This window comes from Plutella xylostella, chromosome 23 (genome assembly GCF_932276165.1).
Source record: "Plutella xylostella chromosome 23, ilPluXylo3.1, whole genome shotgun sequence".
NCBI lineage: Eukaryota > Metazoa > Arthropoda > Insecta > Lepidoptera > Plutellidae > Plutella > Plutella xylostella.
The window spans coordinates 4,939,083-5,227,440 of record NC_064003.1 but is presented as its reverse complement, the minus strand read 5'-3'; the positions used below and the strand labels follow the sequence as shown (position 1 = coordinate 5,227,440).

Here is a 288,358-nt window from a genome sequence, read left to right as displayed (position 1 = left end):
TAGGTCCACATCAACTAACAATCCCTTCTCATCCCACAGTTCCGCGTGGCGATATTCCTCTCAGGGCGCAGCGGGTCGGGCGAGCCCATCTACTCGGCTCCGTCCGTGGTGATATCCACCCTGGAGTCGGGCAAGCCCGCCTCGCCCCCCGCCGCCCTCCGCGCCGCCGCCCCCGACCCCAGCCGGGTCGCCATCTCGTGGGAACCCGGGCCTTTTGCCAATGGACCGCTGATCGGTTTTGTGTTGAGGCTGGTTGATACGCAGCCGAATGTGTATGCCGCTTTGAAGGTGAGATTTTACGTCTATGGTATGTGTTTTTTTTGTATAAAACAAAATTGTGAAAAATTTTATGGGTTCGAAGATTATCTGCCCTACCTATTGTCTGCACACGAGGATTTTCATACTGAAGTTTATACAAATCTAATAAAGTTGTCTTGAATAGCAGCTGCTGAACAGCTGGAATATAAGATTCATATTCTAATTATACTTTAATCTAAGTAATTTGATATGGATTTCTATAGGTTAGTTGTTACTTATTAGCTAAACCGAGCAAACTATGTAAGTAAATAAGTGGAATGGAAGCTATCAGATTATTTCCCCGGAAGGTTATCGGTTCCGATTTGACGTAAAAGCTATAACTACATAATAATAAGATATTAAAATTAATTAACATGTAGGCATCGTGATGTTCACCTATATGGAATGTTTCCCGTTCCGTAATAAAATTATTATTTATAAACACAATCTTAAATGCCTTATTTTATTACAAATAGACGTTAGACGTAGACGTGTCTTACGTTTAATTTAAGTGCTTAGATAGCGTAGAGGTTAATAAAATGGTGAAACAATATTTCCAAGTTACTAATAGCACAGAATTATAATCAGTCACCTAATAGTTCTACGCTAGCAGATAAGGCTACCATAGAAATGAGTAGGTACCTATAGATGGCGCCACTTTACTGTAAAGTTCTGGCATTGAAAATTGATAAAAAGTAAAACCCAATTAAATATGTAAAAGGGTGATAAGTAGACACAAACACAAGAACTAGACTAGGCTTTGGAATGTCACTACTCAGGGTACGCCGGACGCATGTAAGTACTTATGTATAAGCATAGAATAACGAGTACTAGTACTACTGTACTTTTTATTCTATGGTATAAGGTACAGTTGATAAGTTACCGGGCGGACATTACTGGACATAGGACTCTCCCAAGGAGCGCCGTACCGTAACTCGCCTCAACCTTCCTCATCCATTACCAGTTTAACCACTATTTCAACAAAACCTTCTCTTCCCAGGAGCTGTCAGCATCGAACAACACATTCTTCTACATGTTCCAAAACCTGCAGCCGTCGCGGGAGTACGAGGTGTCGGTGGCCATGAGGAATGCGGAGGGCGAGGGGCCGCGCGCCTACATGACTGTCGCCACGCCGCCGCTGCCCACTAGTGAGTTATATCTATTCTATTCTATTCTATTCTCTGTGGGGGTGTAAGTACCTGCACCTGGCTCTCTCGAATGGAACCTTTTGTGCATATCCCCAAGGTCCAAACTGCCTTCCTAAGCTTGGACCATTTTCCCACCACGCTGGTCCACTGCGGGTTGGTGGGTTTACATATCTAGATGTGCTAAATCTAGATATGCAGGTTTCCTCACGATGTTTTCCTTCACCGTAAGAGCGATGGTATACATTGTACTTAAATTCAGAAAAGAACTCATTGGTACATGTCAGCGCCGGGATTCGAACCCGCATCTCTGGCGTGAGAAGCGGGCGCTTACCCGAATGAGCTACCACCGCTCGCTGAGTGAGTTATATCACTCTCGCGTTGTATCCCGGACATCATCATCATCTCAGCCATAGGGAGTCCACTGCTGAACATAGGCCTCTCCCAGTTTTCCACCCAGTCCGATTGGAGGCGGCCCGCATCCAGCGCTTCCCCGCAGACTTGACAAGATCGTCCGTCCATCCGTCATCCCAGAACTCTTCTACTCCAACTGTATACAGGACCTGATGCTAAATAGGTATAATAGTCACCCTGATTGACTTATTTTTAGGCCTGAGTGAAAACCCAGCCCCTACTTTATTACTATCACTATTATATTATAGGTTCTAACCTAAACGCAGAAACGCAAGCGCAGATCTATACCTTCGGCATAGCAGTCAAGGTATTTGTCACCAGCCCGTCTTCGTATGAGTTTCCAACTTGTTTGTTATTTCCAGCGATCCCGCAGCAGCCAGTGCTGATCCTGGGCAGTGAGAGGAACGTGCTGGCCGCGCCCGCCAACGACATGCTGTCAGACCCCGTCGAGCTGTACAGCACGGAACATAAGATCACCGGTACGAAACATGACCCACCCTCATTAAACAAATACACTCATGGGAAATGAAAAAGTTCCACTGTTAATGTTAGAAATCTTGCTGTGTAACCTGTGTATGTGTTGTGTTAAGTAAATAAATAACTTATCTATCTATTTATCTATCTATCACTGACAAAATGACGCAATCAAAGAACTCAAATTTTTTCAATAATTTAATTTGATAAAATATGAACAAATTATTACCGTTTTTAGTTCGTAATATCCTAATGCTCGGTTAAATTAAGTGCAGCAAGGCATTATGAACTAAAAAATATATTTACGAGAAGCCAATATAAAAAAATCTGTCTTTTAACTGCCATTATAACCACTAATCATTGATAATCTCGTTTTTTTAAGACTTATAAAGCTGTCTTTCCACAGGAGTCGGCCTGGACATATCGAGCGACTACCTCTTCGTATCAGTCTCCAACGGCTACGTATACCGAAGCACGCTCTCAAGGAAGAGCCAATCAGTGGCCATCTTAACCCCAGATTCCAAATACAAACCGCTAGACCTCTCAGTTGATTGGTTGAACAGACATCTCTATGTATTAGGAGAGGTGTATTATAATAAGGTGGATTCTAGTTCAGAGGCAACTGTGTTTCCGAATTGGGAGATCTTGCGTTGTGACTTTGATGGCAAGAATCTGATGGTGGCGCTGTCAGGGTTTTCGTCTCGACCGATACATTTTGAAGTGGATCCTTATAATGGGTAAGTAGAATGCAGAAGTTTTACTCCCTAGAAAGTTGTTCACAATTATGTTGGCTGAAAGATTTTAATGATAATGTCGTATGTATGCATGACTGTATGTTATTTATATTTTTCCTCTTGTTTTGTAGTTTTAGTTTACCTTTCTATCAATGTCATCATACATAATATATAGGTATTTTAATACATGGTAGCTCAGACTTTCCCTATCTAATCACCACCGCGCACGCTTCCAGGTACCTATTCTGGGCACTCCGCGGGGTCGAGCGCGGGGGTCTATACCGGCTAGAACTGGCCCAAGTGTCCAACGGAGCGGCGCCCGGAGCCACCACGCTCATAGTGAGGGACGCACATCTGGGCGCCTTCACGGCTGACCATGCAGATTTTAGGCTGTTGGTGGCGCATTTGAGACGGAATAATGTGCTTGCTGTGTCTTTGGACGGGTATGTAACTCTTTATATGACTATGCCTTTTTTAGGGTTCCGTAGCCAAAATGGCAAAAACGGAACCCTTATAGTTTCGTCATGTCCGTCTGTCCCAGCAGTCCGTCTGTGTCAGACGGACAGACGGACAGCCGTCTGTCCGTCTGTCACAGCCGATTTACTCGGAAACTATAAGTACTACAGTGATGAAATTTGATGGGAATATGTGTTGTATGAACCGCTACAAAAATATGACACTAAATAGTAAAAAAAAGAATTGGGGGTGGGGCCCCCCATACATGTAACTGAGGGATGAAATTTTTTTTTTCGATGTACATACCCGTGTGGGGTATCAATGGAAAGGTCTTTTAAAATGATATAAAGTTTTCTAAAAAACATTTTTCTTAAAGTGAACGGTTTTTGAGATATTAGCTCTCAAAGTCGTAAAAAGTATGTCCCCCCCCCCTCTATTTTTATAACTACGGGGTATAAAATTCTAAAAAAAATAGAGGTGATGCATGCTAATTAACTCTTTCAACGATTTTTGGTTTGATCAAAGTATCTCTTATAGTTTTTGAGATAGGTTGATTTAACTGTAATTTTGATTTGCTGCTACGGAACCCTTTGTGCGCGAGCCCGACTCGCACTTGGCCGGTTTTTCCTAATTTAATACCTACTCATAAATAAGTATTGTATATATGTATAGGTGAACTTGATGCTTAGATAGAAACATATCAATCATAAGAAGGTAAAAGCTGGCGTTATTTTCATTTGAAGGTAATAGTGAATGATTTTTAGTTCTATAGTTTGTCGTGGCGCTAGTGTTGTTAAATTTAAGTTAAATAGAATACGATGATTTGCTAACGATCGTTCGCTTCCGACAAGGGTATTTGTACTGGGTAGGGTATTTTTACCTTACAGATTTGGCGCTTACTGTACTAAGAAAACCATTTCATCCTCAGGCGTGAAATCACCGACTTCCGTAGCAACACGCAAACCCCGATGTTCACGGCGGCCCGCTCCATCGCGTATGCCAACGGTCTGTTCTACTGGACCAATGGCAACGAGATGCTGACCGAGGAGTACCACGCGCAGTCCGACAGCTACTTCCACAATGAGTACCCGCTGGTGTATAATATGACCAAGATTGTTCCGAGACAGGTGAGATGCTCGTAACAGGGTATATTTGGGTGTGATAGCTTTTTGCGCAAGCTTCGCGTCGCCTTTAATGGCCTTCCCTTCGCCTCAAGGGGCATCCCGCGGGAATTCCGGACGAAATTGTAGCGTATGTATTGTATGTACATGCTCAGGGGTAAAGTAGCTATTATAATGGTGTCAGTAGTTTTGGAGCATATTCAATGCAAAGTAACAATCTATCTCGCATAAGACAACGGCCTGTTCTACTGGACCAATGGAAACGAGATGCTCACTGAGGAGTACCACGCGCAGTCTGACAGCTATTTCCATAATGAGTACCCGCTGGTGTATAATATGACCAAGATTGTTCCCAGACAGGTGAGCTAGCAGTGTTCGTATGATTATATTTGGGTTTGCTAGGTTTTTTTTGCGCTAGCTTCGCATCGCCCTCAATGGGCATCCAGTGGAAATTCTGGGATAAAATGTAGCCTATATAATACTAGTAAGGGATAATGCAGCATTATAAGCACATGAGCGAGCGTTGTGTACGTGAGCGCTGCGTCAACTCACTGCGTTCTACCTATCTGAACGACACATACACATGACATTGCGTCACCATCAATCACTTCAACGCTCTCTCTTACCTATCTATCCTCCCACAGGTCCTAGTAAACCTGCGCAGCTGCCAGCCCATCCCCGTCCCAGTCAACCCGCCTATATCCGTGCAGGCGGTCCTGGACGTGACGTCGGGAGCCGTGGCGTGGGCCGCGCCTCTGCTGCTGGGCCACCAAGGCCGGGCCGCTTGGCGGCGCTGGCGGTACCATCTGCATCTTACTGACAGCCGGCACGATTTGCACATGTCAGTATATACCTACAACATACACTCGCGGAAAATGAAATTAAAGTTCCAATGACATACTTATCACCAAAAAACGCCTAGCGTGTTGGATGCAGTACAGAAAAGGAAAGCTCTTCTAAGCAATGTTTTGGGTGGTAAATGACTTTTAGAGAAATGGAAAACCTTTGCGTCCTGAATATACCGGTTTACAATAGTTTACATAAATTAATGGACATTAAATTAATCGGCACTCTTTTCTTTTCAGCAAGGACATCAATGGGACTTCAATCAAAGTGGATAATTTGAAAGAAAACACGGAGTATGTCGTCAGAGTCGCCGCCGTCACGGAATCTGGTTCAGGTGATATAATAAATGTTATCTACTTAATAATACATAAGTAGATATATACTTAATATTATATTTTTCTGGAAGGTGGTCTGCAAAGAAGGAGGGCTGCAAAGTAACCAGGTGATAGTCCCTAAAATATCTTCGTATATGACATCTAAATAGACTTTAGTTCAGTGACAATGATAAGTTAGCAGCCTGTATCTACCTACCATAAGCTGTAATTAGCTGACCTACATCTACCTAGCTTTATACGATGATCAAAGTCTCCATTGTATTCGCAGGTCCCTGGTCAACCGAGTTCATAGGTAGAACACTTGAAGCCACTCCGTCAACTCTACAGAGCAAGCTGATACTGTACGGGTCAGACGGACTGCTGCAAACTAACCTCGTTGGAGAAGACTTGAAGACTTTGATACACAGGTAAGCAGTCAAAAAATAGAAAGAAAGAAAGAAAGATAAAACTTTATTTGACAATGACAGCATAATACAGAAGTTACGTATAAAATCAACAACAAACTTAAAATTTAGTGATATCTGCGACAAACCCAACCTTTAAATAAAGATTAATACAATCATTGTTCCAGCAAAATATTTAATCTCGATTAAAGGATTCATTTAGGCTGGTCAAAATTGGCCATACAACGTTAAAAGTGTTTCAATATTTCTTGATAATGTTTACAAAATTGATTCTCTATAGTTACTTGTACCATTACAAACGTGCAACTGCAAACTATCTTATCAGGCCTCTCGTTCACACAAAACGCAGAACATAAGTGCGATCAAGAGGTCTGATCACGATGGCTATCACGTTTATAATGGCTGAAGCTTACATCTTGATTAACCCAAACTACATCTACTACACTCTCATCCGCAGAGACCAGCTAAAGAACCTCGACATAACCGACATCGCCTCCTACTCCGACAAACTGTACCTCGTCACCAACGAGTCCACCGTCATGTGGTACAACACCACGACCAATGAGAGAGGCTACATGGAGAACATGGACGACGTGGGCGGCGTGGCCGTGGACTGGGTGGGGCAGAGGATCTACTGGTCCAACCCGAAGCAGCAGCTGGTAAGTGAGATTAGACATTGCCCTTAGAGTTTAGACCTACAGAATGAAAAGTCAGTAAAAGAGATATTAATGCCACCCCAGTACTAGAATTTTATGATCTACTGACGGGTGATAAACGACATCTATAGTAATTGTTTGTATGCATCGATAAAGTATTATTTGATTCATCTGTCATCCACCCATAGCTAAGTGTTATCATAAAACCGTTTGCGCTGGCGTGGCACACATATATCTTTTGCTGACTGTACCTCGTCACAAACGAGTCTACCGTCATGTGGTACAACACCACGACCAATGAGAGAGGCTACATGGAGAACATGGACGACGTGGGCGGCGTGGCCGTGGACTGGGTGGGGCAGCGGATCTACTGGTCCAACCCGAAGCAGCAGCTGGTAAGGGGGTTTGGACTTTGCTTTTTTTAGACCTACAGAATGTACAGTCAGTGCAAGAGATACAATGCCACCTCAGCCCACTTTCTACAATCTTCCGTCCAAATCTTAGGATCAAACTGTTTGCACTGGCCCACATATTATATCATTTGCTGACTGTACCTCGTGATAGACGAGTCGGCAGCAGCTGGTAAGCCACTTTCTGGATGTCACTGGCTGGATGAGGACAAAGTGTTATGGTGCTCCTTAGAGAGAGATGATAATGACGTTGAGGGGAAGTGCTTATTGTAAGTTCTACGTTTTTATATATTTTTTACAGATGCATTATACATGTTTCGTCAATTATCTTACGATAAATCCACACGGGTGCGACACTAGATTCTTTTTACTTCTTTAGTTTTCCGCAACTAACCTACTAAAACTCACTCACACACGGCATAACCAACCCTTTCTCCCACAGATAACCCGCGGCAACCTCGACGGCAGCAACCGGGAGCCCGTGCCCATAGTCACAGTCTGCAAGGAGCTGAGCATAGACTCTATGGGCGCGGCGCTCTACTGGAGCACAGGACACGCGGTGGAGGCGGCGCGGCTCAGCGGCGACAACCGCACTGTCTACTACCCCGCGCGGCTGTTCCAGGGGAAACACCGTGAGACCAACATTGTACTACATGTTGTAGCTATACAGGGTGTTGCAAAAAGGGTGAAACCTACATGTGCAGCATGTTATATCTAAGCCCGAAAATGAAATCAGAATTTCGAAATTCGCTTACTACCCCGCGCAGCTGTATCAGGGGAAATAGGTACTGTGAGATGAACCCTCAAATTCATACACCGTATTGTAAATTTACAACAAGGTTAAATTGGCTTCGAAACACACGAGTTTCGACTCTTTACGACAATCAAAAAGTTGAAATACGTATATGACATCGTCAATTTTAAACCTATTGTAAAGCTCTATGAATGTGGGAGAAACATTATACATGTTGTAGCTATACATGCGAGCCGTGCCCATGCTGTTTATGGTTCAATGAATATGCTACGATGATAATTTAGATTAAGAGGATGATAGTAACAACGACGACATTCCCAAGTCCATGTTATATGGCCACAGAAGGCTGAAGACAATATTGGCTCTTTCTGGTAATATTCGCGAAACTATGCACCGAATACGCTTAAATTCGGACGTACGCACAGGCCACTTCACCCCTATTGTAACCCTATAGATTCCCATACCTACCTACATGTGCCTGAGGTCACCTTATAAAGGGCCAGCTAATTGTCTACAGCACAAGCTGAGCTGGTGCCTTATTGACATTTGCCCTTTTGTTATTATTTATTCCGTATTATTATTTCCTGTACTTTTTATTGTTGTCAGTGTGTCAAATTTACCTCTTCGTTTCCAGTGATGGGCCTGACGCTGGACTTACAAAACCGCTGGGTGTACTGGCTGGTGCGCGGCTACGACGGCTCGGAGCTGCACCGCGCGCCCACACAGGAGCTGCTGAAGCACCACCGGGTATGTGCCGCCAAGGAGATATGTGACCATCCCGCAGATATATGTGACCATCACCGACTGATTTGGTTTATTTGTTGTGTATTTAACTCTTTATTGCACAAATATAGGATATATAAAAGTTGGCTTAGTGCTATACTTAAGCATTTTAACTACATTGGTATGAAAGAAGAAGAAATTACTTTTCTGATAAGAGCTCCACAGGTGTAATAATGTGACAACTGCTCAGTGCCCAGCTGTAGATGGGAATGGGATTTAAATATCTAAAGATAAGTATCTCTGTCATCATCATCAGCCAATATTCGTCTTCAGAACTGAAAGCCACCTACCAAAGAGCGCCACAAAACTTTACAGGCGTAAAAACTCTTTTTTTTTATGTGGGGACATCTCACACACGGCCATCCGATCCCAAGCTAGGCAGAACCTGTGTTATGGGTGTCGGACAGCTGATATATCTACACAAATACATAGATAGATAGATACTAAATATAAATATCAACACCCAAGACCCGAGTACAAATATCTGTGTTTAAACAAATATCTGCCCCAGCCGGGAATCGAACCCGGGACCTTCGGCTCAGTAGTCATGGTCACTAACCACTACGCCATTCGGTCGTCTTCTTTACTAATTAAATAAATTTCACTCATTTTTCACCAGACCTACGACACGCTCCTAACCCGTCTCCCCGGCACATCTCGCCTCGGCCCGCTCCGCTACGTAGCAGGCCGCTTGCTGTGGGTGACTCACTCGCGAGTCGCCACGGCGGACGCGCTCGGCCGCTACTCGGCTCTACTACCGCCAGCGGCTGCCGTCTGTGCCGTGCGTGACCCCACTACGCCCCGTGAGTATGACTTGTCCGGCTCGAGCTCGGCTTAGGGCTTCTCACCGTGGTGAAAGGATTGTCCAGTCAGAGTATCGTCTGTGGCTTACTGCACTGGACTTATTTAAGGATCCTCCTTTGGTTCTCTTCATACTCTAACTATACTCTGTCCATTATATTATTGGTTTTAGACAGTTCAAATCCCATACATTTTTGACGACTGCAAAGGAAAACCAACTTAACTTACCAGACATAAGGAAACATAAAAAATACAATAACATAGTGGAAGCTCTATAAGTGCTTATTTTATAGCTTTTTATCTGACTCTAAACTGAACCCCTCATATTCCAGGACATCTAATAGCGATCCCGGACGCAGTCCCGGCCTCGTCCATCAAGGTGGAAGGCCAGTGGAACAACTTCACGGTGCGCTGGGCGCCTACCACCAACGTCAATGTGGACAACTGCCGGATTAACTACCACGTCAGTGTCACGTATGGCAGTCTGCATATTGAGGTAAGGGATATTACCTATGTGCTACCGGCAAAAATTATTTCGTTTATGAAGTGGAGGGTCGGCAGACTAAAGTACACAAGTCATAATTCATTTTCACTTTAGTTTTTACAGGAACAACAAAAAACATAATAAAAATCAATGTATTTGGAATTTAATAATTTATTTATTCCAATTTCATTGTTAAACATGAAATACATTAGATTAACATAAAAAACTATTAAAAATAAGACAAAAGCGGACTGTGAGTGACTTATGTGATAAGTATTATTTACTAAGTACACCTTAGATACGACTTAAGTGATTAGGCCTAGTGAAGTGTTGCTTTTATTTCAGATAATCATATTAATCATACACTCACAGAAGAGGAGTGTGTGTGTGTATGATTAATAATTATTTAATTATTGGACTCTTATTCACTCCTGAAAACATCTGGCAGTGTGTTTCGAGCTGTTTCAGAAGTAGACAAATTATTGTAAAACTATAAAATATGTCAGGTATAAGCGGAAAAAGCGATATCAGATCATCTTTTTCTCTTTGAATATAGATTTGTTCGACATCAATGGTATACCATCGAGCACTACTGAAGCTCTTCTCTTCAGATTCAAAGTCTGGAAATCACAATTTCGGTCTAAGGTATTCTTGAACAAAATAATCATCATCAGCCTATAGCAGTCCACTGCTGGACGTAGGCCTCTCTCAAAGCACGCCACTGGATGTGAAGTCGTCACCCCATCTAGCCGTTAGGCGTTCCACACTACGTTTGCCGTGTCGCGGCCTCCATCCAGTCCAGAACAAGTTACCCCATCAGTCATCGGTTCTTTGACAGATGTGACCAGCCCATGCACTGCCACTTACAAAAAAAAAAGTGTAAGCTTACTAACTCGGTGTGCTATGTCGGTCACTTTAGTTTCTCTGTCGGATTACTTCGTTCCGGATGCAATCTTTCAGAGAGACTCCAAGCATAGCTCTTTCTATAGCTCGCTGAGTGACCTTCAATTTGTGAACCAGTTCCATTGTAAGTGTCCACGTTTCAGCCTCATAGGTCATAACCGGTAGGACACACTGATCAAAGACGTTTTCGTCTTGAGACTTTGTGGTATGGGCGACAAGAAGACTTGACGAAGTTTGCCAAATGCTGCCCAGCCCAACTGTATTCTTCTATTCACCTGTGATTGGAAGTTGTTTCTACCCAGCTGCATATTGTTGAACAACTTCTAGGGTCATGCCATCAACGGTTATTGGACACAGTAAAACGTGGTTATACATATACATAACCTTAGTTTTAACCAGGTTCATCTCCAGGCCAATCTGGCGTGAAGCTTTGAATAGACTGTTCAGCATTTGTTGAAGTTCCTGCAGAGATTCGGCTATAATGACGATGCCGTCGGCAAATCGAAGGTGCAAGATGTTTTCGCCGTTGATGTTTATGCCTTGTCCTTTCAAGTCCAGCGTTTTAAAGACATCGACCAATGCATTGGGGACAGCTTCGGGGAAATTACGTCTTTTCTGCTGGTTTCTTTTCTTTTCTTACATTTCATTCTACATGCTGTCAGAGCCTTCAACCTTCTTTCAGGAATCTCTTTGCCTTTTAATGTTTTGTAACTTTGGCCTGTATTACGCATTTTTTTCTTCTATTGTTTCAACACACGCAAGCTTAATCAAGCAACGACAGGTGGTTCATTTGTAATATATATGTCTGAAGTTATATCATTTACAGATATAGAGAGATAGAAGAACTATCATTTGTAACATTTTCAGTTCTGTGTGTTTCTGTTTTCGACGATACCGGTTCGTTGAATACAAAGTCGGGGTCAGCTATAGAATCGTCTGAATCTTCGTACCTGATCTCAACTCCTCTGAATGTGTTTGACGTGTATGGTACTGGCTCCATGTATGGGTCATTTGTTGATCCCATTGCTTGAGAAGTCATCACCACACTTATGGAGCCTTCGTTTTCTTCTTGATTTTTACCTTGAATAAAGGTATATAAGACAAACTAAGCATAATCAATTTCAATCAATAAGTATCTATAAAAATATTCATGAGTTTATACTTTATACATATTGCACTTAAACACTTACTTGCTGCGGGACTTTAATCCTAGCTGAGCTAGCTGAGCTGCGCCAGTTCCACTAGCATTTATCTTCTTCCGATTTTTTTTAACAATTATTCACTTCACACAATATGAACGATTGAAAAAGAATCCGTAGTTGACTGCTGTTCAACAAAATTCTTTGAAGATATATTTTTTATTTAGTGGGTAGTAAGACACTTGAGAAACGGTGTTAAAATTATTAGGTACCTTATAACATAAGTCGTTCCTTATCGGCACAACGCGACTGTGGAGTGTTTGTTCCTTTTCACATAAGTTCACTTATGTTGTTTAGCCTGATTACAAATTGGTAGCTATCAAAATGTTCATAAGGAACAATTTGAGACTTAGCTACTTATAATAGTGATTTTGACATGTGTGTTTTAGTCCAGCTATGAGTCGGGCCAAAATAATGCCCCTGGCGATTAATAAAAAATATAGGAAAAAATGACTTATGTGCTTTAGTCTGCGGGCCCTTCAAGTGACCCCTTATGACAAGTGAATACATATTCTAAATGCAGTACAGTAAGGGCAGATGGGTCACTCAGGGAACTTCTTATGTGAAAACAAGGTGTTTGGGTTATAACCGGCCTTCAATAGCTTGTTATCTTTCCTGGACCTAACCTAACTGCCTCTGTGGTCTAGTTGTAGAAGCTTCGCTTCATGACCCAGAGGTCCCGGGTTCGATTCCCGGGTGGGACCATCAATTTGTGTTTCTAAATTGTGGTTCCAAGTTTGGTTAGGACATAGAAGGCTGATCACCTGATGTCCGAAACAGTGAAACGATCCATGCTGTCGGATGGGCATGTAAAGCAGTCGGTCCTGCGCCTAGCTCTCTCCAGTCGTGTCGGTCAATCCGTCCCATTGGGTTATGAGAGTGATGGAACAGAGAGTGCTCCTGTGTACTGCGCACACACTTGGGCACTATAATCTACTCCTGCGTAGATGGCTGATCTCAATTGAGATTGGCCGCCGTGGTCGAAATTCGGCTAGGAGGACATTATTATCTTTCCTGGGAAGCAATGCAGCTGATATTCAATCTCACGTCACTTGTAGGTATCAACTTGACTGCTTAGCTACTTAGCTGCTGTATAAGACCAACATTAAGGGCCCGTACAGGGTGACGTGCCGCGCCAATTTTGGGTTTTCAATGCTCTTCACACAGCACACGCAGTGACACGCACACATGTAAGTTTGCACAATGGGTCGATAAACTTTTACTCGCCAACTTTATTGACAATTATGTTCAAGTACATTTTGGGTGATTTTAGGGTAAGTAAGTATAATTCTTACTTACAATGGTAGGCACCAGGAAAGAGTAGAAATTAATAGGGGTGCCACTTTACTCTATACTCGGAACCCGATTAGCTTTCTCAAACAAATGTGGTATTTACTTGTAGAAAGGTAACTACAAAAATTAAAGTGTAGATAATAAGTTTCGGGCATCCTCTAGCCAACTGAACCCCGACGACAAAGCAAAGTAAATACATAGTGTCGCAAAAGGGCTATACTAAGCCAAAAGGGGATGACTCAAGGGGTCATTCTGAACAACTTTTGTTCTACGAGATTTGCAAATTCGCGAAAAAAAATATTCGTTTTCCATGGTAAAAAGTCACATGTCCAACAAAGTTAATTTCCAAAACTCGTTGAGCAAAAGTTCAGAATGACCCCCTGTCTTAATCCTTTTTACCGGACTGCCGAAAGAGGAGGGTAATGTTTTTTGATTGTATGTATGTATGTTTGTCTGTTTCTTTGTTCCCTCCTGTAGCCTAAACGGCTTGATAGATTTTGATGTATGAGGTATTGTTAGAAGCGTATTGATGGCGCAATGGTTATAGGCTATGTGACGTTCTATTAAAATGTACATAGCGCCCTCTAGAGGACATAACGTGATGATCGAAAAAATAATAATTCAACTTTGCCGTGTAAGGTATCAAATGAAAGGGCATGATTTTCACATTATAAAAATATGCATATTGAAGGTATTTAAATAACAACACCAAAATTATTGAAATAAAAAATGATCATGAACTACTGACGTAAAATTTCATAAAATAAAAACAACTAAAAAGTTACAAATAAAAAAATACAATTATAAACAAACGAAAAACCCGACTGTACGCTAAAAACATGAAAACAAGTACCAATGTTAATGGAAAGTATCGCAGGCGGGGACCAACTTGACCGCCACTCAAGGCCGTTTTCTAAGTAACATTCAGCTAAATGGTGAACCCTCTGCTGGTCCCCGCCTACGATACTTTCCATTAACATTGGGACTTGTTTTCATATTTTTAGCGTGCAGTCGGGTTTTTTGTTTGTTTATAATTTGTTTAGTACTATATACCGCTTTTTCAATACCTGTAAGTAAGTAATATTTTTTGGTAGCAGCATAATATTTTTAATTAATTTTAGGGTTTCGAACATCAAAAGAAAAAAAGCAACCGTTATAGGATCTCTTTGTTGTCCGTCTGTCACCGCCCTTTTTCTCAGAAACGGGTAAAGATATCAAGCTGATATTTCACATAGATGGGGAGTAACCCAAAAAAAATATTATGGTACTCCCTGTCCCACACAAGTAAATTGGGGCTTATATTTTTTCCAGTTATTTTGATGTGTATCCTTTTTTTTCTTTGTTGTTTTGTATAAGTATGTGTTTGTTTTCTTTAAATCTGTATTTTTTTTGTTGTTGCTGTCTATGTGTCGAATAAATGTATCTTTATCTTCAAGTCACGCTATCTATCGTTTGTTTTTTTTTGTGGCTACTGTCTATAGAAGAAATTCCGTCATTGACAATTTTACGTTACGAATTTATTTTTATTTATTTTATTTTTATTTTTACATTTTCGTGGAGAACCAACAGCATTTTGTTAATAAATAATTATTACTTATGAACACATAACAACTTGATGCCATTAACAAAATGAACTTAGTAAACCCAGTAAACCTAACACATCCAGAGGAAAAATAAAATCTCTTTCTCTCTCTCTGAAAAACATACTTAATAGCCCAAACTCGATGCTTTTAGCTATTAACATCTTTGAAATAAAATTGAGCCACCACCGTGTTACTGCCCTCATCAGATCCTCATGAGACCATACCTCAACCAGCACCAAGAGACTGTATTTTTGATCCCTAACCTAATGTTCGTGCGTATTGTCATCACTTAGATCCATTCGCTATATTCCTGCTCCTCATCAGACCTTTACGAGACTGTAATGTCACGAGAATATTGCACACTATCTAATTTAATTTAATGTATTGAATATACTGGAAGAATTATGCTTCCTCAATTTCAAATCAAATAGGCGTGTCGACAGTATTACATTATCAAAGATTCAATGACTTTAGAGGAAAATACACATTCAAAGGATTTAAAAAACTGATTTAGTTTTATTTAATAAATTCAGATTAATAAGATTTTCAATAAAATAAAAGAGTAAAATACTGCAATCGGCCATTTTGGCTGAAACGCCAATCACAGCGCATGACGTCATACTTATGTACGCTTCACTGTGTTTTGATTACCTTACATACTGATTGCGCGTTACGATTGATATAATATATATTTGTTTTTGTCATTTATCGACTTTATAACACGAATCTATCTTTAACAATGGAACCAGGTTTTGTTAAGGCAAACAGTGCAAATTTGCCCAGGATCGATTTATTGATGTTGGGCGAGTTCCTTGCAACAAATAAAGAATTTTGCTCTTCCGAATTTAGAAACGTGAAAACCTCTTTGTACTCCAGCGGTCGTCGGCTCTGCGGGCTACGTGACTAGCTACGTTATCTTTAACACTAGATATAAATATGACTAAGTAGCAATCAAACTCGTTTTAAACTCGTAGAAGTTTATTTCGCCGAAGAAGTTTGTTTCGTAGAAGTTTGTTTCGCCGTGCAAGCTTTAACCATTTATCTCTTATTATTTTCTTGTATGGGACATGTACAAACACCTTGTTGGGTGTCGTTATTGATGTATTTTTGCACTGAGGCACTGCACACCACTTATAAACTTTAGAATTCATTTTTAACACAAAAAATACGCAGTGTTTGTTTACTTTGCTGTTGTAAACAAATTTGACGTACGTAAGTGTGACGTCACACACGACGCCATGACACGGCGAGCTGTTTTCGCGCAGTATTTAAAAATGATTATAAAAATGGCTTTAAATTTCCAAAATCTTAAGTTTATTACCGAAATAAAGGTTTTGTTGTAAACAATAGATGGTTATCTGCATTACGGAAGAGGATTTCAAAATCTTTCGCCTTGCCTATTATGTTGGTGTCATAAAAGTTGAAAAAGTGCAATGACAACCAATGTGCAGTGATTTTGTATCTGTACACGATAAGATCGCAAGCTGTCAGTGCTGCCTAAACCGACGTGACCCTTCTTTGGAGGCCAGCGGCCAACTGAGTCAAAGTCACTTGTGTTTATGATTTTATAACACAGAAAGCCGCCATAGATATTTGTATGAAGATTTGAGGGAAAAAAATTGCTCAAGTTTGGGATTAATTTACACAAAATAAGTGTATGTTTATTAAAAAACAAGGTATTTAGCGCCTAGTCCAAGCCTTTAACTTTATAATTTGATAAGAATCATACGAAAATTCTTGATGATTACGACACAGTTGTTACAATACGGGAGTGGTTTTTCGTCATATTCTGAATTTAATTTACAGTTATCCATAAGCATTTACTTAAATTCGAATGATTCAGCACCTAGCTAGACTCTTCGACTACCGGTGTGATTTTTTTCAAGGCTGTAGAGCATCATTTACTACATAATTCTATGACAATGCCAACCCTCGATTACCTATTGCTGACCCTTAATTCCCAATTTAATAGAGATACGGAAATTAAAATCGCATCGGCTGTCCAACCGTGTGAAAGATTAGCCGTAAACATTTAAATACAGGGCCTGTTTCACAATATCTGGATACTTGTGGGACCAAAGACATGCTGTTACTCTGTAATTAAGTTTTAGACAGTGACAGTATGTATTTTATCTTACAGGTAGCCACTGTCCAGATATTGTGTGACAGGCCCTTACAATCACCCTTTCATCCCAATTCCAGAAAACCGTGGATGCCCCATACCTCACAATCAACACGAGCCAGATCCCGGCCTACAGCGAGATATCTCTGGGGGTTCGCGCCACGTCGCCGTGGGGCGGCGGGGGCGCCGCCCTGGCACCGCGTCGGTCGCCGCAGGCCGCGCCGCCCGCCCCTGAGGCGCCTAGGGTGTATACTACTACTAATAGGTACTTACTTACTAATACTTTTTATTAATACACTTGCTATTGGTAACAAAAGCCTTGGGTTGGGTGATGTCTAAAGTTATCTATAGTTTTTCTAATGGCAAATCATACAAGTATTTAATACTTATGAGCAGCACTTTCCGACTGCATTCTTCAGACCGGCTCCGAAGTCCTTGTATTGTCAATAATTGTCCCCTTTGTTTAAATAACTATCGGAAAATAAATCAAATCATATGACTTTTTCTGATGTTTTTTTTAAGAATACCTAAATCACCACATTTTTACTTCTTATACACTTTGTGCTTACAAACTTCTAATATTCCTCTCTCCAGCGACGGCACCCACTCAGCGATCTTCCGTTGGAAGCCCCCATCCCGCCCCAACGGAGTCATCCGTGAATACTCGGTGCGGTGCCGCGGCGCGCCCTGTGACGCGCGCCTGTCCCCCGCCACCACCCGCCACACGCACCACCGCTTGCCAACCAACACCACCATCTACTTTCAGGTATTGTAACTAGTTTTTCGGTACTTTGATTATAGGGTGGAATTTTGACAATGAAATACAGACCGCTTGCTTTATATCACCGCCTGCCGCCCAACACTATATTCTACTTTCAGGTATTGACTTTTGAGCTATATGATAGGGGGGAATTTTGTCAGTGAAATACTCAGCCATCCTCCATTGGAACCCGCCGCCTCGCCTCAACGGTGTGATTCAGCTCTTTGAACTACGTGATATGGGTATTTATAATGACCTGCAATTCTCTACAACTCGGTTCAAAACGGCTGTAGGCACTAAGTGTGACATAAGGGATCCATGGAGCAGTGGATCTAGCTACTGCCAACGGCGTGGTCCGTGAATACTCGGTGCGGTGCCGCGGCGCGCCCTGTGACGCGCGCCTGTCTCCCGCCGCCACGCGCCACACGCACCACCGGTTGCCGCCCAACACTACCATCTACTTTCAGGTATTGTACCTACTTTATTTACAGCTACCTTGATTATAGGGTGGATTTTTTTCAGTGAAATAGGTAGGTACAGAGATCCTAAGCCGCCGCGCCGCCTCGCCCCAAGGGTGTGATCCCGCTCTTTGAATTACGTGATAGGTCTGTCATAAGGGATCCATGGAGCAGTGGATCTATATAGCTACTAGCCAACGGCGTCATCCGTGAATACTCGGTGCGGTGCCGCGGCGCGCCCTGTGACGCGCGCCTGTCTCCCGCCGCCACCCGCCACACGCACCACCGCTTGCCGCCCAACACCACGATATACTTTCAGGTATTCTACCTACTTTAATTATACGATGGAGTTTTGTCAGTAAAATACATCTATCTTCCATTGGAAGCCGCCGCGCCGCCTCGCCCAAACGGTGTGGTCCGGCTCTTTGAACTACGGTATAGATTTATATATATAATTCCACGGGGAAAGACATCTAACATAACCCTTTATTACATTGTTCTTGTTTGTATCAGATGTGTTTCTTCGTGGAATGGGATATACTGACCAGTAATTCTCGACAACTCGGTCATAAACTGCAGCCACTATACCTACCGTCAGCTAGACATAAGTCTGACATAAGGGATCCACGGAGCAGTGGAGCCAACGGCGTGGTCCGTGAATACTCGGTGCGGTGCCGCGCCTGTCCCTCGCCGCCACGCGCCACACGCACCACCGCTTGCCGCCCAACACCACGATATACTTCCAGGTATTATACCTACTTTGATTATAGCTACTTTGATTATAGGGTGGAATTTTGACAGTGAAATACAGACCGCTTGCTTTACATCACCGCTTGCCGCCCAACACTACGCTCAACTTTCAGGTATTGTACCTACTTTTAGCTACGTTGATTATAGGGTGATAGGGATTGTCAGTGAAATACAGAGCTCCCACTCAGCCATCTTCCATTGGAAGCCGCCGCCTCGCCGCAACGGTGTGATCCCAACGCTACGCTCTACTTCCAGGTATTCTATTCTATTCTCTATGGACTTGTAATTACCTGGACCTTGCTCTCTCGAATGAAACCTTTGTGCATATCCCCAAGGTCTAAACTGCCATCCTAAGCTTGGACCAGTTTCCACGACGCTGTCTGGTCCACTACGGGTTGGTGAGTTCACATATCTATATGTGCTAAATCTGCTACATGTCAGCGCTGGGATTCGAAACCGTATCTCTTTCGTGAGAAGCTGGAGCTTATCCGACTGAGCTACCAGCTTTTGATGATGGAATTTTGTCAGTGACATACAGAGCTATGGTGAGCTAGAGCCATTGTGATACTCAAGACATAAATCGAGGCCTTATAATATAAGGTCGATATTTCCTTCCTTTATTACAACAATAATTTGTATTCCCAGGTCCGAGCAGCCACGGACGCGGGCTACGGTCCGTACTCGGACGTCGTGCAAGCGTACTCCAACGACGTCAACCCGATACCGAAAGTGATGATATCGACCCAGGAATCGATTAAGATCATCGATCTCGACTCCGGCGACAGTGAGACGGTTCCAAAGAGCACGGGGATTCCCGTGGATCTTGCGGTGTCGATTGAGGAGAATATCGTTTATTGGGTCAACAATCTGGATGAGATCTTCTCGTCGAGAATCAATGGCAGTGGGCACTCGAAGGTACGCTATAGATTTGAAACAAAGTATTTTTGTTAGTGAGTTGTCAGCTTTTACGACCAAATTCCGCATTCTATACCTACTTATAATTCTCGTTTTATGACCAATAAAAACCTTACCTACCTTACAGTAGAACATTCGTATGTCTTATAGTTTTTCTGTCGGAATAATCTGAAGAAATCTCTCACCTGTAAAGTTTACAGCTACCATTTCACCACCCGCCAAATTAGCAAATCCGTCAGATTTGAAAGATAAGTTAGTAATTTGTTCATTTGTTCATGTTCAAATAAGTTTCTTATATTCGCTAGGTGACATCTATAAACTATATTCCCTAGGTGACATCAATAATCTATATTCCCCAGGTGACATCAATAAACGGCACCCTGCTCAGCATGTGCTACGACTGGGCGTCCCGCGCGGTGTACTGGGCGGCGCGCGCGGGCGGGCGGCACGCGGTGTATAGCCGCCAGCTGACGAGCGGCGCCCCACGCCCGCGCCGCCGAGTGTTGGACGCCGCCCGCCCCGCGGCGCCGCTGCTGTGTCATCCGCACGGGTAAAGTGATAACATATTTTATTTCAGCGAGAGTTTGACTGTTTAGCGAAAGTGAATTTATTAAACGTTTGAAGCGTTGATATCGAATAAAAAACCTTTGGTGGACGACGCACTTATTACTTTCATAATAGAAACGATGTCAAAGTTGACTTCATCATGAATCATGGTAACTCGGCGCTGATTACTCGAAAAACCCATACACAAATACACCTACTAAAATATATGGAAATAAATAAGTTAAGTACCGAAACTTTTTTTTTGCAGTTCTTTATACTGGTACGAAGAGAGCAGCAACCTCGGACTTGGGACACTGATGACGGCACACACCGACGGAACCCACATCCGGCCATTCTTCAACACCACGCGACACGCCGCCTGCAACTGCCCAGAGAACCCTCAAGTCGGGAAGAGCTTTGTCATCGACATGACTAATGATACAGACGAATTGTATTGGATAGACCCCTGGACCAAACAGATCATAGCCTCAGACATGCGAGCCTGTAAGTGCCGAGTCGTAGTCGACGGTACAGAGAAAAAGAAATACGGCTTCATTCCCATTTCCATAGCCGTAGACAGCAAATACATTTACTGGTTCAACGCAACTGAACGCATGATTTATTACACGACGAAAAACAGGAAAAGCAAAATAGAACAAGTTAAAGCTACGTATGGATATAAAATTGCTGCTTTAGATCCTAGAACCCAGCCGTACCCTCCAAGACATTGCTTATACCCGTGGTCTAACGATTTGACTCCAAAAATGCTATCAAATTCCGCTAACAGCATAGCATTGCGGCTACCTGATGTAGAGAAACCTGAGCAGTGTAGGGACAGACAATATGACATGACAGCTTCAGAATATACGGTTTATTACCGTTTGAAGAGTGAAGACGATGGATCGACTTGCAACAAGGCAGTTTGTAAGTTTATCGACACGGTGGATAAAGAGGTGGAGATAGGAGAGCTACTGCCGTTCACTAATTACTCTGTGTCGGTGGAAGTGACCAACTACTACGCCAAGCTACATGAGGAGAAGCCGACTGTCGGCCCCGCGATGACGCTGCAGACTGCTGCCGAAGGTAAGAATAGAATAGAATAGAATAGAATACTCTTTATTTTGCACCATTAAAAACACATTACAATTCACAACTTATATACATAACATAGTACAAAAAAGGCGGCCTTATTGCTTAAAGCAATCTCTACCAGACAACCTTTGGATGGAAGAGACAATTTTAACATAATTAATGGGAGTAGAGGTGCAAGGTATACTACTTAAACTGTACATACTATATAAATAAATAAAACAACACAATACAAAATATATATATATATCTTTACCTATAATAAACTTACATATTATATATTACATAAACTCGTTTACATAAATACATAAATAAATACTAACAACTTATATTTATAATCAACTGTTCAGTGAATTCAAATAGTGTAACCTGACCCTATCTTTGAATGAGGCAACAGAAGGTGCTCGTCGTACTTCCTCGGGAAGAGCGTTCCAGAGTACCACAGCTTTGACAGTGAAGGAGTGGCTGTAAAAGTCAGTTTTGTGCGGTGGCACTTGTAGCCTCAGATTGTAGGCAGACCGGAGTGTTCGGTTGTGCGAGCTATCCCGAAACTGAAATCGCTCTTTTAAGTAGGGTGGCGACGCTGGGTTAAACAGTATGTTGTACAGAATCGACAAGATATGAGCATTCCGTCGAAGGCGAATAGGGAGCCACTTGAGTTTTGAGCGGAAGAGAAGAATTAAAGTATTTACGAGACTTGAAATAAATAAATACACTTTTCTACCTAACCCAAAAACATTATAGTGCGGTGTAGTACCTGACTGAATACCAGGAATTAGGATACAGATGCCAGACATGTTATTTCCGTGATACAAAATCCATTCACCATCATCATCAGTTGCTGCATTGCTGGACATATTCCTCTTCCAAGGTGCAGAACGGATCGCACAGGACGCAATGACTAAAGTTTTGTCACGTCTTAACTGCGCCCCGTGCTAGCATTTCTGGGCGAGGAACTGGTGGAATTTGTGATAACCGCGCTGTGCAATTTGTGCTCGGTATGCCGCTCAGTCGCTATTCGTCTATTACGGCATAAACACGCTACAATTTCTCTCTTACCATCCCTTCATAGCGCAGATAACCACCTCTTCTTTCATAACAATGTTATGTCTGAATCTAAGTTTCACGATAGGTAGGTACAGTTAGTTATGTGGAATTTGCAGCCGTATCATAAGATTTGGTAATAAATGTAACTTTTTTAACGCTGCCCTTATTTCCCCAGCCCCCTCGCCAGCGACGGACGTGACGGCCACCGTCCTCTCGCCCGTGCTGGCTCGCGTGGAGTGGACGCCCGAGCCCGGCCTGTGGTACGAGCTGCACTGGCGCACCGACCACCTGCCCGTGCTCAATAACAAGTACAAAGGTTAGTGTATAGCAGAGTGCCAGCGACGGACGTGACGGCCACAGTGCTGTCGCCTGAGTGGACGCCCGAGCCCGGCCTGTGGTACGAGCTGCACTGGCGCACCGACCACCTGCCCGTGCTCAATAACAAGTATAAAGGTTAGTGTTCACTTGTGTACAATAAGAGCTTAAGAACCGCTACTGTCTGAAAAAGACATCAATTATTCCTGGATTACATATTTATTAACTATAGTTTTCCTCACAACACTTGGTGGGCATTCGCATTAAATTGTCCACTGCTGCTGCTGCTAGTGGGTATAATGCGAGTGCACTCCTCCATAGAGCGCCACAAAATTCTGTCATTCCACTTCCTACCACTATCAGCTGTCTGTCCTTAAGCGTTCCTGGGAGCTCCCAAGGCAACATTTACCCGTTGCTAATCACTAGTCCTCTAATCACTCGTCTACCTCAACGAACTTATATCGGTTCTTCGATACATAATATTCTAACATAAATCCATCCAAATCTTTCAGAGCACAACACCTTCGAGGTAACGGAGGGCCGAGCGGCCAACATGACCCGTCTATCACCCAACACAGTCTACACCGTTTGGATTCGCGCGCGGTCCAATCACAGCGCAGTCACTGTCGACAGCCAATCGCTGCGAGTGAAGACGTATCCGCTGCCGCAAGCGATTGGTCTGCTTAATGCCACGGCGTATACAGTCACTGTCGCTTGGTACCCGCCTAGCGGTTATACGCTGTATCAGTGAGTATTTTACTTTTAGACAGTATTTTTTACCTCTTTTACCTTCTTATACAAACATGTTTTCTTTTTCTATAACATAATTAATTTTAATACGAATTCAAACCATTATTAAGTTATCTTATAATAAGGGTAAGTATACTTGCACCATTACTAACTTTCCTAGAGCTCCTTTAATACAATTAATTATGTTTCTTCAACAGCTACAAAGTAGAATACACAGAGGCGTCAAGCCAGCAATGGCTGCCATGTACCAAGCGGGCGGGCGGGGAGTGGCTGGCTAGCGGTTTGGAACCGAAGACCCGCTACCGGTTCCGCCTCCGCTTGCAGTACGTGGCCTCAGCGCCGCCCTATCTGTGGCCTCATGACGATAGATACACTTTTGAGACTTTGGGTAAGTTTTTGTACTATGACAGGACTTTTATAGCTTTATATACCTAGCTTACTCGTCACTATTACCTAAAGGTCTAGCCATTGGTTGGGAGGGATACATAGTGACATGACTATGGATTATATAAGCTTTTCATCATCATCAACCATCCGTCCTCCACCATATAGAAAACACAACACCTTGCTCCCTGTCCTCTTTATCCAACCACTACCATTGAAGACAAAACTGCAAGTCTGCGCGATGCAAGCTCGCAACACCGCAATGTCATACTCTTTCGTTATGGAACACCTACGACGGTCAGCGAGCGACCGGCATGGTTTTGGACCAGATACCTATGTTACTAGGTAGTTATTACTTATCGACCCAACACACCTGAGTTTATCTTAACCCTCAAATTAAATGATGATGGGCACCAATATATGGAAGCTGGGACCAGCACCAATAGAAATGAGTGATACGTCGTTGAAAAGGTATTTTTTAGCAGAATATGAATAACGGAAGCGCTAGTCTTGATTTACTGTCCACGTTCGTTAATCGTACCTTGAAAGTTTTTATATTTTATTTCTGTAACTTTAATGTTTTTGTTAGTTTTTCACATTCATTTTTAATTTTTATAACAAAATGATCATATTTCATATAATATTATATTTGTTTATTATCTCAGTAAATAAAACCAGTTGAAAGTAATTTTTCCAATTTCAATAATACGTGTTTACGTGTATTACGCCGTAACTGTCATCAGAACAGAGAGTGCAATGCCATAGAAAAATACTTCCTTCCGACGAATATATTTCAAAATGGACAACTTATACGGATTTGTCGTCACAATACTTTTTTGCTCACTTGAAAAGAGCTATCCAACGATGTATGTCTCGTCTTTATTGGACATAGGTCCCAAAACGCCCATTGTCATTTCTTGCACCTCCTGCGGGTTGAATAGTAGAAGTAGAAAATGCTTATAGCATTAAGTCCACTCTGTACACTTATAAATATTTATATTTGTGCAATAAAGGATTAAATAACTTCCAGGCGACGTGCCGGGCGCGCCGGGGCGCGTGCAGGCGGCGGCGGTGGGCGAGCGCGTGGCGCGGCTGTGGTGGCGCGAGCCGCCCCCGCGCGGCGCCCCCGTGGACCACTACCGCCTGTGGGGGCGCCAACAGACCAGGTACCACACTGTGCACACAGGCGACGTGCCGGGGGCGGGCGCGGCTGTGGTGGCGCGAGCCGCCCCCGCGCGGCGCCCCCGTGGACCACTACCGCCTGTGGGGGCGCTAACAGACCAGGTACCACACTGTGCACACAGGCGACGTGCCGGGGGCGGGCGCGGCTGTGGTGGCGCGAGCCGCCCCCGCGCGGCGCCCCCGTGGACCACTACCGCCTGTGGGGGCGCCAACAGACCAGGTACCACACTGTGCACACAGGCGACGTGCCGGGGGCGGGCGCGGCTGTGGTGGCGCGAGCCGCCCCCGCGCGGCGCCCCCGTGGACCACTACCGCCCTGTGGGGGCGCCAACAGACCAGGTACCACACTGTGCACACAGGCGACGTGCCGGGGCGGGGGCGGCTGTGGTGGCGCGAGCCGCCCCCGCGCGGCGCCCCCGTGGACCACTACCGCCTGTGGGGGCGCCAACAGACCAGGTACCACACTGTGCACACAGGCCACGTGCCGGGGGCGGGCGCGGCTGTGGTGGCGCGAGCCGCCCCCGCGCGGCGCCCCCGTGGACCACTACCGCCTGTGGGGGCGCCAACAGACCAGGTACCACACTGTGCACACAGGCCACGTGCCGGGGGCGGGTGCGGCTGTGGTGGCGCGAGCCGCCCCCGCGCGGCGCCCCCGTGGACCACTACCGCGTGTGGGGGCGCCAACAGACCAGGTACTACATTGTCAATAAATCTTTCAACAACCATCTTCAACTTCGGCAACAGTCGGCTACGTGATAAAGGTAAAAGAGCTTCATGGTAACTAAATGTTCCACCCATCTATCACTATCCGAATTCTGATTGAAAATTCCCATAAAAAAACTGCAGTTTAGTGATATTGATTGTACATAGTTATATTTTTCAACAGGGTGGTAAACGCGAACAGCTCCAACAACCTGAGCTCACTACCTCCGGACCTGCCCACTGACCTGCGGGAGGATCTGAAGAAGCGCATCCTTGAGGAGGGGCTTGAGCTGTTGCATAATGGAACTGGTAAGGAGACTCAATACTCAATCATTTATTGCATCCATAAGATATTTTCTGTTTGATATGAAGTTTGAAAGATAATTAATGATTTATCATCATATAGCGTTTTTTTTTATTGTATAAACTTATCTTATATCGTATTCGTATGTACTTACTAGGGTTTTTTGGACCGTGCTGCGATATACCTACCAATGTATTCCACGTGCTCTTATCGTGACGATATCTGCACATGTACAAAGTATGAAACCCAAAAACCCGCAGTGGACTAGCATGGTCGGAAAAGATCCGAGTTGCGTCGCTGCCACTAGGCTATAATAAAGCGCTCATTAAGAAAATTTCACACTAAACTTTCATTTTGCCATAATTTTACCTCTAATACCAAGATCCCAAAAATCATACATACAAATAAATTGAGAACCTCCTCCTTTTTTCGCAGTCGATTAATCAACCACTTCCCTTCCAGACAGCTACTGGCTGATCGGCGAGGGCGAGCTCCTATCCCGCTACTGGGTGTACGTAGAAGCTCACAACACACACGGCTGGGGCGCCCTGTCGGAGCGCGGCGACGTGGAGGTGTGGGCGGGCGGCGCGGGCGGGGCGGGCGCGCTCAAGGCCGCCCTCATGGCTCTAGCCGCCGCCGCGTTGGCTCTGCCGCCGCTGTATTGTGAGTCTAGTGTTTAGTGTCTTACTGTACTACCACAAAAAAACTTAAGACATTGTTTAACAAGTGTTTAAACCGAAATTTGACAGATTTTGTAGACATTTGACAGCGCTAAACATCTCTTAGATACCGTCTAAGTTTTTGTGGTAAGGCCCTTAGAGTCTATTGTGAGTCTAGTGTCTTGAGTAGTGACAGTCTTAGTAGAGTAGATTGGACAACGCGCACGGCTGGGGCGCCCTGTCGGAGCGCGGCGACGTGGAGGTGTGGGCGGGCGGCGCGGGCGGGGCGGGCGCGCTCAAGGCCGCCCTCATGGCTCTAGCCGCCGCCGCGCTGGCGCTACCCCCGCTGTATTGTGAGTCTTTTTTGAATGGTTGTGGTGAGAGTTTTTTAAGGAATGGTGACCTGACTGATGCAGAAACAAGAAGAATTTAATATTATACTGCTAAATATTGACTAGGATTTGTCACCGAGGAGAAACAGTTAGCCAGTCAGATTAGTGCCACTCGTGAACTGTGTTTTACTAACCTCAGGCACGTAGCGTCATAGCGGCATTTTATAAAATATATTATTTCCCAGCAGAGTGCCTTTGGTACCTTTGGTCGCAACTGAGTTTTGTCACGAGCCAGTTCTTTCATGTCGTTACCTCTACCATGTTTTTTACTTAGTCAACATCACTTCTCTTCTCCCCATACCCGACTCTAACTCGTCCCTCTAAACCCTCAGTATACAACCGTCGCGGCAAAAAGAAGGTGTTATCGGACGGCGCGGGCGCGTTCCCGGCCGGCCGCCGCCCCGACGTCGAGCTCGCCACGCTGAGACAACTGCCCACCCGGCACTCCACTAATATTATTTATAACCAGGTACGTACAGTCAGCAAAAAACTACATTGGCCACCAACACTCACATACTTTTAAACTATAGAGATTGTTTGTCTGTATCGATAAAATAGGTATTATTTGATTCATCTATCTTCCACCGATGAGTCTCAGGATGAAACTGAGCAGAAGACTATGTTTAGGTCCCCTTGGAAGTAAAGGGGTGAGCCTCAAACGGAATACCTAAATATGTCAAAACCCCTCGACGCTCAAGCCTGACGTTTTAGCTAATTTATTCTTTCATTTATTTACACATGTGATTTATAGAAGAGAAATATAAAATAATGAAATGAAAAACTAAAATTCATCTTAAAAACAACTACTAACCCCCTTATCTCCTCTCTATATAGGGAGTACACGCGCCAACGGATGCGGAACTAGCAGCATTACCTCACATCCGGCGCGAGCAGATCACGCTGACCAAGTTCCTGGGCTCGGGCGCCTTCGGAGAGGTGTTCGAGGGCGTGGCGCGCGCGCTGCCGCTCGGGAATCAAGATACTAAGGTCGCTGTTAAGGTTAGTATATACAGTATACCCTGTAGAGGGTGATTCAAAAAGGCTACTATACTGAGACTCAGGGGGTCATTCTAAACAACTTTTCCTCTAAGACTTTCGTGCTTTGGTTTTTTACTGTGGGGAAATGAGCCCCCGCCTTTCGGCTGAGTAATCTGAGTATAGGTACTTACTTACCACTTTTGCAATTTGATTTGAAGCTTGTCTTATGTATGAAGAGGGCCTATTTTCTTAGTAATAGGTACTAACAGCTGTGGTAAAAGCTACAATACTACAATATAATTATGAAGCGCGAGTTTGTCGAGTCTGATTTCAGATATGAAGAGCTATGTATTCCTTTCCGACTTCTTCAGCTAGGCGTATTTCGATGCATTTTTACTTTCTGAAGTCAACTTTAGCCATCCCATCTTATACACCAATTTACTCACAATCCTCCCCATTGCCAGACGCTCCGCAAAGGCGCAACAGACCAAGAAAAAACCGAGTTCCTTCAAGAAGCCGCCCTCATGTCCAACTTCAAGCACTCGCACATCCTGCGGCTGCTGGGCGTGTGTCTCGACAACGACCCGCACTACATCATCATGGAGCTGATGGAGGGCGGGGACCTGCTGAGCTATTTGAGGGCTAAGCGGTCGGCGCTGGTGAGCTTTTTATAAAGACTAGATAACCTCCAAATTCATAGATACTATTTAAAGTTTCGAGGACGTTTACAAATGGCACAGGGCTAAGCGGTCGTCGCTGGTGAGTTTTTAAAGACTGAAACCTTAAATTCACAGCCTGTATTGTAAGTTTGGAGGACGTTTACAAATGACACGGCGATACGGCTCGCCACCTATCACGTGAGTATAAATGTACTAGTGATGTAACGAATGTGTGTTTTTGGACATTCGCGAATGCGAATGCGAATGCGAATATCTGATATCGATATTCGCGAATGCGAATGCGAATGCGAATATTCAGTTTGTGTTCAAATTTGACGTCATTTGTATGGTTTCGTGGCAGTCTTGTTCCGTTCTAGGCGCATTCCGAATGAGACTACCCAATACTAGTCGCAGTTTTTTTTGAAGTAGTTACACTTTATTTAGCTCCGTAACTGTTACGACACATTGCGACTGTGTGCGGTTTCTGAGGGCGACTTACACGAAACATTTAAACGTAAGGTACGTGCGCCTTGTAAGGCCCATTTTTTGCAATAATTAAATAAATAAAAAAATTGAAACAATGTAAGAAAATAAACTTGATTACTATATTGTCCATTTATTTTTAAATATTAATCAACAAATAAATCATCAGATTAAATCAAGCTTCTTTATGGAAACAATCATTTTCGAAAACCTCTAATGTGGGCCTTCTTAGGAACATAGGGACTTATCATGGCCCAATATTAATCAAGTAGGTAATTTATAAATTCTATCAGAACAAAAACCATGTTTTTACGTAAAACATAAACAAAAATATGAGCTTCTTGTTAATTAATCAATTACTATCGATTTTTTGGGCGTTAATAGTACGGTGGATTAGCAAAACTAAATCTACATTCAATACAAAAGTCTGTAATGATATTAAAATAATAAAAATGTTTTTCTATTATTCTAACAATTATTTAGAGTGAAAAACAATGCTTCAATTTTTGGTGGGTTTTTGTTTATTTTATAAGTATTTAAACTGGAAAGTAGGTACTTAAGAGACCGTAACTACGCTTAAAGTTTAGTTTCAGTGTTTGAATATAACATAATAATAAAAAATATAGCCGAAATTCTATCTTTTATGTTCCAAAGAAACTATGATATTGTATAGTCCTGTAAGGCCCGGGCCATCTTGGTAACGCGTGTGGTGGGCCTTCATATGAACTTTTCACGGTGACAAGACCTAATGAAATTAATTGAAAAACAGAAAAGAATACAATCAACGCTTAGCTTCTTCAGAATGCCCTTGAAACTACGAAAGTCTCTATCGAAAAAAAAAAGATTAATAGTTTGTTATTTTAAAGAAATACTACTAAAAAGTTTGTAAACATTAGGTTGTAAATCGTAGGCCATTTTTTCTATGGCACTAACCAAACATTAGAGCGAAATTTCAACTTATCCGGGCGTTTAGAAGATTTAAATTTTGTAAGTGGGCCATTTTAGGAATAGGGCCATCTTTGTTGCACGTACCATATTTAAATCTACGGCTGTCTTGCTGTGACACTATATTGTGAAAATATGCTTTTTGATTGCTTAAAGAAGCTATTTATGTTTAGGTCTTATGAAACTATTAACTACCTATATCTAAAGTTTCATTTTCCAAAGTAAATAAATATGATAAAGTAAGACTGTTAATTTGATTAAGAGAGTGACTTGTAATAAAAAAGTTACTTATTGACGAATGGATTTTGACTTTGCTAACCTTTGTTAACAATTATTTTCAAATAGTTTTTTCTAAAAAGTACCTACTGATATTCGCAAAACATTCGCACCAAATTTTGCGAATGCGAATATCCAAAAAAGTGCGAATATTCGCGAATGCGAATGCGAATGCGAATATTCGTTACATCACTAAAATGTACAGGGAAAAGCGGGTTGCGAGTCACCTTCTGACTACCCCTTCGGGGATTACAGTCGTGAGCATATCTATATTTATGTAGGTATGTTACAAATGACACACACCCCAGGGGACAGTTTTTAGGCCTCTTTGTGTCAGTCAAAAAGTGAAAATTCGTGTGCTCATGTCCAACTTCAAGCACTCGCACATCCTGCGGCTGCTGGGCGTGTGTCTCGACAACGACCCGCACTACATCATCATGGAGCTGATGGAGGGCGGGGACCTGCTGAGCTACTTGAGGGCCAAGCGGTCGGCGCTGGTGAGTTTTTTTTATAAATAAGGCACAGCAATGGCGGCGACATGAGAGTGTGTTGGTGCGTAGGTGCAACGTGATTGGTGCGCAGCGGCAAACTGACTTACTTTGAGTGTGAATGTGTGTTTGTCGGGCTCGTCGTAACAATAAAATCGACTTACTTAGGGTGCCTCACTTTTTAGTTAGCAAGATTCCTTCCGTCTTTTTTTCTACGACGATGCCCAAATTCATAAGTTTAGAGGACATTTACAAATGACACACACCCCACGAACAGTTTTTAGCCCTCTTTGTGCAAGCACTCGCACATCCTGCGGCTGCTGGGCGTGTGTCTCGACAACGACCCGCACTACATCATCATGGAGCTGATGGAGGGCGGGGACCTGCTGAGCTACTTGAGGGCCAAGCGGTCGGCTCTGGTGAGTGTTAAAGACTGATGACCTCTCGGTATTATGTAGTATTATGTTCCTTGCTGAAGACCATCGGATAGATGAGGACGGGCTCTTATATCGATGGGACGAATGTCACATATTTGACAGCTACAGTTTGTATCAGAAATACTTATTCCCTAGCATATTTTACATCATTACAACCGCTTTTCTTAGGGTGTAGAACTTATGAAGAATTTAAAATGATCCCGTTGCCCTCTCTGCCCCACTGAAGGGTCCTAATAATATACTTTTGTACTTCCATTATAGTTATCATAGGAAAAAAATAAGTAAAAAACTATCGGTTGGAGGCGCCGGGTATCGATCCCGGTACCTCTCGCATGCTAAGCGAGCGCTCTACCATCTGAGCTACGCCCCCGATGATGCATTCAACGAAAATAAACACAACACTCCGAGATTTAAACGACAATAAATATGCCCGAGGCGTAAACATTGACATTTACATACGCGCAATGAGAGCAATTGACCTTTCACTGCGATACATTTTGCGAATGTAAACTAGTTCTTATGTAAACAAATGGTTTTATCGCTATTTATATTAGCCACTAATGGCTTTTTTGTAGGAAGATAGGTATAGTTCGCTATCTAAATTCTTATGTACCTAAGTATATTATACTTACCCTTATATTATACGTTTTTTTGACCTAGCTTCCAGCACCAAAAGGGATCAGCAGTTATCTATTTATAAATAGAAGCACGTGCTGCTTGAGTTTATAAATAACTAGACCTACTCATTAGACCTACCTAACAATATCGAAGAGTGTTTTATGACGAAGCTATCTAAGCTAATACCTACTATAAAGATACGACTACTCGCATTGCAGAAGGTACACTTACAACATAATGGTTATTGGTTATATTTCAACTTTATTCTGCAATGCAATAGTACCGACAATAGCAGGCGCCTAAACGCCTAATCGCTTTTCTAAAAGCGATATCTTCCAGGCAACCTATAAACATCCTAACAACAACATCTCCTCCACAGTACACCCCGGAATCGCTCACTCTCCTCGACCTTCTAAACATGTGTGTGGACGTGACCAAAGGCTGTCGGTACCTGGAAGAGATGCACTTCGTCCATCGAGACCTGGCTTGTCGCAACTGTCTGGTTTCCACCAGGGGCAACACCAGGCAGGTCAAGATCGGGGACTTCGGGCTCGCCAGGGATATATACAAGAATGATTACTATAGGAAGGAGGGAGAAGGTATGTTAATGTGGTTTTGTTGAGGGTTTGGAAGGTAGATTTTAAGTAGGGGAGGAGTTTATAGCGGTAGGTGTCGTGTGTCTCTGTGTAGCTGAGACCCAATCACAAATTATGATATTTGTGATTGGTAATTTATTAATAACTAGGTTTAGGCATATAGATACAAACAAAGGACATTTTGTTTATTTAGGTGTATGCTACTTAAACAATAAAATAAAACATTTATAATAATGTTCTTATACTTAAATATAGTTATTGACTTAGAATCAATAACTATATATCCCATTCCACGGATAGACATCTAAGAGAACCCTTATTACATTCGAATAAGGGTAGTTTTTGTTTGTATCAGATGTCTTTCCCCGTGGAATGGGATATAGAACAAAAGATTTTCGCAAGTTTTTAATATTCGTAACACTGATTGCAAGAAAGCAATTTCTTCCAACTAACCAATTTCACAACGTATAGGTTTCCCTCGGAGTGAAGGCAGTGATTTTCTAGCATTTTTTCATGCACTACCAATTACTTTCAGAGACCATAAGTACCTAATGAACATTATTGTCTTCCAGGCCTGCTGCCGGTGCGCTGGATGGCTCCGGAGTGTCTCATCGACGGCGTGTTCTCGTGCCAGTCCGACGTGTGGGCCTGGGGCGTGCTTTGCTGGGAGGTTAGAGGAATCTATTGTTACTATTTTATTATTGTACATTCTATGACTATACCGAATGTCCCTTTAATCATTGTCATGGCGGCAGGAGGAAGGCAAATACGGAGTTGCTTATAATGACGATTTGTATAATTTCACTTCCTACAGGCTTGCGGCATAACGTTGACTAATGGGGCACTCTTTATGTTTAATTAGATTTGAAATACCTAAGACGTGAATATATTACTTACTTACTTACATCATTTTAAGAACCATGTAATGTTATTTAAAACTCACATATTTGTGTTTATGTAGGTGCTATCGCTGGGCCAGCAGCCGTACCCGGCGCGCACCAACCGCCAGGTGCTGGCGTACGTGAGGGCGGGCGGCACGCCGGACAAGCCGCCCAACTGCGCTGAGGCCACGTGAGTTTACCCTACTGATACTTACATACATATAAATTGTATATTATGCTTTAACGACTGTAGGTAATTCTATTGCCCTCCTCTTCCTCATAATGTGGGTAGTTAGGTTTCTTGCAAACGAGCCACCTGCGCTTTTCGCTGTATATTTTGTAGTCACGTGATAGATCGGGAGCCGTATCATCGTTTTTAAACTAGTATCTACAATGCACTTAGAGTATACACGTCTAGAATCTAGATAAGGACCTACTACTGCATACTGATAGTAAAAACACAACAATATTTAATATTTTTTTTGATTAAGTAATTAATTAAAAAACCGATTTAACAAATAACTAAAAAGTTAAAAAAAAAATCTAATATCTAAATGATAATACTTATACTTTGGTACCCATTCGTAGGGGATAGAAATTAATGCTTATTTCCCAACCTACCCACACGCATCACCTCAAACACACAATCTCCCCGCAGCTACCAACTCCTCAAAAAATGCTGGAGCTACACCCCCGAGGCGCGGCCTTCGTTCAAGCACTGCCTCGAGGTGATGGGAGCGCTGAGAGACAAGACGTCGCCCAACATCACGCTGACTGCCACCGCGGGGCCGGCCCCGCACTATCTGACGCTGCTTGGGGACGGTGAGTGGAGTGATGTGGCGAGAATGCATGGCTGATTATTATTAAAAATAGAACGTAGACTAAAGATAGTTCTGGTTTAGAAACAGCTGTTTGAAATCATGGGTATAAAACCGGTTCTTCTTAAGTTCTAAATAACCCTTTTATTATGAAACGTAGATTAAAGGTAGTTCGGGTTTAGTTTAGAGATTTCATTCAAACCAGTAACCTAAAGCCGGTTTTAAACCGAACTATTAGGCTTCGTTTTATAATTAGGGGGTAACTGTCTACGTTTTAGTCCACGGCATGATATCTTCATCTACCTACCTACGTAGATAATTATAATACACTTCCCGTAAAACAAATTGTCGTATCTAATGGAAATAACAACGAAATATCGGTATTGTTACGTTTATCTACATAGATAAATATAAACCATGCTGTATGGGCTAGGGTTGTATTAATGCATGAGGAGCATACATTGTTTTAGCATGATTTAAGTATTTAACTGTTACTTGTATGTGGAATGGACAACATTTCATTTTCTTTACCCTATATTTTTATTAGCTATTCGGAAAGTTTATAGAAAATTAGTGAACCCGTATTTTTTTATTTTGTATGTACATTAATTTTTGCATGTTATTTTTAACTTTAAAGTTAATTATTTTAAAACCGGAAGTGACGTCACATATTAGGTTCAATTTTTATTTTTGTCTATTGCCTGAGTCTCGAAAAAAAACATAAATGACACTGACAAGTGACATTTAAACTTTGTTTACATACCAACCAACAAATGGGTCATTTTCAAATGACATTGATATTTCTGATGATGGAAAGTAGGTACTTATCATGTAAAAAAATAAGCAGAAGCATTTTTTCAACTGTGTAGGCGGTGGCATACTCTGGGACATATTATATAGAGGTCATCTCTTAATAATAAATAAAAAAAATAGTCAGAAAGTGTCAGAACAGAATTAATGAAAATGACCCAAATAAACAACAACGTCACGATAAAACGTCAACGTCAATCAAAAATGAAAGTTACAGGTACTTTGTTTTTAAGTCTATGGGCTTTGATCATCAAAATGCATCGCACCTGATGCATGACGTCATCAGCACTTTTTTACTATTTTATGATTTTCTCGAAAATGATACATCCAAAAAATACAAAAACATTTTTTTTGTGGCCTTTAGAGCTAAATCTCGAAATGGTTTTCGATTTATAGCAGCTTTAGTTTTTTGAAATGTTGTCCATATGAATATACCTAACTTAATTTGAAGGCATTTATACCTCTGCATTAACAGAAGTTATAGGAAGTTATCAATCATTTCTACAGCCGACTGTTAATCACGTTCATTATTATTTCAGTCTCATTCATACATCAATATTTTATTCGTCATCATCATTTGTTAGATACTATAGCTACAAAAAATGGGTTAAAAATTTCAATTCCTCTACTCATTTTCTCCTTGACTGATGTTAATTGTTCATAAGACTTCCATAATGTGTGTCTACCTACCTGCATCAGAACTAACTAACATTGTACATATTATGCCCGGCGCATGCGCAGGAGCCGTCTCCAACCGCACGTACCTGCTCGACGAGAATGACAACGCCTGCATAGGTTCGTGCCACCTTCATATTCACACATCATCTAAAGCTGCCTACAGACCGGCCCAACGAAGGTCAACGAAACCCGTTCGTTGGCGTTCGTTTGGCCGGCCTGTACGCAGCTTAAGGGCCCGTACACAAAATTGCGAATTGGCGCGATGCGAGCTCGCAACACGCGCGCCGTCTCGCTCTCTCTTATGGAACACCTACGAGTTGGAGGGAGACGTGCGATGCGATGCGAATTCGCAGTTATGTGTGCGAGCCCTTATGCTTGTACCACACTTGGCTATTCGTATTTGTTATTTAATACCAAAAAATGTAGCCGAATTCGGCAATAATTTTGGCGAATATACTGACCACACATCAGTTTTGGTAAATACGCAAATACGGATATCCAAGTGGGGTGGTAGCATTACAACCAACCACAAAACCACACACTAAACTCGACACCTCATTTACAGACGAAGATTTCCCCGAGCATCAAATGGAGCCGTCGCACTTACTCCCCGAAAGGGCCAACAAATACTTGGACCTGTTATACGACACGGACTCGGGGTCTGGAACAGTGTGCGATGGCTACGAAATGCCTCGGACCCCATTCGGCTCCTCCCGTAGCTTCATGCCTTCATCCAGACACAGCATCGTGGGAGTCGCCCCTAACAGACTTATAAAGCCCCCTCTCTACAGAACGCATTCGCTCAGAACTAACATGCGACCGCCTAACGCGACTATTATACCGCTAAGAAACGGTATAGTGAAGCGGGCCTCCTTATGTGAAGGACTACACGGGAACTTTGTGGCGGAACCACTCGCCTCCACTTCTGATGAAACAGAGCTAGATGTAGACTTAGATAAGCAACAACACATATTCAAGACTCCATTTTGAACTGTGATATTAGACAATGTATTTTGTAAATATAATAATTAGGTAGGTACTATCAATATTGTATAATAATTTTATAAAACAAGTCATTTCCATTCCACCGATAGACTTCACACTTTAGCTTTACTCAATGATCTGGTAGTTCGATAAGCATTATTTATTATTCATTTTATATTGGTTGTAAATAGATTGTGTGCGGTGTAAATGTACATATTATGTGAGGAAATGTTTATCGATCTAATAATAATATAAAGTACAGTTCGATGTGTATATACCTAACGTTTGAATGCATTTATTGTAAGTTTATTTTATATTGAATTCCTATTAAAATATTTCTTTGCTATTTTTGGTTTTATTTAACATAAAATTTGAGCAAAATCAGTTAATCACTGCCTTGGCGTTGCATGCTATGCCCTATACCCTTGTTGCAAAGCTGTTTTGACGCCTATCTATACCTGTGCCTACCTATCTACGCCCATATATGGTCTTTACAGGCAAACAGATAACAGAGTGATCCTTAATATAGCAGTTGAAAATAAATAAACACATAAATGTTTAACGTAAGGGTGGTATTTATTGTAGTAAATTCATAGACATACTTAACATACCTAGAACTAGGTACTAATTGATCTTACTTTTAAATAACATAACTATGGATTGACAAATAGATTAAAGTTTAAACAGAAAAGATTTAGTTTTATTAGCTAGTACTTACAGTATAGTAAAATGTCAAATAACCTACCACAAAAATAACTGCGTTTATCATCTACTACCTACAATTTTTATCCGCGAACATTCCGAATATATCAGCAGTCACGCACTCATGCAATGCACCAACCACATATCATTCATTCAAAAAACTCTTTGAGAAAGCAAAGTCACACTCCTTCTAGAACAAATTTCTAAAACAAGAGATATTACAACGCAAACATAGCGTTCAATAGCTAAATTATTATTGCTAAACGCACATCCTGATTAACCACAATAGAACAAGGTAAAGGCAGATTTAGGGATATAATCACCAACTAACCAAGTCTCCTATTCCCCATCTTCCTTAGCGGCTTCTTTAGCGCGTTTCTCCTGTTTTATCTTGTCCGTGGTAATCACAGCCGGCGCCTCCTGGTTGTCATCATCCTGAGCATCATCCTTGCTGTTCTCGTGAAGTAAGACGTACTCTCGAGCGGAGAAGCCGAACTTGACCACGTCCCGCTCTAGAAGTTCGACGTAACGGCGCGCCTCGATCTTCTTGTTGTTCACGAAGGTGCCGTTCGCGGAGTCTGTTGAGGAATTAAATATAAATTAGTAGGTGCACAATGTCGATTGGTAACAGGCCGCATTTTTTTTCAAATACAGTTTTTGTAATGCTATATGATATCCGACACAATTTCAAAATGCAAAAATTTGGCATGCTTGTAAATTAATGGTTTTTTGACGTTCGCTTATGTCTGGTAAGTAAAGTTGGTTTTCGTTTGCAGTCATTATCATCATCATCAGCCAATAATCATCCACTGCTGGACATAGGCCTCTCCCAAGGAGCGCCACAACACTCGGTCCTCGGCCTTCCTCATCCAACCACTACCCGCCACCCGCCTAAGGTCGTCAGTCCAGCGGGCGTCCCACGCTGCGTTTGCCTGTTCGTGGTCTCCACCCGAGAACTCGTCTACCCCAACGGTTATCGGTTCTTCGGCAGATATGACCAGCCCACTGCCACTTCAGCTTGCATATTTTGACAGCTATGTCGGTAACCTTAGTCCTCTGACGGATAACCTCATTTCTGATACGATCCATCAGAGAAACCCCAAGCATAGCTCTCTCCATAGCACGCTGTCATGAATGTAAAAAAAACATTAATAATGGACGTAGTATATATAGTAACAGTTTTTTGAATATTTATGCTGTGGCAGTGAAAGGGATGTGACTCAGCATAAAGCTACAGATAGTCTGCAAGACTGCAGCGCTGATGTTCTGTCAGGTGGTAGATAAGACGCTGCTAGGTGTGGTTTCAGGTTATGTCATGTGTACTGACCCAGGTCGATGATGTAGGGCCGGACACAGCGGCCAGTGGAGTCGACAGGTCCGACCGCTTGAAATATTTATAAATGTGTGTGTAGATATATCAGCTGTCCGATACCCATATTACAGGCCTAGCTCGGGGGCAAGGGGTCGGGTTAGCCGTGTGTGTGATGTCCCAACAATTACATAATTATGTTAACTGACCCAGGTCGATGATGTAGGGGCGCACGCGGCGGCCGGTGGTCCCGTCGGGGCGCGTGAAGGGCGTGGCGCGGAACTGCAGCGCCGAGTGTTGTTTGCTGATGGACGGGTGCTCCAGCATTATGTCCACTACCTGGTGGAACGGTTAGAGCAATGGTGAATATTGTTCTAGTGGAGTACCAGACAAAATGGTTGTCGATACCAATAACGACGTTATAAGAAGTTGAAGTTGCATGACATTTTTACCGACGTAGATGAACGTACCAGAAATCATATCGTCTTAACGCCAATGGCGACATCGTAATGTTGGTAAACGTCGATAAACGTGCCGTGCTGCTAATAAAGATGTTATGTTTATTTATGGACTGATTTTCAATGCTCACAAAAACGTTATCTGCTGAACAATTCTGATGCCGTCGCGTCTGTATGTTTGTATTATTTATTATTGCAAAGTGCGGTTACCTTCTTGTCTCGTCCGAGCACGAAGCACGACTGTCGGTGGATGTACAGGATCGGCAGCGCCTTGTCGCCCTTGAACGGGTAGAATCTGACGAGAAAGAAGTTCATAAGTTAGTATGGTTTATGTACCAAATACTATAATTGTATCTATATCATCATCATCATCAGCCAATAATCATCCACTGCTGGACATAGGCCTCTCCCAAGGAGGTGTATCTATATAATGGGAAAAAAACTCTATACATTGGAGATGTAGCTTGAACAATTTGAGGGCTATGGGCATGCATCGATTTATCACCTTTCGACTAACCAAAGAACTGTAAGCCCGCAGAATTTGACGTCCAACGAAAGATTCATCCACCAATTTATGCGTAGTTTATGGACTAAACGTCCAGGCGCCAAACCTTCTCAAGACTAACTGTTCATACGTTAGTCGACTGTGGATGAACCGTTCCAGACTCTATTATCTTACCTCCACCGCCTCTTCGGTTGCTTGGCGTCATCAGGCTCAGTATACTTGAGCACCACTCCGTTCACCGTGTTGGCGTCAGCGGTCAGCTTGCCGGAGAGCCCGAAGTTGGGCTTCTCCTTGTCAGCTGTAGTCTCCTCCTTCTTCGCGTCCGCTTTGCCCCACTCGTAGTCCTTGCCGTCGTCGCCTTTTGTGAAACTGGAAGGGTTGGTTGGTGGGTATTGTGTGCGGAATGAGTTGGTTAATTGTAGTTAGGTATGGTATATGTATACCTACGCCACAAAATCACTTAATTTTGAAGTATACGCTAGTTTATAAACATGAAGATTTGTGGTTTTCCACCTTCATGACCCATACTTTTTTCCAACCTGTATATATCAGATCATCAGGCAATATTTAAACGCCTAATGGCGTGTGAACAACCCATATTGATAAAAATGGGAAACAAAGCCCAGCAACATTCCCGCCGCTCTTAAACAATTTTGATCAACTGTTGCTAAATAAATATTAACTATGAATAAGAGGCGTAATATTGGCACCCCTTAAAATACATTCAAATTATCCCAAAATACCGAAAAATTTAGGAAGCACATGGGATCGGGATCAGTGTTCAGTTCATACAGAGGCTTTTAAACCCAGCAATGTGTCTTACATAAGAAATATATATCTTACCGACTCTTCCTCTCCCGGGGCCGCGGGCTGCCCCTCTCCGTCTTGACCTCGGGCCGGCGCTCCCCATCACTCGGACGAGGTCGGTCGTCTCTTTCTCCCCGCTCGCGAGGCCTATCTTCCCTCTCACGCCGCTCAGCACGCTCGGGCGGCCGTCGTGATGACTTGCGGTCTTCGGGAACTGGAGACTTGGAGTATTCCCTGTTGGGATGAGGTGAGAGTGTAAAGCGGCATTTAAGAGAGTGTAAAGGGGCTTTTACAAGATGAGATTATGCTTGGTACTAGCTCACTTTTATGAAAAAATGCATTTTCGTAGGACATCTTGTAATAAACATATATATGTGTTATTTAAACACCATATGTTTTAAAAAAACAATATGTACAGTTCCCCAAAATTGATAATGCACATAGGAATCTTCGTCATTGTTCGGCAACGGTCGTATTCCCGAGCGTTAGAAAACTATTATGTATTTAGAGTGGTTAAGTGCATTTTCTTCATGAAATTTTAGTAGAATTATGTAATTGGTGCTAAAAGAGATAATTGATTTATCAGTAACGAAATTTGATTCGATAATTCATAATATTCCGTAATATTAAAATTTACTTCGAAAATGTTGCAGTAGGTACTTTTCAAGTGTCTTACTGAAGCTGATGTAAAGATGGATGAAAGAAGGTTTGAATAACACAAGGTTTATATTATAAGGAGACATAGATTTCAAAGACAGGTTTATATTAAATTTTTTAAATCTCAGTTCAAAAGTATTTACAACACTGATTATTTCACATTAATAAAAATGTTTACATTAAAATCTCAGTTCAAAAGTATTTGCAGCGCTGATCATTCACAATAATATTACAATTACAAACTAGGTCTTTTGGGTGTGGCTTTATTGGCAAAGTGAAGTCTATCAATGTGACGTATATTTTATTCTTAAATGTGCCTCATAATATGGCATCGTCAAAAATAATTAAAGTTGAAATTAAATTCATATTTGAAAAAAATAACAAGAACGATGTGTAATTGCAGCTCTTTATAATTCCACAAAAGTAATACTGATCTTGACCTTGAGACCCTTGACTGATCGGTGACAGCCACCGACCGCCCAAATTGTTTTCGATTATGTGTCACATGATATTGACTACTATTTCTTTCGAACAAGGATCAAAATGCAAGTGGCTCTTACGATTCAATGATTCGGGTGTTTCCGGGAATACGACAGTTTGCGAAGATTTCCATGCGCATTATTAATATGGGAGAACTGTAAAGTGTTGAACAATGCGGATCAGACATTAGAGTACTTATGTAAATATGTTTGATTCGATACGCCCAGTCTTATCAACGGTACTGATTTAAATGCTGCGGCCTGCGTATTTTAGGTCTACAATTAGAGAAATACCTTCTTTTCTAAGGCCTGTTGGACAATCATTGGCTTATGAGTATGTGCAACAAAACAACACGAGGGGTATAAATATTGCATATTATTTCATTAAAAAACGGCGACACGACTTACCACTTGCGTTACGCACAACAAATATACAGCTCGCTTGCGAGTCATCTCTAACTCCCCTTAGGGATTACAATCGTGAGCATATGTTTATACTTATTATAGTCGTACAAACCTGGGCGGTGGCGGCGGATCCGGGATGTGGCGCTCCGGTCTCTCCCGCCGAGCCCTGCGGGTAACACACACGTTACTACTGGCTACCACTTGCCACAGCCCAGCACAGATACACCAGGGAGCAACCTTACTGGACGCTTTAGCTGATAGAGTTGAAGACCTGCCGTTCTAGCCTAAGAATGATCCTTCGATAGTACGCGCAATTTCAATGAAGCAAAGTAACTCTTTTTTAACAGAATTCAGTAAGATCAACCTTATAGAGTAAATTATATAATTACAAATTATTATTACCGCCGTCTTCGTCTGTGAAATGAATCATTGGATAAATATTAAACAACTGCGGTTTTAATTAATGCACGTGTTTTCGCAATTATGGTAATTTAGCATAGTAAAAAGAAATGCAAACGTCCAGTAAAAGTTGCCTCTGAACATTTATCATGAACATTTTCGTAAATTTATCATTAAGTAATTATAGCGTTCATAGGTAGCATTTTGTGTATAACTTGATACCTACCGAGATACATGTATTTCTTGTAATCGTGGTGCTTTTATAAATTATCACAATTGTAGTGTTTACATTACAATTTATCTTTGCACCTGATAATTATGCCAATTCATTTTAAAGTGATAGTAAAAAAAACTTAACCATGTAATAAGATCAGCACATCGAAGACAATATAACTGAGACACTCCTTATTTCTCAACTTACCGTAACCTTTGATGATATGGGGTCAATTTAACGATGTTACCTACTCAGGGTTTTAATGTATTCCTTGCGAAGTCAGTGAGTTTCTTATCTATATTTATTTTATACTCTCTCGTTTTCTGACCTTCTCTGTAAAACGGTTCTTTTTGGTATTTTACTTACGAATGTAAGTCCTTTCTTCTAAAGGTAAAGAGAGTATTTTATTAGAGTTGTAGGTGTATAAAATTGCACGTATTTTTTAACTCGGCGAGTCGCAGGCATCCGGTAACAATGCATTGTTCTGCTTATGTTTAAAGTGGAACGCTCACTCTTATCTCAGATTTAGTCATGCGCAAGTTTCCAGACATATTTTGCGTTTCTACCAGTTTACAATCGCAATATATTCGCACGATTCTTCAAAGTAATCTTCATTTTTGTTTTAATATCTGCCTGTATTAGATTTTTCAGTTTGTGCTGACATATCATCTATGCTCGAACTACAATGTTGATAGCCAAATAATGATTATGTAGTTCACGGAAGAGAAAACAAATTTCTTGTAGATTTTACAATTAAAATAGAAAGTTCTGAGTTTCTCTAATTGCTTCAGCAAGTAGGTTCTTGTATGTATTGAAGTCTCCAGATAACTGGCCTTTTATAATTATCTCGGCTAATTGGATTAACATATCCAAAAAATCCATCTGTTTGTTATGGCATATTCAAAAAGTTTAATGTGACTCATTTTTGTATAATCAGAAATTTATATAAAATTTCACCATTATAGGGTAATAAGTCCAGTATCCAGTAATAATGCTTCTGTTATTTTCGCAGGATTAGTGCATTATATTTAAGTTTCGCTGAAGCTCAACAATAAATCAAAATGTTGTGTACAATTTTTGTCTCTATTCTTGAATGTTCATTAATTCTTCAGGTTCATCCATCAGGTTTATCCATAATTTAATATTAAAGAATGTGAATCTGTAGATTAGTACAGGATATAGTTCTAATTTATTTCACAAAGAGTTCATATTATTTTGCTCCTCCAGATTTCAGCTGCTCTTTTATGAAACATTGTCCTGATATTTACAGTTTCAAATGTCCATATCAGTCTTCTTATAGCCAAGTTCATCATTGCAAAGAGTTCGTCTTCAGATATAACTAGTGGTATTTCTGTAGGCACCTAATTAGTGCCAAATTTATTTGCAGTGCAAAATGATCCCAAATTTTTTGGACAACGACTGGCTACATTATAGATCTTGGTCTTGCATTCTTTTGGTATTCTTTTTCAAATTTCGTTTTAATAGGCTTTATTTTCTTCTAATCACAGCTGCATAACAGATCTTTGTTTTTAATTTCCATATTTCATTCCTTTTCTAATTTAGAGGTTTAAATTTGAAAATAAGAAAAGCATCTTCCATGAAGACTTTTTAATGATTTGTTCACAAAAGCACTTGCATGATAATGTGTAACATTTCCTTTCCCATGATTCGAATGAGTAGATATCAACACTACATGGTCCTGTCTACACTCGGGGGCTACATCTAGAGCCGTTTATAATTCAACAGTCGACACTCGGTCAAGAGAAACATGATCTCAGACGCTCCTAGACGAAGTTCTATCATACAAAGTGCAAATAGTCAAATTTCTTTGCAACAGCAACATTCTCAGATCAAAATCATTATAACTTTCTGAAGAGTTGTCACTGTAAAAACAAATACACTCGTTTACATAACATTCGTAAGATCCACACGAAATACACATGGTTTGACGATTGACACTGATTCATGCAACAGTATTAGATATTGATAATTTCTTGGAAGCTTGTTACTTTGAAATCAAGTTTGTGTATAGTAAATAGTACATACCTGTCGGCATGATACTCTTCTCTGTACCTCTCTTTCTTATCTGGGTACTCCCGCCCTTGGTAGCGTTCTTCCGGTGGACCGCGTCTATTTAGAAACAGAACAATTAAATATGGATTAGGTACCAATAATCTAGAGTTGAATATATAGAAAATCTATAAATTACTGTTAGTAATATATCTATGTTGTGTATTTCTTTTTGTAAGTTCTGTGTTGGTGTGCAATAAAGAATCATCTATCTGTTTACCTGTCTCTGTATTCACGAGTGTCGTCGTAGGGCCGGCCGCGCGGGCCTCTCTGTTCATACTCATTGTAGCGATTGTTGTAAGCTGAAATAAATTATCAATTTAAAAATAAGTATTTATTTTTACCATAAGATTCATTAATGCAAATTTTGACAATGTATTTAAATAAATGCTGGGACAGTATGCCTAAGAAATGACAGCATAATGCATAAGAGAATAATAATGTGATCACCTTTAGGAGGCTGCGAGCTGTGGCCATCGCGAGGGTACATGCCTGATGGAGGCTTCGGCCTTCTATGGTACTCTTCATGTGGAGGGCCTTCTTCATACCTTTGATGCCTGCAAATATTTACGTATTATATACAAACTGCATGTATTTAACTACATTATAATATTATTACACAGGTAAATTACAGACAAGAAATATGAAAATATAAACCTTTTGTAATCCTCATATTCTTTAGGTCTTGGTTTATGGTATTGGTCACCTGCGCCATTATTATAATGTGTGCTGGGCCCATACTTGTCATATTTCTCACGGCTTTTATATTTATCTTCATACCTGTTGGAAACAAAGGACATGTTGCATTGACTTCATCACTTATGTGTTTGCAAGCTATTCTAGTATACATTATACATAAAAAACATACTAATGATGTGATAATGAAGCTAGTCCTTAAGATTTTTAAAACAATGATGTAGCACAATGTGTGATGATCTAGTAAGAACCTGGGGTGGTGTTGTCTCTCATAGGCGTAGGCAGCCTGCTGCGCCTGCGCAAACCGGCGCTCCTTGCTGGAACCTCTGTAGAACCGCTGCACTTCTTTCTCTCTCACACTTTCATAATCCTCACCGGAAGCGGACTGATGGTACTCTTTCCTACAATAATTTATGTCCAATTGTAGGTTCATTATAATAACCACGAACTAGACAGCCTAGAATAAAATAGCTAGAAAAGTTAACATTAACAATATTTCGAAAACTGCTTACTGATAATATGTCCGAGATGGATGACTCCCAGCTTCTGAAGAAGCCCGTCTCTCTTTCACCACGCTGTGCAAACGGTGCTCTTCCACTTCATCATCTGAAAAACAAAATAGCATTACAAAACAGATCATGTCAAGGAGTAAACTGTTAAACAGTAAAAATCGTAAGAAGGAAATATATTTTCGTTCTTCCTACCTGAGATTTCCTTCACACTCGGAGAGCGGCTGGGTTCGCGCTTGCTGCTCCTATGCTTATGTTTATGTTTTCGCTTCTTTTTAGAAATTTCACCTTCACTCTCTGAAGATATTTCGGACACACTTTCTGCTCCAGATAACGTGCGACGCTTCTTTTTATTGTGCTTCTTTTTCTTCTTTTTATGTTTGCGCTTCTTGGAGCGCCTCTGGTCATCGGAATCACTCTCAGACTCTGATGATTCCGCGTGTTTTCTCTTTTTCTTGTGTCGGCGCTCCTCTACTGAAGAATCTTGACTCTCACTATCAGAAGAACTAATTGATTTTTGACTGGCATCGGAGTCCTCTGATTCATCGGAAGAGGACTCGTGACGGGATTTTTTATTTTTCATTATTATAGTTTATACTAAAAGCCACGCACAGTATTTGAAAATGCAAATTTAGCACAAAACAAAATCACACATTCCGTTCGTCCGTCACCGCAAAACGAAAATGATGAAAAAAAATGGAGCTTAAAAAACAATCATTTAGTCTATGGTCTATATTTTTTGTATTAAAAAAACTCTATGGTTGACTTACGCACTGCGTTAGCGTCTTTTTGGACGCATCCACGACGCGACGCCGCCAGTCGGGGTGCGGACGTTGCGGGCAAGGTTTTCATACTAAAGGCGGCGACATACTAGCGGACAGCCGTGACTGCTAGTGTGCACGGTCTTTTGAGACAGTTCGTGCGATCGCTCTCGGACGTCTTTGTCGTTCCTTTCAGAAAGCCGCGCCCGCTAGTGTGTCGGCTTCTTAAAACTATGCCATCGGTAGAGAAAAAATATCTAGACACGCGGTAGCGTGTCAAGCCAAGTTCGAGAAACAGAACTGACCCCCTCATATAAATTTCAGCAACATTCTTCTAAGGAAATTTCAGATATCATAAACCCATTAATAATAAAACCATCCGCACCGCCCGCTGGCGTCATCGTCATAGGACTCATAGGGGCGGCCAAAGATTTGAACGTTTGAAATTTAGATTTGAATGTTAAAGTTACCCGCTAGGTCTGGCTAGGCTGGTATCTAGCTAGACTCTAGGCGCTAAGTAAGCCAAAAATATCCAAACCGAAGATATATATGTAGATATAGCGCAAGTTTCATTTTTTATTTGCAGGGAGTGCTGATTTCCGTTTTCAACTTTTTTGCCAGGCTGTACCGACAAATTTTAGTCTTCACAGACTATTGTACTGTCACGCACGTCTATTTCGACTGTCATTAGTGTCATCGACTTTCCTTTTTCCTTCAAAATGTCCAAAATAAAAGACTTCAAAATCAAAACACCTACCTACACTTAAATAATAATAAAAACATCGTAATACTTAATTTAGGAAGCGTTAGCGATTGTTCTGATATAAAATAAGCTGAAAATGTTGTCGTCACCTTTTCGCTTCCCTGCAAGTACCATAAAACATACGTAAGTAATTTGTTGCAATGTTTAAACCGGCGGACTTTAACGTAGCAGTAAAACACTTTGTTTATAAATTTCAGGAAGCTTTTATCGAGTTTACCTCAAGAGCCGATGCTGCTGAGGGCTCTGGGCGCCCAACAGAAGCACCAGTCGACCGTCGACCCGCAAGATGTGCAGAAACACACTGACCTGAAGTCCCAGTGGTGGGACACTACTGGCCCTATGAAAGCTTTACATTCCTTCAACCATGTGCGGTAAGCAGCACAGAACTAGTATAAATACTGCTGTACATAAGATTCAAATAGATTTCGGTTGGGGTAATCAGGCCTATATACTACACTTACAAAATATAGATAGTAGTGGTTGTAAGCAGAAGATTGAAGACGTTTCTGATGGTGATGCTTAGGAGAGGCATTCATATAGCTGTAATTGTTAAATGTGAATATAATCACTACATGTTACATTATGTAGTGAAATAATCAGAAGTTTGTGGCAAAAAGTAATATTGACTGTACATTACAGGGTACCATTCATTAGAGATGGGCTGGTCCAGATACCTGTTAAAGAAAGGACCACAACTCCACTGTGTGGACAATCAGTACTGGATGTGGGGTGCGGTGGGGGGATCCTGTCTGAGGTAAAATATGTTATTTATATTTTAAAAAAGTAACACCAATAGTAAAAAACATTATTAATTTCTAAACATAACAGAGTGATTGAACTGATGGAGTTCTGGTTGAGAATAAAACAGGGTTAGGTGGCAACAACACAAAGGAAGAATAACTCCTAAATCTGCAGAATGCACAGGTTTTTCACAATTTTGCTAATATGTTTTCAGGGGTTGGCCCAGCTAGGAGCCAAGGTCACAGGCATAGATGCAAGTAAGGAGCTGATTGAGCTCGCCCGCACCCACAGTGCAGGCAACACCAAGCTGCAGGAGAACCAGCCCACCTACTGCTGCTGTCCCATTGAGGTTTGTATCTAACACTTGTCTGTCTATGGTTGCTCTATTCAATACACTCAGGTTGCAACATGACATGTGGGCATCCTGTTGAAGATAGATGAAGATGATGCACTAAAACTTAACTATTATAGACTTGTTGATAGGTACTCCTACATTGGTCATAAAGTAAATTCTTTGCTACATAAAGTTCATTACAAACATGTGATGTTATTTACTTTGGATATATACCTACTTACCTATGCATTTGAACGTACAACAAACCAGGCCAGGTTACCTACATTTAAACTTAATGTACCTATCATTCTGTATTCTACATTCATAAACAAGCACAATAAAAGCCTGTTTTACCAACATATTTCCAGGAGCACGCGCCAGCACACACAGGCTTATACGACGGGGTGGTGGCATCAGAAATAATCGAACACATAGACAACGACAAGAAGGAGTTGTTCATCAAGTCCTGCCTCGACACACTGCGGCCGGGCGGGCGCATATTCTTCACCACCCCGGCTAGGTCCAGTCTCTCGAGGGTCACGGTGGTGTATATGGCGGAGTACGTTCTGAACATAGTGCCGCGTGGAACCCACGATCACAGCAAGTTCATGACACCGACGGAACTCACGTTTTTGTTGGAGAGAAGTGAGTTGCACTAACTTTAAACGAGGCTTGTTTTTTGTGTGAAATTTGAGACTGCTATATTTGAGTACTTATAACAATTGGGCTACAGTATGTCATATTCGTATTTGCAAAACATCCGTGTGTGGTCAGTATATTCGCCAAGCTTATTGCTGGCTGGCTGTGTTTATATTTATTACCACTGATGCAGGTACTATAGCCAATAGCAAATATATAAAAATATAGCCAATGGAAGTTTTTGAGAATACGCAAATACGGAATAGCCAAGTGTGGTAGCAGAAACAGAAATTCACGTGGATACGTGTGACGAAGAAATGAATGTACTTAATTTATTTTCAGATGGATGTCACGTCGAGATGGTCTTAGGATTATGTTACAATTTCGTAACAAATCGCTGGTCCTTCACCAAGAACACATCACTACAATTCGCCCTCCAAGCTGTGAAGAATGCGTAAATATGTACATAGTTTATTTATTTATTTAGTAGTTAGATTATAATGCAATGTTTAAAGAAATAAATATTTATAAAATCTTTACGCGATGCTTTTGCAATTTATCTATAGGGTTTTATTTAATTAATTTATTTATAGAGTTCTTTATCTACTGAGGTATTAGAAAAGTAAGCTGGTAGTTTCCCTTGCTGAAAAAGAATTTTCACTTGTTGGCTAGGTACGCCTATAGGCCTTTATTATTCAGGGTTCTAAAATCAAGCCATAGATACTGAAAAAACACCATAGAAATATTATTATTTTATTATTCTATGCTTCACCTATCATAATAACATGGTGACATGATAAACAATCAGATGTTATTTGTAAGAACTTGATAAATATGCAATTAATTTAAAATACCATTTAAATCTTCCGTGCTGAGATGAATGCATTAATATGTCGCTGCCTAAATTAATAAAAAGTTCGCTTCATTTCTTCAAGAAGCAAATCATCACTTTCTTAGTTATTCGTCGCCATGACCTGGGAAGTTAGTATTCAATTTTCTAATTTAGCGTTTACACAAGAACTAAAGTTAAATGTAGGTGTTACGATCATAATATTAAATTCAGACTCACCCATGTGGTATCAGTACAAATTTCTCGTGTTTTGTATGAATAGGATTTAGAAGTATTACTTGCTCTTACCTCTCTCAAACTTACACAGTATCATCTATACCTACCTTAGATAAGTACCTACCAATAATTTCGAAGGTTTCTTACCCAGTTTATTGTAGATAATATGTTTGAATGAATTAATTAAACCTAATTACGCCATCACAATCAGTGGCAGCAGAGTCCCTCCGCTACATCTCAGTGCGTCCGATGTCCTCAATATCGATGCTTCGGTACAAAGTGTGGCACCTCCTCGACTTGCCCGACTTCTGCGACGAGCGGATCATTCTGAAGAACCACAAGGAAGTGGAGATTCCACTCACGGAGCTGCTGAGAGGAAATAGTCCACAAAGTCCGTATATTCTGGAGGTCTGGCCGCCGGAGAAGCAGTATTCTTGTTAGTACCCGATTATATGTATTACCTTATACTTAGGTATATCAACCTACAACATTTGGAAATTCGCAAAAAAATATATCCATATACATAGTAAAAAGTTACGAGGCCATCAACGTTTCTATGGAGGGGCAAAAAAACTCGTAGAACAAAACATTCAGAATAACCCCTCAATCACTGCTTTTCAACTTAGTATACGCCACTTTTGCAACACCCTGTACATAACTGCGAGATGGTTCCAGTTGCCATGGTAACCAACACGGCCACCACCAGCAACATGCTCCTGGGCGCGCCCGACGCCGATACCAGTAACAACACCGAGCAAGCGCCAGAGAAGGGAGAGCGGGAGTGCACGAGGTCTCTTGGTAAGATTCACCTTACAACATAAGTAACAGCGGAGTAGGCATGCAGAGACTATGGATCTCCACATACCACAATCTTGACACACTTCTTTCGCTTCCTCTACATTCTTAAGTAAACGCTCGTCGGTTTTGGGGTTAAGTATGTCGTTGATTTGGTCAACATACTGACCCTATGCCCTATAATTCGACTTATAAATAGGTAGGTACTCAAGCAGGTCTTGTGCTAATGTATTTACATCTATTACCTACGGAGTGGGTAGAGGTAAATAGGTGCTTTCCCGATGTAGTATCGAGAGGGTTTCGATTCGTAAACAATTTAGATATCCTTCCACAATCTTATGCTACATTTCCAGGTTACAAGCGGGACTTGAAAGATTTCTCGCTACAGCGAAACTACTTCGAAAGCAAGACCACGATTAATAACATTCTTCACTCGGACGGTTTGGACTATCGCCCCTCTGACCTTTCCTTCAGAAAGACCACCTCTACAGCCATGTTCAAACTACACGGCCGCAAGAGCAAAGACAATCTCACCAACGTCTTAATAAAAATACAAAATGATTTAGCTAACTTGAGCACTAAAATGAACTATTTAGAGACGAGATTGCCTGACCAGTGAATGTTGTTCTGTGTCCAATAAAACAAAAAGTTGAAGATGTTGTTTTTATTTCGTATTTCATTAGAAAATTATTTAATACCTATCTGCTACGTACGTAAAAACATTTCATCAAAACGTTGTCAACAATAATTAATTACCTTGATTTATGTATTAAAAATATACTTTCATCTCAATATATTAGAGTGCAAGGGATATTATAATTATCTAACATTGATTGGTTTGCAACAAATATACACAACATAATTTCCTACTGTACAGATAGCTTACACATAGTCAGTTTGAGGTAATATTGGACTGGACTAGAGATTATGGTACTAGTCAATACCATCAGACAAATTTTAATGTCCAATCTAGTTACATTATCATAATTTTACTAAAATATCAATAACCATATTAAACAACATTTATAGCACCTTAAGTAGGTACCCTCTTTGTTACTAAAGAAGTAAAAATTTAGGCACTAACGTTAGCTTTTTGTATAGACAACACATTGATACTAAAACTACATATTTCATAGATACAACCATTTTCACCGTTATTTATACCTATCGACATTGCAGAATAATTTAAGGGAAATAAATACCTTAATCATAGTCCTATAAAAATATGCGTAGTTATTGACTGAATACAACTGTACTTAGATTCTAAATGCAATTAAATGGAAGCTAAAATATTGTACGTACGAATAAAATTACCTAGTATAAAAGTGCGTTCTACAGAATGACTCTTCCCTTAGCATCCGTTTGAAATGTTGGCTTTGTAGTTTCATTTGGTTTCTCCTGGATTGTTTTCACTATTCCTAGATACACTCCGTATATGTAGAGCATGAATATGGACATGGTGTAGTTGACGCTCAGTAGCCAGCGCCGCCACAATGAATTTTGTTGCTGAAAAGAAACAAATAAAATAATATTAATACAGTACACAACTGCATAAAAACAGGATACAGCTAACACAAGGGGGACATCAGCCATTATAGTATGCGTATAATAAAATTATCAAAAATGTGTCACAAACGCTTTCTAATAAACCCGAAACTACAACAAGATTATAAACTTAATTTAGTGTGGTGTAGGAACTAATTACTCAACTCATGAATTTCTATTCTGAAGGCACAAAATTAAATTTTTAGCAACGTCAGTATAAGGGCGCCTTCAAATTAGTCGCTAGTTGTCGCGCGGAAGCAGGGCGGCTGCAGCGCTGCAGTCAAAATCCATATAAATTTTGTAATTTAAAAGTTGCGCGACTGCAGCGCCTCAGCAATTAGCGACTAATTTGAAGGCGCCCTAAATTTTGCCAATAGAAAATTTGATTAACTGCTTAAGTTTTTGTACCTTCAGAATCAACTTACAACACTACTATCCATGACACAATGTGTAAAAGTAATAATATACATATCCCTCACCTTATACTCCAAGTTATAAATACTCTTCATGCAGCACTTGGACATGACCTGGAAGCCGACCATGTGCTCCCTCGTGCCGAGCGCGTGCTCGATGCTGCGGATGAGGTCGTTGGTCTTCAGCACCAGCAGCGCCTGCCGGTCCACTGTTTCCAGGCACTCGGTCACGTAGTGAAGGAAGTGGGGCAGCTCGTCTTGGAATTGGGATTTCTGCGGGTTTTGAATGTATGGATGAGTCTTGGAATTGCGATTTCGGGGGTTTTGGAATTCATGGGTGAGATATTGAAAGTGTCGGCCAGTCGCTTTTTGGGAGGGGTATTAGGAGGGGATTTTGGGAATAAAAAGTAGGTTAAGAAACGAATTAAATCTACTAATGGTTTTGCGCTTACCAATAGGTACATTTGGCCAGTGGTACAACTTTAAATGCTAGAACGCTCCAAAGACTAGAATATTATTTGAACCGGCCAAGCTAACCAAACATTTTTAAGAATGGGGTCTTTTGAAAATAATATGGTTACAGTGTCATTTTAATAATAGGGAATATGCAAGTGGTTCAAATAAAGGTCAAATATTATTTATAATAAACTTTGTTGTTTCATAACTACGACTCCATCATTATTTTTGATTATAATTTATTTTTGAGCAAGTAAATGAAGTTGAAAAGTACAAAAAAACTTCGGTAAATTCTAACTTCCGAGAAACGTCACCCATTTTCTTAGGGCGGATGTGACGTCATAATTCTTTATATATCAATCTCAGAATAATAACTTCTTTGCGTTTGTGTATAGTTAAATAAATGTCAAGTGTAAACAAAGAAATGTTAATGTCACCGAGTATTTGTGATGCTCGTTGTGATCAGATACGATGGATCACATAAAAATTCTTCCAATACGAGTAGATCCTAGCCTCCTATAACCTCTCCACTTCTTGTTTGATATGCTTGTTTGTTTGCAAAGTTTAGGACTTTTTATATTTTTTGTTGGTAGTGTATGGGCTGCCACTAGTTGTTCTATTGTAATGAGGCGTAAACAGCCATTCGCTAGTCAACGAGCCACTCAAATATGCTCCATATTGCAACACAGTAAAATTAAATTTGTATTGTAAGTATTATGACATGAACATGACACAAGTTGCTCTTTCTACTTTTCGGTTATAATGGCAGTCGTTAGTATATTTCAAAAGTTGTTATTTTTTTCTAAATTAAGTTATGGAAGAATTCTCGTAATCAGAAGAACTGGATACATTAAATTTATTACGCAGTATGAACGAGTAAACTGTGGCCAGCTGCGGAAAAGGACAGCAAAGACTATTGAAAAGTCGAGAGCCGTGTGCCCAAATATTAGGGAATATGCATATATTTTTATACTCTTATTCGATAGTTTAGATAAGGGGGTTTAGACCTTTAAGATATGCACAATGGTTCCATTCAAGAGAGCCAGGTGCAGGTTCTTACACCCCCACAGATAATAGAATAGAATGACCCACTAACCCTAGTCTCTCTTACTGAGAACCAAAGTTACAGTAAGTAGGTACTTACATACAATACAAATATTACTTTATATTCATATTGCCATAATAGCGTAATATTGTGTACAAAGGTCCTCTGGTTTGCGCGCTCCCATTTCAAAAGAGCTACTAGCAGCTATTTACGAGCTCCCATTACAAAACAGCCACTGGTCACACTTTATTACCATTACAAAACGGCCACTGATCACACTTTATACACTTCCTTTTTCGTTTGTTACCATGACAACATTGGTTTGTTGAAAATACAAAAGTACTCTGTGATTACTTGATTAGGTAAAAAATCTATGCCGACTGACGGGACTCATTATTCTGAGCCGTGAAATTAAACGATTATGACGTCACGACAGCCCGCCATCCTGACGGGAATTTCAAAGTGGTCGTGATGGTTGTAATTTTTTAACTTTCTTTAAAATACCTTAAATAACTTATTTTGGCGTTGAATTTTTTTTTACTTTAATAAAGTGATGTAAAACTATCCAATAAAAGTATAAAAAAAAATTACGCATATTCCCTATTAAATATACATTCACTTTCAGCTTTCTATTTGAGTGTAAGAAAAAGGCAATAAATGTTAGATAGCAATAATATTCCGAAAGTTATTGCCTTTTCACAAGCAGACACTAATTTAAAGCGCACATAAAACCAACGAACTGTGTATTACTGTAGAATAGTATTCTTATTCGTGATTTGTTATTTAAGCGACAAGTAAAATATAAATTTAACCAGAAATATATTTCTGATAGAACTTTTCTGATTTTAAGATATATAAGATACATATTTAACATAGATCTATAGGAGGGTTTTTGTATAATAAAACCGTATAATAAAATCCTGCACCTGTAAATACCTTAAATGCCCAGATTTTCATTGGTACATTTAAAATTTCCGCTTGATAATTTTGCGTATATGCTTTTACTCACCTCACTGGAAGTGGGCTTGGTGCGGTCGATGCCCTTGAGGATGCTCTCCCAAGGCCGGCCGGTGACCATGCACGCGAACAGGATGTACAACTCCTTGCGGATGCCCAGCTGCTCCGCGTGCACAGACATCTCCTCCTTGTCCCGGGATATGATGGACAGCCATAGCTTGGAGTAGTGGTAGCGGAACTTTTCAGTTAAGTTCTGGAATAATAGGTAGGTAGTTCAATAGTTAGGTATATCTTATAAATTACAGAACATACTTTCAAATTATGTAATCTTTTATCATATTTAGTATATGTAAACCTGACACAATAATAGGTAATTTGAATTCAAGTATGTACGTATGTATCTAACTACCAATACCAACCAAAGTTGTTACAGGCAAATTTGAAATGTTTGTTCTATGTAGGAAGTATTGAATGGTAATGTATACTATTCATCCTGCATACTAAACAGACAAAATTGAGGTATATATAGCAACATAACCTTGATTTCCTTTGAATACCAACTAAATTATTATCTATCTGTTGTGTAGTACAATATTAATATAATAATAATGAATCCTGAACTGTGGATTTTGCTAAATTGTTAGTGATGATGTTAATGAACTGTAATTAAATACCTAATAAATAATCATAATAGATAGATAAATACATAACACTTGTGTGTTGTACAACTTACAGCATACAAACCATGGTCCAGCAGCGTGACAGTGACATGCTTGTCTCCGGGCTCCTTCCTCACAAGGATGTTGCCGGGGTGTGGGTCACTGTGCAGAAATCCTTCCACAAAGATCATGTGCGAAAATAGATCGCCTATTTTACGACACAGGTCAAAGGGCTCTATTTTGTGATGCTGTAAATAGAAAGTAATATTCTCAATATTTATTCATATTAATATTGAATTGGATTTTTTTTGGTGTGGTTGGCAAAGCAGTATTGTCATAGCCCTATGTTGAGCAGCTGGCTTTACTGGGTCATGAGGATAATGAATGTAGTCTTCTATACTCACTTTTACATATTCAATATCATTAACCTGCCCTCCGTGGCAGTACTCCATTACAAGAACCCTTTTAGTAGAATAGTCCCAGTAGATCTTGGGCACTTTTAACCAAGAATAGTTCTTGAACATATCAGCAACCCTTTCAGCATTCTGTCCTTCTTGAATAAAATCTATTTCTTTCTGAATATTCTTTTTGGTTTCATCCACTAGCCATTGCATTTGGAATTCAGGGAAGACTTTGGACATAACATTTATAATAACTTCCATACATTTCATATCAGTTTTGATGGTTTTATCTAGAAAGAAGTGTTGTACTTTGACTGCCACTTCCGTGCCATCTTTTAGTTTGGCTTTATGGACCTGAGCCAGTGATGCGGTGCCGAGAGGTTCGGTCTCAAATTCATCAAACAATTCTTCTGGCTGTAACAAGAAAAAGTTATTTAGAAACATAAGGAGGAAGTGACTCTTTGCAGCTTAAGTCAACTACTTATTTTACATCAACTTACATCCTTTTTGAGGTCCTCTCGAATAACTTTGTATAATTCATCCAAGGTGTTCTGAGGGGCATCTTTATGCAACACACGCATCGTCATCACATATTCACTAGGTAACAAGTAGTCCAAAGCGCCGATATGTTGACCAACTTTTATATACACTCCTTTATTTGTTTTACATAGTTTGAGCAATTTCTCCGCGCCAATTTGGTGTGCTTGTTTTTTTAACTCTATGTATTCTTTGGAAGTTTTGTCCCACTCCTTGCTATACAGCATGGATTTGTACGTCCTCCCAATATCGATAGCTGTAATAGCAGCTCTGGAGACTCGCGTGATAGCAATATCATCACTGTACACTATTGCACCACTTCCTAAAGCTACACTCCCGTACAGTCCGTATCGTATTACTCGACCAAACATTTTGATTTGTTGATATATTCAATATCGACTTCAAGTCATAATATGTATTAACAAAAACGTTAAATAAAGTTAAAATTAAATAATTTTATTTGACGCGGCACCTTCGCCTTGCTCTTGAAATCAAATGAATTATGAAATTAAAATGACATGTCAATGACATTGACAGCTGATTTCTATGCTCAATGCTTATGTCAAAAACAGCAGACGTAAAACCAATTATACTATAGTAGTCTTTGCGTAAAACCACATGCCATAATGCCATATGGATATGCCACGGACGGACTCACAATCAACGTTTAAAAAACCGCGCTGATTGTCCGCGTTCATATCGTATTCACAGATTATATTTGACGGAAATTTTATTTTCAAATGGCAACATTGAAACCACCATCTTTCTTTTTGCTTAGTGTTCCGTTTCCGTTGACGGATTCTTTTCAGTAAAATCCTCCGAAAATGAAGGCTAAAGGAGAGGTAAGATTTAAGAAAAAATACAATAAATAAATGAAATAACTTCACAAACCACGCTGAACAAGGAATTAGTGATAGCTGTGAAGTGGTAGTGCAATATTAAGTGTTTTATCATGGAACTGTGCAGTGCTTGGTTTGTTCATCTACACGTTGCCGCTACCTTCCCAACGTGATAATAATTTCATGATAAATGCCATTTACACTATTGTGCTCAGTAGGGAATGCTGTGGCTATTCATTAATATTATAAACGCATAGTTAAAATATTGTAGGAAGCTACAATACCATGCTAACTTGCAAGCGCTTACATTTTAGGTTAGGTCATGTTGTGATCTACAAATCATGGTTTTTGCCTCTATTACAACGATTCTAGGTAACAATAAATTGTGTGCACGTTTGTTATTACTATTGTCAGTATTGTGACTTCGATGGATTCGATAAAATGAAGTTTGTAAACAATCTTGATTTCTTTTTGGAGGTCCACACTACTCAGGTTTGGTACCTACTCTACAATGTGACATGAAATGTTTTGGCGATTGCATTTTAGGTTGTTAAGATCTAAAATTCTGCTTATTCGGTTAACATTCAGCTGTAGGCAGGTAGACAGCATCTTCTCTGATCCTTATCCATATGCTAAACCCATAACATGTCTATTTCAGCTGAAGGAGTATGAGGTGATCGGGCGCAAGCTGGCCTCCGAGGCCGAGCCCAAGCCTCCCCTATACAAGATGAGGATCTTCTCTCCTGACCCCATCGTCGCCAAGTCCCGTTTCTGGTACTTCTTGAGACAACTGAAGAAGTTCAAGAAGACCACCGGAGAGATTGTCTCTATCAGGGTAAGTTGTTTACGTTATGTTTTTAATATTTATGGTATACCTAGGGAAATTATGATTACTTTGAAGCTGTGTACTTACATCTTCTGTTGCTTGTGGACCGCAGTTCAGTGCTCCTATTGTGGCAACTGGCAACCAATACACTTTAGTCTTTTTCGGAATCTTGCACTGTTTTTACTCTGGAAACTGTATATTTATTATTTTGTATAAAAAGTCAGAGCAATGAGAAATTTCGAAACTGTATCCCAGTCTGAACTCTTGTGAATGGGTGTCGGACAGCTGATATATCTACATAAATACATAGATAGATAGATAATAAATATAAATATCAACAACCAAGACCCGAGAACAAATATCTGTGTTTAAACAAATATCTGCCCCAGCTGGTTATCGAACCCGGGACCTTCGGCTCAGTAGTCAGGGTCACTAACCACTACGCCATTCGGTAGTGTAAGTTACTAAGTAGGTATTAAGATTATTTAAGTACCTATATCCAATCTTCATCCATGACCACCAGCATCTAACACACACTCTAAATCAATTTCAGGAAATCCCAGAGAAGAGCCCGATCAAGATCAAGAACTTCGGCATCTGGCTGCGCTACGAGTCGCGGTCGGGAGTACACAACATGTACCGTGAATACCGTGACCTGAGCGTGGGCGGCGCCGTCACACAGTGCTACCGCGACATGGGCGCGCGACACAGGGCTCGCGCTCACTCTATTCACGTAAGTTCATTTTTTGATTTGACCTTTCTTACTTTTTGGTTTTTACCGCTTTACCATGCCATGAGGGGTCAGAAAGCCTTGTGTTATTCTAGAACCTATTGCTTGCAAGTATAATCAAGTGGGTAGGATCTCACAGTGGATTTGTTGAACCCTGCAGTAGTTCATTTCAACAACAAATATAGGTATTTGTTACTTATAAATTGTTGACTAATATCTCCTGATTTCCTGATACAATATTGATTTCATTGTGAGCATGCCTAACTGAACGTGTGAAATAAACTAAATTGCAGCCAGATTAAACAAACCCCTGAAATCAAAAGAGCCATACTGTATGTGTTTGTGTGTGTGTAGTTCCTCTGTTAGTCTATATTTTTGTGCAAACATATAATAAAAATATGTAATGTTACTTTATAAACAAAGGGGTTTTCAACCATCCTAATAACCTATCCCCCAGTCAGAGTGAAGGCACAACACTTCAATCCCCACAATAACCATATCTTTCACCTGCCTGATACCACCAATATTAACGTCCACAAAATCCGTCCGCAGATCATCAAAGTGGAGGTGATCAAGGCGTCCGCGTGCCGCAGGCCGCAGGTCAAGCAGTTCCACAACAGCACCATCCGCTTCCCGCTGCCCAAGCGCGTCCACCACCACAAGAGACTCAACAAGTTCGCGTACAAGCGGCCCAGCACCTACTTCCTGTAGTTTTATTGTACGCCTAATGTAATAAAAGCCATGTGACGTGGAACTTTGTAGTTTTATTATGTTAGTGTGAGGCCACGTTAGTGCTTTGCGTTGCGTCCCATAAAGTAAAGTAAAAAGTATTTATTACCATAAAACATGTTTTACAATGGTTTTATCTGCAAATTCCGCACTAGGCGAACCTGTATCGCGGAATTTATATAATGTTGAACATAACAAAGTAACACATTATTATTTTTTTAAATGAATAAAATAATTAACATTATATAATAAAACAACAATTTTAAACTTAAATTAATGCTTACTTAATTACAATTTTAGGAACATACTATTAACATTACATAGGAACGATTGATCAAATGTCAAAATGTATGGCAGCGACGTCGTAACGCACCAATGAGGTCTCGCCCTTAGGGTTTCTAATTTTGCCGGCATTAATCTAAGCCAACTTTTTCGATAACTCACTGAAATCAGATAATTATGATTTACCGTAAGCATTCAAATAATACATTTAGATTAATTTTACATACTTACCTAATATGAATTCATACGGTGCTACACATTGGCCCAGATTCAACCAAATTACAGTCAACGTTAGGCGGCCCCTAGACGATCATTTATATTGCCAATTATGCAATATAATTCATCTTCTAGGGTTAATATTGAAGATTGCGCAAACGTCATTTGGATTCAAAACTTATTGCACAATATTACCTAGACTAGACCTACAATAAAATTGTGCAAAAAGATTAAATTGCGGTTTGAATCCAAATGACGTTTGCGCAATCTTCAATAATAACCCTAAACGATGAATTAAGTATATTGCACAATTTCCAATATTGCGCAATATTTAGAACCTCTTTAGGCGGGCCCTAGACCTGCAATAATATTGTGCAATTAGATTGAATTGCGTTTTGTATCCAAATGACGTTTGCGCAATCTTCAATATTATGTAGTCTGAGCCTATCTGAAACCTAGTTAAACATTGTGAGATATGGCGTTTCGACTTTCTCCGTGTTCGGCATCATAAGGGTCACAGTGACAGTTAAATAAAGTCCGTTTTTCTCTCCACCTTTAATTTGCAAGGTGCGGGTGCCTATATAAATAGAGTGAGTCGCCCGCGCGCCTCAGTTGGTTTTTGATTTTTGAAGTGAACACTTCGGCAAAATGGCTCAATGTAGCCACGGTTCTCGTCGTCTTCGCTTCGACGGGGAAAAATATAATATTGAATTTGCGGAGTCCTCGCTGCCGGGAGCTGTAGCGTGATGCGGACCAGGCGGCGCGGGGTCTGCCGGCTGCTGCGCACGCAGCCATTGCTGAGGATTTCGCAACGAAGGTTTGAGTTGAATAGCCGTGAGTAAAATGCTATTATTTACTGCTTTTAAAAGCTCAGCCACTGGTCATAATGCTCCGGCGCTTGGGGTTTTTATCCCACGCAGTAGGGTCCGATTCAATAGTCGTGGTGATGATTGATCACATATTCCGGTCCTACTAGTGGCGCTTGAGCTAGATACTTACATTAATGACCGCTTTAAGTAAAGCATATGTTAATTTTATACAGGAAAAAATAATAAAAATATATTTTTCTACCCTCAATTTCTAATATTTTTAGAAAACAGTTGATAAAAACTTTGCTATTACAATAATGCACTTGATTATAGCTTATGTAAGGCTTTACAAACAGGAGCTTTCCAGGACCGTCATAGGATTTTTTACAGGAAGCACGTGGCTCCGAGTTTCAGTATGTTGGGACATTGTGGCATGTGCGGCGACTAATGTGATCCGCCGGTACCTACCCGCTGAGGGTAGGCAGGCCGATTCGGTGAAATTGAAGTTTCGTGTAACCTGCACCCGGCCCTGAGCTCCTGCGCTGGCCGCCGTCTTGTGGCACCTGCATCGCAGCGTACACCCGGCCCTGCGCTCCTGCGCTGGCCGCCGTCTCGTGCCACCTGCATCGCAGCGTACACCCGGTCCTGGCCCTGGCCACCGGTTTGTGGTACCTGCATCGCTGCATAGACCCAGCCATGCACTCCTGCCCTGGCGGCTGTACACCCGGTCCTGGCCCTGGCCACCGTTTTGTGCCACCTGCATCGCAGCGTACACCCGGTCCTGGCCCTGGCCACCGGTTTGTGCTACCTGCATCGCTGCATAGACCCAGCCATGCACTCCTGCCCTGGCGGCTGTGTTGTCCCACCTGCATCGCTGCGCACACCTGGCACTCCTGTTCTGGTTGCCAGATCCAAACGCCCCCTGTCTGGGAAGAGATTTTATGCTCAGCGGAACCGCCTGCACTATTGCTAGCACGGTCATCATCATCGTCAGCCATCATTATGAGTGACTTATTTAGAAGGTATCGAGTAACGTGCGCTATTCATCAGTGATTTTGGCATATGCAGACGAACGTTTACTGCCAAGGTTGGTCATGTTAGCCATACAAGGGCACACCAACGAAGCCTGAGTAACCACCTGCAGTCGCCGTAGCCGCATCGGCATGGCTGACGACAAATCGGGTAACGTGCACCGCTTCTAAAAGTGTTATAGCACTTCAATTTGATGCCTCCGCTGAGGTAGGGTATTCTATTAAAGCAGCTTTCTTCTGAACTGCCCAAAGTGACCTGTAGACTGCTCCTGGGGATAGTTGTGCAATCAATTTTTTATTTCAATGTCTCTGCTGAAGAAACTGTCTAATGCAGCTTTTGTTCTAAACTGCCTTAAGATCATTGGACTGCTCATGGGAATGGTGACGCACGGTAAGTAGGAGCGTTACTCTATACTGATGAGAAACGAACGAACGAGAGCTGTCGTGCAATCGGCACGTTTAATACATACAAACAGATAGAGCGGCTCGCGCCGCAGTGCACTGAAAGTTCGTTTTTCGTCATATAAAGTGACCCCCCAGACACTATCTTAAGTGTCATGACACATCGGCAGATTCCAGCTTTGAGTCTTTTCTTTTCTCGGCTGTGAGCAAAGTGAATCCCACCGGCGAGTGTTCAACCTAAAAGCACTGAGCTAATTCCTGATTTCGTGAAAGTCGCTGTTGCTATACCATACCGCTTCACAAGTTACCGAATTTATTATGATCCTACTGTCGGGTGATCATGATCGGAGTGTCATCGCGGTTTCTGAGTGGCACCATATTAGCTGTCTTCCTTATGTCCCAGTGGATTGTGAGTGTGTATCCGAGCTCTTTGTTGAAAAATGCGTGAACCTCCTACGCAGCAGCTGTCTACTAGTTGTGTATCGAATAAATCGAGTAACGGTGCTCTTGCACGAGACGACTACCTTTTGGTAAAATTATAACTTCCACTATTCTGGGAACATGCATATACCTACTGTGTACTGTGTATCACATCACGTGTAGCCGCAACCCTACTCAATGTACGGGGCTAGATAATAAACAATGGCAGTCGTCATTAAATTTCTATGAATTTCGAAGGTCATCATTTGGAGCACAATCCAAAGGGTGAAAGTACCTATTCATGCCTAAACGGCTTCTCTAATGAAAATGTATTTTTAATTCGATTCTGGCGCAAACGTTTCATAACTATTTTTCAACACTGTATCTGCTGAAACTACTTAGACTGACTGGTTAAGATGCAGACGTGCCGTTTTCACAATTCCATTTTGAGTAATCCTCAACTGTTTTATGGATCTTTCAGTTAGTTACGTAACTAGTTACCAAGTAAAATTACTTGTGTCATGCTCGCATCTCATTTAGGAGCTCTCTGGCCTCTAGCTGAAGGCTAAAACTGGTAATATATCTACTAAGCTAGTACAGAGTTATAACCGGGCAGCGGTGACATGGTAGCTGCTTGATTTATTAGAGTTTGCTGAAAACTTTCTAAATAAGTAATAATAAAATTATTAGTCATAATATTAACTCTTCGCAGTTCTTTCAGAATGCAATACCAGCTCGCTGAAGTAGGTAACCTTCCTTAGCTGGACAACAACAAGCCTTTTTGTTTTAAAGAGTGTCACAGTTATTCGCCGTTCCACTGTCATATCGATGTCCAAGGACTTTTTCTTGGGTATAGCTAACTACCTAAGTTTACCTATAGATAGCCGCAAGCTATCTGCTGTTGGCGAACTGTCAGTTCTGATTGATAAGTCAGGCTCGAGGTGGCTCGTCCAACTGTCCATGTTCCCGCCACCATGATTGTTGCTTCCACAGATTAGAGAGTCTATGTTGGCTGTCGTTGCATCAGGTCTGATCAGGTACAACTAACATCTTTACGTACCATCTTTATTTAATCGAGCTATTTTATTTTGTTTTATCTAGGTTGACTTAATGGTTTCAAAATCGAACCTACAACAATGTAAGTAGGTACCTACCTACGTACCTTTGAAGTTGCAACAAGGCGAAGCCTTAAGTTTTTGGCCGAGACCTGCCCTTAGTGTTGACGAACATACCTAAAGGTGACCTTGTTAATGTTTTTCATATGAAGTACTGAACATTTTACTTATCCTGGTGGCATGACTGATCATTTACTTACCCAGCTAAGACATGTTAGCCGGGTTTCATTTGTCAACTATTACAATTGTTATTGTCGTGTTAATCAATCTTTATTAATTGATGTCATCTACCAAGGAATGCTGCCAGAGCTCATAATATTCACACATGATGATACAGAATGATAGTAGCCCACAAAATCGGTGCAAAGGCTTATAAAATAACTTTCCTTCCTAGTAGGACTGCACAGGAACTCGTTAACCGCCGATTTAGTTAGAATACAAAATTAGACTGTGTGTTACTTGTCAATCTAGAATATGAATATAGTGACCTGCATCATGTTTTGAAAAACTGAATACTTAGTTATCCGCCAGTGTCACAGCCTTCATCTAATCTTTTCCAGTAGCTGATGAGGCTGAGATATTTAGTAAAATTATCTTCCCTTCAAGCACCACTCCTCGTTCCAAGGACTAGATGCCGCGCCAGGTGTTGCAGGCCGTGTCGTCGTACAGGGCTGACTGAGCAGGTCCTCGAGGCTCCAGGGTCGGCTGCTGCATTTCTGAGGTCAGTCCAGAATTACATACCCTAGTCAGCATGTGCTGACCTGAGCCCCAGCGGCCTGGATCGATATTCTACATTTTACAGCTTTTAAATATTGTTGCAAAGTATTTCACTGGTTCCATCCATTCGGCTAGTGTATGTTAAAAATATTGCCTTGACAATAACAAGATTTTGATCAATAATTACTTATAAGTATTGCTTTCGAAGAGGCACTGTGTGTATCCATATGTATAAATACCTACCTATATGTATAGGTACATACCTTCCATAACTTTCTGACAAGTCAGGAATAATAAGGAAGTACTTAAGTCTTATGTATACTTATACCTTTCTTTTTAGTATATCTATTACCTAGAAATCTATGCATTATAAATTTATAGATTCAAATATTTATCTACTGATATACACATCAGTAGCTTATGGGTCACAGTTGGTTTTCTCTCCACCATGCGATAATAAACACATCTCACAATGTTTAACTAGGTTTCAGATAGGCTCAGACTACATAATAGACGCATTTTTCCTGAAATAAAAATGACATATTATGTATCTAGCCTATCTGAAACCTAGTCATTTCTGCATGGTGATATTACAACTGAGGCGCGCGGGCGACTCACTCTATTTATATAGGCACCCGCACCTTGCAAATTAAAGGTGGAGAGAAAAACGGACTTTATTTAACTGTCACTGTGACCCTTATGATGCCGAACACGGAGAAAGTCGAAACGCCATATCTCACAATGTTTAACTAGGTTTCAGATAGGCTAGATACATAATATGTCATTTTTATTTCAGGAAAAATGCGTCTATTAACTCTAGACCATGAATTATATTGCGCAATATAATTGTTCGCCTAGGGGCCGCCTTACAGAGAGTTTTAAGATGCTATTCTGGTTTGTGGAGTTGGTGCGTTCAGACCCCTTAGTATTAATTTTCATGTTGAACGTGACGTGAAAGTACTCGATGAATTTTGTAGGGAAATTTTAGTTCTGCTACCGACCGCCAGGGGCGCTGTTCATATTTTCATACAAAATTACTCGATGAACTATACTACACGTTCACGATGAAAATTCTTGCTAAGGGGTCTGAATCGCACGATGACTGAGAAGTAGTTCCATGCATTATGATGCGCCACTGCACTGGCATCCCTGGAAGATCAACCAGCGATATAACTACCCTCTCCAAATATATGCGACCGAGAAGCCTAACCGTGATTTTGTTACGTTAGCAGCCTAAATGTAATTACTGCAGGTATAAAAATATATAAAATATATGGCGAACGTAAATAAAACACTGAACATGCAAGACTAGGTAGATAGGTATATTTTTATTTATAAAATCATTTTAACATAAAAATAATAATTTCATTATAAAATAGGTATAAACCAATCGGTGAACTCCGTTTACTTGGTCCACGGTTTTTAAAACACAACATTTATAATTTATAAACCTTATTTTAGAAGGGCTTCCGCTGCGTTTAGCGGTCATCGGGACGTGGTTTTGTTTTCTATCTAAAAAGTACAAATTTTATCATTATTATTTTCGATCATATTTGTTTTATGTAGGTAGGTACTTACCCAAATTAAGAAAACTTAACTTAAAAATACTCAAAATTCAATAAATGGCACAGATTTTTTTAAGTTAAATAAAAAAAGTTCCACAATGACAGATTGTAAAGGCTAACCTGCGCCGAGACAGTAGAAAAAAATCGAAACCACGACCACATAACTGGGTGTCCGCTTAACGCAGTTTCAGCAATAATAGTTAGTTAGGTATGCTACAGTTAATCCTACGACGTACATAACTTATTTAGGCATAGTTATCTTTTTCCTTAACAATAATTTGGCTATCAGCAAATATTGTATAAAAACACATATATTATACTTACTTACATATAAATAAGGACTATTAGGAAATTCATTAATTAGGTATCAAATATTAAACTATACTTTAATGAAGAATTAGATACCTATAAGATCTGCTACTGTCTTAAAAGGATTTGTTCATACAAATGCAATTTCAGTCAAGGGTAGCCCCATTACATAGAGTTACAGTTAAAAAAGAGCTACATTATGTATGTAAGTATCATTAACATCAAGAGGTTGACTCAGCCACGAGAACTGAATAATAACTAGTTAGTAGGTACCAATAGAAAATAAATTAAAATTATTGGCTGATGTTATTATAGTGCAATGATTGGCTGCGTCTCGCTCCTTTGGTGATTAATCAATCTGCATGCGGAATCCGAGTTTTTACACAGTTCGAACATTTAAAATTAAACTTAAACCTGTATGCCGCCAGTACATAGGTACTTACTTAATACAAACGGATGGAATGCCTTTGCGACTTACTCGTTATAGTTATCTCGTTCACTTAACGCTGCTCGAACTAATAAAACCTTTTGTGATATTTTTATACTTGAATTATTTCAATGGCTACTATACAATTACTGCCAGTTTCAATAACTCTATCTACCGATGACTGGTAGTTACTTTCATACGATTTTGACAGGTTGTAACTTATGTGTCTCTTATGTGTCAAAGTAGTATGAAAGTAACTACCAGTCATCGGTAGATAGTTATTGAAACTGGCAGCAGAACGATTCAGTTCAATAGTCATCCACTCAGTCACTAGTAGGTAGTCACTACTCAGTAGTGGCTATTTAAGACTAAAAAATAACATATAAAATATAAATAGTGGTTTCAATAAAAGTAAATAACATAGGAACCTTTGAGGTTTTAGTAAAATATTTCGTAAAAATGCCTACCTATATCTATAAGACAGGACATCACATATATCTAAGTACGTATGTAAATAAATTATATACTAACATTGACATAAGTAAATATACGGTGGTCAACTCTTCGACATGGGTATATGAGAAACAGATCCAACCCGAGTACAAATATCTGTCTTATATAAACAAATATCTGCCCCGGCCGGGGATCGAACCCGGGACCTTCGTCAGGGTCACTAACCACAACACCATGCGCTTGTCAAATTCAGACCTATAAATATAAAATTGACATTAAGGATGATATTCCAATGGTCCGGTGTTTAAAGAGCCAACACTTTCAAGGCTAGTTTGGCGGCGGCTCGCTTCGCTTGGCTCTTGTTGTTGCCGACCCCGTGGACGGTTGTCAGTACTCCGTTCTTTGATATCGTGACTGGCACCATGATTTTGGGCATATCCGTGTTCATCACTATTGGCGTTCTGTGGATAAGAAAAACTTGTTAGTAGACAAGGGCGTACCCAGGTAGGGGCAGGGGGGGGCAGCTGCCCCCCCCTAGAAGATAAAATAAACGTAAATTTTCCTGCCAAGTCGGAATTAAAATGTGTTATCTACTCTTACCTACCTACCTATTTTGTTTTGTATCTTAATCAACCTAATTAAGGTCAACTGGGGTTACGTTGTATTTTTAGATCACTAAAAGTTTTCGGAATAATGGGAGCAAAGGTATGAAAAATTTAATGTAAAAGTGAGATATTTACTTTAAGAAACTAACGACTATTGAACAACTATTTCTTAACAAATTTAAAGCATTTATTTCTTTGCTGGCATCTTATAAAAGTTTCTTATTTAGTGTCTTAAAAAAATCGTGATTTTGAACGCATTTTCCAGGTTTGAGGCAAATGTGTTTTTAGTATGTAACTATTTAATAGGTAAGCTTTCCGTGAAATAATTATAAACAAACAAAAAACCCGACTGCACACTAAAAAGATGAAAACAAGCCCCAATGTTAATGGAAAGTATCGCAGGCGGGGACCAGCAGAGGGTTCACGATTTAGCTGAATGTGACTTAGATAGGTGTACCTTGTGTGGCGGTCAAGTTGGTCCCCGCCTGCGATACTTTCCATTAACATTGGGGCTTGTTTTCATCTTTTTAGCGTGCAGCGGGTTTTTTATTTGTAACTTTTTAGTTGTTTTTATTTTATGAAATTGTATGTTAGTAGTCACGTTATAGTTTATTAACATTTTTTATTTCAATAATTTTGATTTTGTGATTTAAATACCTACAATATGCATATTTTTGTAATGTGCTAATCAAGCCCTTTCATTTGATACCCCACACGGCATAGTTGGAAAAATATTATTTTTTCGATCATCACTTTATGTCCTCTAGAGGGCGCTTTATACATTTTAATATAACGTCACATAGCCTATAACCATCGCGCAATCAATACGCTTCTAACGATACCTCATACATCAAAATCTATCAAGCCGTTTAGGCTACAGGAGGGAACAAAGAAACAGACATACATACATACATACATACAAACATACAATCGAAAAACATTACCCTCCTCCTTCGGCAGTCGGGTAAAAAATAAGAAACTTTATCCAGTTTATTTTTTGTGCAATAGTATGGCAGTTAATTTAGCCAAAAGAAACTATTGACGAATTTTTTTTTTTTTTTTTTTAATTTTGTCTAATTTTCATGGACGCATTTTCTCCATGATAAATCCTAATAACATTTTTATCAAAAAAGAACTACCTAAGTACTCCTGTAAAGTGAGTAAGAATGTAGATTTAATAGTGGTGAGTGACAGTTGTGAATAAAATAAAGTAACATCCTCTCATTTATATTCTTTAGAAAAATAGTAAGATTGGATCAAATACGGGTATTAAACTTAGATATCAATTAAAATATGTGCATGGCAAAACCCATACTCTTCAATAAGTTTAGTGTTCATAAATAGTAAAAATCCTTATCGAGCTGGTTTCAGTGATCGTAGCTGATCACTGAGGTTAACACATGGCACGGTCAAATGGTTTCAAACCACACCGATTTCAAATGGTTCTTTTCTGGACGCTTCCGTGCTTTGGATGGCACGTTAAGCCGTGGGTCCCGGTTGCTGCTTCGGCCGTAGTTGTTAAGCCTAGTCAGAGGCCTTCGGGCAGTTTGAAAAAATCTGACAGTCGTGTTGTACATTTACACTTACCCGACAACTTTAGTGCATTGTACTCAATAAAAAACGGCGATACAAATTTACAGCGAAAAAAGCGGGTGACTACAGTCGTGAGCATAATTATTTATGTATTAGAAGGTTGACGATTTCTGTTTTGAGGCAATGCGTTGCAACAATAGCAATAGCCCCATTACGCCTAACGCATTTACCCCAAGACTTTTATCAAACATAAAAAAATTTACATCATTAATTCATCAAATAAAGCTATTTCATTGAAAATTTGTGTCTATATAATTAGCCCAATGACTATTGTTTAGAATACCTACTGAATAAAATCAATTGATAAAGAAAACTTTAGATTCACATTTTCAATCACCTGTTACATTTTTTTGAAAGTTTGGTACTACTTTAAAAAAAATGTGAAAATCACAAAATGACTGAATACTTGGATAATATTATGTTGACTACAACACCATCTGTCTGCAGTTCATGTAAAGTATTTAGTTTAAGCCACCGTAACTAGATGGCATTTTTCAATATTGATAAAGCCGTTTTCAAATAGGATCGAAAAGATTAATTTGGCCCGTAGACGCAATTGGTCTAGTTGACCTTAATAAAAGACAATTTTCATGATTTTTGTTTCAATATACCCAACCGACCATCATCTCAAGAGCTGCCCCCCCCTAGCTGAAATCCTGGGTACGCCCTTGTTAGTAGACGAACTAACGGAGGACTCTGAAAGGAGATTCCTACAGTGACGAAAGAACTGGATGAAACTTTATACTAAAGAAAAACGGGAGCTGTCGTGCAACGAGAGACGTTTACTTCGGGCGAGGAAAAACGACCAATGAGACAATAATTCCAGAATGGTTGGTATTGCGTATCTACTGTTATATCCGCTATATTATTGGGGCATAAATTTCGTGAGGAGTAAAGTTGCTTAGAATGACGTTACATTCACATTCCTGAACCTCCTGCAGCTTGACTGGTAGAGAATGCTCTTAGCATTAAGTCCACCTGATTGTTGTTTTTCGCGTTTGCCCATAAAGTTGGATTTTTGAGTTAGGTAATTATTGTACTAAAGGCGCGATATGTCTGTGTATAACAATAGGCGCTCACCCGATCTTCGGACAAGCGTGCACATTCTCGTGCAACAAGCGCACGGGCTGCTTGGGTATGTTGTTGGAGAAGGCGTCCACCTCGCGCCACATGACGCGGTAGAACACGCTCCACACCGCCGCGAGGCTGCCCCCGCTGTCCAGGCATACCGCGCCGGCTAGCGACACTGTCTGTGTCATAAAAGTAGAAAAAAAAACGGAAGGAATCTCACTAACTATATAAAAAGCGAATTCATTGTTGCTACGAGCCCGACATACACACATTCACACTCAAAGTAAGACAATCCGCCGCCGCGCGCCAATCACGTCGCACCTACGCACCCACACACTTTCATGTCGCCGCCATTGCTGTGCCTCATTTTTTAGTTTGCGAGATTCCTTCCGTCTTTTTTTCTACTTCCGTGGTATGTGTATAACAATAGACCCTCACCCGATCTTCGGACAGGCGTGCACATTCTCGTGCAACAAGCGCACGGGCTGCTTGGGTATGTTGTTGGAGAAGGCGTCCACCTCGCGCCACATGACGCGGTAGAACACGCTCCACACCGCCGCGAGGCTGCCCCCGCTGTCCAGGCATACCGCGCCGGCTAGCGACACTGTCTGTGTCATAAAAGTAGAAAAAAAACGGAAGGAATCTCACTAACTAAAAAGCGATTTCATTGTTGCTACGAGCCCGACATACATCCGCCGCCGCGCGCCAATCACGTCGCACCTACGCACCCACACACTTTCATGTCGCCGCCATTGCTGTGCCTAATTTTTTACCCGACTGCCGAAGGAGGAGGGTAATGTTTTTTAGTTTGCGAGATTCCTTCCGTCTTTTTTTCTACTTCCATGGTATAACAATAGACCCTCACCCGATCTTCGGACAGGCGTGCACATTCTCGTGCAACAAGCGCACGGGCTGCTTGGGTATGTTGTTGGAGAAGGCGTCCACCTCGCGCCACATGACGCGGTAGAACACGCTCCACACCGCCGCGAGGCTGCCCCCGCTGTCTAGGTAGATCGCGCCGGCTAGGGATTCGAAGATGTCGCTCAGCACCTGAGGTTGAAATATATTAGTGTTAATATAAAATCATTCGTGAATACTTAAGCCAGAAAATGCTCTAGCACAAGTCCAATGTTAGCTCTCAAAGTCGATGTCAGCTCCCGTATCGACAAGGCTAAAGGCGCATTTGCGTGTCTGCGCTCCGTATGGCAGTCAAAACACCTCTCTCGTAGAGTGAAACTCAAAATATTCAACACCAACGTGAAATCTGTACTGCTATACGGATGCGAAACCTGGAAGACTACGAAGACCCTAACACAGAAGCTTCAAGTATTCATCAACCGCTGCCTCCGACAGATCCTGAAGATCTTCTGGCCCAACACGATATCGAATGTAGACCTCTGGAAGAGATGCCACGAAGATCCTGTTGGTTTGCAAATAAAACGGCGCAAATGGAGTTGGATCGGCCATACCCTGCGTAGAGACCAAAATCACATTCCAAGACAGGCTCTTGACTGGAATCCGCAGGGCAAGCGTAAGCGAGGCCGCCCTAAACAAACATGGCGCCGTTCAATCGATGCGGAGATGCAGGACGCGGAGATGACGTGGTCCGAGGTGAAGCTCGCTGCCGTCGACAGACAGAGATGGAGAACCGTTGTGTCTGCCCTTTGCCCCACGGGGGGGTCATAGGACGCCAAGAAGAAGAAGAAGACAAGTCCAATAATCAACAAGAAACCAGTGTGCGAATCACGATTGTCGACTTTAGTCGATAGAATTTATCAAATCATTTATTAAATAAAATACAAAATTCATTAAACATAAAATCCACCCTAGCTTCGTCGATAGTAATTCGATAGGCAAGTCACTGAAATTTGTATACGTTTTATTAGTTTCTAACGTTACCGACAGGGGCGCTGATCAAGATGTCATACAATTTGCTTTCTAATTACGCTATTTACTTTTGAGTCGACAATAGTCGTGATTCGCAACCAACGCGCTGAAGACACGCCACCTAGCAGTAAGTAGCTGTACGAGCTTCTCGCTATACAAATTGGCGATTGCGATTTAAATTCTCGATAGGTATTAAAACTTCCACTTGAGCTACAGTACAGTCGCGGACACATACCTTGGGCACCTCGACGTACTGCGCGATGTGGCACTCGTCCTCGTCGATGAGGTAGAGCACGTCCTCCACTATCTCGTGGCCGCGCTGCTGCTGGTGCTCCACGAACGACATGATCGCCTGGTCCAGGAGAGAGTTCAGCTGGTAGCAGATGTACCTGGCAGAGATAGATTAAGATAAGGATTAAGAGGTGGTGAGTAACACGGCAGTTTCGTTCTCTTTCGTTAAATTATTGGTTTGTGAGAACGAAACATATAAAGGGTGTTGCAAAAAGGGTATACTAAGCCGAAACCTACATGTGCAGCATGGTATATCTAAGCCTGAAACAGAAATCAGAATTTGAAAATTCGCGAAAAAAAATATTATTTTCCATAGAAACTTTGTTGGTCACGTGACTTTTTACTATAAGTAGTTTTTTTTTTCGCGAATTTCCGAATTCTGATTTCAGTTTCGGGCTTAGATATACCATGCTGCACATGTAGGTTTCGGCTTAGTATACCAATTTTGCAACACCCTGTACATACTATACTAACACATAGGTATAAAAATGGCGGTCTTATCGCTTAATGAGATTTTTTGATGACAGCCTTTGGGTGGAAAGATAAGAATTTCATGATCGAGATTTATCTTATAAAGATATGGCTTGGTAGGTGGTAGAAAGGTGGTGGGTATACGAGTGACACGCCTTTTTCTAAAGAAAGTCATAACCCTTTTTTGTTTGCAATGAAGTACTAGACTCGCAAGGAGTGCTATTGAAAATGACTGGCTACTAGGACGGGCTTCTTTGGATTATATTATGGACCATTTATGCCATCGCTCTTACAGTGAACGAAATATCTTAAAGAAACCTGTACATCTTGAAAAGCTAGAGGTATTTGTCGGATTGGATAGGTCGAGGAGTGTTGAGGCGTCAAACAGTGTACGACTGATTGAATAATTTATCTTGATAATAGAGAAACATATCGACTACGGTCTAACTATCACACAAACAATTCAACTAACTTGTGCAGCCCCAACTTGACGACATAAGCCACGAAGGTGACATTATTCACTAGCGCTGATCTCAGGTCCGTGAGCTCGCCCGGCCGCAGCGCCCGGCAGTGCTCGAAGCAGTGAGCAGTGATGAGGAGCTCTAGGTCCGCGTCGCCCAGGAACTCGAGCCGTCGTGAAAGGATTAGCCTGTCAGTTGCTGATTGCCCAGGGTTCGCCGGACGTATATATAAAGTTACAGGTGATAAGTCACTCAAGGAGGATGCTTTCGTGAGCCCTGTGTATGATGACTTACTTATATTACCTCCTAAGGCTGTTTTTAACAGCGTGCGGATTTGATCACGCGTGGAATATGCACTCGAGTCGCGGGATAATGGCGTGCAGTCCCACGTGCGTAATCAAATCCGCATGCCTAACAGCCTAAGGCATTGCTATAGTTACGCCGTTTTATCTCAATAAACAGGTCAACTAACTTGTGCAGCCCCAACTTGACGACATACGCCGCGAAGGTGACATTATTCACTAGGGCAGATCTCAGGTCCGTGAGCTCGTCCGGCCGCAGCGCCCGGCAGTGCTCGAAGCAGTGCGCCGTGATGTCTTACTTATATTACTTCCTAAGACATTTCTATAGTTACGATGTTTACTGTTGGTTTCTCAATAAATATGCGGAATATAAGCACGCCACGATAGATCGGCTACGGTCTAGCTATCACACAAACAAGTCAACTAACTTTTGCAGCCCCAATTTGACGACATAGGCCGCGAAGGTGTCTTATATTACCACCTAAGACATAACTATAGTTACGCTGTATTATCTCAATAAACAACTCAACAAGTGAACTAACTTGTGCAGCCCCAACTTGACGACATAGGCCGCGAAGGTGACATTATTCACCAGCGCTGATCTCAGGTCCGTGAGCTCGCCCGGCCGCAGCGCCCGGCAGTGCTCGAAGCAGTGCGCCGTGATGAGGAGGTCTAGGACCGCGTCGCCCAGGAACTCGAGCCGCTCGTAGGAGCGAGTGTGGCGGTTGCGGATGTAGGACGGGTGTGAGAGGGCCTGCGGAGGTGAGGTGGGGTTAATAATGTGAAGTTGGTGATATTTGCCAAATGTCTGAAACACTTGATAATGTTCAGATGGCCTGACGGCTTTTGGAGCGCAGCTTGATAGAAATTGTATTCAGCATTGGATTGTCCAATGCTGAATAAAACTCAAATCAGACCAGCTTAAAAAAGCGTGCAGTACACAAGAATATGCTTAGTATATTTATTTGAAACCAAAGCAGATACATGTATAAAGCATCAATAATTCTTACTTATAAAATAACACAACACAGCCTGTATTCGTTGTAATATTCTGTTCAATTACTTTAACAACCAACTTTAGAACATCATAATATTTAGGTAAGTATAATAAGACGGAATCCATCATAACAATCATCTAATCGCGTCAAACGTGTAACACAAACTTTTCATTAAAAAAACAACTTACTTCTAGCAAAAACGTGGGATCCCTGAACGTATAGTTGAGTTTCCTCTCGATGTCGACCCTGCAGTTGTTGAGCAGGTAGTCGATGTCGTCCACCTGTATCTTGCCCATGCTCAGCGCTGTCGGCACTGGCTTGTGGAGGTACTCCTTGAAGTTATCCTGCAATTAGAAACAAATACTAATATATGTATTATGTGGGGACATTTATCGCACGGCTATCCGACCCCAAGCTGACGGGTCCTGTAATATGGGTATCGCACAGCTGATACATCTACACAGATGCATAGATAGCTGATACGTATTAAACACACATGACACCCAAGACCCGAGTGCAAATATCAGTCTTCAAACAAATATCTACCCCGGCCGGGGATCGAACCCTGGACCTTCCACCACTACTAACCACTACACCATTCGGTCGTCTAATGACTTGATACTTGAGTTTTGTTTTACCTGTGCCGGCAGTATGCGGAACCACTCCAGAACCTTGACCGCGCCGAGGATCCCTGAGCTGAGCAAGTAGGTCCCTATCAGGGCTTCCACGCAGTCCGCTATCGTCTGCAAACAAAACAATGGATGTTATACAGGGTGTTGCAAAAGTGATACCGCGTCTCAGCTCGTTATTTAAAATGACTTTTGTGTCACGACTTTTTAAAAGTTGGTAGATGAGTTACTGGAAACAATGAATCGGAAAACGTGAGCCCTTCAGCCCGCTGTGATATTCAGTAGTGGTTTGATGACGAAGGTCAAATACAGAGTCTTGTGCTTCTTTAAGTCTCCAATGTCCAGCAGCAGTGTCTGATTACAGTCTAATTATGATGATGTTACCTTATCCCTAACGGTGGAGGCGTCATATATACGCCTGCATGCTGCATGGCGCCTTACGGCGACTGAACAACTTTAATGCACGTTCCACCAATCACGTTTTTATCGCGAGTCGCAACATAGTAACGTTAAAATACACCAATAACGGTGCCGTGGATGTGATGTCATGTTTAATATGCTGGATATAGTACGGTCAGGTGCAGAGAAACCTGACCCCCTCTCATAGTAACAATGCTTCTGCTTTCTCTGCCCCTTACTGTACCTACTGGGCGTTAGCTGGTAATATATTGTTCAAGTGCCTCTCTCACCTTATCTCTAGCAACAGTGGCAGCAACATACGCCTGCATGGCGGCCTGCGGTGCGTGCGGCGGCTCGGGCTCCCCCTGCCCGCTGGAGCTGTCGGCCAGCCGCGCCGCCGCCGGTATGTCTGAACACCCGTGTATGTGTATGTATAAACCCTTTTAATGCACGTTCCACCAGCCATTACTTTATCGCCGTGAAGTGCCATGCAGCGGATTTAGTTCTGTAACGTCTGAAAATCACGCTTAAAACGCTGGATATTTCGATCATAAGCTGCTCTGACCTTATCCTCGGCGACTCAGTTCTGTGGCGTCTAGAAATCATGCTTAAAACGCTGGATATTTCGATCATAAGCTGCTCTGACCTTATCCCTGGCGACTCAGTTCTGTGGCGTCTGGAAATCATGGTTAAAATGCTGAATATTTCGATCATAAGCTGCTCTGACCTTATCCCTGACGACTCAGTTCTGTGGCGTCTAGAAATCATGCTTAAAATGCTGGTCTAAATTTCGATGATAAGCTTCTCTCACCTTATCCCTAGCAACAGTGGCGGCGACATACGCCTGCATGGCGGCCTGCGGGGCGTGCGGCGGCTCGGGCTCCACCTGCCCACTGGAGCTGTCTGCCAGCCGCGCCGCCATCGCCGCCCGGCTGTCGGCGGAGAGGCAGCCCGACAGCATCTCCGGGCGGGAGAACTCCACGCCGATCAGGATTGTGGGGCGGATCTGGTGACGGAAGATGGAAGTAGTGGTTAGCTTAGGTTTGATTGACTACTACTTAGGCCGGGTTTTTTTATCTGTATAAGTATAACTGCCAGTTTCAATATTCTATGTATCGATAGCTGATACATAGACCTATTGACTTTCATACGATTTTAACACAAAAAAGTTGCAAAAAAGTTACATTCTGTCAAAATAGTATGAAAGTAACTTGGGAAACTGGCAGTTCCCAGAGGCAGATTTTGCAGTTTCGCACCTGACAAAAAGTTGTTTTATTATCTTATTGTAATCTTATAGTCCTTTGTTTTACCTACACAGATTTGTAGTTTTACTTGGGGTAATAATCTAGGAATCTCGGATCTAGGTGGGTAAGTATACCTATGTAAGTACCGAGTCGTAGGTAAAGGTAAGTATAACCTATTTTAATCACCAATTTAATTAATTAACTATGATACATTGTATCAACGAACATTATTCATGTTATATCGTAAATTGTTACAACCTTTGCCAAGAGAGATGTGAAATAAATAAACAAATTACTGTCAATTACCTACCTTATCTGTTTTATTTATAACGTTATATTACACATGTTGTTAATTATATTTCAGCCTTGCAAGTACGAAGCTATAAATATAGTTAAAGTTAGTTATACTAGACTGTGATAATAATATATACCTACTTAGGAACTTGTAACCTAAATATTTCTTTGATCACCTCATTTTATAACAACCGAACAGGTCAAGTATGGAATAATACTCGTAAATGGGAAATATTAAATAATGAAAAGGTATGAGATAAGAAGCTATTTCAATTATCTATTGCAAATTACAATCACGGGGAAACTTTTTAATGCGAAGCGAAGCGCGCGGGAACAGCTAGTAGGTACCTACTTACTATAAACACGAATGATTTAAGTAACTGTTTTTTTTTGTATTGAATTACTTATTATCTCCAAATGCAATGTACCGATATACAAAAACATCATCATAAAGCTATACTCTCCCACTAAGTACTATTATGTTTCTATCCCGGAATTTCCAATTTCTTTTGCCGACTGTACATAGTACTATTTATTGAAATTAACAACACCAGCAGACATACATAAAATGGAAACATTTTGAAGTTCATAGTTGGTCCCATAATATTATAAAGTACCAATCAGTCTCGAGTATAACCCGGCATAGGAAAATCACTAATAAAATTCCACCCTGTATTTATTATAATTGAAAATACCTACCTACTAAGAGTTGTGCGAATGCTAGGAACCTAAGAGGTTTTCTAATAAAAGGTACGACACAAGAGTAGGTTCGTAATAAGATTGTACTTAATAAAATTATCGCAATGAAATAAATTAATTTCACGTGTAAGTAATAATTATTATAACGATTTCAAGATCGATAATGGTCTTTTTTATCATGGACCTACATATAATCTATATCTCCTTAGTAGGTAGACTAGGTAGTATAATTGGAGTACACTTCGATAAACGTAGGACACATAGGTATTTTTTGTAAAACAATCTCTTATTCATATTGTTCACACTTAGATGTATATTAGACGGATTCACAGTAGGTACTTAGTAGATAAGGTTAAGGACGAAAACTCAAAAAAATATTGGCAACATTTTGTTCATACGGAACAAATAACGGTTGTATAGCGCGATGCTAATTAAATATTCCGTGCAACCGGCCGAAACGATAATCTCATTGTGATTTTGGTGATAGATTCCTACAGTTACTGCAGTGTGAAAGTAAACGACTCAAAAAAATAAACAGTGGACGTTTATTTGTTTATACGAAAGATACAGAAACAAATGTGCGGGTAGTTACAAAATACTCGATAGTTATTAGGTACTTAATCAAAGTGCAAGTGTGAGAAGCAATTAACACGTGTACTAATCTGTTTGTGACACACAACTTGGATACAATAATCAGATCAAAAGGTAAGTTAAGTGTATATTTAGCGGACACAACACACTTGCGAAGATAACTTATTAGAACGTGTTAACCTGGTGACTTTATGAGGGCGGGAGTTTCTGGCTATCTATAATGCTAGTTGGGATTAGCGAGCCAGTGACTGTCCAGCTGTTTTTGTTTAGAAATTAATAAAGTCCAATAAATAATCAGTGAATGGTAAGTGCATTTATGATTATCATAATTATTATCTTCATTGATAAAATATAAGAGTACTTATTGATAATTAAAGTAAGAAACTGTGGTGTTATGATTGAAGAAACTATGTTTTTCCGGGTTGTAAACACGGACTTTTTTGGATTTTGATTACCTACTGATTTTTTACTGAAATTCATCGTAATCCTACAGCTTATACTATTTCTATTTATTTAGTGTGAAAACTTTAATGGTTTCCCAATATATGGTATCTTTAACATAATCATAACACAGGTAGGTAAATAAACTGTTGAAGCAAAGTTAATCAAATCAAACAATAAGTACATACCTTTAGGCCTCATTGCCTTATTGAAAAGTGCATTATTTAGAAGGACACCCAACTAAATCTGTCAGTTATCATTGTAAATAATTTGTACGACAACATTCTGGTATTTGCAAGCTAATGGTGCAGTGGTTACTGGGCTGTGCTATACTGCACCCGGCCCAGTTTAATTCCCGGTCATGACATATATTAGACGAAAATTCACCTCCAGGGAAATGCATAAGCATTCATATAAAAAATTACTACTGACTGCTGAAAAGTGATATTAATTTGAATTAACTCAAACTCAGCTCGTTTTAGTTTGTTATACTTACTACGATATTTAGAAATTTGTGAATAAAATTTTGGACTGGTCCTTTGTATGTATTGGTGTTGTGAGTTATAATCAAGGTAGAAAATAAAAAAAATGATAAGTACACCGAATAATTTAGTTCGTGAACACCACTGCATCTCCACTCATTTAGCAGAATAGCCGCCTGGACTATTCCTGTAATGTAGTGAATGACCTAGGCTGTTTATCTAGCGTTTTGTTTGTCTGACCCCGGGGTGCCAGTGCGTACTACAGTTTCAATTAGGCGAGGTCAGTTCTGTTTACCACCTAGGATTTAGTGTGCAACTTTGTTGTAAGACGAAGACCTATTCACTTAGCGAGTACTGTAATTTATATATTTTTTACTAAACATAAATACGTAAATATATTAACTATTAGCCGCCGAAGCGATAGAGAGGTGCTATAAGTTTTAAGAGGTATAATTTGGCAACAAAACTATGCAATACTTAAGATGGTATTTATTAGTTGTAACTACAAATTAATGTCATTTTCCAGATGATGAAGCTAATATCAATAGCCATAGCACTAATAGCCGTCGGCTTAGGTTTATTCCTGACACATAAACTATGTTATGTGCCAGAGATGCCGGAACTAGATCAAAACAAATGGTGGGGATCAGGTCCAAGGCCGACACAGGAAGACACCGAGATTAGGCCGTTTAAAATTGAGTTCAGTGACACGGTAAGTTGTTGGTTTTGTTTAAATTAATTGTAGGACCCCCCAAAAAAAAGTGTTAATATAAATTACACTTACGGTTTGTGTGAGAATAGAATATAGTCCGACAACGTTACCTTTACATCAGGTAAATACGAGAGTTGAGAATAAAGAAGCGCGTCAGTGTCAGAAATTAAAAATAATTATAAAATTATTGTGCCGTTCGTTATTGCGTACGTTAGCTCTGACTTGTTACTGGAAAGAAGCCATCATACACAGGGTGTTATTTTTTTCAGATGATCAAAGACTTGCGAGAAAGGCTTACAAACAGGCGACCTCTAACCAAACCTCTTGAGGGCATACAATCAGAATACGGCATCAACACCGACTACTTGGAAACGATTCTGGAATATTGGGCAAACGAATACGATTTCAAGAAACGAGCGGAGTTGCTGAACGAATTCGACCATTACAAGACGAGAATACAAGGTCTAGATTTGCACTTCATTAGGAGCAAGCCTAAAGATGCTAAAGGCAAGAAGGTTCTGCCATTGCTGATGCTACACGGCTGGCCGAGTTCTTCTAAGGAGTTTGTTAAAGTGATTCCTCTTTTGAACGCACCGAGAGAAGGCTTCGATTTTGTTTTCGACGTTGTCGCTGCGGACTTGCCTGGGTTCGGATTCTCTGAGGTAAGACTTTGTTTATTAATTATTAATTAATTTTACCCGACAACACTAAAACTGTGTACACATACCTACGTTTGCATTCAGAGAATTTTAGTATTGTATAATCCTTGTACATATAGTGTTACAAAAAATTTAATAAATGCTGAAAGGGGTTCACAGACCTCATAAGAACTTTTGGAAATTCGCTTTCCTATTCGAAGTTAGTTTTATTATATATATTTTACATACTGTATATCGCTGACAATTTAAAGGTTTTAAATCAAATTTCATAAATGTCCCTTAAACACATTCCAGGGCACCAACAAGCGCGGCCTATCCCCGGTGCAGATGGGCATCATGATGCGTCAGCTGATGAGGAGACTCGGCATCAAACAATTCTACGTGCAGGCGGGCGACTGGGGCTCGCAGTGCGCCACGCACATGGCCACCATGTACCCGGGGGAGGTACTGGGGTAGGTACATGCGGCTCACAATGGCCCATGCTGGCCCACTACAGGCCATCGCCATTGTGTACAAAGAGGGCAATGAAATGTGATGGGGACACTTGTTAGTTAAATACTGAAATTGATTACATTAGGTGTGTCGTCTATTGGTTGAATGAAGCTGGCTATGCCTTTTATATTCTAATTGAAATCCAACCTATTTAAGTACAGTCTCAAAGTAATAATGCTGACCCCTCTCAGTATTATTTTCGTGAACTGTACCGTAAATAAGTACAAAACAATACATTAATTACACTGTTGTATAAATTTTCAGATTCCACACAAACATGCCCATATCGTCGATGCCAATTAGCGTGGCCAAGGTCCTGGCCGGGTCCCTATTCCCGTCGCTAGCCGTGGATGACCGGTACCGAGACAGAATCTACCCCCTGGCGGAGCTATCTAAGTACATAATGAGAGAGAGCGGCTACTTCCACATTCAGGCGACGAAACCTGATACGATAAGTAAGTTGGCAGAGAGACAAGCAAATTGTTTGTCAACCTACTTTTTGTGCCTAAAGTGGTTGCACATTTGGTTGATGTCTTTGCATGCGTAATTTTATTGGAACTGAATTTTTATGGTATGTGATTGGTGTGGCTTCTTTATTTTTGCAACCTTTTTTTTGTAGCTGTATATAACAAAAAAAATTAAGTACAGGCAAGGACCATATGAGACGGTAGTGGCTGGATGCTGGAAACGACATCACTTGGTTTTAAACTTCACCTTAACGACCTTTTATAAGTTAAGTCAGCTACTCAATCACACCACCTATTCAATCACATAAACATCAGTTCGTATATCAATTAAGCCGTATTCATTTCCATTCCAGGCGTCGCCCTAACCGACTCGCCCACCGGCCTAGCCGCCTGGATAGTGGAGAAGATGGCGGTCTGCACGGACCGTGACTCACTGCATCTACCCCACGGCGGGCTCAGCGGGCTGCCCCTGCCGGATGTGCTGGACACCGTGACCATAGCGTGGGCCGAGCGCCGCGCCGCCACCAGCGCCAGGGTCTACGCGGAGGGCATCTCCACTGTGGCCACCGATGTGCATACTTTACACAAGTAAGTAGGATCCTAAGGCTGTTTTAAAAGCATGCGGATGTCATCACGCACGCGAGATTGCACGGCATTTTCCCGCGTCTCGCGTGCATATTTCACGCGTTACAATGTATACTCGTATAATGTATAATACTTGTATGAACGCGTGCGCTGCAATCACGCGTGCGTGATCAAATCGGCATGCTGTTAAAAAAAGCCTAATACCGAGTCGCAGAAAGGAATAAGCTAAGAGGAGCCACATTGGTAGTGTTGTCTAAGCGTTCGTAGCTGACTGCCCAGGCTGCACTAATAAAGGTAACTCGCTGCACTCACCCCACGGCGGGCTCAGCGGGCTGCGCCTGCCGGATGTGCTGGACACCGTGACCATAGCGTGGGCCGAGCGCCGCGCCGCCACCAGCGCCAGGGTCTACGCGGAGGGCATCTCCACTGTGGCCACCGATGTGCACACTTTACACAAGTAAGTTGGACCCTGATGCCGAGTTGCAGAAAGGACTTACGTCGAGTACTTATTCTCAATCTCCGCTGATGAGCAAAGGACCGACGTGAAGCGCCGCCATTCTTTACGATCTTGGGCCAGCTCAGAGACATCCGCCCAAATTGCAGAAAGGAACTCTAAACTAATGACGTGCAGTGAAAAACTAAAATCTATGAAAATTCAGAACCTTATTTTCAATAAAAGAAAACTATTTCGACTTTAAAAACCACAACAGGATATTTTGTAATCCCAGAAATATTTTTAATTTCAGGATCCCGACGCCCGTGCCGACGGCAGCTATAAACTTCAAGTACGAAGTGGTGTACCAACCGGACTGGGTGCTGAGGGATAAATTCCCCAACTTGGTTCACTCTACTACCCTGGACTTCGGAGGACATTTCGCCGCCCTACAAACTCCTGATGTCCTAGTACAGGATGTCTTTGAAGCTACAGTTGAATTCCTTAAATTCCATTCCAAAAAGAAATAAGGCAGTTGTGTTTTAATTTGAACGGATTTTGGATACGTGATTGCTTTATGAGTAATTGGTGGTTTGAATAGTTAAATATTTTATTGTAAATATCACATACAAGCATGAAAATAGGATAAGTGATTTAAGGACCAACATTCTTTTGTAACTATTTGTATTGTAAATAGCCTCAGTTCAGATTGTGTGAAAGGAACAACGAATACCACTCATATCTAAATATTAAACAATTGTTTTATTTGAGAAAATTTATCAAATTGCGAATTTCCAAGTAGGTACCTGATGATTACCAGTGAGCAATCAGCCTGTATATGTTTTATAGCTATGCTACAAAGGGCTGATTTTTCAATAGTCAGATAATTGTTAACTGAGGAATAAAATTGTAGCTGTCACTGTCTAATACAAACATTCAGTCGCGACAGCATCAGAATTATTCCTCAGATAACTTTTATCTGAATATTGAAAAATCAGTCCTAAGTATCAAATAGTGTCAAAATAACATATCGTGAATAATATAAAATCCTTACCTGCATTTCCTCTATCTGTTCTCGTAATTCCTTCGGTGCCAAGAACCCGGGCACTAAGAAGTCCTTCCTGGGTCCAAACTGTTCCAGCTTCATTCTGCCGCCCAGATTCACTCGCGCCCCGGCGTAGTACAAGTTTCTGAAACAATGTAATTTTATAAATATTAGATTTTTTCGTCTATTAATAAGTGTAAGTCTCATAATCAAGTCAAGACTAAAGAGTATTGTTACGGAAGGCTCTACGCCTCGCATATATGTATGTGTATACATTTTAATATTCTACATAATACCTACAGTCATATTAATTTGATGAACCTGCATTGTACCATGTACCCCTTGTTGGTAAATATGAAATGAACTTTAATTACGGCTCGCTACTGTTTAAGTGAGGACTAATGAAATGATTATACAAGGAAACGAAAATGGGGGCTGAGAGTATATTATATTGCTTGCATTACCTACACGGGAATAATATGCGTACTGGGTAGCTATGAATAGTAAAGTCTAAGTTGAAAAATAATGTTTGTATCATGCTACACATACCTGTTTCCAATCAGCCTTCCCTTAATATTGGTCAGTTGCCCCTCATTGCACTGAGGGAACTTGTGGAACAGATACAAAGTGGCTGCGAACTTCAGGAAGGAATCCCCGAGAGTTTCAGCTCGTTCTAAATTGAATGTATCTCCTGATTTGATGACTGTGAGTGCCGCCAACACGTCTTTCAACTCGGGACCGCGTTGCGAAGGCGCTTGCGTCAGCATGTTTATGTTTTCCTTGTATCTGTGGACAAGGTACGCTGTTAGTTGATAGGTTTTGTATGTTTTTATTCAGTTAGTTTGGTTGAAAGCATATCTGGCGAAAGACTATTCATCGGCGTTAGCGTCCATCTGGTCAATAGCGCCGCGCACACAAACTCATCTTACAACTTTACTATAGGTTGTTTTTGAAGCCGAAAGTTCGATTTGTCGTGGATTTTTGGGAATTCCCTACACTTTTATTATACAGGATGTTGCGAAAAGGTTATACTAAGCCGAAGCTTACATTATGTGCAGCATGTTATATTTAAACCCGAAAATGATCAGAATTTCAAAATTCTCGAAAAACCTACCCTTTTTGCAACACCCTGTATTTCCTAGATAAACAAATGTCTCACGTCAACGGCGGCGGCAAGATGGCGGCGCGCTGCGGGGGCGTGCGCGCCGCGGCCGTCTGATCTCGGCTCACTAGCGCCGCGCACACAAACTCGTTGCACAACTTTACTGTAGGTTGTATTTTAAGCCGAAAGGTCGATTTGTCGTGGATATTTAAGAATTCCCTACTCTACATTTTTATTATATTTCCTAGATATACGTATAGCGGCGAAAAGATGGCGGCTTACTACTTACTAGCGCCGCGCACACACTCGTCGTATAGGTTGTGTTTTAAGCCAAAGGGTCGATTTGTAGTGTATTTTTGGGAATTCTCTACAACTTTATTCAAGCTTCTAGACAATAAAGTATAATCCAAATGCCTCACGTCAATGGCGGCGGCAAGATGGCGGCGCGCTGCGGGGGCGTGCGCGCGCGCAGCGGCGACCCCGCCGCGGCCGTCTGGTCTCGGCTCACTAGCGCCGCGCACACGAACTCGTCGTAACATTCCACGTCCATCACTGTCACTGTCAGGATGTTGCGCTCTATGTCCACCGGCTCGCTGGTCTCCTGGTGAAACCAAAACAAAAACAGTTTACATAGGGTTAATATATTGTTTCTTTACCAGGCTCTGTAGCACGGGACGCTATTAAGACGTGATAAGAGTTCTCCGTCGCGCTCGCTCTTGAGCCTGCCTCTTGTCACGTCTTAAATGCACCCCGTACTAGCCCTTCTGGTTTCGCTACTTTAAAATTTTCATTGGTTTTAGCTTGTAACTCAATGTAGTAGAGAACAAAATAATGTGGTCTCGTTTGGTAAATGAATTATTTAAGAATATAAATTTGTAGTAATTATAGAAAGAAAGAATTAGAGAAATGTATTGCTTTTGTGGAGCGTTAACACTTCTTCATATGCGAAGATAAACCTGCTCTTTGTTTACAGGCAATACGTAGCTTTCTTGAAAACTGGATGGTGTAGTGGTTAGCGACCCTGACTGCTATGCCGAAGGTCCCAGATTCGATCCCGAACCAGGGCAAATGTTTATAGCCAAATTATTGTTTACGAGTCTTTGGTGTTAAATGTTTGTGTTCTGTTATATCTCCAATCCGTCACGTCTAGCGTTGAAAGATTATTACTTCACGTCGACAACAGAAAAAATATATACTCACATCCCAGGGATAGTCTTGGTTGAGCTTCTTCTTCTGCAGCTGGTAGATGACCTCCTTCATGGACGCGATGTTGACCGGCCGCGGCAAACTCTCGTCTATGGGGTTGTTGATCCTGTGCCAACAATTACACTGCATCAAACCACCATTGAAGTAAGTATTGATTGTAAATAATAAAGTAAGTCTACTTGCGTGTCCGTGACTAACACTAGAATGGTGTAGGGTTTATCAACGCGGTGAAAGGACTATACAGCTTGTCAGAATGGCTGAACTATAGTATAATAGGAGAGGCTCCTTTCGTGGACCGGCTCTCAGAAGCATTCTTTTAAATACGCCATCGTGTAATCAACCGCAAAATAAGATAATGGTACGGAACTCTTCTTGCGCGAGTCCGACTCGCCCGGTTTTTTTTGTATTTACACGAACGTTTAGATTAGAGCATAAAGGGCCCCTTTGTTGAACGCAAAGAAGTTAGTGTAAAATTTACGTTCATCAGTTTATTTTTATTTTTACTATGGATTTATGCATTTGACTATATTAAACATATATATTTGAGAGCGCTTACCTATCTATGGTGTTGATTTCGGACGGAGCTTCCACCAGCGACAACAGTGCCTTTGTAGCGATGTGCAGGTCCAGAGATATCGGCTGCCATTGATGACCTGCATACAAATATTTGTTTTTATTTTTACATACGTATCGTATATTGTATGTATACTGCATTCATTCATACTTGGCACAAAAGGTAAACAAGCTTGGTATTTCTTGGTGTACAAATAAAGAGTATTTTATCTATCTATCTACTTGGTTTGAGGGACTATGAAGTATGTAGCTGTAGACTATGCAGGGTGTTAATTATGGCAAAGACCTCCCCTTTAATTTTCCATTGATCCCGATCCAATGCGGCTACCTCCCAATTCGGCAAACATTTGACGAGGTCATCGCGCCACCTCCGTCTTGGCCTGCCTCTTATTAAATTCTTTATTGCACAATAATAAATATGTACATAGGCGAACTTAATGCTAACAGCATTCTCTTCCAGCTAACCTTGGGTGTTGTGGAGAAAGTGATAGGTAGTGCGATAGACTTAGAGGAAAAAGATAATCGCCTCTTCGCCGGCGCCCGGCACCCACTCAGTCGCTATCTTGCCCACTTGTTTACTTATAATTTATAATATTTAGTAGGATTTACCTCTAGGTAGTTCGACCACGCCAATTCCTGTTTCTCTCGCGATCTGTGACCGTAGTTCATCCGCGGCCAATATCATTAACACCCTGTTAAAAATATTAGTTATTGTTAGACGTAATAATGACATGACAGACACACCGATTAATGATGGTTACACTTTGATAGGAAGCCTTAAAATAATTTTGATAACTGTTTGTTCTTTTTTTATGATGAAATATGGAAAAGAAACAAAATGGCGACTATCTAGTTAGTGGTTGCATTTGCCGTATAGACGATATGCCGAATAGCGAGAAAAATTTTAGTATTCTGTTTGATAAAGTTAATTGGTTTCTATGTATGTATTTTCCTTGTTTCTAAATAACTACTAATATACTTGATAAATATGTTACTTATATCTAAAACTTTTATAATAATTTATGTATTTAATAGTTACCTGTGAATAATACTAGGCAGCATACACGCCTTGTACCACAGAACTCCTGAGAACTCGTACTTGATGCAGTATTCAGGTATGAGTATCTCTTGGTAGGTGTTCTTTGTTTGCGGCTTGTCATCTCCTTGGATGTTGGCGATGAGTTTCTTTTGTTTGTCGGTGATTGTCTTCAGCGTGACCGCTCGCGGCATCAGACAGTTCATTCTGGTGCTGATGTTACGGACCTGTATGTTAAATTATAGCTATTATTTTATTACCTATGAAAAATATTAAAATTTAGTCCTTTCGAAACATAAAAAACCTCAAAACTCTTTGTAAGTTGCACTAAGCTGCCTGCTATGAGCTATATAGGTTTTTTTATAACTGTTCTGTTTTTAAATATATTTTAACTGTGTATTTATAGTGAATTGGCGGCCAGTTTTCAAGCGGTTCAAAGCTTCAAGGTAGGCGTCCTCAATTGCCCGATAAATAAACCGAAAGAAAAATCAAAATGTCCATATTCACCTCAAGCAGCGGCTGATCTTTTTGTCCGACAATTTCCAGGTTATACCTGGTGTTGTAGTAGTCTTCGTACCGCTCACTGCCTTCTCGGTCGTGCCCGAAGTGCGATTGCGGAGTCAAGTACTCCAACACGTCTGACACTACGTACCTGCATGAAAGAAGAACAGAAAAGTTAAAATATTTAATTGCATTTTGACCTTAGCTCCGTGGTAAGTTCACAATATGGTAAGAATATTTAATTTTCAGCCACTGTATGTAAAAGGATTAATAGTATACAAAAACGAATAGTATACTTATTCTTTGAAGCTGCCATATATGTAAGTCAGAAGTTGCGTGTTTTTTCCGCTAGAGGCGCCACTTTGTATGCGGGAAATCAACGAAAAGGGGGCGAATCAGGAGCCCAAACTGAATATCCTGTATTCTATGACTTGTGTTGGCTATCTAAAAAGAAATGATTAGTACGAAGAATGGCCACTAACCTATCAGGCATGATCGTGCTTCGGTACCACGGAGTGATGATGCTGTGTTTGTAGCTCTCACGCGTCACGCGCAGATTTCTACGCTCCTGCAATAGAACTTATATAATATATTTGATAACAGCTTCAGATACTCATAGTAAGTAATGTAGTGATGAGTTTAAAGCAACCAAATTTAAATTTAGCACGGAAGGAAAACAAACAGATCCTATAATCATCATCAGCCTTCTATGGCCCACTGTGGGTACAGGCGTCCTTATAAGTACAGTCAGCTTCATAAGTATCTACACCTTTATTTAGCTTGACAAACGCCCAAAGTGCTTATTCAATATTTCAAACATTGGCGGTTCGTGACTTTGCCAAGGTACAAAAAGTGTTTATAGCTACTTATAAAGCTGACCTTATGCCAACTTTTCCAGTCAATTGCTGTTCTGATCCACTGCCTTCCCGCAAACCTAATCAGTAAGAGGTCGGTCCTACTTATAAGGGTTCTGTATCTTTCTTTGACGTACGGAACCCAAATAAAATATTACAGCAACAACAACTATACCTCATAGCTAGGCGGCGCGATGGGCTTCACCTCCTTTAGCTCGTTCACCTCGGCCCAGTCCACGCCGTACAGTCCGTTCACTCTGTGCACCGGCACCACGTACAGTGCGTTCACTGTGCCGTCGAACACGAGGAACTTGCGGGCCACGTCCAGGACTTGCTCGAAGATGTATAGGTGGAATCTGATGGAAATGGAATGGGAATAAATAAATATGTGGGCACATCTCACACACGGCCATCCAACCCCAAGCTAGGCAGAGACTGTGTTATGGGTATCGGACAGCTGATATATCTACACAAATACATAGATAGATATTAAATATAAATATCAACACCCAAGACCCGAGTACAAATATCTGTTCTTTAAACAAATATTTATTTATTTTATTTAATTCTTTATTGCACATATATAAAATAAATGTACAAAAGGTGGGCTTAATGCTAAGAGCATTTTATACCAGCTAACCTACAGGAGGTACAGGAAAACTGGTACAAAGATGTGCAAAAAAATAAATAAACATGAAAGATGAAATAACTAAAAACGTCACTTAATAATTATCTAAATATATATAATAAAAATACATTCTAATACTTATATAAATTTATACAAAGGATACATATCTGATGGGAATGTAAAGAAGGTTCAGTGAAAAACACATCTAAGCGTCTTGGTGACAAATAATAGATAATAGATTGGTCAGTCAGATTAGTCTCAGTCTCGGACTGATCAAGTTGCGAGCGTGAAGATAAAATTATGATTAGCCAGCTAAACCTAACATTAACCGGGAAATCTTTTAGATGCGAAGATCGGAAAAAAATTAGTCTATCCATATTATGGAAGTGTAGGTATTTTAGTTTTTATTAAATTTAAATATTCAACTCTACATAACATCTTAAAAAACGAACTGTTACTTTTGTGTAGTCTTATATAAGACGGGAACCCAATGTTGTGTCTTACCTCTTGACGAGCTCAAACATGTCTTTGCTGAGAGGTAAGATGGCATAGTTGACTTCAACGGAGGTGGTTACCTCCCCCACTGTCAGGAACATCGGGAAATCACACAGCTTCGGCAAAGGCTTTGTCGTCAAGAAGCCAAAACCTTCGTTTTTATGCAGAAACTCATACAACGCCAGTTCTCTTGACTCCTTCGGTTTGTCGAAAGCCGCTTTTAAGTGTATGACGTGAAGGTAGAAATTCTGCTGGCCATAATGCCAGTCTTGCGGCCCGTCGAGGCAGGCCGGAAACTGAAAATAATGACTTCAGCTTTTATCTGCAGTCTATTATTTTTTAACAAACGAGTACCAAAACTGTTTTACTGCCTTGCTATTGTTCCGCGTAATTTATTACTGCGTTGTTATTGGTCCTAACAATGACCCATCTCACTCTGTCAATATCGGATTTGAGCAAAAGTCATAATCAGTACTCGATTTAAAAAAAAAAAACGATTATAGTAGCAGATAAAAGTAATAAGTACCCGATGAAGACATTATAGAGGGAAAATTTTGATGAAATTAGGTGTCAGCTTCCACATATATATAGGCTACTTTTAATCCCGAAATTCCCACAGGAAAACTTTATAACAATATTATATATTTATGTAATTTAATTCAGAGTTATAGCTCACTGCTTTCTTATATTTCCGTTCACGTTTGCTCGAGACGATGTCACTTGTGTCCGGGTTATCCCACGGCCAATTCGGGAAGCATTGCTTCATTTCTTCTTCGTCATAATTCACGTTACTGCAAACAATCATTTACTATGGTTTAAAATCGTAATAATAGAAGGTACAGCCTGGCAACGTACTGTAGAAACGGAACCATATCTTTAGGCCGCAGACATCGGCAGTAAAAAAAAAAACAAACACTCACACCTTGTTTATTTATTTATTTATTTATTTTATTTTATTTATTTACACACACACATTGTAACATAACAGGAACACAAAACCCAAATCGTTACAATATTAATTTAACATATAGCACTCACTTTCATACTTCTCTCTAACATTCCCTTACATACATTCATCAGCGAACTCATTCTATCCACAAATACATCACATTCTGGTGCTTCGGCGAGCAGGGAGCCTTGTATCAAATTCATTGCTGCACCCACTTTTCGCCAGTTTTATGTTAGTCCCAATGTAATAGGGGGCGGGCCTATTGCCATTTTACAGGCACATCCAAGACCCCAGAACAAATATCTGTGACCCTTGCTACACTCTGTTATGTGCTCTTATGTGGCTGGCAAGTCCGAACTTCGTCTTGAACACCCTGTCACACTGGGCACAGTAGAGCTGTAGTAAGAATGAATGCAGTATAAGTACCTGTAATGTTTGGGCAGCATCGTGACTGCATCCAACTCCCCGGCCTCGTGCAGTTTGATGCAAGCTTTCATCGCGGCAGAGCGCTTTGCCGATTTAACGTTGTAGTATGGATCCCCCTGGAACGAGCGACAAACCAGTTGAGAAGAAAGAAATGTACGAAGTTGACAATTTTGCATAGTCATCATCATCACAACCTATCATGTTACCACTGCTGGGGCACGGGTTCCTTCCAATGAAGGAAAGGTTTTAGGCCTAGTCCGCCACGCTGGCCTAGTGCGGGTTGGTGGACCCCAACACAAGCAAGTATGTGCGGAAAGAGTAGTCGGGTTTTCCATATATGTATGTACTCTGTATTATTGTCAGATGTTTATCTGCCTACCCCGCAAGGGAGTACATTTGTACAAGGTGTGAGTGTTTATATTTATATATATATGTTTATCTAAGACAATGTAAATATAAGATACCGAATGGTAATCCCTATTTATAGATTTGTACTTCATAAAACAGTTGAACACAAGCACAAATAGTTAAGTTTCTATTCCCGTTTTCTAATTTGTTAAAATTTACGGTAGGTATTTATGCATTTCTTTAGACTTGCCATTATAGGTGTTACAATTAAAATATTATAAATAATACCTTGGTGGTGTTCTGTAGTAGGGCTGATAAGTGTGTGATGAGTACGAGCATTGCTGTAGTTTGTGTGGTGTGTCTATTAAAGTGTTCTTAATGTTTTTACATCTAAAACCAAATAAGTACGTATAAGATATACTGATGCATATTTTAAATAAAATAAACATTATACTTTAAGGTCGAATTTCACCAAACGCTATAGTATTATTTTTTTAAAAAAAAGCTTATTTGACAGCCTTTCTATGTCAGGCGACTAAATACGTTTAGCGTTTGGTGAAATTCCACCTTAATAAAGTAACCACCCTACCTTAATGCTTTCTTTGACCGGGCAAGCTAACGGCATCATGATAGTGATGATAGTTTGCCCTGGTTTAGGTCCGTCTTCGCTGATCCACATGAGTGATATTGTGGTGAACTGGTCGTGAGGAAGCACGCTGCAGTAGCGGTTTAGCAGACTTATTGACTGTACCGCTGACAACCGTCCTGCGAATACGAGAAGAAAAGAATAATATAAAAATAATAATATATAAAGGGTTAAAAAAAAGTTAAACAAGGTTACTGACCTCCATATTTGTTCATGTAGGGCGGCACTTCGTCTTCTTCGTACAAATGTTGCAGCATCCGGGAGCTCGGTGCGAGGCGATTCTCTGTTTCGCCGATAAGCAACTGAAACCATCGCATCATATATAGTATTGTGTATATTTAGGTCAAATAATTATTATGTTAGTATTTCAGTTTCTCAATATACACCATCTTGTATGTTTAAGCCTCTCGCGCTACCAAGCACTTTTGAAAGGTTAACTGGTAGAGAATGTTACTAACATTTAGTTCGATTTTGTATCAATTTACTTTGTGCAATAAAGAATTTTGATAATCACACGGATAATATGGCTCAGTTTCACGCCAGAGTAAATCTACCTGCGCATGTACTTTAGAGCTACGCAACGATAATCCAACCAATCACAGCGCTGCATTCCATACTTCTCGACGTTCTCAGCTGGGAAACTGACCGTGCTTTAAATATGAAACATTTCTTACCTTTTGTATGTACCGTTCGGTTTCCTGAAACGATGCATATTTCTTTTGGAACTTGTCCCTTGTGTCTGCGCTGTTAAGAATCACGTACGAAGCATCGGCACTGCGAGCGCGACCTTAAAAAATATCGTTAACTGTATACAGGATGTTGCAAAAGTTTCTTTATCTGCGCGCGTTAGGGCTAGGGCGCATTGCAGTGTGGCGAGTTGCGCAAGTAATCTGTAGCAAGTCACAATTTTTGCCGCATACTCATGCGATTGAACAGTCGCAGTGATCGTACCTCCGCTGTACTTACATACATCATAGATTTTTGCGGGAGCAAACCGCGCCGGTTGCTGCCGCAATGCGCGCTAGCCCTTATAGTAACACCGAATATAGAATCGTTACTATAGAAATAAGCCATATTATATGGCATTTTAACGATTTAAAGGAAATGATAATGAATTTATTAATAAATTCGCAGGAAATGCAACACAACATTAAGTCTAAACACTCAAATCAATTGTATTTCATACATAATAACACACTACAAACAAAATAAACAGTAGGTACTTATATTAAAATTATAATTTTGTAAATTTACTTAATTAAAAATACAATTTAATAAGAGAAAAAAAAAACCTTTTCCGGAATAGAGAATTTAAAAAAGTAACATGAAGGAAAAAGAACACGCACATGAAACCATGCACACACATGATGCAATCTAATCAAATTCGGCTTACCATCAGCTATAGCTCTTGCTATGGCTTTGCGGATTGCGGGAAAAACAAACATATGAAAAAGCTGAGTTGGTTCACATAATAAGTTAAGAGATAAGATTGATGCGGAGTTGCAGAAACCTAATGTCAGCATTAAATCTATGTCTATCTCTTTCTGTCCATATATTGTCAAAGCTATACATTTAAGGTCGACATTAGCTTAAAGTCCCTTTCTGCACTTCAAAGTGTGCTTCTATGTAACTGTAAGATTTGTTACATAAATTATTGGTGTACCTGCCAACTATGTTTTGTTCGCTCGCGTAAAAAAATCAATGTTTCTGACAATAGTTACCTTTGCTCTGTATATAAGATCGATATTCCAATGGCGGGTCGTACCGCACAACGAGCAAGCACTGAGGTATATCTACTCCTTCTTCTATTACACTCGTAGCTATCATGCAGTTTAGTTCCCTGAAAATATTAAACTTAATCTGTAATCAAAAGTTGTAGGCTTGAAAATAACAGTAATTTACTGCGAGTGTATACTTATGTGTAAAAATCAGAACGACATTAACAATTTGGTATGTAGGAGTCCGACACCCTTGTAGTACTTTAAGGCCCATTATTATTTTTTACCTCTAAAGCGCTACGGGGCGCAATTAAGACGTGACAAAAGTTCTCCGTCGCGCTCGCTCTTGAGGCTGCGCGATGTGAGTGAGCGAAAAGTTTAGCATCAGCTTAACTTTTGGCACGTCTTAAATGGGGAAGAAAAACAAGTGAAAATTTGACAGCACCAGCGAGTGCGCCTTTCTGGTTCTAACCAATTACATTGTTGTGGAGAAAAAATGGTGACTGAATCAACCAATTAGATTAGAACTGGAGAATTAGGCACAGTCGCCTAAGGCGCCATCTGTAATTAGCTTTTAGTTTTTCTCCCCATTGCTACCTTAAGCACAGAATAATAACTAGTACCAGGTACAGAAGTCCATCTTCGCAATGGCTTGCAAAGAAATATGACTCCATCCCATAAGCAATAAGATCTAATTTAGATCGCGTTCCAGCCGCACACGTTTTTATTTACTTACCTACCAATTAATTTTTGAGGGAATATGCGCCTTATTTCACTGGACTACGGTGCATAATAAGTTATACGTGGTTATACGCACTGAAAAAGAAGCCACCTTAGGGTTGCCTCAGCACCACAGACTACAACGTTTACTAAGCAACGGACTGACTTTGTAAAATGGAAGAAGAAGAATGTCATGTTTTAAAACAAAATTAATTTGAATTTAGAATACAAAGCTATTCCAAACTTTTTTTCTGTTGGAAATAACCAGTAAAAACAATAACAATTTCATAGTTAAGATATTTTGAAGTACATTAAGTACATTATGGATATAATTTGTATTATGATACAGAACGTGTTAGTTTCGTTAAGCACTAATCCCACTCAGCGCACATTTTATAATCGATTCATTAATACATTTTGAAGGTAGTTGTGTCTGTAAATTTAATACTTTATCGAAAAATTGGAATAGACTTTGTTCAACATGGAGAAAAAAGGGTTTGTAGTTCGGATTAATTTCATTTCAAATAAGGAACGTAGAAGAAATCAATAAAATACTTAGATTAGTTTTACCTGTCAGCATCTTTTGGTAATCTAAAAAAAAAATTGGATCACGATCCGTATTTAAGCAATTAAATACGGCACAGTATTTTGCTGTTTTTTTTCTTTTTATGTCCATTTTCCTATTCATAAATTTTAATAAATACCTAAATACGACATTTATAAATAAATAAAATAAACTAGTACGAAATAGGAACAAATAGCGCGCGCGTGTATCGTCTTCCGCTTGCGGCAGTCGACTAGATTCGCCCCCTCGATGGGGCAGGCGCCAGGCTGGCGCCTGCGCCGCCCACGCGCGGAGTGACACAGGCCTGCCTTAAGCCCTTTTTGACAAACAGAAACAAACTCACTTGTTACAAAACTTCAAGAGCGCCGTCTGACTAGTCTTCTTCAGGTAGACTTGCTCGCGCGTACAGTTGAAGGGGTTCACGTTGAAGCCCGTGATGAAGTCGTGCTGAAGGAACTGGTACTCGGGGTTGCACTGCCTGACTTCCTTCAGTATGTTGTACAGGATCTTCGCAGTGAACCGCTGACGGGTGAAGATAATGCCTGAGAGCGGCTGCCGCGAACGGTTCACTCTTAATGATTCTGGAATAGAACAAACTGGTTTTAAGTAAAGGGCTGTTTTTAACAGCATGCGGATTTCATCACGGGATTGCACGCCATTTTTCCGCGTCTCGTGTGCATATTCCACGTGTTACAATGAAGTTCGAAATTCGTATGTATCTCGTGTATTTTATACCACCTGGAAGCCCTTTGTATGTTTACATTATACCTATGTAAAATTATGTTTATGGATGACTATGATATTTATTCTAAATTGAATTTAATCGATAGCAAACTGTAAATATTGACCGTGGAAAATGAGATTAACGAAAAGAAAACTCATACTGTCGAATTTGAAACTAACCCCCTTATTCATAGAAAAGTTACAATACATTTTAACTAATAAACTGTTTTGTCCCTCTCTTTCAAAGACCAAATTGTACTTTGTCGGAGAGGGACAAAACAGTGTATTAGTTAAAACGTTCTGTAACTTCTCTATGAATAAGGGGGTAAGAATTTAACTGACTACACAAAAAATAGAATGTGTGCCTTCAGAATCCACACGAGTGTTTTGTTTACTTACCAGCAGGATTATTGTAAACGGCCGGATTGTATTCGCGTAGGATGCTCAGTAGCTGCAACATCTGTTCGGAAGAGTGTTTCTTTATTTTGTCGAATCCTGTTTCGTTTTCCATCGAACGCTCCAGTATATCTCTGGCACTGAAAATAATATTGTAAGCTTATCATCCTATTACATATTTCATTTCAATTCAAGCATAGGCGTTTCTTAGTTTGGCAAGTTATTAAAGTGTATAGGTACTATGATTCTGACGGTACATGGACCGTACTCACCACAAAGCTGCCGTGATAACGATCTTAAATAGTGCGGCCTCCTCTTTAGACGATGCTTTTCGTTTGAGTCGCTCCAACAATATCGTGTACGCGACAATACTGACCGACCCCCCGTATGTGCCAAACTCTCCTATGTTATTTATCATGGCGGTTATCATGTTGTCGACCGCTTTTGTAACCTGAAAAATGAATTAAAAATGTACTTAAAGGTTTTACAGTTCGTATTATCCATAGGTAGGTTATCCATAATACTGTAATAAAGCGATCATGTTATAATGAGATAAATGGTATAAGATCGCCCGGCCGCCAGAAAAAAATATTGCGAGTTTTTTCTCTATATCACGGCTTTACAATTTTAGCTAATCACGTGGCTAAATGGGCGTGGCTTATTCATTTGTCGTCCTTGTCTTTTGTAGGGAAATGTGGGACAAAGAGGGCGCTTTCCTACGTCTTTTCCGTGAATGAAGTATAGTACGTACATCTCGCATAGGGCAAACGATATTTAAAAAAAAAATCAAAATTAAAATCAAAATTTATTTAAAAACCTTAGATGAATTTAAATTAGTAAGTACAATATTATGAAATTAAATTGGAAGTGTGTGAGTTAGTAAATTTACGAGTTTTGGTGGCTTCCACACTAGGCTCGGCCTGTTATATTATTGTGATGTTGCTCTTATGCAATCGGTACATTTATTCTATCGAGATAGATTATTGGCTTGCGCAGCAGTTATTCCAAACTTCATAACATTATTTCCTCTGAAATCCTCTGTCGGGTTAACAAAAGGAGCCTCCCGGAGTGATGTATTAACTGTGTATGTATGTAGATAATATCATATACGGCCGGAGTAACCTGGAAAGTCAGCGGCTAACAATACATCTGACTGGTTCATCATTTGACCACACGGTGACAAGTCTTAGTCCAGCTCTGGTGTTTTTAAGACACTATAAGATACCTGTGATATATTACTATTTAGAGCTTAAAATAATTATTATGATCGCCAAAAGACCTATGTAGCACTTGAACTTACTTTCCTGGGATCATGAGAGATGTCTTGCTGATCGTTCCGCAGTTGAATGTTGGCGTCTCCCTTTATTCGTGGTAATTTTATCGCACACACTGTTTCAGAGACCTCGTTCAGTATTTTTATCGCCATTAAATTGTCACGGGTCATAACCGGCGTTTGGTAGTACTGCACCATTTCGTATGGATTAGTGCTGTACCTGGAAAATAAGGCAAGGTACAAGATTAGGATGGCAGATAGGACAACTAGATAAGGAAGGACGGGAGAGGCCTATGTCTAGCAGTGGACGATTAAGGGCTGATGGTGATTAAGCCTAAAAGCTTTAAACGTCAAGAATTCCCATCACTCGAGACGATAAAAAATGTAAAAATAGAAGATGTGTATAGTAATCTTAAAGAACTCACTTTAGCACTTCGCCGAATTCATCGACCGTGGCTATGGTGGCGTGGAAGGTTGTCTCCAAATCTTTCAGGTACAGCTCTATCTTATACTCGGAGCCCGCGTTAGCGTTCAGCAGAGTGGCAGACAAGCCTGCAAGTAAAAGGCAGGTCTAAATTAACTCAAACATCATAAGCAAGTGCCCAGTTGTACGGTGAGATAATGTATGCCACCGAGGAATCACGTTATACCATACAAACATTGCCCTTCTTTTTACCCCTGTAGTGGTCGAATTTAGAGTTTCGGAACAACCCCTGCAAGTTTCAAGAGGAAACGTTCAGTAGTTTCGGTTTTGCGTTGATTCTCAGTCAGTCATTCAGACCAGACCGGAGGATTTTATAAATTTAGATAGGTTATTGACGACCGAATGGCGTAGTGGTTAGTGACCCTGACTACTGAGCCGATGGTCCCGGGTTTGATTCCCAGCTGGGGCAGATATTTGTTTAAACACAGATATTTGTTCTCGGGTCTTGGATGTGCCCGTAAAATGGCAATAGGCCCGCCCCCTATTACATTGGGACTAACATACCCTCTGGCGAAAAGTGGGTGCAGCAATGCACCTCTGCCTACCCCGCAAGGGCATTAGTACAAGGCGTGAGTGCGTGATTTTTTTTTTTATTGAATACTTAGGTAGGTACTATTAAAGGAAGGGCAGATAACTTATAGGTCGATTAAACCTAACGAGTACAGTGGCGAGTCAGTGTCCTCGGCCGAGTGCTCGTTTGGTATAAGCACTTTAACGAGTGCTCGGCCGAGTACTCGGTCGAGAAGAGAGGCGAGAGAGTAACTAGAATCACCATTTGTTTACTAGGCCGAGTTTCCACCACCCCGCTTCATTCTTCTGCCTCCGCAGCGACCCGCTATCCCGCTTGGCACGTATAAACACGCACTCGCTTGTCACTCCACCACTCGCCATCGCTCATTCGTTATTCGTCATCAAGCAGTGTGCGTGTTTATCCATTGCAGACGTCGTGATCAAAACTGAACTGACTCGCTACTAGGGATGTCCGATTTTCTGGCTTGAATCGATCTTTTGGATCGTAATGGATCGTAATCGTAAGTCCGTGAATCGATTCTCGACTGTCTCATTAACTGTTAACTTATCTATGTAAGGGTTTATATACTTAATCGTCCGTTGGTCCAATATTTATTATACAGGGTGTTGCAAAAAGGGTATACCTACTAAGCCAAAACCAGTATGTGCAGCAGGTTATATCTAAGCCCGAAAATGAAATCAGAATTTCAAAATTCGCGAAAAAAATATTCATTTTCCATAGAAACTTAGTTGGTCACGTGACTTTTCATTATGAAGAATGTTTTTTTTTTCGCGAATTTTAAATTCTGATTTCAGTTTCGGGCTTAGATATAACATGCTATATAATGCGTTTTCACATATAGTATATCTTCTTATTGCACACTGTACGAGTATATTATGTATGAAATATTTTGTGGCCAGCTTTAGGCCGTTTTAGAAACTCGTTTCAGTGTTACTTTGTTTAGTAAGTTCAGTGTACTTTAGATTACGTGACCAAACGCTAACATTCAACTTCTGTAGGTACCGACTATTGGCACTTAAAGTGACTGGTGTTTATGAGTCACAGCATAGTACAATGTATCGTTGTGTTGACATTTGTATAGGTACTTCAGATAAGCAGTTAGCTTGTATAAGATTACAGTTCTGAGAAGTCATTTGGAGTTTTAACCTGATAAATATTATGCATTATATTGCATTGTTACTTATACTATTTAGTAAACAACCAAAATCGACGTTTTTACCACAGATTGACAGATACATATCAGATCATTGGACTTGGGTAACTCAATGTATCGGACCATGACCATTGATAGTTTTTTGCAAAATTGGGTAAATCATTCTCCTAATCAATCTTTTTGCTAAACTTATACGCCAAGCTGTAAGTTATAAAATACGTTTAGAAACGGCACAATATTTTTTTTGGGCTGGCAGCCCTAATTACGCCTGGGAAAGCTACTTGGGTGGCCATGCACTAGACCATGTATGGTCAGGTGCAGGGAAACCTGACCCCCCTCTCATAGTCATAATGGTTCTGAGGGGGGTCAGGTTTCTCTGCACGTTACTGTACAAAAAAAAGTGGCGCCCCTATTAATTTCTACTCTTTCTTGCCAGGCTGTACTTACCGATCACTCTAGGTTGTTTATGCTTGGGGCAGTCCTCGAACTTCTTCATGATGAGCCGCATGGGGTGGTCTACCACGGCGTGGTGGCACTCGTCGAAGATCAGCAGGTTGATGTCCTCTATCCGGATGTACTGGTGCGTCAGCATATCGTTCAGGATCTGACTCGTCATCACGATCACCTGCCAATTACATCATTATTATGATTATGTTTGTAGTGTTTTGTTCTCCCTCTGAGGAGGGGTACGTTTTATATCCAGATCAAGCGGCCCTTAGCCAAATGTAACCAGATCTATGATGCAGAATGACGAGGTCAACAATTTCCTCGAGATGCGGATTTTGTTTAGGATTGTTAACCATTTATTTCAGGCATCAGTGGCCCATATTATGATGGTGGCAAGGCATAAGGTAGAGTAGACTGTCGTTATCAGCAGATAATGTGGTGCATGAAATGATGAAAGGAGAAGGTGTGCACGAGAAGGAGTACTATGTAGGGCTCATACGATTGGTGCACTCAGCGAAATGATGGCTGGCTATTCTGGCTAATCCTTTCGAACCCTACTCTAGCTCTAACCCTGTGGCCACGAGGCGCAAGGTCTTAATGCCTTAGCCTTGCCCACTAATTTTACCACATGTATTTTTCTTTTACGGGCGATTCGATTTATCGTACGTGTCGTACTGTATTGTCACCAGATTGGCCGGTGTGGGGCCACTAGTAGCTCGACATTTGTCCCCTTGTGGGTTGTGGGTGTACACTAATTGCAAGCTAATTTAAAACCTAGTTAGTGTTTTCTTTTGTGCATTACAACAATATTAGTCATATTTAAATGAAATAGTATTGTATGTAAATCCTTGGTTCTGCCGCTTCTTTTAAGCTTACATTCGTTGAGATATGTATCATAGTTTTACCAGAAGGGCTAGTACGGGGCGCATTTAAGACATGACAAGAGTTTTGCATCGCTGTCACTCACATCACGCAGGCTCAAGTGCGAGCGCGACGGAGAACTTTTGTCACGTCTTAATAGCGCGCCGTGCTACATGGCCAGGGCATTGAAATGAAGGGACAAAAAGTTATTTGGCTCTCCTGAAAATTTTGTCTCTTGGCTGTTACTGTGTTTTGAAATGGCATAGCCGACTTGTTTTGAGTATACCTGGTGTTTGGACAGTTCCTCGTCCCATTTGTCCTTGTTCCAGTAGTCCACGCGGTCTTCGCCGCTGTAGCCGGCGACGCCGTCCACTGGACATCTGCGCTCGATCATATTCCTCTGGAATTAATTACGTTTCATATTATTTATCTACACTAAAGTCCGTTCATTTTCTCAATGGTTTTGTCTCGGATCTCGTCAAAACTATTCACTATTAAAACTACTGACTAGCTCTGCCGTCTCTACATGTATTAGCTGCGTCTCGTGTAGTTTTTTCGATAGTCTGGAACGAGCTTATTAGATATTATATTATCTTTCGTCGCATAATCATGTGCTGCGGAAACTATAAACACTGATGAAGGGTGGTGTCACCAACTCAAAACCATATCAATTTTGAGTATCATTTAAAATAATTAGTTTATTTGGTCGGTGATTACGAAAACTACAATATTGTGGATAAGAGATACAGTTCGGTCCTAACAAGCAGATACTTCTGAAGTTGGCAGCGATTACACTTTTGTGCCTTCTCCATCTACTTATTCATTTGTTACGGTTAAAGATTGACGATTGGTTAGTTTGACAAGGTACAACGTCATCTCCTATTGGGGTATGAAGCGGTGGAAATTAGTAAACATCAATATAGTTGCAATAGTTATGTTATTTGAAACTATATTGATGTTTATTATATTTCGTTTTAATAGTTATGTAAACGGGATGAAATATCATGCTTTACCTAATGCTGTATCAAGTAGCTACTCACCTGTTGATCCACCAATGGAATGTTGTTAACCAGGAAGAATGTCCTCTTGCCGCCTTCGCCCCACGGCTTCTGTATGGCCGCCCTGAGCCGAGTGATCACACGTATAGCAATGTACGTCTTTCCCGATCCTAAAAAATTTAAAGAAAATAAAATATTATAAAAATATGAAGTCAAAAGTGGCCAGATTAAGGCAGCATTTTCAAGACTTTTGCATAATGGATACCTGTGGGATAAAAGTCAGTCTCACTCACTGTAGTTTCAGACTGTGAAAGCCTGTGTTTAGCCCACAGGTAGTAATTATCCAGCTATTGTGAAACAGGCCCTTAGTGGGCTATAGTGACTCCCCAGAGCCGCCGAGTTGATTAAGCATAAGTATATTAAATTAGAGGTTATCCGTCAGAGGACTAAGGTTACCGAAATAGCTGTCAAAATATGCAAGCTGAAGTGGCAGTGGGCTGGTCATATCTGCCGAAGAACCGATAACGTTGGGGTAGACGAGTTCTCGAGTGGAGACCACGAACAGGCAAACGCAGCGCGGGACGCCCTCCTGCCCGCTGGACTGACAACCTTAGGCGGTGGTGGGTAGTGGTTCGATGAGGAAGGCCGAGGACCGAGTGTTGTGGCGCTCCTTGGGAGAGGCATATGTCCAGCAGTGGATGATTATTGGCTGATGATGATGATGTATTAAATTAAGCATCTATCTATCATGGCGAGCTGATTTTCCGCATTTAGCCTCCAAGGTGGGCCATTATGCGTGAAATACCTATGGGGTGACTAGCTCAAAAAGCTAAATTAAGCATAAGTATTATACCTATTGTATATTTTTGGGTCTGATTCCCAGGTTTGTTTCCCAGCCAGGGCAGATATTTGTTTAAAAGACAAGATATTTGTACTTGGGTCTTGGGTGTTAATATGTATCTGTGTAGATATATCGGCTGTCCAATACCCACAGGCTCTGCCTAGCTTGGGGTTGGATGGCCGTGTGTGAGATGTCATTACATATCATTACTGCTTACCGGTAGGTAGATGTATGATGGTGTTCTTCCGCATAGCAATCTCCTCCAGTTGTTCCTGGTACGGCCGGGCCTTGAGCTGCTCTTCACAGCCATTATCCTCCATTTCAACATCCATTTTGTTATCTACAGTATAAGAAGGACTTTTATTCGCCATATAAATAATAAATTTTCTGTTTCATAAATACAAACTATTCAATACTATGTTTTACTAAATTATTCAAATCAAGAACAAAAATACTATGGAAATTCTGTTCTAAATTGAATTTTGAGGAGGATGTAGATGGTTGAACCCTAGATGCACTGTACTTTTGTATGTTGATTTAGCTAGCTAGCTGATGTAAAGGGTCAGAATTATAAAATCTTTTTATTTGTACACCAGAAAGAATAATAAAATTATCAAGTAACTACAGCTTAATTAGGGAACAAAATCTTATCATGTACAGTCAGTAATTTATTATTATTAAATTAAATAAACATACCCTAGCATATGAAGAAAGAAGACATCAATTTTAAGATCAACTGATTGTATAGATGACATGAAAAATACTGAATCAATAAAGTATGTTTTAAAAAAAAAATAGTATTAATAAAATATTATTTGATTCATCTATCTTCCATCAATGGATGAAAAAAAATTAGCACTGGGGGTGGGTCTTGCATCTGAATACTGAAGTTCAGTGTTGTTTTTTATTGTTAGCTACTTCAAAATATAATTTATCCTAATGGAACTTCTACTAAATCTGAAATTTAAATAATAGAAATAGAAATCAGAATAGGTACTTATATAAAAATATATTATGTTAGGTATCTATCCCTTTTAGTATGTCCCAATAATTTCTTATAAGGAACATCAAGGAGTGAGTGAGATGATGAAATAAGTTGTAATATGTGTTTTTAAATATCAAGAAGTTATAATATTACTTAGTTTGAACATGATTTTTACAGTAAGTTCTCCTTTTAACTTTATGTAGAGTTTCAATAAATTTAATGGATTTTATGATACTTAAGAAGTAACACCAAATAATAGGCACATATAGACCAGACCGGCTGCGGCTTTAGCTTTTTATGACATTTATAAGAATACAAATAAGCTTATTAAAATATCAGCTCAAGTCCACAGCAAAAGATGTTGAAATATCTCAGCCAGTGTTTAATTTATTATTATTTTAATTTGGTAGATTCGCCGCCGTACGCATAAAAAGCACGGAATTATACGGACGTATAGGTATTTAGCAATAAAAATAGCTACTTACTTTACAAAATTAAATAAGAGCTAATTTAAACACAAATTTAATCACAACTATATTCTGCAAACAGTATAACAATAATAAACTGTGCCGTGTACCTATATTATTTATACTGGTGCCGATTCGCCGAGTGTACTTCCCCCGTTCTAATCTAATGACTGACAGATGAGTGTTCCCGTTTATAAAAAAGAAACTCCCTACAAACGATAAAAAACAATAATATTACATAAATATAAAAACTATTACAATAAACGAATTATTTTTTCATTATACGTAAATCATTATGGGGTTTAATATTCATAAAATGTATTTATTTATTGTTTAGAGAAAACAAAATAAATATAGTCATAAATAGCTTCTTAAATTATAAGTAAGGCCAATAACATTTTTCTACGAAATATGTACCTAGGAAGCAAACAAACAAAAAAATATTTTTAAATGGTAAAAGAAACTTAAATTACTTAACTAGTTATACCTAATATGTACCTATTCTTATGGAGGTAGGTATTACCGAAAATTTATAAACATAAAATTAAACATTGACATCTTTTATGAATTCAGATAATGAATTTAATATTTGACGACTGAATGGTGTAGTGGTTAGTGACCCTGACTGCTATGCCGAAGGTCCCGGGTTCGATACCCGGCTGGGGCAAATATTTGTTTTAAAAAAAGACAAATATTTGTACTCAGGTATTGGTGGTGATATTTATATGTCAAAAAAACCAAGTGTCGTAACTCAGTTGTTCTACGGTAAAAAGTTGTGAGATCCATGTAATACCAAGTCTTATCCACGCACGCATCTCAATCTTAAAAATCTTTAATGTTTTATATAAATATTGACTCGGCCATCGCATGGAAACAAGTGTTAATTAAATTAATTAGTGCGATGACCAAGTTAATATATTTATATAAAACATTAAAGATTTTTAACACAGAGATGCGTGCGTGGATAAGACTTGGTTTACATGGATCTCACAATTTTTTACCGTAGAACAACTGAGTTACGAGACTTGGTTTTTTTGACAAGTATTTTTTTTGATGGGATCTCATTTCTTTTTGTATTTTGTGGACAGATCTAGTTTTTTTTCTTTTCGGTACCTTCTAGGTACGTAGGTGCGTTAACTTAGTCTGGTAGGTAGCTACCTACATAAATCGCAAACTTGAGATAAGAATCAAGAATCCTTATTTTTGGCTACGTAATGTACGTAATGAATACACGTAACTTTGATACTTCGTACTGCATCAAATTTCCCTAATTAAATTTCAACCTTAGTTTCCAATTTCCAATACACAAAGTTCATTGTACATTAAGAAAATTTGACTATAAGTGGTAGCACTGGTAGCCTGATGTGCTTTGTCCGTAGGTAGGTAATCCATCCTTTGCGGATTTAATTTGCATGATGGGAAGTTTTTGCTCGATTTGGCAGGGGCACTACCGTGCGCCTATATTTACTTGGTGGGGGCACTGCCGTGCCCCCACATATGGGATTATGAAATTATTTAAGCAGTTATGTACCTATCTAGAAAACTGGACCAAAATTGAAAAAAAATACTGGAGTTGGTGGGGGCACTACCGTGCCCCCAAATATTTTAGTTTCCCTTGATTCATACAGCAAACACTACTTATATTCCAAATTTGAAGCTTCTAGGTCTGCTAGAAGTGCCTTAGAATTTTATGATCGGTGAGTGAGTCAGTGAGTGAGTGACAAAATTAAGAAACTTTGACCCGTTATACTTCTTAAACTACTGGTTCAAATTGAATGAAATTTGAAATATACCGTGTCTTTACAATGCCTGCATGGTTAGTGAAAATTCAGTCTTCTAGTTTTATCCACAACGAAGTTACAAGGGTCGAAAATGGCCTGCATTGCTTCGAGAAAAGGATGGTACGGCCGTGCCACTTTTTTACTCGACTTGGTGTAGACAGATTTAGGATGTATCTATCTTTGTATTTGTGTAGATATATCAGCTGTCCGACACCCATAACAGAGGTTCTGCCTAGCTTGAAGTCGGATGGCCGTGTGTGAGATGTCCCCAAATATTTATTAATTAATATCGTTACAAAAAAATGCGGGAATTAATTTTGGTTTTATAACTTTTAGTGTGAATATGGAGAATATAAATTACAAGAATCCGGTATAACAGAGGTAGGATGGTAACATTGCACTAATATTAATATACTGTGCGTTCCAATCTATGTAAGCATTTTACAAATATTAGGTGTGAATCAAGGACTTTGGTGTGAATTTGCAATAAAATCCATATTATGCTTTTTTAAATATTATTGTAGTTCTCGTTATAATACTATAAATAAAAAGTTATCTTCATTTTAAACAGAGAAGAGATACTAAAAAGTATCACATTTATTGAATAGTATTTCTCACTGATAAAACAAAAGGAAGTTAAAACGGAATGTTCTGTTGAACGGATTGTTCGGAATGTTATGTGGTAATCCCCCTTTACAGATTAAAATATAATACCTAGTGTACTCTGTACTGTACAAAAAAAAGAATGAGCAGTTGATTTCGATGACGTGGATCTTCGTGAATGGTCTTACTAAGCTCTACGCCAGTACGCACGGCCTACGTAGTGTTCTTGTAGTAGTGGTAGTGGTCTAATCAGAGATGAGATCATGAGCACGAATAGCATGATAGGCCAGATACCCTCATAAAGTACCTATAAGGAAACTCAATAAATAACTACTAAGGAGATACTTTGGTAGATTCTAAAAATTGGAAAATTAACATGAAGAGAGCGTGAAACGTGGCAGTTTTGGGGTAAACGCAAAATAAAATAAAATATACAACCACCGACATGATCAACCTTGGTTGGTTAGTCTGAGGGAGAAGCACGGTATTATGTAAAATGATATAAGTACATAAAGAGATGTGGAGAAGTATTACAACAAGTATTATGTTCCTTGGTCTGAGGCTATGGTACTCCCCAAGGAGCCGAAAGAAGGAAGTTGCATTCCTTTGCATCAATGACTTTCTTTCGTCATTGCTTTGCATTTTATGACATGTATAGTGCCACAATCTTATCTGTTCCGGTGGCGACTTCGCTGTGATCGAATCCAGTGATGCCATCGATTAAATTTTGCCTATTTCTGGTTTAAACGACAATGCATTTCTGCTATTACCTATTGTTATAATTAGGTACATTCATAAGTATAGATAAATCAAAATATAGGGTCGATAGTAAATGAAAGAGGATATAATATATCAAACGACATTTGTTCTATGGAAAATTGGTCCACGGCGAACAGAAATAAAATTAGGTCTGATTATGTTCTGATATAGGAGATTAAATCTAGATTACAATGGTATAGGAATAGGTAATATATGTGGGTCGTGGGAATAACGAGATACGACTTAAAAAAACTATTAATTATTATTTTTGAACACTTTATTCGTATATTAAATGTTATTTTTAGAGTAAATAGAAACAAGAGCATACAATTAAAAGAAATTCAGACAGTTAATTAATTAAGTTAATTCATCATCATCATCATCACGACCCATCACGTCCCCACTGCTGGGGCACGGGTCTCCTTCCAAAGGCTAATTGCCAAAAAGCAATTTCTTTCAGCCAACTCTTGATAGGTTGGGAAAACAATGACATGTCATAAATCATCATTATTTCGTCTAAAATCGCTGCAGGTGCGAGAAATTCTTCTTGGTATACTGCATAAGATTTAAAGTATCATGTCATATGTCCTCACATGTAATCACCTGTAATCAAAGAAAAATAAAGATTATATACTTTTCATCACGAGTATCACGACTATTCACGACCCATCCCGTCCCCACTGCTGGGGCACGGGCCTCTCCGCTCTCGGGAAAATATTTAATAAAATTACATGGAGTATATGGGTAAAATTATTCGTCATATTTGGCAACACTAACCTGTAGCCGCTGCAACTCGTTCTTCCAATTTTTCAAACGGAATTAAAGTCGTCTGAATACATTATTCTTCCTGCATAAAAGCCTATATATCTAGTATTCCTTTTCTTGCATCACTTTTCAGCGCTTTTGGCATTATTTCACCCAGAAAATCACAAAACAAATTAAATAACGTAGCGTCAGCCTCTCCGCAGAAATTGACAACTAAAATAACGCACAGAGTATGAAATGACGTTTGACAATGACGTCTCGTTAGTTGCACATTTTGACCACCGGAACAGATAAGATGGGAGATTTTCCAGTAGTACCAAAATCGACCAATAGATGGCATTCGGCCTGTCGTTTTTAGTAGTGAGCTACATTCTTCTGAGGAAACGGAGATGACAAATGTCACAGACCTACTACAAAACAAATGTTATGTCATTCGGTTTCTCTTGTAGCTACGCGAATGTCTCCGGTGCTGTGTTTTGTGATAATTTCGACGACTCTGGCTATTCTTTTGGACTTTTGTGACTTCTATACCCGACCGAACTTTGCACTCCCCCTGGACCCTTGCTTGCTTGCTTGATTTACCTATAAAATAAAATGCCTCAGGTTTAGTTAAAGATAATAATTATTAAAAAGTTTGTTTTAATTACCTACCTACTGAATGAGCAAGAATAAGTAAGTAGTATTACCTAAGAGGTAGTCTGATGGTTTGAAGTGGCCGGGGCATATTCTTGAATGCTTTTTTATGTTTAATCCAGGCTTTAATTCTTTTAATGCTTCCATCCATTTTGCCCGTCTTGTTTCGTTTTGTGGAATTTTGTGCACCCCCCTTTCTCTACAGTAAGCTACAATACAACACGACGACATATCTACTATAAATGCTATTCAGAGAGTCGGAAAACTTTAGTTTTGTGGTGTGGGTAGAGAAAACTAAGTACCCACCTGTCTACTAATGTCTGCTCTACCATAGAGAAATCATTACTTCCAACGTGCCTCAGAATAATTATGATACTTACACACGGCGGTCGCGCCTCGGACATGGACAGAGGATGCAGATGATCTCAACTAGTTCACACTTAATATTATGTATAACTACATAACTATAACAGCAATTTATTATTATTAGTTTGCACGTTCTCAACAAATACCAGTTATGCTACGAAATCATTTGTATTTGGCAATATTTGCCTAATAGGCAACTTGTAAGCAAACTATTTAATCATAGTATTATTCTGTGGAATAAACATGGATTTTTGTATTGGCTGAAAGGACTCGAATCCATGCCGGCTATAAAAAAATATGCAGTCCTGTTCAGTATGAAGATTTACTAGCGCCATCTATTGTCGGGTTTTGTCTATGGACGTTGTCTATGGTTGAAAACCTCCCATTGTGGCACTATACTGAATATGGATCAAGTTATCTGAAATAAATGAATTTAATAATTTAGGTACTCTGTGGCTCAAAGCTTTTTTCAAATATTTTTGTAATTTTTGCTAACTCTGCTAAATTATAAAATTGAAACTCATGGATTCATATCAATTAATATGGTCTTTAGCTTGTATTTTCATCTCTGTGTTTATAAATACTGTATCCCCTGGTGGTAATTATTGTACTTACATTTTATAGGTTACCTTATCCAACATGAAAAAGAGTAAAACAGACACTTTTTAAATTTGTTTCAGCCAACGACCTTCACCTACAAGATGGATCGTCAACAGCAGATATAATCGCTGGGGATATATTCTTTGAGATACTGGATCCACCACAGCTAAGATACACATACAGAATTAGACCTGCAAAAGATTTTGGTTCTCAGTTTGTAAGTAGTCATTCCAAAAGGTACTATCTAAAGAACAAATGTACATGATAATAAGTAGGTACTTATACAAATTAGTTTTTTTACTTCTCTCCTATCTGTTATTCTACTATATATGCTCAAAAACATCAGATAGGTACTTCTATTACGCTATTATGTTGCTATCTTATTTTTACGTCCCTACCTACTTTTTATCGCAAATTTCCACTCCTGTATGTAATGCAAAGCTCGTTTGGAAAAGCCAGTAAATAATAATAGCATTTCCTATTATTGGTTTCAGAATGACAGCACAAGCTTTCGTCATGCTCGTCTTGTGCCCACTGAGCCTCTCGACAGCTGCTCAGATATTGTGAATGTGGACGACATTGTTGGACAGGTTGCCTTGGCTGAAAGAGGGTAATAATAATATAATGTAATATAATAATATGTAGGGACATCTCACACATTTTCATCTGACCCCAAACTAGGCCTGTAATATGGGTACAGCTGATATATCTATCTACACAAATAGATACATACAAATTAAATATAAATATCAACACCCAAGTGAAAATATCTGTGTTTAAACAAATATCTGCCCCAGCCGGGAATGGAACCGGGGGCCTTTGGCATAGCAGTCAGGGTTACTAACCAATACACCGTTTGCCCATCATGTCAACCAGTGATACTTTCATAAGATTATTTGGCAGAGAATGATAGTTGTGTCATCTGATAAATTTTGTTGTATACCTACACTGTATGATTGTAATGTAAAAAGTCTCAGACCTTGATGGTTGATTCTTACAATCACACATAAAAAATCAAATACATAAGGCAAATGAAAAAATAGCCACCTGACAAATTTTAAAAAATACACTAATGAGAGATAAACATGTACTTAATTAAAACAAATACAATAATAACATGTTAGACACCTTTTCAAGATGTAGTTTTAAAGTTGAAAACCATAAGTTTTTTTTGTATATAGTATACTTAGTAGTTATAGTAAAAGTATTGTTCTGTTGAAGACATTACCATTTTTCATTGCAATTACCTAATTAATTAGGGCATTTGTTAATAGCATGCGGATTTCATGACTCAAGCGAGATTGCACCGCACGCGTGACAAGCTCAAGTGTTATTTTCATACAAGTATTCATCGTAACGCGTAGAATATGTACGCGGGACTCAGGAAAATGGCGAGCAATCCCGCGTGCGTGATGAAATCCGCCCTTAGCAGGAGTCCAGGATCATTCTTGGAAATTGTACTTAATTGACATGAGAGTGCGTAGGTGCGATGTTATTGGTTAATGGCGGCGCACTAACATACTTTGAGTGTGAATGTGTGTGTCGGGCTCGTCGTAACAATGAAATCGACTTACTTAGGGGTGCTTCAGTTTTTAGTTAGCCAGCTTCCTTCCGCACTTTTTCTACATCGATGATCCATTCTTATAATTTATTTGCAGAGAGTGTTCGTTCGTGTTCAAAACGGCGAAAGCGCAGCAGGCGGGCGCGCGCGCGGTCATCATCACCGAGTCCATAGACAAGTGGGACGACGAGCTCGACCATCTCATAGAGATGATGGACGATAAGTATGTTGGAAACATTTAAGCCCTCCATTCACTACACGCACCGCGAGCCGAGCCCGGAGCCGTACCAATCCGTGGACAAATCCGTCATCGCCCACACACTACACGAGCTCCGAGTTGCAGTCCATTCGATTGTGAATTTTGTTTAACCTTGCACAAAGAACATAATCTACTTCTCTGGCGGCCCTCGCGTCCCTAAACGGCAAGCGCCGAGCCGTGAGCCGCGCCCACCTACCCATTCACACGCTGATTTGTCTGCGGACTTTTCGCCAGCTGATTGGCGCGTCCGTGAATGGAGCCTTTATATGAAGCACATAGAGACATAGCACACGACGTGTTTCGAGCGTATCAGGATAAAACTGTTTGAGTTGGGATAGCCAATAAAATTACATACCTACATAGGAGCGGACAGCCTCACTTTGTTCGTGTCGGGCCTGCATACATACAACATACAATATCTTTCGTTTATAAAAAACTCACACCGAACACTCATAGCTCTAGTCTATTATTTTAACAAACGAGTACTTACTGATTATGTCTTTCGCACATTTCCGATATTGACTGAGTGAGATAGGACATTCTCAGGACCAATAGCAACGCTGTAACAAATTACGTGTATTATGTAGATTGTAGACCAACACCAACGCGTGCCCATGTTTCGGTATTCGTCTGTTAAAAAACCTGCCTATATAAAAAATGCATTTTAGTAATACTATTTATTATTTTTATTTTGTTGCAGAATGGACATAGAAGTGAACATCCCTGCCGGTTTCCTTCTGGGTCGGAGCGGTGGTGCCATCCTGCGCACTCTGAAGGAGCAGAAGAAGAGATACGCCGTCATCAACCTGCCCGTCAACATGACATACACACCTTTAATAAAAATGAACCAACCCCCGTGGATCGCGTGGTGATCGCCTCGGTAATAGGAGAGTTATTTAATTAAAGGCCGATTTTTCCATGGTCAGATAAAATTTATCTGGGGAAGGGAATTATTTTGATGCTGTCAAGTCTGAATGTTTGTGTTTGACAGTGACAGCAACAATTTTAGTCCTCAGATAACATTAATCTGACTATTGAAAAAATAGCCCTAAATTGCCATATTTCAGTAGGACATCGTGATTGCGTAGCGCTTAATCAAATTAACTCTATTCTAATTACTATTTTGCATTTGGTACACTACAATGCAGTACTGCTTGCTCTATTTGCCCAGTAGACTAGACACTAGATCCCTTAAATTCCATTGTATGGCGCCACTAGTAGCATGCCAAATGTTATGTTTTATGTTCTCACAAGATGACGCAATCATGTTGACCCAGTGATGTCTAGGCCTTAAATTAAGTCTAGTTTTACATGATCACAATACCTCAAAAAGCAATGGTAAAGTAAAATGTTTAATGGCAATAAATGACATTGATAAAAATTACCGACATGCCTTACCTTATAACTCATAATAAATAATAATATACACAAAAGTTCAGTAAATATTGAACTAGACTTGTTATGGGTGTCTTCATTTTAAATTGAGTCATACCTACAGTCTCACCCGAGTCTATGATTGATACACTTATTATTATTACGCCTGCCTAGAACGGTTCAACTGTAAAAACTGTAATTTACGATATAAGTATAATTATTAATAACACCAATTTTGCAATCCATGTATTTCAATCGAACCAAAAGTAAATTGTTATATTCGCTATTATGTGAAAAATAGAGTTAAGATATTTATTAAAAAAATATATATAATAGTATTCTAGTACGGCTAGTAATGTTTCGTAAGTTATACCTAGCACGCCTTAAATACATTATATTTAAAACACTTGAATCGATTAATTACCTCATAGAAATAGCAATATATCGAGTCAATTATTACCAATTAGGTAGTTATGTACATACCTACATATACTTTAAATTAATTTGATATCATTCGCAATAATTGATACAGAATGTTCGGCACTTGGACAGCAAAACTCTTTTTGGTTACAAATATAAAAAAGTTTATCAGTAAACTAAGCTTGACCCCTTCTTTTAAGTACATAAGCACCTGTGCCAGAAGATATCACTCTTTCTTAACAAAGTAATTTAACCAAATTTTGACATAATTTAGACAAAATTTTGGTTATAAAGGGAGTCAACTTAAATCCTCGTAAAATTTGCAGAATTCGCAAAAAAATATATTTATAACATAACATATAAAAATATATTATATTTAGAACACCCTGTATGGGTAGGTATAAGTGTTATTTATAATTTATTAAACATGTTTGTTTCAACAATTTATAGTTTTATTTCTAGTACTAGAATAATGATATACAAATTAAAGTGAAAAGGGCCCCTAAAACACTATTCATACTGTGTAAAAATTGAGAAGTACTTACCTAACTAGAAATTCGTGATGATCCTGAAGCTTTTATTATGTACTTTCATTTTTATTAAAATTAAGTAAATACATGCACAGATTAAAAATTAACTATTTATGTACCACCACGCCACGATTAAACATTTTAGTAGGTAAAATACCTGCTATTCAAGAAAGGGTCCCGTACAATTTCCTACATCGAAAAATAATGTCGTTTGTATCGTATGTATGCACTCCCCATTTAATACACTCACGTGCATTGAAAAAGTTCCACTTTCAAAATATAGATACTAAGGGCCACTTGCACCAACATATTAAATCTAGATTTAGTGTTAAATCTCGATTGTGCAAATGGCCCTAAATGACCCCTAGTTTTTTTCGTTTAGGAGTATAATTTAGTGCTTCTGTCATTGGAACTTTTCCATTGCTAGCGAGTTATTTTTTACATTTTCTTTATCCTGCAATCTAAAACTTTTGCGTTTTTTTACCAATCTATTCTATTCTATTCTCTGTGGGGGTGTCAGTACCTGCACCTGGCTCTCTCGAATGGAACCTTTGTGCATATCCCCAAGGTCTAAACTGCCTTCCTAAGCTTGGACCATTTCCCACCACGCTGGTCCACTGCGGGTTGGTGGGTTCACATAATCTAGATGTGCTAAATCTAGATTATGCAGGTTTCCTCACGATGTTTTCCTTCACCGTAAGAGCGATGGTATACATTGTACTTAAATTCAGAAAAGAACTCATTGGTACATGTCAGCGCCGGGATTCGAACCCGCATCTCTGGCGTGAGAAGCGGGCGCTTACCCGACTGAGCTACCACCGCTCTCTATATCATTTGTTTTTTTACCAAACATCGTTTGTAAGTAAGCTGTTATGCAACAATTAGGTAAAAAGAGCGTACCGATACTTCGTTTTCGTTATCATGCGTGACACACCATGGGGGTCACTCTATATGACGAAAAACTAAGTTTTAGAGCGATGCTGCGCGAGCCACGACTCTATCTCGTTGTATTAAACGTGCCGATTGCACGACAGCTCTCTTTCGTTCTTTTTTCGTCAGTATAGATAGAGAAACCCTCCTGGCGCATTAAAGGTTATTTTTACCAAATGGGTAGGGAACCCTAAAAATGCAATTAAGAATTATTAGTTACATCTGATAATCGTGTAGAAACCAGTGGCGTGGCGGCATTCACGTGCGCTCCCATCATGCGAACTGTTACTACAAAATTAACTTTATTTTTCCAGTCGTGACTTGTGCCGTGTGGCAATGTACGGAAAATAGCTATGAGGTAACCAATTATTTATAATATTTAGGCCAGGTAGCATTTTCCGTACTTACGTAGGTATTTAACTTCGTTTGTAATAAGTTATGGGATTTTATAATTTGGAACTAATCTCTGAAATACCTTCGATAATTTAGGTACCTACAGGGTTTATAAGAAAGAACATCATAATTTTATACATGAGGCAGGTTGTGTAATGAAATTATGTGTGAGTTTAATTTATAAAGTAGGGTCGAATAGATCGGATGTTAGCTGCTACGCATGGCTACGCGGCTGCTACGCGGGCCTCTTGCTACGACGGCGTAGCACTCGTAGCATGCTACAAACGTAGCATTGATAGACTGAAGATTTCTCTTGTCACCCGCTTGTTTTTCACGCCGTAAACGTTAAATAACGCCATTAATTAAATTTCCCTATGGACTTGACTTCCTTATTATTTAAATTAAATCCCTGATGTACAACGCAATCCATCAAGCAAATAAATAATTACTAAACTTTTGCCCTCTGCAAGTAATTCTCGAAGTATGATAACAGTGCCACTTGTAGTACAAAGTTGTTAATTTAATTAAAAGTACGATTTAAAATGCAGATGAAGTGAGGAGAGGGCGCGCGGGGCGGCAGTGTGGCGGCACAGAGCAATATTAAACTTGCCAAGTTATATTAACCGTTGACGTACATTTTATTACTTCTATTTAGTTTCTTGGAAGGATTTATTGTTCGCGTGTCGTGTCGGTGCTAACTGACAGATAAACTTGCCGTGCGCTTTATACGTTTCTGTGTTTCACTAATTGGTTTTAACTCCTCATTGATCAAGCTAGCTATATGATCAATTCTACGTTTGGCATTTCCTCTCATAATGGGTTGAATTTTCATCGTAAAGTTCGTATCGGATGCCTACGTCATAACAATAACATCTAGGTACTTTGCACGCTATTGGGTATTGAGCTCATACCTTTTCACTAATTAATCAGTAAATTATATATTTAGGACAATCATTCCCGTAAGCACTCACAAGCTAAAGCTAAGCATACCAACCTCGTACTGTTATTGTTTAAACACGCAATTTTCGCGGCGCATGCTAGCCCCGGCGGCGGCGGCGGCGGCGGCGGCGGTATGTTAATAAAATATGAATTTCATGAGCCGTGTCAAAAAGTGCTGCATCATGCTTACCTCCTCCGCGCCTTGTCCAGGTAAATGGATGCCCGCGGACCAACCGCCCACGTCATGTTTAAACATGGTCAATATTTAAACGTGTTGTGAATTTCCTTTTTTAACCTACCGAAAAAAGAGGGAGGTTATAAGTTTAACATGTCTGTTATCTGAGTGTGGTAGCGTAACTCCCAAAGGGCTGAACCTATTTTAGATTTCGATTTTTTTCGGGTCATAGGTATGTTACCCCTAGTTTTGAATATAGAAGATAGCCCCTGGGTTTATAACGTTGGTAAAGTTATTTTACAAACTGTTTGCCTGCGTGTTTCATTTACAAACCTACGGTTTTATTCTCAAACTGATTGCACAATAATACAGACACACCCGCCTCTTGTAATTGGTTACGGGATAAAGTAGGCATGGGTGCATAAGGTGCATTGCCTCAATCAGTTTTCAGTAGTTTTGTGTTTAGGCGTATTGTGAAACTATTGCCTAACTTAAAAATATCGCTAATAAATATCGCTGCTTTTTTGTCATTTACGAAAATGCGGCAGAGGGTGTAGTGGTACAGAGATCTTTAACCAAATTCAATCGATTACCAAATCGAATTCTGTTCATGGATTTAGTTTTCCCATAATGAGCGAGCATCCCCTAAAAGCGATTTCAATTTATCAAGCGTCTAACAGTGAGGCAGACACTAATCCGACCGCGATCAATTCGACCCCATCTAGTTAAATTTGTTTTCGTTCCAAACGGTTGTGCCAAAGAGACATTTTATATTGCGCTCACGTGATGCTTGACTGAACATATTATTTAACTTTACCTACGGAAAAGGGCTTTTCACGGTAATTTCCTAACCTCTGCACTACATTACATAAGTCATATCCAAATGAACTTTGTCATAATTTAATTATCTTCAATTACATCCTGTAGGTACATAATTATGTACGATTGAAGTTATGATGAAAATCTTAAAGTTATGACAGCGATGATTATCCAAGATAATGACAAATATCAGAGTAAAAATAACGCTGGTCTTCAATCGGTTTCTGTGGCTACAACACCTGAAAAAATAGATTTACCAAAAATTTGCACAACGGTACGGATTTGTCGAGGTATAATTTAATTTTGTTTTAATTACCTTCGTATATTTGGTTTCCTTTACACCTGTAGAATGGCGGTGCCTGTATACTTTGCATCTTCGTTGGTAAAACAAAGGATGCAAAGCGTGTTTAGTACAATAAGCTGTAAATTATTTTTTTATCGCACCTTCACGCTAGAAACGTGACTTCAGCCGTTCTGGCTTGCAGGCAAGATTTTTTGCTTCACTAGAAAATTCTTGTTTACCTACTCGATTGTGTAAAGTAAGCAAGGATGCCTTGTAGAGCTTTAAGTATTTTCTAGTGATACTCAACTTTAAAAAAAATAAAGAAAAAATATATAGGTAGATACTTTCCTTGTTGTTAGATATTGAAAGTCAAAGATTTTGTCTCAGTATAAGTATACTTTATAAAATTCCTATCATCCGAGGACTGACGTTACCGAGAGCAAATATCTCAAATTTTACTGCATCAGCATACGAATATCTGAATCCGTTTGGCATAAATGGTCATAATGGTATTTTTTACTACTATCTAAGTAAGTATATAAAATATGCTTCATTACGATTTGGAAATCAAATGATACACTTAATTTGATCAAGTTATGTATAAAAATATAACTTGTTTTATTTTAAAGTGAGAGCGAATTATTTAACAATATAAATAAAAACGAACTAAAAATCTTTGTCGAACGCTACGAGTATTTAACACGTACAGCAGTGTAGAACTAATTTTTTACTGCTATAATAATTATTTTATGCATGAAATGAAAGCGTCTACTTTACGTTCCTATTCTTATCATTCATATGCCTGACTTTAAATAAATGCCATTAAAATCTTTATTCAAATATAAATAATACTTAATTATTCTCTCTACGATTATGGAGCACGCAAAACAACGATTTATTTTTCATATTTTATGTTAAAAAGGGCTTTTAACACGAGAATTGTATAAAACACGAGAAGCGGCAGCATAGTTATTTTATACAATATAATAAATTTAAATATCTTATAAATGGTTAAGTTTCGGATAATGCATTATAGGGTTCAATCGACTGGAAATGCCTTCCTCTATCACCTCCTGAAAGGATCCGGTCTACTTACCAATAACCCTGTATAAGGTTGCCTGTAAGAGATCGCTCTCAGCGATAAGGCCGCTTATTGTATATTAGTTCTAGTCTATAATTATGTTTTTTTGTATGTCTGATTTATGTGGTGTTCAATAAAGCAATATTCTATTCTATTCTCTTTGGGACAGATGTACCTATGTCCAGCAAGTAGATTAGATCAGTTATTGATTGATTTGTACAATACCGACGCGAGTTAGTTATCTCAAAAAAGTCTCTCGTACGGTCTAATTGGAAATTGGCAACTCTGAATTGAATATGTTTTACCAATGAGAATGAGAATAAGTTAAAAACGTAGCAATACTTATCTAAAATACTCTGACACACGTAAAATACCACCTCGGGACTATCAGTCTAGCGGAATGTATTGTTATTATGAAATATCCTCTCCTTGCCAAATGACCATCATTCCCAGCCTAGCTCATGCCGACGGTAATTCAATTCCAAGTCCGGTAAAACCGGGCAAAGTAGAATAAACCCGGATAACCGGCTGTCGTAACTCATAACCAGGTGTCGGGATTTACGTCCATTCTATACAATACGCTATAAAACGCCTTCCTCATTTCATTTTAAAGGCAACGTTGGCTAGCTTATTTGTTTTGGGAAAGAATCATGAAGATTTGCTGGTGAATATCATCAGCTGTTTTTAAAGCAAAGTGACGAATATGCACCTACTTAGCTGTAAAGTTCTTAACTGCGAGCTTTGCTTTACTTTAAAAGTAATTATTTTCCTTATAAGTACTCTGCCCAAGATATTTTTTTCTTATGGGCGGGCACAGTAGCCCAAAAACATGTGTAGAAAAAAGCTACCTTCTACTTACGACGCTAACCGTACCAGACTTCCTTAGTAAAAATGACATAAAAACTATAAGTAATTTGAGTAAAATCAGATAAGAAGTATTAAATCTTAAAATTCATACTTTTTTTTAGTTTATACAAAAATAGATCCAGATCTTACCATAACAAAGCTGTTTGCGGGGATGCTTTTCCTAGGACATACCTTTTTGTTTATGCCGGAGTTGCCTACACACTTGACACTAATGATGGCGGCATCTTTAATGATGATGACGTACTCAGTACTCGTAAGCACAGTGAAAAACTACTGTGTAAACTGGTGCAGTCAACAGCAATATAAAATGTTTTAACCTAATCGCACGCCTTTAAATTTTATTTTAAGAAAAGACCAAAAAATAAAGTGGTTGTTACATTCAAGAATATCTATGTGCTTCAAATATACAGATGGCTAGATCGATTTAGTAACGTTTTATGAAAAGCATGGTGTAATAAAATATAAATTCTTGGCCGATTCTCATTAGTCATTATTGCATCGATATAATAAGTACATATTAATAAGTAGGTACATAATAATAATTATTATTTAACTTTTCCGGCTATTTTTCTCTAAACGACCATTCCAGCCTCCATTTATCTTATATACCCTGGGTACTTACATTTCTAAACTATAATGCTGGTTAAGTAGTTCCTACAGCATATAACACATGTTACTTAGGTATAGGCGTAAGGCTCATGGGGTGTAAGCCAGCCAACTGTGAACAGGCACATCTGATTAACCCGGACACTTTGTGGGCAGCCACTTACAGCATTGGAAAACTGCTCATTGATGCAAACATTTTCTACACTACAAAGATTTTGTTAAAGGTGCTGTTAAAACATCTGTCCACCCAAAAGTTGTCTGGAAGATATCGCTTTAAGTGACATAAGACTGCAATTTGATATATGTGTATTGTGTGCGAATTGTAATTACACGTTCTAACGTGTAATTATAATTGTTCGCAAATGGATTCAACTATTTTAATAATAAATACTTATCGTATATTTTAACTATGCTTCACCCAGTAGTTATTCACCATTCAGGCATATTGTGATGAACAATGAACATATTAATATTAACTTCCATATTTTATATGCTTCGATCGGTTCCACGAAAAGTATTAATTTCCTCTTTTAATAAATCATAAATGTATCAAGGATATTTTTATACTTGTCCATGTATTTCAATTTGCCATGGCAATTTGTTATGTACTTTATTATACTTGCTTTTAATATAAATGAAATTTACTATATCAAATATGAATAAATAAGAGCTTTTATAGATTTCTCAACGAAAAAGAGCAATTGAAGATCTTATAAAATATAAAAGAAATATTATAATTTATCTGCTCTGCATTATAAACTGGCGCTAATTTGATTAGCTCATCCTTTCATCATGGTGACAAACCCAGTGTTTGTGATGTTTGTCACTTTGTCACCAAAGAATTAGATATGGTGTGGCTATACGGAGAGCTACACAAGTGAGTATGATTGTAGAACTCTTCCGTAGATTCTAGATAAATCTCGCATATAATTATGTGGATATGCAGTGTATCGGATTTAAATTAACATGAAATACATGCAATGTCCATTAGACCGCTACACTGCTACAAGTTGGGAATAGGAAGTAAGTCAAGTGATCAGGCTACCAGGGATGTTTCCACTAATTTGGATAGTTGCCATCGCTAGCTAGCTATACTAAGTAAAGTTCCGAAATAGTCCGAATTTCGGTAAATGAATGGTGGTTTACGAATTAGTCTTTTAAAAATAGAATTTGTAATAAAGAGAAGAAAACTGATTTATTTAATACGAGTATGAAAAAACATAAGGTCTTACTACTGGTACCGGGTAATAAATGTTTGAACCAGAAAACAGGCGTTGTCCGTGCGTTGCGTTGGTCGTAACGACAGACTTCTTGTAGTTTTGTGTGTTCACATAATATTTATATACAGGGTGTTCGGCACATGGACTGACAACATCTTTAGAACGTTCTTAGTTTCTTAGACATGATTCATAGTAATTAACTATTTAAACCATTGCCTATTAATCTCGATTAACCGTACTGTAAATGAATTTAGTGGAATAGTCCGCAGCTAGTAGTGAAGTAAGTCTGTATTTATCTTACCGACTAGTGTAGCTCACTTGGCGGGAACTTCGTTAGCAGCTTGTGTCTACGTGCTTGTACCATCAGGGAAATCCATGGTACTGCTGGTCTGATTTAAAACAAAATCCCGTACATCGCGCTACTCGTAGCGAGAAAGGCGGGCAAACTTTAAGCGTTGGCCAACGGGAAATTACCGTATAGTACCTAAATGCACATATTACATAGCTGATAAATACTAATTACTTAACATTCAGCATGGGGATTATGGCGAAAACGGGGAGTGGTCGTTGGACAAAGAATGCCGAGGGTAGTATAGACACTCTTACATTTAAGCTTAGGTACTACGTCGGTTTTTAAAAACAACAGTATAAACAAGCATGCTTTGCGTTTAAATTCCGCTACACAATACTTAATAATAGTACCTATACGTAAAACAAAGCAAACTTTTGCCGGCGCAGTCATAAAACGTGGTAAAGTTAATGTTTTATTTGTGCGCCGCGATGCTGCAGTTGTTTCAGCAAAGACAATGTTGCTCCACGGCCGGGGCAGGGCTTGATCTAGTGGCTCGTGCGCCCCATAATGTAAGTACACCCATGTGCAATGAAAAAGTTCAAGTGAGAAAAGCACCAAAAAAATAACTTATTGACTCCTTCAGTATAATTTTAGTACAGAGCATCAGAATAGTACCAAATCAAAACGTTAACATTTTAATCCTTTTCCTATTAAGCGATACTTGTTAAGTAGACTCTAAAAGTAAAAAAAAAAATTACTTACAGTAAATTAACGAGGTGACTATGCACGTTAACGCAAGTAGTTTGGACTCAACAATCACTGGTTAAATATAGATACAGATGAAGCATATAGAAACATACATACAAATTGTTCTCCTACAAACTTTTCAGTGAAATTCTTCAGCGACGCTTAAAATTAAAGTGTTTGCGCTAGGGGATATAAAATATACACTATATCTCATTTAAACGCTGTACATTTTGGGTTGATGTTGATATTATGAAACCCTGGGTGAATATTTGCTCCCCTTAGGGTCAGCGCCCTGTGCCTCGGCACGTTGGCGCCCACTGAGTACGGCCCTGGCTCGGAGACACTCTGTCGTTGCCTAAGCTGCTTTTAGTTTCTGGCCAACGTCAACTTGCACTTTGTAAGCGTTTAGTCGTTATCTTATTGGTTAAAGATTGTTTGTTAGGGAGATACATAGAATGAGCTGAATGAGGGGTATTAATAATTAGGGGTGCATGAAACGAGCTGAGGTCGTTTCAGCCAGAAACGGACGTTTTTACCGTTTATTATATAAACTTCTACTCTATGTATTGGTTAAAAAAAATGATTAGCGTAAAGAGGGCGTGAAACGTGGCAGTTTTGGGAAAAACGTTAGTTATGTTTTTTTTAAAAATTGGCGGCGCTATTTTAGCTAATTTGTTGATTCATTCATTACTGCATGTACTTGTAGCACAGGCCTACGGGCTACGCTTTTCGTAGCGCCTCTGCTACGCCGCGGCGTAGCAAAATATAAATAATAATATTTTACGTTATTTTGAAATTGTGTTATTTTTACTAAAAAATATTATCCGCTTTCGTTATTACGGTTGGAACTTAGACCTGTACTTATAGAATGTTAGCGCGTTATTTTCTCAGGCAATAAATAAATATTGATTTTGAGCTTAATTAAATGTACTTAATTAATTCAGAGTGGACTACTCAATGTTTGAATTCCACATTTAATAAAAGAAAATTGAATTGAATGGGGACTACCGTTTTTTTGCTCACCAGTTGGCGCCACTGTCGACTGAGGTAAAGAGGTACCATAGCTGTCAAATTTATCAAAGGCGACTTTATCAAATTGGCGCCAAATAAAGTTTTTAAATCTTGAATCTTATAAGCTTATTAATTATAAAATAACTATCATCATATCGAGTTACTATGCCGCAATGTTGTTCAGATCCGTTATATTGGGAAAGAAAAGGAGGACATATGTTACCAAGTGATAAAACTGTTCTAAAACAGTGGCTTGTGAAATAATTATTATCCGATAATCTCGTGTTTGTGAAAATCATTATAACCAATTTCAGAAAGAACATAATGTAAATAAGGATTAGGCATTTAATAAATACACAAAAAATAAAAGAATTACACACTGATTTAACTTTTATTTATCCTCTCCGTTTAAACACACTGCTATACAAAAAATATAACACATTAGTAATCCACACAATGAATGCTGGTTGAGTTGTTAGTTGAAACTTAATAATGGTAGTATAGTATACTAAGTATTCTATTATTTGTGGGGGTGTCAGTACCTGCACCTGGCTCACTCGAATGGAGCCTTTGTCCATGTCCGCCTTAAGGTCTAAACTCCACTCCTAAGCTTGGACCATTTCCTACCACACTGGTCCTCTGCAGGTTGGTGGGTTCGAAAATCTAGATATGCAGGTTTTATCACGATGTTTTCATTCACCGTAAGAGCGATGGTATGTACGGTGGCCTGCGCCTAAAAGTATACAGGCGGCGATTTTAAAATAGCGATCTCAAGCTCACATGCTGCTCAAGCACATCCACATAAACACCACTGCTACACACATCACACACAACACATCCCCGGATTTATAACAGATGTAGCTGGTCCCTTCATCATCAGGGATCGCTATTTTAAAAACTCCGCCTGTATACTTTTAGGCGCAGGCCACCGTACACTGTACATAAATTCCAAAGTAGTTACTCATTGGTGACAATATCTAGATCTGGAGTTTCATTTTTAGTGTTTACACTGCTATACAAAGTTTCTTAAGGCCACTCAACAGTATACACTGAATCATTTTGTTGTATGATGCTGTCCTCTACGTTAACAACCAAGTTACTGTTACGGTCATAGTCTTGGTGTCTGTAAAAAGCAAAAACATAGCTGTTACCTAAGCAAACAAGCATACATTTCGTAAAAAATAAGTTTGTAAACAGTAAACAAACTAACCTCTGAATTAGCTGCTCTTTGAGACCGCTTATTTATGCGCCTCTTTTCCTTAATTCAGCTTTCAAAGCGTGCACATTCATCGATAAATAATCCATATTTGCGATAATTTCGCGAAAAGAGATCACTTTTCAACAGGGAAATGAACGAAAATATAATTTATCACGAAGCCCGCCAAACAAATTATATGAAAAGTAAAATGTCACTTAACCTCAGTCGACACCAGCGCCCCTAGCGGCAAATTCACACGCGTTACTCCCCATTCCGACCGCATGCAACAAAATGAACCGCCAAGAAAATTACTCTGCAGACCAACAAATTTATTTAAAAGCATTTCTGTCAAACCTCCTTGAACTGTTTACTTTTTTCTCTGCTCACAGCCGACCGGGGAACGTAAAACTATTTACAATATAACCAGCCAACATTGTAACGTGCCTTGAGTAGATTGAACTAGAGTTGACTTGTGCATTTTTCATTCGGTTACCTTTTGTCGCCGCGCCTACCTGTTTTGAATTATGGATCGGGCGAAGCGAGGGTGGGTTATCCGACCAAATTAAATTACCCTACGTTTGGTGTCAAATTAACCGGCTATTATTATTCGTTGTGCCGCGAAAGTGTTACGGGTGTTTGGGTTTTGATATGATTGAATATCGCAATACGTGTGCTGTTTGCAACACTGTACACGGACGGACGTATACACAAAGTATGCATTTAAATGATTAAGCAGAATTGAGTTTTTAGTAGGGTAAAACTAATGTGTGTAAGAAGGAAAACATGTTTCTACTACGTATATTGCATATGTATTAATCATGTTCTTACCTACTCCAGAACAATAGCAGCTTTACACACTATTTAATGTTCGTCTCGTTATAATGTGGGGATTCCCCTAACGGCTTGACCCGGCACTAACTCGACATGTCATCCGAGTGGAGTGTGTGTGTCAGTGACACATAGACAGGTCAACGTATAGTGCTCCTAGGATATTATCGTCTTGAGCCGTAAAGCAATAACGCCCCATGACGTATTATGGATATTAGTTTACGAGTACGTAAGTATAGCTTTACCATTAAGTAAATAAATAGTCGTTACTGTGATAAATAACTCACCTGAAATTGTTAATGATGGGTAAGTACCTATATTATTTTTAATAAGCTTAATATTCACCAAAGGTCAAATAAAAAAATACTTCACACTAATTTTAGTCAATTTACCTAGCCATAAACACTAGACAACGGTGATAAAGAAGTCAAACTTAAACCTACTTGTTTTCGTTATCGCTCGGGAGTTAAATAAATTCTGTAATTTTCCCCTGCCCCTAATAATCGCAGGAACCCCACGCCCACACACCGTGAAAACCTTAAAAATTAAAGCCGTAAATTCCGTTTTCATTTGAAATAACATTTCTCAAAAGAAAATATAACATTATTGCGCAAACAAAGTACTTTATTGCGGTATTCACATGAGAAAATCAGTTTTCATGGAAGTCGACTTCTTTGATGTGAAAGATTTGAAAGGGGTCGCGGTACGAATGTACATACATATACCTATTATAAAGCAGGTATGTTTGTGTTACCGTCCCGTATCTTGCTCAGTTCATATTCTGCTATTCAAGAGAAGCACACTGCTGGTGGCATGCTTATTTATGCCCCCTACCACTAAATAACCATACCATAACTATCCATCTAAGTATAGTTTTATTTAAAAAAGAAAACAATAACTAATTACTTTTCCATTATCTAAAATACGGACTAAATATAATTAAGATTTTCTTACCATGGAACTACTTATCGACTACAGGAATTCTGCTGTGAAAAAAGATTTGAATAATTATGACAAACATGTCTTCAGCCAATTAAAATTTGTATAAAACAGCGAGTAATTAGCGCTAACTTCAGGTTTAAACTCGAGTTGAGTCGAGATAAAGGAGAGCTACACGAGTCTCCAGCAAACGACATTTACTTGTAGCTCTTTAGAGGTGTATAATTATTTCCACCCAAGAGTAGATATTTCAACTTCCAAGATGCTCTTTGTACTGGGAATTTTATACTCTTGTTTAGTGGCACAGAGGGCTAAATAGTGGTGCAGATACCATACCATACAACCATCTACCGCTTGAATGCCGCGAAATCAGAAAAGTAATAGAAATAAATTATTATCTTGACTATCTATCAATTAATATCCATGTATCGTGTTGTTGACAAACACAACAGCTTTATTGGGTTCGTCACCGAAAGTCAGATTGGGGCTACTTTGTGCATTCGAATCCTATAAATGCGAAAGTAACTGTGTCTGTCTGTCTGTCTGTCTGTCTGTCTGTCTGTCTGTCTGTTACTCTTTCACGCCAAAACTACTGAACGGATTTGGCTGAAATTTGGTATACATACGGTCTAGACCCTGGGAAAGAACATAGGCTACTTTTTATCCCGGAATTCCCACGGGAAAACTTTTTAAGGCGAAGTGAAGCGCGTGGGAACAGCTAGTTAGCCATATAACTTGTATCATTATTACAGATACACTCACGGGCAATGAAAAGGTTCCACTGAGAAAAGCACCAAATTACTCCTAAACTGAAATGGCTAGTTTAATGACGCCTTCTGCAACATTGAAGTACATTTAACAGAACATCAGGATATAAAAGCAACTAAAAACGGTAACATTTTATTCAATATAAAATGTATTATGTTATGTTTGAAAAAATTGGGGTCGTTTGGTGTCGGCATTTTGTGAGTGGAACTTTTTCATTGCCCGTGAGTGTATAAGTGTCATATCGGAAATAAAGCAACCATAACCCTCAAAATACTGGCTGGCATTGACGGCGAAGACTTGTGATTCATAAAGGCGAGTTCACACCGCGGCAGTCGCGCGCCCCGCTCACTCGTTCGCAATTAGTTTTTACTGCCCGTAATTAGGCGGGTCGATCGCGGCCCGCGCAAAAACCATACGCTTACAAATCGCTAGATGTGTCGTGACAATGTAGTATGTAGTTAGGTAGATATAATATTTTAAGGCTGCTTAAATTTAAGCTTAAATTGTGCTTAAAACTCAAAAAAAAACAGCCTAATTTAAAGAGCAGTATTAATTATAATAAAATAATAAATAATATACTTAAATTAAACCTACATGTATACTTTACGGACGTACTTCCTACGTAAATAAGTAACTTTTATTTTTATTGATTTATTCCTATAGCATAGATTTCCTTAGTGCATTTTAGGTACTTATTCAAAAAGGGCGATACGGTTTGCGACCTATGTGTATGCAAAAGCGAAAAGCGGGTGACTCGCTTGTGAGTCACCTCTGACGACCCCTTCGTGGATTACAGTCATGAGAGCACATAAGACTTACATGTCTAGAGGCCATAAATGCACTAACTTCTATGAGAACCACACGTGCCGATAATTATTTTTGACACTGCATGATAGTTGGACGAAATTAAATGTATGAAGCAAAAGTTGATCACATGATCAACCTTTTGACACGCACATTACGTACAATTGGGTAATCTAGTGTAAAAAATAAGGCAGTTTTCTACCTTTCCTAGCTCTATGGCGCAGTGCGGAAGTACCGAAAAATAAAAGTCGCCATCATCGCCACATGCGGATCGAAATTAGCAAGAACTCACTGTATCGGAAATAAAGCTCATTTGCATTGGAAATTTAGTCGTGGGTGGCAAGAAATACGGTCTGTATTTGTGCTCGATTTATAATTTGTAATTAAGAAGGGAGTTTTGTATCGACATTCTACGGCCTATTTATTGTATTATGATTAATACATAATTGGTACTATAAATAGGTATACACATACCTAAATACAAAGTTTATAGCAAAATCAAGAATGCTCGAATGATCCATGGTTACGTTTGCAACCTATAAGTATTGCGACGTATAACTAGATTTAAAAGAAGGACATGCAGAGCTAGATTAGATAAACTAATAGTCCTAATCCTCATATGGTTATGTATTTAAGTAGGACTATTTTATACTCAAATAAGGAATTCCAATGCCTCCACTCCATGAGTTGAGACCGCAGTCAAACAGTTTGCAAATGGAACAAAAAAGCAAAGAAATAAGAGAGGAAGCAGAATAGAGTTGGTCCGATATTGAATAGGTGCGCTGTTATTTTTAACGAAAGCTCCAGTGTCAATAAATTGTTAGAGCAGAGCGCCGACCTAGCTTTTTTTGCTGTAAATGAAAATAACGTTGTTTACTTGAATAATATTGTTTATTCCTGTTTGGTTTGGTTTAGCTTAATTTAATTGCGAATAAGTAATTTATTTATAAAACTAGCTTTAGCGGTTGAAAATCAGTGTGGTAATGGAAATGTTTCATTTATATAATTTTAATGAATGCTAGTAGGTACCTATGTAATATAATAATTTATAATTGGACACTGACCAATGGCCATTGAGATTTGCTGTGTTCTCTCAAAAATAAAGTAGGTATATCCCTCTGTAATAAGATCCAAGCACGCCTCGCTAGATCAAGCATCGTCTGTGCCCCGACTCACAAGCAACATCCCGCTACAAGTTACAGCAATGCATGCATGTTATAAACTTGCCAATTTAGCGTGCAACAGAGGCCGCGTTGCGCGCCGAACGTGACGTCACGCGCCTTGTTACGCGGCTGGAGCGCGAGATGGGGAATACACTCACAGCGCTAGCTACTGCGGACAAATAGCACGGCCCGGTGCTATAAAGCATGCTTTTTCCGATGCTAGAAAGCATGCTTGGAGTAAGTTAGTGGGTACGTAAGTAAAATTGGTTGTTTTTGTTTTTTGTAATGAGCATGCTCGACTAGCTTGTAACGCGAGTGTGGGCGCGCAACGTCTGCTACTTGGTATTCGCGTGCGCGCGGCGCCACATTTCACCGCGGCGCCGGCTGCACCGACGATCCTTTAACTTTGTTATTGCATACCCTCTTTTTCTTCCCACAGAAAACATTCCTCGGTTATGCTGCAGAATTTTAAAATGTTTTAATCCCGTTAAGGTATTCCTGTTCTGGCTGTACATTGCTGCGTTCGCTCGGAATTAATGCAAACAAAGTATTAAATGATGTCTGCTACAGACTGCATCTTCCGTTTGTTTCTTTTATCTGTCTTTAGTGAAGCTTTATTAGCCTTGTGTGTGTAAGTGGTCTGCTTCGCTCAGATCATTTGCAGTGATTGTAAGCAGCCCTGAAAATAAGCATTACAGAACATTGTTAGTGTACGAATAACTAATGTCCGTTGTGCTGTCTTAACTAATGTATTTGCGCAGCGAAGTTCCACAAACATTGCTAATGTCCCCCTCCTACCGTCTTGACGTGGGGGGTAATTGGCTATCTCAGTGTGGCGACGTCTTAACGACATGCAAAATGGAGACTCCTTTTGAAATCCTCGCGTTTGATGTACTCGTAACTGTACTTGCGATGATTTACACCTCATTATTGCGAATGAGCAGAACTATTTATTTATACAATGTAATCCGGGTTAACAGGTTGCGCGGGCTATTTCCATGGTGCGATGCGTTTCGGCTAAATTTATAACATAATATTTAGTTATTTCAGTCCAAGTGGCCTTTGTATAAATATAAACTATGGTTCTGATTAAGACATCTTGCACAGTAAACGTTTACAGTGACTACATGATAGGAAGTATTCTCAAAAATATTGAGTTTACACTCCGTCATGTTTTTCAACCCGTAAGATAAACAATGCAAGGTTTGTCCACTGGCTTATGTTTGGTTTTGTCATATTTATTTAAGGGATGTTTCAATTTCCTGTATAAAATAGGACGAGTACCTTCTATTTCATTACTACTCGTAGGGGCCTCTCCACGTGACGTAATAATGTGACTAACAAAAAATACTTAGATTAACAATATACGGACAAGATGATGTGCCACATACAAAAACAAAGCAAAAGACTAACCGCATTTTGTACACTGTCAAACCGATTTAAGTTCAATTAATGACGTCACAAAACTTCTAAAGGTACATACATACACATACATATGCACTCACGACTGTTATCTCCGAAGGGGTAGTCAGAGGTGGCTCACAAGCAAGCCACCCACTTTTCGCAGCACATTTGTTTTTCTTGTTTGTGTTGTAGGTTGCGAACCATATCGCCGTTTTGGGATACCTAAGTACAATGCACTTAGGATACACATCTAGAATCTAGATGTGCAGGTTTCCTCACGATGTTTTCCATCATCGTAAGAGTACGTGGTATTATATAGTACTTAAACTCCTTAATGGAAAACACCATTGAATGAATTCATTGGTACAGGCCAGGATTTGAACCCACGCCATCCCATCCATTACGCCACCACCGCTCAGAAGTGGTAGAAGGGGGCCGTTATTTGTCGTGACTTTTCTTTTGGACTGACCCTCCATCTTGCTCGCATATTGTTAATCTAAGAAAAAATACAACCCTCCTCCTAACGCAGTCGCGCCAAACAACCTCTCGCATCCTTTTACAAGATAGAGGCGACGTAGCGATAAAAAATTCAACAAGCGTTTTTCAGTTCCATTTTTCGACATCCGCCTGACCTTTTTTACGATATGTTGACTATTAAAGCGGCGGCGGGAGGTTTTTTTTCATAAGCAGTGGGCCATGAATGTGGATTGACGATGTTGCGGGTTTTAGAAAAACTCCACTTCTTTTTTGGCGATATCTCTTATTTAGTCCTAAACTCTAGCGCGGGAATATCCATAGTGTAAAGCTTTCTTTCTATATATAATATGTACGGCCATAGGATGGTTAGTTCTCGATTTTGCCGTAAGTAAGCGGTGGCAGGGACTCTATATATGCACAATTAAACCTTGTCAAACTCGTATTTAAAAATAATTCAATAAGTAAGGACAATTAATTATTTATTTTCATTCATAATGCAACCTACCCCAACCCACTAACCCACGTGTAAATGTTTGGAAGATCCGTTGAGCACGTTTCACACACAAGTAACATGAGAAAGGTATGCGGAGTTTCTAGCTAAACTTCTAATGTGAAGCTAGTTTAATTTCCTCCTAGGATCTGGGTGCTTTATCAAAATACTAAACAGTACAAAACTTCATACTTACTTAATGGGTATTTAATGTCTATCGCATTATACACGTGATTTCATTTTATAAATAATGGTATTGGTTGTTTCGCATTGACCACCATAAAAATTGTTTTATTAATTTAAGAATTCACAAACAAAAATTGCCTGCATTACATTTAACTTTCAGCCAATCGAGGGAATGCATCAATATGTTATGAGAATATTTATTATAATATGTTGCATAGCGTCAATATGTTGTTATGAATTTATAAGAAGCCTCTTGATCCAAAATCGCCGTTATCTAAAGTGAATTTCCGCTTCACAAAGTTTAAATTTAATGTCCACTAAAGAGTAAGCCCAGATCTGGGAACTAATATACAGGGTTATTGGTAAGTAGACCGGATCCTTTCATGAGGTGATAGAGGAAGACATTTCCAGTCGATTGAACCCAATAATGCATTATCCTAAACTTAACCATTTCTAAGATATTTAATATTTAAGGTTTTTTTAATTTTTTGCCAAAATTTTATGCTTAAAACCGAAAATAAAAAAAACTAGTCACATTTCAATAATTTTTTTGGTAGTTTTGCATAAGGTACACCTTAACAAACTAATTAAAATAATCAAATGTGCATTATTCGACTTAAATTAGACATAATACCTAAAAATAGTTAAACATTTTGAAAAAATATTCAAAACGCAAAAACAAATAAATTAAATTAAAAAAGATTTTCATATAACATTTTTTTGTGCACTTCAGCTTAAAAACATGGTAAACTAATAAGCTTTCAAACAAGATGATTCAATACCAAATCGATTAAGGTATCACCAAGATATGGCCAAAACAACCAGAGAAAGCGGAGAAAACTGAGCAAGGTTTCCATACAAAAGTTAACAGGACTGAAAACAATCACACTTTTTACCTTTAAATTGGGCTAATTTTGTTAGTTTTCCTGTTGAATTTTGTCCGTCTGTGCTGGTTGTTTTGGCCATATCTTGGTGATACCTTAATCGATTTGGTTTTGAATTATGTTGTTTGAAAGCTTATTAGTTGACCATATTTTTAAGCTGAAGTGCACAAAAAAATGTCATATGAAAATCTTTTTTAATTTAATTTATTTGTTTTTGCGTTTTGAATATTTTTTCAAAATGTTTAACTATTTTGAGGTATTATGTCTAATTTAAGTCGAATAGTGCACATTTGATTATTTTAATTAGTTTATTAAGGTGTTACTTATGCAAAACAACCAAAAAAATTATTGAAACGTGGCTAGTTTTTTTTATTTTCGGTTTTAAGCATAAAATTTTGGATTTTTTTTAAAAAAACCTTAAATATTAAATATCTCAAAAATGGTTAAGTTTAGGATAATGCATTATTGGGTTCAATCGACTGGAAATGCCTTCCCCTATCATCTCCTGAAAGGATCCGGTCTACTTACCAATAACCCTGTATAACAACTTACTTCGAATACCACACGTGCTGGTTCAATACAGACTTTTAAGTTTTAATACTTACATATTTGTTATTGTTTACCCTACTTTGACATCGGATTGTAAGTTTCACATACAGGGTGTCCCATTAGTCAATTTCATGCCGGTAATTTGCGAAATGTGCGTAAAAACAAAAGGCTAGTTGTAAATTTATTTACAAGATTATACAATAAAATTTATTTAGAAAAATTGTTTGATAAATAAATAAGATATAACTAGATAAATATGATAGGTATTGCTCACGTAGGTAAGACGAAGTTCCAGGATTCGGCGGGGGCTTTCCTCGAAGATCCACAGGAATTTTGATGTTCACTCATAAAATTCACTGTCTCTGTTTATAATATATTAGGAACACAAATATATTATTATAATGCGTAATGGAAGCTGGTGATTTTGAACCGATATTTTCCAAAATCACAATTAATCCGATAATAACGACCGCTCCGAATTACAAGCGGAGCAACACGACGAAGACTGAAGACGACTGGCAAAGTAAAATTAACCTTCCGGATAAAAAAGAGTAGATTGATTCCATTCTACCCACATACAAAATATAAAAAATGTAGAGTAGGTGAGTTAATTTAATTACAGTAAAAAATGTATTCTCAAATAAGCTTAACGGCATTATGAAACAGGAGCGGGTATAATTCCTCTAATTCCGGAAAGTTGATATTGTTGCTCCACTTCTCTGATTATACGATATAATGTGATACTCCAGGATATCCCTTTGATGTGCAGTAGTTCAGGGAAACATCTGCTAACATCGCATGTCGTATATATACACTCAACTGAGGAGGATGGACCACATTAAGTACCTATTAGTTATGCCTTTTAATACAGGGAATTATTGTTTGACTAAGGCTTAAGTGATTTTGAAAATACTTACCAAGTACCTATTTACTTACAATACTTACGATCTCTTAGACCCTCCGTTGAACTCACAGAAGTAGAAGTCATGAGTCATCTCATCACCATCATCAGACCTCCATCGCCCACTGTTCAGTACGGTTCATCATCGTCATCATCAGCCTCCCTTTTTCGAGCGAGCTTTATTTCGGCCTAAAAGGTTTTCCAGTGCTGTCAGTACCTACTTATGCCAAATAACAAACATTCATCCATCCATATCTTTATTCCAATAAAACAAATTCAGGTTTACAGTGTTACTATAGGCTTCATTATATTTAATGTTTAACATTCAAATTGCAGTCCACCAACCCGCACTAGGCCAGCGTGGTGGACTAGGCCCAAACCCCTTCCTCCATTGGAAGGAGACCCGTGCCCCAGCAGTGGGGACGTGATGGGTCGTGATGTGATGATGTGATTTAAATTGGTTATTCCTTTATTATTAGTAAAATTTTCAATAACACAAGCTTAACTCATAGACTGTCCAGTTCATATCTGTCATATCCATTGATAGCGTAGGTACCTAATAATAACAATTGTATTTTTATCGTTACAACTTTGTAGATTTTCGTTAAATACTTACATAGGTACCTACTCATATAGTATATATATAAATATGAGTAACATGAAACGATTCGATCACATTTAAAACGAATCACAAAGTGGTCCCAGCGAGCTGTCAAACGCAGGTCAGATGGGTTAGGGGGGTCACTCCATATGACAAAAACTAAGTTTCGCAGCGCTGCTGCGCCTATCTCGTTGTGTGAAAGGTATCGATTGGTATCGATTCGTCAGATCTCGTTCGTTTGTTTTTCGTCAGTATAGAGTAACCATCCAGAGCCGCCATTGATCCTCTACAAGCTCATACTCATACCTACACGATACCTACGTCCTGTCTGCCACTGCCGATGCCGACTGAGTATTATTATCTGTCGCCAGTTACTGGGTATTGCGAAAGCTCAATATGCATTTACAAAAAGACAAATTAGGAAATTATTAAATGTTTTCGCGTTTTTAGTTTGTCTGCACTAATTTGTATTATTTATAATATACTACATGTACTTAATCCCGGCTAGTCAGTATTAGACACAGCTTATTAGCATATTTTTTTACTAAGTAGCAGGTAGATTTTATTAGCGTTTTTTAATCTGCTAGCAAGACTATACTTAATAATATTTTATGCCTAGGATCACGAAATGTATCGCAGACTCATTTTGACGAATGAAAAAAGCGACTTATAGTCTGAACTTCATAAAAAAGGTTGAATTGTACATCAATCACTTCGTTCGTTCGTTCGTGATATGGTGACAAACAAACTGCAGGTAGGTGCAGTTTGTTTCATAGCTGTTTATCAATTGTAGACTAGCGGCTGTCCGGCGTTTTCTCAGCGATGAAGTTTGAAGTTCAAGGGACAAATTATTCTAGGAATAAAAAACATCGGTTGAGGATGAGCTCAAATTTATTTGAATTAACAATGACGTCTCCAATGCCACAATACTCCATGAAGTAAGAAAAGAAAATTAATGAACATCTATAAAAGTTATAATAATGATAATTAAGCTAAATTTATAACTATTTTTACAATGTCATTATGTTTTTTTTCTTATACCACAATAACACTTTATTTGACCTAAAAGCATTTAAATGATTCAAGTCACACAAATCTAACAATTAATTACTAACTATATAGTTTGTATAGTTTATTTTGCTCGATATACAAATAAGTTCTCAGTAACTCTCTAACTTGTTGCCACCGATTGAAATCATGGTCACTAATACTGAACTTGAAGCAAATTATTACATGGGTTTTGGTAAATAAGCATTATAAACTAATCTGTTTAAAAAGAACAATAATGTAACATAGTCTACTGCGGTAGAACGTAAACAATACTCGTATGACATAACGCTGCCTCTACTTCAACTGTATATTTATTATGAAAACAAATCAAGACTAAATTATTACGAAATAGCATTTAGTATTAGATACTCCGAACGAATAATTGATTCTTTTAAATTCTATTTAATATGTATCTCTTAGCTTAGATTTAACTAAATTTTAAGGGGCACAGAATTGATATGTTCCGATGAACGGTGTTTGTATGTTACCGCTTCCTTAAACCTAACTTGCAAGGCGTCGCTCTACCCCTACTCTACCCTATCACACGCGGGCATTGTCACGCTCTGCTCGTCACTTCTCTATCCAAACACCAATCTACTCGATATAATAGTAAACCTTAGGAAAATATTACTCTTTCAGCGATACACAGATACGAAGATAGTCAAGGTCAACATTAATTTTGTAAACACACAAAAACGTATCAAAGCCGTTTATCAAAGACAAAGGTTTGTAAGCAAAGTAATGTAGAAAACGTTTTAAGCGGTAAAGTACGAAAGAACACGTTTATTTTAGCGTGACAAATAGCCGATTGCAATACAGTAAATAGTAGACAAGAATACAGAATAAACGTCTCTATGAAACCGCTCGTTATTACTAAATTACACATTAATATTACACGATGATATGTATCGAGTAGTCCCGCATAAGGTGACGGCTAGATGTGTCCGTAGCCACTGGACGTTTCTTACTCGCTACCTACGGTTCTTGGACGGAATCATGGCGGCGCCGGCGTCCCGCGCGCTACACGCTAGTCAGCCATCTTGTTCGAAGCCGCAATCTTGAAATAACAACAGAACAAAATGGCCGACGAAACTATTCGAAATGAGATTTAGCACGATTGATCACTCCATTTAAGATAAAGACTTGTCTTGTGGCTGGTTAAAAGCTTAAACGAGAGTTATCAAATCATCAAAACAATCAACAGAAAAGGAAATAAAACTTTTCGTTGTATTTAGTCAGTTTCAACGTCGCGAGACGCCGGCTGCCGGAGGTTTGGGAGATCACTACATTACACAATACTTACATACGAATTAGCATAATATATAGAAATAAATAAGTAAACACACTGACTTAGCTTAATTATGAAAATCGACACATTGTTATTACGAATATTATAAGTCCGAATCTAGGATTTTCTCAGAATTGATATAAGGTCAATTTATATTTTGTTTTGTACAACTGATCGTCGAACGGCTTGCTTTAAATGTTTCCGTCATATAAAACAGTACAAGTGTGCCTACAAAATACAAATTTGGTACGGTCTGAGGTTATTATTATAAATTATTTTTAAATATCCTTTATTCTTTGGTCTATACGCCACGACGCTCGGTACATTATGATGGTTATAATCACTATAAACAATGTATAAAATTTTGCTAAGTCAAAAATTGACAATTTTATTTATTTATATTGACTAAGAGATTTTCATAAGAATTCACATGCGGAGTGTGAGGCCGCCCGCACCGGTCGCCGCCGCCGTGACGTCATAGCGACGAAACGCTAGAGAACGCGCGGTCTGCCGCGGTTCCGACGCGGCTGAACGCAGAACCGGTGCGTTTCCGCGGATGCTCTCCTCCCGTGTCAACAAACAGGTTAACCCAAAATATTCAAAATCTTATCTTAGTAGCCTAAGCAGGGTTTTTTTTTTGTTTTTTCTCTTTTTACATGATTATATAACTGCAGAATACGACACTAGATACCTATTTAACATTAAGATTTCATTTTTGGTTTATTGCTAAGTCGTACTGATCTGTACTTTATAACGTCACCGCGTTTTCCTCAAGATATTTTGTAGGTAACTAAGTATTCTGTATATGCGATAGTCCACTAGCTAAAAATAAAAAATATATTAATATTTCATTTTGTTACATTCTAAAACGTCAGTAGATTTTAACTACATTGTTTCATTATTATGTATGAATAACTTTCATTAAATAGTAATGTAACTATGCTGTTCCACTACAATAAATACCCTTATCTACATTTAATGGTATTTAACTAACGATTACACAATAAAAGTAACTACTAGATTTAAAATTAGATTATTACCAAAAAGCTCGTCGAAGCATGCAGATAATAGAATAATTGTTTCTCTATCAGCGTCGGCGCACTCGCCTGTTACTTACAATAATTATTAATTATAATTAATGATTATATTTACTCTCATAAGGCCAAGGCTAAATTCTCGCAACAAATCGTCCCCGACCGGCCGCGCACCGCTCATTCTCTGGCCTGCGCTGTGAATAGCCGGCTCTTTCATGAAGTTAGTACGCGCGGGGGCGGCTAACATCCTAGCTCATCCCTCTGATAACGAACTGTTCGAACTTTCAGAACAAAGCCCACTTACAATCATGAAAATAACAAAACAATTTGGAGTATACTTATTTGAAAGGTGAAATTTTATCAAGGCACATGGAATGGATTTTGATGGATATAAAATTAGAGAACTTATAGAGTGTGGTAGCTGTCGTTCTGAATTAGTCGTACGTTCGTACGAGTCGGATCTAGTGATGGGACGTGTGTTGGTAGCGAGTGTGCGATGTGCGCGGTCCAGGCCGGGTCCGTATTGCACTCCGGCGGCACCGAGGGTCCCCCCCGCGCCCCGCGGCCGCCCCCTCCCTCGCCTGCGGGGCGCCTCCACCGCGTCACCCCGCGACAGTCACAGTGCCTCATCTCATACCCACAATTATTGCAATTACTCCATTAAATATAGAATAGAAAGGATCGTAAGACCAACGCTAGAGTGCCAGCGCTTTAACGAGTGATGAACAATATAAAATTACTAAGAAAGTATTAGGTAAATATAATTTGAAATAGTCATGAAAATTTATTAAAATACGCTAACATTATCGAGGCTAAAACATAAAGGTATCGTAATCATTAAATACAACTTCATTTAAAACCATTCAACTTGAAATATTATTAACAAAACGTAATCGTTCTATGAAGGGCACCTTTGGTTTTTAGCTTATTCCAATGAGAAGTATCCTAAAATGATTAATTTCTGTTACAAACTATGCTCATAACAAATCCTCTCCATTGTATACATCGGTCACGTACAAATGATTATTACAAAAGCATAGAATAAGTTAGTTGTAAATAAATCTTATAGTACAAAAAATATAGAGTTTAAACAAATAAAGGACTTCACAAGATAGTCAAGAAACTTTTCAATTTTAAATAATAATATTAATAATATTGTCATTATGAACGGTAAACATAATCTGGAATGTTAATAAAAACCTAAATTAAATTTGGTTTCAACGATAAAACCACCACACCACAAGTTGCGCTGTCAAATTATAAAAAACTTTGTCTAGAGGAGACGAGAGCTTTTGCTATAATTAATGACAAAATTACCGGATCGTTGTTTGATAGTTGGTGTTGATTTGAATCTTGATCCACTAGCCGTAAGGACAGTCGGTATAGCAGCAGCTGTTGCTGGCTCCATACCAGGGTTGTGTGACGATGCGGTGTTGGAGATCAAGATGCGGCGTCCCTCAGTGCGCTGGTTGTCAGGTCCCGAGACTCACGAACGAGCTAATGTTGTTCGCCCTCTTCTCCGCCTTTGGCTCCCTGGCGACATAAACAACGGCCTGTGAGCGGGGTGCCTTCGCAACAGACTTATTGAAGCAATCACTCAACGCAAACACAATAGAACTTTGTAAGGCACATCTTTAGTAACTAAACAAACAAAACTGAGGAGCTAAGGTGCGAGGTGCAGTAAAATATTAGTAACAAACCAAAACAGAATGTTCCCTTGTATCATTTTCTAGCTCGATTATTTAATTTAATTTAAGAATATGATGCAAAAGCACAAGGTTGACAAAACACAGACGAACGCATCAATTTAAATCTACCACACATCTGTGTTGTGTCAACGTTCGGTCGGAAATAAAATCGCGTGCATACTTCGTGCGCGAGAATCCAGCCGTTGTGCGCCATCTTGTGCCGGGCGTATTCGAGATGGATGGCGCCCTCCGAGCTGAGGAGCAGGGCGCCCTGCAGGCGCGACAGCGCAGCGCCCGCGTCCGTGGCGCTGGCGAAGTCTACGAAGGCGACGGGAGCCGCCGAGCCGCCCGCGCCGCCCGCCAGCAGCCGCAGCCGCGAGAACCCGGGGCAGCTGCCACCCACCACATTACACTCTGCCCGACCCCGTACCTCCACGCGCATGTGTCAGTGTGTCGCCTAACCTCCCTACCACGATCATTTGTTGAATTCTTTCCCCTCTAAACCAGATAATCCACATCCATAAAGACGTAGAGTCGGGCGAATCGCAATCGATTTTATGATAATGTGATTCTGATGGAAATTCTATTTGATGTTTCTCTAATCGCTCCTGAAGTGGGCAAGTAAATTTCCGTTAAAGATTAAGAGGAAATAAAAAGAGTGCAGCGTTTGTCGGGCTCAGAGACATTTACCTAATCTGGTTACTAAAATGAGTGCTTTGTTGGTTTAAACGATAAATTGTACTGTTGTTGTGCTTTTACTGAACTAAGTATGTGATAGACATAATGTCGTGTAGTACAAGTGATATTGAGTTCATGCTCGAGTGGTACGGGTGCAGGCTGGTAGATCTCACACAAACAATTTACAGCAAACACATTCAGAACACAGAAATGAAGTAGGTCACGTCATGAAATTGTTTGTGAGAGATGAAACAAAAAACACAAATAATAAATTGATTAAAACAAAAGTTAACAATACACATAGACCACATTTCCGTGACGTACGGTGCGACATGCACAGCAAATTAAGTCGTATCATAATTTTTGCATAAGTATCTTCTGTCTCATTAGACCTAACAAAATAATTCCTTTTGATTCCAATTTAACACGTATAACTTTATTCATGTGGACCATGCATTTATTTCTCATCTACTTCAATACAATCAGTACCAACCTGCTGAATATCTCCTTGAGTTCGTGCTCAGAGACGAACTGGCCGAGATTGGCGACGAAGAGGGTGGAGCAGGGGGGCGCGGGGTGCGCGGCGTGCGAGGGGTGGCCGGGGTGCGCGGGGGGCGGGCCGGCGGCCCCGGGCGAGCCCAGCGCCGGCGCCGGCAGGACGCACGCTCCTAGCGTCAGGGGGGTCTGTGGACACAAACACGTAGGAAATTCAAGACTTTGTAGAGATCTTTGAAGGTTTGTATGTCCGGAAAGAAAGTATTTCACCGCATTTTCTAGCAAAGACATGACTGCAGACTACAGTTTCTTGGAGTCTCCTGATTTATCACTTTGTCATTACGTCATAATGACCCTTGGTAATCTTTAGCATACTTTTTTTTTCCTCAACCTCTAGTGTCCCACTGCTGGGCAAAGGTCTCTCCTAGAACTTTCCACTTATCCCTTTCTTGGGCCTGCTCACATTAGCATACTTATGTTTTAACAAAAGCAGCATAGAATACCAGTATCCAGATCCAGGCATAGCCCATATGGGTATGTCAACTTATGGAAGTTAAGGATATTATAAACATCATTGATAACTTACGTGGTGGTGCCTATCGGCGGCAGCTAGTCAAAGATAAGAACGCACGGGAGCCATCTGTGGGTGGATGGCGGGGTGCACCAGCCCGTGCGACAGCGTCGGCAGCTCGCCCCCGTACGCCAGCGGGTGGTGCCACAACTCCCCTCCTCCGGGGAAGAATGGCGACGCTAAGTCTGCAGAACAAACTCCTTTAACACAACACCCTTAAACAATCAGCTGTCATGTCTCGTGTAGCCAAACTCGTCATGTATTTACAGTGCAACATGTTCCAATGAGAGCATTAATCATGAAAACATGTACGAAGTCAATTGTGAAAGAAAACCCGACAGAGTATATAGCTTCGCGGAGCTAGGCTTAGCGTGTTTAGTGTAAGCGATCAGAGATACTTGACCGCGGCGTTTGCTCGACTGTTAGAGGGTGTAGGTTTGTATACCACGGTAAGGGATAACGGATAAATCGTCTTGCTTCAGCGATCAGGACAGTAGTCTAAAAGCCATGGACTTTAGAAGCAGACTATTTTAGAAGTAAGCTTTGTTGTCGGTGGTTTACTTCGCTGTAGCAGGACGATGGCATTGACAGTGTAGGGTTGAGGGTCGAGCAAGCGCCGGTCGTGTGCGTCGGCGGTACTTACGTCCAGTGAGAGGGTGCATCAATGCGGGGTGTGCGGCTGGCGCGGCCGTGGCAACTGCCGGCTTGGGCTTGCTGACCTTCGTGTTGCTTTTAGCGAACTCCAGCCGAATCGTTTGCGGCATGTCGGGGTCGAACCGGACACCCTGCTGTGAACAGCCGCGAGCGGTGCGGCGCTCCGATATAATGCCCAGTTTACACTTGCCCAGCTATGAAACGCGCCCCACCCAGCAGTCCAGTCACACTTGGCATTTTTAAGCTCCAATGTTTTGGCATGTTTGAAGTTTGAGATAATTTAATTTTAGATGACTGGCTTGCAGGGTGGATTGCAGTTACATACTGAACTAGCAAAGCATAAATTGGGAGGAGTCAGTTTTAGTCAAGTGAGCCCAGAGGCCCTGCCACTGGCCACTAGGTAGAGGCTGTGACCCGCGTTATTGGTGGTATTGGGTCAGAATACTGCATTGTAAACATCAACTTTTGTATCAAACAGATTAAGTGTGACATTCATGTGTGGGACTTGGGAGTACAAAAACACGGGTTAGGCTTTCGGGTTTCGATTCTGATTTGGAATTTAGTTAGCCTCAGGGGAGTCCGCGCCTCGCCTGCTAGGTGACGGAACACAGTGCTCGGGGAGTGACATGAAACCTGTCAAACCGTGAACATGCAGCGGGCCCGGGCCGCGCGGTATCGTCACACGTCTCGGGTTGCTGTTGCGACTCAATGACCCCGATGTGGTCCGTTCGTATGTGCATGGGCTTAGCATAACTTACGATGCGGTTACTTGAGTCAGGAAAATGTTATTCCTAGTCTACAATGAGAATATTAAACTATATAGTGCGCATCGGCTGTGTCGTGGCATGTGGTGAGAAGAAGGTTTAGTAACACCGTGCTCTTGACAATATGTTTGTTGTATTTACAATAGCGTTGTTATGTCATGTATCTCAGTCTGTTCCGGAGATGTTGTAGTGGGTAGTTGTTATGAGTCAGTATCAATACTTTTGAAGCAATTATTTAATTAACATGAGTGTGTTTATTTTGTTACTGAGTGTTATGAATGTTTTTTTAACGGAATAGCGCACTGCTCTTTACATTAATTGTATAAATAAAATAATTTCAGCGTCGATTCCAATCCTAGCTGAATGTTCCAATTGGTTACTGAGTGGTTATAAAATGAGGTCAGTCTGTAACAACATCAGGGGGGGGGGGTAGTATTAAATGTGTAGGTACCAACCTGAAGGTCCTGCTTGGCGGCTTCCGCGCCGGCGCGAGTGTGGAACGTCACGAACCCCACCGGCTGTAATGTAGTTTACAAAACGTTACATCAAACGGTGCCTTCCGAAACTATACGTGTTGGTAACCGATAAATGGAATATCCCGACGGAGATGGTTTCATATCATCACGTTTCGGGCCAATCGTATTAGTAATTTGAACTATAGATTTGTGTTCCCCATATTATATAATACAAAATCGCTCAACATTATATACCTAATACAAAATTGCTATTTATTAATAAAATAACTACTATTTTAAAATATCAGAAAACCTACTCAAGATTTAAGAATTTAAAGGTTAAGGCCATCTCCTAGGTCGCGACCAAATAATAATATAAGATTGTCCCGGTTCTGGAACATGCGATACTCGGTCTTAAAAGAATTTCATTTTGAGAGGGAATTTGATCGATACGATACTTCAGAAGTCGTAAAAGCAAGACTAAGCCGAAGAATCTTGAAAATTTTCGAGGCTTTTATTTAAAATTCATCATTTCGAAACTTACCGATGCTGTTTTGCCATTCTTGCTGGTCACTTTCAGTAGTGATCCCTCGTAGCCCTGCGGAGACGAAACGGTGTCATTAAATTCTATTGCAACCGTTATTGCACCATAAAAGTAATAAAAACGACCTCTAAATGGCTGTTGTATTTCAAATTGCCTCGGAAGGTATCACCGTGTCACAATAGAAAATTCATCCAAACAGTTGAAAGTTTTGTTCCCAAAAATGGTTCCGATTGGTGCCAGGCGCGCTGTCTTCACGCGATACTCGCAGGTACCTTTATGTCTGTGGTGCCGGCGGTACCAGCATCGAGTGTAAACCCTTATCGGTCGGCAGAATCGATTCAATCCGAATATTATGAACCGGGGCATGACATTCGATATTTACGACGGAGCACGTAATCCGAGCTCGGATCTTTCTGAATCGCGTGACAGAGACTAGTCTGCTACCGTTCTATTTTCCTTTGCAGCTAATGTTTGGACGTTTCCTTTAATGGATTGCTTTGGCTGAATGTGAGGTGTACATTTCTGGTTCGAGTTTTGAAATCATTCTGTTGCAGGGACAGTTATTCAGATGGAAGGATATTGATAAATTGGGACCGCAAGCAACATTCCTAGAATTACTGTAGGTAATAAGTTGAAAAACTCACCTCATATGCTCGGAACAACAGGTATAGTTCTCGAGGCTTGGCGTCCATGGGCAGGCCGCTCACAAAAAGAGTCCGCACCTGAAAAAGAACAACAATATATATATTAGTTAAACATAACACAGTTGTGACGCTGGATAATGTTTTATTTTAAACGTAAAACGTACGTGTACGTCTTTATAAAGTATTTTAACGAAAATAATCATCCTAATGATAAAATTAGTTTAGAAAGTTGGAAACATATTTTTTAGCAAGGCAAATAAGAACTATGACGACACTTCTAGCAAGCTGAAACAATAGGGAACTAACATCTTTCCCTAATGCCAGTTCTTTTATTTCTTTCAGGATCTTTAGAGGTGCAGCGCATTAATTCTGTGGGTCCATTGAATGAAATAAAACAGACGGTTTATGTAATGGTGAGATTTGGCAAGCGAGGGAAATGGAGATTTATGGCTGGCAATACCGGCCGCCATTTTATTTATGAGTCTGCATTTATTTTGCGGTCACTAATTTACTTGTGACTTCAAACATAATATCAAACTAAAAGTTCATCATTACTTATGACCTTATATTTTTTACGATTTAATTACAGTGTCTACTTAGTTTCCACGCACGTAATAATGCTAATTTAATAATTTTGTTATGTCACCCAAATCGCTCGCCACATGTGGACAAAACAAACACTAGTGCTCATAAAAAATGTAATTCCGGTAATGGCACAAAATATTCGTAATGGATACAACGATTGACCCATAAAACCATTTTATCGTAAACCCTGGCCAATATTTGTTATGAATTTGGGTATTTTTGCACAGAAGAACCACGGAAACGTCGGCTCTTTATGTTCGGCCATTTTCCAGCTGAATGCGTCGGCCAACTCTGTGGAGTTTGAAAATATTTTTCCATGACAGAAAAAAATACGATGTATCTCTACCTAGCTAGGTCTCTAGGTATCTTCCTCGTGCACCTAAGTAGCCCTTGTCATTTATTACCTAATTATCCAAATATATTTACGTCCCCGCCTCGAAAAACTTTAATAATATCAATTTAAGTAATAGCATGCCTAGGGCCTTTTATAGTCTTTGCAGTCCTTTTATCCCGGTCACATTCTCGACTTTTCTTAGCTTAGGAAATGTAATAAATTATGGTCGAGGTGGGAAATATATGGAGTGTGCTGTGAACCTACGTCAGTGGGGTCGAATCGCGCGGTCAGTTCGAACATACCCCACCGTGTCCGACTATTTCACACTCGAGTGCGCTCCAATCCTAGCGCCCCACTATTTGAGTTATGTTTTCATATTTGTAGCCTGAAGGGAGGGTTTTCGATAGCACACTTTGTCTGTATGGAGAGCTGTGCTCTATGTTTAAAAATAATATTTCACGGAATATTTTTGTAACACCAATTTTTTATGTCAGTTATTTTTTATTAACACTACAAAAGTATTCATGGTATGCGAGTCGTGCATGAGTTTGTTAAACAAGCGTTGCGATAACACTTTTCCACAAGAATCTTTATTTGCAAATAGACTTCCTTGGCAGTTTGTTCGTCGTGGTTTTTTTTTCGATGTTATCGAATTTTTCCGCCTTCATAAACGTGAATGCGGGGCGAGTTTATTTCCTTTTGATCAAATCAAGTGGGTGACAGAATCGTAGAAAAGGGCGACATCTCCAACCGGTTATCGGACTTATAAAATTCTCATAAACCTGTCTGTGACTTGGTTGGCTGTCTGACGATGACGTAGGTACTGTCAACAAAAACAAAGACATCTAAGTCCGCGTTGTTCTATGAATGTATCTCATATTTTATGACGTTAAAATAATTAAAATTAAAGAATTAAAATTTCATAAAATATTATTACCTAAGAGATAATTCAACGTAAATCACAGCATATAATATTATAAATGATATAATTGAATATGTTTTTGCGTACTATACCGTATGCACGAGGGTAGTTCTCCACTTTATTAGTCATAGACTTGGGAAAAGTTATTACGAAGTTTGAAATAACTTTGGGGAGTTTCCGACTGGGTTTGAAAATAATAACGGTGACACATGGAAAGGTAATACGGATTCCAATATCACGTTGTGAGAAAATAAGAATACTTTACAACTATCTTCAGTTATACTTATATACTTTAGTGTCACTAAAGGCACGTTTTAATACTACAAAAAGTAAAGAATAAACTTTTAAAGAAGAAAAAACAACACAGTTTGCGCGGTTGATTAAAAACTCATTGTTGTTACAAAACAATAACAGTTATTCTGTTCCAATTAACCAATTGTGTATTGGATTGTGTTACGTACGCCGCTATATTCACACTACCTACTATAAACTTTGCCCCGAGGGCAATAATCCATACTAGATCAGTGGCCATTGAAAATACGTACTCATATTAGTTGCGTGGAGTGTTCAGTTCCATTTCAGTCATACAAATTTCATACGAACAGCGCTGAAGTTAAAACGAGTACCTAAGCCGCTATCTTATAACGGATGAGATAATTTTTACCTAACCCCTGGATAAACTCGAGCTAACGACACTTGCGGTGGAAAATGACTTTCTTGGCAGTTGCTTGCTACAGCTAGTGACGCTCTTTCTTTACTCACTACAGCTCTAAATCATTGCTATAAAACTGAAAAGCTTTTGTAGCTGTTCGCAGCGAGTTTCAAGTGTTTCCCAGCTCGACAACTTCTACAACTGTAGCTGGCTGCAAAATGGCATTGTCATTGCCACAGATATTATGGATAGCTGTTTTTATGTTTTATGTAACTTCATGCCAGTACCTGTAATATTAGTAATTTCTTATCATTCGTAACATGTAAACATTTATCTAGATTCTGAATCGCAGGAAAATTTGAATAGACCTCCAAAAAAGTAAATTGTCTCAAATTATGCTGCTTAAAATTCCGAATGGCGGGGAAGTTAAACAACCTGATTGGCTGATAGCTCAATAGGATAAGGGCCGCACCATGCCCTAAATGTACAATATTTTATCGTCAAAACTATTTTATCCTGAGTTTGAAGCTAATTTGTATTTATTTTTATTTAAATCATAAATTATGTTGACCTTTGACAGTCGAACTATTTGTCTCCCAAAAAAAATAATAGACCATGTAGGAATATAAAGCCAAAGACTAAACCATCTGTACTGTATTTCACATTTCCCCTCAGCAGTTTTATCTTTGAAATAACTTTATATCATTTTACATTTCAATATTGTGCCGGCTGTGACTCGGAGCAGAATGGCTCATGTCGTTTTATATGCAACCTCCTTCGGAAACAACATTAAAATATCCGGCCGATGCTTCTTCGTTCTGAATTCTTTCGTTTGGAAATTTTATTTCTTCTACTTACAGTAAACGGGTAATTTCAGTTTCACTACAAATACATTTACATTCCATTAAAGCCTTGTTTTCGAATGATTATTCAATGTTTATGTTAAAGAAAATAGTCATACGGTTTTATAACACAGGCCAACTAGGTAACATTGTATTAAATATCTATGACGATGATATCAAAAATTCATTTTAATGACCAACCAAAACATAGTGATGCATAAAAAATAATATCTTCCCGAATATAAACTACGGGTAGCGATAGCAGAATTTCATATAGAGCCAGCGGGCGGGCGCGGCGCACTGGATTTATCATACAGACATTCGAAACATACATACACACAGATTATCCAGGTGCACTACGTAGCGGATGTGGATGCGTCTCTAATAAATATTATAAAATATGTACCTATGTGTGTAGATACATATTTTGTAAACCGGATCAATATTAGGAATAATTCCATCATAAAAAGTGGTATTTGTCAACATTACTGATATATTAACACAGTCATGTCCATTAGACGCAGTGATATTTAATTTCCATATTTAAATTCAAAACCTTTGTGTGTATTGAAACATTTAACTAGGTATATTTATTTTTAAACAATTCTCTAATGCAGGAACACAAACTAAAAGGTAAAATAACCTCTTTGAGCATACAAGGTAGTGTTGCCCAAATGCAAGAACAAGACGAGACTTAGCCAGTCTTGTTCTTGGTCTTGCGCCAATACACCTGGTCTTGGTCTTGGTCTTGGTCTTGCGCCAATACACCTGGTCTTGGTCTTGGTCTTGGTCTTGCGCTCCCAGTCTTGGTCTTGGTCTTGGTCTTGCAGCAAGAGTCTTGCAAGTCTTGCAATTACCTATTAGTCTATTACTATTTATTAAAGTTTACTTTTTGATTTTAATAGATATTTTTTTATTCGCTATGTTTATGGTATTAGTCGTAATGCGCATAGGTCCAGTTTTTCATTTTCTTTGATACAGTTTTTTGCATCTCATAGAATTCCTAAGCGTACTTACCTATACACCGAACTGTTACACCTAACTACTCAGTGAAATAGCGCTCTGCAAGACGCAAGAGTCTTGCAGGCTATGTCTTGTTCTTGCTCAAGTCTTGCACGGTCAGTCTTGGTCTTGGTCTTGCTAAAAATACGCGGTCTTGTTCTTGCTCTTGGTCTTGCAAAAACGCAAGAACAAGACCAAGACTGCAAGACCAAGACTGAATTTGGGCAACACTAATACAAGGAGGTCGGGGCACAAGCCATCGATCGTAGTTCGACACACACGGACGCGGCCGGGCGGAAAGTGCCGTGTGTGCTTTACCTACGTTTTGTTTTAAACTTTTTTTTCCAGAATAACACGCGAGCAATTTTTTACAGCGATAAGAGCTATGTTGACTGCCGATTTTACATAAATTTTGGCTGTATGATTTTTGCGCTGCTAGACAAAAGGATCGTTGAACTAAACTGGCTGGGATTTGAAAAAAAAAACCTATTTATAAAATGAATGAATATATGTTGTGTTTAGGTATTCTTTTAGACCATCTAGGTATAGGTTTCATTCAATATACAGTATCCGCGGTCAAATTTCACAATGGAGGAGAAAGGAGACCTGCATGAGAGGTGCATTTTTTGATTTAGTTTTTTCCGCTTCATTCAATATTGCTTTGAGCATTCATTGCGCTTTGTTCGTGTATTACTGCTTGATTGAAATGCCAACACGGCGGTTTCCACAGAATAGAGAATGAATAGTAACTTTCCCCCCAAGCCAGTTTAATGAGACCTGTGATACTAAAGTGGTCAGTGTACACATCGGGCCATTGAGGGCTGGGCTTTTTTAGTTTGCTTTTTCCGGGTCAGGTAATGGAATTGGCATCGCTGTTTGTTTAGTGTTAACTAATGTGTTTGGTTAATTCATTTTCGCAATATAATTGCTCTTTGTTAGCACACGTAGAGCAAGCTCTACAGTAATAATAAATAACTTTATACTATTGAATTAAAGAACATAACTGATTTCTACATTCGTTCAATAGGAATGTGTTCAAAGCATTTTTTAGGTCACGTGATAAGAAAATCAATTCGAAATTAAATATTTATTATAAGTATTGCAACAAAGATACAAACTAAACAAAAATATACTTATTCAGTTTATATGACTAATATGAACTAAATGTTTTAAGAATACAAATATTTACATAAATTCAGATTTCCATAAATCCTGAAATACCTGTAAGTACCTAAAAATTGTGAATTCTTCTACAACGGAACAGATATTGCAAGAAGCCACTTAATATGCAAATCAATAAGTGGCGCCAACTTTCACCGATAGTAAAATGTGAAGATTGAGTCGAGTCGGCCTCGCAAGGGGCAATTTTTCTCGAGGCGTCAATCTCGCAGGCAATAATTCACAAGTTTTGCAGCCTTCGAGTTATCAGCACCAAGTTTCACCGCTCAAAGAAAACCCCGGCTGTACGCTGAAAACCTGACAATATAAACTACCTCTCAAACTTTCCCTTATAAATGGACCGAGCGGTGATGGATAGTTCATCGCAGCAGAGTATTTACTTATCTAGTCAACGCAACTTAATAATACTGTACATTAAAGTGAAGACTGAAAGACTAAATAAGAAAGCTATCAGTCGAATAACCTCGAATAAAAATGGTATTTTCTATAAGCTGTCTATCGGTAAACAATTGCCCCGATAGAGATATTTCTAATTTTTCGGTCGACCTGCTTCGCCCGAAGACTGGCAGCCAGGAAAATAGATAAAAAAAACAACGTTCGAAAGACAAATGAAAAAGAAAAAGCTGGTAGAGACGTCCACTTGGCGGGCAGCGGAGCGCGCTGATTGGATCTAGTGAATCACTTCATTGTAATAAACTTGACACTCGCGGCTCGTGGGTCACTTTCGTGGTTCTTTATTATAAACATTATCTTTTTGTGGCCAACTTAACTTAACTTAACTTTTGAGGAACTTTTTGAGTCTATCTTGGAATATATCTTGGGGTCAAACTAGGTATGGTGATTGTTTATGTGTATTTGACTGTGCCTAAGTTACCGAATATATTATATTCAAATTTTTGTAAAGTAAGAAACAGAGGACCTCGCTCAATAAAATCCTATTTAAGTAATAACATACAAACTAACATTATTTTACAAAATGATTTTATTTTTATTTTATTTTACACTTGTGAAATAAGTTTTTTTTCCCGTAAACATTATAGACATTGCTCATCACATAATTTTCATAATTTTACCTCATTAGCCTTTACATTACGACGTAAATTAAAATCAAAAATCTCACAAAGAAATATAAAATTGTTTCATTACCTGACTGCGGAGTCAGGGGAACTCAACTATTTTAAGCACTTAAACAGAATTAAATCTTTCAAAAGATCCAGCGGAATAATATTGTCAACCACCTGCTCGAGAGGAGCAGATAGGGATCATAATGTTAATTTAATTAAAGGACTAATCTAAATTGCAGACGCCCCAGCACTCCGCTTCTCATTAAAAATATATTATGTCGGCGAAAGTAAGAAAAGAGATGGAAACGAGGGCACAGTGAAGATAAAAGGATTCGTAGCGAGTCGAGAGAGTGAGTCAGTCAGTGAGTCTTGTGACTTGTAGGTACACCTACATCTATATCATACAACATGAGTATTTAAAAAAGTTCTACTGGGGAAAATCCGTAAGAAAATACTTAGACTGGAAGAAAAAAAAACTTGTAGGTATACTTCATTGTGAGATTGACTAAAAAGAAATCTTGCCTAAATTATAAACATGATTTATTTAAATAAGTACGGTTTATGAATGGAATAACTTCCTGGTATCGCGGTATTCAACAAGTGGCTACCTGGCCCTTTTTACATAAAGGAATGATTAAAAAAGGTAATCAAATTGGTTGGTAGGTATACTCGAATAATTAAGGTTGAAGAATCTTATTAGCTGAATAAAAATATGTATACTTATTAATGTTTAATTTAGCAGGTATTTTTCATAGTTAGTCTCCGCATCAAGATATTTAAATATGTGCGTACAGTCAGTCAGTCACTTATCGACAAAAATCATGGTTTTCATTTCAATCAGGCCACAGCGGATTTGACTCCCCACGCCAATATACCGACTCATTCAGTGCACTGTTCAGGTCGGGTGCACACTGCACAATGCACACACGGGCTTCATGGCTACATGTGTGTTCACCCCGGACTGGACTCAGCACTTCAAACTTCCCCAACAGTCGGCACAGAACACAGTTTGCCATTCGATTTAACTTATTCAGAACTCGAGCCGATGTATTGATAACGGTGGCTTTATAAACAACTCTTGATTGATCCTTTAGAAATGGACGTAGATTGGACGGACTCTTTGGATTCACAGTTCTCTATCTTGTCTTTGAATCTTTATTCAAATCTTGTCGAGTTGAAATTAATATTAGATCGCACTGGTTCTAATTATAGTCTGATCAACGTTATGTACAGTGTACGTTGTACTATTAATATTAATGTATATTACTTAATATTTATGTTATAAAGGTTTGATTTATTGTTTGTGTTCAATAGGCTCCGAAAGGTAAGGTTCACAACCGATTTCAAAAATAATTATTCCTTAATACTATAGGTAATTTTTTATCCTAAAATTCCCACGGAAAAACCGTTTAAACGTCATGCGAAGCTCGCTTGCATAAGCTATTTCAACTTATAATATAAACAGATGGAGTCGAGTCCAGTGCAGCGCCCGACGCCCAAATTATGTTCAATGGATAATTAATCGAGCCTGTTCACTCCAATAACAATGGCTCCTTTATCTGAACCATCATTATACACTATAATAGTATTCAGCAGTAAATGATGGCAGCTATTAAATATACCTAGCTGAGTTGACTGATTTTGAGAGACAAATTAAAATATTGAAATAGGGCGAGGTCAGTGTCCATCATTATTATGATGACAACTGTCACAGAAATAATGATTATAGTTAATGTGAATTATGATTATTACGGCACACGTATATCTATGATATATATAGATACATACAGTCAGATGCTCATTACTTTTTCATCGTTGTTTCAAAATAAACACATAAAGATTTAAAAACAAAAGCGTATTGTTGAATGCACAACATAAAAGATGCCGAGAACACTCAAATAAACCAAAAACGCTCATGAAAGTTTTGAAATTATTTAATAAACGCAGTATCAGGGGGAAAGCTCGCTCTTTTTCAAATGAAAGCTCCCCTTGAAGCGAAGCCCGTGAAGCCTGTCTTACCAACACCTCCAGCCCACTTTCCGTTTCATTCTGCGATTTTATCTTCTAAGGAACTACTTCAGACTCCTGATATCATTTTAATAGACTCTTTGAATCACGTTCGCAATTAAAATTTTCCGAATTATTAAACTCGCAAGTGGCGGCTGATTTTATAATAAATTATAATCAATTCAGGCACTTAAAGAATATTACTTAAAATTCGGAATTGGCGGCTAATTGCTCTAATAAAATTATGATATAACATTTCAATAATTTTCTGATGTTTAAATTTTGATACGTGTTATCAAAATTCAGTCACATGAAATATATTTATGATTAAAAATTAATATAATATTTGGTTTCTGTAATGATTATTTTAATTTATGAAATATTTTACACAATACATTTTGAACTTATAAAACCTTACTTTCTCGGTCAGGGGTTGAAAAACCAGCACCGATGCCGATCCAAGAGGCAGCCGAATAGACCCGCCTCGAGGCTCCAAGAAAGATAAACATATTGACATATTGATTGCCGCGAGTGTTATTGTAGCACAGTCGGTGGAGGCAAACACACGGGTGACGAGTGTACCAGGGGGTCACTCTATATGACGAAAAACGAAGTTTACGAGCTGCTGCACTAGTCACGGCTCTACGTATTAAACGTGGTGATTGCAAAGCTCTCGTTCGTTCGTTTATCGTCAGTATAGTGTAACCCTCCAGGCCCGACTTGTCTCATCTCATCTCATCTGAATTTCAAATACGCATCCAGGTGAGGACATCCTGATTGGTTCCAACTTCCCGCACGGTTTAGGTTTACAAACCCCAATTGAATCCGGGAAACTTGGAAAGGATTCTGCAGTTTGTAAACTAGCTAAAGCGGATCCGCAAACTTGCGCCAGGTTTGACAGAAGAAAAGATAAGACAGAAGTATAATGCGAATCTAAGTTTGTTAAACAAGGCTTTCATAACTTTGTAACAGGGGAGGTATAATGGAGTTACTCCAAAGCTGTTCTAAACGGGAACAGCTAGCTATACTTAACATTGAAGATAGTTTGGAAATGGAACACAATTGAATTTCGAAATTCAAATCAAATAAAGAGAAGCGGTTGGATATAAATAATGTTTGTTCTGTGGGGGCGGCTAGGTTCTTTATTCCGAGGAAACGGGAGAGAATTCCTCTAGTGGAGGAGAATGTCTACATTTAGGGCAATTTTTCACTAGCGCTTCGTTCCAGACGCGGCCGCGGCGTCACGGTGCAAATATAAGTGATGTGTGCCGCCGACTGCTGCCGGGAAATAAATAAGCCTTCAGATGTCACAGTGGCATTTATAAAGAATTTCTGTCGTTGTATTACTATATAACTACTTACCTACTTCACAGAGTAGGATAGTGATAGAGTCTGGAGCTGTTAAATGCTTTTGTATACAAGGGTAAACAATAAATTCCAAAAAAAGATAAATTGTGTTCGTACGTATTAGAATTGCCATCATTCCACGTAATTTTACACACACGCACTCACGCCTTGTACTAATGTACTCCCTTGCGGGGTAGGCAGAGGTGCATTGCTGCACCCACTTTTCGCCAGAGTGTTATGTTAGTCCCAATGTAATAGGGGGCGGGCCTATTGCCATTTTACGGGCACATCCAAGACCCGAGAACAAATATCTGTGTTTAAACAAATATCTGCCCCAGCCGGGAATCGAACCCGGGACCATCGGCTCAGTAGTCAGGGTCACTAACCACTACGCCATTCGGACGTCCGTCTAGTTGTAATAAAATTATATTGACATGTACCATATATGGATCTAATTGCTTATCTGAAATAAATAAATACTTAGTTGGTTATAATAAACTTTTACCGCCAAGATAAATAAACTTGCGACCAAGCTATCACCATGTACCTACAGTGCAGTATAGACAAGCACCCAGGTATCCAAGCCGCAGCTCAGAACGCTTAAACCCATAACTTGCACCGAGAGACGGTCGTATCTCCGCGGCTACTGCCTCGGCAGATTGATGGCTCTAATCTCCGCAACTATAGAATTCGTACCAAGATAAATAACCGCCCCGGGAGATACGTCTGCAGACATAATATTTGCGCCGGCAATCAACTTGTGTTATGATGAATCACGCGGTCGCCACACTCCCAACGTTGTGTGAGCTGGTGTCGGCTCAAATTAGTTTTGTTTCCCCATCTCGGAAGCCTCGGATTGCCGCGTTGTCTTACGCAACTCAAATATTGCTCTAATGAAAGCGCGTTGATTGATTGCAGATAATAAGAAGAAACAACAGTCTTAGTTGCTAAAGACTTATTACTACTTATCGGAAGACTCGTATTCCAATAGCGGAATTATAATCAGAAGACAGTTTGTAGAGCACGATGTCAATTTAAAGAGCGGATTCAATCAATCCAAACAAGCAGAAAATCGAACCCCGAGTCATCCAATCGTGGCAAATCTGAGATTCCGCAGCCAAGGAGCCGGCCGTCGCTCCCAACACCTGATTTAAATTGCAGATGGGCCCGCCACGGCCGCGATATGCTAATCATAGTCAAGCCGGGATTATCCCTGTTTACACTCAACAAACTCACTTAATTTCACACCGACATCTTCATTTATTTGCCGCTGATGAGTCGATGACAGGCGAAGACGTAAATTTGACGTAACGTTTACAACGTTTAGCGTTATCCGCGCGGCACCTGACACGCCACTTTACATGATGTGATATGAGAGTGAGTGAGTACGAATGATGCTGAATTCAGAATTATGCAAATCCAAAATATCGATGAAGGCTTTGTTATAGTAACCGTTAAACTTGGGTACTGTTTCGGTAATAAATAGGTTTCGCTAACACATAACACGACCCTAACAAACAGTTGTAAAGCAATTACTCATTTAATGTAAACTAAGATAATGGATGTGATTTATATTCATAACATAGGGTATCCTAGGCGGTCCAAAGCCGAACCCAGTTAGAATCTCGGTGGTATCTGTAATAGCGTATGAAAGTTCCCACACTTGAGCGTATTTCCTAACCTCAATTTGTGTACAGTTCATAGAGAAGTTCACTTGGTAAGCGGCGGCGGCGGTCTGTTCTACATTATACCTATCCTAAAATGACGTATTATTACCCAAGTATATAGTGAAGCGAAAAGAGGTTTAATTATAAGTTTTATGTGTGTGTAGTTTAAAGTTGCTAGAGCACTATTCCAATCAATTCTTTTCAGCAATAAGTAAAGTTAGACAGTAGGTATATGGATAAAATTACTTAATAAGGTTGAAATATAAGATAAATTTAGAGTTAGATTTTTATAAGACGTAAAGTACCGGTACTTTCTTAGTAGTTCTAAATTAACCTTCGACGACGGTTTGAGTAATGTTTTTTATCAAGGAAACTTTCCCCAGTCACTCGCTCTTTCGTATCTCACCGAATTTCCGTTAAATTAATTTCAGGAAAGTTCGCGACACCTTTAACGACGTCTTCATCGTTTAAGACTTCTTCTTTATGGCAGAACTCGGGGTAAGACAAAGTCTCGAATTGACCTATCGAGAACTGATTATGTTGTAATTAGAACTTTCCACAGCAATAAGGGCTAAAATTCTTAATGTTTAAGTTGATTTATCCTTCTCAGCCAAATAATTTTTGTGGTAGTTGTTGTCCTTGTGTTTGGCCATTTGTTGGCGAGCTCGAGGGGAAGTTCCTCCGGGCAATAAGTCCGCACAAGATGTCGTAAAGGCGACTAGAGGTGGCACTAATACCAATTTATGTCGATGGACCGGCGCCGGGCGCGGTATCGAAATCGATCCGGAAAAGCACATAAATGTTTCAATTTTCAACGAGTTTACGTTTACGAATAAAATATTTTATACGACAATGAAGATGCGAGCATGAATGTGAGGCGGATGACATTATTGATGGCTGTCTACCGACGGATATGAATGTCGTTCAGCCGCGTCTCAATAATAAAATGCCATCAACGCTATCTGCTTCACGTTTTATTTGTACCTATATATGTTTATTTTGAAGGAACGTTTTAACTCTACTTTAATGAAATGGCATTGCACAACACCAATGCAATTAAATCGTATATCTACCTAATGTAAGCTCAGACAAGATGCGTCTGTCGCCTTTGACATTTAAAGACGCAAGCTCGCTGTTTAACTTATGTATCGAGTTTGGAGAGGAAATCTGTGAAATTTACATGAGAAAACAGCAATGAAAGAGGGTTACGAGGCGGGGCGGAATGTCGCCGCATTCTGCTTACAAATGCAGCCATATATTCTGTAAAAATATACGAAGGTATACTATCGAAACATCTAAGCCATGTTGGCTAGTCGGAAAATATTCCATCGCGTGATAAACAACCCTTTGGGTCCGCAAAACTTTTTCTATTATTGAAGTAAGTTCGTAAACAAGATTAAGCATAGAATACCTCCCACAGCTGACATTAAAAGATAATACGGCGAAGTGCGCCCCGCGTCGGGCGTCAAAGTTCGCGATATGTGGCGCGCCGCATGAGTAGTAATTAACACCGCCCCCCGCGCACCCCGCGCCCCCTCCCCCGCCGCGCCCCCGCGCCCCGCGGCCCGCAGGCCACATGTTCCCTCGGCCGCAAGTTGCCTCCCTCACCGGCTCACAGCACTCACTGGAGCACAGCGATTGAATTAAACTTCGGCGCGCTTGTTGCGGTCTCGATCCGAGTTTCGGTTTTGTCGCCCGCGTTTTACGCAGCGGCGATTAAACTTGCAGTAGTTTGTACCCTGTTTATTAGTTCTGCTATCGGTCGCTCCGGGTTTTTGTATCACGCCGCGTAACAATATGTTCGTGGGGAGTGGACACTGAAACTGCTCTTTTCATTTTACGACGGTTCCGGATTTACTCCTCTGAAAAGTTACGCAGGGCATTAAACCGGTAGTTTCCGGGATTCATTGAAATTTAACAGACCTGCGTATTAAAAAAACATCTGAACGAACTACAACACACTTTTACTATTCCGATTCACGTCTACCTCCATTACCCCAATTAGCTTCACAAAAACAAGAGACGGACGGGGGCGTCTTTTAAAAGTTACATTACAATCCACTCAATGTCAACATAGACAAAAGTTCGTTGTGAAACAAGGAGTGTAGAGCACTAGGTGGCGCCACCCTCTTCGTGGAGCACAATTAGCGCGCGCGACTCGACGCGGCTTGAGTTTTAACAACACGGCTCGGCCTCGCGTCGCCTCAGCCTCATTCACTCACATGACTCCGCGGCGTGCGCTCGCTTCTTACGCCGTAAAGAGCTCTACACGAGATAGCTTCACTTGCTCCACTTTTATGCATTCCTGGTACTTGCTCGCTGTTTAGCATAGCACATTGCTTTGTTTTTTTTATCGGATTTGGGTGGTAAATAATCATTTATTTACTCATATAATTTTGTAAGTAAATAGGTGTTGTTTGCATAAACTTACAGTAGTACATACGTACAAATTTAGTGAAATTTTGACATAATTAATATGAATGTATAATCAATTTATATTATGCAAATGTTTCCAATTTGAATAACTAATTCATTCATAATTCTGTTATGTTATGAGCAAATACGTACATTGTTTAAAAGTTCCAACATGTCAATTTAACGATTTCCCCTGCATTACTAACATGTAAAATCTAACAAGTTCCTGAATTGAAAGGTACAGTGCTAATTAGCTACATCTCAGTATATTTAGTGTATCTAATCAACCTTGTTTTGAAAACAGAGTATTCAATTAACTCATCTTACTAACATAACAATCACATCAATTCACTTCATAGGAACACTAACAATTTGAAATTCATCTTAAAATATATTGAAACTAAAATGTACACATTTTATTTATTAATTATTGTTTATCGGCCTTTGTTTGGATAGAAAGGATTGTGTTTGCAGGTCCCACGTTGGGCGCCAATATTGTTTTCAATTATGCGCAACTGCATAAAGCCGTGATGTTCAATAACGAAACCTATAAATATCTATCGTTTTATACAGCACAGTTCGTTTTATTACATAAAATGGACTTCAATCAAAAATTTACATACAAATTAATGACTGAACAATAATCGAATAGAATGTATGATCCTAAACAGTCACAAATGTGTATGGAGAAATCAATCATATAATAGATTATAAATGCAGCTAGCTTATATAAAATATTACGTTCCGTTGTACAATCATGCCCCACGCTGGGCGCCAATATGTAGGTATTGCTATGGATAGATAAGTACATTGGTCTTTAAATAGCTCCATATTTTATTCCAATCCCAAATAAATCGGGTGTGGTAGATCTGTTTAGATTAATTGAAATGAGAGACGATAGGAAAACAAGCTTTTAAATAAATTGTCCCTATCTACCAGCAACGCCATCATGCAAATAACGTAAAGGTCAATATAATTTAATCCTGGCTAGAGAGACCATATTATGAAAAAGCAGCCGTGGAAACTAAATTCTTGAGATACCTACACACAGTATTTTATCTTTAAGTATAATAGTTTCCGTTACATAAACAAGCAACCTGTGAAGCCATTCTTCAACTCCACGAAAGCCAAATAGTGAGGTGTGAATAAATGATGCAAAATGTCGAGTGCCTCATTAAACTAAGAACATCCTTGTGCGGGTTGCTCCGTGTTGCCAGGCTAAAATATACGTCACATTATACGCTTTTATACAACGACAAAAAAGAGGCATACAATTTCAAATGATTATGTACTTATTAGCTAAGTACACAGAGCATACAGCGATATTGGTGAAAACCTGATAACGCAAATTATAAGATGGAACTGAAATAATTTAGGAGAGCTCATTATGTTGGAAGCCACGGTTTTTGCTGCACATTTTTCTCTTGATTATTATAATATATGTATATTATTAGTATTGCATTGACCATTATTATTAAAATTACTACAATATTTTTTGGCGATTGCGCAGTAGTGTAGGTAACAGAGGTAACACTACTGCGCAATTTAACTTTTTGTAGGTCGGCTAACTATTAAAATCTCATGAATAATTGATGAAAACGTACTAGGGCAGCAGCAGGCCGACAGGGGTGTGGAGAAGTGGCGAGGTCCGTGTAACGTTCATTACTGGGCACTCGACGCTGAGACCCGCTGCTCTCGAGCCGGCTAAGCCGACTCCCCTCTTGTTATACGCGCCTGGTAATTTGCTCATTTCTACTTTTCATTTATTCCCTTTTGTTCTATGGGAAACCCGGATTTGTGTTTTGCATCGCCATTCGCAATTTTTTAATCAATTATTGGTGTCTTTGAGAAGTCATACGTTGTATGATAATTACTGACTCTAGATTTATTTTGTTTAAAATTTCCATTGGAAAGGAGCCTCCGCGAGTGATGTATAACCTGTTCCTTTTAAAAGTATATCTTCTGAAGTTCTAACACTGATAAGATTAGTATCAAGGTGAAAAACTAGTTTTATGTTAACACCAATATGATAAGAAAATGAAAAAAAAGGCTGTAAATTCCAGCAATATAAGTTGGTTGCGTAATCCAAGCGTCTAGCATAGTGTAGAGAAGGGTTCTCCCCAAGGCGTCTCCAGAACTACTCACGGATATGCGTCCCGAGTAGTTCCAGGGCAGGCATTCAAATCGCTGCGTTAGCATATAATATTTGAACACGAGGATCTTCGTTCGGATTGGGTTGAATTGCCTGCCGCTTCTTGGAGGAGTTTTCCTTATAGTGCTCTAAAGAATGAATGTCTTTTGAATTTTACGCGCGAAGAATTTCTGTTTTACGACTGAAAGTTACGTGTGCGTTGAAGTTGGTGCAATGAAATCATGTAAGTACGCAATGATAGATAGGCAATTCTTTATTGCACACAAAAAGGTAGAAATTACAGAAATGATACTTTGGTTTTCATCCATTACTTTCAGAAAAGCACGAGTGCAAGTTATATAAAATTCTAAATTGCGGTAACACACTATTCTATGTAAACAATAAAAGAGGTAAGAACTAACTTACCTCACATACTTATGTGAAAGTTTTTAATACTACAACTGTAAACAGCGCCCCCTAGAGCGAGGCTTAGTTCACCCTGTGGCAACTCGTTCGGTGAGTCTTTAACTATGAAAGTTAACTCGAAGCTAACATATTCATGAGTTTGAGAATACACCCCCGTTATTTTACGAGCGGTTAGGAATAGGCGGTGACCTATTCCGGCAGTAGCCCGGCTGTAATGACGCGGCACCTTATGTTACGTAAATTGGGGATATTCCCATTTTCGATACCCATCCTCCTATACGAGCACTCAACATATCGTTTCTAGTGGATCGTGGATCGTGGGCGTAGGCTTAACTTCCAACAGATATAAGTATAATATGTATAAAAGTTATAAGTAAGTACTTACCTAAATCTATGAATGTAACTCGAATCTTATAATACTGGTAGGTTAATTGTCACATTAAAATTGAAACACGCACGGTCTAATAATAAGATTCATGTATGTATATTTTTTTTAAATCCACTTATGCTATCCTAGAATTCATTTTACGAACCGTACACTTAAATAATTAAGTACATACCTACCTATCTTATCTCATATTATACGAAATACCTAATAGAATTCACGTGCATGAAAACGCCAGGAATTCCAAACCTTAATATCCGAACATCGCCGGGATCGTTACGTAATTTCCGTTTTGGACGTTAAATATTTATATTTAGAACAACCTGTCGACCAATTAGGTGAATCCAAATTCAAATTGGCAGGTCGCGTTGACAGTCGCCAGGTGGCGGTCCCCGGGATCGGACGCCCCAAAAATCTGAATTTATTACCGACTGTACCGACAGGCGACATTTAACGTTACTCTTTGAAGTTGCTAGTATCGTAAAGCCCGCTATTTTGGGCCGCGAATGATGATGGTTCACATCTCACACTGCCGCCTTGAGTTGAAACGCATGTTACGTAGTTACGTACCCAGCCGTAAACGGGAAATGCTGATGTGCAAATTACCTGAAACGAGAAAAAGCATTGTTATTGCGGCACATTAAAATTGCATTTAGGATGTTCTCCCTTTGTCCTCTTTTATTTTAATCGAGTTAACCTATTTTTCATGAAGTAACAATGGTGAGGGGAGTGGGGTTTACGGGTGTTAGTGGAGACATCTGTCGGCGGTCGGGTTTATCTCGGGACAAATTGCGTCGTCTGAGAGGGCGCCACTGAAGCTGTCCTTTTTGCAAATGAGACGCGCAGTTCGCGGCAACAACACCGAAAATGGTCTGCTAAATTAATATATCTCGTTACAGCCCCCGATTATGCAGGGTTGGATACTTGAGCGAAGAGAGTTGAAACCAGAACGTGTTTCGTTGGATTAGGTTGCGCATGAAATATTGAAAATTTCAAATCCATATTGTGCTAAAAATACATTGTCAAATCAATTATTTAGGTGATTGTTCGAAGTATAATTGATTAAGAAAATATGTCGGAAATTTATCTGGTTTAATTCTTATAATAAGGGTCGAAAAATATTCAATGAGTTTTGGCTATAATTTCGGCAATGCATTCGTCTTATTTTCCAAAATGATTTTCAGTTAATCTTCCTTTCCACCGTCGATATTATATACCAATTCAATTTCCTAGTCATAGCCATAGAGTCTAGCCACTGCACTGAGAGACAGACTAATCCATACAGACAATATCTATAATACAAATGTGTTTGCTTTGAGCATTCGGGATCATTGTGTTCAATTTAGTTTCTATAGGTGGCTTTGACATGGAGTTGATTGGAGTCGGTTGCTGAGTATATGTACTCGTACGATTTAATCAAAGGGATGGACGCTGGGTGCATTACGGCGGTGATAGGGTTTATTTCGATAGTAGAGTAGTAGTAATTTGATTAGATCTGATAGTACAAATTTAACACGACCCAAGACACAATAATTATAGTTTATTAACTATAGTATTCCCTGACCTCTTAGTTTATACTTATATTTAACTCTACCTCAATTTATGGAGCGTGTCCTTATCACATGTATTCTAAATTGTATTTAAAAACCAAAACAAAAACTCTTTCAGTCTGAAAGCTCGCGCGAGCAACAGATAGTAGCTACTGAATATTACAGAGCCACTAAACAACTACGAGTACTACAACTAGTCCCATGAGTTTTCCAATACACTTTCATTTCAGGAGTTAAATGGTTCAATAGCAGTGTATTCCGAAAAGTTACTAAAACACAACAAACAACATGTTAAATAAGATAAACAGCGAATCCTGTGTGAGGCGAGCCGGGGCGGGTTGTGGCGGGAATTATCTCTGAGACACATCGGCAGTCGGTACGTCGCGACCGCGTGACGTCACTGTCACCCCGCTAATTAGCATAACATGTGCTGCTGCTAAATTAGCGTTTTCACAGCGCTGAGGCAGTGCTTTGTTGCTAAGTATTAACACACTGGCAATTGAAACTCACTTTGTGTAGATATAACAACGCTAGACGTTACTCACTAATGAAAAGTCTACGTGTATGCCCCCAATTTTTGGCTGCAGTGATATAATTTATTAAACCCCCCCTCCTACCCCCTCGGAGGGGACACAACGGACTCGATTCCTTCCCCCACTTCTTTGTATTAAATATGCATCGCGCCGTCTCTGCTCCGAGCACTTGTTTGAATATTTAAAAATTGGCGAAGCGGAGAAACGGTATTCGGGCCCCGCGTTGTTATTGTTTGCCTGAGATACGGTGTTTTGGTTACGAAATGCGAAATGGATCGGCGTTTTGCTGAATTATAGGCCATTACGGTAATGGCTGCTGGGTCAGCGATTACTGAGTTTGTTAAATATCATTTCAACTGTTATTAATCAATAGCGTTAACCGTTGTTGTTGTTAAAATTAATGTACGGATCGTTTTGTTTTGCTTATGCAATGACTACTCATACGCCTAGGTTTTATTGTATTAAATATTTCGAGCAATAAATAAGGTACAGAAAGGTTCGGTAGGTATATTCCACGGCGTGTCTCCAACTACCTGATCTGTTCACCGTGGGGCTCGTCCACACAGCTCTACTATGTACATCGCCGGCGGACCGTTGTAAATTTTGTGGACACATCCTTACCCGGTATCTCCCCGCCTTCCGCTCAGCTCGCAAGCGAAAAGCTTCATGACTCCGTTATTTCGGGAATTTCAACTTGAAATACTATTTTGACTGAATAATGCAAAGTCAACTAGACAGGACGTATATTTTCACCTTCATTATGGGGGTCACAGTTTAGTTTTGCTTTCTTTTTCCTACTTTTATTTTACTGTTGTAGTTTTTCTTTTGATCTTGTTGCTTATTCAGCAGCATGAATCCAACCGTAAAAAGACATTATTTTACGTGATTTAAAAAGTTATTTACAGGCGATTGGAATTAATATGGCGTCGCAACGTTCGGTGTTAATGCAAATTTCGATTATACCTCCCGAGCCGGCCGACCGAGCGGGAACGATCGAAAATTAAATTAAAATATAAAAGCAAATTTGATGACAGCCGAACCGCATTATTAACGATCCGAGTGATTATTCCGATGATTTTAATTATAGCAGGACTTATGAGCATTTTGTCATTATGTTGTAATTTTAATTAAATTGTTGTTATTACTTTGTCTTCAATGATTAAAGTTACAGTTTAATCTAAAATCATAATTATTTATAGTCTCATACAATGGTAATACTAAGATGACTTGCACAGTAACGCAGTTGCTAATTTAGTCTGCACTAAATTACCGTGACGAAGACTCATTACAAATTGAAAGCATCCGAAATTAGTTTAGTTTGAATGTAGATTGTGCCCTATCGTTCACTATTAATAGGCAAGTATAAATAGTTCCAACTACAGTTCCAGTAATGTCTCAAGAGACAACACTTATGAGAGATACAAAGATAATCAGAAAGACAATACTAATTAGTGGTTTAAACTGCAACTTGTTAATCTACCAACTTTGCATAAAATAGCACGCTTCTAGCAGGTAGCCTAGTGAAATAGCGCAATGCAATCTGCATACATTTGCTCAACGTCTTAGTTTTGACACCTGCCCCTGTACTGTTGCATGACACCCCTACTCAGGTATGTAAAGTATGGATACACAGTGAAGCCTTGGTTACAAAGTTACAGTCTACAACTTACTTAAACAGTATGGTCTGAAAAAAGGTACTCAATTTGTCGTCAAATATTTTTTTTTTTCTTGTTCGAGCTAACAGAGGTGCAAAGTTACGTCTTTGCAAAATTGGTAGGTAAAAAATAGTGCCGACGAACGCAAGGTGCAGACATTATAAGGATGAACGGTCAGAGCGGGTAGGGAACTAGCGCATAAGTTGCTCTGCTGAATGTCCTAAGTGCCTCGTTTTTCTTACTGCATTTTCTCTTAGTGGAATAATTTAGTTCGGTGCCGCTGAGGCTGTATTGCTTAGGGATCTCATTTACTTGAGTTGTGTATTTAAATATGTTCGCGATATTATGCAGTGCATTAGAAGTAACTAGCTTTTCCGTGCGAGCTTCGTAAGTCGTTTACGCCGGTTTTTTGTAGGAATTTCAGGATAAAAGTTACTATTTCGTTACAAATCTACATACAACCATACAAACAGTTTTTCATCTTTATAATATTATTCGTATATACACTAATAATAATATGTATTATATATTTTTTAAACCTACAAGTTTTAGCGTGATATCTTTCAACATCCGCAACTACCATCCAGGAAGCAGCAAATTTAACCACACAATGTAACATATTATAGCGTTAACGTGACAAAATAAGCTACTAGCACTACGCCGGCAAGCACATTAGCAGGGCACTTGAAGCCTCCTTTGGCTTGCATATTCTATCACATAACTTCACGTTAATAGTAGCGTAAACTTCATTTCCGGGGTAGAACAGAAGCAAACACGTTAAATACTTAACTGGCGGTGGTGAGGCAAGTGGCTGGGTCTCAGTCCTGACTGATCATCGCTATTATTTATTAGTTCAGATTATGAATCTTTAAATTGGACAAACGAAGCCCTCGATTATGAATGTTTGTAAATTAATTATAACTGTACAGGTAAACGATATGAAAACTATGTCAGAAAACAGATAATATTAATCAAAGTGCTTATCGTAAATTGATAAACGATGCTGCTTTGCAGCGCTGAAAAACACAACATTTAAGTACACACTAGTTCTTCTTGCACGATGAAAACTTAACAAATAAAAAAAGACTACAAATACGTCTCAAATATGAAAGCATATTTAATCCCAATGGCACGGAAGGCTTCCTTTAATCGTCACGGAAGGTTATCCGCCGGGAGCGCCCGGCCGTGAGTCAAGTTTAATGCGCACCTAGAGACGGGGTTGTCACGTCACGGCATATTTTAATAATGCACACCCTCGTTTAGTATGAAAATTAGCTGGCTAGGGGCAGCCCTGAGCTGCGACACGTTATATTATTGATGGCGGCTGCACCACACCTCCATGCCGGGCCAGGGGGCAACTTTGAATATGGCATTATGACCTAAATTTTACTACGGTGCGTTCAACTGTAAGCTTTGCGTTTGCAAATTATTTATTCATTGAGCATGATTTCTGGTGTAACGTTGTAAAATAACGGGATTAAGTTTATACGGAATACCAAGTTTGCAATAGCAATTTTCAGTTTTATAAAAGCATAATACAAGTACCTAGTTAATAATCTGTGGAAGTATCTCTACTACGTGTAAGTACCTACGTACAATCGTACATGCAAACAGTAATACCACATACCACACATGGTGAAGTGAGTTTAGCTGTAAAAAGCCGGGTTAATGCAACACAGACGCAAAAGGACTCTCTTTTGTAGACTTAATGGGAAATGTATGCAAAAGTAATCCTTTATAACGTTTCTTTAAAGGAACAAAGCACCGGTAATAAGTATGGCATTCTTTTAGACGTTTAAGTCGTTACGAAACTATTTTCAGCACAAATTGCCTCTAAGTGACCTGTTTTGAATGAAGGAAAGTCAGGATTTAACTATATTGGGTGGGTTAAGTACTCAGGTATTATTGTTCATATTGAAAAGTACTTATAGGTATAGTTTCTTGGACCATACCTATATACGTATAAGGTCTATACCCTATTGTATAGTCTCGATTCGGACTGGAACGGCATAACCTTCCTAAAACCTATTGGATATCTAAACTAAAGTCACAAACAGTAAATGGTATGAAATCCCAAATACCTCATAACCATCTATGTAGTACAAAGAACAAGGTTTGATTAGCAAAGTTCGGCAGACCCTTGCGAATGGCGTCCGAAAATAGATTTCCTTCATCGCAATCCCAAGTTTCCAACGGCAAAAATCCCATTTCTCTTTGCCATAAGAGTGGAAAGTTAAACTGTTTCAATTTTTTCCCGTAGCCGGCTTCATATCTCGTCCGTGAATCGCTAACCAATCGGGGGCCGCGCGGGCGTGCACGTGACACGACTGCGGGCCGGGGCTCCGGGCTGGGGGCTCGGGCCCGGCCTTACGAGATCATGCTACATTATGTTATGTTACGCACGAGGAGGGGTTCTCTAGCTTGATGAAAAACAAACGAAGATCTGTGCAATGCAAAGCACCAAAGATCGGAGCGGCTCCGGCGACACTGACGCAGCGACAGTGACGTTTGATCGACCAAAGTGACAAGTCAGTGTCGCTGTCTCGGATGTGGATATTTTACAACGATAAAGAGTGGTGGTTAGTATAGGAGAGCTTCGTATCTTAGTTTATCGTAAGCTAAAGTGACCTTCCTGAAATAGGTAGTCTTGTTCGTTTTTTTATTGGGGAGCTTAGATGTGATTAGACGCATTTGTATGTGTCATTATGATTCCTACTGAACCATCCAAGGTGAAAAAGGACGCACATGAAAATTACCAAAGACTTGTACCGTTAATGTTGCAGGATATTCAGTAATTAATTTCAGTAATAAAGTAAATTATTTTTTTCAGTGATTGCTGTTTTCTTTGTGATTTTTCTTCAGCATTGACTGTTCAATATTTGAATTTGTTTTCATTTAAAAAAACGGATGAACTGCGCTGAAACTGTTCGTGTTGGGTTTAAAATATTCAAGTGAATGTAAATTAAATTACTTAGTAGTTTTCCTTAGCAAGGTTACTCAGGTACGAGTACAAGGACATGATAAGAGTGAACGACAAATTGTGGAATACTTAAAACAATTATTTTATCAACAAAAGTTATTCAGTAAAGTGATTTAGTAAGGTTTTCAACAACTGTAAGTATTATATTCAGCAGTACTGTGCTATTATCCTGTAAGATAAAACAAAAACAAAAAGAGCATGAAACATTTAATTTTGTTTAAGTAATTTCCATTATTTAAACAGAACTTGTAAGAGCAAAGAATATGAGAATATTTTTCTTTCCAATACCAACATCTCTGCGAGCGGCGGGGAGAGGGGAGCGGAGGGGCGGCGCGGGGAGGGGAAGTATAAAAGCGATTGCTGCGCATAAATCAAACAGATTTGAATGCCGACGGTCGCGCGCGCCTGTTACCGATGTAGTACCCATTAAATCTCCTTCCCTTTTATTCTTTTATCGTTTAAGCACTGAGTGTTTGCCGGGATTTCCCTTAGTTTGTTTTCCCGAACGTAGATATCTAATCGCGATAGGACGAGTGTTGTTCTTTTATTTAGATGGTTTATTTACGCTTGTTGGGAATAGGTTACAACAAATGGTTTTTCTGAGTATTCTACCTGATTAATGTAACAACATCCAATGGGGTTAAAATTTACGTTTGAAATAAACATTATCAAGTAACGATAACCAAACTAGTTTAACTATGTACTTTTACGTAGATATGTGTGGTAAAGTAGAGCAATAATTTGAATCCTGAAACACAATATTTTCAGGCGGCCTAATAAAAAAACCTCTAAACCCGTTCGATAACAAGATAAGTGAAAACTATATTTCCTATACAGACTCTTTTCAATCCACATCACGACCCTACAAATCGAATCCATCTGACTGGCCATAAACAATTCATGGGGAGAGTCTAATTCAAATTTGGAATTCGCCGGCGGCCGACACGTCTCAATCGCGTGACGGGCGCGACACGTTCCATCCGAATTTTCCGGCTTCTTTAACGGGCTTCATTCATAACTCGCGGCCGGCGGACCCGGCGAATATTTCAACGAGGGTGCCTTTTTTAGAACAATTTGAGAGAAGTGCTGGGCACTGCTGGGGGCTTTAGTTTTTAACATTTGGGGGGAAAAGGATGTCACTACGTTTGTTCTGGGTCTGTAATATCTTAAAATTTCTTTACTAGTTTGCCGGATTACATCAAAATTGGTTGATTGTACACATTTAATATGGGCCATAATTTAAATAAGGGACGTCATAATTACTTACGTTTGTGAGAACAAAACTTCAGCAGGTTGAACAAATTATGGTATTGCATTTAAACTAAATTCCTATTTTATGTATTTATAACTATGGAAGCATAGATCGTGACTCCTCTTCCACGTTTTCTCATTTCGGTGGCGCGTCCATAAATTCCGCGCGTCGGGTTGCCAAATTAGGCGCGAGGAGAGTCGACTTATTCCCCGCCATTACGCCAGCGCCGCGCTGTGATTGGCCCGCCAACCTGCAGCCAGCCTGTGCACTTTTCAACTCAGTGACGCTAAAATCCGACGCTTTTAAAAAGACAGCTATGCAGTAAAGGTTGTTAGAAATCGGGTATGCAACTATAGTTGGATTGGGAGCTTTGCCAACCTGTGGAACTTATTGGCGCGATATTTTGGGGCAAATGTGTAATGAATATTTGTGAATTAATCACATATTTAAATGTGACGGTTGGCGACGATGATGATGTTAGTGAAATTGTATGGATCTCCTTAAATGCTCAAAACAATTAGGATAAAAAATAATTCATAAAACCAAAGAGCGGAACAAACACAAGCGTATTTAATACTCAAACTCGAATAAACTTCCACCCAATTAAATTTACGTGTAACCCATTATAATAATTGGCATACAGTTTCAAAGTTTCAAACTGCGCGGCCCACGTACGGTGATGTGAAAGCTTCTGAAATTACTCAAACAGAAATTCTATTCTACTTCGTATTCAGGGTTTCACTTTTGCTGCTTATGGAAAAGTTTATTTTAAATTATACTAAAATACTTTGCTTTAGTTACAAACCGTTGAGTGGATAAACGGTCCTTGAAATTAATTAATTAGACAAATAATTGTGTAAACCTTTCTGCCCCGTGTTGGGCGCCAAAACGAGCACTTGACTTTAAAATTACTTGGGACTATTTAAGTACAGTTAATAATTTAAGAGTATAGGCTTAAGGGTATTACTGCCAAACAATGCCTGTTGAAATTAAGTACGGGTGTGTTCGCACTGAAGGGAACTGAATAAATTCAATAAGCGGGCCGCTCGCCGTGCGGTGGTCTCAAGCGGAAATCAATATCAATATTTGGCGCGCAATCATCATCCAGATAACAACAATGGCGCGGCCGCAACGACCGGTCATTTACCGGCTGTAATTCCTCCGGGTGGACGGTTTCATTTTAACACGGGAAACCCCCCTCGCAATTATTTATGACGAAAGGCCCGCCCCCGAACTCGCACTCACAAAATAAAAGCTAAAAGAGTTGACAGGATCTATATCCATTTAGCCCAAATTAAGAATAGAAGTCACCAAAAAAGCTGCGTAAAAATACGTCCCAATTCCCTACATCCAATTTATTGGCACTAAAACACCAAAAGAGCTGTTTTGTTGCTGTAAAAACACAAGTCGCGTACATTACGGATAAGAAGAGCCATCTGAAACCGAATCGTTTAACTCGACATTTGTTCCGAAGGAAACAGAGCTATAGAATTAATTCAATAGAGGCAAACGTTACGATCCAGTCTTGAGAGCGATTGTTCACTTGCGTGTTACAGAAATAAAGAGGTTGAGGAGCGATGCCGGCTGAGCCGTGAAATAACGGGTGGGGTAATGCAAGGGGTATATACCTATATGTATTTTATGCATAGATATATGCCCTTGATGCTAAGAAGGAAAAAAACTGAATGTGTCTACCCTCCTTACATTGGCAACGGACCGTAGCCTGTTAACAAAAAGTACCATATCTTCAGAAAGGTTGATTATGAAGATATGGTACTTTTTGTGATCTACGTGAAAAGGTAATGAAAATAGTTTTCCTGGTAATTGTAACAACTGTAAGAATTTGTATTTGTATGCCGTCCCCCACTGTAGCTCTGAATCTGCAGACTGACTTAATCGCATTACCTTGACACTACAAAAGAGGCCCATAAACAAAACCGAGTAATAAAATCAACCGTACAACAGAAGCAGTTTCTCATCGAGTGATGCCATCTCGTTTCCTCATTATTCCCTCTCGCTTCCTCGTCGGTTATAAAAGGGGACAACAATGCGGATCACGTCACTTGGAAATTATCTCGTAGCGGCAGCGATCAATTAGTCACAGGAACTGGAGGAAAACTCTGAGGACCGTGGATTTAAAAAAAAAAACTTCGCCGTCTCCGGAAAGATTTTACAGCTTTGTTTGTCTGTGGTTCATGGAGTTTGGTATTCATCGTATGGAGTGTACAAAATCACGTGAATGTGATTAACTTTTAATGTAAAAATATTTATACCTTACCCGATTGAAGAACAATGGGAAAGGCTTTCGAAACATTTTATCAAAACAGGAATTAAGTGGTATTACGAATATAAATTTTCATATGCACATTAATATTTACTTTAAGGCGTGTTTCTATTCAGTCTTTATAAAATGATCTCAGTGATAACTAGAGAAGAAATTAAGGACGGTAAATTAACTATATCCTGTTTAGATCACATATTTGTACGAACTAAGCTAGGTGAATACCACCCTAATGTTGTGCAGTGTAAGATATCCGACCACTACTTAACTAACCTAAACTTAACACTACCAACTGAACTAAGACATAATAATCTTAAACGTACAAAAACAATATTAGATAACCATAAAATAAAAATAGATATTAAAAAAGTGCAGTGGTCTGAGCTCTTAACATTGCAATGTCCCTTACTTATATATGAAAGCATATGTAAAAAATTTAATGATATATATGATAATTGTAAAAAAGAGATAAAAATAAGAAATGAAAAAAGATTAACTTGTCCTTGGCTAACTAAAGAAATATCTGATATGATTATACATAAAAATAGACTATTTTCAATCTGGAAGAACGACCCCAGCAATATGGTAAATAGACTTAACTTTACTAGATGGCGGAATAGAACTCATAAACTTATTTTTAAGACTAAAAACAACTACAAAAAAGAACTTATTAAGAAAGCAGGCACTAACTATAAGAAAATTTGGGAGCATGTTAATAAATGGCTAGGAAAAGAGAAAAAATCACTTGATGACGTCATATTGACCTATATGGGTAAAGAACAAAATGTGCCCGATATTTGTAATAACTTTTTGCATACCTTTACTGAAGAAATAATCAATATAAAATCCAAACATAACTGTAAAAATTACTTACTTGATAAAAAAGACTATTTAAAAGATATAAATGTAACAATGAGATACATAAAAGTAAGTGCGTCACAAGTTGAAAGGATAATTGCAAACTTAAGTGATAATAAGTCTCCCGGCATTGATAACGTCCGTGCCATCGACCTCAAGTCAATTAAGGCTGAGATCAGCCCGGTTATTGCCAAAATGATTAATCTATTCATTGAACAATCGAAATATCCACAGGCCCTAAAAACATCCATAATAAGACCCATATATAAAAACGGTGATCATAAAGACACTACTAATTACCGACCGATAGCCATCTTATCATGCCTAAACAAAATAGTGGAAAAAGCAATAACCGGCCAGATCTCTGCCTTTCTACTGAAGCATGACGTCATCGCACGCGCACAACACGGCTTTCAAAAAGGCAAAAGTACATCATCATTGTTAATGGATTTCTCTAACGCAATAAATATGGCCTTAAATAACAAACAACATGTCGGTGTTATATTTATTGACTTTAAAAAAGCCTTCGACACCTTAGAACACAACATACTACTGAGATCGATGGATAGCTGTGGTATCAGAGGAAACGTAAATAATTGGTTTAAAGAGTATCTTAATAACCGTAAAGTACATGTCAAAATAGCGGAGCATGTTGGCGAGTGCGGCGACGTCAGGTTTGGAGTAGCGACGGGGTCGGTGACCGGCCCATTGTGTTACATAATGCACGTCAACAGCATGGTCAATGTTGTAAAAAAATGTCAAATATTCATGTTTGCGGACGACACATGTATCATGTACGCAGATAAGGACCTAGGAACAATTCAATCAGCACTCCAAGAGGACTTTAATAACATTACCGCCTGGGCGCATGATAACGGTATACTGTTAAACGCAACTAAAACTAATATAATGCATATTCACTCCAGTTATACCAGATCAGATAAGAACTCATTAATATCAATAAAAGGACACAGCTACGACTGTTTACACGATCGTCTAAAAAATAGTAGGTATTACGTGCTCGTGCGCTCAACTAGAACAGGTACCTACCTGTAAGTACCTTGGAGTCATCGTAGATAACAGATTTAATTGGAATTATCATATCAACAAAATTGTTGATTATCTTAGACTAACATTATGTAAATTCTACCAACTTAAACGCTGGGTTTCGAGATCTGTCCTGCACTGCTTGTACTACGCTTTAGTAGACTCCATAATATCATATGCTGTAGGTACGTACGGTACTACATTTAAAACCTACCTAAATAGAATAACTAACTTACAAACTAGATTCTTAAAACTATTATTGGATAAAAATACACGAAAACAATGTAACGGACAGTACGATCACCTATATAGAAAATTTAAAATAATACCAGCAGATAAAAAAGCTAACTTAGAGATAATTAAAGAAGAATATTGGTCGGACAAATATAAAATAAAATTCACCTGTAAGCGTAGTGCAAGACGTGCGGGACGGCTCTCGGTACCCCGCGTCAACAATGTGTATGGGTCTAGAACCAAAAACTATCTTGTGCCTAAATTATTTAACCAATTACCAACAGATGTCTCAAATGTTAAACCTTTCAATAACCATAAGAAAAAAAAAGTACTTAAACATTTTTTTGTTCCGTCGTTATAATTTATTACTTTTCTGAATACCGTGTTATCTTTAGAGTACCTATGTGATTGTATATCATGGCATATGCATACTTACCTGTGTTAAACTACATCTTAGTTAAAACCTACATAACATAATTTAACTGTTAAAATTACTTACCTATAACATTGAAACTTGATATGAGCGTTTGCCCACATAAGCTACATTCTAGCTTGGGGCTCATAAGCATGTACCTTAGTCGTAAGCTTCACATGAATAAAATATTTTTGAATTGAAATTGAATATTGAAGAGAAAACACGGAGGGTCTGTCTTGGGAATAGGGGCAGCTGCCGGCTAAAGGCCGCTGCGGCTGTAAAAACTTGCTTGATACACTTCGGTAGACCAAAATTGCTTCGGCCCATCAATTTAATGAGTCACAACTTTGTGACGGCTTAAACGGTGAATTGTTTCTAACTAATAAATTATGCAGGTGTACCCCTCGCGAAGCTGAAGCTCCGTATACAATAATGAATAATAAATAAGACGCTCATTCGAGCCTTGTTTCTTGTAGATACGCGAGTGCGAATTTAAACTTCTTCGATCGAAGCAACTTGAACCTTATAATACAACTTAAATACTATCTAACAAATTTTATTATACACATGGTTTTTTTAGGCTAGAATTGTCAAGTTAAATATTAAAAAAACCGGCCAAGTGCGAGTCGGGCTCGCGCACAAAGGGTTCCGTAGCAGCAAATATAATAAACTTATTATGTCATTACAGTTAAATCAACCTATCTCAAAAACTATAAGAGATACTTTGATCAAACCAAAAATCGTTGAAAGAGTTAATTAGCATGCATCACCTCTATTTTTTTTAGAATTTTATACCCCGTAGTTATAAAAATAGAGGGGGGGGGGGGACATACTTTTTACGACTTTGAGAGCTGATATCTCAAAAACCGTTCACTTTAAGAAAAATGTTTTTTAGAAAACTTTATATCATTTTAAAAGACCTTTCCATTGATACCCCACACGGGTATGTTCATCGAAAAAAAAAATTTCATCCCTCAGTTACATGTATGGGGGGCCCCACCCCCAATTCTTTTTTTTACTTTTTAGTGTCATATTTTTGTAGCGGTTCATACAACACATATTCCCATCAAATTTCATCACTGTAGTACTTATAGTTTCCGAGTAAATCGGCTGTGACAGACGGACAGACGGACAGACGGACAGACGGACAGACGGACATGACGAAACTATAAGGGTTCCGTTTTTGCCATTTTGGCTACGGAACCCTAAAAACACCCGCACACTTTCATATCAAAACACTCATTCATTACAATCATTCAGATCCACCTCGTTCCTAACAAAAAGGTCTACTAATGGAGACGGAGCTTGCCCACAAGGCCCTGTCTGTTTAGGGTCCGGCCGTCGGAGTTATTACACCGATTATAACAGATTCCGAGGACACCGATCTGTAATTATCACTGGGGATTACCCTTAAGTGAAGGGACTAATGGCGGGAATCGATTGTTCTATTTTGAAATTGGAAATGAGGACGGTTATTCTCCGGGCCGCATATGGACACGGCTAATAGACTAGTAATAGGTATTCTTATTTTTGCGAATGGGTTTCAATGGAACGTAAATGTTTTAGTTAAGATAGGGTTCATTTTGTGTGGTTTTTATGCATATTTATATAGGTATCATACAATGGCATGGCAATGACTGGTTGGCAGTTCTATATACAATAACCGTGGTGTGATATTTTACAGAAATCTTAATGTATTTTTGAAAATGAAACCAATTAAATACGGACGTACCGAGGTGCCCCTGAAGGCCTACTAGACCTTCAGAAAATGGAATTTGAATATCAAATAGTATAAAAGCTTAAATAAAATAACAGTGAGGAGGCGTCTCGCATCATTACGCATTCAACTAACGGAATACGGACACCGAATTGACAAAATTGGACCTCCTTCATCCTTTCTTACTCCGTGTGTTTTCATTCCTGAGGGACAGATATTTTAATATTTTCCTCGACCTTAAGGAAAAAGCCGTTGTTTTGATCTAAGGCCCACCGAATACACGGTTTTTTTCTTTACAAATACTGAATATTACTCTTCATTCCTTTCGGGCATATAACTCTGAATAGGTTTTGGGATAATGTCGGTTTTTTATGAATGAGTCTGCGCGGTTTATGATGCGTGCCGCGAGCACGTCCTCAAATACGCAAATATTCGCTGGCAATTTATTTGTGCCGTACTTACCTTCGTCGTTTAATTATTTTCCATGGGGACCGCTTTTATATTAATTTGAATGAAGTTTACCTGGAACAAACAGATTAAAATTAGTAACATGATATTAGTTTTTAAACTTTTGAATACTTAATGATATTTAAGCATGAGTAAGAAAACATGAAGCATATAACTGAAATTCTCTCTCAGTATAACAATAATTAACCCAAGGATGTGACATATGAGTCACAATTGAGATCTTGAGACCTTTTAACCCTCTCTTCGACCCATCCCATCATCTCCCGCATAGCTTATTAGATCAGCGCGTGTAGGTCAAGTGTTATAATTGACTACGATGAATGACTGACTATTGGAGTAGGTATGTGGTACAGATGGGGACGGCATATTTAATGTTATTGGTTACAGTACAAGAATAATCCTTGGTGTAAACTGTTGATGCGTTTCAGCAACATATTTAAATACATAAAAATATTATCTTTATCCTATTATTATAATTGTTAGCGTCATTATTTGTTATTACTTATTATTATTACATTTAAATCTTAATCACAGCTAAAAAAAATACAACCTAAGTTCAGAGTTCAGACGTTTAGAGAAGCAATAAAAGAAATACTTCATTGAAAAGGATTCATTCGAAACATTTAAATTGAAATGCCACTAAGATCACCCTAATAAGGCATCAAATCAAAACCTAATCCAAGCTAATACGCCTGATGGATATTTATCTACAAATCTGATGCAGCTACGATCTAGCACAACATTAACAAGCACGCTTTAGGAGGATCAACAGAGCATCACAATATAATGAACGACCACTGAAACATGTATGTACATGTGCAATTGCCATATTATACTAAGCCGCTAATGCCGGGGTAAGCAAGCGTGATTAATTTGATTTCTCGAACGCTATCGCTAGTCTAAACGAACCTTTAGGAATGCTTTAAGATTTTGAGTAGAAAAAGGCTTTTATTATTCTAGATTGCACGATTGGATTGGTTAAAGAGTGTGACAAGTGAGGTAAAAGATTTAAATTTATAACGCTCGTGATCATAATAATTAGCTTGGGTTTTACAAACGTCTGAAAATGTGGTTGTGTTTAAAAGGCCACATGAAAAGTTAGCGAATGCGGCAAACCGCTTTTGGGCGTGACTTCTAAAACGAAGCGACGTGGCATTGCGTGGGACCAAACCACGGTAATTTTTAACCTATGCGGTAAGTGTTATAAGATTTTATGTGTTTTTTACATAAAACAAATAACATATTTGGAATTCTAACTGTCAATAAGAAAAATAAAAGAAAACAATACGTATCAGAAATAAGAACAAAGAACAAATACACACCCTATTAACAGATATGTGAAGATGTAGTGCGAGTTTTCCCTCAATCCCGATTGAGCCCATCCGTGTATCGAGTGTAGCTTGTAGCGAAGTGTCACAGAGAGAACACGGTACGTATGGGCACCCATAGCATCCGATGTTCGGTACACAAAGGGTGTTTGAGAATATCAGAGCGTAAACAGTGAATGATCCGATCAATTTACCCCCATCTGTTGAGCTACCCAAAGATAAAGGTGTACAAAAGAGTGTTCTTACGTGTACATACATAAAAGATCGGCCGTGTGTGCGGCCGTGTGTTTGTCAACGAAATTGTTGATGGATTATGTAAATGCGGAGAATGTTATTGCGTTTGAAGTAGCTTTTCTCAGATCGTCTAGTTGTTTGTGTGTTTGGTAAATAAAGGATGAGTTGTTTGCTGCGCTCTGCGGCATGATATGCAATGCAATGTATTCTCAATTACATGCATTTTGGTGCTAAATTGTATTTAGACTATGTATATATTTATTTCCTGAAATGCCATACTAATATTGCAATGAGAAGATCTTATTTATACTGATGTGTTACATAACTTGTTTTTTTCTGTCATTGGTATGGAATATCTCCTAATATCTTCTGATTGTTGATTGCAAAAGTTATTCATCTTAGTTCATAAAAAAAACTTGGTTGAAGTTAGTGAATATTTCCCCTGTCCCTCGTATATCGACCAAAGCTCCTCTGTGAGGGTGTCTCTTTTGTTCTGGGGTCATTTGTCGGACGATCCCTCGCAAACATTCGACGAAAACTGAGATTTACCCCAAGCCCGGACCTCAAGCAAGCGGCTTTGTCGGGTCACCGCGAGGTTATGTCATGAATGTCTTTGTCACTCATCCATATTCCACTCGTGTCGTCAGTATTATGTCAGCGGAATAGAAAAATACACGTTGACCTATAAGATTAACTGTAATGTACAACATTTTTCTGCGGCAAGATTTAATTGAGTGGGTAAAGAAAGAATGTAATATCGTAAAAACTCTTTCCAACTCGCCCGAACAGACGTAAAGGAACATTTTACAACATTTCGCGTCTAACATCTCTATTATTTAAAAGTCGTATCCATCCGAAACGGCTTTACAACTTTCAATACACGACGAAAATGTCTCCACAGCACAGTGGGTGTAAGCCGAGGAAAAGTTTCTCCGCAACAACCAATAAAATGGGACCCGACATAAAACTTGAGGGCGACCAGTGGCGGGCCATAGACGGGGATATATTGAACTATCGAACCTAAACACAGGCACAGACAAGAATATATCGAGCAGCACGTGTCGGAGTTGGATATTAGTTGCGGTGATCGATCCCGCCTACAGTTCGACAGTTCCGATGGTGACGGATGCTTTGCCCAATAGTTTAACTTCGGCAGGTTATTATTATATCCGGCATCCCGTAATCCCTAGCGTTAGTCCGTAACATACCTATGTTATATATATTTAAGAGCAATATTGTAGAGCATATATAACGAACATATATTATTATTATTTCGAACCAAGCACAATTACAATAAAGTTAATGTCACTTTCAAAGATAAATAATTTAAATATTAGTCTATACTTATACGAGTACTTAGATGATAAATAACAATGTATTATAGCATAATACTTATTGAAAAGAACAGCGAATGACTTGTGTTGACTTAGCAAAAAAGAGCTTTAATAAGCTCTTATGACTAAACAACAATACTGACTGTGCATGGGACAGTTCAATTTATTTCTCTTAACCACTCCCGGGCAAGAATACAAATTGAAACATTGTACGAGTCTACAATAAAAGAGGTTGTACTATTTTTGTCTGATGATCGCCACGACGCCGGCAGAGACAGGCCGCCACAACAGCCGTCGAGACATCGCAAACACAGCGGTGCTATTCATGCAATCTGGCCTCTACACAATGGGCCGAAAGCCTAGTTTCAGAAACCCGGAAAAAACATAAATTTGCCAACGTCCGCTCGGTAGGAAAGCGCTAAACGCCTTTAGTGTCATTCCAGTGATTAATTTGCGCAAGCACCGGCGGGTTAATGGAGTAAAATAATTTTGTGGGCGGAGTCATTTATAACTGGATCTTCGCGACTTGTAGCCTAGTTGCTTCGGCAAACTATCGCGCTAAGAATGCCCGCTAAATAAATTTGAACCCGGATAGTGCTTACTTAGTCCGAGTTTATATTAGATTTGTGTCGTCTATCTGGAATAAAGTTAGTCTAGACTTTCAGAGTGCGGTAATTAGCCCATAAACATGTGCGAGTAGATGGCGGGGTGTACACAACACGAGGCGGCAGTCGCCGGAGTTGCCGGGAACTTGTCGCCCGGACAAGTTGCGTGCGACGAGGCGGCGGCGGCGGCGACGTGGCTCCAAGTTTCGCCAACAGATCGAAGGTACAACACAATGCTCCAGGAAATAAAGGAGAGCTCTTTAAATACGTAATGGCGACGTACAGGCCCGCCGGAGTGGAAGTGTGCGCGTCTTTTGTTGTACATAAAATGCGAGTTTCTTTTGTTTTTTATGAGTCTGCAGCTCCTCCAGCTAATCCGCAAGCAACTTAGATGTATTGAAAATGGTGGCCAAGTGCGAATCGGGTTTATTTGTTCTTCCGGCCAGTGCGAACGTTGCTCAACTCGATTGCGATTGTACACATCAATAGAGACGCTTCGTATATCGTCGGCAGTTCTGATCAATTTGAAGACTGCTCGATCTATCGACATGTGTCTGCACTTAACAAATGAGAAGCGCCCTCGTCTAACAGTAAAAGAGAAAACTTTTCGAAGTCGTGAAACTCACATGCTTTTAAACTGAAAAATCAGATGCGAACAAAGTGGATCTAGAAACAAGTACCTAGAGACAGAAAGTTCCGTCTTCGGTAGGCTGAACTGAAAAGTATTTTCCGATGTTTGTTTTCAGTCCAGTGAGCCGTATCTAGTATGTCTGTAGTACCCATCTGTGTAGCCGCTGGCATTGGCATTTCATTCAGGATAATTCCGGGAAACAATGTGAAAATGGAAAGTGAAACCACTTTTATTTATGTTTTATTTGTTACAGCCAATGTTATTCATATTCAGTACATTTATCGTCCAAAAATAATAGAGTCCATAGAAATGTGGTCTGATTTTGGGAACGTTTATCGATAATTCCCGCGATTTTCAGCCCTCCATCAAACATAGGTTAGGCTGAAAGTCATGCGAACTTCCGGTTATCTTGCAAATATATCCGATCAATAACCCCACCGTAAAGGTGTGATGACGTCACCAGTTGTCATTACTTTGTTGCGACTCGTTTTCTGTTGCAACCACATGTCGGCTGCTGCCTGTTCGCACCTATGCACCTGTGAACGTGTAAGCACAAACTAAATTTGTCCTTTGAAAGTTCGAGTACTTTGTAAGAAGTTTTGCATCCACGTGCTAAAGATTCCACTCGACGAATGAAAAATAATGACTTTACAAACTCATAATTCATAGTTGACCGTAGAACTTTGTGCACAGTTACTTATTTTTCATGAGGTTTTGAAAGATGCTGAACAAAAGTTGTAAAGTACCGCCCTCACTTAAGTCCGCTATTTAACTTTTAAACATTTCGTTGTGGTTATATTTTGCGCACATTTTGATAAACGTGCTTTTGTGTAAACGGTACTGAACACCTGTAACATATATTTTTAAATAAAAATATATATAAGTAATTTACGTATGTAATATTTTATAGAGTTTTTTTTTTAATAAATAAAACTTCTGAACCCATTGAAAAAAAAATGGTTAGTACTTATATGATAATCCTATACAGGTGAAGTAACTTGTTTTTAATTTTGTAAACTAGTAGTTAAGTAAAAAATGTTTCAATAAGTGTAGTATTAATTTTTGCCGGCCACTGTATTTATTACAGAAAAGAATTTCATTTAAAAGTAGCGTCAACTTCATTTCTCATTGTGTGGCATTCCGCAGAGCTGGGGCGTATGTGAGTAAGTGTTATCCTTCTGTATCCTTTGTTAAGCCGCTGTGTGTTTCCTCACTGCCACAGAGTAACGAAATACAGTAGACCCGGTATGTGGAAACCATTAAAAATTAATAATAATATACGAGTGTATGTGCCCAGTACTTTATTTATAACAATATTACGTGTACCGGGAAGGAAACTGAAATATTAATAAAAAAAACGGAAACAGCCTTGATTATGACAGAATATTTCATTTCAACAAGCACATTTATGTGTAAAAAGTACAAGTTTTATTTTCTCTATACTTGTATAATCTACACTGTGATAGTCTAAGCTTACGGCTTACCGATCGATGTGATATCGGGTCTCCGGATCCGGACTATATTTGGGACTTACCAATAAACATTTTCAAGGCAACTGTTACTTGACATAGATAGATAGAAGTTTATATCATCCATTCTAAATATAGCTAAGAATAGTAGAGTTGTACTTTAAGCGCAATTTTCCCTGCAATTATCTATCTCATAGTATTGGTCTGTAGTGAGAAGTGACCCATAGCTCAGCATGAGTAGATCGACGGCTTCTGTACACAGACTTATTTCGCTGCACCCTCGTCGTATAATGGCGTGCTGGATATACTTATATAGACATTTAGTATCGTGTTTTAATAGTAAATTGCGATACAAAGGGCGAAAAATGGTCAAACTGTTGCAAAGGGCATTTTTGTAAAATCTTATCTTCAAAATCAGACAAGAATATTCTGAGTTATGAATTTTGGACGCTATGCCTTATATCAATCCAAATATTCTTATTTTATTATTATTATTTCAGTTAGTGTATGTATTTTTCTTGTGTTAATCTTGTACAGTACATTTGCTTGTTGTTCTAGTTGTAGTGGGTCGAACAATATTTTTTCTATTTAATATAATATATCTAAAAGTGGAATACTCAAATTGACTCTAATAGTCTGCCGGCCAGTGTAGCGGCCAAGAACTAATGCTGTTGCCATGGCGAATGAACTGTAAGTATTGTTTCCAATGCTGAAGCTTACACGGTCCATTTGTCGGCTGTTCCTCGTGTTTTCACAAACTTTTACTCTTCATTTGGGATAAAAAAACACTATTTTTATATCATTGGTAGGTACTGGTAAAGGAAAAAAAGTTTTGCTATTTTTTCGGCACAGTTTATTTTGTGAGTAGATTTGTTGTTCTTGGTAGCTCATTACTTATTACTGTACAGAATAAACTTACGAAACGGAATATGCTAGTTCACATGAAGTACTTAGAATTTATTGTAAGAGCCTTATTATTTTGTATATTAATAGAGAAGTAGGTAATTGTTATTTAATATAGTCCGTATTTATTTCGAACTTCCTTGATCGTGGGTGTTACGACAAAATTAGCCTAAATCCAACCATTAAAAAAATATCGTTCATTTCTGAAATCGCCAGACGTTAATAAGTTATTTATTTAATAATATTTAAAACACAAAAAAGTACAATGCAAAATAATACGCTATAAAAAATTACAGGGTCTTATTTAACTTCAGTTAAGCTATAATTTGTCCAGTATATCCATGACATGGAAAAGGTTTTGTCGCAATAACAAAAGCGATAGTTAGGGAAATTGCCGGTTGAGTCACCACCGCCGCCGCCGCCGCCGCCGACATTGAATAAAATCAATACACATGAGACACGGCCAGCTGTCAGTCCGTCTCCTAGCGACCGGCTACAAACAATCAATATATTCGTACTCACTATGGAACGAATTTGATGGTTGTTAGAAATTGTATCTGTTTTACCACAAAAAAGTTTAAACCACGTTTTAGGTATTTAATGGCGCTAACATAGGTTTTTGCGTCAAGGTTTTCTCAATGTAAATAAAACATACCTACCTACAAATAATTTTCCTATTATTTGAATTCCTAATCCATTCAGAAAAATGTTTCGCCGCTGCTACGAAGTGCGCTCGGCTACGAGGCTACGCCGTAGCTGCGTAGCACAATATTTTTGTATTAAAGAAATCTGTCATTATGATTAATGATTGTTAATGAAATTAGAATGTGTATCTGTTTTATATGTATAGTTTAGGAAAGTAGTTTCAGTAGATATATTTTTAAGATATAAAACACAAGACCAGCACGTTTATACAAACTTGTTGTGGAATATAAATTTCAAACACCGATGGAACACATCGAAAGTTCATAAGTATGCTACTTAATATGTATCAGTTATATCAGCATGCCATTTGAAAAGCTATTCTATTAGCCATTACCGTTAACCGACATTGAAACAGGGAGTCGAATGTCCAAAACCAAACGAATTAAGCAAACCACGTGCTAATTACAAAAAAGCGGTCGACACAGCCTCTCGCAACTAGATAAACCTCTTTTAGGGTTCGCACGTCGGTGTAATTGGGTCTTTTGTGGTTCCGCCGCCGCGTCCGGTAATGGCTCTACTTTTTGTGCCTTTGAACGCAGCACATTGGCTTTTCTACCATCCATTCAATGTAAGTAGCCCTCTGCATTAGCCGAGGCAGCACGGATTGAGGTCTTATTGCTTGACAATAGAGTCTGCTGCGCGGTGACGGCACGAGACAGGTTGTACTGAATGTGGTTTAGTTTTTTTTTCGTTGAAAAATATTTACTTACGTGCCGTGTATCGTCGCCGAGGTGTTCTTTCAGTTTGGAAGCGTGTGGATCGAACCGCGGGCCGCGTTCAATTGAAAATGCCATTCTGCAAATGTTTGTTTGAGGATGAGGGACGTTTGCGGAGTTTCAGATGGGACTTGCAGTTTTGTACGATTCGATACATGAAAGTCGTATTGGTATAACGATTCGCTGTAAATAAACTACTTTAAGCTTTAGTTACAATGCTGATGTAAAGATAACATTAGTTATACATTTGAAAAGCTTTACAAAGTAGCTAAAAGGTACTAAGTAGGTTTGAATAATAATTTTTCCTTTTTAAATTGTTATGTTTGTTATTTTTGCTTTTGTTTATAATTTCAGTCCTCCTAGTAAGTCTGGGAGAAATTACTCTTAGTAATATTCGTTTTGTAATTATCTGTCTATCTATTCCTTAAGTATACTAAGTTCATGTAAGTACGTTTCATTGTGCGACAAAGAAAGCAAAAGAAAAAAGCGTAGTGAATCGTAGTTGCCCGTAGATGCTGCAACTAATGAAGTATCTGAGAATCAGGGGGCGGTCGAGCGTGGGCTCGGGGAAACGCTTGAAAAAACAAACCAACACTTGTTAGTTCAACAAAAAGAGAACTACTTTAACACCACGAACACGAAGAAATGTCGGTGAAGTTTGAACGATTGAAATTTGATAATAGAGAAGACGTAGAGTATCTTCTAAATACTTGTTTACATTGTGTTCTAGCTTGTGAAGAAATCCTCCCATACATATTCTTAAAGCACACATACACGTACGGAAAAGTCAGTAAAGTGAATTTTTCAACTTCTGCACATAAAGTTTCAAAGATTATTTCCTGTTACTTACGACCGAATTTGTCTCGTTTATCAATACGAGTGTACGCTCGGCTAACATTCTTGTTTGCTGAGAAAGTTCTTTTTACGAGCTACGTAGAGTCGGCAGCTTTGGATACTCAGGTTCACACTTTAGTCAGACAGTACAAACTTGCCGCAAGTAAATACCCATAAGTCTAGACGCAGTTGACACAAAAATACCTTACTTTTAACTTGAGCTACGAAAGTTTACAACGAAATAAATCAAGGCAAAGTTCACAGGAGTCGTTGGGAAAATCCCCCATTTTCATAAGGGGAAAAACAATAACTCGCGGCAAAGAGCGAGGGTCGCTTTTAAGGCCCATAAATCAAAACACGGACGATATTTTCGGTATAATAAGGCTAGTGCTCGGCGCGGAGGTATTCTGCTGCGTGCGGCGAATCAAACGTGATCTTCCTTTGTTTCCGCGCCGGTGACAGCCAATCAGCTCAGCGCTTCCTGCGCGCTGCATTCCGTTTATTTTATCGATGCTCTTTTTAACACGAGTCTTGCTTCACTATGGTTTAGGGTTCCGTAATAGGGTGCTCGAGTTCTGGTTTTGTCCCGAGGCTTGAGATTAGTGTTGTTTTTACGAGGATTCCTGTTTTTGTTGTGCGCTGTTATTGGCGCAGTCGTAAAGGCAAGTGACCGAGACGGATTTCTTTTGCGGTCTTATATTATTTTTTGCTGCAGAAAGTTTTGAGGTGAAGTTAGTTTTCTAGTACCGCATTTCTAAGTATTCTGCTCTATATATAACTCTGATTTAAGCAGATAAAATAGAAAAAGAAATTATGCAGATTTTCATTTTAAACTTTGTTCAATAATACACAGCCTTATCTTTCGAATTCGACGTCTCTTTGCTTACAATTTATAAAGCACAAACGTCCTTTCAAACATTTAATTTCCTTCCATTCGATTCGAGCAGACTTCTGAACATACATTCTTACAATTGAACTTATTCTATATCCAGCACAGCTATGGCGGCCCCGCGCCCCGGGCGGGCAGAATGAGATTCTTCCTTTGTGCCTTCATATTTCATCCACCCAACTGAGGATCCAAACGCATCTAACATGCATAACTCTGCGCTCCACTCGAAATAAAACTCTAGCCCCTTGAAACAGTGTCGGGAATCACGGCCCCGGCCAGCGCTGAACTAAACACAGCACTCTGTAGTTCTGCACCTTGCACATAGCAAATTTTGCTTTCAGGAAACTCGGTTCAACGGCTTGATAGTAAAGCTGATAATTCACTGTAAACCGATTTGTCTGGAAGCCGAAATGCATATTGTTTAATACAGAGCGCGAAATTCGAATTTAAAGGCTTAGTTAATGGCCGCTGCCGGTGGACTGGGGCCGGATTTGCCCCATGCGTTGCAGGTTTTAATTAAGTTTCATAACGTGCTGGTAACGCTTGTAGGATGTTTTCTGGAAAGTATTAATTTTTTAATGTGAAACTTAATTAATTCAGCATCATTTTTTATGTTTCTGGCTCTAATAATTTTGAGATTAGTATACCTACTTATTAAATATTTCATGATTTACGATTGCTCTGAAAATTGCTCATTATTTCCGATACGAAAACGTGTTCATAGCGTCATACTACGGAATCCACTGCTCGTTTATATCGTGACAAATTGGACGACATTTTTTACCCTCCAAAGCTTCGGGAATTAGCGTGATCAATCGCGCTCTTCACTGGATGATCGCTCCACCTCTCTCACACCGGCAGCTTTCTTAGTAAAATAACTGTATCCATCTCTTTCACACCTGCCATTAAAGATCCGATGTCTCGATACGAGCGTCACACTCACACCTCAATCTGAACTTTTTATTCGCCGCAGATTTTCTGGTTGAAAACATTTTATTACTTTATTGCAAACACTTTCCAGTGAGCGTCGCTATTTAAGGTTTATTACATTTTAGTATGACATAGGTATAAAAATAAAGCTTACTCAAATCAAAGAATACTTTGATTTGAGTAAGCTTTATTAAAAAAATTAAAAAATACTTATAAACAGGTAAAACTAACTTACGTAAATATTACAAAATGCTTCTAAACTTGAGTAATCACATTTTATGTGCTATCTGCCTAATAGCTTTAGCATTTTTTCAAACTTGCTACTTTGGAGTATGCATAATTATAGCTATCTATGTAATTCTAGATAACAATGAATCCGCAAAAAGATAAACTTAAGAAAGAAAATAAATATGTATCATGTATTAAAACAACCTACCGTTGAATATATCAAACTTTCTCAAATACCTACATGTAATTATTATGTCATCCAAATTAATAGTAATAACAAGAATAATAGCCCTTGTTAAAGTTTGTTTAAGTCCCAATTCACAAGTTTATCACAATGCCTGCCTCTGACAATTATGAGACGTCAGTACAATACACGACTTGTGTTTAAGCACTAACCATTATTTAGCACCCGGTTAACCAAATATATGGCCACTTTACGATTCACTACAGTATGGATGAAATGTATATATATGCATATATCAATTATACCTGTGTACTTGTTAATAGTAAGTTATGTGGTTATATCTTATTGTTTAGGTACGAAGCAATCCGTTGCAAAAAAACTGTATCGAAATATTATTACAAAAATATAAGATGTATTTTTAATATTTTCTTCTAAGTATACATTATGATTGTCACCGAAACACTAAAGCCTTCGCATTAGTCCAATCAAAAGCTTGCACTATCGAGAATCTTAATCGAGGTTGCCACAAGACATTTGATTACGATCAGGCCTACCTACCACCACCTATAGGAGAGGGCTCGTTAATCAATAAACCATGTGATTAATCACTGATTAATCAACCACAAATTGACAGAGCGGCATCATCAGTGCACCTACATCGGACAGAGATCCGTGTTGGGTAGACACCACAAACTATTAGCTAACGTGGTATAGTCGGCCAAGAACATTGTTTGAAACTAGTAGTCGAGATTAAATCCTATATATTCCATATATAATTATTAAGAATAGAGAGTATTTCTATTTATTTATTCAGGACAGGAAATAAGTAAACGAAATAAATAATTGACAGTGGATCGAGGTGAGACTGTGATTTGGTAGAACAGGTTACTGATGAGCATTTAAGTTTCTGGTGGTACCATAATTTACCGAGAAACATAAAAAAATATGTGATACGTACTCCCCAACTGGTATTTTATGCAGAGCGCGTAGACTTCAAGCTATTTCTTTATTACACCGAGTCTCCCCAGTTTTTTGCCTATTTCACCTGCCTTCCTAGGTGTCGGGCGATATACTAAATATTTTGTATTTATACCAAGACCTTCGTTCCCTACCTTTAGTTTGACTAAGAAGATCGCAATAGTTCCAACGATACCTAATATTCAATGGTAAAGTATGTACCTAGTTGCTAATACCTGCACAGGTTTCTTTACGAATCAATACATGAAAGATGCTCTCGAGTGTGTCTACATACACGCAGCTCGCCCGATCGTGCCGGTTCAGGGGGTCACTCTATATGACGAAAAACTAAGTTTCGGAGCGCTCTTTCTCTTTATTTTAAACGTACCGACACGACAGCTCTTGGAGTTCTCGTTCGTTCGTATTTCGTTAGTATAGAGTAACCCTCAAGTGTACATTTTTAACCCTCCGACGCCATCGCGACGCCACTCGCCTCCCCCGGGGCAGATTTATCGTCCCACGTTAACTTGTAAATGTATTGCTGCTTGTTAGTGCAACTATCATAATACGGAGCTTTGAAAGGGGCAACCATCAATACAGCTGCAGATACCTACAGTGCGTTGAACTTTCGAAGCGGTAACCTTTGAAAATGTCATAACAAAATAAGGTCCTAATAAAAGCGGTGCGACTCAATTTTTCTCCCAATTGGCTGCGACAGGGTGTTTGAAATTGATCTGAAAGCTGTGCGGAGTACTGCCGAGCCGAAGTGCACAAATGTCATTAGTGAGAGAGCCGCGTGGGCCTTCGAATCGATAATCCGATAAGCAAATTGTACAGCCTTCCTTGCCGTAACTCGGTTACTTCACAATCGGAGAGGAAGGCGGCTTGCCAGAGTATTAATACAATTTTTGGGTTTAGGCACACTTTTACAGGGTACAAGCTCGTAATATACTTATATACATGCGATTGGGCTGTTTTAAGGTAGAATTTGTCAACATAATTAATTAAGATAAAAAAAACATCATATTTTTTTCAAAACAAAAACAAAGCAGGTTTCCTGGTAAATTTTGTAAGTATTAAGCATGTACTTTGTTGTTAATGCACACCCACACACATTCTAGGAATTAATTCTAGATACACGCGTATGGAATCTATACTTAACCTTTTGCTATCTATCCATTTGTGAATGGTTTCTAATGTGAATTGCTTTAACAAAGTAGATTCTTTAATTACTATTAATTTGGACTTGAAATTATAATGGCATGGCAAATGCACTAGACCTGAGTGCCCATTTCATTACTCGGGAGAGTACTGCAAGGTATCTTGGTAAAAACATTAGTGCCTCGAGTCATATAATCTATCTTATGTGAATCCCTGGGGTTCTTTCGTACAGTGTCCTTATTCTGCTAATGGAGCCCCACCATATACTGGAGGCAAAATGGCGGGAGAATCGATTCTTTCTTCTTCTTCTGGTGCCATCTACTATCGTAGGTCGGCTATCATTATGGCCACTTGGGCCCGGGAAGTCGCAGCTCGGAATAGCTCTATGGTGGACATGTTGAACCATTCGGCGAGGTTCTGTAGCCAGTGGGTTCTTCTACGGCCAGGTCTTCTTTTGCCCTGTATTTTCCCTTGCAATATGAGTTGCAGGAGGGCATATTTGTCATTGCGCATTATATGGCCTAAGTATTGCAGCTTCCTTTTCTTAATTGTGTTTAAGAGTTCTAGCCTTTTGTGCAGCATCGATTCTTTAAAAAAACACAACTTTTCAGTCTCTACGTAATGAAAATTATCAGTTCGTAGCAATATACGTATAGATTGAATGAAAGTTATGCTGAGTTTTAATTTAATTACTATAAAATCTGGTTAATCATCAAAACGTATACTTATAGTTATGTACAAGTACATATATATGTATATAGGCAAGTAAATACTCCCCATTCAAAAAGAGGCACAACATTGAAAGAAGGAAAGCGCGCCCATTAAAAAAATAGCTAGGCGTATCGTCCACTTTATATTAAAAGAGTTGTTAAAGGTAAGCACAACCACCGTCACGTCATTGAAAAGTAGAACGAAGACCTGGAGCAGATGCAGTGAGAGTGCCCCACGGGACTGGAACTAGTGTTCAAGATCGAGCACGCTGGTACGTGTACATGACTCTACTTTATCATGCTAAATTTTATAGAAAACGACTTAGTTAACGGTTTTTTTATAACTGTATGTACCAAGTTATAACATTACCTTAAGCTAATTAGATATAAGCTTCTCCTCACACAGATAAGTACTGCAATAAGCTAAAAAAGATCAGATACATCAGGGCTTTAAATACGCAACAGGGTCCAATAAGTCACTTGGAAGAGGGGTCCGTCTCAATATGTCACGTTCAGTGCTTATAGAATGAAGAGTCGCGGCTTCCGTTCACCCGGGAAGTGTTATTGACCGGCCCGGGGCAGCCGGCTCCACCCGGCACCCGGCTGATCCGGGTTTACAATACTACAGGAGAATGTAGCTGTCATGATTAAAAATTTACAATATTATTTTTTTCCTACTAGAAGAACGATGACTCATGACTCATCTTCATCAACTCGACACTCATAGGTAAATATTTAACCTACAAAAGCCCATATGTGTGGATCCGGATAGTAACCAAACCATAACTAATTAAGTAACTTAAAACTTTCCTTTTTTATACATAAACATATCGGGTTTTTACATTAATTTCGATATGCTACCCTAGTAAATTCACCCTAGCGTCGGTTCTGGGAAACGTATATCCGAAAATTTACCCTGCCCTATGTAAAATAATAAAAAAAAAGAAATTACTTCGATTTCGTAAGTTTTTTTGTACAATATTAGCGCTTTACATAAAAGAAAATAAACTTTATTCTGATAACCCTAAACCCAAGAAGCAGCTTTTGTATTCTTAAAACAAAGTTTTTAATTAACAGACACTAAACCTAATCGCTTGAGAAATCTAGGATAAGCTTGTGATTCTATTAGTATTAAAATCATGAATCTATTATTCCATAGCAAACTAAACAAAGAAGTTATTGTTGAACTTTAGAAGAGAAAATTACTTACGACGGTTTAATTAATGGCTTTAGTCTGGAAAATTACAAAAATCAACTACTTAGGTATTATTTAGTATGTTTTAGAAAGCGCCAATATTTAATTTGTAAGGAAAACTTGAATTAGGTAACTATGATAATAACAAATTATTGAAACAAGAACGAAACCTTTTTATTTATACTTATAATATTCTCACTGTCTATTCCACTACTTTCCTTTAGTTACTCAATCTATGTATACAGTTGTATACAGGGTAGGGTTAGTTAATTGTTAGTGTCCCTCGTCGCTCGCCGACGCAGCACTCACTCGGTTTGTGACATAACACACCCCTGTATACGACGGGCCACTGGACGCCTTCAGTTTGTCATCACGGAAAAGGGAATGAAAGAGAGTTGTTAAGATAACAATAACAAAATAACTTATTATTGAGATGAAGTAAATAATGAAAATGGTTTTTTACATACATATATAGACTTAGGTATTAGTTTTACTTTTTTTAATAAGTTCTACTAGGAAACTTTTTTAAACTGAATAAAGTAAGAACTTTACTTTTATAACAAATGCATGCAACTCACAGTTAAATACTTGTAATGCCGTATCCTTGTAGTTTTTTTTATGTTTCCTTACCTGGAAAAGAGAGAAACGGTGATTTAATATACACTTATATTTATATTTCAAATTAAAATTAAGAAGTCACTACTAGGTATATATAAAAATAGATTGAAAAACCACGAGCCTAGTATAGAATGAAACCAATCAGCCCTTCGGTTACAAACTACGAATGGAGCAACAAAAATGTTGTTCAAAATCCTTCGATCAAAGCCTTCAGCGCCTCAATCAATCGGCATCAGGCATCACGGCTGTCAGATCCGTCCTGCAATCAGTCGGCGGATTTATCCACCTATCAGAAGGCGGATCTTCGGACCGATAAGAGCGATGCACCGCGGCACTTCAGCGAAATCAGACTAGGATGAGAGCAGCACAAACTACGGGGTTCAGAACTATGTACCTAGTTAACTCGCTTTGATAGATCACTTCCTTCTCCAATGCTCTTTACGCATCTTGTTACAAGATTCTTGTAGCTTTGTTCAGCCCTTCAAAAAGGATTGCAAACGATTGCCGGTACATCCTTTAAATTGACTTCAAACATGAATGGAAAGAAATGAAATTGCAGGTTTAAAGCTCGCTTAAAATGCACGTAGTAAAAAGCCGTGGAGTCGTAACAATCTGGCTAGTTAGCAGCCCCCGGGGTAACTGCTGGATCTGTTTCATTATAACTTCGGCCGCGACACACGAAGACCTCGGGTTTCCCGCCTATTTCGTTTACTCGTGAAAAAAAAACAAGTGACTGTGTACTGTGTAGTTTTAATTCCGTGGTTGCGACTCCCAGCTGTGGATTCGCACGTGTGCCGGTTCAAATGTGAAGTTTCATTTTTGTAATAATTTGCCGGGTAAAGTTGGTTTTTATTTGGGTCTTGTTTGTGTTTGCAGTAACTTCTGTAGTTAACTATGTAATGAAGTTGCAGGTTGCTACTGGTGCACTGTTTTGTTTAATTATGTGGGTCTTTGCTTTATTAATATATCTAGTAGGTACCTACTTACATATTTACTTATAACAAAAGTTATACTCAAGTAGTTTGGATTAATTTAACCAAGATGCTTCACAATGTGCACTATACACGCCATGGTAAGTTATATGATAATTCATACTTACGTCACTTTTCAATCCGCCAATCCTAAAGTTCCCTTTTCCCGAAATCGAAGCATATCCTTGCAAGGCATAACCGAGCTAAAACAATTTTCCCAAACAGATATAAGCGAGACAGGCTGTCCCGCGCGCGCGGGCCAACTACATAAATCACGATACGTTTTACCGAAGCAATACCTCCTCGTCATATTTCATCCTACGACGTTTCCTGTGTACACTTATTGGAGAATATTTGCGGAGGTGAGGGCAAACGCAAACGGTTCTACGTAGTTATACCTCGCGTGTGTAGGCCATCGCTACGGAGGATTATTGATGGAACCCGCGCGGTATTAACCCCCGCTCGGATAATGGTTAAAGTTTTTATATTAAATATAACTTAGCTTCCGTCCAATAATGAACATAATAATTCGGCTAACAAATGAATAACACCGCGCGATGTCTGGACCCCGGGGCAACGCCTCGCCGTCAACCACGAATGTTAAAAGGGTGTAATAATTTATATAAACCTCAAACTCCTTCGCCTCAGAGAATCCCCGTGCAGACTTTGTCTTTGTAATCTTTTAAAAGTTTAAGATTATACCGTGAGGTAACACAAAGCTTTGCGGAGCCTCACAATGCGGGGGCTATTCCTGAGATCGTGTGATGTGAGGGCGGGCGGCGGCGGCGGCGGCAAACCTGCGGAGCCTTATTCTGACGTTGCACGCTTTTCGCGAGAGCATATTCAAAAATAGGCGCCTCTCGAGCGTTCCTCGGAAGTAATGAAGCTTACGTAATAAACGATTCAAGCGAATTTCATACATCGTGGAATTTTATTGGAAACGCCGTGATTTCCCCCTGCGTCGCGGAATAACAGTTCACGTTTTGTCGCTCACATTCCCTTTATTATAGCACTTATTTATTGCTCTGTCTCAATAATATAAGCTGACTTTTTATGAGCTCGCTAAATATTGCAGGATCTTTTATTTTTGGAGGGTCACAATTTCCTTTAAATTTAATATACTTAGAGGCCCAATCTCATCTTACATTGAAAAAGAAATTCATACAGGATCGCATGTATTTTTCTATAACTCATCAGTCACTGATTGAGCTCGGCTTGCCTATTTCAATACGTGAGTAAGATAATATCCAGCTATAGTGCCACAAACTTATCTGTTCCGGTGAGAGCGAACTAAATTGGTCCATACCTCATTACTTACTGTACTAATGAATTTCATATTGACATAGATTATATGGACCAATTTAGTTCGCTCTCACCGGAACAGATAAGTTTGTGGCACTATACGCGTCTATCTAATGAGGCGTTTGTTAAAAAAAAAAAAAGTTCCTTTTTGGAGAAATAGATGGCGTTGTCTGGGGTTGTACCAACTTTCAAACCCTCAGAACACACTCAGATCACAATATGTTATTCTGTGAGGCTAACGAAATGTGAAAGTGACGTAGGTAGGTAGAATTGTAGTATTATTTTCTCTATGATGTCGATGTCACTGTTGCTTCAGCGTTCAGTGTGATTGTGCGTACAGCCGTTCTTTTCAAGTTTTCTCAGTTTCCTTGTGTTTCTCCTGTATTAATTGAGTTGTAGTTGAGCTATCTGCTCCTCCTCCCTTGATACTGTAGAGTTAGTGCACTTGAGATAGTGACTCTTTTGAGATAGTTTGAGTTTGAGTTCTTATTCTGAGTTTAGTACTCTTTGCTCTCTATGTAATTTTTGACAGTTGTTACACTGCGTTTTCACGCCATCTATCCTCTTACCCAAAAGCTCAACTGACAGCTGTCAAGGAAAACGGCTCATTACAATTACAAATGTCGGTTGTCATGGTAACCAGGACACATACTCAACGTGTTGGTTTAGGACTGTTAGGGTGCTTTTCCACCAGAGATGTGCTATGCTACGATGCTATGGATGCGTTTGATATCCACCAATCATATTATTGGTGCACATAGCTTAGCACTGGTGGAAACGGATTCAACTAAGATATGTTTTTTGTATGGAATGATGCGTGCTATGGATGTGTGCTATGGATGCGTGCTATGGATATGTGCTATGGACCACAATGCGCCTCTCCCCTCACCGCGCCGCCGCCCCCGTCGTTTCCCTACTATCGATACATAGCATAGCTCGAGATGCGCATCTTTCTCGCACAGCTACTTTGCGGCGGCGCATCTTCGTAGCGCATCTTCCTCGCACAGCTACCTAGCGTAGTATTGGTGGAAACGGTCACATATTTTCGTAGCGTAGATATCACATCTTCGCAGCATAGCTGCATAGCACATCTCTGGTGGAAAAGCACCCTTATTGTGCGGACATGGATACAGGCCCGCCTTGTCATTAGAAAATGGCCAGATTTAACCAACCAGACACTCTTCAATAGAATGGGTTTGAATTGATGAGTAGGTACTAGCAGTGTAATACGGTACTCTGGGAATTTCTATTTAAATACAAACATATTTGTATTCTACGAACGAACTTAATCGAATGGCGAAGCTTTACACCACAAGATATTGTTATGATGGGTAGGTAAATATTTAAGAGATTTTTTTATTTCAGGTGTGTGCGGGGATAAATTAGTCATTTGAACTAACCAAATCATTAATTTGGTTAGTTTTTCATACACACATAGTATTAGAAAACATTAACAACGCTTATTACGGCTGGTAAAAATAGGGGTCCGAATTCTCTTCGACCCTCATGTTCACCGAGTCTAATATGCGTGCTTGTAAATGTACTCGAGTGACGGCTTACGGTTTGATTCTTTGGAATTTACTACATCACCTCTATATGAGCATTATTCTGGCCACCATATAATCAAATAATAAATGATATAATTATATCGTAAAGAAAAGAAAAGAGCTATTGAACTTGAAGTATTTTAAAAATATCACGGGATGTGTGATATATATATATGTATATGTGATAAGGCTATTGTAAAGAAATAAAGTTGGCAAGTTAGTATAGCTGTCGAAGTGTAGGCAGATTAGTAAGAATGAAAGAACATCGACAAAAGTATCAAAAGCTGAGTGTGAAAGCATTTCTCGCGTGAAACGTTCACCTGTCTGGTGATACCGAATATTTTGGGTCTGGTATTCGTATATTTTTAATATACTTAATAAATAACAAAGTTCCGATATGGCAACGTGACTTCATCAACATGAAATCAATCCGTCACAACTGTCGCACTAGTGGAAAATGTACTCAGGTATTTCTATTTGTTGAAATATGGAAAGCATACGAGTAGCTGTGTAGTATCAATGACGCAATGCTATTCCAAACAGAGCCATAGCATGACGCATTGGATAAACTGTCAGCCTTTCTATGGAGCGGTTGTTGGGTCGGAGCTGGTCGGAGCCTACTAATACACCATCAATCGAAATACACTCACAGAGACAGATATAAAAAATTACTTCAAATAGTTACTTCTTATTTTCAGTCGATGTCGATCGTGTCATTAAACGTGCGGATTATATCGTGTTGTGTAGTGTAGTATGGATATATGAGAGCACTTATGACACCGATATACAGACACTTGCCTCTACCGTCTCCCCCAATTCTTTTGAGGACTTGCAAAAGTCATAGCCGTGTATACAGACAGTACGACTATGATCACTTGAGCACAATAATCATATTTCTGAGGAACTGCCTAGATAGTTTTGAAATCGTTGGAAAGATAAGTAATATGTGATAAACTTTTAGATCATGCTAGTAGCTAGTAGTACGTAAAACAAAAATAAAAACTAATAAAACTATTAGCAAAAATACTTAAGCTTACGTATGTTGAGTAATGAAGCTCCGTAACACGATAATACTACGGCTCTCTCAAGTTCAGACTAGACACACTAACTCCACGGACCAAGACTGCTCGGGCGCGCTACACGAAAATCCGATAGATAAGAGTCCGCAAGAAACAAGACATATAGCCGCAAACTACAAACTTCACCCCCACACGTAAACAGACTGTTTACACCCACTACTACGCGTTGCCATGGCAACCGGGAGACTCTCGACCCTAGGGAGGGCAGAGCGCTATAACTCCTTCCCACTTAATAGGGTGTCGCGCAAATTAGGAAGTAGGTACGTTAGCACTAGCTGATTAGGAAAAGCAAATGCCGGAAAATTGGTTAAGTAGTCTTCGACACCGGGTATTAGCTGCATCTACTTGATTACATATTTGCCGGGAATCTAACGCTACATATATTTTCAGTAAGTAATATATAAGTACTTTATAAATTAATAAAATATCCAAAAATATGAATTTTTCAGTAAGGTAGGTCCTTACTGAACTGAAGCTTTATTTCCAATGGAGACAGTAGTAGGTACTGCAAAGTGAAAATAACTACTTTATGTTGTAGTCGTTATAAATTTGACAGCTCGCTCACCCACTCGCATCATTCATTGTTGCCTTACGAATCACTTTAGAGTAGAGCAGAGCGCCTCAACAAGACTGACATGCAACATTACTACTAGACACGACTCCCTGACTAAAAAGTTAGGCACTTTATGTATGATGTGGGAGAAGGGAGAACTAATAATTCTCTCATATTTTGGACGTAACCTTTTCAAACTGACAAAACAAAACAAATCAATATTAAGGATACCAACATTATGTTGAAGTTTTACAATTTAGTCGAGTTTATTCCTGTCAGCCAGCGGAGTAAGTTTTGAGACTTACCTCAATAAGTTTGGAACTCAAAGGATTTGGAAATTTGGAAGCTAAAGTCAGTCAAAGAAGTTCCAGATTGGAATGTACTCGGAATCTTTGAGACTTCCGCTTTGAGAGGAGCTTGGCAATTATTGTACGTACTACAGGTAGGTGTCCCGAGCGAGCTCATTCAATACACTTATGTCCTTGCATCAGGTCTGGAATGTGTAATGGAGGTATCCAAAATATTTCCTCTAACACGAGTGAATAATACTAATTATTTTCGCAGCGTCAAATATAAATGCAGGTGAGTGCATAGGTTAAAGTAGGTTTCGTAACCACTTATACATAATACGATAGCTATCCTGAAAAAAATTTTTTGTGCATTTATCGTGGTCAATTTTATTAAAAGTCATAACAAGCATAGCGTTTATGTAATTGTTAATAACGAAATAGTGAGTTTACCCAACTGAAGTATATTTGTCAAGGAATAAGGGAATATTCAGCAACCCTTCTCAAGGCAGGCCCCGGGCAGAACCTCAGCCGACAACGTTACACCATAGACAGTAGATACTCCCTCTACATCCATTCAGAGCGGAGATGGATTAATTCTAGCGCAGACGTTTCGTACAACTACGTTGTAGCTCTTTAGTTACAAGCTCACTCACACATTCATAGATAACTGTCTCATGATAATGTTGCACAGTGGGACATTTGTTAATTCGTGCGGCATACATATTAAATAAGGCATTATCGACTTTTTAATATTGTTGTAGATTATCTTGAAAATAAAAGAGTAGATAACCCTATTAAGGTGACGAAGTATCATCACTAGCATAGGCCTTACCTTAAAAGCGCCAGCAAATATTACATAAGCACAACTTTTAGGACTTACATAAGTAGATACCTATCAGTAAGTTAAGTTTCTCTAAATATCTTCTACTTTTAGTACTAGTGTGAGTGCGACAAGCCTAAATAGATTAATAGTAAAAAAGACTGTTTACATAAACATCCGGGTAAATTCTGTACATTTCCCTTTCCATTCATAATACGGGGGATGAATTAATCCGGCCGGCTATCCGGCTGTCGCAGCCGTATTCCGCGCGCCGGCGACGTTCGGTTTCAGGACCAACTTTCAATTGAGCCTCGGCTTAAGTAGGATGGTATAGTTTGATGAGACATTTCGAGGTTGCTCTCGGTTTAGTTTCTGAAACACATTGCGGCCTTCCAATTCGCAACTCTGTTCTGCAGCTTCTCGCTACGATGAATCGGGGAGCTTTTGTTTATAGATGGTAATAGTAGTACGTTGCCCGTCTGAGTTTGCCGGAGTATAATATTTTAGCGCACTGGAGTGTAAAACCGTGTACCTATGTTAAATGTTTAGTTTAGCTAAGACAGAAATAGCAGATATTGTACGACCATGCTTATAATTCCTGATTTTCGATGAAACCCAAGCGTAAATTACGTGCAAACTATGTTCCGGTTTTGTCAGATCGCGTCAGGACAAAAATGGCTTACGCACGGACCTGTAAGTACTCGATGTTTGCACCCAACAGATAGCGCTCGCGTGGCTCGAGCGCCGACAGAGTGGAGCTCATCAACAGCTCTTCACTCGCGTAAGGTTAACAATGCCATCTTGCCCCCCGCCCCCCGCCCCGCGCGCCCCTCGCTCTTTGACCCGCTGACACTTCCGACCTCTCAGACAGATCGCGCATCCGCCCTGAGGTGAGGGAGACATGTTTTGTTTGCTCCCTGTGTGTCATTAGGTGTACTTTTTTCTTTCCTTTTAACGAGATTGCAGTGCTGATATGTTTAGGTTTAACACGCTGTCGACGGTTATGTATGTAGCGGGGGGAGAATCGAAACAAGATGTTGACTCATAGCAAACTTGCATCTGCGGAATGTATGCGGGATGAGCGGGATACGCACACACAGTCCGTGAATGGTCCGTTCGTTGACAGACGCGCGCCGACACGGCCGACGTCGCATAAAGGGCGACCCCGTTGACGCGTTCAATGACGGCCATTTTTCATTTTATCAAAAGAAAACGCCTGCCGGGCCCAGGTGAAAAGGCCAAAAAGAAACCGCGCCATAAAACACTTTTTGTACAGGAAAATGTATCGATGGAAAAGTGCTTAACCTGATTTGCTACAGGCGTTTTATTAGCAGGCGTATCGATTTTTAAGCTTTATTGAAGGCTTATTTCGCTTTAAACCAAAGCAATTTGGAAATATAAAAGAACCTACATTCATATTTTAAGATTTAACCAAATCCTCTTCAAACGTTGGCATTTGTATTTACCGAAGCAAATTTGAAGAAGGTTATGTACATTATTATGTAGTACCTACATTTGCTTCTACTTGTACCTCATAATATCATTCAAAATGAAGAAATGTTCGGTCGGTTGCTTATTGAAGCACTGTTGCCGTTTCTAACGAGGAAAAAACTCATTATTAAGTTTGCCTCCTTAATTTTGCGATGCGTAGGTTTGTGAAACGAGACTTCGAGAGGATCTTTTGATAGCCGCCCGCTTTGTGTTCTCTGTCAGGACGGCGCATTATTCTTGAAATGGTGTATTTTTTTTTTAGTCATGCTTAGGAACATGACGTATAAAAATATTTTCATACATATTAAAAAAATGAGTAATTAAATCAATTTAATAATCATAATAACATGATGTACATGTCTTTGCCTGAACTTAGCCAGATACTGTTCATCAGGCACTCAAATCATTTAATTTAAACAAAGACTGTAAATACACTATAAAACGGAAGTTCCTATTTCTGAAAATTTACCTATAGGTAAAATACTTTTAAAAACATTATGATTCTTATCATATCTCCATTCTTATGTTTACATCTTATGCACCAATGTTACATTTACGTTATTCAGTGAAAAATATGAAATTCATTTCAGTATGTCGGTATTTTCAAACGGGCACGGTTCTAGTTTTATAGCGATTATGATACATGGCCGTTTTATGCATTATTTTATCACCGCAGTCTGTTGCTGACAACATTTCAATAAAATTGCTTTTATATTGGACGTTAAAATTACCAATATACCTTTAGATTATGTACCGGACGGTTTAAATATTAATAGTTAGTTATTACAGTTAAATGTAAGTGCTGAAATTAGTAGATGTAAAGATATCGACACACATAGGTTATCTAAGTATAAATATAAATATACTGTAACCAAAAGATTCAATTCATCCATCCTTTCGCTGGTGACAAGGGCGGGACTGACAACCCGCCCGCGCCCAAACCACGGCTCTTATTGAAAATAACCCGATAATTCATTACACCCATGATAAATGGTACAACTTGAGCCATTCAACCACTGTCCTTGCCCCCGTATAATTCCTACCCACATAAGGGCCCGTCAAGATTGGTTTTAGAGACCCTTCTACCTAGAACGTACGTTTCCACAGTTTGAACCTACCTTCTCCCCGGAAACAGGGTTCTGATTGAAATTTGTAATCGTGTAAAATGTCGGCCCATCGTCTGAAAATATACCGTATACAGGGTGTTGCAAATTCTAAGCCGAAACTGATATATAACTTTTGTGAATTGCCAAAACTTGTAGAAAAAAAGTTCTTCAGATTGACCCCCTGAGTCACCCTCTTTCGCCTTGGTAGGTATACGACTTTTGCAGCGCCCTGTATATCTAGCGAACACATCTCAAAATGTATAAATTATGAAATGAGAACTAGACGCGCACACCCGATGAAGGGAACCGCGTAAATTGCTTTCGAAACAAATTATCCGAACGCTGGAGCATCATTGATATGAGCATCAAGCTGTTGAAAGCTGCAAGAGCTGGGGGGTCACTCTATATCACAAAAAAACAAGTTTCGGAGCGCTGCTTCGCGAACCACGACTCTATCTCGTTTTATTAAACGTGCTGATTGCACGACAGCTCTCGTTAGATTAACGTCAGTATAGAGTAACCCCCGTGCAAGTCTGCGGCTTACGTGTACGAGTGCGCGGTAATTGGAACACGACCCTGCTGCCTTCAATTTAGAGTGCGGTTTCAAATAAATCTGCGTTGCGCACACTTTTCAGAAGTCCCCACGAAATATGTCAACAAAACTATGTAGGATTCAGTGGCGAATTTCGTATCGATATTTAAAATATTTGATATCATTTACTTGGCCAATATAATTGTGAGCTTGTTTAAATAGTAATTTGTCAATTAAGCAATACATACAAGCTACACAATGAAGTACATACATGAATAGATTTCGTAATATAATGCTACAAACATTAGGAACAATGTTTGATTGATTGAGTACAATAACAATACCTAATGCTAAACAAACAATGCGGCAGTGAAGCATCTCGCACTATACCTCCTGTAATTACACACTACTTGATGACAATATAACCGTAATAACATCTCAATGCCTATATTAGCACCTTTAGTGCCAATTTCTCCATAGCCGGTTATCTAACCGACCAGGGATTGGTTATAAATTAAACGTCATCTCCATATAAAATTCTTGACAGATGTGTCAAAAGTCAATAACTAATACCTGGTTATACTCTAACCGACTATGGAGAAATTGGCACTAAGCAGCACTGCTGCTGATCTGAGAAAAATCTAACAAATTCATACAAGTTTTGTCAGAAATTTGATATGTTGGTGTGTTTTTATTTATTGAAATATATTTTCAGACAAAAAGCACTCTCGTTTGCTTGCACTAGTGCTCCCTTTAAATTATCTATCTAAGCATGAACTTTAATTTTATCTTGACTTTCTAAGTGAAGAACTGGGCATAAAAATCTTCGTTTAAAAATACATTTTAAAAAACTTTTAATTTTCTACAATTATTACCTACATATAATATGTCTTCGTCCACCAACACACAGAAATGCCAGTAAGCTATGCCATTAAATATTCAGAGCGCTGGATATTGCAAATCTCGGATAAAGGTGCGTACACATGCATGCATCGTATCTATCTGCCCAGTGACATTCCTAGTGACCAGTGTACCGGTAACTTTAATCTCGAATGCCGACATTTTTCCCATCCCTATTTCCGTTCTGAATGAATTAAAGCCTGTGCCGATTCGTTTCCACGATGGATTGGCCATGAACACGATCACGTCACTTTTGCGCAGATGACTTTGCGAAACGTTTGCCCGTTTATTTATTTAGACTTTTCCACCACAAAATAGATTTTACGTAGAATTTAAATTTATTGCACATTTTATTTAAATTCAATATATTTTTATACTCACTAAAATGATGCTATATTCTGTGAAATATTTTTTGTATTTGGAAAAAATATAATACTTAGTGGCCTTTTATTTTACTCCGAAAAATACGCAGGTTTCTGATTTCCAATACTCTAACGGGGTAAGCGTAAAATCGCTGTAAACTCGATATAGGTTATTTAAAATTTTCCCGGAAAATTGTTAGCCTAACGAGTTCAATTTTGTGAAGCACAAATCGACCCCATAAAATTGCTTGGACAAATTTACAGTACTATATACAAATCTGCCTGTATATGTATAAAGCCTTGGTTTAAAAACAAGTAGGTTCTAATCAGGTAAGTTTTAACAGATTTTTCAACGAATCAGAAAGCTGATCTTGTTAAATTGCAAATAAAACACAGTGGGAAAGCTCATAAATCTGGCAGCGGCGTATTCACGACTCAACTGCCCTCCTAGACGACGGCATAACCTGGAAACTGGGTGATAGACAATATATCTGTCAGAAGAAGCAGTAACGAGACGTCGAGGCCGAAATAATTAGATTATTTCCACGAAACGAGGCTAACTAACACGCTCCACCCGTACAAAGTAGGTACATGCTGGCTAATGCGAGCCGGCGCTTCTGCAGTCTTCTTAGTACATTTAAAAGTTATTTCGGCTACGCTATTACTGTCATTAAGTATACATATTATTATGTAGTCGTGATCCACCTCACGAGGAAAAAGAGTGAAATAGGTAAGCGTCGTTGACCTTCCCCCGATGCTTAAAAAGCAGAAGGACATGGAATAAAGTTAGAGAAGTCAAGTTAGTGTGGTGAGGGAAGACGGCATTGGTCCACCATCGATAATGCATTTGTAAATGACAGGAACAGCAAAAATATCTATTAAATAACTGGCTATTTCTTTGTGCTATTTATAGTACTTTAACTTATTGTGTAGAACAAACGATGTCTGATAAGTATCTCCTGTAGATAGTACTGACATTGAACAGAACATTTGGCAATGCCTTCGGCCCGCTTCCGCTGACGTTACGTACTGGTATACTGCATTTAAAGCGAAATAAATAGACAATGTTTTAACTAAAACAACTATATAAAACAGTTCACAAAGCTTAAAACAATCAAACTCTGAAAAGAGTCGAAAATCAAGGTTACACAACGAAATCGAGGAAAGTTACCAAAATACACAATCCTAATAATATTTAGGACCTTGAAATTCTACCGCACTATAATGTCGCGACGCCATCATCATTGACATATATCTGTCATTGAAGATCCAATTTACACTTCAGTGTTGTGCCACCTCGCTGGAGATATTGGCTAGACTGTTACAAATTAAAACAAATAAAGTGAGTAACTTATGTTTGTCGTCAATTAAAATGCCGTAGATGAAATGGAATCTGACGCGAATAATAGGGCGGATGCGAGAGGAGGTACTTAGCAGGATGGTGACGAAGCCACTAAAAATACAAAACAATATAGAGTAAACGTATGTTTTAGGCCGAACATTGGCGATTGAACTAGCAAATGTGCATGTACTCAATGGAAGCTTAGAATGTACGTAGATACCACGTGTGCGGATTGAAATACGAGTGCAAAAGCAGAGAGTTGCGGTGAATATCTGCGAGCCATTCCCAGCGAGTTATCGTGATCTCCATGTGAACCAAACTATGTACCTAGGTGTGAATGAAATAAAGGTGCGTGCTCAATGGATACCATTATGCGTGGCTAAGCCGCACATTACGAACCCAATCCCGCATACCCCGCTTTTACGACTTCCCGTTTGGCCGTCGTCGGTCGCTACCAAATTATTTATTATTATATTCAAACTGACCGGAATAATATCTAAAATTATCTACGACGACATTTTGCGGTAAAACTATGCCCGTCAGAAATGCACCGTCTTATGTAGCGGCGATTATTTTTTTATGAGTTTGTCAGAACGGTCGTAATGGAGTCTTAAAGGATGGAATGTCCGTAGCAACAAACACTTCGCGGCGACTGAATCGAGCACATTTGTCATTCGCCTGAATGATGGTCTATCTAATATTTTTTATAACACGTTTATTGCCAAGTATCTCTCATCGGACATTTTCGCCGAGTGCTAATTTAACAACTAAAATGAGGATTCAAGAGAGAGATAAGAGTAGGTAATAATGTAGAAGTTTAGTTAAATACTATTAGAGAGAACTCACCCACCGTGGTGGGCGCCGACCACAGTACCTACAACTATCTAGGAAACCTAACTTTGGCTCGTTCCAGCCGTAATTCCTCGTGTACTCCTTACGTGTTGAAAGGCAGTACATCGCGAGCTTGAATAAAGCTACGGCTCCCTTGTGCAACATTCGGAACATTTAGAAGTATCGGATCATTAAAATTACCGTGCAGTCTACCGTATCGCCGTTAGTGATACCCAACGACTTTGTGAAATACTCTCGACTGTAATGAACTAGTGATTTACCTGCACCTATTTGCGTCGCCGATAATTATCGACTCGATAATTGGCTAAACAAAACTTAAGATGCACGGTGTACGGTGTACGTGTTTGGTTAAATATACATACAGTTTGTTTGTCAGTAGTTGTTTTTATTTAGATACGTACGTAGTTAGTACTCTAGAGTACGTAATACTATGTTTGTTTGCAGGATGCATGGGACCGGCGCGCGCGCATCGGTGAATCATGTTTATGAGCACACTTCGTCACGTCACCGCGACCTCGAATACTGCGACTAGTGACGTATACATGGGCCTCACGCGACTTATCGTTCATATTTACTATTTACTGAACATAAAATCGTTGATTGTTTTACAACTGTATTTAACACAATATTGATTCAGAATGCACTAACAAAGTTTATTTATTATGGTATATGCTTCGTTGTTTGCAGATTTAATGAAAGCAATGAAATCGATTCACAATTAGTTTTACTGTTAAGAAAACTAAAAGTTTCGGTGCAGAAATTGGCGCAGCTAGATAAATTCATAAGTTAATATAATTTCAAAAGCATTTTTGGCAAACCGCACAAAATAATATTTTATAGATTCATAAATTAAACGTCTGTAGTTATGCTGTTAACTATTTTTTGTATCCATCGAGCCCACCAGTTTCGCATTTAGGTGTCGTTAAAAATTATATTGTGAACGACATCTTACGAACATTGTTGAGTTTTATTCTGAAACGTCTGTTAAATGTTCCGTGAGATTCTATGACAAATCGTGGGTGCCAAACGAGCTGTAAAAACAATTTCGCTCATAATGCTTCGGGTTATAGACATGAATATGATTTTTGTACCAGCTTTATAATGTCTCAGTTTCGAAGAATGAGTGCGTTCAACTCGAGGTGTCGTTATTGTAGGTAAGTAGCTTTATAAATCTAAGAGATTACCTTTAGATTTTTACCTAACTCTTTGATTAAATATACCTACATAATATGCAATGGACGGGTCGCATGAGAAGATGTATTATTGTACATTTAAAAATACTGTTAAAAACTTATGACATTTATAACATTTATTGCAAAGTATAAAGTCTCTATCGATACCTTTGTAAGTCGGGTGACATCACTATGGGTATGCTAATACACGGCTCGGATGTCGTCTTGCGCAACAGGCGGTCTTCGAATGTGCACGCGCCTTTACTCATTATGCACTAGTTTGTATCTAGTGTATAAGACCCTATATTATTATGTTATTCAATATGGAATTTTACCGTAATTAAAAAATAAATAACCTGGTGGTATTTTAATGCTTTTTATAAAGAGTTAATTCAATACTACAGTAAAATTTATAGCGACGAAATAAAATAAAACTGCACAATGAAACTGACCAATTTAATGTTCTTTTAAGTGCTTGTAATTCGACTTGTGAACGCATCTATACAGAATAATAAAAATACACTTAGAGAAATACTTAAGTGTTTATATTTTTAAAAAGCGTTTGTATTTTTAAACCGCAGGTACTTACATACGTTTTTTTTTTTTTTAATATTAATACTTATTTTTTACGTTTTTTTTAAAGTCTGTGTTTAAACTTAAAGCACGCCCTAACCCATAGGCAACAGTCGAACGCCAAAACCTATCAGTCCACAAAGCGTTCAAATCTAACAACACTGGCCGACAATAACCGGGCACCATGGAGACCGGAAGTGAGCAGTTTGGGCCGCTCCCCGCTTCCGGTTGGTCGCGCATCGGTGCATGCAAATACCTAGTCCACGCGCCCGCTAGCCCGTGATGCCAGGTGACGATTAAAAAAAACGTGGAAAGGATAGATAACGTTTTGGTACCGTTTCAATCTGTGGCGTGATCAAGCATTATTTTAGCTACCCATATATTGGTATGTCAGTTTTGAGGTCTATAAATAGGCCTCTCCCAAGGACCTCTCCTAACAAGTACAATATTATACACTCACAATGCACCCAATTACTCGTATTTATAAATACCTACTCAAAACGAAAAATATTGGCTTAATGACGTCGTCACATTTTTTAATTCAAATGTTGGTCATTTAACATCGGATTTTTGTGAGTGGAACTTTTTCATTGATCGCGAGTATAGTAGAAATAACTAAGTAATCAGATATCTTGTTATATCAGGTACCTATACGGTATTCGCTTGAAATTCTTCTTCCGTCGACAGTGTTAGGGGTAATCAATCATTTTTCAAGACTCTCCCTATCCTACTTCAAAACTTATTTTCTTTCTTTACTCAGTGCCTACTAATCCCTGAGCGACGAATTTTTTGCCAAAATGTTACCTGTTCTGTTTTAGACTTGCGCAAGTACCATCGGAGAAATCTATGCTGGCCGATTGCTGAACCAATATCCCTTGAGCAATTCGTGGTGCTAGCGAGTTGTTTGTACTCGTAGTGAACACGCGGGCAGGGCAGGTTTCAAGCGATTATAAGCTTTACGGCCGATTACCCGATAGTACATAATATTTCTTAAGATGAACCTCTGAACTTTCCGCCTCGGCTTTTGGGGATAAATAGATATAACTTCCAGAAATTTCAGAGAAAAAATATTGCCACACAAAAATGGCAAAGTAATAAAACTTTTTGTAAACTAACTTTCTGCCGATAAGGAAAACTTACTGATGTAGGCAGGGAGTGAACTTTATTTAAATCCACAGAGATTAGAGATGTTGAAGTTTACAGCAGTAGGTATTTAATAAAAGTTTTAAGCCGAACCTCTTTTTAAAGCTATTGAGTCCTACATAGAAAACGGAAAAGTTGGCTGCTTTTGCAACAAGTTTTCAAAAGCAAGTTGGGAATTAGGAATAGACAAGCGGACTGCGGTATTCCGCAACTTTTGAAAGTCAGCATGAATTGCTTCTACCATAACGGATTTAAATCAATCGGAATGGGTAAGTAAAATTTCCAATAGGGTATTTTCCAGCAATGCAAGAAAGCATAAAAAATTGTGTCAAAATAGTAAGTACTTATATGGCTAGGTGTATTGGCCTAGGATTTATTACGCATTTTCTTTATTATATTGATAAATGTCGGTCTGTCGGCCAGTCTGTCACGTACTTCCGCATGGCCGGTGTACCGTATCGATGGCCGCCGATGAATTTTTATCCTCCATTATTGCCCTCTTCGTCCGCTGTGTTCTGTTGTTTCAAATCCACTCCCGTTAGTTTTTCCGGTCTGATAACTTCTATAGGTACTTACTTAAAAGGTGAGCTACGTGACAGTTACAGTAGCTGTTTTTAGATTGTCATTTGTCATTTTTAAAGGTGTTTTTTGTGTACTATAAAAAACATTTTATTTTATGCTTAGTACCAGGTTAGTAACGTCAAATAATTTAGAAAATGAGGTTCCATTCACATTCAAATCGTATGCAAATCGAGTCACCGTGTGCCAACCGCGATAATGGAAACAAACAAAACACAAAAGTAAAACCAAAATGTTCGCAGGTCAGTTTCAGAGTTACGCAAACAAGTCACAATGTGAGAAACAATATGGCCGACATTTACAAAAAGTGCAGAGTAGAACAATGCACGGCCTTGAGGCGGCTAAATGACCACGCTAAGCCGAGCTAGCCTCGATATTGTTAAAACTCACGATAGCTATTCATTTCATAACTGAATCGATAGTCGATACGCCGGCAGTTACAATTGGTTCTACTTATGCTCTCAGCTTCAACTTGGAATTTTAGTGCTTCGATTTTGTGGCTGTTAAAAGCTTATAGCTTTATGTTTTATTGCGAAAGCGTACCTAGTTCTTTAGGCATCTAAGTATACTTATATGTATATATATTAGTGTTGTGTGCGTGTAATTTATAGATATCTCAGTAACATAACCTTAGAATTAATGAAATAAGAGTCGTCGGCTACGTATAGCTTAAGAAGTTTAACAACAGCGATGCGTTTCATTCTAAGCCCGGTTTTGTGTTTTCAAACAGTCCCATCGCCACGTCGACTGCAGCTATTCACGGAGTAATAACTGTAATTTCGTTCAATGTCGTGAGAACCCAGCCATTGTGCAAGAGGCTGCAACTTGCCACGAACGAACCAGTTCATAGATTAAACTTATCTGTGTTACTATCATTAGTGGTACAGCACGACTTGAGCATCTCGAGATAAGCGCTCGTTACGTCACTGAGCAGGATTTGATGAAAGCCTACTTCACTATAATACACTCCTACATGGAAAAAGTTAGGAAAATGACGGCGTCTACAATTGAATTAAATTTAACAGAGCATCAGAATATTAAAAAGTAAAAACGTTTGGCGTCAGGTCTTTGTATGTGGAGCTTTTGCATTGCTCGTGAGTATTTACGATTAGTCAATTTTCAAAAACGGTTAAAGTACAGAAAAAAATATTGCAGTTTATGAAGACACAGATGTTTAACATCGTTTTGACGCGACGGCTCATTACTCAGGGGACTTGTTGAAGTCGAGTCACTTGCTGTTTTTGTTTACGTTACACGGAATGACCTTGTTAAGACAAAATAATGGAAGCGCATTAGCGCATACCTTGGCAAGTTATGTGCCTAAAGCCTCTATTATACTAGCTGTTTCTGTATAATAGGACTTGAAGACAGGAATTATCTCAGTGAATGCTTGAATGAAAGCAGGGTATGATTAAGTGGCTCATTTGTAAAATTACCGAAAAGATTAACCTAAATACTCAACAACATTTGTTAGGAAGATATTATCATCCAATCATGTAAAGATATACATTGCAAAGTGATGTTATACTGAATTAAACTAGAATATACCCAATAGAACATAATCTATATAAGTAGAACTTATCTGTAAACTTAAATTGGGGTTTGATTTTAATATTTACAATAATGTGGTCTTCCTCAGCCATGAAAGTCATCCAGTTTAATTCTTTGTTCTTACATTAGGCTCATTCAACGGCTTATTTTCAACAAAATTTGACATCAGCGTAGCGTTTCCCCACTCAGTGATCTGCTAACAGCGAGCCTAATCGAACGTTGACCTGAGAATGATCCGTGTTGTCAGCACAAGCAAGTGAAACCTAATCCAGCTCTGCCGATATACCGGCGCAGTCCGCGGCTCCAACCCTCGGCACTAGTCGACTTCCGACCACAACATGTCAAGATATCCAATGACTGCCCGAGGGCCCGGAAGGTAGACCTGTTCAGTCTTCAAGTTATGGGGTTTGATTACTTCAAAGGAAATACAATCTATGTACTCCTGATCTGATGTATCATGAATCCTCGTGAGACGTGATAGTCGTAAGATCAAATTAGTATCTGAGTTTGTTTGGGATTTGTTTCATATTAATATTTATCGAATTGGGCACTATGGTGAGTTTCTGACAAATCTTGCTATTTTCCTCCCACAAACTCTGAATTTCAAAATGGCTCGTGCAAATTTCTTCACATAAGTACCTTCTAATAATTGAATTGGTCCTCCTTAGAAACCTTACAATGTAGGGTCAATCACACCCTAGTCGAGCGGGTCTGCGCCCGTCCCTTCAACCCTGCGGTCGCGTCCGTCCGCCGTCGATCGTACCAAAGGGAAATGACAGGCCCTAATAGGATTAACAACAAAATAATCCCTATTGAAATGAACCATCTCCGAAGCGACACAAAAGGGATGAAATCTGCGGAAAATTTGGCATCACTGTCGAGTGTTCGTGGCCAATAGACGCGTGCATTGTCACAGTGTGTAGTATCTATTGGACTGACCAAAGATGGGAGAACGTTTAGATTGGATGAAAAAGAGGACAAAAAACTGCTGGTGTTCCTTATTTAAATAAATAAATAAATAAAACTATGAAATAATTCTTAGGCCCAAATACATCTCTATGCTAAAATTCAAGCATATTACTTCAACATTTTAGGGCTAAATATAAAATAAGGAGCAAATAAACTTTAAGTATATTTTACATTTATAAAATTAAGTTAGGATGGATATTGAATCATTATTCATTCACCGCTTCCCTGCCGTGACAATGTCTACACGGATCATATAACAGAGGGAGGGGGGGGGGGGGGAGAAATAAAATAAAAAATAAAATAACTCGAGAATATCGGACATTGTCAACATTATACTTCCCGTGGGGGCTGTAAGCATTAGATATAACACTCGAGAAAGAAAATATATATCGGCAAAGATGTCAAAACTCTACAAAGGGATATTGCGGCTATTCGTTATTGTTGTATTTATCGTCTTGGCCTCTAACTTATATAGAAAACACATGCCTTATTTTCTGACATTTACTTATCTTAATCGAGTAATTATTCAATCTTACTCTCCAATCAAGTTGAGATGTTACTTAGTAGGTACATACCTGACACAAAAAAATACAGATTAGTTCATTTGAACTTTAAACCACAAGTTTTATTCGGTTTATTACTTTACTGACTATCACATCCACATCATACATAATATTCTACACTAAAACAATTAATTATAAAGAAACCTGAAGTATTTAACTAAACACATTACACACTACAATGTTTAACCGGAATTTCCAAGCAAATTGCTGACGACAGGAATCGCATAAGCTTTACATTATTTCACTAACAATCTTAGGTAAGAATTTTCCCCTAACCACATGAAATGTCAGACAAAAGCAATAAGTGTCATTTTCCTGTGCGCCAATTCGTGGAACACGCGTGTATTCCGCTACGAATTAAATTAATGCCGTGACGTTAATATACACCTTGGTGTTCGCGCGAAGGAATTGGCTGCATTCCGTACAACGTACGAGTTCAATTCAGGAATTTAAGGGTTGCCAAGATGACTACGACACACTCAAAGGACATTTTAAGTAGCGAAGAAATAAGGTAGTAAAATTCCAACTAGGTTGTCTAGGAAAGTGTAAATATTAAGGTGATATGCACATAAGACAGGTAAACTTACATAAATACTATACCTATTAATATTATTATTAAATACTGTATTGTACAATAAGCCAACAGCATTCTCTTCCAGCTAACCTTAAAAATTAATAATTATGCTTCCCTCATTTGAGAAAACGATAATCTGTGCTTCCCTATTCCGCTTCACAGTCCCATAAGCAAAATACTAACATGAGTTAAATATGTTGATATTTAACACGACATTTGGTCACAGGGAACAGATAATGAATTTCGATACAAATTCCCTCATTTTATTTTATAAACCCCTCTACTCATTGTATTTCTCACTGTCGTGGTTATTTGTGTATGTACAACGAAACAATATATATCTATACACATATTGTGTATATTTTGACCTATATACAAAGACAGAATACCGCCTGAGTCAGGATAATTTACTTCCAAAGTTGTTTGAAAGCGGTCCGTTCCGTGAGAGTAATCAACTAATTACATGTAGATTCAGTGCCATTCAACAGATCAATCTGAAGTAAATTATAGTGATGTAATTGATTTCCTAAAATAGTCATTCAATTCAGATATTCATTCATTCAAGGAGTTGATCTCAAAAAGGTAATTTCGTCTTTACAACGAAAAAGAACTTGAACCATTGTGAGGTTGGTTTCGGTTTGTTATAAACATTTAGTTACTCATAAAATAAATTAGATTTTACTGGAAAAAACTGGCTAAAATGCAGTATCACAACTAGAGAAACTACGTAGCTAAATTGATTAACGATTTCGCAGATATAACCTTGATACACTAAAACTATTTATAAATTTTATGTTTACGAAATTTTAGATAAACTAAATTTATGTACTAGTATAAAATTTGCACCGTTTTCTGAAATTTGTATTTCATGAATAATATGGTAAAAACAATTGCACATTTTTTAGTTCTTACTTCTTATATTCTCCAAAGAAAAACGTTCCAAATTAAATTTACAGTATTATTTATGAGTTTATGGGTTTCATCTCAATGACAGACTTCTATCTACAATTATAGTAAAAAAATTGTAAAAGTAATAATTTAAAAACAAAACAACATCATGAATCGTTAGGAAAGTAAAGTAAATAAGCCGTTTTTATCTGAATCTTGTTAGGTGCGAACTGGCACTTTCTTTTAAGATGCTTTCTTGATAAACAGCGGAGACAGGGAAACAGGAATATAAAAATAAAAGTCAACTTATTAGGATTGGGGTGATAAGGAGCCTTTGAAGAATTTTATTGCGAGTTTACCGGCGCTAGCAATTACATTACACAACTTTTTGGTCCAACAGAGTTATTTTTCGTAATCAATGTTGTTAACGTTTACAACTATAGTACGATGTACCAACCTATGAGAATATATGCAACGGGTTTCACAGGCTACAATTTTACATAGTTGCATAAGCACCCTTCTGGATGGGATTAAGAATAATCTCTCATTCTATGTATCTCAATTTCTGTATCCTCCTTTGGACCAAGAAATGTCTTAAGGAAGGAAAGTGACGTACAATAATGGTGTGTATACAGATAATCTATTTAGGTCGTAAATATTCCCCACGATAGATTCATCAATCAAAGCAGATTATTCGTTTACAAAATAAATTGGTGTATATTTTTCATTTGTCGCTCAGCGAAAACCTAATTCATTTTACTAACGTTCGCTGTCTATCATTGCCACTGCGCTAATAATTTAGAACGAACTGAGTGGACAACATTATTTAAGATAGACATTGTTATGAGTGTATACCTCTGCATTATGAATAATTATGAACTTTCAATCCGTAGTGCTAATGCACTACGGATGTACTACGGCAGAGACCTCTAGGTAACTGATATGGAACTGACAATAAAGATATCGATGAAAAACTTGCTAAAAGGATATCGCTTAATCTTGCTTGATAATTCGTTTGTACGTAGCACCCGTCTGGGAGCAGTCGGCTCGGAAGCCTTAATCGTCCCGAGCATCGATACAAGAATCGATACAATTTAAATCGGGAACAAAACGAAAATGAATCGACGTCTATCGCCTCGAGAGCAACTCGTACTAAAGATGTTCCTGGAATGCCTGCTGCAATTGGAAATGCTTGTCCGGTCTTCGGAAAAACTTAATTGGTTAAGATCGTGTCTGTGAAAAGTGCCGCTACGGCTCCGACTTATCTATCTATTCTGTGGCATTGAGTTGAAATTCTGATTCTTCAATATTTCAAGTTCACGGTTGTATTTATTTAAATATCATTTACCGGTACTACTTACTCTTTATTTATTTTTCTCGAGAGTAATGCATTTTCTTAATACTGACCCTGAGTTAAGGTTTGCCTAATATTTTTTACTGGTAAATAATTAATGTGGCACAGTACAACTTGTTTTTAAATTCGGACATTAGTTTTTAAATTTACTTACTGGGAAAAAACATAGAAAATGTAAGGTAAAGTATGAAATTTTATGAGCTATTCAAAATGCCGCGAAATGTTTTAGCTAGCGGGTGACGTCGGCTCACAGTGAACATATTTCGTAGTAAAACGTTTGAATAATAAATCAAAACCTCTTTGCACTTACGATATCAAAGGGGCTCTTCAAAGCAACCACTTCATATTGTTTCGAAACAATCATGTTAATAGTTTATAGGTTTACTGCTGTTTTAAGCGACATTTCCGGAAGACTACAGTGTAAAATGAAAATAATTTTGTAAAATATTGCACCTACATACATAGTCCACCCTGATACAAACGATCATTAAGGAAATATTTAATTAAATTTGAAGAAAAGAATATAACAAGAAGACAAAGTCAAAGAGTAACATTTTTTTAAAGCTTTTTAAGGTTTAAGCTTACGCTAAAGCAAGTATTTATTTATCAAATAGTTACAACTGCTAATAATAGCACAGCGAAGACTTAATTGGCGTTCTCAGCCGTACAAAAGCCATTGTATTCTATCCGAGTTGCTACGTCAGCTACAAATTAGTTTACATGGTTGAAACAGCATCTCCGCATGCGACGTAGTGTAAGAATATACTATTATAACATAATCTACTGCGCATCTTGTCGTATAAGACATTCGCTCACGAAAGCGCAAGGCACATGGGAGAGCGAGCCCTCCTCGACCACGTAAGTTGTCTCGACTTCTCAAAAACCCTGATAGGTTGTAGTCCTAACTGTGTTTAATCGTTTTAATTCCACTGAGATCGATTAAAGTATTCGATAGACCGAATAATATATAATGACGGGCAACATTTTCGTTTAAGGACCCTATCAAATTAAAAACATACTTACAAAGAAAACCTGGTTGGATTGCATTTTTTTAATTTTATTTATTTATTAAAGTGTACATATTTAATTATGGTTTTACAGTTGATGTCCCACAAAAGTTTACTATTGTCATGCTCATGATTTTTTCTATCACATTGTCTAGTGAAGACAAACCCAAGTTGCTATCGCGATGCAAGTTCCGCATCGCAGACCGCCGGCATGTGTCAGCCAATCACGTAAGCGCAATCACCGCGATACGAGCGCGGAGCGTGCGCGCGCGCACACCAATCAATGTTAAGGTTACAGCGATCAAACTTAACGGCCAGGAAGGTTACTCTACCTCGAGGAATAACAAACGACCTATGGTTCATGCAATGGGTACGCTTAGCACAACAAGATAGAGTCGTGGTTAGCGCAGCAGAGATTCGAAACTTGGTTTCCGCAAGATGGAGTGACCCACAGGTCTGTGGAGCTAAGGTTACTTTATTTGTACCTAAACAAACACCTGCTGCTTTCAGCTGTAGTGGGTTACGTGATAGGTCGTTGGTTACTAATATTTAACGGGGAGTCATTATAAGATTAAGCAAACCCAGGTAGCACACTGGCTGATTAGATGTCGAACCTGCCTCTTATTTAAGTGTAAAAACGTCATATAAGATGTTTAATTAAAGGTTCTCTGGTAGAGATTGCTATAAGCAATAAGGCCGCCTTTTTGTACTGTTTTATTTTTAAGTTTTGTTTTTTGTAATTTTTATTCTTGGTGCAAATAAAGTGTTTTGTATTGTATTGTATTGTATTTAATGGTTTTCGTACCTTCCATAGGCTGTTATAACGCTTTGAAATAAGTTAGTTAAAAAATGGTTGGTAAAAGGTACATCTAAAATACGTAATTAAGCTATGGGCTGTATACGAGTTCATATTTAGTGTTTTATAACGTTTTTTGCTGTTGAATGGCTGAAAAGTATTATTTTATAACGCCAGCTGGTTAACAGTACGGACCAGTGGTGTTCTAACGCTAAAAGCTGGTGTATTATCTTGAATGCATCTTCTATCAAGCCTTTACACTACTTGTGGTTTATTTTAAAACCAATAGCCAGACGGCTGGTTAAAACTGTAAAAGAAATACTTTAAACAACCTGCAGCTGCTTAAAATACGTCAAAGTATAATCTTATTACTCTTGAAGCTGTAAACGTGTATCGAATCGTTTATTTTAACAGCTTGGGTCGCAAAGCTGTTTTGTGTAATTTTACAAGTGTCTTATAATTCTTATAGAAACTTAGTGTCATTTATGCGTACTATTATAAAGATTATCACATCCCGGTAAACCCACATGAAACTTGTTGCTCTTGATGACTCCCTTTTACAGCTTTTATTCCCAACATTACTATAATCTTTTTTTAAGACTGTATATTAGGTCAAGCGCGAGCAGAAAATATTAATAACGGGTGTTCCGTAGAAATAGTTTTAAAAGCTCCTCTTTTACCTCTTCTCCATACCTACCTACCTATTCTATTCTATTCTATCCTATTCTCTGCGGGGGTGTAAGTACCTGCACCTGGCTCTCTCAAGTGGAACCTTTGTGCATATCCCCTAGGTCTAAACTGCCTTCCTAAGCTTGGACCATTTCCCACCACGCTGGTCCACTGCGGGTTGGTAGGTTCACATATCTAGATGTGCTAAATCTAGATATGCAGGTTTCCTCACGATGTTTTCCTTCACCGTAAGAGCGATGGTATACATTGTACTTAAGTTAAAAGAACTCATTGGTACATGTCAGCGCCGGGATTCGAACCCGCATCTCTGGCGTGAGAAGCGGGCGCTTACCCGACTGAGCTACCACCGCTCTACCTAATTAAATTAAATTATTTTAAAATAAAACCAAATTATACTTTGATGAACACTTTTATTATTTATTAACTACATTTCAAAAATGATGTAATTAGGGTACTTAATCGGTAATTATTCAAAGCATATCACAGGATATTTTAAAATTCCTTTGTTCTCTCACTGGTTGGGGACAGTACACAGTTTAGCTTTACTATCTTCAAAAGCTTTCAGAATTTTGATCGACATCGCATGAGTGAGCTGAAAAAAATAGGCAATTAGTAAGGTAATGTATTATTCCGTTAACGTCATACTAAGCATGAAAGTTACACTTATTTAAATAATAATAAAAATAGTTAATTAATTTGTATTATTTTTAAGAGTACATCATTATCACTGCTCTATAGAAATTAAAAAAGTTTTATTTAAAATACGAGTTAAGCTTTTTGTTATAAGTAACACTATTCTTAATTAAAATTAAGGCGGTTTCTGGTTCAATCAAACATTTCTTTATAGGTTATATTTTAGCAATGCTAGTATTTTCTATATTTAATGATACCGGGTAAACGGATTTCATTATTTGCCAGAGGAGCCCCAATATGCTGCATAAAGTAATTGCTGAAATACGATATACCTCCTTAGTCATAAGAACTGCGTATCCCAAAACCTTGTAAAAACTAAAAGTGTAAATGAAAGTATCTTATGCAGAACATAAGCAACCTGTGGCTGATTATTGGTATTCTTTTCGGCAAATAGAATCACAAGATCTTTTTTCAACGAATTAAGCTGAAAACCTTATGGACGCCATAACTAACCTAAAAAATATAGTTTATATCAAATTTTAAAGCCTAAATTCTGCAAAAATACACATTTATTTCAAATAATAACTATGTCTCAACTTAAAATAAGTTCGTAAAAGGGTATTTTATATGATTAAAAGTAAAAAAATAACAAATGATTTTTCACTCGAAATTTATTTACACATTTCTTTCAATATAATTAAATAATTCTAAAGGCGCATCAATTATTTGTTATTAATTCATATAAACTACACGATAAAGTTGCACTCGCAATCTGAATCCGAACTTATTATTATATTCACTGGTTCAACTTACCGTAACTCCAAAAACAATATTTTATTCAAAATGGATGCACTGTTAAATAATATCAACTTCTTTCTTTTTCTTGTTATGACGTGACGTCTTTGGAAACATTTTAAAAATAATAAATATTTTCATATGGAAAGCTGCAAAATAAGTTGTAATTGGATACCGCGTACGTCAAAAGCTGCACAAGGGCTGGATATGATAATCTTAATCAGAATGAAACGTTTAGGAAGAGTTTATTGCAGCTTTAATTAAGCCTTTTTTAACGTAAACCACAGCCAATTTTCAGCCATTATAATACCGCAGGCTGGTTAATTTGGGGCCCTTTTTGGCTGAAACAGAGCCACTACAGCTATAATACAGCCAATTTTAATACTATATTGCAGCATTGGTATTCTTATACAGCACTTGTTCAGCGCTTAAGCAGCAATTTTGTGCTACCTGGGAATAAGCTGGATACAGCGAGGCTTTACAATCTTTACATTTCCGTTCAGTTCAGTTATGGAATTCTACTAGCTTTATATTAGCATTCTCATTACGTAGGTATAACAGGCTACACTAGAACACGTCAACAAAAAAAGTTTCACAATATTGAATGGTGTCATCAACAATAGCTGGGGTTGCGCGTCGATCAACGCCAAAAGTTTGTTCTTAAGCGAATCCATTAATGAATCCACATTGTTCCGGCATGATTGCTCCCCCCCGATACCCTTTAACCGCGGCGGAAGCCATGATTAAATTTCCCCGTCAGTGTCACCCCAAACAAAGACATCGGCAAGTCGACTCATCACTCATCGCCATCTATCGGACAGACAGAATGTGTCACGACTCACGCTACTTAGTGACTGGAAACATTTACCGCTGTCGAATAAAACCGGAGTAGCTCAACCCTTACAGATTGCGTAACTTGGTCCTGAAATCTCTATAGTCACGAATTACGGTGGCGAAGTCAATTGGTAATTATGCGGCTTGAGACCGGATTTTAAAGGGTTTAATGGAATCTGTGAGATGCCAGGAAAGGGTTGAATTAATAAAAACCACTACGCCTAGAGGTACTTACACTCTATTTTAAAAAGCAGGCCGTAGAATATAGGGTATTGCTGCTGCTATGAGTGTAGGTAGGCAAAATCTTCCTTGATACATTTTGTTTCACCAATAATTTAGTATATAATCTACGTTTGTGTAATAACTATAACAAGAAAGTTAAGATCGATCATAAAATATTAAGTAGGTATGTTATCATTAGCTACGCTGTACAAGTTATGATCATTCCTTTATTAGGTAGGTAAGTACGTGAAGGAAATATTTCAAACATAATTTTAATTAACGTAAGTTTCTGTTTAACGGTGCTAGTACGATGTTGACATAAAGAATACCCAGATTCTAGTTATCAGACATTCCTACTTTAAACGTTTCAACAGATCTCCGTGACAAGATTATGTTGGGTTTGGACTAACGAAAAAACAATGAGCCACCAATCAGAAATAACGTTAGTTTTGATAACTCTTGTTCATCCATCACCTCGCAGGACCACTAACAAGAAGTAACGATCGCTAACACTTCCGTAATACAACTCATTATTTCGGGTGTCTGTTTGTCTATAACTTCATTTCCTTGAGGAATAAATTGCTTCGTGCGCTCCCGTTCCTAATTTATGAGAAATTACCTCCAAAATGCGTGTAATTGCTCCTGCTTAGCTGCCGAGCTTAGTCTGAATTTTAATGCAGAGTATATTCAATTTAATATTATGATAGCTACGGCAGACAGGTGGAAGTAATGGGACGGGAATAACCGTGCATTCGGTTCGTCTAAACACATGCTTTGTGGAGCTAACTGCTTCTACTGTAATAATAGGTAATGTGTCGATTGCATGATGTGGGTCTAGCAAAGGTTTCAAGGTGGTTTTGATGTACGCTTACGGTTACATAGTTGCAGCAATGCATTTCAAACAAGTATCGTTATAAATAATATAGGAAACATGAATTTTATTTAAGCGTCTGTTGATCACAGCCCGTAATCCACAGTAGCCGTGTCTAGGAACAATCGACGTGAGAATGGGGGCACTTCAACAAACGACGCTGTGTCAACGACTCTACATAGGTTTTGTACTTGCAACGGAACAACGTAATCTCTTCAACTGGAAAAAAACAAATGCGCCTTTCCACGTGCCGCACATTAATCTTATCTGGACTGGTGGCAGCACTGTCTACGCTCAACTTTTCCAAGCTTCACTATCCGTTTAGAATCCCAAAGGCTTACCCTCTAAGCCGCGGTTAAATTCAACTTTGCGTCGGTGTAATCCGAGGAATGGACCGCATCAATCATTGGAGCACTTTCTAATTCATTTGTTTGCTTTGTGTTATTCGATTTCATGTCTTTTGTAGCGATGTTTGGAAACATTTTCGTGCGGAAGCGATTTTCTGTTACGGATTCTATACATCGAGTTGCTGTTGTAGTATGATTTCCAGTTCAACATTTACTACATACTCATTATTACACTGATGGATTTAGATACTTTTATAGAATGATGGCGTAGCTAAGATAAGTCATTAATTTATAATATTACGATTACATGTCAAAATTTAAATAATAATATAATAATAATTTAAAATTACCAATAATTACATATAATAAGTAAATATAAAATATTAATTAACAAATAAATAAACATGCAAATTACAAACTACTTAACCTAATCAAAAATACCTCCTCTTATCGTACCTGGCTCAAAGGTTCCCATATATAAAATTATAAATAATAATTTTATAATATTATAAAATATAAAATTGTAATGTCACAATAAGATTATAAAAATAATAATTGTTATACAATGTATAAGTAAGTTACTTAAATTAATCTAAATTGACTAACATATTAGGTATTTTATTACCTATGGCAATTGATAAAATCGTCAAATGTATAGAACGCTTGCTCGACAAGCCAGCGGCGTTTGCATATGACTTAGGTCCTATACTTATTACTTAAATAAATTTTATGTTACATCAATAATCAAATTAATTTCAGGAAATGGGATAATACCTAATAAGAAAAAACAAAACAAAATCCATACAAATATTAGTTTTATTGATTTAGTATACTGATGTGGTTTGGAACGATATAAGTAGGTATAAACGTATGAAATGGTCTCGATCTTCAATCTACTCCGCTCACGAACTGACTGCAAACTCTTTCTCCCAGTACGATAATAATGTTTAAAAAAGTTTCGCGATGGAGCATCGTAACCACAAAATATCCGAGATATTCGTGTAATTTTTTTCTTTACAAATTACTTTTCTGCTGTTACAATAGCACTTCTTTTTTAAAGTGCAATATCGTTTGCTATAATTTTTGGGCGTTTTCTTCCTGTCGTGTAGCTGAAGATTTGATACATTCTCTGTACGCATTATAAAGAAGATAGGGATAAGATTTGGTTACGAATAGTTACGATTGTTAATCATATTATTATAATAAGAACATAACCATTCAATTTATAACTTCTTCACTCTTTGTTGATATATGTACCTAGGTATGTAATTTATTTTATATGTAGGTAAGTATAAGGCTCAAGACGACTTTCTCAAGTACCGACCATGTTGCTATCAGTGAAAGCTTTTAATGGCTTACTATTGTTTACTTTAATATCTTACTACTTTGATATAATAGTCGCTAGTTTTCCGAACAGAAATAAATAAATAAACAATAATTAAACAATGTTGGAGCAATTTTTCTGTCTTTGCTCTTCGCTGTGGCGATAACGGATAAGAAACAGTCTACACAGTCCGTCCAAACAAAGGCCAGACTTCACGACGTTTTGATAGGCAAATATACTCCTAACTGCCTGAAATATTGTGTCCAAATCTGTTTGTTGAACCATGGAGATACTAGCAATCAGCTGGTAAACTTTGGTAGTTGTATACTCGTGCATTTCCCTAATTACATACAAGTAAATTTGTATTTTTGCAGTATACCTACGATTTCTTAAAATTGCATGTAATAAAGCTGTTCTTATTTTAGTTTTGCATTGAAAGTAAACCATAACACCTTCAAGTAAAATAAAAGATACCATAAAAAATGTGCTCTCACTCTCTCACACATAAAAACAACACCACATAAGAAAGACATAATCCAAAGCCGAGCTGTCAACACAGAAACTTAACAGTATTTATGTTATTCTTTTAGAGCATCTCCCCTCCCGGCTAACAACATGGCTCATTAGAAGCGGGCCGTGGGAAGTAGCTGCACTCATAGAGATCTACACACTATGAACTATCGACAACGATAGATTTAACTTTGTAAAATATAGTAAGCATAGAGGTATGCGTCCTGTGATGTTTCAGATGCTTATGCCTCGTAAATCAAGTTCGTAAGACAAATAAAACGTATGATGGTTTTCATAGCGATAATTATTACAGGCTTAGTTGGTTAGTTCTGTATTTATCTCATTATAGGTACTCTCTTGTTAGGTACTGTGGAAAAATATTGTAAGCCCTCCGTGATTAATTTAATCGTCTGAATCACCTTATTTACTTAATACCTAACTAAGAAGTTGCACGTTTTTCTGCTAATTCAGCCCTGCGGCAGTTTTCGGAAAACAGCCTTAGATCTTTGTTTCCCACGATATTATTATTATGATGTTTGTTCACTTAGCGTTTAATTTATTATTTCCTTCGTTACTAGAATATCATAAGATTCTATTTTTCCTGCGAAGATTAGACTTAGATTTTCCTGTAAGACACCATAATACAGAATTAAATACAATCATAGGGCACAAGTGCTTTTTATCGACTGTAAGTTTGTGCGTTATCTAGACACCTCTAGTCCCATGCAAGGCGTACTAAACAGTGCAGCGTTTACTAACAAAGCGATACGGACGAAATGAGACAAGACGCACATACTGGCAGTGCACTGCACGTTACGAAATATGGGCCAGGCTACGTAACGGCACTGCGGTAACTTGCAATTACGTAAGTTATCTATTTAGTAAAGTCCTGATGGTAGGTGCACTGTTCAAATTTGGTCCAGGTAAGAAGTAAAGTATATATGAAGGTTATCGTGACACGAGTTTAAAAGATAGATGCTGATAGATATTTTCACTTCTAAAGCTTAGATTACGCATTATTATGATGTTATAATTTTATCCCGTTTATAGCCGATTAATGTCACACAGATTTACCGACGTGCGTAAAACTCCGCTTCAGATTTTTAGTCCATCAAATCTTATCTGAATCTCTACCTTCAGAGTCCACAACGAGTATTAGTTTAAAAAGTAACATTACAAGGCAAATTTCATCTTGTTTAAGTTAAATCGTAACTTTTTATGGGCAGTTGCCGCGGGGATTCACTCTGTGAGTATGACAAGGGACTTGCCAAGTTAAATGTAGCCAGAATTTGCGAACTTTCTTGCTTTTCAATTGTATTGTGGTCGCAGAATTTTTTGCCAACATCAGCTGGCATAAAGACATATTTTATTCGGTCAGTTTATTTATTGTGTGCTTGTGACGAGAAGCTACGGGCAAGTTGCCTTGCGGGTCAGCCTTTTGAATTGTATACGACACGCTGTCTAAGTATTATAATTATCATGACCATGGACTAGATTTTCCGCCCACTTCCGCCACCTTATGAAACTTTCTTAGAGCAACATACGATAACTAGCGTCTTATTGGCAATTCAAGACAGTAAGTATATGAAACATATATATTTCTAACCTTACAAATAAACCTGATACGTTTGGCACAGCTCGTTCTAAAACCACGGTGTGTCACACAATAATTTGTGTATCGAAGATTGCATGAATGGATTCAAGTGGTCGTGACACATTCAGATCGGCGAGCACCCACTTCCAGCCATCACCTGCAGTGTCTGGAACCAGTCCAAGGTAACACGCAATGGTCGAGGTATTTCACGAATTCTCGCTTACATTGTTATTACTACATTTCATCGCTCAGCAATTGATTCGTTTCCGGCAAAATCTAGAATGGTGCTTTTAAACTGCTACAATAGCATATTGGTTTTCACAATATCTTTATTGGCTTTATTGGAGCTCCAATATACATGTAATGTAACCCATTGGCATATTTTTAAATATGTTTTGATTATGATGGATTGTTCATTAGTGTTTGGGGTATGTAGAAAATATAATGTCGTGATGATTTTATAAAAGAAACATATCCGCTGTGCGGCGCGGGGTAATAAAATTCGTATGCGACTGACGAATGTGGCCGCGGCAGTAATATCTAAAGTGGAACGTACATTCTCCAAATTGTGTTGCATGGCACGGGCATCATGATAAACTTGCCTATTTTTATAGCAGAAGTCAGTATATTTATTCTCATTTTAACGAAATTACACAAAAATAACGCTATATGGGCGATTGGATTAGACTGAAGAAAATTCAGTGTTGCGGGAAAACCTAGTATTTATACTATAAATACAATTTCACCAAATCTTTTCCTGTCCCAAACCTCGTAATTTCCGTTTTGAACAATTTTATAATAAAATACCTACATCACATTAAAATCACAGGTAGGTAATGAAGCATTAATCTCTCACTCACATAAATATTTGTAAACACGTCACATTTTATATCAGCTGTATGTTTTCTTTCATTTAAATTTGCATTTTTGTTTATTTATTATCTACCGCACCCTAGTTCAGCGAGCGATGTCCGGTCTATTTTAACTATCAGTTCAGACGACCTCTTATATCGTCTCTAATGTCATATGAGGAATGTAAACTGCAGTACCTATGACCACAATCCACAAAGATACCGCTCTACGTGTATGAAAATGTTAATATTCTATTTTATTTAGCGCTTAAGCCATTATTTTGGCAGTTCCCAGCTCACGACCACATCACGTCTAGGTTTTATATCGTTTGAATTAAACGAGCTCGTTTATTTTAGTTATGAATGTAAATAGTATTTGCGGAGGAGTAAAGCCATCAGAATTCAGAAACCGTCGCTTTTGTACTGTAAAAAATATAATATACAAAAACATTTGTCCAAATGGGTTTGGAAGGGCGGTAACAGATGCTTGACATGAAGACGTTATAGAGGTAATCCGGCTCACATGGTGTACGAAAAACGATCGGGGGTATATTTCGTACGGAAGCAATGCCGTGTAGCTATTGGTCGTCGTCATCGTCGGTCCCGCAGTGTGGCGATCCGTGCCCGCTGTCGGATTATCATATTGACACTACTCGATCGGGTTTCGTGAAATATTGCAAGGCTATGCTAGTTTATTTTAGGAAGTGTAGTGAGATTCAATAATTGAAAAGTTTTTCAGCGGCTGAGGTTTGAACTACGTTTCTTTGAACTACGTTTAATCGTACGTTTGATTGAGTTTGCAATGGCTATAAAGCATTAAATAAACGCAATTATACCATCAATTTTAATGCGAAAGAACGTAAAATAATCCTAAAGCGCTTATGCAGACACAGCTCTTGAAATGGCTACTAAAAGAGGAATAATATTTTTGCTTTACGACTTTAGGGAATCAGCAAAAACTTTCATCTTTCTGAGGAGTTATAAATAAAATGTCAAAGCCGTTTTCTTTTTAATAGTTTCGCAAGGGGCGGGACTTAAAAAGGGATGTTCTTGTCAGTAAAAGAAGATATTTTTATCTGAAAACTTACTTTTCTTCGTAATCATACGCAGCTGGAATGCATAGAAAAGTATGTGATAGAAATAAATATTAAATTCTAAGTAATTAAAAGAAGAAGCTTGTGAAAGAAAATATTCAATAGTTTCAGTTCCTTCGGCACATAAATAAGGTAACGAATGTCTTTGTACCTATGCACTGAACTCAACTTCACCTCTGCTACTCGGCGTATTTAGTAAATGCAATGTTGTTGATCGTTTACCTAAATACGCGCAGCCTTGTGCTGAGTTTACTCGAAGTTCCCAGAAACTTGGGCCGCTGACGCAATTCCGGTTGAGATCTCGAGTTCTCGATTCCGAATTCGCAACTCTTCGAGCTAATTTCCGCACGTCACTTTGTTCTTTATTCAATTTCCGATATTGGCTATTTTACGATCGATATTCAAACTGGAGTTCTATCTTTTTATTGAACTCGTTTAGAAGTTGTTAAATCTGTTGGCAGCAAGCGACTGCCTATAAGAATACTACATTTTAATAAATAGTTTGAAGAATTGCATGAAGAGATAGTAAACAAAAAATTAATAGAAGAACACCTCTACTTAGGATGTTCAACACATACTTATTCCAAAGAAAGATTCACTATCAGCACATCAGTTACATACACACTTGACGATCCCTTTTCGCTAACAGTTACGAATAAATATAAGTCACCGTCTTTTGTCCCATATGCGTAGGCAGCTCAGGTGAAATTCAAAAAAATGAAAGATAGAGACATTCAAAGTAGGGCGCGGTAGGGTGACAATGATTGATACGAGTACGGCGAGTCCGTGAGAAAAATTTACAATTCGTGACTTCCCCATCAGTTACTACGCTATTCGGGATGAAGATTCTACCATGAAATTTTTAAAACATTTTACATATTCACTAGTAACAAAATAACCAAAGTGTAAATTAAGTACCTAGTCCCTATTTTTTGATACATTTGACAAAAACTAGTCGTGATTTATACACTCACAGTTTAGAACTTAGAACAGTGTGTGTAAAAATCACGTGTAATTGTGTTTTTGTATTGAATCTTGTCATCAGGACAAGTTGTTTATTTATTTCTAGAGAGTCTTGCGAGTGTTCGTTGTATGTTTATAGTAAACTCTACAACCATATGCTACTCTTACAGTAACTAAAATCTTTTTTTTTTTTGCATTGTATACATCAAAGATCTTTTAAAATTAATTGTAATAAATATATATTTTTTTAAAATAAAATTCGACTTCATGAGTGTTTCCGTAAATGTAAATACATTTCTGCCTTATAGCTATTGCTAGCTATCATTGTCGCTCCCTTTAGACCCACCTCCCTCTAAATATTAAATTTGCCTCTTCAGCGGGGGCGCTAAATTCGCAACATTGTGACGTGCCCGCTGAACTGTCAAAATTTTAGACCTTCAGACGCGAATAATGAATGGGAGGTTGTCGACGGGCGAATATTGTTTCCCAAGTTATTGTTGTTGCTAGCAAGAGAGTGTCTTTCCTTGAAGAAGCATTTCATTAAGGGCTGATTTTTCAATAGTCAGCTAAATGTTATGGGAGGAATAACATTCAAACTCCAAGGCGACGATATTAACTATTTGTTTAAGTACTAGTATGTTAGTATGAAAAGTTCTTATTATAATTTCAGTAGACTCACCAGTCCCCACCACGTCATCACAATATATTTTTAGCAAAATATACATAATAGTTACGAAGTATACTGTAACTTAGAGCTTACCTGTAACAAAAAAAAAACACAATTAAGTATCAATTACATAGAAATGCAACACTTGACAACAAATGTTATAGCGTTAATATACAGGAAGGAAAAAATAAATTGGGCAGCAAAGACAGCCAACGCAACAGCTGCAGATGCATGACACCTGTTTTAAGAGACTATCTGTAGGTTTCTTTTGCAATCATGAACATTTTATCGATGATCAGGAATATGCGACATTTTTCAAAAATATTTAAAAAACAAGTACCTCCTGATTAATAGTATCCGAACAAAGTAGTTTGTAAGTGCAACGACTATGATATAAGTAAGCCATTGCAATCCTATACATTTTCTTCACTCTGTATAGCATACGTGTATGAGTCGCATAAAAAAAAGGTCAGTGGGAACAAAAACCTTCGAACACGCGCCATCGACAGATGTCTCGCGTCTCGCGCCTCGCGGCCGCGCAGGTGCCGCTAGGGTTGCCACCACTGCTGTTAAATACTTGTATTTATTTACTAGCTGTTCCCGCGAGCTTCGCTTCCACTCCGGAATTCCGGGACTAAAAGTACCCTATGTTATTTCTCAGGGAATAGACCATATGTATACCAAATTTCATTCAAATCCGTTCAGTAGTTTTGGCGTGAAAGAGTAACAGCCAGACACAGTTACTTTCGCATTTATAATATTAGTTAGGAGTTAGGATTAGGATTAGGATTAACACTTTATAGTATACTAAAGACACAGTTACAAATATAAGTCTTAAAAATAATGTATGTATACAAAGGCGGGCTTATTGCCAATACAGCATAGAATTTTATAGAGTGAAGTTCCTGTCGCAAGATCTATGGTCCTTAAAGGCATAAACCCCTTTTGATTAAAAGGGGGTTCCTGTGACCATGTAGCTCTAAAATGGATACACCGGTTCCTCAATGTCGAAGGTGTTCTCAGTTCTCACCCATGTCCATCAAAATCAAAACAGCCGTTCAAAATTGATTCCATATAATTATGTCAACAACAAATAGATAAGGTTCTAACTTGAGTTAGGATATGCTGTTATTAATACGCTCCGTACGCCCGATATTAAATTAGAGTTGATTTGGGCCAGTTAATTAAGTGTTTGTAATTAATTATTACGTCTATGACTGCACAACAAGGTCGGCTCCTATTAATAAACTAGCGGTTTAATTTAACGTATTGATTTTCAGTTCAATATTCACCTTTAATCGAACAACGCATTTGAAAACTTTGGATTTATTTAACACTGTGTGCTCGTCTTGGCACAAAAATTTGAATTATAAGGCACACATTTTAATCTTAAGTTTGGTAGGTATATGGAAATAACATTAACGCAGTCAATCATAAAGCAAAGAATTTTAAGTTTTAAGATTTTCAAATTTAATATACAAACCGCTATTAGTGCCGAATAAAAAACTATAATTGCATTAGTGCATAATAGAAGCCACGCAATTTCAAACGATAAATCGATTAATTTGCAAACCTAGCAATTATCGATAATCGGTATCGTTTCGCAGCAATTTGCACAAACGACACGGCACGGAGTGACAATGTCGGCCCTCATCCACTAATGAGCTCGCAATACAATCGCGAATCATCACCTATTTATAACGCTTGAGTGAGATGCTGTATGGAGTATGGATCAAATTCATTTGATATTTTATTTTTTATATTTACCTAATACTTTATTATTATGAAGCATGTCTTATGCATCTGAGGGGAAATTTAGTGATACAATTTCATCCTGTATACAGGCTGTTGTACAAGTGGTATACCTACTAAGCCAAAAGGCGCAGGTGGTCTACGACTCTTAGAAATTCGCAAAAATAAATTCTGCTTCTCCATAGAAACTTAAATGGTCATATGTCATACGTGACTTTTTACTATGAAGAAACTTTTTTTTGCGATCTTTTAGTTTTAGTTAGTTGTTTGGAATAAATAACCCCCTTTTAGCTTGGTCTACGAATTTTGCAACATTCTGTATAAGCGGGTTTGTTTAGTAGATATACCTACCTACTTATATTTAATATTTACCTCTATACACAAAATACAATAGATACCTACCTACTTAACACCTACATACATTATATTCACCCAAACTTCACCAAGTCCCAATATTTGCTTTAATACAACAAAGTGGCACTTCCATTAATTTTATCGGTGTTCTAATCGCTCTACTAATCGGTCGACTAATCGCCGGACCAGTCGCGACGCACTGTTAAACCCCGGTCAAATAGCCCATTTGCTATGTTTACTATTCTCAAAATTCACTGACTGATCTAACAAAGTTCAAGACATTAAACCATGATGAATAGAGTCCTTCTTGTATAAAGTTGAACCAGATGGGTTAAAAATAAAGTCTTATTCTGACCTAAGCGCGGTGTCTGTAGCGGTGTCGCGAAATTTTAGTGCAACAGCAATAGGTATAATTAGCTATTGAAGCATTGATAAGTAAAGCTAAAACGACCAGATATCTATACAAAACCAACACCGGGCTTTTGAACCTTTGGAATTTTACAGACATTATCATCTATATCTATCAGTAATCTCCTTCGTAGAACCTTCCGAATAATTTACATCGTAATTTAAAGAGACAAAGTCACAGAAGTGACACTGGCAATATACCCGCCTAAAACATGCACGCTGAAACAAAATACTATTTAGCGCAAGTCATAAATCACTTTAGGAAATAGTTTATTTACAACGAGTAGCTATAAATTAGCGTAACAGAAGTGTCTTTGTACTGTCTGTCTGTACTCCCGATGTGTAGATAATAAACGGCTGGTTTTATCACTATGTAAACGTCTACGCTACAATCGATGCTCGGCAACTGATGAACACATTGATTAAGACAAGTTATTTAATGGCCACAGATTTATGAGTTAGGTATATGAATTTGAAATAACATTATAGAGGTACTTCATAAAACAGACACTTTTGGCTGGAGTAAAAGACAAAGTATACACAAAATATAAGACGGTGCCGGTGGTAGGTAGGTGGGATGTATGGGATGTTATATGTTTAAAGTTAGATACATATAGGTATAAAGAGCTACAGTTTGTCACTTAAGAATGGCGTAGTGGTTAGTGGCCCTGACTGCTATGCCGAAGGTCCCGGGTTCGATTCCCGGCTGGGGCAGATATTTGTTTAAAGACAGATATTTGTACTCGGGTCTTGGGTGTTGATATTTATATTTAGTATCTATCTATCTATGTATTTGTGTAGATATATCAGCTGTCCGACACCCATAACACAGGTTCTGCCTAGCTTGGGGTCGGATGGCCGTGTGTGAGATGTCCCCACATATTTATTTTATTTATTTATTTATTATTACGTACAGATAGAGCGTTAATCTTCATAAATATTAAACTCACGGAAAAGTTATTTTCAACAACACAACCGATTACAAATATAATTTTCAAATAGCTGTTTGTGTAACAGACAATCGCATCAAACCCAAACTAAAAGTCAAACATACACCGTAGCTCCTTATAACGCACCGCCCCCTCCCCCTCCCCGCCATTTAGCTTTCCTTTATTTAATTCCATTAACCACCCCCTCTTTTCCGCTTTTATCTTTTGCTGTTGAATTACTGAAACGGTGCACACACGCGATCTTCGACTTTGCCATCGCATGCCCTTTGACGATACTTTAATGGCTACGTTTTTACAATGCTTCGTTGTTTAAGCTACGTAGGCTGTTAAATTTTAAACGGTTCAAGCAGAAGGTTTTGAGTTATGATTGGTATAGGTATTGGTCGTAGGTTAGGTACTCGTCTTAAAAATATAGAGATTACCACGGTAAAATTCCTCCCCTATTTAGTAACTTTGTCGGTCACGTGACTTTATGCTAATTTTCAGAATTTCCAGACGTCGTAGTCGAACCAAAGTTGTTCAGAATAACCCGCTGGTCGGCTTACTACACCACTTTGCAAACACTCTGTATAAACTGGCTCATTTTCAGTTAAAACAGGACATTCCAATGTGCATCTGCCGCTGCTCTGTGATGTGACTGGAGATGATCATAATTTCCCATGACGCGGGCGCATCGAGCGCGAGTGCCAGCTCAGACAGCCGATCGCGATCCGCCACGCACGACCGGCCTAGGTATGCGACGGACCCTATTAATAATATTCCAATTTACACTGTCAACGTGCCGGACATTAGCCATAAATACATGCGCACATTCCATTTTCTTACGACACAAATGACAGCGCATAAAAGCGCACACATTCGGCGCCTGCGCATACTCGTAATTAATTCAATGCGAGTCTGCGCGGGCGCTCGAAAGTGAGTGGCCAGTTCGAATATGGAACTCGGAGTGCGCTAGGGGCGGCCGCCATTAAAACCGTTAATTACCACCACGCAGATGCTCTAATGCCGGGAGTTGAATAGGGAATGAGAGAGTTACGAGCTCACAAATGGCTCTGGCGCGGCGGTACTTGGAGGTTACGTTCTACGTGTTAAAAGCTCTATGTAGGTAAGGTTGTTTAACATGCAGGATGTAAAAATGCAATTTAATATTATGTACAACCATACTCACCTATATGAAATATATTTATTTTTCTCAAATTTACTACTTATATTGATGCAGTGACAGCCCTATTAAAGCGATACACCTTGCATGAAACATGCGTGCTGTCTCGCAACTCCCTCCAAAGGTAAAATGACACAGGAATACTGTATTAGGGTTTAATTATACTGCCCACTGTTTAAATTAAAATTATATATCCTCAAGTAGCTGCCTTGTTTCATTACAAAATACGTAGTACGAAAAGTATAATTACGAAATATTAGTTACAGTTACTACATACTTGAAAATTTTATACCTATAAAATTTAACATCTCTTGTATTTAATATCGTTAACTTACGTTTAGAAACAAAAAATTGGATTAGTTTAATCGAATTTTGAAAAATCTCGAGAGTGCATTTTTTAGGCCTGAAAACACCAGTGTCCGCGTTGTTCTATGGGTAAATGACGAAATGAGGTGTCACCCCCTGTCTAAGTGGCAGAACAAATGCCACAAGAATACACAAGGCTATTTTTACGGAAGCCACTTGTCCATTTTACGAAGATCTATAAATTCTACACGACCACTTTGACATTCCACTGGTCCGCTGTTTGACATTTACTATCACGTTGCATGCTTCATAAACTTTATAGTGAAACCTTTGTGAAACCTTAATACACCAATACAATAAATTATTTACAACCAGAAAAGTCAAACGCGCTAATAAATATAATGTGATCAAATGTAAAAGTTCTTAAGTTGTGAGAGTAGTCCTCTGCACAATTTACCGGGAAGCAGTACCGAACAATATTATAGACAATAAATTCTCATAAAACAAATCGTTCTTAGAAATGTTTAAAGTATCAAGAGACATTTCTCATTAATGAGATAATGAGGAAATGCCTGCTTGTCAACCTATATACAAGGCTTCACAATATACACGGCAAAGATAGGCCCCAAGTTCAGTGATTACGACACATCGAAGTCGTAACTAGTTCACAACTATGTCGTCAGTTTACTGAAAATTTGCCGACGCGATTACCTAGCGTAAGTGTCTCTAACCAAACATATTATTCGAGAAATTAAGTTTCGTAACTTACACTAATTGACCTGGCTGAGTTAAGTTTAACAGTTAACCACTACGTAGTGAACATTGTACACATATTTGGCTAAACTTGGGCGTGCAGAGCATAGGTATAGCCTAAGTTTTGGAGAATGCATTATGATATTATCCGTACCCTAATACACCTAGATATAAACTTTTTACAACGTGTCTAGGTAAGTCTGGACATTATATGTGTGGGTTATCTGGTAGAAAATGCTGCTAGCATTAAGTTCGCCTTTGTACCAATTTACTTTGTGCTATAAAGAATTTAATAATACTAATGTGTAATATGTGTGTGCGATCGTTATATACCGTGTTCTACGTGCTACAGGGACCGCAAAATCCTTCCTTTTGCAAGTCTTCGGATGCGAATTAGCATAACTGTTGCCACTTGCAATATAGTTTTACATCGTGCAATAACATTATGTAAAATCACGTTCCAAATGATTCTTTAACTGGCAAATGCAACATTGAATTCTAACAGAACTGCTTCCACGGTTATGTCTCGTTTTTATAGACATATCTACGCCATACATGAATACCTAGACTACGTGAAATGTCTGGCTCGAGTGGCCACATTGCGACAAATGAAACATGCCACTCAAATCCTAAACCGGCAATCAATTCCCGAGCTCGAGCACAAGCGCTGCTCGGAGCAAACACACGCCAGATATTGAGAGCAGCACCAGTACATGAGCAGCCGATCTTCGATCAGACAAAATTTTAATCAGAAGCTTGACTAACGAACCTGTCCACGCTGAGATTACTGATCACACACTGAGCACTGGCTTAGAAGCAATTTGCGCCGAAACTCCACCGATCTATCACCAAAAATCACCGTCTCCCGTTCACGTAGGGTTCAGTATCCCTCACCGTGCCCGCAGAGTTGATACAGTTTATGCTTGTCCAGACTTTACCCGCCGTCATAGCTCTGCCAACTATTTCAATTTCAGAACGTCATTTGAACTAACCTCAGTGTCACGCTTTGAGCTCAGGATGCCGAGTGAGAGCGGTCGGACACCACTGTTTATATCATGTCAATAAGTGCCCCTGGATCTCATTATGTAAAGCTCTCGGATTTGTTAGTCACATCTAGATTGTTTCAAGCTCTGCCTTTGCAGTTCAGAGTTCTGACTAAACTTAGTACAGCAAGTTGTTTAATGTTTTAACACAGATAGACCGTTCAACGGTAACTGTAACATTAAAGGGAGTAATTAATAGCAAACAATTCAATTTATGGAAAACCAATTAAGGGTCACGGGAGAGCAACAAACGGCACTCGGGTGAAAGATCAAAACAGTTATTCTGCATGATCAGTGGCACCAGCAGCGCCGTGTTATCGACATTTTATATAACCCTTTGTGTTCCACGCGCTTTGATCACAGCTCAGCCGGTAATCAGCAGTGATTGTGTAAGCACTGCTTACTCGATGAAACAGATTAATCAATATATTGAGCCTACGTGTTCTGTGGACCTCGACAGGCTTGTACAGCCTTCGTGGAGGTTTGTGGGTAGCCGAAGACGGGAGGTTGACATGTTTCTCAAAATGGATTTTGAAAGCAAATTGATGAAATTGTTTAATATCTTCAAATGAAGAACAGTCTTGATGATAATGCTTACTAATACGTGGAATAACAAACTATCACATAAGTTTAATGTCCCATTATTTATTATATAAATAAGGGGAAGTAAAGTTGGGCTATTTTTATACGTCTTCATTGTGTCCTGTTGATAAACAGTAGGTACGCTCAATAAACACTCAGATACGGAAATGGTTCTATTATACTCGTTACTGTATTAATTATGGTATTTTAAGCCCGACGCTGTTGTTTTATGACTGTTTTTATTATAAAAATATTAATTTTTGTCTAATTTATGACAGCCGACAAAAAAGTTAGTTAAATTATCGCGAGCTTCGCTTCTCCACAAAATTTCAAAATGAATCATGGATTATGTTTTATCTTATTTTGAAACATAAGACAATCGTAAAATTTATAGCGTTGCTAAAAATATTACAACTACAATACCATCAGCCTAAAACCGCCAATTTGAATATCAATCGATATCCATGTCAAATTAGAATCTCAGAAGAAAGACTTATTGTTTTGAATGCAAACAATTTCTAAATTAACACACGCGTTGTTAATTGAGTCGATATCGGTCAAAGTGAGAGAGCCGAAAGTAATTTGTGGCGGCAATCACTCGGAGCCTTTCCCGTAATAATGCCTTGTCATGAGCACCATGACCAGGGCCGGATCCAGGGGATCTACCCTTCTGTGCCCCTGGTTCAAATAATATGTACAAGTCTATAGTTATATGTATTATGTAGGTATACTTTAACATTGAATACTGTAGATTTCTTAATGTATGCTTCACTTATTGTGCCTACATACCAATTTGAGCGATCATGCCGCTGGCGATTACTCTATAAGTAAAGCTATTGTATGATTAAGTTTTATACACATAAGTACCTTTATTGAATTTGAACATACACAGTCACAAACTGACCTGTATGTATCTTATCATATACCTACTGAGTCCGTAATAGGAATAAATAATCTGCAAACACACTTCTCCACACGAGACAAGATTTATGAAAGTATTTTAGGGAATGTATACAACTATACATATTTCCAATTCTGCCCCCTCATTGGTGGATCTGAGTACGTCCGCGTCATAATCTCTGGTTTTCACTCTATGATCGCTCTCAGGATCTCAATTTGCGCTGATTGAAGCTATGATGTGCTTACATTGCGTTTTGTGAGCCCCAGCTTTGAGAGCCCCGCGAACGTCGGATATTAAAATTTTATACGCGCCCGGTAAATACATACTAGAGTTGAGGTTTTCTGGAAGCATTACCGCGGCTGCTGTAGGTACTTTCATATGAAAGTATAATCCTAATTCTGCTTCGAGTCCGTTTAAAACAAATGGAAAAAGCACCCGATGACTACGGGCTACATTTTTCTGCTGCCTTAGAGTTTATTATCACTTTCAAAAGCTCTGTTTGAATTACAGCAGCTGCGAACTTACTATATTTACTTAAAAATACAAATAAATAGCCAACTTTAATACCCTTTAGCCAGATTTTATTTCAGAAATATCCACAACGAGCGTGTCTCACGCTTCCACAGAAACCAATAAAAAAACGTTCAATTCCACGACTGTCAAACGGTGGGATTTAAGTGGGGAATAATTTATACGACACACATCTATTGAGACGGCGATGAACCGATCGCGGCAGCGAGACACCCCTAATCCTTTGATGGATCCTCCGCCACAGACACGCGAAAATCCGGCAAAAGTGCACTCTTGGTCGAGGATAAAACAGAATAGCCCCTCCTCCCGTCGCCCTCTGTAGACTCACACCGTATTCCAGGTTGGAATCACATTTCACCGTGTAAAAACAGTTTTCTCTTACTGATACATAAGTTTAATAAGACTTTACTTGAATTTCAGATGAAATAATTTCCAGTGCACTAGTTAATTAAAACATAATTAAGCCGCTACGGCAGCTGCATTCATATTAATAAGTGAGATAATGATAGCGGAAGAGAAGCACTTAATTATAAATGATCGCACTAACAGCCTGCGCACGCGCCGCTTCTGTCAACAATTTGAGCTTAGCCGCCCAATGGGAACTTTTCCCGCCAAGTCAACGACCGCGCGGTTGGCCAATAGCAGCCGCTCGATCCAGTCTAGTGATGACCGTCACTCGGAACGAATCGATACATTTTTCGTTTTTACTCGGTTCAACAAACTCTTTACCACAAATGTAGCCAAAAAGCGTTGCGGGTTATTTAATGTAAAGAATATTACGCTATCCATGGAAGCGAACGAATAGAAACATATTTTCATCATACACTATTAGATGCTTAGGAGCAAAAGAATTATTATATTTACGGAAAGAATAACATGTGAGCCACATCAAAAGACTGCTATTCGGTTCAAACGTTATTTAGGTCTGCGCAATTTATTTGCGGTATCAATTTAATCGAGTTTGATGAGAACAACGATGTGTTCAAGGAAACTTATAAATTATTTGAAACTTTAGAAGAACAGAGCTGTTTGAGGAAACAGTTTGAGCAACTTTGTCCGTTACAAATTAATGTAGCTAGCTACTTTTTAGCTACACTTGCCTTTGATAATAAATCAATACGTTTGTATCCTAAATACTCGTCGTTCACGCCCATAAACAGTTGAATGAGGCGTGTCAGAGTTAGTTGAACGATTGATGACACGCGCTCTACGTTCTACGGTGCAATGAAATAATGCATGATTAAAATCGTATGAAAGGTAAGTTGGAGTTGTAAGGTACCTATAAATAATATTAGATTCACTAATAATAAGTTTAGGAGCTCAGGAAGAGATATGGAGCGGGGCCAAGAGAGTAGTCGAGGCGCGTAACAACTGACTGGCGTGGATAATTCGCGACGATTTTCGTACGTACGGCTAATCGTTGATTTCTTCATCAAAATTTATGTTGCTATTTAATTTTGGCGTGTCATACAAACCTCCATCTACATGTAGTTGGTTGTGACATGTATATTTTACAATGTGAGCAAGCATCTAACAATTTCTTCACTGCCATTTCTTTCAAATACACCCGTGAAGTGCCGTAATTTACTTCCTGAAGTTTTCTCACTCAAGATTAAAAAAGTTTAATGTTGAAGTGCAATGTTTCCTGACAGAATACTACGATGACATACTTCAACAACGAATTGTATTACTGAATGTATAGAACTACTTCCTTAAATTCATTTACATAAATCATTCTTTTATGCTACCTTTCTTTAGGATACCGAGGATAGCTACTTATTAATTTGATCATTTAAGCTGTATTTTCCACTAGTGCCACAACACAATGATTGATACTAACCATCCAAGCAAATAGATTTTTAGTTAAATTCCCATTCCCATATCATCACAGTACATCTTACAAGCACGATATCATCACCTCTCGCATCAATTGTTCGTCTGTTTGTTTGCGTTTGTCGGTTGTTGCTTGTTTTCATAACACGCCCGTCGCCCGAACGTACGAACAAACGTCTTTGATGACGGGGAATATTTGCGTTGCGGTAAGATTGCTCTCCGGACTCACTGCCATCCTGATGCGATGGTAGAAATTATGTGAAACTAGTGAGGATATGGGTAAGTTGGGCTTGTTTATAAGATATTATACAGACTATCTATACAATACATATTATATTTATTTAAGCAGATACATGCAATTATAATTTATAAAAGGCACCAGTTATCAACTGGAAAAGTATCATTCAACATTAAAACATCGATTTAATAAATAATTATGTTAATAACTTTCGTTAAGTACTTTTACACTCAGCATTTTTATCCCCATTATTAAGTATACTTTAAATGAATTTCTGTAGTAGCCTCCTTATTTTCTAATGAAACCTAAGGTTTTTTAACTACAAGTTGAACTATGAACAAGCCTTTTACAAACTTCCGTGACCTCCCATTATTATAGTTTTGTAGAATGTCGCTATTCTCTACAATATGGTACAATATTCTACCATATCGCAGCGTAACATGGAAAATAAGTGGCAATCCAAGTGGCCTGGGTGCCTTGCAATGTTTCCGACCAAGCTACGACTGACCAACTAATTTGAGCAGCCATTTTATAATATGGCGGACATCCCGGCGTCTGTGGACCGTTTGGCCGGCAGCAGTATTTTTTAATAATGTACTTTAATTTAATGTCTAACTCTTACTGGGAATATGGCCACTCACTTCCAGTTTCAGGTTTATGTGTCAATAAGAAGTTTACACTGACTATAATATGGTTTGGCATATAAATATAAAAAATGTACTATATATAAATATGAAATATCCATATATACCGATATACAGATTTATATTTCGATTTCTCTGCATACAATAAAACAGCAGAGCCCGGTGTGTCTGTGTATATGTATATAGAACCTTCATATCACGCTTAGCGAGTACCTATTCTCTAATGCAGAACACTTTCATATCTAAATAATTTACACGTATTTGTGTTTGTAAAACAGGATTATTCGCAATAAATATAGCAAGAAAACTCTGGAAAACGACGGGAGGCAAACAAAACAGTGTATAAATCCTCGTTAAGGTGATTTTTACTACCAAAAGCGGGGTTTAATGGAAATGTTTGATTGTTAAACCCGATTTCATTGTCTCGCAGTATCGTTAATGACTTTAATGAGGGATGCGATGTAAACACACTGGGCGATACCAATTAGCAGTTTATTATAAGTACAGATTTGGTAGGAATTAGTGAATATGGCCTTTATTTTATTACTTTACCACAATTTTTTTCTCTAATTTATGCTCTCGAGTGGCCTTTATTACAATAAACATACCTAGCACAAATGCACTAACATTAAACACACAAAAACGTATAACTGAATATAAAAATTCGCGATTCAATTCGAAATATTTATAGCTGCGCCGCGCGTGACCCAGGCATGGACGCTTTGAAAAAACGGGCCAAAACAAATATGATGCGAATTTCTTTTTTTCTGTCACATACGTCATAGGAAAGCTTATACACGCTTAAGCTCACGTACGTGGAGAAATGTTCCGCCACGTGGCTCGACTCAGTAATGCGTGATGCGCGGTCCACGATACATCGCCGATGGTAACACATACCACCCACCGTAGGTATAGGTTTTATAGCCACTGTATTGTATGTCAATTAATCACATAAATTAATTTAAAAGCTAAACACTAAGCATACATTTCCGCAAATAGCGTAGGAATGGCGATAGGTTTCGGGAAATAAAGGATTGAAGAGATAGGAACATCATGACATAAACCACTTTTCAGTAAACCAAAACTGCATCCCTTTCTGTTGGGGTTTGAATTCAAAATAGCCTAATTATGCCAATAAAGCAACAGCTAAGATTCATTAACAATATTCCCCGTCTACTTATTTTAAAAGCGATAAATCATAACATCAGACACCTACTTACCGGTTACTGCGCCCTCCGCTACGAAAAGAAAGAAAAACAAGAAAATTATCTTTTCCTTACCTGAAACAAAAGAAGAAAAATATTTACTTTCACAATTCATTAAGTCCTGACAGCATAATGGGATCAGTTATTTAGAAATAAATTCACAAAAATTCGGTGCTAATGTTGTTGGAAATAGACGCGGAGTATTTCTTTTCAATTGTGTTATCGGATTTCTGTTACTACCCTAATTGTTCATGAAATAAACAGTGTTTTGCGGATCTTAAGTAAACAAATACAAACTGTACCAAAATGTTGTAGAGAGCTCAAAGATAAACTTCTGCTGTTTACACAAAAAATGGGTTTAAGTAACAGCAATGTTTGTTTTATGATTACGTAAACAGTGGTAAGAGTTGGTTGATCCTTTAGTGATGAGATACAGTGCAGAGTCTCTCACTGTAGCTTAAGAAAAACTAAGTTCTGGAGCACTGACCACGATACAACTCTACCTCGTTGCATTGAACGTACCTTAACTTACTTGCATGAAAGCTCTCGTTCGTTCGGTTTTGGCTTAAAGCTTTAGTTAGCTCCTGGCTAAGTCGCGCTCGTCAAGACGTGACAAAAGTTTTTCGTAACGCTCGCTCTCGATGCCGCGCGATGTGAGTGAGCGCGATGCTCAGCTTTGGTCACATCTTGATGTCTTGTGCCCCATGCTAGCCCTTCCGGACATTCCCAAGAGACGCGATGGTACTCACTGCACATTGTTCTGTATTACATACCCGTCGACCTTGGCCGTAGCGGCGATGCGCCCAAGACCCGTTTTGTAACTTGCGTGTCTATTATTACGTCTTCTTGATGGACATCTGATGCCATTGAATTATTAAATAAGCCTTAGCGACTAATATGCTTGCATTGTTTTCCTCTTGTACCTAATAGATAATTCTTTAGTTATTGTAAAATATTTGCTAAGCATGGGACTGGATTATAAATAATGCAGATTCAGAACAGAAAATGATAAGCACAGTCGTCGATGGTTCATTTATCGGAAATAACATAAAATTGGACGTATATATCATCGATTTTAAAGCCATATCATCCGGCAGCCTGTAATTACGTCTGCTGATAAGTGCCTAGGTACAGTCAACAAAAACTGGATCAGGTCAACAATCTGCCGTGTGGAGCGGAATCGGGTAATCTTTGGGAATCTATGATGAGAGTCGTGAGCGCCGCGAGCCACGCTTTCTCTCTACTTTGTAACGTAATGTGGATAGTGGGATACTACAACTAAGCGTAACACTCTGGACTATGCATCGCTCTTAATTTGTAGGATGTAAGGGTTATGCTTTTTGTCTTGTGAATGATATTCACAATCCTTCATGTACCTGCCTACTAAGTGATTTAGACCATGTAATGATTGGTTTAGTTTAAATATTGTTACGGTCGCGTGGATGGAAGATTGATATCATTGTAACTGTAACATAAGACACATGTATACACTCGCAAGTTGCTAGAAATGAAAAAGTTCTACATGCAAAATGCCGACTTCAAATAAATTAATAATATAATTATAGGCTCAACAGAATAAGCTCTACAGTATAGGTATTCCAAAAATTAAATTAAGGGTCGGCAATAGGCAATCGAGGGTTGGCATTGTCATAGAATTATGTAGTAAATGATGCTCTACAGCCTTGAAAAAAATCACACCGGTAGTCGAAGAGTCTAGCTAGGTGCTGAATCATTCGAATTTAAGTAAAAGCTTATGGATAACTGTAAATTAAATTCAGAATATGACGAAAAACCAGTAAATGACACTCCCGTATTGTAACAACTGTGTCGTAATCATCAAGAATTTTCATATGATTTTTATCATATTATAAAGCTAAAGGCTTGGACTAGGCGCTAAATACCTTGTTTTTTAATAAACACACACTTATTTTGTGTAAATTAATCCCAAACTTGAGCAATTTTTTTCCCTCAAATCTTCATACAAATATCTATGGCGGTTTTCTGTGTTATAAAATCATAAACACAAGTGACGTTTGACTCAGTTGGCCGCTGGCCTCCAAAGAAGGGTCACGTCGGTTTAGGCAGCACTGACAGCTCGCGATCTTATCGTGTACAGATACAAAATCACTGCACATTGGTTGTCATTACACTTTTTCAACTTTTATGACACCAACATAATTTGATTTGAAATTGAGGAAGCATAATTCTTCCAGTATATTCAATACATTAAATTAAATTAGATAGTGTGCAATATTCTCGTAACATTACAGTCTCGTAAAGGTCTGATGAGGAGCAGGAATATAGCGAATGGATCTAAGTGATGACAATACGCACGAACGTTAGGTTAGGGATCAAAAATACAGTCTCTTGGTGCTGGTTGAGGTATGGTCTCGTGAGGATCTGATGAGGGCAGTAACACGGTGGTGGCTCAATTTTATTTCAAAGATGTTAATAGCTAAAAGCATCGAGTTTGGGCTATTAAGTATGTTTTTCAGAGAGAGAGAAAGAGATTTTATTTTTCCTCTGGATGTGTTAGGTTTACTGGGTTTACTAAGTTCATTCTGTTAATGGCATCAAGTTGTTATGTGTTCATAAGTAATAATTATTTATTAACAAAATGCTGTTGGTTCCCCACGAAAATGTAAAAATAAAAATAAATTCGTAACGTAAAATTGTCAATGACGGAATTTCTTCTATAGACAGTAGCCACAAAAAAAACAAACGATAGATAGCGTGATTTGAAGATAAAGATACATTTATTCGACACATAGACAGCAACAACAAAAAAAATACAGATTTAAAGAAAACAAACACATACTTATACAAAAAATCAAAGAAAAAAAAGGATACACATCAAAATAACTGGAAAAAATATAAGCCCCAATTTACTTGTGTGGGACAGGGAGTACCATAATATTTTTTTTGGGTTACTCCCCATCTATGCGAAATATCAGCTTGATATCTTTACCCGTTTCTGAGAAAAAGGGCGGTGACAGACGGACAACAAAGAGATCCTATAACGGTTGCTTTTTTTCTTTGACGTTCAACCCTAAAATTAAGTAAAAATATTATGCTGCTACCAAAAAATGTACTTACTTACAGGTACTGAAAAAGCGGTATATACTAAACAAATTAGAAACAAACAAAAAACCCGACTGCACGCTAAAAAGTCCCAATGTTAATGGAAAGTATCGTGGGCGGGGACCAGCAGAGGGTTCACCATTTAGCTGAATGTTACTTAGAAAACGGCCTTGAGTGGCGGTCAAGTTGGTCCCCGCCTGCGATACTTTCCATATTAACATTGGGACTTGTTTTCATGTTTTTAGCGTGCAGTCGGGTTTTTCGTTTGTTTATAATTGTATTTTTTTATTTGTAACTTTTTAGTTGTTTTTATTTTATGAAATTTTACGTCAGTAGTTCATGATCATTTTTTATTTCAATAATTTTGGTGTTGTTATTTAAATACCTTCAATATGCATATTTTTATAATGTGAAAATCAAGCCCTTTCATTTGATACCTTACACGGCAAAGTTGAATTATTATTTTTTCGATCATCACGTTATGTCCTCTAGAGGGCGCTATGTTCATTTTAATGGAACGTAACATAGCCTATAACCATTGCGCCATCAATACGCTTCTAACAATACCTCATACATCAAAATCTATCAAGCCGTTTAGGCTACAGGAGGGAACAAAGAAACAGACAAACATACATACATACAATCAAAAAACATTACCCTCCTCTTTCGGCAGTCCGGTAAAAAGGAGTAAGACAGGGGGTCATTCTGAACTTTTGCTCTACGAGTTTTGGAAATTAACTTTGTTGGACATGTGACTTTTTACCATGGAAAACGAATATTTTTTTTCGCGAATTTGCAAATCTCGTAGAACAAAAGTTGTTCAGAATGACCCCTTGAGTCATCCCCTTTTGGCTTAGTATAGCCCTTTTGCGACACTATGTATTTACTTTGCTTTGTCGTCGGGGTTCAGTTGGCTGGAGAATGCCCGAAACTTATTATCTACACTTTAATACTTGTAGTTACCTTTCTACAAGTAAATACCACATTTGTTTGAGAAAGCTAATCGGGTTCCGAGTATAGAGTAAAGTGGCACCCCTATTAATTTCTACTCTTTCCTGGTGCCTACCAGTGTAAGTAAGAATTATACTTACTTACCCTAAAATCACCCAAAGTGTACTTGAACATAATTGTCAATAAAGTTGGCGAGTAAAAGTTTATCGACCCACTGTGCAAACTTACATGTGTGCGTGTCACTGCGTGTGCTGTGTGAAGAGCATTGAAAACCCAAAGTTGGCGCGGCACGTCACCCTGTATGGGCCCTTAAACTACGCTACGGTAAAAAGCTTAAGGCGGATCTGGCATTGATAATTTGATGGAAGCGTAAAAAATTGTTCACGACATTTTTTGTTGAACAGAATAATGTAACCATGTCCGTGAGACTGCTACACAATCACAACAACAACAAAAAAAACTATAAATTTGTCACACAACAAGTACTTATAGGTACCTAAAAGTTGGACAACCGACTTGATTATGTGGGAAAAAAGTATTCGTTTGATCGGGGAAAGTTTAAAAAGCTTCTACACACTGTCACTGGTTTACAAAGGTAACCACAAAAATCTATAACTTCTATCCTAGGTAGGAAACCTCATTTTATCATCTAGAGTAGGAGTGCTATACATTTAACTTATGTCTGTTACTATCAGTTACATGTTGTGCAACTTTAGCGTCTACGCAAGTCATTTTGCTTTTCAATTTATTATGTACATAGTCGTATGTTTCCTTAGGCTGTTACCCTTTACGCGGGCCTCATTTGCCCCATAATATAGCTTCGTCAACAAACACAACGTTAATACGTATCATGTGATGGGGGTGGGGGAGGCAGGTGTCTCTGTAAATGTTTCCGAAATGCCAACGACCCCGGTCGTGTGCACCTTTTATCAACACACGCGGCCGGCTGGTGCCAATTATTAAAGTTTATTGGTTGCAAGGAGCCAGCGGTCATTGGGGATACGGCTAATGTGTAGAAACTGTAATACCAACCTAGCGATTGGATAAAGTGTTGATATGATAATGAAAATAAAACTTTTTATTTTCTTATCCGTTATTCGGAGATTTAATCGAAATACGGACGACAACTCGGTAAACTTCACAACGCCTGAAGCCTGTGTGATTTAAACGATATAGAGCACGATTTATTTCCGCATAAGCTTAATCACTTCCTTGTACGGTTTCAAAACCGAAAATTCATTTCAATATTTACGCGGCGCAAATCCGCACCATTTTATTTCGGCGCTCAAATTTGTTTTTCCGTAAATGCGCCGGAGAAATGTCGGTAAAAAGTTACGTATTTCGGGCCAACTGGGCTCGGTGTCGGCGCGAGCGGACCTCCAAGTCATTAATTAGTAACTCGGTAAGCCCCGGTACTAAAGCTTAACACATCAGTGGGGGCCGGAAAGTTCCGGTCGAATCCGGACTAAACCGGCCCGGCTTCCGGTCACTGGGACAGCTCAGGGGATCAAACTCGTGGATGGATGTGGACGTGTAAACAGTACGCGATACAATTTTCACTCTCACTGTGGGTTTATTTTTTACGAACATAATTAATGATTGTAGCTTTTGCAGCCCTCCCTTAGCCATCCATCATGGGGTGACAGAAGTAATATCTATTGTTTTAAGGCTCAAGGTGGCTTCAGGCGACGTTTGTTGTGACATCAGGGAGCCATATTCTGAGGGAAATGTTACACCGCGCCCGCGCGCCCGCGCGCTCCCTAAATGAAGAAGAAGAGAGGTTTTTGTTTAGACTTACAACCTAATACAATTTGTCACATCAAGTCGATCTGCTTATGGGGTTTTAATGGAAAATACAATCAACTTACTTTTTTAACATAAAACGAATAGTAAAGGTATAACGGTAAGTACCTACGTGATGGGCTATGAAAGGCTAACTTTGAAATGAAATTGGAACTAGCTAAAAACCTTTTCGCTACATGAACGTAACCTTGTTACATATACATGAGTGTGCCTAGGAAACATCCTGAACTCGTAGGACCTCGACTTTGGTCCCATATCACTTTTGTTTTCAAGTAGATACTAATATACAATGCATGATTATGTTGGTAATAAATAAAATAAACAATTAAGTTACATTAAATAACTATGACGTCGGCACTACCTTTATAATTATAGAATAGAATAGAATAGAACACTACTTTATTGACTAAAAATAACACAAATAACAATTTATACAGTGGAGTTAAAGCAATAGGCGGCCTTATCGCTAAAAGCGATCTCTTCCAGGCAACCTTTGGGTGGAGGAATGACTTAAAGAATAAGGTGGGAAGGTGTACAAATATAGTAGTAAACATTCACAATTTTTATAATAAATATATACTTAAATACATACATACAAGATATACAAAAAAGCAGAGGAAATAGTTATCTAGATATTATGCACATTGAACACAATTATTTACCTCTACAAAGCTAGATGAGTGAAAGTTAGTAACCAGATTCACAGAAACACCTTAAAAGCTATGCCCACATCACATCAGGTTCTGCGAAAAGCCGTCCACGTTTGGGTCAAAGGCTAATGCGCCAACGGGAGAGCGCCTGAAAAACAATCCGTTCTGCAACAGGAGCAAAACGACACGCGCACAATACACTCTCTAACTCAAAAGCCAATTTTACAGTTCTCTTTCATATTGCATCAACAGTTGGATCGGAATGCGCCGAACCACTGCGCGAGTACACCGACTAGCGACTCCAAATTAAAATTTACTACCTATTTCCATGACAATTACAGAAGTGCTCCTTTGTAACAGAGTTGCACTCTAGCCTCGCGAGCCGTAGGGTCGAGGTTGCAGTGTCACCGGCCATTTTTCAAAAGTTGCCAGCACATGTAGGGTACAATTTGTGCATAGTACATATTTTAGCGGTTGCTCGGCTGTGGGTATTGTGAACTATATTTATTTCAGTATTTGTTGATGTAACATTTTAGTAGCAAATTGATATCGTAAAATATTATGAGATTGGCTAATTCATTTATAGGTTACTCTCTATTTTATAGGTTACAAAGGTGGCGGAAGTACAATATTTACTAACCCTATCTTGTTTGCCTTCATAACCCTTTGTTTGTATCACAAAAAACTCCGTCCCTGTGTCCCTGGCATATGAATAATTCTCTTTTTGTCGAAATCTGATTTCCCTTCGCGTGTCGAAAACGAACGAAAATCAAATATAGCTGAGTAGTGCTGCAAATACAGGCAAGTCCTTAAGACGATATGTACAAAACAAAGGTTTCATTATAGAGTGCTAAACCTACATAGGTCCGTCTGATCTGATAATATTTTCACTTCAAGCGGCAAAAATAGCACGACGTCGTCTGGCGCTACTTCATGAGTTCTTAAGAGATAAAAATAATAAACATATTTACTTCGTACGGAAATTACATGTTATCTATTTATAGACAAGACGAGCTTTCGCAGGAATAAAATAGCTACAGGAATAGGGAAACGGATTTTATTCGTGAACTCAAAATAAGTTAAGATGAACCAAGAACGATATAGTGCTAACTTAGGTGGGATATTTCTTTAAATTTTTGCTACACAATTGGGTATGTATCATTCAGTTTTTACAAAAAGTCGTCACGGACATTGACCTGCTGTTGGATCGATCACTGATAAATTCCCACCCCACTGGCATACGACTATCTAACTCACATTACTGAAGAGTTAGTGGGAGGTAGATAAAGCACACATAAAGCAAAACGAATAAAAGGTGGACATGAAAATATATATTATAGAGGGAAAAGATAAATGTGCATGATAAGCTCTATCTGTGGATCAATACATCATTATGATTTATATTGGAACTTAAGGGGAGAATCAACACATCGGCTTTTAGTTAAAAGGCTTTCAGTATATGACAAGTTTTGTATTTTGTTATGATAAGTTATGAGAATTTTATGCCTTTTACCGACCGTCAAAGTCAGAAATTGATTCAGTTAAATTATAGAATAATTCGGATATTTCACAGTTAGACTGGTTAATCTACGGATAAGTACTTACCGTTTAACCCTAAGATTTGCAAGAGTTTACCTACAGTAAGATTATGTATTCAGTAAAAAAATAATTAAATGTAGGCATCTGTTTTTTTAATTAATCTTAGTGATGCAGCTTTCAAAGCTCGAATTTATCTATATCTCATGATCTTATGTTTCCAAGTAGGTATGAACTTCAAGCAATTAAAATGACTCATACAACATTCAATTACATAAATTAACCGTCGAATATCAATTCTGACTTATGTTTATACTAAACTTACGTATTTAAATTTAATACGTGAGCAATTACAATTCATATATTAATTTAAATTTATAAACGAGTAGATACGACTGTACGTGGGTTCTATCGATAGTTTATAAGTCGCGTGGAATGGCGAGGTGAGCGCGTGGGTCGAGTGGAGGTGCCGATATGTGTATTGACTGCTAATCTACGAATAATAGCTATTATGTATAACTTATTTATTAAAGCAACTACGTCTAATAACTAATAAAATAATGTTTATTGGTGCAGAATGACTGTTTAGGCCATGCCACGGTGGACAATTGCAATATGATCAGCCGAGTACAAAGAATGCATGGAATAGAATAGAATTGGGCTGTAGTGCATAGCTACTGAACTGTGTCAAAGATTACTAAATGCAGTATTTTGTCTAGTAAAATGTAGAGTTTTATGAAGCTAGTAGTCCAACACTGGGTTTGCAACGAATTGTAGAGACATACATAACGGATGGTTAAATTATGAAATATGATGCATAACTCTATGTAGAAGGTGTTAAAACATATCCAGGTTCTTCAGAGCTCTTTTCCTGAAAATCATACTTACAGGATTAAAAACGTTAGTAATCTGAAATTTTGCAATCGGTATAAGATGGGAGGTCCTTTTCTCCCCTAAATAAATGCAGAAGAGACGTCAGCGTCAGAAATTACAAATAATGATAAAATTATGGTAACCCTAGTAAACTTTAAGCAGAGTTAGCGTTGTCTTACTCTATTTATGTAACTAATATATTTGAAATATTGTATGAATATTTTGGCGTGTGGCGTAATTAATACTGTATGTTTGTTAGGGCCCTAACGTCGTTTTGTCACGAGCACTGCCGTGATTATCCATGTGACCGCACCCTTAGTGGCCTAAATTGGCGTGTGATTACAATTATATGCACCTAAACGTCCCTCAGTAGCCGTCAGCATCAACTTAATGAGCCATACAAGGGGTAAAGAATACACAATTCATGTAAATTTTCATACATGAGGTATTTGGAGCCAGATCATCGTTTTGTTGAAATACACTGCCGGGCAATGAAAAAGTTCCACTCACAAAATTCCAACACCAAACGAACCCAATTTTTTCAAACATTTAATTTAAAATTTAAACAAAATATTATTGTCATTAATTGGTAATATCCTGATGCTCTATTAAATGTACTTCAAAGTTGCACAAGGCGTCATTAAGCTAGCCTTTTTCGTTTAAGAGTAATTTGGTGTCTTTCTCAGTAGAACCATTTCATTGACCGTGAGTTTATATTAAAGGTTAATAGAATTCATATTCTATGAATACAATACCTGAAGCCACAAGTACATAGAAACAAACATATTCATCAAAGTTATAAACCTCCTTTTTACTTCACTGTAGTAGCTAAAATATAATCCAACCAAATAACGTAGAGCATCGACGGAAAACCTACCCCCGAAATACATAACATTTAACCTGTTACTCGGTACAAAAACACTTTCTTGTGTCGGAAAGCCATCCAATATGTAATATTCCTTGCGTCAGGTCGACACAAAGGTGTGCCACTTTAATATTATATGAGCGAGTATGAAATATCGTTGTGTTAGAACTAATGGTTGCGTTGCGTGTGCCGCCGCCCTTACACCGGATGTGGCCTGCTCGGCACGGTGTGGCCACACCTTTACTGACAAATACTCTCTCCTATCGTACCATATAGGGTGGTATGCGATGTTACATCACAGACTTTGATTAGATTACAAATTATTTATTAAATATGTAGTCCTGCAGAGAAAGGGAGCTATTTAATTAATAATTGAGGCTAAAGACAATAACAAAGCACTGAGGTGTTATTTTTTTTTATTCATTGTCAAGTTGCAAAATTTATTATTCTGAGGGTGACATGCACCAAAGTGTTTAATCTAGATTTAGTGTCAAATCTCGATTTAAGAAACGCCAGTCCATACAATGGCATAAACCGAGATTTAACACTAAATCTAGTGCAAGTGGCCCTGAACTACTTTAATTTTAAAACGAATTACCAACCTATGTGACTTATTTAACAACACTGTCCACGTTGCTGCGCCCTGTGTAAAAAAATATACTTATTATGTTTTATGTATAGATATCGCGAAACTTCCACGAACCGAATACAGGTCACAGCTCAGGATGTTTTCTACAAACTTCGTGAATTAAAAAAATATATTTACGTCGAAACCGGTCATAATAATAGTTTTATGGTTCACACTCATAGCTTTATGTGTTTGAATGTGGTTGATGAACTAGGGTCCTCATAGACTAAGCCGATTTACTAGAAACGAATCGTTCGGTTCGGCAACTCGATGAATGCTGTAATTGTTCCTTGAAAGAAAGTTTAACAACAAATTGTTCTTCATATTTAAAATAAAAAACTCTTTCAAATATGACCTTTGACTAGAATATAGGTTAAATAGAATGGATAGAGAGACCCTCAACGTTTCAAAATAATAGATTATAGTTAAATACTATAATTGATATCTACTTTGGAATTAATTAAGTACGGAATGCAGAAAAAAATACTAGTTAGAGAGTACGATAGGTTATTCATTAAACTTCTAGAACGCGTTAAGTGTTATATTTTCAGTGTGTGATTACCTTGATCCCTTTCGAACGGAAGAGCGGTTTTTATCACATCCTTTATTTCTGCGAATACGTATCTTGATCATAATTAATATGTATACGTACGTATAAATAAACTCATTAAACGTGCTTTTTTATTTTTACTGCACTTTTCTTTTGAAATATTTTGTTCTTTTTACGAACATTTTCGCAACACCATGGTGCAGTATACATAATACTTATAATGTGGCAAGTTACTTGGCGACCCTCCTTGCGGGGTGAAAGAAGTGGCGGGGGCGAGGTAGCACGACATGCTACACACGTAGAAAAGTGTGCCCGGATTAATCTAGCGATAGCTTGTAACTATTTCTGACGTAAGTAAAATTTTATTCTATGAGCGTTCCCGTAAATGTCATATTTACCTTAAAATTTATAGTTTGACAGCATTAAAATTTGGATGTTTACCTTCAGAATATCTACCAATTTGAATTTATTTATGTAAAAGTGTTTTATTTTATAAATCAATTTCCATGTCACTTTCACTCTCTGTTTGAACTTGTTCATCGTCGTCGTCATCCTCATCTTCATCATCGTTTTCATTAACTTCAATTATAAATCTAAGACAAAAACCAAAAAACATTATACCTACTTTGAAGTATAATGTACTAGAGTACGCCAGTCATATTAGTTCAGTGTACACCTATAATATTTTATGTTTAATTTACATTAAATTATAAATAAACAATAACATACCTGTCCAATACATCGTCAAATACTCTATCAGATTTATAATATTCGTCTTAATTTTTTATGACATGGTCGTCACAATTTCTCCACTTTTCAGGCGAATAATTAGAGAAAAGTAACTCTAAGTCTTTTATCTAAGTTAGAGTCAATCGACGTTCTTGCGAGCTCGCCTTTCACGTACCGCCACACAAGTTCAATAGGATTTAATTCCAGGTGGTATGGGGGTAGGCGAAGCACGATATGACCATTTTCTTTCAAAATTTCATCAATTTTGTAATTTTTCTCTGTGTTTTGCTCATTAATTACTTTCATTAAATCACATAAATTTTGGTTGCTTTCCTAGTTACAAGAACTGACAAATGACGCACTGTCATATGGACTCTTCGTCTTTGTTGTTTACTTTTTCGTATCTGACTGCGCAGTACCAACCTTTAGCCGCGTAGCATGACTGATCCGGTACGCTGTTCTACAAGAAGCCCCTATATTGAGACATTATACGATTTGTTGTTTTTAACGTTATTTTGTTGACGAATTATAGATACCTAATAATAATATAATGATAATATTAAAAAGGCCTCAACACTCATCCTAAGACTAATGGTCTCAGGATCAATGATCTCATGTGGGTCGCACTCAAATTATGACAGACTATATAAGACATGTGGCCGCCTCGGCTGCGCGGCCGAGACTGCCGTAACAATGACATGCAGTGCACGCGTTGCCCTTCCCCGCTACCCTCCCGCTACCCGCTGTCGTCTTGGGTACCTCGTCCCCTCCGCGTCTTTCACCCCGCAAGGAGGGTCGCCAAGCAACTTGCCAATCTATAGTGGGTAATGACACTAATGACGTTTAAATACAATCCGCTCAATCATTTCCGCATAGAACAATTCATGGGGATGGGCATTAAAATCTCCTAAGACAAAAACACTCTCAAAATCACAGCTTTCAATTATGGCACTAATCTCCCCCAATACCTCTGCAAATAAAGGTAAGTTATCGGATGAGTCAGTTGGCATATAAACGGTTATTAACAGAATAGACCTCCCCCCCACAGTCGCCTTAATTTTTGCTGCCAGACGCACACTATCACATTCCAATACCGTCACCTTTGAGAAAATACCCTTCCTCCAAAGAATGGCTACACCCCCGTGTGGTCTCCCGACCAACAAGCCAGCGGAAGTATCAACAGCGGACTTGCCAGTAAACTCAAAATCAGTCGAAATTGAGGCTAGAAGTGGTAGGTCGTGCGGCAGCAACCAAGTCTCCTGAAGAGCCACTACGTCAAAGTTCACACATAGGTCACGAATATCATCAATAGATTTTTTTACAGATTTACAATTTGAAGCTAACTAAATTAAGATCGAGATCCATTAATATATATCAAAATATTCTATAACTAAATTCAGGGATTTACAACCATTTAACAATTTGATAATTTATGGCGAACCGATAAAGACTTGTTACTACTATTTTGTGTTACTCAATTTAGTGGCGCTTATATGAATGGATTGCCATGAAATAATTGATCATAATGGAGATAAAGTTTCAAATAATAAAAAAAGTTAAGTTTAGCGATAGTAAGGAAATAATAAAAAAACTGAATTACCTAAATCGGTCAAACTGATTGAAAGCAATTGATTTTTATATGGTGTTGTTTTATCAGAAAACATCAGAATTATGTTCTCGACTTTCCTCATCTAGCCACTAACAGATAAATTCTAGCCCCCGAATTCATAGAACTGTTAGATTGTACATAAGTTCAATGAATGCGAGGGTAAGTTAGCATTTAAAACTGATTCCGTAGCCCAGTTCATATTATGTACTGACAACTAAACATGTGGATAAGGGAAATACAAATAAGCGCTACAATTTATTTCTACATTGATGCAATCGCACCAATTTCCACCACACACGTCCGTACAATGCAAACGCAACACAATACATTTGTTTCGAATTGATAATAGCTGTATGGCATGAAACTGAAGTTTATAAATACCTACATCCACGGGTATTATAGGTATATCACAATATCCAAAAGCGACGAAAGTAGAGATGTTCAAAATTCCAATGGCTAATATTACTGTTGAACTTTTTATACTGTGAGGCGAAATACACAAGGTTAGAAAAGTATATTTATGGAACACAAATTGTGTCATACAGATAGTTTTAATGAACATTAAAGAAAAGTAAATACATTAAGAAGTTTACTATGTGCGGTGGGACCTATGCATATGAACCATGCAGGAGCCAAGTTAAAAATCCGAATTGAATCTCTTATCAACAATTAATAAGCAGGCGTTTATGATAGAGTTTATGTAAAAAGAAAAGTATTTCAATATCTATTTGGCATTTTAAATAATCTAATTTTAGTTTTGGACATTTTGCCATATAGCCACTTCTATACTGCGCTATTCTAATCTACTACGTTATGAGGCCGGCGAGACACGCAAACCTCTCATTAGAACGAACAAACTTACTCGCAATTCTGTTTATTGTCTGCTGAGGATATCGTGTGTTGTGAGTACCTAACAGTTTTCATGAAAACTAACCATTGGTCTGAAGTCTAGATAGTATCTCGGTAAGTATTATAGTGAACAAGACTGTCCATGTAAACTGTTTTATAGCAATATAGAAAGTCAGGCAAGTACATTGGTGCAACTCAAGCTTTGCCTCTACATTATGAGAACTATTCGTCGAACTCGTCATATTTCAGAACAATATAATTTCTGTTTATTATTAAAATTGAAAACCTTTCTAAACCACACTAACAGAGCTAAAAATTTTAAATGAAACATTTCACGCATAATCAAACTCCGACTAATAGCAGGACCGTTAAAGACGTTATGTCAAAGTGAATAGTTGTTGTAATTGCCGCAAACCTGCTACCGACCGCTGCAGAGATACGATCTGAGTGACTCACTATTTGAGCAAGTTCACACGGTCGCGGGTCGCGACTGATGTGCGTCTGATATCGCACTGCTACGTATGGTCCACTCGCTAAGAGCAGCCCATAGATATTAGTACCACTCGCGAAAAACACTCAAAATTTAAAACCAAGTGTAAGTACATAGATGAGTTAAGTGAAAGCCACCGACTACCTTAGGAAGTAGCTGGTAGTGGCTTAATGTGGAAGGTGGAAGACAGAGTGTTGTAAGCGCTACAACGCTTACGTTGTAGCGCTTTTTGGGTGTGGCCTATGTCCAGCAGTGAACTATCACGTGATGATACAAAGAGAAGAAGATTCGTAAATCACCAAATATCACAGAGAAAACATCAAATACGAAGAAACCATGCGACTTTTCCCACGGATTCCTGCATAACCCCCTCCCTGCGAAATCACTTAGCACTGGGATTCTTAATGCATTGTTTCCAATGTACAATGTTGTTTTCTTGTGCAATATTGCTGAAATTGCAACGGTTGTGGAATAATACACGACGTCCGTTTAGCAGCGCGCCAGTTCTTGCAATTGTATTGTTGTGTGGCCGTGTTCGTCATTCGCTAGGTATGGATATGCGAAAGTTTTACTTTGGAGTAGGTACAAAAGAGATAATGCTATAATGCTTTTTAATTAAAAAATAATGTTCAAGTGAAAACAATGAAAATTATAAGAGACATTTAAGTACTAAATAAATAAAGCTAAGCGTCATTCATATTTAAAGAACAAATGGTAAGAATGATCAGTGGAAATTTGGAATAAAAGACGAAATGTTAGAAGATACCACCCACGTGAAAATTGCGATGCGGGAAAGCTAGCTAAGTGTAATCAAAGGACCATATTATATAATTAAATACTTGTATTTACACAGGTATTTCATTATAAATAATATGCTTCAAGCTCTACATTGTTAATGAGGATTATCAACCTGAATAATAAACTAAAATACAAGCTTAATTACAGCCAAATGAAGGACTATCAATATCAGAACCAAAAATAGAAATTACACCACCCGTTAAATTTGTTAGTCTAAAATTAATTGAGTTTTGTGGGTAAATTTTAATGACATGCCGAACTTAATAATTGTGTGCAAATCATGGAAAAGTTTGTGCGATTTGTACTCGAGCTTAATTATTCCATTATTAACCTGTAAAGGTACTATTTTGTGCGTCGCGGGTTATGAGGAATCGTTTTTTAATCGACATCACGGGTTACTCTAGTTTGAAGAAAAACTAAAGAAACAAGAGCTCTCATGCAAGTGTAGGTACGTTTTATGCCACAAGATAGAGTCGTGGTTAGTGCAGCAGTGCTTCGAATTTTATCTTTTTTAACAGGAAAACTAATACTACGGTTCTTTTTCAATATAAATATTACCTACCTTCCTGAGTATTTTGGTACTCTACCGATCATTGATTATTCAATCCGATTTCTTACCTGAAAATAAAGAAACACGGTTAAAACATTTATCAAACTGTGCTAAATACATGTTTATAAGTTTGATTTTGTTTAAATAATGTGTTACATTACTATTATACATAACTTATTATATTTAAAAAAACTTTTTGTAGGTAGGTACCTAGTTGGGAATAAACGTATACAATACCTAGTTTGTACTAAGTATAATTTCTTAATATTTTACACTATTTACATGTTTCTGCCTAGTCCACAATATCCTATATCGAATGCAATAAAGCCAGACCGAAGCATAGTCAGCCATAATAACGCCACACAGTCGGTTTCTAGTGTATTTACATAAACCAAAATTGCTGACCAAATTATTTGCTGCTGATACTCTATAATTACATTATTCACCGTGCAATGTACTCGATCGACTGTCCCATGGAATCTAGACTATGTGTGCTGGTAAATTGACTCGTATCACACTTCAGGTTGAGTCTATTATAATTCGGTTTTGAATATGATCAATGATCACATTGGACTAACGCCATACGTTTTTTTTTGCAGGAAAAGATAAAAAAGTATACTACTACATAATGCAGAGCCATTGTAGTTTTACGAAAAAAATACTAACAGTCAATTTCTTTACACACAGTTGCGCAAATATTTGCAGGTGTACATTTTGGATTATCACAAACACATGCGATTATGATCAAGCGTGGCCGCCGACAAACAAAGCTATCTAAATACAACACTGAGATCGGTTCCTGAAACGCCTATTCAGCCACATAATTATCCGAAATGATCCAAATGAATGGCGGCTGGGCGATGCCATTCATCGGTATATTTGCACGATTTCCAATACCCAACCAGTATTCCGGTTGAAAGGTATTTAATGACGAACCTGCTATACAAAGGTTACCGACGATGTTTGCACTACTTGTTCCTATCTTCTGTCTGTATCTTACCTTGCTCGGTATGAAAAGAATGCATTGATAATTTAGGCAAGTTTTCATGGGTTTTTAACAACACTAGCTAGGTATATGCGGGCACGCAAGCTCCGTAGTCCTCCATACTAATTTTCAAGACAGGAGGTGAGCCTATGGCCCTATAATGAGTAACATGAATGAATATCTGCCCCAGCCGGAAATCGAACTAGGACGCTTCAGAGCTTTCGCCTCTATACCAACTGCTTCTCGCAAACTAGCATTTACCAACTGGGACTTATTTGTAAATTAAGTCATGGTACCATATCAGCAAATATGAATATCCGCACAACAAAGGCAAGCCGCTTATGATTCTACTGACAATGACAGAGCCGTGGGTTATCGTTGCGGATCGGCTAGTCTGCTACTGCAGGCAGATAAATAATAATATGCGCATAAATATAATGAAAAAGTTTAACATTAGGCAAGTCTTGATGTCTCATTGTCTGCGTTACGCCTACAATATTGACGTATACTTTGTTACAAGCATAAAATGTGTTACAAGTCTGTTATTGTTTTGTGTGCTATATGTATAGTGGTTCTATTACATAACTTACGCGTTTAATACTCCTGTAATAGCTAAAATTTATTTGCTATTTATATTGCTTAAAACATTAAAGCCGCCGTCACAAAATTATCGGGAAAACGTTCATTAAACGGGCATTTATTAATGAATTCATAAAAAGATAATGCCTGGCTACCAAACTGTGCTACCACAGAGTAGGGAAAAACCATTCGGTACTTCATTATATTTTCGCGATCTACCTCAAAGTATGATGAGATTGTATTGTATTGTTTTTTTTTAACTTACCTAGTAGTAAAAATCAAGGATTAAAAGTCTATTTACAAATTACATTGTTTTTGTGATTTTAAAAAAGTTCCTTCTTTCAGGATCGTACATACATCTCAGGTTGAAAATAAATGAATTACTTAGTAATAATTATAATTTATCCACATATTTTTCGTGAAGCCACTACACCCGCCTGCCCTGCGTCCGCGCCCGCTCACTCGTCGATATTCAGATTTCCCTCTGTTATTATTTCACCCGGTTCTCTCCATCCACTTGAAAATTATATCCTGCCAATATTGGACCAAATAGATTGATAACATTGTAAATTTGGCTTTCGAATGACGTAGTTTGGAGTACTCCTGAGTGGTCTGTAGGTGGGGACGATAAAAAAAAACTTCAGGTAAAATTAATTTCGAATGATTGGAATTCTATCGAATCAAGTTTAAAATGGGTAGAATGTAAATCTGAACCGTATTGCTTTATGATATGGTAGGAAGACTGTTCTACAGCGGTACAGGGTTGTCTGACCAAAAAAACATACATCTGCCATGAATCGAATAGAAAACATTCCATTTGAGAGTGTCAAATGAGTCAAATGTTTCGTGATCGTACCCTGAAGTGCTCGCACTCATTCGATTCCATTTTAGCATCGAGTTCTCGATTCATCGGGCTAAGTGCAATTATTGGAATAGTTTGAACTATCATTGCTAGCGGGACGTAGCCAAATTGGTAATAATTTGTTACTATGTAATTTTATATCGGTAGAACATTTGAAAATACTACAGTTTAAAGCAGTTGTATTGAACTTGTTTAGATTGCGTTTATTTGGAGTTGAACACTGATTTGGCTGACGAAAGTCTTGAACATTGAAACGTCAAGTAGGTTACTAGTAACGACTATTTAGTATTCCAACCACCAGAAACTCTCAAGACAAGTGAGCGCTAAACTGAGGTGACACTCGCAAATGGCTTTCTGGAACCTTCCAGTCCCAAGGCCTAAAGCCTATCAAATTAGGGATCAAGTTGGCCAAGAAAGTTTAATGGATTATCGGATGAGATGCTGTTTTTGGTGGCAGTATCTGTCTGTGGCACTAAATTAATTCGTCCTGATGAAATCGTAAAATAAAACGGAATGGGTGATCTGAGCGGCGACACTGCGTTGGTCGGGCGCCAACCCTCCCCGCGCCGGCTCACTGCAGCGGCCGCACTCGCTCTCTACAATCATAATCTATCTATCATCTATCACCTTTCACTGGATTCGAGACTTTTATTCTCTTAAATAGCTGTAGGTATTTTTCTAAATCTAGTCAACCAACCTACAATAAAGGCGCATCTACACGAGCATCAAAATTGCCGTCGTTTTCACGTATTTCGGAGACGTTTCGAAGTATAAGTAGAAACACATTATATCCTCCACAATAAGTTAGAGATTATGATTAAGAAAGAAGAGATTAACACATAGGTAGCGGTCCATATCATACCTAACACTTCCAATATTCTTATCCATAAGCTGTTTAAAATGAGTGGCGTCTTTATGGTTCTTACGAGAGCGTGCAGCCAGCCTCACCTACATTATAACGGATCGAACTATCGGAAGAATGTATTAATAGGCCGCAGCATTCTAATTAGCCGTGATATTTTAATGGTATTCCTAACTAATGACTGCACCGGCCGCGCACGAGAATATATCAACAATTACTATTGTACATAATTATACTCTCGAACGAGCCTTGTTCAATATTTTAGGCCTTCGTATGTTAAAGTCACAATGCGTTATATAATTTATCCTTATTCATATCGAATACTGGGTGATTACAGCGTTTTATTGAGGTAATATCATAATAACCACCGAAAAATCTTGGCACAAAGAGGAAAAAACAACAAAGGCATTCGAAGAGAAATTATTTCATAAATTATTCCTCCCTAAGATTGATCCCTAGCGGATATCGGAGTTGGATACTCGGTATACCTATTCAGGGTGGTAAAAGAAGTTGTATTAGGAATATTCCGATAAAGAATAACACAAATCAATATTATTAAAAGTTGTACAAGATGTTTTCTGCATCTCCAACTCTACGTATTTTTTTGTTGCTGTGACTTTAGTAACCAGAAGTAGAATAAAAATTGTTCAGAATGACTACTCGCCTCCTATCCTCGTTCTCCCATTCGGATCACAATAAACTTTTTGCAACCGCCGCCCGTGTAAGACGACCAAAACCAATAGGCAATTTCGCGAAGGAAACCGAATTAGACAAGTACACTTGTAACTTTGGTCACGAAACTCGATCGCGGCGCAATTCCCCGATCAATCGACGGCTGAAGAGGCTCCGCGGCGACCTACACGGCTCTGTAATGCGTCATGTTACTTGTTTGTGTTTACCCTCGAGGAGAGAATAGAAAGCCTATAAAGTTTGACGAGTGTAAGTATACTTAGAGGTGTATGTCTTTGGCCCCAAGACACTGATTCGAGTTTGCATAAAGTATTAAATAAATGTCTAAAAACCGTAGCTTTTGTCAAATACTTATAAGTAGTTATGTTTAAAGGTGCGTGATTTGATTTTTATCAGAAAACTCCAACACAATTTTAACTCCTAACGTTGGTTGGCGGACAAATGTAATCGAATAAGCGGGCGACAGGATATACACAAGTATACATAAATGGCAAGTCATATCGCATCATATTCGCTCGCATAAGGCCGCAAACACACTTGTCTACGTAGGCTAAACGCACGAGGAATATTAATCAACAGTCGCCCTGTCAGCGGGAGTTGCGTTCGAAAACCAACCCTACAGTCGGACGGTGACATGTTTGTTTAGTCGCCTGTGACGTCACCACAACGCCAAGGGACTACAGTCGATGTTGAATGTACGGAAATAAAGGAATTCAAGATTATTTAGCTGGATGATTGAAAGCTCCTTTGAGATTTATTTGAGCGAAAATAAGTAAGGGTTTTAGTGAACAACGTAAAAATATAGGATTTAGTAACAGTTGGTCCGTCCGTATTAAGTAATTCAATCTGATTTTACGTGACATAAATCAACATCACGAACCAGACACTATGGAAACGGTGACATATCTCACACAAGCCAGGGTAACGCCTAGCGGTGTCAATAACCGCACCACGCACGATCGATGGCTGTTCCGAACCGAATACGACATAAATTACGGTTCGCCAGCCGCCATGCTTGACCGGCGCTTGTCCGCACCATTCACAAAATATACCAATTAATAGTTAAACCCAATGTGTGCTGACCTTTAGGCTATGATGAAAAATGCATGTGGAAATTTGTGAAATAAACTTAATATTTTTGAGATCTCTATCTGTTGTTTGGTCAATAGTCTCATTATTCACCTACATATTATATGCTTTTGCTTTAATAGCTATGGGGTAAGGGCCAACACACAAAGTTATTGGAAAATGACAACGGACCCCAGTCATAATACATCTACTACCAATTAGAGGTTATTTATTAGTGAGTCTACACCATTATTCTCCGCGTGTATTGCAATAAGAATGTAATCGTTGCCTTGTCAATATCGCTATACCTTAGGGATCTCACAAGCAAGGCCATATTGCTTATTGCATTATAATTAATACTTAACTCCTACATGTACTGAAGGTTGATATCATGTTAGTAACAAAGTACTTACTTGGTATCAGGGGCATCATTTTATAGAATTACGTAGAAAAACAATAATAAAATCTTGATTGGAGCATTATCTTACTCTGAGTAAAACAATCCCAAATCATATATTATAGTATATAATATACTTACTTACGTTATTGTGCGTTTGTCTTACTCATTCAAAAACTGCATTACGGCTTGCGACCTATCAGGTGAGTACAAATATACAGCGAAAAGCTCGCTCGCTTGTGAGCCACCTCTGACTACCCCTTCGGGGATTACAGTCGTGACCATTTATGTAAGTATGTCTAATAGTGACAAATATACTATACGATGTATGACTGTTTGTTTTCGGAGATAAATAAAATAATTTATTTATCGTATGGCTTTACTGGTTAGGTACATAAAATAATATTAAAATAAGAATTTATAGACGTAATATATAAATAAATAAATAAAATAATAGTGTTTTCTGTAAAATTCGAATTCCTAATACATCTTTTGGTACAATTATAAATTAAAACTTCACATGACCAGTCCCGGGGTCGGCCCGGCTCGCACCCGATTAGCGGGGTATTCGGCAGCGCTAGGAACGTGCGCTGAGCCCGTCTGTACGGATTTCATACCGCACACAACACACCGGCCCGTTGTCCACAATACGGCATACTAAACACGAAATATACGCATAAAGGTATCAACTAACGTAGGTGCATAATTCGTAACATGGTTTTGTTTATCTAGAGCTGTCTACTTCTCTGACCTACTGTGTATTTGATGTCACATAAACAACTAATTATTAGCATGGTTGGTGGTTACGATGGTTTTAAGTTAGTTTTAATGAAAAAAGGGGTAAGGTATCTATATATTGCCATCTTTGTGACTGAGAGCTTACGACACTTGCTCAGACTTGGAAAACAGTCCCTAGATCGTTTTTAACTAATTATGATTTTCGAACAATGGTTGAGTTATAACTACGGATCATAAAATGAAAAAACCGGCCCTTAGTCTACGAAGCTATGGACCAAAAAATTGCGCAGTTAGAATCAAAATGCAGCGCATGCGATGCATCACGCAACAATAGGGCACTTCAAGGTAAGAAAAATCAATCTGCACGGACAATCTATCTGTGTGTTTAGATTTCATAATTGTAACCCTTATACATTTGTAATATTAAATATATAGTGAAATTAGCATACTTTATTTACCTGGACATGGACAAATCAGGATAAAAAGTAGAAATAACATAAGAATTCAGGGATAACGTACCGATCAAACACAGAAATAATTTTAGAAATCAGTACAGCACTTTTTGATTTTATCCATTCAATCGCACACGGAATTTCCTACCTTCATAAATTTAGTGGTAATTGTGGTAAAGTCTAATGATGGAAAAATCATATTTCTAAACAAGAAATAAAAACAGACCGCAGCAAAATCGAAAGCAAACAAGCACGAATCTCATAAATACCTCAATAACGCATTACGTAACATAATTCAGAGCGACAAACAATGAAAACAATGAGATAATAAAAATCACAGAACCAAAAGAATAAGATTAGAATGAAATAAAAATACAATGAGAATAGCCTCCCGTTTCAGACCATTTAATAATACGAGTACGTACGTACTCATCGCATTGTGGACTTATAATCTAGATAAGAAATTCTATACTCAAGTCTAGATATTTCGAGAATAGTTTTAATGTTAGTATTGATATTTTATAAGTATATTAGTTTTTACATCTAACGTTTCTGCTGCTGCTTTTTTGTACAAAAATTCTCCATTATTAAATATGAAAATAATACTAAAATAGGTATTTCGTTTTTATCTTTGAGGAACGCTGTCACGGGTATAAACAACATGATGACATGATGAGTAGCATCACGCTCGTGAGATCACTCCAGCCGTCGCGTCGGGGCCTCGCCCGCACTAGGGACTGACGCATAATGCACTTATAATGAGTTTTCCAGTTTAAAAGATGTGTTTACGAAAAGATCCGTGCATTGTTTTAAAATAAGTTTCATTATTACGAGTTATAGCCATTATTGTAGTAAAAATTATGGGTAAGTATTATTTATATCAAAGTTGACTCACAAACAGTGCAATGCTTTTTTAGAAGTCGGTTAAAAATACACTTACACATCGCAATAGGATCGCCCAAAGCTCTAGAATAATGTTCTAGAAATGACGCATCCCACATACCGCAGTGGCTTCGCTTCACCGGAGCGGCTTTTATAATGACAATCATTACCGCAGCGGCTAGAGAACAATCTAGGAGCTGTTGAGACCTTGATGATCTAATCTAGATTACACTAGCATTAGTATTTTGTATTGTCCGTGTCAATAACATAACACACACTGGTTGGAAATGCAACCCGGGTATGGCCAAAGCTGACCACAATGCCAAATGCCAAGCTATTAGAGCTACATACAGCTTGTTTAAGACTGTTTAGGGTAAGATTATTTACGGGATTAAAGTCTGTCATTTTTAAACAGCAATTTTCGACCAGATAAATTTTATACAGACTTTGTGGAACATTCTTTAGAATCTATTACTGAACCAAGAACCCAAGACTTGACAGTATGGTCAACGGTGACACGCATCATACGGTAATAAGATAAAAGTAGCTAGATATATTAACGGAGCTTTGATGAGAAAATTTAGTATTCATAGATCATAGGAAATATACAGAAGTACCAGCTACATCAAAGTAGCCTATTTATAAATTGGCGAGGTAAAGTCTGGGATTATATTGACTGACTGATGTCTTCCACAACGGCGGGTGGACAAGAGGGGGTAGGATAGTTGATATTTATGCGCATCCAAATTGGTCCATACTGATTGGAACCGCAGGAAGCGTGTCCAGAAACACCACAAGAGCTACACAAGAAGTTTTTTATGCATTAAACTTAAATAAAAACTTAGTTTAATTTATATTGAGCTATCAAAAATTTAGATAAACTTATTATAATAATGTACCTACCACAAATAGATTAAGTATATGAAGATTAGAAAATAGGTAACATTTAATTTAAGCTTACCACTGCTCACCTGAATGACCTAGCTTAGTTCGTATGCAAGTTAATTCAAACATAAACTCATGCATTTATGGAAAGGTAACTTATTGAAGCCTGGAGCTAAGTAATGCTTACTGAACAGTTAGCAGACAAAGTTCACAGTTTAAGCAGTCGGAGTTTATTCTAAAGTCAATTCGGATGATTGTCGAAATTGGAGCGAGCGGTTTTTAACTTCATCGCTAACTCGGCGGCTGTTCTAAATAAGTTTTTGAGGTTATACAAAACTCAATATTTAGTTACATCTACTTGTTTATTAGTACTAAAGTTTCGCCTTCTATAAATACAATATTATTATTATTGAATAATATTTCGTGAATTTATTAGTATATCAATACTAGCGCATTCATACTATTAGAGTAGCATATCTAAAGGACAATGGGAAATTAGTCTGGAGCGTGTGCCGCGCGATGACTCACGCGCAGCCGAGCGGCACACACGCCGGCGAATTCCAAATTCAAATTTGAGAGAGCCATCGCCGTCGCGCGGACAATATGCACGACCTAGTGCCGGCGGTTTAATATTCTAGCTACGCGCTTCCGCGGCGCACGCTACACACTAATATAAGCACGCCCTGACGCTTAACGAGCTCTGCCGATGAGATCCCTATGAATACGGCCGGGAGAAGTGGCGACTCCGCGTAGAGGTCGAGTGGTCGGCATCATTAACATCGAAACTTCAGCATGTTTCCTCTTATCTTTTTGCGAAGAGCCCTCGAAACAGTTATTTCGTGGAATTAGGTAGATTGGTGTCTTAATTTTACTTATATATGCCTTGATATTAGGTGTGAATAAATGTACAGCTACGTGGAACTTGATACATTGTTTGTCTTATGTTTATGACATACATTTAACACCAATCTGTCACAAGTCCCCAAGGAGAATTCATACTATAGAATCCTATTTTAGCAATATAGAATCGCTATGTAAGTATACAAGCATGACATCAGTAATTTATGGTTCGAACACTGTGTAACTTGAAATTAGTTCACAAACATATTTCACTTCTCCCATTTCCCGTGCGCGGCGGATCCCCGTATTTCATGCAAGGCGACCGCTACGTGACCGTATCGCGGCGACAACTTAATTTCGTCGCTAACAAGATCTTTTGAATTACAACCCGTATTGTAAGGCGTTATCGACCAACAGGCGTTATTATCACGCAATATACCTACTCATGCGGAAAGCCGTTGGCGGGAAATTTACAGGAAAATCAGGGGTCAAATGAAAATTTTCCGAAACTCTTGAAACATAAAGTTGCGATCGAAAGGATTGGCCCAAAACTTTTGTTGGCACTTAAAATCAACTCGAAATTTTGTGTCAATAAACCGTGAAAACAGTGAAAAGCCGTCATTAAAATGCGTTTGCAACAGCGGCTACATGACAACAGGGTCTCTTAGCGGACAGCGTCAATCCGATGTCCAATAAATATCGCTCCGACAGGGGAATAATCCGAGGCGAAAACAATGAAATCGAGACCGACAATGGCATTCGAATATATTTTTCGCAGAAACTCATTGCCGCACCGTTTATCTTTATTTCTTTCAATGACTAAGATGTCATTTCATGCCTTCTAGAGGACGTTTTGTTAGGTTTCGTGGTAATGGCTGACGTCTAGAGGTGAGATAGTTAATACATAGTAGCTTACTTAAACAACCTGTTGCCAGACCAAAAACACTAAGCGATCTTGTCGTTTTTTAGTTAAGGATATTTAAAAAATACTTAATTTTCCTGAATATCTATAAAACTGTTTTATGTACCTTACTATTCGATTCATCATGCACGCAGTTAATTAATACGATTTGGCTATCATCAATTAAAGCGAACTCTATCTACAAACAAACAAGTCTGAATAAAATCCACAATAACATTATGAACAATAGCCGCTATTCCCTCGCAATCAAGCCGATATACGTGACCGCTGGTAAAAGGCGTCTGGTGGCCACACGGGGAGGTTTACTTACAGTGGCTACGGCAGCAGTTCCCAACTTAAGCTACCAAGATTGCAAAGAAAGTTATCAGGATTCGAGAGCCATTGATTGCGTACAAAGAGCCCCATCTAGCGACATTCGAGCTCGATTTTCCTTTCACAATGCTGGCGACGGGTTTTCGTCTTGCATCTCGGATTGCATCGACGTTTGTCGGTATTGTTTGTTCTTCACCTTGGCTACACTGAAACACTGAATTCTATCATAGGTGCTCTAGATTGAATTGGTAGCTGATAGAAGATTACGTAAGTTTATAGAGCTGTGTCTACGAATAAACACACTCACGTGCAATGAAAAAGTTCTAGTGACAATACTATATGCCCCATATTACTTCTAAACAGATAAGACCAGCTTCATTACGCCGTCTACAATATTGATGTTCTAAATTTTCAGATTCAGATTTAGGTGTGAATTATATCAATAGTCCTGAATCTTGATAAATGTGAAACCATTGCTAAATATAATTAGTAGTAGATAAAACAGTTACAATAAATAACACACCAGGGAGCTACGAAACTTTAAACGGAACTAAATATTTATCAAGTGGTGTTCCAACAACATCAGTGTCTTTTCTTATGTTGTAAGTAGACGTTACGACCTCCTGGGGGTCACTCCATATGACGAAAAACTAAGTTTCGGAGCGCTGCCACTTACTTTATCTTGTCGTTCGTTGTTTTTCGTCAGTATGGAGTGACCCCCCTGGTTGGCTGCTCGCCAGTACGGGCAACGTTATTACTTACGTTGTATAATTACCTGGAGGTACTCCGTAAATGCTCATTGTGAGTCAGGCTTATGGCAGTGTAGAGTGTAGGCTTCATTGCTACGCCCAATATGAGCGAAACCTCTTGGTGCACAATTGAACAATAGTTTAGTTCTGCGGGGAAGGTATTCGATTTGAGGAACAGTATTATTTAAGGATATTTTTTTCATGGCATGTGTTTTAACTTTTCTCATAAATTTTCTGATTTGTTTCGATACATTTATTCATTATTAACCCTCATTTGTTCTTGTCTAGTTCAAAATAGTAGGTATCATACTTAGTTTAAAATAAACGATGTAAATCTTATAGCAGGACCTGTATCGTTCATAATTTGCATCAAATTTCTAAGAGCTCATCATTCCCTAACTTCTTATTACCGACTCAGCATACAGTACGGCCTATAAACGTAGCGTAATTGGATTTGAATTAGCACCATCCGTTATGTTGTTGATAAGGTAATTACAAAAATAGGCCATTGTCCTTTATGCAGAGTGAACGCTCCGTGAGGCGCGAGGCCCGGGCCCTTCCCGTCACGTGTGCACTTCATCACTAGTAATAATATATGGGGTTTATTGTTTTATATCGAGGAAATAAAGCTTTTCAGTTGTTTATGAAAGAGTCTGAGCAAGTAGTACCTCCTGAATTCTCTTGATGGTGAGAAAATGAAGTATAGATTTATGGAAAATTGATTATTTCCTGGAGACTATAATATACAAAAATAAGGAATCAATACAGAATTCTGAAGAACTTTAACAGTTTCAGGAAAAGGTGTTGTAACAAGCGAGAGTTTGATCTATCTTTGAACTTGACTTCGCGGAAAGGATATAATGAATAATGCTATCTATTCCTAACAAAGTAAATATCTCATGATTAAATATTAGTAGTGTAGATGTCCGGAGCAGGCCGGAAGTGCAATGTGGATGTTTACGGAAGGTTGTGTAAAGAGCCCTCGATGACGTCACGCGCTCGACCGCATTAATCAACTCTGTACGAGCGGCCTCCGCAAACAACGCTATGTATGTGTTGTGTAGGTATGTGAGGGACTTCTTTTAATAGCTTTCCATTAATTATAAATTACATTACCGAAAGCCTTTGTTTTTGACATGTTGCCTAATATTTCGGGCTCCCGCAAACTTCCACAAAAGTCAGGTAACAAAGCGTAAAGTTTCAACTCCGAAAAATCGTTCGCTACACTCGACGCACCTCGTCAAAAAGCCAAAATGAACCAACAAATTCAATTAAAAGTTTCGCCGCGTAATCCTAGCCGGGCACATCGGATAAAGCTCGAATAATTATTACACTGTTAATGGACAAAAGGGGGATCTCTTTGAAACATCAAACAAACAAGATCTGAACTGAACTAGACAAAGCCTGAGCATAGTAGCCGGCGATCGCTCGTTCACGCGAGCTATTGGCGCCGAGGCTGCGCGCTCGCGCCGTCCCTGTCACTCGCGCAGTTAAACAGTACGTCCCTCTTTATCGTTCGGAAAGAGGGAAATGCGGGCTATTTGTTTTTACAGTCGAGCGGCGCCGAACAAATTAGGTGGACAAACTGTTGAAACGGGAGGTGTCTATATTCCGCGCGGTGGAAATTCCTCTCATGGAAATGTCGGAGGAGAGTGTCTCGCCACTTGAGCGCTAGTGGCGTAATAATTTTCTCTTCAATTCTAAAGGAGGCAATGTTCCTTCGATCTGCGTAATATAGGTTGAATTTCTTTGGGATTTTCCACGCCGATGGCGCGCGGCCGTGGGGCTTGTTCGGGGGTTTAACGCACGAGACAAGGAGGCTTTAGTGATTCTGTAACTGAAAGCGTTACATTTGGGAATATCTCTCAAACGGAATGACAACCAGAAAAACTTAACTTATTTCGAAAAACATTGTCGCTTATTTTTGTCTGATGATTAAATACTTACTATATTCTGAAGCAGTAAGTATGTTTGATGAACAAAACACAAAACAAGAGCACAAAACAAAACATGGAAATGTTTAAAAAATGTCACAGACTAAAAATAAAACAAAAAGTATAGAAAATACGAATCCCAATTATCCAATTCTGCAAAGCGAGCCGATCCTCTTTTGACCGTCTGTGCGCGGGAAAATACCTACTTTGAGGATGTAATCTCCTTTATTCTGTCTCGCAAAAACAATACAAAAAAGGGAAAAATACAAATAAGAACGTCTGTTAGTTTCTATTTTTATACGAGAAACATGATACTTAAATGGTAGAACACTGAAATATACCCATCTAAAATCCGCCCAATTCCTGAAGAAGCAAATTGTGACCAAACTTGTTGAGAACAATCTCGATGTCGTCACTCCTCAACTCTAAGGGGTTCACAGTAAATGCAGGTTGCTAGTTCAAACTCTTACGGCACCAGGATTCAGAATTTTACCAACCAACACCAGAGTAACCCGGTGTACTTTTAATACGAAATGTGAATGAACCCCACTCACGTCACGAGTGTTCAGAAACCATAGCAGTGTCCTACAAACGTCTGCTAGTGTGTTCTTTAACAAACTCATCACGGGAGTTTGTCAAATGTATATAGCCACAGAATAAAGTTAGAATGGCATTGCGTTATTTATTAAACTGCAGTTTATAACCCCGACTTAAAAGGGGAGTTGTTAACAAGACATGAGTATTTGTGCCTCTACTTAATTGTGGTAAACAGTATGAATAGTTGCACTTCTATGACAATAATAACATTAATAGAAGAGAATAGTAGTGAGAATGTACGGCAAAAAAACCGCCGGCGTCAATACCTAATAGGAACCGGTTGTATAAATTAAATCAACAAATTATAATAATCAAGGTATTTCGCAAGTTATAACATACTCATAATTACGTTTATGAGTTTGTTTTCTGCAATTCACACGCTCTCGATCGAAAATGGCGTTTTCCTTGGCCGTAAAGGAAACTGATTGTAGTTAAAATAACGATTTATGACTATTATTAACCTGCTACTTAGACACATTTTGTATGTAGCATATATTTTCATTTGAGCAGATTTTATTAATATATTATATTTTTCACATCTGTAGTCCCTAATTGGCTAGGCAAAACTGCACGAAATTTTCGTTGAAGGTGAGATTGTTTTTCCATATATTCACCCTGACCCGATAAGTATTAGTAGCGAATGAAACTGAAAATATGGTACCTACATATATTATATTAAATATCAATTTATACTACTTATAAAGATGGAAAAGTCTAAAGGTACTATATACAACCTGTCTTGACCAGAATCACTCTATTTCAACCATAATTGTTATGGTACATCTGTTATGGACGTTATACAATGTACACAGTAAGTATGGACAAGTTACTCGAGTGTTATTGTTCACACAAATGTATTATTGTCACCTACAGTCCAGTCGCCAGACACGGTGGCACCGCCGGTATCGACTACAGTACACTCATATTCAGGTTTTTATTCATAAAGCTGGAAAAAAAATTAGTTGTTATTCTTGGGTACTATAACTTTATAACTGTTATAATAATAATAATATAACAGGTTAATTAGTAGTGTGGATTATTTTTACTACCATTGGTAATAACTACTATGGTCTACCACGCACGGCACGGCGATAAAGTTCTAGTCCAGCTATATAGATATTATTTTTTAAAATTTAAATACTTATATTGTATATTTTTTTTATTTAAATAATATTTTTTTTTAAATTTACCTCATTTATGCAAATACATATTTGGCTTGCATAATTTGTTACTTTTAGAAGTGATATGAAAGGACATAAAATGACAAAACTGACTACATTAGAGGTAAGTACTTGTAGGTATCTACTTGACTCATTAGTATCATTATGACAACACTAATATATACTTCAAAACAACCATGTTTTCTTTTCTGTCCTATGAGGGGATCTGTTAATGTCAGCACCATAGTAGTAATTATACTAATGCTTAGCACTGATGCCACTAGAATTGTGCATAAATCTAGTTGTTGGGCACAGAAGGGTTGCTTATTAAATATGTTTTGTAGTGTAACCAACACAAAACTTCCACTTTTTTTCATGAAAAGTAAAGCATTCAAAGTTATTTTACATAACTTAATATTATTAATAAGCCATTACTGAACTAATTCTCTCAGTTATAAAACATGACGTGAATCGCCCGCAGACCAGACGTCGCCACCCCTGGCCGTCTAGGAAAACTCACAAAATTTCCACCTCCGTAACACAATTTTCAACCTTAATCCAACGACTGAAAATCTATTTAACTTTATACGCGGGAAGAATAACTTTGCACACCAGAACTAACGTATATTATAGAGATAGCGATTTAAATAGTACCTCCTGTACAGCTGTGGTGGTATTTAATGCGTCGTGTTAAGGATCAGTTTAGATTGCAGATTGCGTTTAATAAGTTGTTTTTGATTGTGTCTGAAATTCTAATGTCGAAGTTTTGTCAGTATAATAGTTTTGTTAGAGAGAATAGTGTGTTGTAGTCAAATACTGTAGTTGTGTAGTTTTGTGCCAGTATGTGAGTAACTATTACTTTACTGTTATTGCGCCTGAAAGTAAACAGACGAACGTTTTTTGCTGTTTTGTACGATTGGAAAACTATTAGGTCGGATGTCAATAAGTCATAATCTCATAATGTGAAGACGTTGATAAAATAAATATTGGAATATCGCCAATGAATTAAGGAAATTCCAACGATGTATTATTATAATTTTATACAAATTATAAATCCTTTAGTAATTTTAAATGTCTTGTGAATTGTGCATTAAATATATTTTAGTTATACCTACTTTGTAAAGTATGAGCTCTATGACAGTTGTCAAAGTAATGTATCTAATGTCATGGAAAAGTACTCACGTTTCGTACGTACTTTGATACCCAGAATTATACTATTAAGTATATTCCATGTATTGGACCGTATCCTCAAAAACACTTATACCATGAAATATGAAATATGCCAATAATTATTGATACATTAAAGGCTAATTAATTACGTACTGAAGTACTGGCAACATGCGGAGTTTATCGCAAAAAGAAGAGGAAAATGAACACGATAATATTAAAGTCCACGAATTTCCTTTGAGTATAACATTACGGGCCAAGAGTTTTATTAAAAGCGTCCGATTGAGCATTTTAATTAATTCTACCCGGCAGATTTGCCTACCAAATATAAAGAAAATTATGTATTATTTTGATTCAACATCGTTAATAATGAAAAATACAATAAATAAAAGTTGCTAGCAGCAGCTCGGTAACACGATTTTAATAAAATGGAATGAAAATTATTGCGTCTTCTTCGCTACGCGATGTGACTTCAGGCTTCTAACGTTTTATTTGTATCTCTGAGCATAAATTCTCGAACGATTTCCATATAGCGGCTTAGTTAGATGACAAATAGCGATACATTAGTCCTTGGAGGAGGCAGAACCTCGGAACCAAGTCCTTTGTTAATTCATTACGACATTCAATACTGGAAATGAATGGGAGGGTTGAAGGCGCTCCTGAACAATGCCCGCTCCAACAAAGCTGAACAAGTATTGATCACAATAATAGCATTGGTTTAGGTACTTTAATTTAGAACTGGCACTCGAAATAGCATCGACAGATTTTGTGTGTCCACGAATTAATTTTCGAGAGACTGATACATACACGCATTCGATTTAATTGCAAGTTGAGTCTCTAACAAAGCACTCGGTTTAGGTGAACGATTGATATCAATCTAGTCGGATATCAACGAATATCATTCGATCCGACTACTGAGTATCAGATATAAATTGATATGTGGAAAAAAAGGCCACATATACAGTCATATACAGATGAAGGACAAGTCACCAATGATTCGGCATGCTACCGTTATATCAAACAAACAAGCCAGCGATGTAGCCTTTGAGGATCGCAGAGACCCCGTTCGGAAACTCTACATTCTATCATTAAACGCAAGCACGAAGTAATCAAACAAGTACTGACCTCTTCCTCCGTGGTGGCGGTGTTGACGGAGTCCATGCTCTGGCAGAGCGCGAGCTCCATGGTCTTGTGATGCGGGGACGACGGCGTGGGGGACGGCTGCGGCGGCACCACCGCGGCCTGCGACGACGGCGGAGCGCCCGCGCCCGGCAGCCCGCCCGCCTGCAGGCTCTGCTGCTGCAGGTGGGCCAGGTTCAGCTGGTGCTGCTGCACGATGCTCTGCTGCACTATACTCTGCTGCACCTTGATGTGCTGGTGCACCGCGAGCTGGTGGATGGGGTGCAGCGGGGCGGGCGCGGGGTAGGGGGGCGAGAGCCGCTGCCGCTTCACCTGTGCACTCTGCAGCGCTTCGTGCAACCGCTTGACGGGGAGCGGGCTCTGGCCGAGGTTATCCACGGCTGTGGCGGGGGGGCCGGCCGAGTCCGAGACTCCGGCGAGCACCGACAGGGGCGAGGGGCGCGGGGCGCGGGGCGCGGCTCACTCACACACACACACCGGGGTCTGTGGCGCCGACGCGGGGGGACAGTCAGTACAGCTACTCCTGAGGGCCGCCCGGCACATTTACTTCCTCATACGGATTCGTGGGTATTCAGGATATGAACGACATCTGTGGAAAAGAGAAACTTCCATTAGTCAATGTACTTATTGATAATGTTAGTGTTTTAAATGATCAGATCATAAAGTCAAAGGCAACCGGATACTCTGTTTCATAAGTATTTAGGAAACACTTAGACAACCTATCAGATTTCGCGGAATCGATATGAACATAGATCCATAGGGACTACTTATGAAATATCGTTTCTTTCTGGTGGAAATTGACGTATAAATATTTAGTTATGATAACCTACAAGTGTACGCTTCTGCTAAGCGATTTGCACTGCTGTCCACCTCACTTTACGTCAAAGCGGCGCGTGAAGCCTTATTTTGCATATTTTTTACGCATCTTTCGGTAACCTACTTATTATAAGAAGGCACATCAGCACACCTACTTATTTAACTCATATCTCTACATAACTACGTTTAATGCCTACGTAAACTAAACGTAACTTCTGTTCTATATTTCATGTTTCATGTTTTTCATTCCTATATAATAATGACTGAAAAAAACGAAGAAACTTTATAGGTGTAGAAAAATAGGCCATTACGGCGATCACGACACCGATAGGTAGAATCAAGGTCAGTTTAATTTATCTTTGCGTTAAAAAAATAACGCAAAAAGAGCAGAAAAACGTGTTGTAAGTAGGTATGTAGCTCTACAAATGTTATAAGAATGATATAAAGTAGACATTCGTAGATTTAGCTCTAGTTGAGTCATACTAAGGAAGGTTGAATAGTAGTTACGTAGTGCCGACGAAGATCAAATTATGATTTTAATTCCAATTCTAGACTTTCGAAGGTTTATAACAGTTGACGACCGAATGGCGTAGTGGTTAGTGACCCTGACTACTGAGCCGAAGGTCCCGGGTTCGATTCCCGGCTGGGGCAGATATTTGTTTAAACACAGATATTTGTTCTCGGGTCTTGGGTGTTGATATTTATATTTAGTATCTATCTATCTATGTATTTGTGTAGATATATCAGCTGTCCGACACCCATAACACAGGTTCTACCTAGCTTGGGGTTGGATGGCCGTGTGTGAGATGTCCCCACATATTATTATTATTATTAATATTATTAATATAAAGATAAAGATAAAGATAAAATACACTTTATTGCACACAAACAGAAACAGTTTCACAAACATAGAAAAGAAAAATGGTACAATTGGCGGCCTTATTACTAAAAGTAATCTCTTCCAGACAACCACATTGAAAGGAAATATAAAGTATAAAGAAAGGGGTAACGTGTGACAAGACAAGAGAAAATACAACATAATTACTATGAACAATGTGTAAATACCTACATACAATAATACTTAAATATATTATGAACACATATAAATACTTTAAACCTACACAGCTATTAATAATTATATACCTAGACCTTATATGTAATAATACAATACATACCATAAATAAATATCTATATATAAATTTATATATATATATTATGCTGGTTTATTCTAATCTGGATAAGCTAAATTTAAATAATGCTGTCTGAGCTGGTTTTTGAAGGATGGTAGAGAGGGTGCGAGTCTGATTTCCATGGGCAGATCGTTCCATAATTTAACAGCCTGAAAAGTGAAGGAACCCTCATAAAACACCGTGGTGCAAGAGGGAACATGAAGGCGAAAGTTATGAGATGAACGTAGTGAGCGGCTGTGTGTAGAGCATCTCAACTCAAAACGCTCCTTAAGGTATGTTGGGGAACAAGGATTGAACAGTACCGAATAAAGTAGTGAAAGTATGTGAGTATTCCGTCGAAGACGAATTGGGAGCCACTTGAGTTTTTGTCGGAATACAGATACATGATCATATTTTCTTAAGCCAAATATGAATCGTATGCAATAATTTTGAAGACGCTCAAGCTTGTTAAGTTGCTCCTCAGTGAGATCAAGATAGCTGGCATCGGCGTAGTCAAGAACGGGAAGAAGGAGTGATTGAGCTAAAGCAATTTTGGTGGAGGTAGGAAGGAAATTGCGTAGTCTTCGAAGTGATCCCCCGGATGCAAACATCCTCCGGCTAACCGCCTCCAGCTGAGGACTCCATGTCAGAAACTTGTCAAAAATAACGCCAAGATTCCTGACCGTATCACTATAGGGTACATGAACCCCGTCAAAATAAATTGGCGGCACCATCCGAAGAAAATTATTGTTCATCAACCTAGAACTTCCAATAAGAATAACTTGAGTTTTCTTCGGATTGACCATAAGGCCATGGTGTTTACTCCAGTCTACTATTTTAGTCAGGTCAGTGTTCATAGTATCAATTGCTTGAGCTAGATTAGAAGGAGAAGCGTGTGCATAAATCTGGAGATCGTCTGCATAAAGATGGTAGGAAGAAATCAGTTTATCAGAAATGGAGTTAATAAAAATAGCGAAGAACAGAGGAGATAGCACACCACCTTGTGGGACACCGGCTGCGATATCACACCATTGGGAGTATGAATCCTCAATGCGTATACGCTGCCGTCGCCCCTGCAGATAACTGCGAAACCAGTCAATTACCATTGGAGATATGTTAAGTGATCGAAGTATTCCCAGCAAGATTTCGAAGTTAACAGTATTGAAGGCATTACTAAAGTCTAACAAGGAGAGGATTGTGATTTTACCATTGTCCATGCCCTGGCGAATGTCATCAGAGATCTTAACGAGCGCTGTGACAGTGCTATGGCCAGGGCGAAAACCGGATTGGTAAGGATTCATAAGGTTATTGCGGGTAAGGAAATTGGATAGTTGGAAATGTACAAGACGTTCTAGGACTTTTGAAAGGAAAGGAAGAATAGATATGGGGCGATAGTCGGAAAATGAGGTTGGGTTGGATTTCTTAGGTAAAGGGACAACTTGAGCTTCTTTCCAGGCAGAGGGAAATATACCACAGGAAATAGAGGAATTGAGGATATTTGTGATAATGGGAAGGATAATGTCTAGGATAGGGATTATCATGTTACGACTTAAACTGTCGCTTCCAATTGCATTGGAAGTAATAGAAATAATGACCTTCTTAACATCACAATTGGAAAATTGACTTAAATGGAAAGAAGGAAAGTCAGGGGTTGGTAAGGCTGATAGGCGACCGAGTGTACTAGATTTCACGGCATCATTCATTGCCGAAGACGATGAGAAATGTGAATTCAAGGATTCAATGTCTAAATCTTTACGGATAGAATTGTTACGAGATTTACCAACTCCCAGTGACCTAAGGAACTTCCAAACTTTGGCTGGATCGCCATTTTCTACAGATTGATGGATGTGGCGGCGTTGTGCATCCCTACACAACTTATTGCAGCGATTACGAATAGCAATATACTTCTCCTTGTTCGCTTCAGAGGCACGGAGTTTATACTTGGTCTTGGCAGAATTTTTTTCAAGAATAACCTTCTTAATCTCTTCAGTGAGCCAGGGAGCCGGAAGATGTTTTAACCGAACCGCTTTTACTGGTGCATGCACATCGTATAGGCCGGTAAGGAGGGAGTTGAATTTTAAAACCTGTTCATCAACGCTGGCTGCGTTGAGAACAGATGTCCAGTCCGTACGAAGCGCATCACGACGCAAACTGTCCAGGTCCATACCACCAAAACTACGCAGCATGAGAGTTCTTGACTTCGCCTTAGGGGGGCGGACTTTATACGATAGATATATTAAGTCATGATAAGAGAATCCAGTGGACCCGCACTGGCCGTGCTTAGCAACATGATCAGTAGAAGATACGAGAATAAGATCAAGAAGAGAGGGTTCGCAATTAGGAAAATGATGAGTGGCACTCAGAGGGAGAATATTCATGTTGCTAGACTTGACTATAGATTGAAAGGTAGAAGACCGAGAATCATTTTTAAGGAGACAAGTATTAAAATCACCCATAATAATGGTATGACTATAATTAGGAATATAATTGACCAATAGCATATAGTTATATGTATGAGCTATACCTAATATTTTTACACATCACATACCTTGTGAAAATATGTCAAAATTCGGCACCTCAACCTTGTGATTTTAGGCATGAATATGAAACTAGAACGCCCCCATAAATCCCAATAATGTTGGTTCAAAATATCGGCGTCGATTTAGAAAACTCTACTTGGGCTGTTTACCTACACAACATAACCTGACTTCGCAATTTCCGTACAAAGTACCTCCTGGCTTCGAAACAAAGTATAACAGCCATACACAACCGTGTTGAATACTTTAATCTTGCCGTATATTTATACAGGGTGCTCGTAAATAAGTCCTAGGAAAGTTGTAAAGTTTTACTTTCCATTTGCTAACTACGGAGAGTACAAAGTCCTATGTATCTGGAGACTAACGGTATGGGACTTGTACTCTTGTTGGGCAGAGTTTGCCACTGAGGACGACGCAGAAAACTTTGGTAAAGGTATTCCCAAAATGTCAATAAAAGTGTGACTATATATACATAATAATCTGTAATACCTTTCAAGTTTTTTTTAGGGTTCCGTAGCCAAAATGGCAAAAACGGAACCCTTATAGTTTCGTCATGTCCGTCTGTCCGTCTGTCCGTCTGTCACAGCCGATTTACTCGGAAACTATAAGTACTACAGTGATGAAATTTGATGGGAATATGTGTTGTATGAACCGCTACAAAAATATGACACTAAATAGTAAAAAAAAGAATTGGGGGTGGGGCCCCCCATACATGTAACTGAGGGATGAAATATTTTTTTTCGATGTACATACCCGTGTGGGGTATCAATGGAAAGGTCTTTTAAAATGATATAAAGTTTTCAAAAAAACATTTTTCTTAAAGTGAACGGTTTTTGAGATATCAGCTCTCAAAGTCGTAAAAAGTATGTCCCCCCCCCTCTATTTTTATAACTACGGGGTATAAAATTCTAAAAAAAATAGAGGTGATGCATGCTAATTAACTCTTTCAACGATTTTTGGTTTGATCAAAGTATCTCTTATAGTTTTTGAGATAGGTTGATTTAACTGTAATTTTGATTTGCTGCTACGGAACCCTTTGTGCGCGAGCCCGACTCGCACTTGGCCGGTTTTTTTAAGTATATACCTAACTACTAATTAATAATTCAGCCTCTGAAATATACATATATTTATATTTCTTACAGATGATATCAATAATTATGTTTCAGACGAAAATATTTGCTGCTGAAATTTCAGCGGGTTGACTCAAATTAGTCAATATTACATAAACCACAGTAAGCAGTGAGTGGATGGTATTATGTTTCGAAATGCAATTAAATGTAAAGGATATACATTTCATTAATTAATGAAATTTTGATGATGTCTGGCTCTATGTAGGTATAAAGTGTAATTACATGAGTATAGCTATGTAGGTATACAGTCCACCACCACGCATCTTCATAACCGAGAATCGTCATTATAATTTTTAAAAATGTTTATATTTTTGTACGTTGATTGCTTTTGTCATTGTTCAGCTAGTCACTGCAATAAGAAGACATATTCAGAGGTAATGCAAAAGTGTACGGAATGTTGTTTTCATTAATATATTTTTTAGACCTTATAATAGGCTCCAAATAAAACACATTTATTTATGTAAAATTCTACGCATACAGATACTTAATGCAATAAATCACATTTCACTTTCACGCACAAAAGAAACATGCTCATTGCCGCGACACCAAATGTATTATTATCGTCTAATACGCGAGTAAATACATATTTTTTCCACATCATCAACACAATAGTCCTATTATATATGCGCTATATATCGCATTGTATCACGTTGCGTCGCGTGAGGCGTGAGAGCAGTCCAGTGAGAGTTGATTAGTGGAACAATGCAAAGCTTTTTTTAACTTGTTTCAACAATAATCGTCCATCTTCTTATCAACTTAGGTACAAGGTACAGCAATTTGTTTCACGTTAAGAAATGTCATACAATCAACCAAACTTACTAGGAGGATAACCTTTTTTAGCTTGACATAAAACGATCGAATGAGAGCTATTGTGCAGTGGGTAGGTTACTCAGCAGCGCTCCAGAACCTTCACAAGGTAGAGCGACCCCTGTAAATATATCCAGGTAATGCAGAATTTGACTACGGCATGTAGTAGTATAATATATTGCTCTACCTCCGGTTTATTAATGTAACAACAAATAATTATTACGGGTTATTACCGGTGTATAATTAACTGTGTTTTAAGCTACCACTTTACGTGCCATCACTAGGAATTATACTTCAATAAACTTAATATAGAAAAAAATATGATAAAAATAAAACAAAGTAGAAGTCTCTAGGTATAAATTCCGTACTGAAACCCGGCAAACTGCTTTAAATTAATCCGAGAACTATGGGGATGGGTACAAAGAAATAGTTTGCAGACTATTCGTGGCGATTTTGAAGCTAGTTAAGGTACAGCTTCACGGGAGGAGGGTTCGTGGAATTTCATGGTAGGTAAAGCTAATAATCTCATCTTTAAAGGAAAGCGTTATTACGAATTACTACGGTTCTGTTATCAAAGAAAGCAACATGTTATTCATAGTTCATTCTGAACGAGATATTTGTTTAAGTCGTAGACCAAAAGATAATGACGAGTTGTTTCGCAACAGTATGCATAAAAAATGGGTCACAGATTAACATGCGGTGCACGGTGCAACGGTGTCATTGCCAGAAGAGTTTGCTCAAACCGATCTAGCTTCACTTCAATACGGTGTACCAATCGATCTCCACAGAGGATTGCGAAGTCCCCGGAGGACGCTGCGATTGGTTCCAACCCAGCCTGCAGTCCCACCCAGCGGTTACCAACAACAAAACAAACCCATTCAATTAACTTGCCCACTCTGTTGGAGGCATTTGCCTAATGAAATTTCAGCTGAAACAATGTTCACACTGGCCAACTGAAATATTTTGTGCAATCCATCATTTGAATCGGTGAATAAAATCGACTTTGAGGATAACAAATCGCGCCGGGAGTTTACAAATGTTGACCGAACAAAAAGCAACGAGGCATCATTGACAGAGCCTATCTATGCATCTGATGTTAGTCCTATTTTTACCAAAATTTAAGTCGCAAATAAAGTAGACGGTACATTTTATAGAGCACCGGTGCTTTTACTAATTAAAAATGAAAGTGTCCAATTACCGCTCGAATTCCGAAATTCCACGCAGCGCTAAAATTTCTAACCTCATTCAAGACTGGAGGATTTTTGTCTATGCATGCGGCGTATTTATAGTGTGCGGTGCGGTAAATTGATTCTAATTGCCGCAACGAAGCGAAGTACTGAATCAGACCAAACGCGTTGGCCTGAATTGCTCCTATTTATCCATTTAGGAGCAACCGCCTACGCCACCTGCTTATATGGACAAAACTAAGGGAAGCGGTGACATAAATTCTGTCGTCGCGTCGCCATCTTCACAATGCAATAACAGCGGTTGATATTTGAAAAATCGAACATAATCTTTAGAATTTGTAGAACCAAAATACATAGAATGTAGCGTAAAAAAAAGTAGGTTATTGTTCGGCTAACATTTACCTAATTTCGTATAATCGGCGAGATCAACAAACATGTTTGTAAAACAAATGAAAACAATAACCCATAATTATTGTGGAATTATGATGTCAACCAATATTAGAAGTAGGTACAGTTGGCAAGACTGATTCTGTAAATTTTGTATTTAACATTATTTTGTTTAACGAGAACCTATCTAGCTTTAGGTGGTAAGCTTTTCTTTCGGCAGGTAACTTGTGAAGGAGTTATATTTAGTGTAACAGTGTAACCCAACGTAGTCGGGTAATAACATGTTATGCGAGAGAGCGGTGCGGTTGCGATGGTTTCGTAAAAAAGCGCGTCGTCTTAGCCGCGTAGAGAAGCCGTGGTGAGCTCGGCAAAAACAAAGTGTCATGTTTCATTTAATTAATCTCTCGAAAAGATTTTATTAACGTAAATATTTACATTTCCTCAAGACCTATGTTTTAAAGCACGAAATTTTCTTTAAAAAATATATAAGAATATAAGTTGTAGTACATCAAGGTTACGTTGTCACCTAATTTTATTTATTGACCCTAATGGATGTTTTATTTGGTCTACCTGGGCCATTCTTACAATTTGACTATCATAACTTTGTTCTTTTATGCGTTTTGTGAGTGATATTACATATTTATGAATAGGTTTAAAGTATTAATTGGAACATTTCCAACGACCAACATAGCAAATAAATAATGGAAATTTGTTATAATACATATTGGTATAATTTCCGTGTGTTATTTTAGCGGGCTCGGGGGAATAGTTAGTGGGATTGCCTGCCCCGCAGTGGGGAGGATGACAAAGCGTATTTTTTTATTGTGAATCAATCCTATACGATCGGTTTCCGAAGCACTCAATATAAATTGCTATCTAACAAATTCGAATCAAATCTATGACTACCTATATGTAGAATACTGTAGTCGTAATAATATTTGTTTAGATAGCGCACTGACAGCGAAATTTAAAAATATCATAACACATGAAGTATTCATAAATTTTAAGTGAAATCATTTGAAAAGAAAATTAGTGAAGCAGAATTTACGTTAACAGCGCGGAACTAAACGACACCTGACGCTTTCAGTGTTAACAGCGCGTACATAAAAAACTTTGAAATTCCATACAAAGTTGGTGAAAGCATTTCGAATTAATTGCCACTTCCACCATGTACCGCTAATGTGTCTGCGTTAAGACTTTAATATTCATTTAGATTTTAGGAACAACCTTTGGCTGTCTCAATATTTAAGTCTCATGGAACTTACCATAGTCGACCAAGCCCACTTTTAAACTAATTATGTTTCGGCTCATACAATGATTCCATATTTTTTACAAAAATTTTACACCCATTTGAACATTATAATAATTTTCCATTAAATAATTGTGTTACATTTTGCACAACTGTATTTAAATTTGTTAGAAGATGATAATTTTGTAAGCCCATTAATCTTTTTGCAAAAATTCCAGCATATTTAGTGATTTCCTTCACTCGTCTATTTCCATAGGAACTTCGTGTCATTCTTCATGAAATGCTTGTTTGTTTATAATTTGTGCGCTCTGCATTGACTTTCTCTGTAAACATTCCTTATTACGAGCTCATTTAGCTGGTTTATTGTTCTAACAATACCTAGTTTACTAGAGTAAAAATAGTAGATCAGTTCAGCATTTACTTATTTTTATTATTCTTAGTAGTTCTCTCGGCAGCTCTGAGCACTTATATTTCATCTGTCTGAGTGATTGGTGCAAATGTGCCATACTCTTAATCACCACCGTCAAATTCTTTATTAGGTATAATGAAATATTTTCTGTTCCCTCGAATCATTTTGTTTTTTCCTTCATGTATTTCTTTGGATCCGAAAAGAATTCAACCACATCGACACATGTAATACAATAGCTATTACATGTCAGTAGATCCATTGACGTGAGTAGCAGTAGGTACTTGCAAGTGCATGGAAACTTGAAAGTGGCCGCAACGATGATCAAGCATAGATGAAACGAGCATTCTTGTCCGTTCGTTCCCTAGCCCGTGGGTGGTTACGTAACAAACCAGTACAATGGCAGACCTTGGTACGAGTAACTACTCCACGAGGAGGCTCGGTAATTACTGCTGTACTCGAGAGAACAAAAAATCTGGTTTAGTCGCTTTTGGATAGAACGTTTGAAGCTTTACGTGCTACATTTGTTTTTATAACAATAATGTGGAAAATTGCTATTAAGTCTATGATGTTTTAAGAATTCTTAATATGAAATTAAAAATGTGCAGAATATGTTTTGCTGAATTTTCTTGTTTTAGAACGATTATGATTTCTAATTTAAAAATATAGATTGGTATCCCTTGCGATAGCCTATTTGAATCAGTTGACGATTATAAGCTTATGATGAATAGAAATTATACAATCATTCACTTGATCTTCTTTTTCTAATTCGATTAACCCCTAATTACTTTCGGCTGTGTATCTGGCCCGCGTCATTCTTGAGGTCATTTTCATTAACAACAATAATTTGGGTCAATTCCATTTAAAGGTCAACTAATTCTATTATGGAGTCATTAATACGCATCTCTGCTTCCATTGTTTCAAGTAGGATGAGTACTATTCGTTAAGTACCCAAGCACCCATATTTTAAGCATACATATTTTTTTCCAAGAATTTATTAAGCAAGTAAATCTAAATGATTCAGTCTTAGTCTAGATTTATAGGAAGTATTTGTCAAGTCAAATCACGATGAATTGTCACCCAGAAATAGGAACTTCATCATCATTATTCGTGACGAGTGTGTCGATTCTAATGCCTATGAGCTACAGGCCGTATCTGGCATATCCGCCCAGCTATTTCTTATACTCGTAACTCACTGGTTGCTCACTTTGCCTAATTACAAACAAAGTTAATTATATCATATTAGTAGCCGCACTGTATTGCTACTTCATCTATTTTTCTTCTTAAATTCCACTCATAAACCGGTTGCACAAATGTGAACGTAATGTAATAAGACTCCAGTTTGTTTGTAATAAGAGCTGTCACTATAATGTGTATCAGTGGGTTCAGTATCTCTTGCAATATCTTCGTAGAGAACTAATTCGGTTGCGAGCCAGTTTCAACATAGAGTTTGGTGTCAGATTCTCTGATACATTCCTGCCTACAATCACCTTAGTCTTGTATTTCTGTATCAGGATTTTGTCATCTGCCGGTCACGCTCATTACTTCTGTGTTACATTCTCAAACGGTTCTATCGACGGTGATGATTCTTTTTAAATCTTAAATATGTTCTTACTCTTTAACTCTTGCGAACGTTGAAGATTTATTCATTTTAAGGTAGGTAGGTACCTAGTCCTCTTTGATTAATTGTTTTTTATTATGCTGTACTTATAGAAAAATAGCAGCTAAACAATTTATTTTTAATATGACACAATTTGCCTATTTAAAACTACGATAGTCATACAAAACCATAAGTAAGCATATATATTTTAAGCGTACTATGAATAATAGAATTGTGTAATAATTCTTGTTGTGCTCCATAAGTTGTAGTTTAGACTTAAGTGTTAAAAGTTTTAATGTAATAATTTACCTATTATAGGATTTTACAGAGATGATGAAAAGTAGAGAGACAAACTTTATTGTAATATTATATTAAAATATAATTTGCTTTCACAAATTCAGAAGTTGTGGATTATAAAGAACCATGAAATATTGCAGCAGTCTTTGAGTGTAATTGTTCTGTGCCCCATTGTTAGGCATGGGCTCTTTGTGTATCATGTGAATAACATGTCTCAGGTTTTCATTTCTATTTTCGTGATATTTTTCCCATTGAAACATCTTCGATGATTATTTCTATATTATCAAACTTTTCTAGATGCTTTTTTTCATCTTGGTATTTAGAAAGGTCTTGTTTCGGTATGTTTATAGTGAAACTTCTAAACACCTGCACAGTTAACTCGTTAGTGTTATCTCACCGTGTTGGTCTAAATTAACAGGTCATAAAGTTACCGGCCTCACTTGCGCCGGCATTTTAGTTTAGATCCTTCTCCATAATCGTCGTTATGACAATCCCACGCGTACACATCAAACAGAATCATTCCACAGAGGAGGAAATTACGTAAACCTGTCAACTAGAGCCTGCACCATGGGAACTTGAATGCTAGATTAAAAATTTATAACGACGGCTCCTAATATTTAGTATCCGGCTGCCTTTTTGCAAGTGCACCCAAACAATGGGGTCCGTTACCTAGAAAACAATAGCACATCTCACAAGCACACACAATGCTCTCGACGGAAAACGCACATGCACTTTTCCGATGACCGTGTTACCGGCACTGCGTCGGTCGCGATAGAGTAGGCAGCGGCACGTGCACACGACACCACGACTCGCGAGACACTGACGGGCTTCCGACTCGGAACGACTGGCGAGCGAGCGGGACGCGCGGCGGGCGTGCCGACAGCCTGCGCGCGCATCCGTCCTCTCGCTCCCACCCGCGCTGGCCGCGTCTGCACGTCCCACTCTCGCACGCTCCAGCACACCTTTCATTCCCGGAGACAGGTGTTCTCAAGCTTGTGTGCGTCCGGACACAACCAGCTTTGCATGTCTGCGCACTTCCTGCGGCGGCGGTGGATCGTTTTTAGGCCCGGCAAAAATTATAAAAAGTAAATGGAGGGAAAATTAAATAAAACGTTTACAATGAAGCGCTTTCCTGTGCGCTTTCAATGATTCAACATGCTCTATTTTTCAGGAAGGCATCTTTCACTGCGTAAATGAGTGAATGTTTTGAGTGTTGTAGGCGGGCGTAGGTAATTAGGCGGAAAGGTATATTGATTGCGGTGACGTGACGCGGCTTAGTGGAAAAATCGATATTTTTGTATTAAAGGTGGCACGCGACGTGTTCCCTCCTTGCGTTTGTGGCAAAGTTACGCGCTTATCGATCCCACTAGTTTCGGCTGAATGCTTTGCACCATTATTGCTAAGTGTTCACCTGAAGGGTTATTTTTAACAACAACATTATTGATGTATGATTTTTCTCTATTTTATTAAGTAAGTACT

The 288,358-nt window shown here is 38.7% G+C and overlaps 10 protein-coding genes, 1 long non-coding RNA gene and 1 other non-coding gene across 14 annotated transcripts in view; 6 read left to right on the top strand and 6 right to left on the bottom strand.

Moving 5' to 3' along the window:
- LOC105394387 (proto-oncogene tyrosine-protein kinase ROS) overlaps nucleotides 1–37,464 on the top strand; it is a 56,618-nt gene extending 19,154 nt beyond the window's left edge. The window contains exons 6-40 of the mRNA XM_048629607.1: nucleotides 40–288; nucleotides 1,298–1,445; nucleotides 2,219–2,335; nucleotides 2,737–3,067; nucleotides 3,301–3,507; nucleotides 4,449–4,647; nucleotides 5,286–5,482; nucleotides 5,727–5,821; nucleotides 6,091–6,229; nucleotides 6,684–6,885; nucleotides 7,735–7,924; nucleotides 8,681–8,793; nucleotides 9,449–9,632; nucleotides 9,963–10,126; nucleotides 17,295–17,479; nucleotides 17,809–17,980; nucleotides 19,828–20,097; nucleotides 20,457–20,647; nucleotides 20,912–21,726; nucleotides 22,955–23,095; nucleotides 23,607–23,841; nucleotides 24,042–24,232; nucleotides 25,259–26,102; nucleotides 26,297–26,421; nucleotides 26,879–27,083; nucleotides 27,286–27,428; nucleotides 27,800–27,936; nucleotides 28,302–28,466; nucleotides 28,910–29,104; nucleotides 32,731–32,950; nucleotides 33,520–33,617; nucleotides 33,909–34,018; nucleotides 34,487–34,650; nucleotides 36,198–36,251; nucleotides 36,700–37,464. Of these exons, the coding sequence (XP_048485564.1) occupies nucleotides 40–288; nucleotides 1,298–1,445; nucleotides 2,219–2,335; nucleotides 2,737–3,067; nucleotides 3,301–3,507; nucleotides 4,449–4,647; nucleotides 5,286–5,482; nucleotides 5,727–5,821; nucleotides 6,091–6,229; nucleotides 6,684–6,885; nucleotides 7,735–7,924; nucleotides 8,681–8,793; nucleotides 9,449–9,632; nucleotides 9,963–10,126; nucleotides 17,295–17,479; nucleotides 17,809–17,980; nucleotides 19,828–20,097; nucleotides 20,457–20,647; nucleotides 20,912–21,726; nucleotides 22,955–23,095; nucleotides 23,607–23,841; nucleotides 24,042–24,232; nucleotides 25,259–26,102; nucleotides 26,297–26,421; nucleotides 26,879–27,083; nucleotides 27,286–27,428; nucleotides 27,800–27,936; nucleotides 28,302–28,466; nucleotides 28,910–29,104; nucleotides 32,731–32,950; nucleotides 33,520–33,617; nucleotides 33,909–34,018; nucleotides 34,487–34,650; nucleotides 36,198–36,251; nucleotides 36,700–37,124 (7,620 nt within the window). The 3' untranslated portion in view covers nucleotides 37,125–37,464. The remainder of the gene's footprint in view (nucleotides 1–39; nucleotides 289–1,297; nucleotides 1,446–2,218; nucleotides 2,336–2,736; nucleotides 3,068–3,300; nucleotides 3,508–4,448; nucleotides 4,648–5,285; nucleotides 5,483–5,726; nucleotides 5,822–6,090; nucleotides 6,230–6,683; nucleotides 6,886–7,734; nucleotides 7,925–8,680; nucleotides 8,794–9,448; nucleotides 9,633–9,962; nucleotides 10,127–17,294; nucleotides 17,480–17,808; nucleotides 17,981–19,827; nucleotides 20,098–20,456; nucleotides 20,648–20,911; nucleotides 21,727–22,954; nucleotides 23,096–23,606; nucleotides 23,842–24,041; nucleotides 24,233–25,258; nucleotides 26,103–26,296; nucleotides 26,422–26,878; nucleotides 27,084–27,285; nucleotides 27,429–27,799; nucleotides 27,937–28,301; nucleotides 28,467–28,909; nucleotides 29,105–32,730; nucleotides 32,951–33,519; nucleotides 33,618–33,908; nucleotides 34,019–34,486; nucleotides 34,651–36,197; nucleotides 36,252–36,699) is intronic.
- Trnaa-agc lies at nucleotides 32,031–32,103 on the bottom strand. The gene has a single exon. It is a non-coding gene; the product is annotated as a tRNA-Ala (tRNA).
- Nucleotides 37,465–37,675: 211 nt separating the features above from the next.
- LOC105393371 (smad nuclear-interacting protein 1) lies at nucleotides 37,676–47,022 on the bottom strand. 2 transcript variants are annotated; one of them, XM_048629638.1, is made up of 13 exons: nucleotides 46,524–47,022; nucleotides 46,332–46,425; nucleotides 46,071–46,220; nucleotides 45,781–45,903; nucleotides 45,574–45,680; nucleotides 45,344–45,425; nucleotides 45,100–45,183; nucleotides 42,553–42,606; nucleotides 40,936–41,133; nucleotides 40,267–40,461; nucleotides 39,798–39,882; nucleotides 39,339–39,468; nucleotides 37,676–38,398 (listed from the first exon to the last, which is right to left on the bottom strand). In XM_048629638.1, the coding sequence occupies exons 1-13, from the start codon at nucleotides 46,909–46,911 to the stop codon at nucleotides 38,160–38,162; spliced, it is 1,929 nt and encodes a 642-aa protein (XP_048485595.1). In that variant the 5' UTR covers nucleotides 46,912–47,022; the 3' UTR covers nucleotides 37,676–38,159. The 2 variants fall into 2 exon arrangements, with proteins under 2 accessions (XP_048485595.1, XP_048485596.1); XM_048629639.1 differs by lacking the exon at nucleotides 46,071–46,220.
- Nucleotides 47,023–47,806: 784 nt separating this feature from the next.
- LOC105387053 (ubiquinone biosynthesis O-methyltransferase, mitochondrial) lies at nucleotides 47,807–50,105 on the top strand. The gene is made up of 6 exons (XM_011557754.3): nucleotides 47,807–47,975; nucleotides 48,050–48,223; nucleotides 48,492–48,606; nucleotides 48,808–48,942; nucleotides 49,296–49,572; nucleotides 49,909–50,105. The coding sequence occupies exons 1-6, from the start codon at nucleotides 47,929–47,931 to the stop codon at nucleotides 50,022–50,024; spliced, it is 864 nt and encodes a 287-aa protein (XP_011556056.3). The 5' UTR covers nucleotides 47,807–47,928; the 3' UTR covers nucleotides 50,025–50,105.
- A 247-nt stretch (nucleotides 50,106–50,352) lies between these two features.
- Nucleotides 50,353–52,081, top strand: LOC105386961. The gene is made up of 4 exons (XM_038113538.2): nucleotides 50,353–50,547; nucleotides 50,844–51,068; nucleotides 51,308–51,430; nucleotides 51,781–52,081. Exons 1-4 carry the CDS (start codon nucleotides 50,457–50,459, stop codon nucleotides 52,044–52,046), a joined length of 705 nt encoding a protein of 234 aa, XP_037969466.2. The 5' UTR covers nucleotides 50,353–50,456; the 3' UTR covers nucleotides 52,047–52,081.
- On the bottom strand, nucleotides 52,077–57,944 carry LOC105386860 (aarF domain-containing kinase 1). Its single transcript, XM_011557542.3, has 6 exons — nucleotides 57,404–57,944; nucleotides 56,907–57,317; nucleotides 56,577–56,750; nucleotides 55,896–56,096; nucleotides 53,452–53,658; nucleotides 52,077–52,933 (listed from the first exon to the last, which is right to left on the bottom strand). Exons 1-6 carry the CDS (start codon nucleotides 57,809–57,811, stop codon nucleotides 52,760–52,762), a joined length of 1,575 nt encoding a protein of 524 aa, XP_011555844.3. The 5' UTR covers nucleotides 57,812–57,944; the 3' UTR covers nucleotides 52,077–52,759.
- Nucleotides 57,945–58,259: 315 nt separating this feature from the next.
- LOC105386767 (60S ribosomal protein L18a) lies at nucleotides 58,260–60,571 on the top strand. Its single transcript, NM_001305478.1, is given in 4 exon segments — nucleotides 58,260–58,282; nucleotides 58,938–59,114; nucleotides 59,659–59,838; nucleotides 60,388–60,571. Coding segments are annotated over 4 exon segments (534 nt in total). The 5' UTR covers nucleotides 58,260–58,264; the 3' UTR covers nucleotides 60,547–60,571.
- Nucleotides 60,572–66,857: 6,286 nt separating this feature from the next.
- LOC105393274 (endoribonuclease Dicer) lies at nucleotides 66,858–106,241 on the bottom strand. Its single transcript, XM_048629346.1, has 34 exons — nucleotides 106,107–106,241; nucleotides 104,854–104,976; nucleotides 103,838–103,965; nucleotides 103,084–103,197; nucleotides 101,937–102,114; nucleotides 99,746–99,872; nucleotides 99,348–99,540; nucleotides 98,320–98,498; nucleotides 98,051–98,187; nucleotides 97,272–97,509; nucleotides 95,647–95,765; nucleotides 94,600–94,712; nucleotides 94,125–94,227; nucleotides 93,869–94,044; nucleotides 92,932–93,047; nucleotides 92,233–92,347; nucleotides 91,566–91,852; nucleotides 90,609–90,789; nucleotides 90,062–90,147; nucleotides 89,586–89,730; nucleotides 89,082–89,305; nucleotides 88,652–88,734; nucleotides 88,026–88,122; nucleotides 87,464–87,575; nucleotides 86,683–86,864; nucleotides 85,711–85,947; nucleotides 85,171–85,306; nucleotides 77,829–78,023; nucleotides 76,628–76,732; nucleotides 76,178–76,333; nucleotides 75,534–75,745; nucleotides 73,702–73,855; nucleotides 72,445–72,629; nucleotides 66,858–68,771 (listed from the first exon to the last, which is right to left on the bottom strand). Exons 2-34 carry the CDS (start codon nucleotides 104,966–104,968, stop codon nucleotides 68,615–68,617), a joined length of 5,085 nt encoding a protein of 1,694 aa, XP_048485303.1. The 5' UTR covers nucleotides 104,969–104,976; nucleotides 106,107–106,241; the 3' UTR covers nucleotides 66,858–68,614.
- Nucleotides 79,592–84,870, top strand: LOC105386617 (juvenile hormone epoxide hydrolase). 2 transcript variants are annotated; one of them, XM_038113560.2, is made up of 7 exons: nucleotides 79,592–79,959; nucleotides 81,295–81,480; nucleotides 81,750–82,142; nucleotides 82,434–82,591; nucleotides 82,896–83,086; nucleotides 83,452–83,686; nucleotides 84,430–84,870. In XM_038113560.2, exons 2-7 carry the CDS (start codon nucleotides 81,295–81,297, stop codon nucleotides 84,644–84,646), a joined length of 1,380 nt encoding a protein of 459 aa, XP_037969488.2. In that variant the 5' UTR covers nucleotides 79,592–79,959; the 3' UTR covers nucleotides 84,647–84,870. The 2 variants fall into 2 exon arrangements, with proteins under 2 accessions (XP_037969488.2, XP_037969487.2); XM_038113559.2 differs by lacking the exon at nucleotides 79,592–79,959 and adding an exon at nucleotides 79,976–80,149.
- Nucleotides 106,242–111,459: 5,218 nt separating the features above from the next.
- LOC105386523 (PRADC1-like protein) lies at nucleotides 111,460–115,195 on the top strand. Its single transcript, XM_011557145.3, has 5 exons — nucleotides 111,460–111,593; nucleotides 111,676–111,812; nucleotides 112,090–112,205; nucleotides 113,254–113,379; nucleotides 114,116–115,195. Exons 1-5 carry the CDS (start codon nucleotides 111,518–111,520, stop codon nucleotides 114,285–114,287), a joined length of 627 nt encoding a protein of 208 aa, XP_011555447.3. The 5' UTR covers nucleotides 111,460–111,517; the 3' UTR covers nucleotides 114,288–115,195.
- Nucleotides 115,196–137,167: 21,972 nt separating this feature from the next.
- On the bottom strand, nucleotides 137,168–287,719 carry LOC105386436 (protein couch potato). Its single transcript, XM_038113268.2, has 10 exons — nucleotides 287,549–287,719; nucleotides 275,280–275,883; nucleotides 146,160–146,237; nucleotides 145,516–145,569; nucleotides 144,972–145,034; nucleotides 143,742–143,886; nucleotides 143,159–143,283; nucleotides 142,526–142,716; nucleotides 141,536–141,746; nucleotides 137,168–141,199 (listed from the first exon to the last, which is right to left on the bottom strand). Exons 2-10 carry the CDS (start codon nucleotides 275,337–275,339, stop codon nucleotides 141,164–141,166), a joined length of 963 nt encoding a protein of 320 aa, XP_037969196.1. The 5' UTR covers nucleotides 275,340–275,883; nucleotides 287,549–287,719; the 3' UTR covers nucleotides 137,168–141,163.
- Nucleotides 219,138–220,622, bottom strand: LOC125490392. Its single transcript, XR_007267653.1, has 2 exons — nucleotides 220,191–220,622; nucleotides 219,138–219,336 (listed from the first exon to the last, which is right to left on the bottom strand). It is a non-coding gene; the product is annotated as an uncharacterized LOC125490392 (long non-coding RNA).
- Nucleotides 287,720–288,358: the final 639 nt, after the last annotated feature.

Bases quoted from the DNA above. Each gene is read 5' to 3' on its own strand.
- LOC105386961 (XM_038113538.2), top strand. From the start codon at position 50,457: ATGTCGCTGCCTAAATTAATAAAAAGTTCGCTTCATTTCTTCAAGAAG. The intron at 50,548-50,843 runs GTTAGTATTCAA...CATCACAATCAG, and splicing joins TCGTCGCCATGACCTGGGAA to TGGCAGCAGAGTCCCTCCGC. The intron at 51,431-51,780 runs GTAAGATTCACC...CTACATTTCCAG, and splicing joins GGAGTGCACGAGGTCTCTTG to GTTACAAGCGGGACTTGAAA.
- LOC105393371 (XM_048629638.1), bottom strand. From the start codon at position 46,911: ATGAAAAATAAAAAATCCCGTCACGAGTCCTCTTCCGATGAATCAGAG. The intron at 45,681-45,780 runs GTTTATATTTTC...AAATATTTGCAG, and splicing joins GAATATGAGGATTACAAAAG to GCATCAAAGGTATGAAGAAG. The intron at 39,469-39,797 runs GTAACCGCACTT...CCGTTCCACCAG, and splicing joins TGCTCGGACGAGACAAGAAG to GTAGTGGACATAATGCTGGA.
- LOC105387053 (XM_011557754.3), top strand. From the start codon at position 47,929: ATGTTGTCGTCACCTTTTCGCTTCCCTGCAAGTACCATAAAACATAC. The intron at 47,976-48,049 runs GTAAGTAATTTG...TATAAATTTCAG, and splicing joins GCAAGTACCATAAAACATAC to GAAGCTTTTATCGAGTTTAC. The intron at 48,224-48,491 runs GTAAGCAGCACA...TGTACATTACAG, and splicing joins CATTCCTTCAACCATGTGCG to GGTACCATTCATTAGAGATG.
- LOC105393274 (XM_048629346.1), bottom strand. From the start codon at position 104,968: ATGGATGTTGAAATGGAGGATAATGGCTGTGAAGAGCAGCTCAAGGCC. The intron at 92,348-92,931 runs GTACTTATACTG...GATTGTTTGCAG, and splicing joins ATGCTGCCCAAACATTACAG to TAACGTGAATTATGACGAAG. The intron at 72,630-73,701 runs GTATGTGTCCGC...TTTCAACCTCAG, and splicing joins AGTACGTCGAGGTGCCCAAG to GTGCTGAGCGACATCTTCGA.
- LOC105386523 (XM_011557145.3), top strand. From the start codon at position 111,518: ATGGATTCATATCAATTAATATGGTCTTTAGCTTGTATTTTCATCTCT. The intron at 111,813-112,089 runs GTAAGTAGTCAT...TATTGGTTTCAG, and splicing joins AAGATTTTGGTTCTCAGTTT to AATGACAGCACAAGCTTTCG. The intron at 113,380-114,115 runs GTATGTTGGAAA...ATTTTGTTGCAG, and splicing joins ATAGAGATGATGGACGATAA to AATGGACATAGAAGTGAACA.
- LOC105386436 (XM_038113268.2), bottom strand. From the start codon at position 275,339: ATGGAGCTCGCGCTCTGCCAGAGCATGGACTCCGTCAACACCGCCACC. The intron at 145,035-145,515 runs GTAAGTTTCGAA...ACTACATTACAG, and splicing joins AGAATGGCAAAACAGCATCG to CCGGTGGGGTTCGTGACGTT. The intron at 142,717-143,158 runs GTGCGTTCTTAT...TTGTGTCCACAG, and splicing joins TCCACCCACAGATGGCTCCC to ACCCCCCTGACGCTAGGAGC.
- LOC105386617 (XM_038113559.2), top strand. The intron at 81,481-81,749 runs GTAAGTTGTTGG...TATTTTTTTCAG, and splicing joins AAATTGAGTTCAGTGACACG to ATGATCAAAGACTTGCGAGA. The intron at 83,087-83,451 runs GTAAGTTGGCAG...TTTCCATTCCAG, and splicing joins GACGAAACCTGATACGATAA to GCGTCGCCCTAACCGACTCG.
- LOC105386860 (XM_011557542.3), bottom strand. From the start codon at position 57,811: ATGTTTGGTCGAGTAATACGATACGGACTGTACGGGAGTGTAGCTTTA. The intron at 57,318-57,403 runs GTAAGTTGATGT...TTCTTGTTACAG, and splicing joins GAGAGGACCTCAAAAAGGAT to CCAGAAGAATTGTTTGATGA. The intron at 56,751-56,906 runs GTGAGTATAGAA...TTCTATTTACAG, and splicing joins ATGATATTGAATATGTAAAA to CATCACAAAATAGAGCCCTT.